At 39.8% G+C, this 288,358-nt stretch overlaps 1 protein-coding gene across 7 annotated transcripts; it reads right to left on the reverse strand.

The window, feature by feature from the left end:
- Positions 1 to 5,680: 5,680 nt before the first annotated feature.
- On the reverse strand, positions 5,681 to 238,305 carry RSH1 (RELA/SPOT homolog 1). Of its 7 annotated transcripts, none has more exons than XM_089419586.1 (26): positions 237,854 to 238,305; positions 237,627 to 237,669; positions 231,404 to 231,612; positions 208,562 to 208,750; positions 207,566 to 207,631; positions 207,271 to 207,363; positions 200,594 to 200,707; positions 200,264 to 200,395; positions 200,068 to 200,169; positions 199,904 to 199,981; positions 199,733 to 199,804; positions 181,909 to 182,016; positions 181,667 to 181,764; positions 124,738 to 124,798; positions 124,571 to 124,633; positions 124,430 to 124,486; positions 124,235 to 124,336; positions 56,123 to 56,272; positions 55,826 to 55,957; positions 55,626 to 55,712; positions 55,396 to 55,485; positions 8,115 to 8,201; positions 7,538 to 8,024; positions 6,664 to 6,725; positions 6,495 to 6,563; positions 5,681 to 6,361 (listed from the first exon to the last, which is right to left on the reverse strand). In XM_089419586.1, exons 2-26 carry the CDS (start codon positions 237,649 to 237,651, stop codon positions 6,254 to 6,256), a joined length of 2,841 nt encoding a protein of 946 aa, XP_089275712.1. In that variant the 5' UTR covers positions 237,652 to 237,669; positions 237,854 to 238,305; the 3' UTR covers positions 5,681 to 6,253. The 7 variants fall into 7 exon arrangements, with proteins under 7 accessions (XP_089275712.1, XP_089275715.1, XP_089275713.1 ...); XM_089419589.1 differs by having other exon boundaries at positions 6,469 to 6,563; XM_089419587.1 differs by having other exon boundaries at positions 208,562 to 208,747; positions 237,854 to 238,304.
- Between the last annotated feature and the right edge of the window lie 50,053 nt (positions 238,306 to 288,358).

Here is a 288,358-nt window from a genome sequence, read left to right on the forward strand (position 1 = left end):
TGTAAAACTTGTTTCTATTTGTACTGTGTTGGCACTAACTGCATTACTTAACCTTGAGTTAGAACAGTTAGATGTTAAAACAATTTTTCTACGTGGTAATTTGAATGAAGAGTTATATATGGAACAACCAGAAGGTTTTGTACAAGGTCACAGGGGAAGATTAGTTTGCAAGCTCAGGAAATCATTGTATGGTCTAAGGTAGTCTCCCAGACAATGGTACAAGAAGTTTGACTCCTTCATGGTGAGCCAGAACTTTATTAGAAGTGAGTATGATCATTATGTATACTTCAAGAGTTTCAATGGCATATTCATTATCTTAGCTTTGCATGTTGATGATATGCTTATTGCAAGCAAACGCGTGGAAGAGATCAACAGGTTAAAGGCTCAACTCTCTAGGATGTTTGATATGAAGGATCTTGGAGCAACAAAACATATCTAGGACTTGGAGATACACAAAGACTAGAAAAATGGTAAGCTTTGGTTATAACAGCAGAAGTATGTGGAGAAAGTACTTGAAAAGCTCTGTATGAACAATGTGAAACCTGTTAATGTTCCATTAGCTTCCCATTTTAAGCTTTCTTCGGTTTTGAGTCCTGAAACTGATGAAAAAAACAATATTTGTCTCATATACCATATGCAAATGTTGTAGGCAACTTAATGTATGCGATGGTATCTACAAGACCTGACATTTCACATGCAGTTGGAGTTGTCGGCAGGTTCCTGGCAAATCCAGGTGAAGACAATTGGCGAGCAGTGAAATGGGTGCTTCGATATCTAAGAGGCACAAGTGACCGTTGCATCATCTTTAATGGTAGTGAAGGATTAGTTTGCGGATATGTAGATGCTGATGATGCAGGTGATTTAGACAAAAGACCTACTACAGGTTGTCTTTACTCTTGCAGGTGGAGCAATTAGTTGGATGTCAAAGCTTCAAGAAACAGTTGTGTTGTCCACCACCGAAGCAGAATACATAGCTACTTCAAATGCCAGGAAAGAAGCAATCTGGTTAAAGGGTCTACTTGATGAGATTAGAAGACACAGGAGAAAGTGAATGTACTTTGTGACAGTCAGAGTGCTATTCACTTGGCTACAAATCCTGCTTATCACAACATAACCAAGCACATTGATGTAAGGTATCATTTTCTGAGACGTGATCGATGGTGGAAAAGTAGCTCTTCAAAAGGTCCATACGCAAGAGAATTGTGCAGACATATTCACAAATCCAGTTACAGTAGAGAAGTTGCGATGATGTTTATCTTCTCTTGGCTTGCAAAAGAGATGATGAATGCGCATGGGCAAGGGATTAGGGAAATTGTTGTCAAGGTGGAGTTTATTGGAAATTGACAACTAATTAATGTAAATTTGGGTAAAATTGTATTAATTATTGACAAGTTAGTTTTATACCGAAACAATAGTGATGTGCCTGAAGAGGCTCATATAAAACTGATGAATGCTCAAACTATTGTAATGGAGAATCATTTATTGATTAAATAGAAATTCCAATCCCTTGCCCCGTGGATGTTTCCTTGACACTCTATCAGGGTTTTACCACGTAAATCTTGAGTTTTTACTTGTGTGGTTGTATTTAGTTTCATTTTCTTTCTTGTTTAGTAACCTCTTGTAACTACATTAAAAATTTGGGAATGAGTGTGACTGATGTTTACATGGTTAGACCAACTCATTCACACAAGGATAACCACTTGAAACCACCAAAACATGCATACATACATTGTGTGACAAATAACATGTGAAAAGATGACAATTGCTAAAGTGCAAACGACTCTTGCGATATGTGAACAACAGTGAGCGTAACACATGCTAGAACAAAGAATCGTGAAACGATACTAATTAATGTGAATGCAAGTGAAAGCGACAATTGAAAACATGAAAACGACACTCGCGAAAACAAAGTTGCGCGGGAGCAAGAGTTTGCAAAAATCACTGAAATGGAAGTACAAACACAACTAGAATGTAAGATATTGTTGTTGTTAGTGCGCATTGATTGTTGACATGGATTGAACACCGCACAGACATAGCCTTGATGGAACATGTTATGCTTGTCTAGGCTTGCGTAAAAGAATGCACTCATGCACTCATGAACTTGTTATAGACTATAAGCATGTGTGAGCAAGGGAATTCGAAACTTCCAATCCAAAAAGGGAGCTCAAAAAACATCAACTGACCAAGAAGTGACTATGGAATGACTGATCACAAGATCCACAGTAGGTTCCAGAATTCGAGCTACGAAAAATTTTAAAGGGTGTTTGTCATAGCAACAACAAGGCATAATTGATCGACAAAGAACGTACACCAGTTTCTTATATTGCAGTTTCTTTGTATTGATCTTGAGCATAGGTTGATCCAGTGTGAAAATTGTGAAACATTGCCAGCTTGTTGATAGGGTGGTAGGGCGGTGTGAGGTAGGAGAGTGGAGTCTCCTTTAGGTTGGAGCCTCAAAACACTTCAGGACAGTTGGGTGGTGCTAGGGCGGGTTGGAGCCTGCACAGGGTGTTGAAGCGTCCTTTCAGTTGGAGTTAATAAAACTAGGGCATTGGAACATCCTTCCAGTTGGAGCTGATAAATCAAGGCATTCGAGTGTCCTTTAGGTTAGAGCCTATAAACCAGGGGGTTGGAGCCTCCTTCAGTTGGAGACGAATATCTTGAAAGTTGTAGTTTCCTAATTGATGTAAGTTTACTAAAGACAAATAGTAGGAAGCGTTTAGTGGTTTTTCTCCCAGAAGAGTTTCCACCTAAAAATCTTGTGTACTGTTTTGATATCATGCATGGTTGAATGGTGTTGTTTACTGATGTGATGTTGATTTATGTTTGAAGTAATGTTAGCATTAATTTTAAGTGCTCTGAAGATTAAAATTAACCAATTGAAAAGAAATGTTGATTCACCCCCCTCTTAGTATTTCTAACACAAATGAAGATTCAAAAGAAAAAAGAACTAAATTAAATCAATATCTTATTGTTTCATGAAGAGTGCAACCCTATTCAAGAACATGTGACCTCATTTAAACACGTTTACGTATCAAAGTTGGCTATGATAAAACTCCCACTTATCAAGTTTAGATTTAACGCTTTTTGGCCTTTGAATTCTTCTAAACTGTTCAGATTTGTAGCTTGGGAGGTACTCCAAGTCATAGGGTTTGGGGTTTTGGAGGAATGGGCATCACAAAAGTGCTTTGTGGGCTTAGAACCCAAGGTGTGGGCTTTGCACCCAAGCTTGTAGGTGTGAAACCACAAGGAGCTTTATACATGTAACCCTTGGAGATTGTAGAGAACCCTAAAAGGAGTTAGGAGCCACAAAGAACACCAAGAAAGGATATGTAGAAAGCAAGATATTAGTTTTTGTGTTTTCAAGTGGGCTTGTGGCACAAAGGACAAGTCTGCTAAATGTAAGTGTGCCCGAAGGGCTAATCATTGGCACCCAAGGGAAGTGTATAAATAGAGGAGGCATTGAGGCTCAAATGACACATCCAAAGTGCAACATTTCATAAGATATACATCTAAACTTGGTTGTAGATCAGGAGCAACTCAAGTGAAGGAAAGGAGGGTGAGTCCTTGTGATTCTCGTTACTGTCTTGAGGGCCGGGTAGATCTGGCAGAAAGTCAAGTAGAGAAGAATATTTTTGGGTTGGTTTTTGTGTGAAAAAGTGTGTGGACAGACCTCTATTAGGGATGAAATCTTTCTTGAGGTGGACGGTTGAGTTTGTGAGGGTTGAAAGGCCTAACTATGGGTTGGAAATAGCCCTAACGACCAATGAATAGAAGAGGGAACAAGGAGGAAGGAGACCACAATTGTAGGAGGGTTTCAGGCGCTGAAGAAAGGGCTAAACAAGAACTGTTAAAAGCCCTAACCAAACCACAAACCTAACAACAATATGCATCAATTAATAAGGAAATGGTATGTTGTTATTGTGTAAAAGTTGATTTGTTGCTAGTGGATAGAGTCCAGTTTGGACAAATTGTGATTGGGCATCTTAAGGTTGTTGGAGGGTGAAAAGTAGGTGCTCAAAGTAGCCCTAAATCAATTTCCAAGAACATTGACAACTGTAAGGAGGGTGAAGGGTGGAGGTTCTAGTGTTGACACCTTGAAGGACAAAGTACAACTAAGTGAGTCAGCGCAAGTTCATTGTTGGAGGACATCTTGCAATGATAGGTGGCAACCTTCTAGCCCAAAGTTTGTCTTAGTTGGAGCAACACAAAAAGGCATTAGAGGGAAGAAGTCCCAAAGGATCTGAGGAGCAGCAGTGGGCAGTTGAAAGTTGTTTACAAACAGAGTTGTGAACAACTCAACAAAAGCCCTAAGTGTTGATGCATTGATGGACGAATGATCAACTAGAGGACAAATTTATAAGCCATGTTTAGTGACCTAAAGGAGCAGTTCCATTGATAGAGGCAGAGTTGCAAATTGGGAGTAGAAGGACCAACAAATGTGTTTAGGGTATGACAAGAGGAGCTATGATTATGCACTACATCAACTAGAAAGTCAGTGTATCTTCTTCAGGGCAATTAGGTTATCATAATTGTTGACAACAAAGCCCTAGTTTGTATTCTTGTATCAGTGGATGTATGAGGGCCATTATTGTTGGTACAGGAGCTCTAGACAATTGTATTACATTTCGTTAATATAACGAAGTTGGATTGCTGAAAATTGTAAGATGTTGTCTATATTTGTGCATATGTTGATTTACTATTGTTTATATTCCGTTGTGCAAAGTCGTTTGTTGTTGTATTTGGTTTGGTAGTGTCAGTGATTCTAAGACCCTAACCTAGATTCCAGTGCTGTGGAAAAACAACATAAACCCATCATGGTAAGGTCCTAATTTCTAAAACTCAAACATAAGCTCATATCTTGGATTTTTATGATGATTTATCCCTCCTCTTTCGGACAATGTTCTCTAGAGTTTTTGGATTAATCCACACCATGGAGCCTTGGTCTCCCTTCAATATACTAGCATTTCACCAAATAATGGGCAGCACTTGAGTTTAATTTCCTTCCTGTAACATTTTTCAGTTCATCCCTTGAATAAACATTATCTTCATTATTCAAAACAAGGAGGAAAATTAATGAAACTCAAACATATATCAACTGGCATATCAATCTACGACCAAGGCATCTCTAAGTCCCAAGGGTTAGCTTGATCAATTGAACCATCTTTCCAAAGCATGTTGCTGATGGGGAGGCCACAGGTCACAGGTTAAAATCTGGTTGAGCACCTCAGTGTTACCAACCACTATTGTGTGTGGTGGTAGAGCTGCCCTCCATCTGGATATTCCAAGGAAAAGGAGGGATACTGAGGGGTTTTCCTTGAAAAAACACCAAAGCATCTCTTGAAAGGAAAATAAAAAAACAAAGGGTAAACCTAAATACTTAGATTAGACAATAACACAGACTGATACTGCGCAAAGAGAAGTAGAAAAATCACTCTTTAAGATATTTTTAATGGGATAATATTTTCAATAAATAGTTTTGAGAAGACAAGGTTAACTTACCCACAAAAAAGAGATCAGGGAAAAAGAGGCCTTTAAATAGGTAATGACTTATTAAATATCCTACTAGTGTTGTGATGCAAGCATGGTTTAATGACAGGAAATTTAAAAGCTTCGTAGTGAAAATAAACTTGAACACAAAACTCCCTTGCAAGAAAAATCATAGAACAACCCACAAAAAGATTAGAAACCTCTCCTAATCTGTCATTATTCTGAAAACCTCTCCTTTGATCAAAAAGAAATACACGATTGAAGCTATTGTTTGAGCTCGGTACAGCTAACATGAGTTTTTATTCTCTACATGGTACAGATTGACATCTCAACTCAGTACATGCTTTCAATGTTGAAACATTCTGGAGAGAGCAATTGAATTTGCCTCTGAGTGCACAAATTTCTATCAGTGTGCACTTTTTAAATATAAGCTCCAGAGACAGAAAAACTATGTAGTACAAAACCTATATTTCAAATAACAATTAATCTGATAAATAAAGCTTATTACTTCTGGATATTTGACACATAATGACATGAATAATGGCCCAAAACTAAAGGCCCTTGAAAGCTTTTTCCTACCTAATAAGCAGGCAGATTCCAGATACAACATTACACAGCCACTAGAATAGAGCCAATAGTAGCCAATCTATAGTACAAAATAATGAAGAGACTGATTCCACTTTCGACAGAACCAGCATGTCAATTTCTATTGTACAACAGGAAATTTCTGGTTAGGACTGCAGAAAGCGCTGCTTTTAGAAGATCAACATTCAAAAATGTTTTCAGTTGACATTGGAGGCATCTGCCAACTACAACCTATAGACCAGTCAAGAACACCAGGAACTGCATCAACACTTGAGCAGGCCCTAACCTGAACACATTGGGCAACCTGGTTGAAGCTCATGCAGAAAAGGGTTCTATAATGGAAATTACATTATAAAGCACTCTTAATAAATAAAAATAGAAAATATGTCTTACAGTATTAGAAGTTAAAGACATCTTACCATACTTTCCATACTCCCATCAATCTGGAAAAGCATAACCCCTGAGCTCCGTGTTCGATCAGTTTCAGCCTACAAAGCAAATAAATATGCATTCAACACTAAAACTGTGGGTTTAATACAGATCAATCAAATGGCATCAACAACTCACACCAGGAAATGAATTTCTTACCACACAAGCACATATCAGGATCCCAGCTTTTGCCAGAACTGATGTAACTTCTGCAAGCATCCCTGGAGTGAATGAAACAGCATGTAATAAAGTCAAAAGAGGTCAGAACGACAGCAGCATGATTTATCTGGTGATAATATAAGCATATCAATTTGAATGGAATGGATTTTCTATCAATCACATTGGCATATATTATTCTGATACCAGATATAATCATGGAAACCATCTGTCTAGAAAAGAAAATTCCAAAGGCAGTAAAGTTGGGTACTAGGAATCTACGAGCCCTGGAAGGGAAGGAGCTGTGCTTTGACCAACTGCTGCTTTGGGCATAAATTTACAAACCAATAATCCTAGGAATGAAGATAAGAGAGAAAGCTAAAATCCTCTACATGATCAAAACTTCAAAGTAGTGCATCAGACTGAAATACATGAAAATACAAATGCCACGACAATAGAGGTATGAGGAGGGGCAGTTAACATTAAGGATTATCAGGATTCAGGACAAGTGCATAATATCCCTTAGCCAAGGAACCTAGGGAAAACATACTTCTAGTTCTTAAATCCTATCAGGTGTTATGGCTAATTAACTTTCAGCATTATTTAATGATGATTTTTTAAATTAGGCAGTTTTTTTCTGTTTCCTGAGGGTAAGATATAAGTAATTTGATTTAACATTACAAACAGTATTGATGGTGCAGATGAAATGCCTTTTAGAATCACAGAGAATGCAAATTCTGGAAATTGATGTGATTCTGACCAGGAAACACACAAAATGTCATTCAATTATTTAAAAAATAAAAGCAATTTATTAAAAACAACACTTCCATCAGATCAAAATAAAAACTCAGTAACTAGTAACTCTTTCAAAGCCCACCTTTTCTGTCAATACAAGATACACTAAACCACAGAATTGACTGACTTTCCAAGCCATGCCAATGTGCCACTTCACTAGCCTTCCATTTTTCTAGCCCAGCCAGAACTTTCTTATTCATATTAGAAATGTTTAGCTTAGAACTTTTAGCTTTGTTCGCCGGGAGCTCCAATTCACCATTCAGCTTTAATCCAAGCTCTGAGATTGATTTATTAGGCTTTCCATTCACTTTTGGAGAAGGAACCAACTGATTTCGAACTGGTTGGAGATTATTGTACATAGCTTTTATGACAAGGGATTCTCTGCCATCCAAAAATGTTCTCTTATTGTTTGTAACATTTGCCACTGTAGATGACATAGAGGACTGCAGATCAATTTCACCAACATCGTTCCTATCCCCTAGGTCATCATCTTCCAGATCAGCAACAAAATTGTTCACTGTATCTGCCGTTATTTCAGCAGCAGAAAGTGCAGCCTGCTCCCTCAGAAACTGTCAAGACAGTGTGTTTCTCAAATTTATACTCGTACAAACAAAGTATAACAATCTAAAGAAAACTCAGAAATCCAGAACAGGACTTACTTTCATTATCTTATGACGGGCACTTCGAGTCCTTGCATATTGTAGCCACTGTTGATGCCGATGGAAAATTGTTTTGCTTGAGAGACCCTGGGAACAAACAGTAGTTCAAATTTAAGAAATGCTCTTAGAAGTTATAGAAAGTACTGTCATAGGTTAAATTGAGAAGATATGGGATAGTTCCCATAAATTCAGAACTAAAGACTTTCTTCTTCTTATGTGATTTCGCAGAAAACTATCAGTGAAGCCCATTTTTACTGAAACCTGGAATTCTATGTTATAGCCTTTCTTTGTTCTAATTTATTAGGGGAATCCACTCATATGTTGTCATTGTGTTCCAACGGCAATCTATTATTTGGGAAGCATGTTAAAAGGTTATAACTAGAAATGTATAGCTGCTCGCAGTCACTCCCAAGAAAAATAGTTTCATGGCTGAGTACCTGGAGGATGGTGCCTAACAGCAACACCTTATTCATGGTATACAGTTCACATGGCACAATCCGTCTAAATTGAACATGTAATACAGAGATATACACATATCATTCACCTGTTAGCGCACCAGCATTGCATACTAACCAAATAAAGTCACATAATCAGTCAATATTCAAAGCAAAGATATAAATAAAAGTGAAAAATGAAAATATGTTTATGGTATTTAACCATGTCTCTTAGAAGAAATAAGTAAGCAACAAAGTACAAGATGCTTCAGCTTTATAGTATCTTCATCTATAACTAAACAATGGTTATGGTTAGTATATATGCGTCTATGGAAGTGTTCCACTTCCCATCTAGTGTTATGTGGTCTCTTCATATTATTTATTGTACTCCTACAAAACGTCTAAGGACCTGTATTGACTTAGTCATGCATAGTGTGCACAGAGATCAGTTCCTAGTCTTTTTGGTCATATGATCAGCTTTCAAAACTTACCATTGCACTTGACTATTAAAAAATCATGGGTCGAGTATTTCCCTTTTTAGCAACACATGGGTCAGTTGAACATAACCCCACCTGTCATTGATGGGGCTGCTGGCACATGTCTCCTTTGATGCTCAGGAACCCTTCACTTCTAGAGGAGTGTGGAATCTCAGTTCCACTATACAATAGCAATTAGGGTCGGTCCCCCATTCTTGTATACCTAGCTAGAGTCTAGCTTTTTGTTACTTCCTGCATAGTACCTCATACACCCCTTCAACCTAGATCTCATACAAAGGCATTGCAGTATACCTGTGTTCAAAATAGCATAACTACTGCAACTATAAAGGTAACTGAAATAGAAGCTAAGAATAACAGAAATAAAGAGACTAAGACATAGAAGATAGTGGGGAACTTTCGCATTTTTTTGTCAATCTATGTTGCACGAAACTTCTAGGAACCCGACATTTCGGGTCGTACCCATACTCGAAACTCAGCCGAAACTCAGCGATCATGTAATCATCTATGAGAGTTAATATAGACTTCGTTTTCCTTCTAAATTGTCAACTATGGTTCTTATTCCTTTTTTTCTCGCAAGATAATGTGTTATTCACTTATTTATAAAAATAATTTTATATATATCTACATATATGATGTTTCGACCGACGTTTTGCCCGATGTTTCCATTTTTGGGAGGTGACGTTTCTAAACGTACCCGTTTCAGAAACTCTGAAACATTTCGGCGTTTCGTGCAACTTAGTTGTCAATGGAAATTGTCATTGGGGAATCTAGTCCGAAGGGAACAGAATAAACACCCAGGGAAAGTGCCATGTCACCTAACAAAATCTTTGGGCTCGGAGGGAAATCCTTAGTGGTCTAAAAATACTCAAAGTGTACCCTCCAAAAAATTTCAAATCTGTAATACATGCTGAAATATCTGAAATTATGCAGATTTCTGCCCCTACACACTTGAAAGCAGCAAGCAAAATTCAGATTAAAATGCAATAATGTAAAATCAGCATTTACCCTTAATAAACCTGCAATAAATCACTTCAGTTCTCCAAGTAAAACACACAAAATCAGCAAATAAAATTGCTCTTTTTACTTATTTTTTGACCAATACCTTTATGATTTATCCTAAGTTGCATAATATGGAGAAACAAGTATGGGTTTCTGGAATTGGTACACACTGGAAATGTGATCCCCCGAATTTGTATATAGAAAAAAGCAGTATTAAAAATACAACAAATATAGGAATCCCAAAAATTAGATTGCTTTTTTATATAACGCATTATCTTGACAGAAATCATCAAATTTCTATAAGTTTCCTTCTCTTTTTTTCTAGTCACCAAAGTCAAATTAGTGTCTAAGCATCATTATCAAAGGTATGATTAGTGTTATAAGAACTGGACCAGACTGGACTGAACGACCCACTCTGAACTGGTGCCACAGACTGGAATAGGATGGTTCGATATTGAACCAGCCATTTTTCACCAAACTGGCCGGTTCTATACTGAACCGGCCAGTTTCGTACAATGTGACTAATGACCTTAGAGTGCAATTTTTTTAAAAAGCAATAATTTATGACTGGGCAGCCTAGAACCGGCCAGTTTCGTACAATGTGACTAATGACCTTAGAGTGCAATTTTTTTTAAAAAACAATAATTTATGACTGGGGATGCCTATTATTCAACCATAGGACCCTACTAATGTTATGCAATTAATGGTAATGTTAAATTATTGAAGTAAAAGGACATAATTTTTTAACATCACTGTTAGTTGTTTCAGGATGTTTGAGAGTAGTTCCAACTGTTGGAAAATGTAACTAGGTTCGGTCTTCATAATGTCTCATGTACTATTGATTTTATGTATTTGATGTAAAGAGAAAAATAAAATTTATTATTATTATTTTTATAGCGTGGGTTTCACACTCAGAGTCATTTTATTTATAGGTCAAGTACTCATTGAGTGCTTCTAGGGCTTTGTCATAAAGTCTAGGAGTCAAAGAGTCATTGTCATAGGTAAAAGACCCTATTGGTCATCATGTATAAAATAAAAAGTATTTAATTGAGTCAAAGTCATGTCTAAAGACCCTCCAAGATCAAGTCGGCCTAGTCATCAACAAGTTGGCCTACAAGAGAAGACAAGTCAGCCTCATGATGACAGTTCAAACTCCAAGGGAAGCCTGTATATAAGAGGTACTCAACTTCATTTGAAGACACTTCCAACACAATCAATCAAGCAACAAAAAGAGTTTGATCGCAAGGGAAAGAAATAAGAAAGAAAAAGCAAAGGTAAAAGAAGAGAAGCTGAATTTTGAAGACTGTTTTTGGGTCTCCATCTCCCACGCGTGTGAAGAACTGGGGCATCATTGCAGTCAGCTTAGGAGGATGAAATTTGGTGTCAACAAAATCAAGTTTGCAGGCCGAAAACTTAAGGAAAGGAAACCAAGACAAGCGAAGGAGAGAAGGATCCTATTTCTGCCCTAAACTACTAACACGTGCGAAAATCAATTGTTGCAAGAAGGCCGAAAATTGCAGACCGGTAATACAAGCCGAAATTCTGAAGTAAGGACGAAATCCGAGTGTTGAAGCAAGTTTGACTAGGGTTGACTTTGTGAAGAACTAACTCATCAAAGGAGAGGTTGACTTGGTCTTGGAGGGGTCCTTTTCAAGGGTCTTAGGTCTTGGAATTCTTCATTTGAAGATTCTAAAAGAAGTGAAGAATTCTTGTGGTTTTCCTCTCAAGAGGAGAGGTTTTGGCCCTGGCTAGCAACCTATATTTTGTGTCCTCTTGTTCTTTCGATCTTCATAGTTTGGTCGTTGTTTGATGATAAGAAAACTATAATAATCAAGTAACGAAGAAGCTAACTAATTGTTGAACTCCTTTGCTGACTCATAGTAAAAATATGCCCATCACTCAATCAAAATCTTGATTTGACATGATGATGATGATATAAACATAGGCAATAATTTTGATGATATGTAGGTATTTGTTGGAGCATGATTATTTTTTTGGACTCTAGAGGCCATCTAGAGCCCTTTTGGCTTAGATATGGATTGCACTTGGAGCTATTTTGGTTATATGTACCCTTGTTGAAATTGGGTAGCATCGGGAGGTACTCTCACATGTCCTTTGTGCTAGGCTTGTGAGAGAGAATGCCCACAAAGTATGAGTGTGTGGGCTTTGCACCCATTTTGGGAGTTTTGGACCCAAAGTGAGTAGGCTTTGAACCCAATGAAAACATTTAATATTCTAATTTAATGTTGAGGTCGATGTTGGAGGTTTCTTGAAGGATAAGGGGGCTTCCAAAGGGACCTAAGGACAAGTATAAATAAGAAGCCAATGAAGAGGCTCGAGGGCAAGGAGCATGAAGGAATATTCTTCTTGTGTAGTGGAAGAGGGCTAGAAAAGACCTAGCCGTAGGCTGCTGAAGGAGACATACGAGAAAGTTTGGAAGAAGGGTTGGCAAAGGAAGATCGTAGGCTAAAGGAAGGTGGCCGAGCTCTAGAGTGTTGGCCACAAGGCTAAAGGAGCAATTTGAGGGGTAAAAAAAGGAGCCATGAGCCTAAGAGAAGGCCCCAAGGTGCAGGAAAGAGGGGCTGAGGTCTATTAGGGAAACTTGCAGCAAAGGAAGTTAGGCCGCATGCCTATAGGTGCATCTGAGGAATCAATAGTATATTCCGCTATGCAAAAGTTCTTAAAGTTAGGCATTTCCAATGTGAAATGCATAGACCAAACCTAGGGGGTGTTGAATTCTAACAACCCTTGCTAAGTAACATGACACATTGGCCCCCCCCCACCAGAAAAGTCAAGTTGCCCGGAATTTTGATTCCAGCAGTCAAAGGGAGTAGCAACAACTCAAATTTTCACTGAGCAAATTCCTTGGTTGGACGCAGAGGGTTTTGCAGTAGTAGAACCAGTGTCGGGTAGAAGAGAAAATCACACACAGTAGAGGGAAAATTTCTCTCAGGTGATCTCGAGTTTTAGAGATCTAATTTTTCCAGTTGCAGATTGGCAGTAGCAGTGAGCAGATATTCTCACTCCAGAAAGGAGTGCGAGTAGCAGATCTAGCAACCGAGTAGCAAGAAAGAGGGAAATTTTCAAGTTTATTTTCTCCAAATATTTTTGTTTCACAGCTTTGCAGAGATGGTTGTATGAGATTGCCAAAGAAGGTCGTATGAGTTTGTCAAATTGCAGATCTGAACAACAAATCGACTTCCAGTTGCTGGAGACAGGTGGTGGAGGAGGTGTGAGTTGTCTAGTGCTAGTTGCAAAGCGAAGAAGGGTCCCAGCCAGGGACAAGGCTTGAAAGGAGATAGTGGGGCACCAAATCTAGGTGGAGGAGTAAGAGATTCCAATGTGCGAGATGGGCAGGGTCCAACATAGTTGCAACAAGGAGATTGTTATATGCATATGGAAAGTGAAGAGATATGAATGATAAAACAGTTAATTGCATTTTACCATTAACATAGATGTACATTTATAATACATTCTTGTGATTGTTGGATTCATCTTCCAACATCTCTTGGACTCCTTTCACTGTTTAACTTCCACACCATAACCCTTAGAGGATTAGGTGTCCAACATTGCCCCCCTTAATCAAAAGGAGTATGTATGAATCCAAGAAAATGTGCAAAAATGCATGGCAGCACTAGGCTGAATGTGCTCTCTGAAATGTTGGTATAAGGTGGTGGTTTAAGGATGAGCACCAACACTGGAACGCTTAGTGCAGTTCCCAAAACTCTTCCAAATCTAGCAAGAAGCCGAAATCTTATGCTAGAGGAAATGTCCCTAATGATTTGGAGAGGGAGACCTTCAACCTGGAAAAGGGAGGTCTCAACCCCGCATAGATGGTTTAAGGCTGACCACCAACCAAAGGCATGCTCAGGGGCATCTTTGTCTTTGTCTACAACTCTGAATCTGGTATGGTAGGTTCTGACTTAGGCTCACTTGATGTAGCTTTGAAACTTGTATAAGACCATCACTTCCCCCTATCAAATATAAGGTGAGAAGATGGAGAAAACTCAATTGCAACACTGTTCAATACTCTAGAAGAAACTCTGACACATGACTTAAATATTTTCTTGGCTTTTGAATCCCATTGCCAAGAAGCAATCCATCGAAGGTGAATCTTTGTTCTTGCAGAATGTTTGTTTTTGAAGCATCTGTTTGAAGAATGAGTGGTTTTATGACAATGCTCACATGGATGAAGATCAAAACAATGATCTTTCATATGGCCAACTCTGTCACAATGTTGGTATTTAACATTCTATTGTGGCTGTTGTGGAAGATGAGCAGGATCTCGAACAACTGAAGGTGAACTGTCATGAACAAACCCAACCCTATGGAACTGGACGTGCTTTGAGTAATCTGGAATATGAAAGGACAATTCCTTGTCATATCCAAGACCAGTTTTGTGCTTGTTATGGACAAGCTCTTCCCAAGGTCGGATAATTGGCTTGGGAAGTGCAGATTGAATTTCTGCTTTTGCATGCAAATCTTCTCTTGCACTAGGCAATGAATGTGAATCGACCTCAACTTTATATTCTTTCTCACTTGTTGGTTGTTGATGGGTGACTGTTTCAACCTCAAACAGAGGATTTTTTTGAACAAAATCAAGTTCAGAATGATGCTTACGCTGTTGTAACTTATCTCGCTGAAACCGTGACTCAAGCTGCAAAAACTCAATTTTCTCTTGTACATTTTGTCGATAGGTTTTAACATAATAAAAAGAGTTTTTGCTGATTATCACTGTGCTTCCAATAGTAGTCACAATTAGATTTCTCAATAACTCTAATAATTTTTCAATTTGAGCCATAACAAGTGCACCGAATCAATAATCAATGTACAATAGTTCTTAAGGCAGACTATACAAATGACTAAAGAATCACAACTTTATTTTTTGCGTACATATACTTCTCTCTTAGCGTTGATTTATCCCAATTTAATGCAAGACTGAAACTATCTATGAATGCACTCCCAAGCAATGTTCCTTGTGTCTTGTAGGCCACACAGATAAGAAGCCAATGGTTGCAATAACAATGATGTTACAAGTATGGAGAAGAGTTGGTGGATACACCTTTATCTTTGTATATTTCTGATTGCAGAAAGAAGACGTTATACATCACTGTTTTCCTTTCGGCCAGCATTAGAGAACAGTGTTCTAACGGATTTCAAAACCAACCTTCAACAAGAATTCCAAGCGACATTGCAGAGAATAGAGAGCGGCTCCAAAAAAAAGAGAAAACATAGAACAATAGATAGGCCTACAAACTGACAACCAAGGACAAAAATTTGAACTGTTACGCACCATTCAACACATAATTCCCACCAAACTGTCATGCATAAACCATTAAACGTAGGATTTCATTCAACACACTGACTTCCAAGTTCCAACCAAGGCTCATGGCATTCAACCAAATTTAACGCAGAGACAATCCATGGTTCAGGCCAGCGTTCAAACCAGGACAACTTCAACGCATTTCTCAATACGACTTCACAAGTTGGCTTCACATCAGAGAATTAATGAACAGAGGCACAATGAAGATCATTGAATAAAGATGAGTGTGCATGCAAATCACCCTCATTGCAATTTCTTCACGGAATTCATGTTATCCCGTTACTTAATGTTGCTAATGAGAATGCCTCATGTCCATGAACACAACTCAAATCAATGGCGATATCAATATACTTACGTATTCAACAACATCAGCAAAAAAAATGGCTACCCTTCTCCAGCCCATATGTAATTCTCTGCCTATCAACTTCCCTTTCACCACAAATGCCGACAGGAGCATTGCACAAGAATTAATGAACAGAGGCACAATGAAGATCGTCGAATAAAGATGAGTGTGCATGCAAATCACCCTCATTGCAATTTCTTCATGGAATTCATGTTAGCCCATTACTTAATGTTGCTAATGAGAACGCCATGTGTCCATGAACACAACTCAAATCAATGGCGATATCGATATACTTAGGTATTCAGCAACATCAGCAAAAATAATGCCTACCGTTCTCCAGCCCATATGTAATTCTCTGCCTATCAACTTCCCTTTCACCACAAATGCCAACAGGAGCATTGCACAAGAATTCATGTTAGCCCGTTACTTAATGTTGCTAATGAGAATGCCTCGTGTCCATGAACACAACTCAAATCAATGGCGATATCGATATACTTACGTATTCAACAACATCAGCAAAAAGAATGGCTACCCTTCTCCAGCCCATATGTAATTCTCTGCCTATCAACTTCCCTTTCACCACAAATGTCAACAGGAGCATTGCACAAGAATTAAAATTTGAACTGCTACACACAATTCAACACATAATTCCCACCGAACTGTCATGCATAAACCATTAAACGTAGGATTTCATTCAACACACTGACTTCCAAGTTCCAACCAAGGCTCATGGCATTCAACCAATTTTAACGCAGAGACAATCCATGGTTCAGGCCAGCGTTCAAACCAGGACAACTTCAACGCATTTCTCAATACGACTTCACAAGTTGGCTTCACATCAGAGAATTAATGAACAGACGCACAATGAAGATCGTTGAATAAAGATGAGTGTGCATGCAAATCACCCTCGTTGCAATTTCTTCATGGAATTCATGTTAGCCTGTTACTTAATGTTGCTAATGAGAACACCTCGTGTCCATGAACACAACTCAAATCAATGGCGATATCGATATACATATGTATTCAACAACATCAGCAAAAAAAATGGCTACCCTTCTCTAGCCCATATGTAATTCTCTGCCTATCAACTTCCCTTTCATCACAAATGCCAACAGGAGCATTGCACAAGAAGCGCATGACAACCCTAACCTTGCTAAAACTGTGAGAAAACTATGCAAGCAGAGTCGATTGACTGAGGCGCTTCGAATTCTACATTCTATGAACCAGATTGGTATTTGGGTGGATCCCTGCACCTACGACTCTCTTTTACAAGTTTGCCTCGAATTAAAGGCTCTGAGAGAAAGAAAATTAGTCCATGCCCACATTATTCAAACTAGATTTAAGCCAGATTTAGCTTTGGGTACTAAGCTTGTGATTGGATATGCCAAGTGCGGCACCATGGTTGATGCTGGATTAGTTTTGGCTGCAATACCTGAACGAAAGGTGGTTTCATGGGCGCCCGCTTCCACTCCCAGTTCCCTTGTGGGTCAGCCCTCAGATCCCATTCAGAAGCTCGTGTCTGGTGGGTGTGATAACACAACTAAGGTTTGGAAATTTTACAATGGTTCTTGGGAAGATAGGTAAGACAAGTGAAATTTTCTTTTTAGCGTTGCCAATAGATAAGTACGCAAGAGAGAGGTAGTGTTTGGTAGAGGGTTTGTTTTTTTTTTTACAGTCAGAGGAGTTACAAATAGGGCAGAGGAATGCCAAATTGAGACCCAAGTGGAGGCCACAAAACCAGTGGCTCAAATTGGAGCAAACCAGAATTCGCCCGCTTTGATACCATGTTAGACGCACATGGAATGTGAAGAGATATGAATGATAAAACAATGAATTGCATTTTACTATTAACATAGATGTACATTTATAATACATTCTTGTGACTGTTGGATTCATCTTCCAACGTCTCTTGGACTCCTTTGACTGTTTAACTTCCACACCATAACCCTTAGAGGATTAGGTGTCCAACAGAGATCAGTCAGATCAGTTCCTGATTGTTGCAGCGGGACCATCACCTTTGCTACAAGAGCCCACTGTTTCATAGTAGCAGGTTCAGTGTCAGCTGATGCAATCTATCATTAGATAGTTGCAAGGTTAGTTGCAGTCAAAACTCGAGAGACAGTTGCAGTGACACAAGCAGTGTGAATTGCCCAGTTGCAGTATGCAGGTGTAGTTCTAGCCAAAAGATTCCCAACGCAGTGCTACACAATCCAGTTTCTAGTACAAGAGGACAGTGAAAGTTGCCAAGAAGGAGAAGAGAGATTTTCCATAGGGAGATCGAGACTCAAAGGGAGTCTAGTTTCAGACGGAACATCCCTATGGAAGCTAGTACTTCACAATCTGGGGAGATCAAAATCATTATTGCAGTAGTTGCAGCAACAGTGCAGAGATAGTTGCAGAGCAGTAGCAACAATAGTGTGTTTTTAGAAGCAGAAGGATCATTTTGCATCTTCCCATGAGCTGGAAATCCTTATCTGGACACTCTAAGATCTCAGATTCGCGCTGCAACAGTTCCGACGTCACAAAAATTCTGATAAAATAGCTGATTTTAAATCAGCGATATCTCCCACATCCGAACTCCGATTTGACCCATTTTTTTTTTAAATTGGGTGATTTTTCGAGAGGAATCCAGATCTGGTATTTGTTTTTGTAAATTTTGTACCAAATGTTTCAGATCTGATTTGCAAAGTCGCCGCCCAAAAAAAAAAATTCCTGCAAAAAAATGAGAAAAAAATTCTACCTGCTTGACCCAAGAAAGTGCTCTGTGGAGGTTGTACCACATGCCTGAAGTTTGTTGAATATTGCTGCAAAATTTGAAACTGAATATGCATCAAACCCTCATTCCCTGGAATCATAACCTGCTCTGATACCACTGATCCGGATTTAAACAGGAACACAACAAATTACAGAGATAACCATATACACAAAGATGCAGCGGAAATAATACTTCATTTCATTAATGGGAAATACTGAAATATGCTTACAACCAGAAATGGAAATAAACCAGCTAGGGTGATGGTAGCTTATCTCTGAGAAGAGATGTGTGGCTACATGCCTCTGAACTGTTCTGGCTAACATTGTGGCGGACAATCTGTCATTTTACAAAATGTGACTTGTTACTTATAGTATTTTTCAGTTACAATACCACGGGTCAATTCCATGGGTGAATGAATACGATGGGTGGATTTTACAATACCACGGGCGGATGCCATTTACAATACCATGGGTAAATTCCATGGGTCGATGAATAATATGGGTGGATGAGTACCATGGGTTGATGCCATTTTCCATTCGGATCAGGATCAAAGCTATAAAGTTGGGAAGGGTCCTTGAAGAGCCCACCTCATGGATTATTACCTGGCTACAGGGGCCCAAATTTTTAGTAGCACGATGGATCAGTGACAGTTGTTGCAGTCAAACCAAAGTAATTGTTGCAGACTAGTAGCAATCAAATTCTGAGGAGCGCAGTGCAGTGTTGATAGCAGAGCAGGTGGCCCATTGCAGATTTGGTAGCAACGCAAATTCTTTAGTGACAGTGCAAATCCTAGTAGTAGTGAGATGCTCAGGAGACAAATGCATCACACTGAACACAGTTGATTCAATATTTTGGATGCTTCTCAGTTGCAACAACAACAAATGAGAGGAAGTTACAGTACAGATGCAGTGTTGGCAGCAGTATTGCAGTGTCAGCAGCAGCACAGATACAACATCAGAGTTGCACAGTGGTTGGTGGGTAGTATGGCCAGACATCAACAACGTGACAAGAGGTGATACAGAGACAGGGTGTTGTGACAAGATGTGCAACACTAGAAAGAATAGTCTTCACTAAGAGGGAGTGTTAGTTTCTATATCATCAGATGTGTTCTAGCCACACAATTTGGTGGAGAGGTTAGAATAAATGAGATCTCCAAAACCCAGAAATCGTTTTTGGATATTCCACCTAGAGATGACTTAATTAGATTATTAACCAATTTTTTAATATTTCCTAAATCTAAATTTAAGAAAACTGGTTAATTAATCAGTATTTATTAAGTCAAGGTGATAAATCGCTAGAAACTCACACAAATTGATCCAGAAATGATCTGAGCCATCAATTAAGATTTAATCGTGGCTGTTGGAGTCCCAACAAGAAGATATAAGAAGGGATCAATGGGGTGATGGAGAATACACCAGAGTCACTAGAATAATTCAATTGTCAAGAGTAGCAACAATCAGTTGCCGGAGTGTTCGACCTTCAATGAGGAAGCAGAGACAGTGAAGGGCAGAGACAGTGATTCAGAGGAAGTTTCCAAGTTCTGGAGAGCCAACAGCAAGGAGGCCAATTTATTCCCAATGAGGCAGCGCGGAGGACTGCACAATTTCTTTAGAAAAGCAATTCGATTTGGCTAGAGGAAAAATCGATTCAACTTCTAGAGTATGGGAAAGTCTTCCAGAGCGTCAGAGGATCAATTTCCTCAGCAGAGGCAAGCAAAACAACTTCATCAGAGGTAGTTATGGGCTTAGACATCAACGGGTTTACGCAAGCACTGCGTAGAGGCTGAATTTTAGTAAGGGAAGTTGTGTCAGGGTTGCTTGTGAAAGAAGAGAAATTCCCTTAAATAATTTTGGCCAGATTTTTTTTGCTATTTGGATTGCCAATTGGGCATCCATAGATTGTACTCCAATTTCATTGTAGCTTAATAATAAAAATCCTCAACTGTTGTAATGGTTTTCCCAAGTTGGGTTTTTCTGGGGACAATTGTCCAAAAATAACAGTGTCATTTTTTATTGTGTCTGTGCTAGTATTTTCCCAATTTCCAACATTATTATTTCCACAGCATTTTATTTGTAAAGGTTGCAGTGTGATTTATTCAATATTTGTCATAGCAAATAAATTGTTAAAATTAATTAACAATTAGAAGAATAATTTCTAGTTGTTGCAATAGGATATCAGCGTTGAAATTTTCACATACGCGACTACCTAAAAGCAGGGTTGCGTATGTACAGGACTCACCTGAGACACACCTGCGTATAGATCTGAAAACTTTCGTTGCAAACATTTTTTTCCTCTCTGCAATCCTTACTGTCATAATTACATACTTTTAGAATACTTCATTCAGATCACAACATCATTACAACCACAGATCTATCATTGTTGAATTGAGGCTTCTGTGATCCATATCAATTTTATGAGAGATTTTTCAACGTAAATCACATGATATTTCATTTGTCGACGCGTTTCGAACCAACCAGTGTGGTTCATCGTTAGGACAAGTTGAAGAAATAGATCAAGCTATGCATGTTAAATAGTCAGAGCAGACCTCTAATGGCTATAATTCTTGACCAGGGAACGGCTATATTGACTAACAGCTAAATTTGACTAGGGAAACAGTGAGATGTACAGGACCAAGGGCATAAAAATAAGATAATTTACTTTATTAAATTGGAAGTTAGTTGTATTATTATTAAATTAAAAGTCAAAGGGACATATGAATTCATATATATATATATATAAAGTAATTTTAAATGATTATTAAGTTATTAGTTGGTTATAGAAGGTATTAAATAAATATATAAAATATAAAAGTCAAGTGTGAGAAGGAATAAGATTATAATATTTTCAATATTCAGATTAAAATAATTGTTTATCTAATTGTTAAATTAACCTAGAGGTTTGAACTATTTAATAAATTATCCAGATTTAATTAATTGTTTATATGAATTTACCTACAGGTTTTAGCTACTTTATAAAATTTTATTTATAAACATATATATATAAAATAAATTAATTCTATTAAGATAATAGTTAGTTATAAAAGGTATTAAAAATAATATCAGAATAAGTTAAGAGAAGGAAAGAATAAAAATATTTTAAATATCCAGAAATAATTAATCGTATATCTAATTGTTAAATTAACTTATTATTATATAACGATACAAGTAATAATATTATCTATCAGTTAAAATTATTAGGATACGGTATAATAAGAACAAACCAAAAAACGAGGGAGGGAGGAAGGGAAGAAAGCGACTAGGAAGAGAGTGTTGGGACCCAGCAACTATTGATCTTCTAGCCATCCTCTCTATTGAGATTGCTCGGCCTTTTCTCAATCTCAAGGGCTTCCCTAAATTTCCGATTATCGCACTGCGAAACTCTAGCAATAACACTAGCCTCCTCGATACAAACATGATGCTTGGTTTTTTCCGCATGTTCAGCTAAAGCGGATGACTTGGTTCTCCTATGTTTAAGGTTAGTTGCGTGCTCACTAATCCTTTGATTAATGGAGTGACCAGTGTCACCAATGTAAGGGGTCCCACAAGAACAAGGGATAATATATACCCCTTTCATATCCTTAGGGTCGATAGGATCCTTCACTGATCTGAGGGACTTACGAATGGTGTTAAGGGGCCTAAAGGTCGCGGGAACGTTATGTTTCTTAAGAATTCTTGCAATCTTATTAGTGGTCCCCTGAACAAATGGAAGATGGATCCCTGGAATCCATTCCTTTGGTTCTCTTTTAATTAGAAAATTCTTGGTAGCTTTGAGGAAAGCTTTTTGACCCATGTATCTACTATAACCATTCTCAACAGAGACATCAAGGAGATAGGATTTGTCCCTCTCAAAGCTCTTTTTATCCGAGATCCTTAGGGCACGAGTAGCAAGGAAATTGAGAACACCCATCTTCTGAGCCGGGAAATGGTGGGAACTAGCATGAAGATACTGCTCCATATGTGTTTTATTTCGAAACACCTGGTGGGCGAGGGAACCATCACTATTCTTAGAAATAAGAATATCAAAGAAAAGGAGGCAACCATCGACCTCTTGTTCCTTTGTGAACTTAATGGCCAAGGATTGATTGTTGAGATGATCGAAGAAGAGATCTAACTCCTCTTGGCCATGAGACCAGATGACATTGGTGTCATCTACAAACCTTTTCCAAAACTTGGGCAGTAGGCGGGCTGAGTATAGAGCCTTGGATTCAAAATCTTCCATAAAACAATTAGCAACGACAGGGAATAGGGGTGAGCCCATGGCAACCCCACAGGTTTGCTCAAAGAACTCTTCCTCAAAACTGAAAAAGGTGGAAGTGAGGCAAATCTCAACTAACTGAGATGTGTCTGGATCTGTTAAGCGGTTGATTACCTCCATGGCCTCATTTATAGGGATGCAAGTGTACAGGGAAACTACATCAAAACCAACAAGAATGTCCCCAGAGTCAAGCTTATTGTCCTTGAGCTCATTAATAAAGGAAGCAGAGTCTTTTACGAAGGACTCCGTACGACCAACTAAGGGCTTAAGCCTTAACGCAAGGAACTTTGCAAGAAGGTAGGTAGGACCTCCAATGGTGTTGACAATGGGCCTTAAGGGAGCTCCTTCCTTATGAATTTTAGGGAGCCCATAGATCCTAGGAGTGATGGGGTTGGTCTCAATGAATTTGTGGTGCAGGGAACCCACTGAGCTACTGGATTTAATGGCAAGAGCCACATTCCTAGAAATCTTTTTTAACAGGTTTTTGGGAAGCTTTTTATAGCTACCACTATTAAGAAGATGATCCAACATCTTATTGCGGTAATCTACCCTGTTAAGAATGACGGTAGCTCCACCTTTGTCGGCTTTTAGAACAACGATATCTTTGTTCTAGTTTAAAGATTTGAGGGCTACAGATTCTTCCTTGCTAAGGTTGCTCTTAGGGGGCTTTGCCCTTCTCAAGACAACAACACAATCTTGCCTAATAGTGTTCTTAACCCTATCAGGTAAACCTCTGATCCAAAACTATATGTCACAAATGATATCATCTATTGGGATCTTCTTAGGGGCTAAGGCAAAATTTAATCCTTTACCCAAAACTTCAAAAAACGAAGGGGGAAAAGGAGAAACTAGATAAATTGATAACCTTCTTATTAATATGAGATGGAGGGGTAAGATTATTATTATTGGTACTATGATTTAAACTATTATTATTAATAATCCTATTCTTATTAATAAATATATTATTACTTTTTATGTTATTTTTCCTAGAATTGTAATTGTATGTATGAATAAATAATGCATCCTTATTCTTATTATTATTAAAATCAACCTTATTACTATTACTATTACTTCTATTATTATTATTATTCAGATAATAATAATAATAATAATTATTATTATTAAACGTTAAATTATTATAATTGAAAACCGAGTGCAGAGGAAGGTTTGAGTCTTCACTGACTATGCTGATTAGGCCAGACAAACCAGCAAACGACACCGAGTCACTGTTCCGCATTAAAGAGATGGAGCTCTCATCACGTGTTAGTCTCGATAAATCAACCGAACCAGAAACGTTACGGGTTGGACTAGAATTGGAAGCTGGTAACACATCTTCCCGCAATGAGAGAGAGCCACCCACAGCAAAGACGCTGTCCTGTAAACCATCGAGCTGACTCACACCGCGATTAGCTTCGCGCCTTGGTACAACGGTACTAGGAGAAGAACATGCATTATTGCTGGGTACAGGGGTAGCGTGATCCCTTTCTACGCAAATACTAGGAAAACACGCCTGGTCAAGAAGTATAGCTGTTAGAGGTCTACTCTAACTATTTAACATGCATAGCTTGATATGTTTCTTCAACTTGTCCTAACGATGAACCACATTGGTTGGTTTGAAACGTGTCGACAAATGAAATACCATGTGATTTACACCAAAAAATCTCTCATAAAAAATATCTCTCATTGTTAGACATTTTCAATAAGGACATCAAACAAGCACATGTGTCGCCATACTTCAGATCTTTCAGATTTGAGTCTTCTCCTTTCTCCTTGGTGAAAACCTGTTTCAGATCAAATCATTCATAAACAATCTATCACTTGCACACTTAACACCTTGATCTTCATCTCCTTATATAGCATTGGCCTTAGCCAATACCTTAGGCCAATCCTTTCGTAATGTTGTTTAACGGGATCAAATAACCATTATAGCACTCATTACTATGGGACAATACCATAGTAAAGACCTCTGGTATCTAGATGACCATGGTGTGGATTGTATATGCGAGTTTCTCTCATAGGACCTGCGTATGTACGCGACCTTTATGCATAGGATCCACATATACTTTCCCAAACTTCATATTTTAACATTCAACTATCTCTGAACTGACATTCCTTTGTCCATCACCTCTGTCACATCTGTACCAGCCTGCATAAACATCATGTTACCATAATGTTGACATCTTTATCAAGTAGGTTGCCATCAAGGACAACATATTAGCCATAATGCCAACAGACAAGTTGTGTATCTTTTCTTGAGTTCTATCTAGGGCGTGAAGGAGAGTTGTTGGCAAAGTTTGCAAGAGAGGTTCTAGGCATGCATTTCGTTTTTATTCTCTGTGATTTGGCCACAGGAGTTGTGTTCTTAGAGAAGCGCCAAGACCCCCTATAACAGAAGTTTTGGAGGGTTGTAAGGCCTGTTTTTGAGGGCCGAGAGGCCTAGCAAGTTGTTGGAGCAAGGCATCATCTTGAGGGCCAGTGCAGAAAATTCAGGGCTAGAAGAAGAGGTTTATGCTGGTTTTGTGAGGTTGTTAGGGCCGAGATTAGGGCAGTCCTGTGGGTGATATAGGAGCCCTAAAGGAGGGCCGCAAATCTCAGGTATAAGTGCTCAAAACCATGACCTTGTGAAGGTAGATCAAACTTCAGATCAAGGTACGTTGATATGCCTTTCATGTTGATGAATGCTTGGTGATGGTAGGTATTTTCATGGTGTTTTGGATAGTGTTTAGAGCAGCCTATGTACAATACCCTTAGTGGAGTTAAGCACTATTAAGAGGTTGTGTTCTATGTGCCCTAGAATAGTCCTCCTTAGTGGTGTTAAGGAGCTACGAGTGGGCTGTTTGGAGAGCCCTAGCATAGTGAACAAGAGGCATAATTATTATTGTTAAGAGGGCAGCTTGTTGAGCCCTATTTCAGGGATTTTCAACAGGAAACATCAGTGATAAGAGAGCAGCAGTAAACACCCTATGTGCTAGTGTCTTTGAAGAAAGGACAGCTAGAGAGGAGACATATTGAAGACCTTATGACAATGACCTTTTCATTGAGCAACCATGTACTAGTAGATAATGATTGATTTTTCTTAATATGATAATTACTTGCGAATGTTTGTTGGATTCTTATTAAATTTTAGGTTCTCTTCATTAAGCAATTACCAAAGCATAAAGATCACAAAGAGACAAAGAACACATGAAATTAGGCTCCAAGTTAGGGCAGAACCCCACAAGGGGGAAAACCCGGAAATCCTTCTCTTATAGAATCAAAACAAAATGAGATATCCAAGACCAAGACCAAGACTGCCATGAAAATGTCAAGTCAAACCCTCCCCCAAGTCACCTCCAATGTCAAAGTCAAACATGGTCAAATTATCACAATCTGGTTAACTCCTGAAATTTCGCCTCCCTGATCAGGCCTGTAGTAGCAAAAAAAAAATCGTCCTTCAAGTCTGAAATTTGATCAAGCAAAATGATCTCTCCTTTGACTTCTGTCTTTTGTCCTCCTTCACATGCTTTAGATGTACTTCTTGTGTGTGAATGAATGAGCTCTTCAAATGAGTCAAACTGCCTCTTATATATAGCTGTCCAAGAGGGTCGAATAGGTGGCTCTTGGAGGCCAAAGCCGGCTTGTTCCCAAGAAGGGTCGACTTGTTCCTAAGGAGAGCCAACTTGACAACTTTTGGTGGACTTCGAATCAATAAAAAAAATATTTTTCTTTTCTTTACAAAAAATTCAAATGGGACTTGACTCAAATACATTTCCTTTGACTCATAATAAATTCTTTTTGACTCAATTGACCCTATAAGCATTAAGAACATGTTTTGACTAAAAATACAATAATAATAATAAATATGTCAATGATAAAAAATGATTACATTATGAAGGCCAAGACTAGTTACATTATTCAACACTTATGGAGCAGCAAAAGACATTGTGTGAAGGCAACCTATGTTCAGTCATCTTGGAGCAGCCAAGAGTAATTGATAAAGGTGTATTAACAGTTGAAGATACAAGCATTTATGAGGTTGCAGAAGACTTGTGAGTAGCAGAAGAGGAGGCAAAGAAGCTGCCAGATGTGTTCAAGGTACGTGGAATGAAAGGACTGTAGTGCACACCTTTAGCAATTAAGTCAAGTGTACTTTGTTCAAGGAAATATTGGTGATCATAGTTGTTGATACCTAGCCCTAGTCATTCTTGTATTAAGGCCGATTGTAAGGGCCATGATTGTATTAAGATTTGTAATATAACAAGTTTTGGGTTAAAAATTGTCATGTAGTAGTTGATTCACTACTATATATTTTCCATTATGCAAAGTGCTTGTGTTGTGTGTGAAAATTTCACTACTAAAATTCTATTGCAACAACTGGAATTAATTCTTCTAACTGTAAATTAATTATGCAGTTTATTGCTACGGCAACGATGAATTAATCACACTGCAATCTTCACAAAAATAAATATTGTAGAAAAATAAACTGGAAACTGAGAAACGTTGGCACACACATACAAAAAGATAACATCATTATTTTTGGACAAAAATCTCTGGAAAAACCCAATGTGGGAAAAACGATGCAACAATTAAGGGTTCTTATTATTAAGCAGCAATAAAAAAATTCTGAGTACAATAAATGTTGCCAAATTGGCAAATCTATCTAACAGAAATACTGGCAAAAATTTACTAGGGGATTTTAACCTCTCTCCAAGCAATGCCAACACTGTTTGACCTTTGATACGCTAGCCGTTGAAGTGGTCTGCGCAAGCTCTGTGTCATCCCAACGCTGCCTGCTGAACGCACTACCTAATACAGCAGCCAATCTAGTCGTCTTGCTTGCTGCTGACTGGGAAAATGCTTTTCCATCCCTCTGGAACTGAAAACATCTTCCCCTTCAGCCAAATCAAATTGCCCACTTGAGGCTCTATGTTGCCTGTGGATAGCCTCCTAGAGAAAAGTTTTGGCCTCCTCTTTCTGACTCTCCGAAACTGGAAAACATCCTCCAGACTCATTATCTCTTCCCCTCTCTGTCTCTGCGTCCCTTCTCTGGCTCAAACTCTTTAGGCAAAATATTGTTGTTCTCTGGAAAGTCGAACTGCCCAAGGAAATCCATCTCTAATCTGTTCCTCCATCTACCCATCGACTTCTTATAATCTCACTGTGGGACCCCAATGACCATGATTAAAACTTAATCAATGGCTAAGATTATTTCCTAGTCGATCCGTGTGAGTTTCTTGAGAAATCTCACCTTCCTCAAATAATTATTGTTAATTAACCATTTTCCGTAAGTTAGACTTATGAAGAAATTAATTATTGATTAATTAACTTAATTAAGGCATCACTAGGTGGATTTTCCTAGAACCTTTTCTGGGTTATGGAGTCCTAGTGTTTCTTAGCCTCTTTGACAATTGTTGACACTAGAACAACATCCAATGCTACAAAAACTAACATTTCCTCTTAGCGAGGATGATGTTCAAGTGTTGAACTGCTCCAACACCCTGTGTCTGCATCATCCTCCATACATGTTGTTGATCTCTGGCCATTGTGACTGCTTGCCACTGCCCACCAACCACTACGCAACTCTGATGCTGCATCTGGGTTGCTGCTGACATTGCTATATTGCTGCCAACTTTACAGTTGCACTACAACTCCCTCTCAATTGTTGTTGCTATTGAACTGAGAAGCATCCGAAATACTGAATCAACTATGTCATTGTGCTGCATCTGTCTCTTGAGCATCTGACTACTACTAGCCTCTGCACTATCTACTAGGAAATTTGCGTTGTTGTTGACTTTGCTACTGAGCCTTTTGCTTTGCTGTCAACACTGCTTTGCACTCCTCAACACCTGATTGCAACTGTCATTGGAATCTAACTACATCATCTGACACTGATCCACCCTACTACTGAATACTGTGGGCCCCTATAGCAAGGTAATGATCCATGAGGAAGACATCTCAATGGACCCTGCCCAAGTTTGCGCAACTTTGGGACTATAGCTCCATATCACCTTGCCTCACTCCTGGAGGTATGATTGCAAACATGGCAAAGTCTTCCTCCAACCTGGAGGACAATTTGTCTATCTCTGAGGATGTTGTCGCCTGGTCCTGCTTCTCTTCCTTGTACTTCTTCCTTTGAGTACACTGAGTATTGTAGTGGCCAAACGCGCCACACCTAATGTACTTGACCTTAGATAGGTCCTTCTTTTTATTCTTCTCCCCCTGTCCTTGACTGGGACCTGTTAGCCACCACCTGTGGGTAGTATGCATAGGAAAATATTTCTCCTAGATGGTCCTCAGCTAGCAGCCAACAACCCCTTGTAACCACCAGATAGTTGGGTGTGGCGTTGTCTCCGCCAATTAAGCCAACCATGTGGTCCCTCGCCCATCTATTATGATTGTATGTTTGAAGGTGGGCCTCTCAACCCCAAAAGGATGGCTTTTCATTGGTATAGTTGAGTAATTTTGTTTACTTTTCATGGACACTTTTGGGCATAGATTGGTGGGGGGATTCGGCGGAAAGAGTGGGCTAGGTTTGTACTCTTGTCTCCTCTGCCCAATTTGATGGTTAGCCTTGTATCCTAGTCCCATGGGATCTCCTTTACTGGTTATTGGTTTTAGGGTTGGCACTACATGGGAAATCCCGATTTTGGTTGTGTGGTCCTACTTCCCAATACCATATACATCACCCCCTTCCACTCATTATAACCCCATTCATCATATTTCCCATCCGAGAACACATGTGTCCACTGGGTCCACAAAGGGTTTGCCTCCCCTTCCCCTTGTCCACACTTTGGGTCGGGCTTGAAACGATGACCCAAGGTTGATGCAGCTAAAAGAAAAGAAAACAATAATTTGGCCACTCTCAACAAGAAATGTACCACAAAATATAGAGGTTGGCCAAGACATACAAATTTAGCACGTGGGAAAAAACCAAACATAAACTCTACCCTTATCTATGGCCATCACCCTGGTTCATATGGGCCCTAGATGAGCCCCCTCCACATTGACGAACCCATGATTGTCCCAACCCCTGGTGGGCAATGAAATGCCCCACCTTAAAAAGGGGTACCTACTGCTATATACCACACATCATGCTCTCATTCCTAGAGCCCCAAGCAGTTATGAAGAAAAATCAACAAAAGGAAAAAGGCGTACGAAAAAGGCTGGAAAAACAAAGGTCAACGTAACTTATGTATCACGATTGCTCCCTCCCACACTCATATACCTAAGTGTTGGCTTCCCCTATTATAGCTACCCTTGTTCCCTAACATGTGGCTTGAAGGTTTTCCCTTGACCCCACTCCATCTCATCATTATATCACGTGCCACCTACCATTTGACAGACTACCATGGACATGTCACCCCCTTTAAAGGCTAAAACCACCTAATAGGGTCCTTGGTTAACCCTCTTATTAAGCTTGGAGATACTTGTACATGCCAAAGCCCACTCTGGAAGGGTTGTTGTATTGGAGGGCAAGGCGACACATTGGATCTTATGCAAGATTGCAAATGGGTCTCCATTTGGGGTTTGGTCTCCCTATACAGGGTCCTAGCCCTTTAGAGGACCACATTTGCACTTGTAGGGTTAGCATTGAGAGCCATGGGCCTTCGCCATAGCAAAGAGCACTTCATGGATCCCCAGGCCCTTCAAAGATTGGTCATGTTCCACCTTTTGGATGAGGATGATGCACCTGGATCCCCATGCCCAACTGACTCCACACTTGCACCACACACTTGGTAGAGGTTCCAAGGTCCAGACGAGGATGTGTCTCACTGCAGGAGATAGGGGTAGTGCTTATGTCATCATCCTAGCCCTTACAAATGGTTTACAAACATTATTGATCCAATTGGAGACCTATGAGGATGTCATAATGGCCCCCACACCCACTTGGGGACACCACATGTGACTTGTTTGGATATCAAGGGGCCAATCCCTTGTTCACTATGTTTGGAGCCTTTTCTCTCAACTTGGCACACTTTGGACTCCACTAGGCCTTCTTAACGGCCCAACAACTCATTATCTATACTATTTTGTCCTATTCAGAGGCTTATTGTTGTATTATTGAGCTATCTTGGTGGGCTTGTCACCAAGTTATGTCATTATTGAAAGTCATGTCATTATTGTGCATTATTTTATTATTTGGAGCTAAGTAAGACAAATTACGCTATTTGAATCCCCTATTAGATTGTAAAAATAGATGAGAGGATGATTCATTTCTCTCATCATCACATGGATTGGATTAGTATCTCTTGAGAAATTTTCGCACTTTTGTTGGGTGAACTTTTTGGAGTTTTCTTGATGCACTATGATGTTTGGATTTTCGCTATTGTCTTTGGAGCTTCTCTCTAATGCAAATTGATGAATGGATATACTCTCTCTCTCATGTAAGTCAAATTTTGATGTTATTTTTGTTATTTTACTGGTTTAATGCATGTTATGGCTATCATTATTCTTGTATGGCTTAAAGTAAATGCGAAATTTTTCTGGGATGAATACGCGATTTAATGCATGCGTTGTACTTGAAGAAAATGGGTGAATGTCCTTAGACGCATCTAATAGGTTTTGAGCCTTGAAACCTCATCTCTTTGGCAAATTTGAAGTATAAATCTCTAATTGACCAAGTTGTTGCCCTTGGAGAAGCTATCAAAGACCAATTAGGGCTCCTTAGCTCAATAAATTCTCGATCTTTGTGTATCTTAACTCCATTAAGCCCAAGCAATAAGGCATTGATCCTCGCATCCCTTTGGTGGTCAAAATTCCCTCTATTTTCTTCACTTTTCCCAATTCTAAGACTAACCCTAGAAGGTCTCCTAGGGCATCACACGAAATCATTTGTAGCCATCCAAAACCCTTGAAATTTGGTCCACAACTGTGTCTTTTAAAGGGGTTCTCCAAATTTCAGCTCAATCGGACGGTGGAATCCGATATCGAAAGCCCTAGCTCAAGGATCATTCTTCTCCCTAGGTTCCCTTTGGTTAGTGTCTTCATTTGGATCATTGCATTTGAAATCCAAAAGAAAATTATTCCCTTGATCGTATTCTCTTCCCAAACCTAGTCAAGCCCATCTATTGATGATCAACCCCACACCCTTGACCTAGTTTGGGTCCTGTTGACCACTCCATGTAAACTATCTCATCTCTGTACATTTTTTTGTGCATGGATTTCCATCATGTCCGAGCACTCAAATATCCACAGATTCATCATTATCAGATATATGTACACTGGAGTTTTGTAAACCCATTCCGCATTTTGTAATGTAAATGATTCTAGTAAGACAAGTGTATGTAACAACCTAGGTAAATTTATTTTTCTAATGATGATTTACATCCTAGGAGGTTTTTTGTCTCATCGATTCATATGTGTTTCTAAACACGAATGATCGACAGAGTTTTTCCCTCCAACCTCACCCCAAAGCTAGGGTGAATTTTGTCATCAGAATCTTAAATGAGTCATAATGTTATTTATCGAGTCTCTGTAAAAGTGATTCGGGAATAATTCTAACTATTTGGTTAGATTATTTTATTACAAGTCACTTAGTATACTAGGTCATATTTTGTGTCACAAAAAAGAGTAATTAGTGAAGGTCTATAACGAACGGGTGTTCCCTCTTCATGGATTAGAAATGTAATATTTCATGTAAATAACATTCTAGCTTTAATGCTAAAGTATTAGAGGGTTGGAAAAATTAATAATCCCCTCATGAATCAAATAATTAAATTTTCTGGTTAAAATAAATTTAAATGCTAAAGCCAGAAATTTAATTAATTTAGGTCCCGGGAAAAATTAAATTCTCCAACATCTAAAGTTCGTGGGTTTTAAATTTTTTAATTTTTGGAGGTCCCCGACCAAGGGAATATTGAAAATTTTGAGATATTTTGGACCCTTGGGCCATAGTAGTTAAGTCAAAGTCAACTTTTTGAGGCAATTAACTCAAAATAATCATTTTTGAGTTAATTAAAAGGAAATTAAAAATGAAATTCAAATTTCCTCAAAAAATAACTTTATTTCAAAGATGATGATAAAAAGATCATTTGATCTTCATCAACAAATGAGATTGCTTTGACGGGGATCAAGCCAACTAGATGTTGGAGATTTTTTCTATAAATGAGAGGCCTCTCCCTATTATTTGGATCCGATTTTTCAATCATATACTTGCTCTGAGAAAGCTCTTATAACTTTTTTCTAGTTAATAAAACGCAAAGACCTTGGGGTTTCAGACTGTGGTGTTCCTCTTTCATATTTATGTGGTAATATTGCTCTTAATACTCTGCCGCTTTTATTTGTATTTGTTGGATAATAGTCTTTGAGGATTGATCTGTGTACAGGTATCTTGCACAAAATTCTAGGTTTTTAAAATATCATTTTGATTTGATAGAAGTAGCAAGTATCTCTATTTCTTGATGATTTTATGATCATTTTTGAATCTCTATTAATCTAACAATCAGATCTAAGTGTGCAGAAGTTATCATTCAAGATTTGGGCATTTGGGGAAGTCCTCAGCTAGACCAACTAACTCTCAGTTTACAGAATCTAAAGAGCCTATTGTTTTTTATTTATGAAGTCATCTTACAAAATATTTTATTTGCAGGGTTTTTCTTGGGCTTCTGCCTCTTTAAAATTTCAAGTTTATTTATAAATTTGTGCAAAATTGTTTATATCTGGCTAATAGAGGGCTTTGATCTGCAGATTTGCTAGATCTGTAAAATATTATTGTAGATTTGTAAATATCAATTTTTTTAATTCATTGGGATTTTGCGTATTTCATATTTTTGTATATACATGCTTTGGGGTTTTCTATCTTTTGTTTGTGTAGGAACAAATCTGAAGATTGCAGGTGATTTTTGTGGATTTTGGAGACAAATCTAGGCCCTAGAGGACATCTCCATTTTGTTTACAAGTTGAAGAGAAATTTTAACAAGATTGTGGCAAAAAAAATTTAGGGCCTAGAGGCCCTGTGTTGGCCATCTCCAGCTCCTTCCCGGCCTACCTTACGGCTCTCCTCCTCTCAGCCTCCTTCATCCTTTCTCGACCTACCTATCTTCTTCCTTCTTGGCTTCCCTTCATTTTCGGCCTCCCCTCTTCTCCTCTCAACCTACCTTACAACTCTCCTCCTCTTAGCCTCCTTCACGACCTCTACTCTTCCACCCTCACCTCTCCCTAATGACAACCCCTTCCTCTCAGCCTCCTCCATTCTCTTTCCCTTCCCTTCTTCTCGGCCTTCCCTCAGTTCCATCTCTCAGCCTCAAGGGATTCCACCCTCAAGCCTCCCCTCCTTCACCAAAATTTTTTCACTAATTTTTCTTAAATTTTTTCTAAAATTTCCCAAAAAAAATCTCACAATTTTTTGACAAAAATTTCTTAAAAAAAATTCAGAGTTGAAGATCCTCAGTGATTTGGGCAGCTTGTCTCCAAGTGTCTTCAAGCCCTTAAGGGCTGACTAGTGCACATCCTCTAAACCTTCACTCATTTCATTTATTTGATTGAAAGCAAGGCTAACACTGGCATATATTTTCAACTAGTTGAAGTTTAGCAACAAATTTAATTTATATCATTTACTACTGTACATTTCAGAAATAGAATTATTTTCATAAACTTTTGCATGCTATTGATAAATTTCTGAATATTATTTCATTGCTTTTTCAGTAATTTATTTCTGAGTTTTAAAATCAAATGCATCACTAGATTGAAAATAGTTAGACTCAATTTTTTTTTGAATTATTAGTTATCACTCTATCATTTGAAGTTTCTGTCGTTGAATATGGTGATGTAATAACTTTATAGATTTGATCACGCGTATGGCAGAGAGAACTAGGGTTTGATACAGAAGACTCAGGAACAAGCTGGTAACCGTGGAGGGGCAAGGAGGAGGGAGCTCCACTCCCTCCTACAGTAACGTGGTTTCGAACAGAAGCAAAGGAGCGAATCAAAACAAACCTCAAAATTCTTCGGAGAATGAGACAAAAATTACTGACACCCAAAAGGCGGAAGGCAGCAAACCCCAGGAAAAGGAAGGGACCCACGAGGAGGTTCGACAGGAGGAGAAAGCTGAAAACAGTGGTCAGAGAACTGTGAACAGTAAAAAATGGGGCCCTGCAAACCCAAGTCTAACATTAAACCTCGAGTAGTCCTAAACAATCCAGCTCTGTAGGAGCACAGGGATCACATGACAACCTATGCGATCATATGCAAGTTTATGGGTATCTGGCCACGGAGAAGGTACTATACACTTGGATAAAAAACACCTGGAAACCAAAAAGAGAACTAAATATCCATCTTGGACAGAATTTTTGAAGGAGGACCATACTTCTTTACAGTTGTTGGTCTCTACATGTGACCTTGGACGATGAACTTTGTTTTGGGGCGCAAGACGTTCACATCGGTCCCAGTATGGATAAGACTATACTCTTTACCTTTAGATTATTGGATGTCGGAATCTTTAAAAGCTATAGGTAATAAATTAGGGCATTTCATAAAGATATCAGAGGCAACTCTGCAAGGAAAATACACCTCCTTTGCTCGCATATGTGTAGAGATGGACTTATCAGGAGCACTTCTGAATGAGGTCATCCTAGAAGTTTATGATGAGGAATGGGTTCAGACAATTGACTATGAACACATACCATTTAGATGCCGCAAGTGTCATGAACATGGACACCTCTTCAGGGACTGCCCACTTAATAAAAGGGAGGAAAACCAGAAAACCAACAAAGGAAAAGACCCTGAAGGTTTTACCAAAGTGGGAGGAAGGGGGAAAGGAGGAGGAAAGAGGACCCAAAAGAAACCCAGTGAAAGAAAATTACCGAGTCACAACGGTTTTGAAATTTTAGAAGAGGAAGAAGAGGAAGAAGAAGGAACACAAAGAATACCAGAAAACCACCAAAGAGAGAAAGGAAAAGAGGCTAACATGGAAATCATACAGGAACAAGATGAACACAGAATGGATCCTCAAAAATCCATGGAATTAGACAAGGACCATGAGATGACCCCAAGTGAAAGCGGCATGGAGGACCAAGATCTATAGGAGATCCTTGAGCGGGAGAACCTTGAACTAGAAAAGTTTCTAGAGCAAGGAAGCAACAAAGGAATCAACTCTCTACCACAGGAGGAACTTGATAGAGTACAACAGTTATTCCTAAACAGGTCTAATCAAAAGGCTATAGGAGTAAAAAGAGGCCATGACAACCAGGAGAACAAAGGACTTAAATCAATGGGATTAGTATCAGGAAAATCTACCAAAAACCCAAGAAAAAAAAGAGGAAGGAAGAGACAAAAAGAACTGTTGTTAGAATGCGGAAAACTCATGATTAACTCAAGCAAGATGAAAGATCTCTCCAGTTACTCCTTTAAAAACCACACATTATGAAACTCACAACATGGAACATTAGAGGACTGGGGAGCAAAAGAAAACAGAGAAATTTAAGTAACAGAATCAAGGAAGAAAAACTTGATATGGTGTTCATACAGGAAACAAAATGCTCAATAGAGAAAATTAAAGAAAAGCATAACAAATGGTTAAGTATGAGTATCTTGAAGTCAAAGCAACTAATGCAACAGGGGGAATTCTCACTCTATGGAATCCACAGAAAATTGATATTCTTGATGCACAGGCATCCAGGCACCACCTCTCTCTGATTATTCAACTTGTGGGGGACAAGGAGTGCTACATGATTACCAATGTCTATGGTCCTCAACTTTTGGAAGAAAAACTCAGGCTCCTCACCTCTCTAGAGGAAATGAAAGAAAGGCACCCAGAATTACCCTGGATCCTGGGAGGAGATTTTAATATGATTAAATCTCTCACGAAAAAAAAAGGGGGAACCAGAATACTGGGTAGAGACTCAGTAGCATTCCAGAACTTCCTCACTAATATGAGACTGGTAGACATGGATACTGGAAATGGCACGTTCACGTGGAATAACAAGAGAGGGGGTATAGCTCAAGTAGCCTCAAGACTTGACAGATTCATAGTCTCAGAGGAATTATTGCTCACAGGGAACAACTTGACAACTTGCATCCTCCCTTTTGGGGGATCAGACCACTGGCCCATACAACTGGAAGCTTCCATGATAGGAACCGCGAGAAACAGGCCCTTCCAATTTGAGAATGTTTGGCTCACACACTCTGATTTCATCACAAACATTGAGAAGTGGTGGGTTGAAGAGTTACAACACCCAAGGAACGAAAACGTTCCTCCTTCATCTTAGACTCAAACACATCAAGAGAAAGCTCAAACAATGGAACAAAAACGAGTTTGGCAACATTTTCAAAGCTAAAGAAGAAGTGAAAAAGAAATTAAAGGAGATTAACCAAATTCTCATCTCAGAAGGATTCACGGAGGAAAGAAAAGAGCTAGCGGACTCACTTCAACAAGAATGGGATAAACGATGTTATCGGGAGGAAATCTTATGGAGACAAAAGTCCAGAGTGCAATGGATTAGGGAAGGGGAAAGGAACACTAAGTTCTTTCACAAGTCTACCATTGCACACAGGGCTAACAATAGGATAACGAAACTTACAAATCCCAAAGGATCAGAGCAAAATACTCATGAAAAATATAGAAGATGTTCTGGTCCAACACTTTCAAAGTATGGTCGAGGAGAATATGGCACACAGATCCCAATTCACTAAAAGATTTACCCAGCACATTCCAAAGCTGGTAACCAGGGAAGACAATCATAATCTCAACAAGCCAGTGTCAGAGGAGGAGGTCAATGAGGTCATCAAAGAAATGCATAATGGGAAAGCTCCAGGACCAGACGGTTTCAATGTAGACTTCTTCAAATCTTGTTGGAAGATAGTCAAACATGACATTCTGGAAGTAGTGGAGGAATCGAGAAACTCTAAATCAGGTTTGAGAGCAATTAATGAATCCTTCATTGCCTTAATCCCCAAACAAGAAAAAGCCACCACTCCTGACAGATTCTGACCCATAGCTTTATGCAATGTGGTGTACAAAATCATTTCCAAAGTCATTGCCAATAGACTCAAACCTCTTCTACCAACACTTGTGTCAGAAGAGCAGACTGGATATGTGGAAGGGAGGCAAATTCTCAATAATATCATTCAAGCTCATGAAGTGGTGCACTCCCTCAAAACCAATAAGCAAGCAGGCATGATTATACAGCTGGATATAGCAAAAGCTTATGATAAACTAAGTTGGTCTTATATCAGGGATGTTCTCAAAGCATATGGCTTTGACCACAATTGGATAAGGTGGGTCATGGCTCTTGTCACTACTGTCAGTTGCTCAATTCTCCTTAATGGCTCTCCATCCAGAACTTTCAAGCCTTCAAGAGGCCTCAGACAAGGTGATCCTCTTTCACCATTCCTCTTCATTCTCATGATGGAAGGATTGGGCAGAGCGATCACTGCTGCCAGGGAGGAAGGAAGAATACAAGGACTGAGACTTACTCAGAATGGAGACACTTTGACCCATCAACAATTTGTGGACGACACTATGCTGCAAGGCATACCCACAGTCAAGGAAGCCAAAGCATTCAAACAAATTATGTATGAGTTTGCTTTGGCTGTTAGTACTGAAGTAAGCCTTGCAAAATCTAAGATCTCCTTTTTCAACACTGATATCTCTATTCAAAGGAATCTCTCCAAAATTCTAGGCTTTCAAAGAGATTCACTGCCCTCCAAATATCTAGGAGTACCCCTCACAGACAAACCGTTGAGAAAGGACATCTGGGAGGCTATAACAAACAAACTGAAGGACAAGGTTAGCAAGTGACCTAGCAGATCCTTGAATTTAGCGGGAAGGTTAGTCCTCACCAAGGCAATACTACAAACCATCCCAATCTTCATGTTTTCAGCGCTTCCAACACTATCAAGTGTCCTTCAGCAAATCAGAAATATCCAAAGAGACTTTCTATGGGGAAAAGGAGAAGAGAAAAGGAAATGGGCTCTAGTAGCCTGAGACAAGATTTGCAAACCCAAATCCCATGGTGGTTTAGGTCTACATGACCCAGTGATTCTAAACAGACTCTTGGGAGCAAAACTATGGTGGAGACGGCTAAAGGAAATACAAAACCCCTGGGTGAAACTCTGGAACTCTGGAAACAAAAATATGTAATGGATTGGCAAGAAAAGGACCACATAAGAATGTCTGGAAACATAAAAGGTTCCCATATTTGGAACAAGGCCTGGGAGAATAGAGCTTTAGTACAAAAACACAGTTTCTGGGAGATCAGAAATGGAAACCTTGCTTAGTTCAGGGAGAACAACTGGCAGCAGGAAGGTAACCTTAGCAGAGAGGAACTAGATAGTATTCAGACTGATACAATAAACAAAGGACTGAAAAAAGTGAGTCACTATTGGGAACAGTCAAGGGAGAATTGTAAATGGAGAATTTGGAAGCTACCAGAATATAGTGAGGCGACCCCGCTGAAAACTCAAGCTAAAGCTCTGGAGATCATCCTGGAAAAGAGACAAATTTTGACATCAACTTCAGATGACCTACTAAGATGGGGTAGAAATAATGAGGATGTCTCCAACCTCAAGGAAGCCAAAAGAATAGCTATGGGACTTAACTTACCAAGCACAGTCAAGACATGAAAAGATATATGGAACAACCCACACTGGAAGAAGATCAAACTGTTTAGGTGGTGGGAGAATCTCAGAAAGAGAGGGTTTGCTAGACCTTTAAGATGCCATTTATGTGGCCAGCAGGAAGAAACCATTAATCATCTTCTCAACCTTTGCTCCTACACCTCAACCTTATGGAATTGGGTAGCCGATGTATTCAGGCAGACAGACAAGAACGGAAATGACATTATTGCTACGTTGAAAAACTAGAGAAGGGACTTCTCAAACAATTGTTGAAAATGCAACAAGATGATGGAGCTTAGTGAAAAGAAGTCGCCTTCACTAAGTGGGCTCGCAAGCTATTTTTGGCGCAAAGTCTATTTTTAGACTATGTCTATTTTTAGACATATGGATCATGGTCTATGAGTTGCAGGATGCTATATATGGATGATTGGTCATGTTGGTAAAAATAGATGGACCTCTATTTTTAGACATATGGGCGGAGTCTATTTTTAGACTGCCAGTCAAAAAATAGAAAAATCGAATATTATTAGCTCTTAATAATATTTGGACTATAAACATTATCTTATCCTCTTGCAGCACTTCAGTTCGAGCTACGGATGTGGCACATGCAACTGCCAGAAGGAAATACGCTTTTCCTATGGGTTAGTTGAGCTATTGCATGATGGACTTCAGTTAGAACTCAAGTGATTGAGTTTGGTGGAGTTGATTGAGGAGTTGATGGAGTTGTGTTCAATTTGACTTAGTTGAACTAGTTGTATTTAGTCTAACTGCCAAATACACTAGTGATGAGTGATGTGAATTAATTATTAATTAATTCACTAATTATTAACTCATAAATCAACTAAAGAATACATCAGTTAACTCAGTGCATGGACAGTTCAGTAGAGACAAGTGTTAGAAGTGGGTGAAAGGGTCAGACTACTATCAGTTGTGACTATAGCTGTGCATGAGATTTGCACAATCATTGATTGAGATTGCCAATGAGGATTGCGCAGTACAAGCCAAGGAAATTCGAACTTGGATCTAATCCATTCTCAACTTGGATTGTGCAGTAAAGGCAGGCAAACAATGGAGGAGATTTGAACCCGTGACTTGTTCAGATCTGAGCTAGTTTGTGTGTAGCATGTGGAGATAGTACTGAGTACTTGCGAGGAGTATTGTACTATGTATTGTTATATGTTCTCTATCATTATAATATACAGATAGTTGGGGGTTTTCAGCTGTATGCTTTTCCCATTACATACTGTGTTGATATGTGTGATTGATGTTTCAATGTGCACATGCAATTGTTTTTTAATTCCGCAAATTGATGATTAATGGTAGAGGAGGTTATGTATTATGCATGCATTCCGCAGCTAGTGTATAATCAGGATAATCTCTGTGAATAAGTGTTATATTATTCAAATTTCTACATGGTATCGAAGCGAAGTTGATCATTAGAGCTATTATTCAGAAAGTGATTACATTTTATTTCTTCAGGCAGAGTCTGTAATCGGGCCAGATAGCCTCTGGATTCATCCTTCTTTTGGAAGGTGAGATATCCGGTAAATGCCCATACAGTCAATCTTTGTACAAGAAATACTTTGTTCTCACGAATTTTAGATCAGAAGCGACTGAGTTTTGAGCTGGTGGAATTCGAATTTGCAGCAGTGTTTTATTGGTGTCGAAGTTGAAATGTCTTTCAACGGATTGCGATTGGAGTATGCCCTTGAAGGCAACTTGAATTATATTGCATGGAAAAAAAGGATGGAGGCGGTGTTAGATGATAATGGGTTGAAGAAGTTCATAGATGCTGAGGTCGCAAAGCCTACTGATGCTGCTCAAGTTGAGGCTTGGCAAAAGAAGACAGCAAAGTGTCGAAGGATTTTGTTGGAGGGTGTGAAGGATCACATTGTATCCAGCCTGCATGGAAAGGCTTCTCCATACTTCATGTGGAAAGCGTTGACAAATTTATTCCAAAGCAAGAGAGACCAGAGGAAGTTGGCGCTCAAGGATAAACTCAGAAACATTAAGTGTGAGAAAGGAGACAGTATGCCCAAGTATCTCACGACGTTCACCCAATACCGGGATGAGCTGGGAAGTGTGGGGGTGACTGTCGATGATGAGGACTTGGTGAGCTTGGCTCTCCTTAGTCTTCCAAAGAGTTGGCATTCCTATCAGGACTCTGTCAATAGTCGAGAGAAATTGCCAGGATGGGAGAGACTTTGGTCTGATCTTGTGCAAGAGGAGATCAGGCGGAATACCAGGGATGGATCTTCATCAAAGGCATCTGATGAAGAAAATTGCACTTTGGCTGCCAAAGCAAAGAAAGGGAAGAACAAGAAAGCTTCTCATTTTGGTGCGAAAGGCAAGAAGCAGGACATGTCCAAGGTGAAGTGCTTTCACTGTCACCAGCACGGACATTATGCCACAAATTGTCCGCAGAAGAAGAAAAATAAGCAAGTTGTTGGATCTGCAGCGGGAGAGGCCTTAGCTTCACAGTTTGAGCTGGATTTTTCGCTGATCGCATGCTTGGTATCAAGTGTTATGGGATCAGTATGTTTCTTGGACAGTGGTGCGTCTTTTCACATGACAAGAGATCGAGATTTGTTTTCTGATCTGGATGAGAAAGATCTTGGAGTGCACATCGAGATGGGCGATGATGGTAGATACAGTGCGATCGGTATCGGTACCATTTCCTTTAAGAGGGAGTCTGGTAAACTCTTCATATTGAAGGAAGTGATGCATGTTCCAAGATTGAAGAAGAATCTTATCTCTGTGGCGATGTTAGAAGACAAGGGATATGATGTTGTCTTCAGCGAAGGAAAGGCTTTCCTCCGCAGTAAGACAACTGGAGAAACCCTGAAGAGAGGGGTTCGAGTCAAGAACCTTTATCAATTGCATGTAGATGGTTGCGCAGCAATGGCATGCAAGGTGGAAGGATTGGTGAGCCGGGATGATGGCGAGCTGTGGCACCGGAGATTGGGCCACCTTCACCATGGAGCCTTGAAGATACTGCAGCAGATTTCTACTGGGCTTCCTAAAGGCACTATTGTGCAGTCAGATCAGTGCAAGGGGTGTACTTTGGGAAAATTTGTGAAAGCCACCTTTCACGAGAAGGATAGTCGCGCCACGACGATCCTTGAGAGGATTCACACAGACGTGTGTGAACCTTCTCAGTAGCTTCGACAGCAAAGCACAAGTACTATGTGATCTTTGTTGATGATTTCTCTCGAAAGTGCTGGATCTTCTTCATGCAGAAGAAGAGCGAGACATACTCAAAGTTCTGTGAGTTCAAAGCACTGGTCGAGAAGGAATCGAGGAAGAAGGTGAAGGCTCTTAGGAGCGACAATGGTGGTGAATTCATCTCTGGCGAGTTCAAGGACTTCTGCAGCGCAGAAGGGATTCGAAGAGAGCTCATAGCTCCCCATAACCCACAGCAGAACGGGGTTGCTGAGCGGAAGAACAGAACGATCGTGGGTGTTGCATGGGCGATGTTGCATGATCAGGGCCTACCCCTTCACTTGTGGGCGGAGGCATGCAATACTGCAGTATATGTGCAGAACCGTTGTCCTCACAAGATACTTGGCATGAGTACACCCGAGGAGGCTTATTCTGGTAAGAGGCCTGATATTTCCCATTTGAGGATTTTTGGTTCTCCTGTTTACATGCATGTGACAAAGGATGCCAGGAAGAAGCTGGAGCCGACCACAGAGGTTGGGATATTTGTGGGGTACACTGATACGCCCCACAACTATCGTGTGTATTTGCCAGACAGTCGCAAGACTGTTGTGCGACGGGATATCAAATTTCAGGAGAAGAAAGCCATGAAGTGTTCGCTTCAGAGGGAGCCACACTTGCATGCAAATGAGGAGCTATTAGTTCCTAAGGATGAGCTTCAGGATGTGGATCAGCCACAAGATGAAGTTCATGGAGTGGAAGAGACCACTCATGCAGCGCCAACCATCAGAGGGCGAAAGCGCACTACAGAAGCTGAGCGACTGGCTCAAGATGCAGAGAAGGTTGTAGGACCACCTACAGCACAGCGCAGACAGAGACAGTCACGTGATCGGTACACTGGATACATGGCTCTTGTGAGCAAATGTGTCGTGACTGAGCCATCCTCTTTCGAGGAAGCTATGGAGAAACCCGCATGGGTAGATGCCATGGTGGAAGAGTATGATTCGATTGTCAGAAACAGTGCATGGGAGATTGTCCCAAGACCGGAAGGTAAATCAGTGGTGGGTTCGAGATGGATCTACAAAGTGAAGCAGGCAGCTGACGGGAGTGTGGAGAAGTACAAGGCAAGATTTGTTGCCCGAGGCTTCTCACAGATAGAGGGGATCGATTATGAGGAGACATTTGCACCTGTCGCAAGGTATTCTTCCATACAGACGATTCTTGCTCTCTCAACGCAGATGGGGTGTCACATCCATCAGATGGATGTGAAGACTGCGTTCCTCAACGGAGTCATTGAGGAGGAGGTGTACATAGAGCAGCCCGAAGGTTTCGAGATCTTCAGCAACGTGTCGCATGTGTGCAGGCTCAAGAGAGCGTTGTATGGGTTGAAACAAGCACCTCGTGCTTGGTACACACGGATAGACAGTTATTTCATCGGACTTGGATTCTCCAAGAGTGAGGCGGATCCTAACCTATACCAGATTGTGGTGGAGGGTAAGTTGTTGATCATTGTACTTTATGTAGATGATTTGATTTTGACGAGAGATGAGCTGTTGATACTTTCATGCAAGGAGGATCTTGCTAGAGAGTTTGAGATGAAGGACTTGGGCCTCCTTCATTATTTCCTGGGATTGGAAATTTGGCAGCGCAGTGATGGACTATTTGTTTCTTAGGGTAAGTATGCCCGGGAGATACTGGAGAAGTTCAACATGCATGGTTGCAAGCCTGTTGATACTCCTCTTCCTGGAGGTTGGAGGAAGGAGGATGCTACTTCAACGGAGGTAGTGGATGCCACTGTTTATCGACAGTTGGTGGGGTCACTTATGTATTTGGTCAATACACGACCCGATATATGCTATGCTGTTAACCAGCTTTCACAAGCTATGGTTAAGCCAACCAAGCTCTTCTGGAAGGCGGGCAAGCATGTATTGCGTTGTCTTAGAGGCACATCGGGATATGGATTGTGGTACAGACAGGAGGATGAGGTGAAGCTATGTGGCTTCACGGATGCAGATTGGGCAGGGAGCCCAACGGACAGAAAGAGCACATCTGGAGGGATCTTCAGTATCAGGTCGACAGCAGTTTCTTAGTACATCAAGAAGCAGAGATCCGTGGCACTCAATTCAGCAGAGGCCGAGTATATGGCAGCAAGTTTGGCTGCATGTGAGACTATATGGATGAGGAAGATCCTGGTCGGGTTTTTCGGGTCACACTTGGAGCCTACTGTGATTTATTGTGATAACCAGAGTTGCATTAAACTCTCGGCTAATCCAGTATTTCATGATAGATCCAAGCACATCGACATCAGGTACCATCATATCAGAGATTGTGTGCAGTGGAGAATCATGTTACTTTCATACATTTCCACGGAGGATCAAGATGCTGATATCTTGACGAAGGCGCTCACCAGGAGCAAATTCAAATACCATAGAGGCAGGATAGGGGTTGCAGATAATCCATATCTTGTTGAGAGGGAGTGTTGAAAATGCAACAAGATGATGGAGCTTAGTGAAAAGAAGTCGCCTTCACCAAGTGGGCCCGCAGGCTATTTTTGGCGCAAAGTCTATTTTTAGACATATGGATCATGGTCTATGAGTTGCAGGATGTTATTTATGGATGATTGGTCATGTTGGTAAAAATAGATGGACCTCTATTTTTAGACATATGGGCGGAGTCTAGTTTTAGACTGCCAGTCGAATATTATCAGCTCTTAATAATATTTGGACTATAAACATTATCTTATCCTCTTGCAGCACTTCAGTTCGAGCTATGGATGTGGCACATGCAACTGCCAAAAGGAAATACGCTTTTCCTATGGGTTAGTTGAGCTATTGCATGATGGACTTCAATTAGAACTCAAGTGATTGAGTTTGGTGGAGTTGAACTAGTTGTATTTAGTCTAACTGCCAAATAAACTAGTGATGAGTGATATGAATTAATTATTAATTAATTCACTAATTATTAACTCATAAATCAACTAAAGAATACATCAGTTAACTTAGTGCATGGACAGTTCAGTGGAGACAAGTGTTAGAGGTGGGTGAAAGGGTGAGACTACTATCAGTTGTGACTATAGCTGTGCATGAGATTTGCACAATCATTGATTGAGATTGCCAATGAGGATTGCGCAATACAAGCCAAGGAAATTCGAACTTGGATCTGATCCATTCTCAACTTGGATTGCGCAGTAGAGGCAGGCAAACAGTGGAGGAGATTTGAACCCGTGACTTGTTCAGATCTGAGCTAGTTTGTGTGTAGCATGTGGAGATAGTACTGAGTACTTGTGAGGAGTATTGTACTATGTATTGTTATATGTTCTCTATCATTATAATATACAGATAGTTGGGGGTTTTCAGCTGTATGCTTTTCCCATTACATATTGTGTTGATATGTGTGATTGATGTTTCAATGTGCGCATGCAATTGTTTTTTAATTCCACAAATTGATGATTAATGGTAGAGGAGGTTATGTATTATGCATGCATTCCGCAACTAGTGTATAATCAGGATAATCTCTGTGAATAAGTGTTATATTATTCAAATTTCTACAACAATGAGACAGTAAATACTGCATGGGCCCTGATTCCAGGTTTCTTGGTCTAGAATGTCTGGAAAGAACGCAACAATAGAATCTTCAAAGATAACACTGGCCTAGCTCAAAATATCATAACAGTAATCCTAAAGCAGCATAAGGAAACGGTCAACGGCCTTGGGGGGCATTCACTAGAAAAGCCCCCGAGCAACAGAGAAACACGCATTCTGAAACTGTTGGGACTCCAGTCACATAACCCTCAAAGTCCTAATGGAACTGTGAAGCATACCTCAGAAGGAAAAGCTTTCTGGCAACCTCCTCCACATGGTTTTTTAAAATTCAACATTGATGGAGCCTCAAAAGGTAACCCTGGGGACGCTAGTTATGGTGGAGTTATAAGAGATGAGGAGGGCAACTTAAAAGTCATCTTCCACAGCGACCTGGGAAGGGCCACCAATAATATGGCGGAACTCGTGGCTATGGAGCTATGCTTGGAGATTCTAATAGAGCACAACATTCACAACGTCATCATCGAGGCTGACTCTGAATTAATCATCGATTCGGTCAAACGGCTAGGCTCAGGCACTTCACCAGATAAAGTCTCGAGCCACTAGAGACTTCTACAGGTCTATCACAAAATACAAGCTCACCTCAGAATTCTAAGAACTCTAAGTTTCGTTCATGTAAGAAGAGAAGCCAACAGTGTAGCAGACTGGCTAGCCAATGAAGGGGTAAGATGCACACGAGACAACAGGTGTTGCAGGTGGGAGGAGGTACCAGACAGCCAATTGCGTGAAGGTTGTTCATTTAGGGCCCTCACAGACATGGAGCAGTACCAGAACAGACAGGGCAACTGACTGTCTCCTCTCGTCAATGAAGGATAGGGGTATATCAGGAAGATACACAGAGTTTGGGAACTTGTGGGTCTCGAAGGAAAATAGGCAGCGACAGAGCAAAGGCTACAGGCCAATGAGTAGGTTGGTGGGTTCGGGAGTTAGTCAGCGGGAGTCAAAACAGTTTCCAGTTTACCACCCTTATCGGGCGCCCTCAAAACCAAAAGTGGTTTCTACGAATCGCATGCGATGCCACTCAAATGTCAACACGTGGCTTTGGGAGGAGAGTGAATACCACCCTCATCAGGTAGGTATTCCTTGAGCTTTTGCTCCACCCGATATGGCCATTGGCCGTTTGATCATGGGGGAGCAGATCGACGGCTATCGGCTATCGAGCAGGTTAGTGGGTCCAGGAGAAAGTCAGAGGGAGTCAAAACAACTTCCGGTTTACCACCCATATCGGGCGCCCTCAAAACCAAAAGTGGTTTCTACGAATTGCATGCGATGCCACTCAACAGTCTACATGTGGCTTGGGGAGGTGAGTGAATACCACCCTCATCGGGCAGGTATTCCTTGGGCTTATGTTCCGCGCGATATGGCCAGTGATCGTTAGATCTTGAGGGAGCAGATGGACGACTATTGGCTGTCGAGCAGTTTGGTGGGTCCGGGAGAAAGGTAGCGGACCCGAAATCTCTTGGTTGCATTCTCTATTCCCATTTTTATGTCCGCCAAATGTTTTGTCAGGGCTTCCTTTTTAGTACGGGTACTAAGTGCTGCTAAAAATCTTCCCTTTGCTGGAGGAATTGCTTCCTCTTTACACCGGTTGTAACTTTTGTAACATATTTTTAGACACAAGTTAATAGAAGGTCCAACTCTTGCTTTAGCAAAAAAAAAAAAAAAAATGTTGTTATACATAGGAAAAATCTAAATCTTGAATGGTAATAGGACTGTTGGTTTAAAATAAATTGTTGGCATTATCATTAGTTTTAAGAGCAGCTCATTAGAACGGATATTTCAAGCTTTGCACATAATTGTGATCTGAATTCAAACACTTAATTTAATTTCTGACGTATATTTGTTTTTATATTCTCATTCAGGAAAGATTAATTTAGTTTTACTTATGCAGCTAATGATCTCTGATTGAGTACTTCATGCAAATGGATTTCTGAATAAATTTCTAGCATTTTACATTGGTTTCATATTGTACATTTCAGTAATTATTTGTGCAGACTTCATATTTTATATTGTTGGTATAAGTATTTGTTTTCACATTAAGATAATTTTTTGAGTCTTAAGTCAAAAAACATTCATAGCATAACTCAAAATAATTCATATTTTAGGCCCTCATTTAACTAAAATTAACCAAGTCCTTGCATATAAAAAAATTGAATCATTCAGCAGCAGTTTTCCGTCCATTACTTGGACTTTATTTCCTTCGGAAGACAGTTGACTCCACAAGGCATTGGTATCATTTTTCTTAAATCTAATTGAATCCTTCAAAATCTTACACAACCTAAAACAAGTATTGGTTGCTTAACTGTGTCTCCCAGATTAGTTGGTTCCCAACTAATCTTCCCTCATTCCATTTCCATAGGGTCTACCCCCCCCTTAGTCTGATATTGGGAGACAACTCAAACAGAGAGATTGGGGATCAATGAGAAAAACCCCAATCTAAGTTGTTGTTGCAGTGCCTAGACATTTTGTGCGACAACAGGTCCACTTGGGTTCTTTTGTGGTCCCACAATTTTATAACTCACATTCCACAAGGGTCACATAGAAGCCATTTCTCCTTCAGGATTCTTAGGTTTAGGATACATCTTGTTAAAATCTAATCACTAACCCTAGGTCTAAATATCCCCATAGCCCTTCTCAGAGAGCCAATCACCTTGCTTTCAAAGCAAGCAAGCCAATTATTTGAGCCTCGCTTGTGAATAGGCCTTGGCAATCACTCTCTATCCATTCATTGATCCATCCTTCCTAGTGATTCCCTTTACACTGTGTCTCCTCCCATCGGTGAAAGTCCGTAAAGAGCAAGGAGCCTTCGCTGAGGTAACAGTGGGCTATCGCTCCATTGTTGCCTCTTGACATAGTAATTGTTCTAAAGGACCCCCTCCTAGGACCCATGTTACTTTGAGCGGTAATAGGACCCTTTGATGCAAGGGCCACATGCTCTTCCTCCTTCTCACCTTTCAAACCCTTACTGTTGCTTTCGCTAATGGAGGTCTTCACAAGTGCTCGCCTTATCTCCTCTTGTTGTGGGTATGACCACATCTTGTCCCACCTAGGTAGAGTGTCTCGTCCTAAAATGCCTTAGTCGAAGATCTCCCAATCCTATGAGACATTGTTTAGTGCTAAACGTACAAGCTTTGTATCTTGAGGCGGCTCCCCCATTGTTGCAAGTTGAATTTGAATTTCTTGAATTCTGGTGAGAGAGGGATCAATGCCTTCACCCTAATACAACCTGGTGTTTCTCAACTTCTCTTTCAGGAACATCTTTCGCTGCTTAGAAGGATTCTGATATAGCTGAGCGAGAGCATCCCACATCTCCTTGGCAGTGTTCTTGCTAGATATATGTGAAACTATATGGTCCCGGACTCCATCCAAGATCATTCGCTTCGTCTTGGCCATCTCTTTCCTATACTCTTTCAACTAATCTGCATCAGTCGGTATCGCCACCACACTCTCTGCACAGGTCGTCAGGGCATGCTCATCCAACAAGAAGGACATCTTGGCCTTCGAGATGACATAGTTGGAAGCTCCCTCCAACCTATCCTAATCTCTAATCCCAACTGTGGTCATTTATAAAACTGGAATGGAAATCTCCCTCTTTCACCTGCTTGGTTGTTGAATCTTCTATTCGCACTCCCTTCTGGAGTGGGAAAATTTGCTTGCAGCTATTGCCGACTGCAACTGGAAATTTGGATTTCTAAACTAGAAACCCTTTAAGAGAAATTCCCTCTATGTGTGCACTTTCTCTTCCACTTGGCACTGATTCTGCTCTAGCAACTGTTGCAAAACCCTTCTGCGCCCAATCAAGGAATCTGATCAACGAAAAGCTAAGTTGTTGGTACTCCCTTTGCCTGTTGGAATTACTCAATCTGGCAAGCAGAATTTTTCCACAAACCTGCACTGGAAAATCGAACTGCCCAACAATTCGCACTACCTGGCTAGGCACTACGCAGCCCCAGAAAATTTATTGTTGCTCCCTCTAAATAGCGAATTTTCTCCCCTCGCTTTTGAGCTTCCATGTCTGATCAAATTTGCTCTGATACCATGTGAAAAATTTACTACTGAAATTCTATTGTAGCAATTGGAATTAATTCTTCTAATTGTAAATTAATTATGTAGTTTATTGCCACAACAACAACGAATTAATCACAATGCAATCTTCACAAAAATAAATATTGCGGAAGATAAACTAGAAACTAAGAAAATACTGGCACACAAACAAAAATATAACATCGTTATTTTGGACAAAAGTCCTCGGAAAAACCCAATGTGGGAAAACCAATGCAACAGTTGAGGGTTTTCATTATTAAGCAGCAATGAGAAAATTTAGAGTACAATAAATTTCGTCAAACTAATGAATCTATCCAAGAGAAATACTGGCAAAAAAAATTTGAGGGATTTTACCCTCTTTCCAAGCAATCCAAACACTCTCTGACCTTTGAAAAGTTAGTCGTCCAAGTGGATTGTGTTGATTTTTGGTAGCATCGAATGTGCTCTAGCCAAGAAATTTGGTAGAGAGGAGAAGGCACATGAGATCTCCAAGACGCAGAAATCGTTTGGAGAAATTTCTCCCGGATGAAGAGATATTAAAATAATTAATATTTTTAATGAGTTCCTAAGTCTAAACTTAGGAAAATTAAAATATTAATGTGTATTAATATAATATGGGTGATAAAGTTCGAAGAGACGAGGATCAAGCCAGTTCTAATCTTAGCGGTTGATTAGGGACTTAATCTCGGTCGTTGAATCATCAACAGGAAAAGTATAAGAGGAGGCTTGAGGGTCAGTTGGAGACACACCAAGAGAGATAATTTAGTTCGATTTTCTAGGGCGACATTTGCTGAGGAAATTGAGCAAGTGATCAGTGGCAATGAGGAGCAATTCGGCATAAGGCCGAAGAATACATAACAGAGAGGCAGCGAAGTGCTGGGAGAGACAGCGCAGGCCTAGAAGGGCTGATGCAGAGGCTGTAGGAGCTAGCGCAGAGGGTCGTAGAGGTTGACGCAAAAGTCGTAGAGGGCTTCAAAGGCAACAATAGGAGATTCTGTGGGGCAGATTGGGAGTTGATCAGCAAATTCTGAGCCAAGAGAGGGCGACGCGGTTCCGAGAGGGTGATGCGGTTCCAGAGCAATGCTTGGAGCAGCTTTTGCTATCCAGCACAGGGAACAGCTGGAGCCACTGTGGGGTTTGATCATTCGGTTGTTGATTTGCCGGAATATCTATCTCCGAAGAGAGGTACTACTGCCAAGGAAATTCTCTGTTGGGTGAGCCATTTCTGGCACCCTAGTTGTATTCAAGAAATCTGCTTAATAATACAAACCCTCTATATGCTGCACCGGTTTTCCTGAATTGAGTTTTTCCAAGGACCTAAGTTGCACGGAATGGGGAAACGGGTACGAGTTTCCAAAACGAGCACGGGTACGAAACGTGACCTCCCCAAATTTTGGAAACGGGGAAATGCAATATATATATATATATATATATTAGGACATTTAAGAAATAATGTGCAATCATAAATCATATATGATACATTCTAATTTATTACATTATGATTAAATTGTCAATTGTCAATGCATAAACTATAAGTCTTTAAATTTACATCACATTTACTCATGAATGATCACATAATGAAAATAGCAATATCCAAAATCAGCCACGAAAAATTTCTAATTTCTTGTCTCATGCTTGATTGGGAGTCTCCTCCTACATAGTCGAACGACCTTAGTGCTCTTGATTAAATACAAGTTCCATATCCTAGTACCCTACGTGCTCTTGATTATTGAGAGTCTCCCCTGCATAGAGGGGTTGGTTCTCTTGATTAAATACAAGTTCCATACCCTAGTACATGACAAAATCCAATGGAAACATTGCAATCCCCCCAATCCTAAAATCCTCAAAAACAAATAAGTCTACTGGATTTTGAGTGAGATCTAAAATTCTACTTTCTCCATATGAAATCCAATGAGGGTCAAACCACTCTCAAACATCCTGAGTCATTTCATGGTAATGTTAAAAATTTAAGTAAACGGATGAAAATGAAAAACAAAGGAGAATGTCACTTTTACTTTAAGAATTTAGCATTACCATGAACTACATATCAACACTAGGGCCATAGGCTTGAACATTAGGCTGCCCCACTCAAAAAAATCCTCTTTTTTATAACTTGAGAAGCTTCTAGAAGCATCCATAACATATTTTAGTCGCCCAATTAAAAATTAGAAGCGAAAAAAAAAATACAAGAAAAAGTCAAGTTAGAAGAGGAAACTCCGTCGTACGGCCTGGAAACTCATTTTTGGCCGTATTGGCCTCGTCTCCTCCTCGAGAAATGGGCCAGTACGGCTGGAAACGGGTTTCCAAGCTGTACGGTACGAGTTTCCTCGTTTCTGTTTCGTTTCCCGGCGGAAACGGACCCTTCTCCAACGTTTTGCTGCAACTTAGCCGGGGACAATTGTACAAAAATAACGGTGTCCCTTGTGTTATTGTCTCAGTTTATTTTAGTGCATGATCTATATATTTGTGAAGGCTTCAATAGTGTTTACTTCGATATTTATGCAATTAAATAACTTGTTAATGTAAAGAACAAGTAGGAGATAGTAAACCAGAAATTGTAGTAGGGGTTTCTAATGTGTTAGATTTAGGAATTTTTACAAGTTCCATACCCTAGTACATGACAAAATCCAATGGAAACATTGCAATCCCCCCAATCCTAAAATCCTCAAAAACAAATAAGTCTACTGGATTTTGAGTGAGATCTAAAATTCTACTTTCTCCATATGAAATCCAATGAGAGTCAAACCACTCTCAAACATCCTGAGTCATTTCATGGTAATGTTAAAAATTTAAGTAAACGGATGAAAATGAAAAACAAAGGAGAATGTCACTTTTACTTTAAGAATTTAGCATTACCATGAACTACATATCAACACTAGGGCCATAGGCTTGAACATTAGGCTGCCCCACTCAAAAAAATCCTCTTTTTTATAACTTGAGAAGCATCTAGAAGCATCCATAACATATTTTAGTCGCCCAATTAAAAATTAGAAGCGAAAAAAAAAAATACAAGAAAAAGTCAAGTTAGAAGAGGAAACTCCGCCGTACGGCCTGGAAACTCATTTTTGGCCGTATTGGCCACGTCTCCTCCTCGAGAAATGGGCCAGTACGGCCGGAAACGGGTTTCCAAGCTGTACGGTACGAGTTTCCTCGTTTCCGTTTCGTTTCCCGCCGGAAACGGACCCTTCTCCAACGTTTTGCTGCAACTTAGCCGGGGACAATTGTACAAAAATAACGGTGTCCCTTGTCTTATTGTCTCAGTTTATTTTAGTGCATGATCTATATATTTGTGAAGGCTTCAATAGTGTTTACTTCGATATTTATGCAATTAAATAACTTGTTAATGTAAAGAACAAGTAGGAGATAGTAAACCAGAAATTGTAGTAGGGGTTTCTAATGTGTTAGATTTAGGAATTTTCACAGTTTGCACAGACTCTATGTCACCCTAGCACTGCTTGTTGAACGCACTACCTGATATAGTTTCCAATCTAGCCGTCCTACCTTTTGTTAACTTGGAAAATGCTTTTCCGGCCCTCTGGAAAACCTTCCCGGACTTTGGAACTAAATACTTCTTCCCCTTCAACCAAATTGAATTGCCCACTTTAGGCTCTGTGTTGCCTCTGCGCAGCCACCTCGAGAAAATTATTGGCCACCTCCTTTTGACTCTCTCGGAATTGGAAAACTTCCTCTGGACTCACTATCTTTGCTTCCCTTCTTTGGCTCAAACTCTTCTGGCATAATGTTGCTACTCTCTGGAAAGTCGAACTGCCCAAGGAAATCGATCTCTAGTCTATTCCTCCATCTACCCATCGACTTCTTCTTATAATCTCACTGTGGGACTCCAATGGCCAAGATTAAAACTTAATCAATGGCTAAGATTATTTCCTAGTCGATCACTATGAGTTTCGAGAGAAATCTCACCTTCCTCATTTAATTACTATTAAATAATCATTTTCCCTAAGATAGACTTAGGAAAAATTTAATATTTGATTAATTAACTTAATTAAGGCATCACTAGGTGGATTTTCTTGAAACCTTTTTTGGGTTATGGAGTTCTAGTGTTTCTTAGCCTCTCTAACAATTGTCAAGTCTAGAACTAACATTGTGGCATTTGAGTGTGTTTGTGATCGTGATCTTAGACTCAAACCTAATTCTTGAGTGTCCTGAAAAATTCAACATATTCCCAACCAATGTCTGTCTTCTCATTCAGCTAATTGATAAAACTCCTTCCCATAGTCAACTATCGACACGATCTTGTTCAAGTATAGAACAAAAAAGTGGAAAAGGAGGAAGCAACAATTTAGAGAGCAATACCAGCACTAGATTACTGATATATTTTGTATTAAAGACTTAAGTCCTTAGATGAATATTGTATTTGCAATGTTGTAAACTTGTAAGGAATGTTGTTTAAAGGAAAATCATATGAAAATAAGGTCTCAGTAGATTATAGCTAACATAATAGTGATTAATACCATAAATAATTTAATGAAAGACTTGTCATTTAACCATTAATAGATTCCCAAGAAAGGTATTCACCTTTGCCTCATGTATAATAGGCATATTCTCACTTCTGTATGATCCACAATTTGTCAACACTGGGATAACACTGCACTCAAGAAGTGAATGAAGAGTACCAATGTAGTCTTCATGCCAGAGAGTAGACAGTACAGCATTAAAGATTATAACTTTCTCCATCAAAGGCTAGTGTTCTCAAAGTTTGCTCTCCACAAACACCATGAACATCAGCTGGTCAAGCTTTTAGAAACATTAGAACTCAGACTGCCTGGACTAATTTATGCTTATAATGGTGATAGCCAGACAGTAAGAAGGATAGCAACTTAAAAAATTAATTGAGCTATTCTGCTCCATCATTTTCTCCATACTATTTACCAATTACTTCCTTTCGAGGGTATTGAACCCAGGCATTAAATTTCAAACAAATATACGGAATTGTTCACCTCTACTTACACTGGATGTACTTTTAAGCCCATTGACCTATTTATTATGGTCATTCGTTAGAAATTAAAAAAATTATCAGATCTTATCTTCACTACTGTCTACAGTTATCACTTTCATCTACGAATTGAAAGGATTTTCTCATTTGTTAATCATCTTCTATGGCCCTTCTATTAATGTCCAACGAATGACCATAAATCTCAAATTTTCTTTTGGTGGACTGAACACAAAAAATAACTTCTAGACAATGTCTTATACCGGAAACTGGAATTAAAGCACAAAGCACTTCAATATCCATCTTTCATTTAGTTTAATTTATTTTTAAAAAGGTATAAATGCTCTAAGATTCACATAATTATGAAGCTTTTGGAAATGGTCCAATTACTCTGCCATTGATACTAACATCATAAGTGATTATCTCCACGACTTCAGCATTTGCAAGTGTATGCATTGGGGACACAGGATTCCCATTAACCTGAAAAAATAGCCCAAGTTGAGCAATATCATTCTTTCCAATAAAAGAAAAATAACTGGTCATCACAAAACCTATAATCATTCCAGAGTAAAAATCGCTTAACGCTCAACCAAAATAATCTGCTTGCACTCAAAACTTACTTTTGCAGCTATCATTTTGTTGCCAATCTCTGTATGTACTTGATAAGCATAATCTATAACTGTTGCACCCTTTGGAAGATTTTTTATCTGCATTATACATAGCAATTTAGGCAAAGAAATCTGTCATTTTAAAAAACAGTACAAATCTAGATATATACTAAGTTCTAACTTCCCTGTGAAAAACAACAGAGTATACGAACCTCTCCTTTTGGTGTGAATACAAAAACACGACTGCCCAGAAGATCACCCGTAACTGTATCAACAAATTCCCTAGAACTCATATTGCCTACAAATTCCTCTTGCCACTCTCTAATGGCATTAAGCCAACTTACCTGCAAAATAAACAACCATCCGAATATTAAAGCCAGATAGATTGCATATATAATAATTAGTAATCTTCATGGCCATATTGTCAAGTATAAAAAGATATAAAAGCCGCCTATCTTGAAAATATCATGCACAATGAGCATGAAAAATTGGCGCAATTGATTGAATACCCTGCGAGCAATGTCAGCGCTATTCAAGCATGTAGATTTGGCTCTTAAAATTCTTCCATTTGTCTGCACACTGCCAGCGGTGATCCCTTTACCACCGTAATGGACAGCAATTCCCTTCTGCGCTATACAATCCATCTCTTCTGTCCGTATCTGCCAGGCAAAGGTAAAAGTGAATAAATATTTTGACAATAAGAAGCCACATTTATCAAGATAACATAAGGTTCTTTATTTGGAGCAGAAGCTGATGCAAGATATCCAGCAGGTTATTCAAGTGATATATTAAATAGATAAGTCCTTTTTGGAAGCATGACATAGTATGTTATGGTATTAAAAGTATTATCCAAGAAAATTTGTCCCAGGAGAAACAACGTGATTGCAGGGAAAACACTATTGATCTTTGGATTCCACTGAGCAGTGTTATAGGACTTGTAGATCAAAACCAGAATTCAGCCTGGGAAAAATGGTCATTTCTGAAAAGAAATCAGGGTGGCAGGGTGGGCATGAGGGGCAAAATTGTTAGATTTTTACCTTATTTGCTCAGTAGTTGGTTGTTCTTACAGCGATGCAATGGCTGTCGAAAAACTGATTTAGGGCCAACCCGGTTTGAAGTTTATTAAGTCACATCAAGTTTAATGCCCAACCCAGCATATTTCATGCTGCTGTCATAAACGTGAATATTTTCAACCTGCAAACACATGAACCTACTTTACTCGCTTTTTCTGAGAATAGCACAAGCAACCCACAAATTTAACACAGGTGTTTTTGGTCAAATGACCCTAGAAAAACCCCCAAGGGAAAACCAGTAAGAGGGAGATGAGAAATTTTTATTTCCCAGATAAATTATACAACAGTCAAATCAGCAATTAATACAACTTATCTCCCTTGGAAATCGTGCTCAGATTTCCCAAAATATTGTGCTATCTCAGCGACTCAATTTCTGTGCCCAAAATGCCTTGGTAACTGTGCCCACCTGCTGAGAAATTTCCACTGTACAGCCCTCGAAATTTGTGCCCAGTCATCCCTTGAAAACCATGCCCGCTGCCGTATGGTCTGGGCATTAAAAGCACTATACCATCCTTTGATTTTTGTGCTGCTTGATGTGCTTTAAATGCTGAATGGCACCTCGAAATTTGTGTTGTACCTGCCTCAATTTTCATGCTGCTCCCAGGGATTCGTGCACTCTCTCAGCTGTTGTATGGACTTCTCTCTCTTTCTCTTCAGCTCAGCTCCTCTTTCTGAACTTCTCCCCTTGCTTCTCTTTCTCCTCTTCTCCAAATCTCATGAAGAATAGTGTGTCTCTTCACTCCCCCTCCCTCCTCTTATTTCTCATCAGTGACTAAAATCCCTAACCCTAGATCTCAATCACTAAGATTGAATCTCAACATCTCAAGATCAATGGTCATGACTTAATTTCACATTGGGCCTACTTAAATTACTTAAGTGACCCAACTTTATTAAAGCCACACTCGCTTGCGTTTTGAGATTTAACATTTAATACCCCTTAATGATGAGTCAATTTATCACTCTAAATCACTCATCAAAGTTCGGACAATACAAGAGTTCCATTTGTAGATGGAGCATCATGTGCTCAAGGAACTGGGTGATGGCTAATGAGGGGGGTAGAGCTCATGCTAGGCTTTTGCCCACACGCTAATCAAATGTCCAAGCCATCATTTGCATTTTATATTTTTCTTTCCCTGTGGATTTTTATGCTTTTACTTTTCTTTTACTTGCATCAACCTACATGGAAAAGTTTCTATGCCAATCCCCATGGACCAATGACTACCAGCTTGAAGAATGGAGGTGGAAAAATGGGGAAGATGGAAAGTAGTAAGAATGGAATACCATGTACACACTACCTCAATTAGAGCCTCCCCACTAGTGTCTGTCCTAAAACCCTAAGGCCTCAAAGGAGGTCCCACTGGATGGGATGTTAATTCCCTCCATTGGATAGTCTTCCTCATCCAGAGAAGCCTCAAATTGCCTTTGGAAGGAAATTAATTTTTAGAGTGAAAACCCACCATCGCACAAAAGTCAAGGTCAGCCTAGAAGACAAATTAGCCCTCCAACGCCTATAAATACAAGTCAAGTCACATCATTTGGAGATATCACATCAAACATCTCTCTCTTCTCTCTATTGGTTTGTACATCTAAAATTGCAGGGCTTTTCTCTCACAAGTGCAAAGAGTTTAGAGGCAGTTTTGAAATTACTGTTGACTATGTTGTTTACGAGACTTTGACCAACGTTGACCAACTTTGTTTTGGCACTCCTTCACTTGGTTTGACCACCTTTGGACTTGTTTGGAAGGAAGCATTTATTGGCACAAACATTGAGGAAATATGGGCACTTTGACTGCAGTTGACCACAAGATTCACCGCAGACCTTCTCTCTCTGTCGACCAAGTTTGACTATGATTTTTGCGACTATTTTGACTGAGATTTGACCAGCATTGGAGGCCGAATCTTTTGACAGTTGACCGAGATCATGGAGGGCACTTTGACCGTTAACTGGTGGACTCGTCGTTGAGAAATCCATTGAGTGGCAACTAGGGTTTTTATTTAATTGATTCATTTATTATGACATTATCTTGTGATGTTTCATTATCAGTTCTTCTTCTTTCAATTTATCTGGTTCTTATCATCAAGACTAATGACAATCAATAAACAAAGGAGGACACAAGATGTAGGCACATAGCTAGGAAAAAACCCCTAGGCAGGGGAAAACCTAGTCAAGAATTCTTCCTTCAGTAGATCCGATACAACGCTAAGATGACCAAGACCCTTATAACCTAGACCAAAGATGTCTTCCATCCATCAAGTCAACCTTGTTACATCATTCTTCAGTTTTGAGTCCTATGTTCAGTATTTCGTTCTACAATTTGTACCCAACACCTCATTCCCGCAACAATATACTAACACAGTCCTGCAACCCTTCATATATTTCAGTGTTATGCTTTAGTCCTACAATAAGGTCACACTTCGGTCCTGTAATTGTATCATTCATATGATAACACAGTCTTGCAACCCTTTACAGATTTCGGTGTTATGCTTCAATCCTGCAATAAGGTCATGCTTCGGTCCTGTAATGGTATCATTCTTCAGTCCTATAACAGTGTCATGCTACGGTTTTGTGGTAGCCCAGTAAGAGTGTTATGCTTCGGTTTTGTGGCATCCCAGTAAGAGTATCACACTTTGGTTCCTGTGGTAACTTAATTGTTTCATCTTGCAATCATATAGTCCTTCAATCTCCTAATCCTCTGAATTACCCTTCTCTGTAATCTATTGAACTACTTCCCTTGAGCTGAGTTTACATGTATATTTATAGTTGTTTCCAACTATAAAATGAACCGATATGAGTAATCTGTGAGGCAAACTTGTAGAAGAGTAGTTTGGAGGCCGACTTGCAAGGTGACTTGATGGTGGAAGCTTTTGACATGACAAAATAGATTTTGACTTTGAATTAAAAATCCTAAAAGCCTGTATTGAATGCTTGATCTATGACTATTGACCCAAGCATAAAATCCATGCTTTAATAAGTCAAATTAATAATAGTAAAAATTCCTTTTGACAAATATATTATAGTATGACTGAAGTACAATTATGAACACCGATACTAGTTACATTCTTCAACGCTCCCTCTTAACTAGGGAGGTATTCATAATTTTATATACACACAAGTGCATGGAAGATCTCAAAATAACATGAACTACAAAGAGTTTTGGCACACTCAGTGCCTCAGACTAGAAATCTGACCAGGGTATTCTATCCGGGTGGGACTAAGATAGACTCAAGCTTTTAGCCACTCTAGGTACCATCAGGGTTACTTGCTAACCATCAACCCAAGGATCTAGGTGCGTATCCAAGGTCGGAGCTCCATGACCAACGCCACCCTCCCTCTTTGGGATCAAAACATCATCACTGTCAGCCAGATGTTCTCCTAAGCATCTACCATTAGATGCTTCAACTCTCCTAAACTAGATATATCTATTTGTTCACGCATGCTTTTTCTTGTGGAGAGATTTACCTATACGAACACAAAGCCAATCAGTAATAAACTTTGAAATATACATATACAAGTAAACACAAACCTTCGAGGTTCTCAATTATCTTTATGCCTCTTAGTTATTCATATTCAACTATTCGAAAGCTTTTCTTCTTTTGTTTCTTCAACAACACCAAGACATCCTTAATGCATTGCAGATTTATTCATTTTCTAATTTCTTTTGTGAGGTATTCAATATGCTCTCCCTCTCAATTGGGGAGATGTACTCTTTTCTTCTAACCATGCTCCGTCTTAATTTAGGGAGATCAACAATTTTCTTCTTCTATACTATTGGAGAACCTTCAACCTTTCATGACTCCATCAAATCCATCTTGATCATCATCATCCTTTTAGCTTCCTTCATCATACTCAACATTATTTTTCAGTTACGAATATCTCCAACATGTTGAAAATTATGTACATGCAAAACTTTTATAGCAAGTACAACCAAATACATACAGAAGCATGAGGTCAATTACGTCAAAATTTCATAATGGAAGCTTCAATGAATTAGACATCAAATACCTAAACCTAGTTAGGATGGTACTCAGCGAGGGTCATATCTTTTATCTTCTAGATTTCTTGCTAGGGTTTTGTCATAAACCCTAGACTCCACCTTCAAACACAAAGCTTTAGATATCAATAATTCAATCAAATAGTAATCCAATCATAATACTATACATCTAAAATATATTTTATGACATGCTCTACTAGGGTTTGTTCCAAACACTAGATTCTTCATCATAAAAATAATATCAAGTCCTAGACTATTAATTTCTACTAGGGTTTTATCACAGGCCCTAGAATTCCACAAACTAAAATAATTAAATCAGCGTACTTGCATATACATATCTAGGATTTAATTATCACCTACTATCAATTTATATTAATGTACTAGGCAAACCTAGGAAACAAACATCAAAGTCAACAATTTGCTAAAGTTTTGATCGAACGAATATACACCTAGTGTTTCATTCCTAGGATCTTACTTACAAGGGTTTTGTTCACAAACCCTAGTTCACGAAACCCCTAAAAATCTAGGGTTTCATAACTTCGATATTCACAACAAACCCTAGAGAACTAGGGTTTATAACAATACCAAAACCCTAAACATTAGAAAAATTGAATTTCTAAACTTATCAACAACCCTAAGTAGACTAGGGCTTCATAATTAATATAGGCATACCCTTATCAACAGAAGGCAAGGTTTTATAGTGAACCCTAAAGATTAGGGTTTCACGAGAATGATCAAAATGATAGAATGACGATTGTAGATTTAATATAATGATTAATTACCCTAAAAAGAATCTTTATGATTCAAAGATCTAGTCATGAGATAGTATTTCAAGCAAATTTTAGAATGATTGTACCCTTTTAATGTAAAGAGGATCAAATCATGTGATTTTAGACATACCTGAAGTTGCTTCTTGTACAAACCTTATAGGGTTTCCTTTATTGAGGTACTCCCCTTGAATTATGACAATGTCTTCATAGTTTATTCTTTTGTGAGTCCAAAGAACCAACTTGATTTCTACCTACAATGTTTATTAACAAGTACAACCGAAATATACAAGTATAGTAGCATGATGACCATCTAGGGTTTCTATTACTTCAAATGAATTTCAAGAGATTTTGATTACTAACCCTTAATTAGGTATTGACACAAAATCTAAACCTTATTCAAATTTATTTTTCATAATGAACTGTCATATATCTTCAAGCCCTAGATATTATGGGTTAGGAACAAAAGCATATGTTCTAATTTTGTTACAAAGAGAACTTCACAAATTCCAGAAGTAACTAAACCTTTTAAAAATAATCATGCCATACATACCTCGAATCTTACATACCTTTTTCTTTTATGCTTGATAGTCGATTAGGCTTGTTTCCCCTTTTCTTGCAAACTAAAGACAAATTGTTAGTTAATCATAAGGAGCAATGTTAGTACTTACTTGTGTTTGGATGAGGACTTCAGGACTTCTTTCATAAACTGATGAACAATTTCTTTATTGCTTCCATCATGATTTTTATATCCTTTTATGATAATAATGGAGAAGCTGCTACAGGTTCCAAAATATTTCTTTGCACACTGATGCAGATAGCTTTCTTTATATGAAGAAATTAAGTTTATTCAATGGCTTCTTTCTTTCTTCGATGACAGGGTATGTATTGAATTCCCTGTTTCACCATTTTCCTTAAAGTAACAAGGCAAACTTCGATATGTCCTTAGATTCTTTGGGTCGGCTATATTGAAATTGATGAGGCTTGAATCTCTTATATATATATACTCAGATTCTTGTCCTTTATCACAATAATCTTGTCTCCATTAGTTTTGAGGTGGTTGTAACTTGTAGTACGATTTTCCAATGATTGTTGAGAATGCCTTTATGTTGCTAGGTCTTGTTTTCTTTTATTTTTGTACTTTCTAAGGTGACACCAAAAATTCAGAGGAACACAGGTTTCTTTGGATTCAACAATAACTTCAGATGGCTTTCTTGATTCTTATAGTAAGGTAATATACCTTCGTACCTTCTTTGTCCCTTCTGTACCTTGAACTCAAATTCTTGTACCTTGAATTCCTATAATATACCTTCGGATTCTTGTACCTTGAACTCGAATCATAAGGATTGAAATTTTAGATCACTGAGCAATTTAGCCCACGATCATGAGTCAGTGTTTTTACTCGCTGCCTTCAATGTAAACCTTAGCTCTGTACCATGTTGAGAAATCCATTAGGGTGGCAACTAGGGATTTTATTTAATTGATTTCTCTTATTATGACATTATCTTGTGATGTTTCATTATCAGTTCTTCTTCTTTCAATTTATCTTGTTCTTATCATCAAGACTAATGCCAATCAATAAACAGAGAACACAAGATGTAGATGCACAGTGAAGGCAAAACCCCTAGGTAAGGAAAAACCCAATCAAGAACTCTTCCTTCAGTAGATTCGATACAACGCTGAGATGACCAAGACCCTTATAACCTAGACCAAAGACTTATTCCATCCATCAAGTCAACCTTGTTACATCATTCTTCAGTTTTGAGTCCTGTGTTCAGTATTTTGTTCTACAGTACCCAACACCTCATTCCTGCAACAATATGATAACACAGTCTTGCAATCCTTGATAGATTTCGGTGTTATGCTTCAGTCCTACAATAAGGTCATGCTTCAGTCCAGTAATGGTATCATTCATATGATAACACAGTCTTGCAACCCTTGACAGATTTCGATGTTATGCTTCAATCCTGCAATAAGGTCATGCTTCGGTCTTGTAATGGTATCACTCTTTAGACCTATAACTGTGTCATACTACGGTTTTGTGGTAGCCCAATACGACTGTTATGCTTTAGTTTTGTGGCAGCCCAGTGAGAGTATCAAACTTCAGTTCTATGGTAGCTTAATTGTTTCGTCTTGCAATCATATAGTCCTTGAATCTCCTAATCATCTAAATTACCCTTCTCTGTAATCTACCAAACTGCTTTTGTTGAGCCGAGTTTACATGTATATTTATAGTTGTTTCCAACTGTAAAATGAGTCGACATGAGTAATCTATGAGGCCGACTTGTAGAAGAGTAGTTTGGAGGCCGACTTGCAAAGTGACTTGGGGGAATCTTTTGGCGTGACAAAATAGATTTTGACTTTAACTTAAAAATCCTAAAAGCCAGCAATGTAAGGCTTGATCTACGTCTATTGACCCAAGCATGAAATCCATGCTTTAATAAGTCAAATTAATAATAGTAAAAAATTCTTTTGACAAATATATTACATTATGACTCAAGTACAATTATGAAGACCGATACTAGTTACATTCTTCAACACTAGTTAGGGCACATTTGACTACTGTTGACTTTGACCAGATTTGACTATTGCCTCATCATTTGATATTGGTTGGTTGACTTTGTTGGATAGTCAAATTATTGACTTTGACTCATTAATGAATTGAATTATTGTACTCTCTCTGTTGAACATTGTTGGAAATACTAGGAGGGTGGGGGGGGGGGGGGGGGGGGGGGGGTGAACCAATATTTCTTAGCAATTAGCACCTTTAAATCTTTTCAAAGCATTAGTTAATCTTCAATTATTATTAATGTTTATGCATTAATAACAGTAAATAAAAGAACACGGTAGACACAAGAATTTTAGGTGGAAAACCCCCTCCGAGTCAAAAACCATTGTACGCTTTTCTAATAAATTCTTTAATCTTCAGCCCCAACTGAAATGAAAGAAACAACTTCCTAGAATTCTAGAAAAACATTCTTCTCCAGCTCCCACTGGAAGGACGCCCCAACGTAGTAGTCAACTGAATGGATGCCCCAACATCCTAGACCAACCTACCACCCTTAAGTGTTCACAGGCTCCATCCTATAGGCGACTTCATGCACCAGCCTAGCACCTCCCTGCCACCCTATAATGACTGAAATGAGACAAGAGTATGGATTCTCGTACCAGGGACAACGATCCACGATACAATTTTATTTACAATAATTTTGACCAAACACCCAATTACACTATGACCTGCAACCCAACCATGACATCATCCCAACAGAGACTCTTATACCTCCCAATAATGCCTTTTCGACTCTAGGCAGATTGACTCTTTTACAATAATGACTCTTCCAATGATGACACTTTTACAAATGACTCTTTTACAACTTTACAATGATGAATCTTGGCCTTGACACTTCTTCACAATATACGGATGGTTGTCATGTCTTCAAAGGATGTCCCGCTGCAATGCTTCCTTTGATTTGATACTTCTCTTGAATTCTTTCTTGAAGTTGTACTTGAATCTTCTTCTACCTGCATGCAAAATTTGTCCGACGAAACCAATCCCAAAACAAAACAAAATAACCTTCAACTTACCTCTGCCTGCAAAACACATGTAAGTGCATAATAATGAATAAATACAAATTAAAATTACAATGCGTACCTGAAGTGCGCTTGTCACTTTTGCTGTTGACCTGTTGCAACAGTAGACAAAGACTCCTCTTGATATAGGCCCGGAATCTATGCAACACTATATCCAAAACTGACCTAAAGATATATACAATAAAAATTGATGATAGACCCTAGACTTGTGATGAACCAAATTCTAAGTACAACAACAGAGACTATTCTATCAAATATGACAAGACACGTAACATGAACTTACAACGTCATATACATTTAGCAGACTTGGTGTAGCATCAAGAATATGTAGCATCAAATGTGTAGTATGAAGAATAAGACATCCAAAAAACTAATTGTGACATATAGAGACATAGAGATATAACCGAGACCCTATATATACTTACATAATCATGCAAAAACATATGCCAGCTGTTAGTGTCGGTCATGATGCCCTCCATCAGTGATCAAAAAACTCTTTGCATATGCATAAGTAGGTGTCTCATCGATGTCAGTTTTGCATTCCATTAGGCATGCCATAAAACTGATGGAGGAGCTGGTCCTTGTTCCCTTCTTGGCTTTGCTGGATCAGGTCATATCAGTTAATGAACTTGTGTCACGCTTGTTTTGTTTTGTCTTGAAGTCCAAAGTCTTAGGTCTAGGGTTTCAGTCAAATGTCATTGCAAGATCATGAGTCAGAGGTCCATGGGTCCCCAGCAAGCCGGAAGGAGGTATGTAAATATGTTTCATTGATATTTTCATCAGGTACAGCTCATTTATACCTTGGATTTAAAAACCATGTTTTAAAAGCCAAGGTTATGTCAATTTTGTAAAAAATAAGGAAATTTCAAAAAATTCTTCACAATGCCGGCAATAACCCTGGTCTCCTCGCCAGAGTCCATCAGATGGTCTACCTGCAAAAAGAACGGAGTTAAAGCACTCAAAAAGTCAAATTCAGGACAAAAGTAAACTCAAAACAGTGTTAAAAGAAAGTGCCAAAACAAAACATTAGAAAGTGGGTTTGGTAAGTAAATTTTTTCAAATTGGGCTTATAAAGAGTCAAATTCCCTCTAAAACACCCTCATTGTGCATCTAAGAGCTCGCAAAGAAGAGTGAGAGGGCGAAGAAGGCGAAAGGAGGCAAAGGGCAGCAAATTTGAACCATTTTCAGGTGCGCGACCTGTCAGAGGGTGTGCGCGACTTGTTGGGTAGTGCGCGACCTATCAGGCGCCCCTCCGCAGTGCAAAAACTCAACGGGCGCGACCAGTCAGGCTGTGCGCGACCTGTCCAAGCCTGTGCGCGACCAGTCAGCCTGTCACTCACAGAACCACTTCAAATTTTCTCAAATCGCCCTCTTGCTTGCTAAATTGATCGAGGTAGGGTCTATTAACCTGTTGGATGCTTGAAATATGAATGATGGGCTTGTGTTCATATATATTTGCTACCAAGGATGCAAAGAGAAATGGATTTTAGTTATGGCTTGTCAATGTAGGCATAGTGCTAGGGTTGGTGTTTTTTTTCAAGGTTTTAAACTCCCATTTATTCCCTCCATTGTTTCCCATTAAATTCACAATTGTTATGATATGTCTCTATCTTATCTCATTTGCAAAGAGTATTAAATTTCCTATCTCCCAATTTCTAACCCTATCCCCCTCTCAAATACATTCCCAAAACCCTAATGCCCTCCACACAGCAAGAACAAAAAATAAACACAGCAAGGATTAAAAAATGTTGTGTAAAAAGAAAAGAGCAATATAATGGTAAAATAATAAAAAAAAAAACAGAGAAAAGATGGCTGTGTATGTTCAAAACAAAAACAAAGAAATGCAGCTGTATATATTTATAAAAAGACATACTGCTCTGAATATTGTTTACAAAGGAATGTTGCTGTGTCTCCCAAAAGACAAAGTCCTGTTTTCCCTTTTATCCCTAATATCCCTGTTTAAATAAAATTCGTTTTCCCTTATGACCAAATGTAAAAGAAGCCTTGTTCCTCTATGACTAAATGTACATGAATCCCTTTGAAAACAGAGTTTACCTTATGATGTACATTAGAAGACAAAAAATCAAATGAACAATGCTGTCCCATACCCCTGTTGAAATGCATGTCCTTTCCCTTTGTTATTCTCATACATGTTTTCCCTAATAAAAATATTTCTTTGCAAATGATTTCCCGATGATGTAGATGAGATTATATGCTTAACATTTTGTGAATTGTCCCTTGAAAATTCCCTGTTTTTACATATTTTCCATTCCCTATTTAAAAAAAAAAAAGTCCCTCCCCTAACATTTCCTTCATGATTTTTCCCCCTTGAAAACAGCATACTTCTCAGCATTTTTGCAGACAGGGCAGCAGTTAACTTTGTCTATTTTCTCCACTTTGCTCAAAAGCACCATGTCAACCACTGAAACCTATGAGCAAGGTGATGACCGGTCTTCTTCCACAGAGGTTGAGGTACAGCAGAGGCCTCGTAGGGGTGGCAAAGGTGGTCATCATAAGAGAGAAGAGCCCACATCTTTAGCAGAATTACAGGCCTGCCCTTTGGCAGTGAATTGTTTCCGATACATGTCATGTTTGCAGTTTTGTGAGAGGCTTGCTCAGATCCAGCATCACAGGGAGTTGGCCCGCTTATTTGTTTTGCACCTTCATGATGGGCAGGTCACTCTTGCAGGGGTGAATTTTGTGCTATCTCCGGAGGTGATTTCAGAGGCTACCGGGATACCAGATGTGGGTGAAGTGTGGCCCAAGCGCAAAATGCTGGATTATGTTTATTTTGAGCCATATGTCAGGCCAGCATTCATGAGCCACTTGTCGGGGGTCTTTCCTTTCAGATTCCTCCGGGGGGAGTATGCTCCGATCATGCGGCTTATCATGCATTACTTCACATGTGAGGGGAGATTTTCACAGGTCTTCTCTTATCACATTCGCCTGTTGATGCACTTTACCCGAGTGAGGATGATGAACATCCCGGTTTTCTTCTTCCAGGACATTCAGAGGATGGTGTCCGTGTTTCAGAGGCGGTCCCCAACTCAGCAATATAGGAGTTTGTGCCATCATGGTCTCATCCAGCTCATTGTTTCCCATCAGTTGAGTCAACAGGGCATTCCATGGGCAGACTTCATTTCTCATGAGTTCTTTACAGTGCCATCACAGCCACACCCAGAGCCAGAGGTCATTTATGAGGAGGGAGGTCCATCTCACCAGCCCGAGATCATTGTTCCGAGAGAGGTTGCTTCCTCACCTCAGGTCACCTACCAGAGAGGTCACAGGACCTTGTTTGCAGCAGCTCGACGAGTACTTTCTCCACAGTAGGTGGAAGGGGTCTCGCCATCATCATCTACAGGTCAGCGAGTGTTATCTCCACACCAGGTGGAAGGGGCCTCGCGTTCTCCATCAGCAGTACGGGAGGGCAAATAGCCCATGACAGAGGAGGAGAGAGCCGGTGACACACAGGTTGACATCATTAATCTTGATGCTCGCTCCCCCACTTCAGATTTGCATGAGATCATCCGACAAAGAGAGGCGGAAAACCGCTTGTTACAGCAGAAGCTCGACATGGCCCAATGGACAATAAACTATCTTGAGCAGCGCAACAAGCAACTTGAGGATGAGAAAGAGTTGGATGAGCTGTGGAGGATTCGAAGTGACCGAGTCATCAACCGTAGGAGGCCCGGTGACTTGCTGCCCAAGGAGAGGGAATCCATGCTTATCCGTGTGAATGCACACTTGCAGAGGCTGTTAGAGAAGGCAAACGAGGACAAGAGGTTGCTACGGAACATGAAGAATCACTATTGGGCGAGGATGCATGTTTGCAAGGCGAAAATGAAGATGTTCCAAAGGAGGTTGTCCGAGGCCCTTAAGAGGAAGAAGAAGACCAACCCGCTCCGTATCTTGGCTGAGGCCTCTCTCACTCACCATGATACTCATTAGCATCCTCCTAGCAGCAAACCCAAGAAATTTTGAGAGTTTTGAAGCATTTTTGGCATTTTTGGGAATTTTACAGGTTTTGGCCATTTGACTAGTCTCACCCCGCGCGCGACCATACATGGGGGCAACTCAAAACGGGGAAAACTTTGCATTTTTGGAATTGTCATGCAAAAATACACTTGCCCAGTGTTGCAGGAATCGCCCCCCCCCCCCGCCGGATCCAAACCCAGAATCGCGGATCGGAGCGAAGCGTCCCGGAATCCACACTGGAAGCGCGATTCCGTTTTTGAGGTGGCGCGATTCCGGGTTAAAAAACGATTCCTGCCATTTGAGGTTGCGGCCCCCCGGAATCGCGCAACCTGGACGCAACCTGGACGCAACCTGCACGCAACCTGCACGCAACCTGCATGCAACCTGGACGCAACCTGGACGCAACCTGGACGCAACCCACCAATATGACATCATTCTCATATAGGATTCCTAATACCATATAACTTGAGCATTGTAGCCTGAATATACGGTCTTACTGCTCTGAATACAATGTCAACTCAATGAATATACATTGAAAAAGGGCGGATTGCGTGGCGCAACCGGAAGCGCAGTCATCTACTGAACTGATGGATGCACTTCTATATATTCATATACTGCTGTAATTAGAACATAGCAATACCATACTCAAGCTATTTGAGCAGTGATATCCATACATAATGCTAAGTGCATATAAGAATGAAGAAGTCTCTGCTTATAGGTTTATACCCATCATTGCCAATATTGGGAAGCCATACCAATATTGATCTATATGAGAAACGATAACATATATATGACTGAAGCAAGTGACATGTCCATATTGAATTGATGTCATGAACAAATGTCATAATGCAAAGAATCATACTGAAGCATATGCCAATGATCATATGACACTATTGGTAAATCATACCAGGAGCAAGAGCATAGCCATATAACGAACGTCCAATTATTCCAGAGGTGCAGTATCAAATTATCAATACACTGTGAGAGTAGATCTGAGAGACTTCCTTGTAAAGTCTGCAATTCTTGCTAATGTAGTTTGTTGCCCTTACCTTGCTTCAAATCACTGTGATCTTATGTCCAACTATGCTTCCACCTATGCTGATCTACTAGGTATTCAATGTACTGCTGGTGGGGCTTAAGCCTTAAGGTTCCTCCTCAAGCCTCCTACAATTCACGGTTTTGCTACAGCAAGGTCTAGGTCTTCATATACGCGGGTTAATACTTTTTATAGTTTTATGTTTTATAATATGCTTAAAAATTTGATGTATGTTTGTAATAGCTAGAATATAGATGATTGTTGTACATACTAGTAACTACAATGGAATCATGGATGCCATATCTATCTTGATTTATGCAAAAATATGCATGTTTTCATGTCTTCTACAATTAATTTGGTATTTGGGATGTTTGTTTTGAGTATAAATGCAAAAAAATATATAAAAATATATATATATAGCAGACGCTTCCGCGGACGCTTCGCTCCCTAGATTTTTGGAAAATGACGCTTCCGCGCTCCGCGCTTCCGCTTCGCGCTTCCGCTTCGCTCCCGCTTCGTGCAACATTGCACTTGCCTATGGATGGGTTTCAGATTTTATGGAGATTTGGGCTTCCAAAAGCTCAAAATACATGCAATTTTTGACTTTCTGCCCCTATTTTGAGTTGCAGAAAGCTGTCTTGGGAGAAATGACTTTTGAGGGGTCAAATCAACTCCAAATTCAAAAATTCCAGTGGGGTTGGAAAGTAGACTCGTAGACCTTTCCAACGAGCTATCTTGCACCTGATTTGGACACCGGGAAGGCCCTCAAACAGAGCTGTGAATGTGCGCGACCAGTCAGAGTGATGTGCGCGACCTGTCAGGGAAATTTGCCTGTTTTGACCAGTTCGGCCAGCAAAACACTGTTTTCATCTTGGTTGACTTTTGAGGCATGTAAATGATGGATTTTTGTGTAATTTTCATGGCACTTAGATACTTTTACTCTCCTTGAACACTTCTAGAAGATTCTTTGATGTAAATGGTAAATATTTAATGCATGGATAGGTTTCCTAAGTTTTAGAGGTAAGTTGTTTTGACTGCCTATTATCTAGTGCTCAGTTTAGAATTAGTTGAAACAGCTCCTAGGAAGCTGAGCTCGACCCCTAGAGGTGGGGAAAGGAGTTAGATCATCTATATTATGCTTTCTCTTGCTCATTTTCATGGTTGGACTCTTGAGGGAGAAGCTCCTATTGTATATTTTACTTGTATCTCTGCAATTTGAGGAAAAGGAAGACCAAGGTTTTGCAGACATCATTGGGATTCTTGTGGACTCTTGTGTTGATGGTGTGTTCTCTTATTGTAATTGTAAGTGTGTTTATGTGTTCCATCTCTTTCTTTACTGCAGCTTATTAAACAAATGAAGTGATAAAGTTTGAATTCATGCTTGCCATGCTCAGCTTTCAAATTTGTTTAATGTTTATGTTTTCCACTGTCTATAGAGGATTCAAAGTCATTGTTTGCCCTCTTTAGCTTCTCTTATTTCTTCCTTGATCATCCATCTCAGCTAAAGGCATCAGCACAAACTCCTACCTTGCCCCAAAGACCCACCTGCAAAACCTGAGCTCAATCCCCGCACCCTGAATTGCACTCCCTCCAATTGCCACCAAAAACCCCAAAAACTTTAAATCAACCCTCCTTATCAGTTTACTAGCCTAATATTAGTGTTTCTAATTGGTCATCTCTTCCTATTGAAAATTTACCGAGATTGACCGGAGAGAGCCTTCTCCTGCCCCGTAGGGCTAGCTACGAGGCTGAATGGTTTGATGTAGCTTTTAGATTTGCCTTTTCAGCCTGAGGTGAAATTTCAAGTGCTAACACCAGCGATGATACTCAAGATTCAAATGTAAACACTAATCATACATACCTTGTTGTAGGAGACTTACCCTTCACTGTTGATGTGTGGTCCTTACTACAGTGATCCTTGAATATTGAATCTGTTGTATCTATGTAATTTCGGATCTTCAGGGTCTGAAATTTCGTCCTGTGGTAGCCCTCTAAGTCCTCCTTCCAACCCCACAAGTCTGATCAAGATTGGATTTTTCAACAAAGAGTTATGCCCAATCTCCCACGATGCCCTGATTATAGACTGGTTCAGTAGAACGAACTTCTACTTAGTGCCATGTGTCACTATTGCGACCTTCGGCCCTGAAAACGCTACTCAACAAACTACAGTGCGTCCTCTTTCTGTGACTATTTATGAAATTTGAATCCAATGCTCAAAGAGAATGTTATGACAATTTTCCCAACGTCACCTGTTTGACATGGAATTCGGGAGCCTGCAAAAACCCTAACTTTCTCAGATCATATCTCCGAAAATATAGCGAACCAAGATTTGAAATACTGTCACAAGGTTCATCACGATTTCAACTCAAATGGGTTTTAATTTCAGCTTCTGAAGCTTTCCAGAGAGAATAGTTATAGCGAAAATGCCACGATGGCCTGTTTGAAGCCACAAAATCCCTACTAGAGGAGGATATGAGGGTCATTATTTATATGAATGTCTTGAGTTGAGAGGGTCCTCAACAAGTGAACGTTGGAGGGATTTTAGGAGCAAAAGAGATATATTAATTATTGACTATTCAATTACCACAACCAATTATGAATGCCATGTCACAACCCCATAAGGTTTTATCCCACTAACTAGGGTTACTAACTTCAAACATGAATATCTCTCAAACCGTGAAGAACTACTTGGTGTGCCATATATCAACGGAAAAATCTCGACGAGTAGAATCCATCTAGAAGATCCTTGACTCAAAATAGAGTAAGTTGTCAAGTCAAAATGCCCTTGCAAGATCAGGGTAGCCCCTAGTGCTGCTTGGATTGACATCAATGACAACCACTGATCAACAAACATTTTATGACAATCTAATAAGAATAAGAATTTGAAAGAGTTTTCCCCGTTGTGGGTTTTTCCATAGTCTTTGACCAAATCCTTGTGTTTCTAATTGCTCTTGATTGTCTCTTACTGTTCATTGCATTCATTGTTTTATCTGCAATTGCTCTTGATCATTATAAGATTAAATTGTTTTGGAAAGATTGCTAATTGAAAAAAATAATTGGGCTAACGTAATTGTTACAGCATAGAACAATGGAAATTTAACATGGAATCGGAGCTAAGGTGAAGACAAAGCCCAAGGAGACAAGGAACAAGAGCAATCATCTTTGAAATGTTGGAATTTCAAGGAAGACGTTGACATTCCTTAACTTCATAATTACCTATGAATATTATATTCTTATTTTATTATACTCAATCTTTTTTTTCATCGAGAAATTATCATATCAATTATAGTACATGAAAAAGAGACAGATTTATCTTGTGAAACCCTTTGTAGGGAAAAACCCAACAACCTTCTTCTTATAGAAATCTTCAAATCAAAAAGAGAAATCAAAGTCAATGTATCCCTCCACAAGTGCTGAGCTCCTCTTCACAAAGTTGTTCAACAAGGTCACAAAAGAGAGGTTAATCCTCACAAAAGACAAGACTTGAAATACACCCTCCTTATATTCAGACTTCAAGATGTGTATAGGTCTGTAATCAATTTAGATTTCGGACAAGGCATGGACCTCAGATCCTTAGTCCTTGATTTACTTAAAGCTCTGAACTAAGATTATAATCTTGGACTGCTCTACTAGTATTTGGCCTAGATATCACCTTTAAATAACGGTAACAATATGAACTATACAAACCTCAGATCCTCCAACAGAAACTTTAGAACCCAGACTTCAGATGCCAGGGTATCTTCCTTCAATATTCAACCTAGTATAGACTTCAAATGGCATGTAATCCTTTTCCAAGCTCGGCCTGATGCAGACTTCGAATGAAAAAATATCTTCCTTCAATTTTCAACCTGGTGTAGACTTCAGACGGCGTGTAATCCTTTTCTAAGATTGGCTTGATGTAGGCTTCAGATGACAAAATATCTTCCTTTAATCTATAGACTTTAGGTGGCATGTAATCCTTTTCCAAGCTCGGCTTAATGTAGACTTCAAAGTTCGGATGACAAAATCAAAGTGGACTTTCAGACATTTTCCACAGTTTATAGATCTATTCCACAGGGTTCGAATGTCTTCCACAGATCTTGATGTAACAAGGAAGAAAATATTAAAACAATTTTTTCATTTCTTTTCAGGAGTGTCTCCTTTAAAATTATGTCTTCCATAGAGAAAATGTGACTTGTCTTATTGTAGATCGAATTTATGCTTCAGGAGGACAAATGAAACTTTATTTATAATTATGTAAAGCCCGAATGTTGAATTTCCACGATCTTGGGTCTAGGTTAGAATCTTAAAATCTTGACGCTACCAAACCAAGAATCTCAACAAGAACTACTTTGCACAATGCAAAATATAAAGTAGTATATCACATATGCACAAGTATACACAATTTCTAACAAATATTGCACAATAATGTACAACCCAATCTTCGTTATATTTAACCAATCTGAATACTACAACAGAGTATGGTATACAAGATACAACGACAATCTTCGTTGTAGCTTCTATGTCGTATCTTATCCTGTCGGTCCGTCGCTTCTGTATTGCTCTCTAGCTTGTTATTTTTTGTAGCATCGGATGTGCTCTTCCCACGAAATTTGGAGGAGGCTAGAATACATGTATTCTCCACAACCCAAAAATCGTTTCTACAAATTTCACCTAGAGACGACTTAATTAAAATAATTAATCAATTTTTAATGTTTCCTGAGTCTAAACTTAGGGAATATAATGAATTGAAGGGTATTAATTAAGTTTTGATCATGGTTGTTGATGTCTCAATGAGAGATTACAAGAAGGAACTCGATGGGGATTGGATAAGATACACACCAGCAGATCGATTTCGAGAGTAGCAACGCTAAGTTGCCGGGGAGAGAGCTATTGAGCTCGAAGCAGTGAGAGAGGGGCAGGGATAGTAAGGTCGGGGGGAGATTTTCTAGCTCCGATGAGTGCATTACAGAGAGGCAGCGCAGAGCCACGCAGAGGCAGTACAGTGCTTCAGAGGGGATTCTATATTTTGCTGGGGAGAAGCAGTGATTCAGTGCCAGAAGTCGGAGAGGATCCATCTTCCAGACAGCAGCTGATCAGATAGCGAGAAGGAAGCAGTTTCAAGTTGTGGGACGCAGTATTGCGTAGGCTAACGTAGTGACTGCGCAGAGGGAGTAGAGAGCAGCTCAACTTGAGACAAGGTTAGTGTCAAATCGCCAGTGGGAGTGAGATTTGTCTCACTAGATTTATTGTCAGTCATTTCTCTATATGGATTGCTAGATTTCAGCATTTATAGTCTTGTACTCAGATTTACTACTGCATAATAATAAAAACCTTAGTTGCTACACCGGCTTTCCCGAGTTGGGTTTTTCAAGGACATTGGTCCAAAAATAACTATGTATTTGTGTGTGTGTGCATCTATTCTTCCAGCATTTTTATTTCTTCTGCAATATTTATTTTGTGAAGGTTGCAGTGTATTTAATTCGATATTTGTCGTAGCACACAACAAGTAAATTGTTTAATCGAATTAACATCAGTTGCTACAATAGAAATCAGGTTTACGATTTTTCACATGGTATCAGAGCACACCTTGGAAGCTGAAGAGCTCAATGGCAGAAGAGAGGAATTTCGAAGCTCTACGTAGGCAGCGGTTCGAAACCCTCAGAGGCAGCACAGTTCCTTTGGCCAAGAAGGTCGACTTTTGAGGAAAATTTTACTTCTCTGAGAGAGTTAACAAAGAATAAATTTTCCAAATCAAAGGAGCAATAGTATTTTCCTTGCAGAGCAGATCTTCAGTTGGGAATCAATTATTTTGCAGCAGTGCAAAATAGCGTCAAGAGGAAGGAAGAGCACACACTCAGGGAATTTTTCCTCAGGGAACTTCTAGTCTAAAAGTTCGATTTTTTGCAGAGTAGCAATTGTTGTGAGCAAATTTGCCCACTCCAACAGGAAGTGCGTAGAGCCAATCAGCAGCTGCGCAGAGAAGAAGAGGAGGAATTCGACTTTTTGCAAATATGGCATCAACATGGCTGAGAGATCAGGATTGGTTGAAGGTTGCCTCCAACTACGTGATCTGGAAGGCAAGAATTTCCAGTCTTCTAGTTGAATATGAACTCAAAGCCTACATTGATGCAGTGATAGCTATCCCCACGGATGCAGATCAAATGACGACCTACAAGAAGGAGATGGCGAAAGAAAAGAGGTTGATCCTCAATAGGGTTCGAGATCACGTGGTGTCTCACATAGCATGCAAAGATACTACCAGGCAAATGTGGGAAGCTCTTGCTACGCTATACCAAGGATCTTCCATGCAGCGGAAGATGTATCTTGAGGATAATATGAGATGTACCAGGATGCAGAAAGGGGAGAGCATAGACCACTTCCTCACTAGGCTTCATGATGTTGGAGACCAACTGTATATAGTAGGGTCATCGCCCCAGCCTACAGAATTGGTGCGGTTAGCTCTAAACAGCGTTTCTGAAGATTGGCAGGTCTTCGTCCAGAGTATTTTGGGTAGGGACAAGTTGAAGATTGTGATCAAATGTGGGCTGATATACAGCAGGAGGAGATGAGGCAAGATTTGGTGAAGACCACCATTAGTGGCACCAGCACCAGCACTGGGAAAAAGCAAGTGAAAGATTAGGAGAATGTGACCCTCGCATCAAAGGGGCAACAGGAGCAACGTAGGAGGAAGAAGGACCTTTCCAAGGTCAAATGCTTTAGATGTGGTGAGCCTTGCCACTACAGCACTCAATGTGCTCTCAGAAAGAAGGACAAAGAGGAGAAGCAGGATCAGCAAGCTGCATCCGCAGAGATAGATAGGTTGTTCTCTAGATAGGAAGAGTTTGCCATGATCACCGATATACCTCCAGGAGTTAGGTGGGGTGATTTGGTTTTGTAGTCCTAGAGATATACAGGATGAGCAGGATTCTTGAGGAGGTCCACCTCATGAATCAATACCTCATTATGAGAGCACATAACATGCAATAGCAGGATGGATCAATGGAAAATGGTGCAGTCAGATGCTAGAGTGATAGATGCAATGGTTAGTAGCGGTTAGAAACTGGACAGCGAAATGCAGAGTTGGCAGTAGTGCAGTTGGCACAAAGCAGAGTCAGTAGCAACACAGAGGTTTCAGTGATAATGCAGAGACTAACAACAGTAAGAGACTCGGGAGACAGATGCATCATATAGATCACAGTTGATTCAGTATTTTGGATACTTTTCAGTTGCAGTTGTAGCAGACACAGATGGAGAGGGAGTTGCAATGCAGATGCAGTGTTGGCAACAGTTCAGCAGAGCCAACAGCGACACAGATACAGCGTATATTAGAGTTGCGCAGTAACAGATGGGCAACAATAGCCAGACATCAAAAGTGTGACAGGAGATGGTGCAGAGACAGGGTGTTGCTTCAGTAGGTTGCAGTGCAAGAACACATTCCTCGCTAAGAGGGAGTGTTAGTTTTTGTAGCATCGGATGTGTTCTAGTCACGAAATTTGGAGGAGAGGCTAGAATACATGTATTCTCCAAAACCCCATAAATCGTTTCTGGAAATTCCACCTAGAGACGACTTAATTAAAATAATTAATCAGTGTTAAATGTTTCCTAAGTCTAAACTTAGGGAATATGATTAATTAAAGGGTATTAATTTAGTCATGGTGAGAATCTTCTAGAAAAAGACATGGATCGAGTTCTAGTTAATCTTAGCCATCGATGAAGTTTTAATCATGGTCATTGATGTCTCAACAAGAGATTATAAGAAGAAACTTGATGGGGCTTGGATAAGATACACACCAACAGTTCGATTTCACTAGCAAATCGATTTCCAGAGTAGTAGCGTTGAATCGCAAGAGAGAGAGTTAGTGAGCTCGAAGCAATGAGATAGGAGTAGGGATAGTAAGGTCGAGAGAAGATTTTCCAGCTCCGGTGAGTGCATTGCAAAGACGCTGTGAGTGCAACAGAAAGGCAACGCAGAGCCATGCAGCGGCAGCATAGTGCTTCAGAGGGGATTTCATATTTTGCTCGGTAGAAGCAATGATTCAGTGCCAGAAGCCGGAGAGAGAGTCTGGAGGCCGGGAGGATCCATCTTCCAGACAACAGTTGATCCGATAGTGAGAGGGAAGCAGTTCCGAGTTGTGGGACGTAGTATTGTGTAGGTTGACACAGTGACTGCACAGAGGCAATAAAGAGCAGCTGAACTTCAGCCAAGGTCAGTGTCAAATCGCCAGCGGGAGTGAGATTTGTCTCACTAGATTTATTGTCAGTCATTTCTCGGTATGGATGGCTAGATTTGAGCATCCATAGTCATGTACTCAGATTTACCACTACATAATAATAAAACACTCAACTGCTGAACCAGTTTTCCCTAGTTGGATTTTCTCGAGAACATTTGTCCAAAACTAACTGTATATTTGTGTGTGTGTGTACATCTATTCTTCCAGCATTTTTATTTCTTCCGCAGTATTTACATTGTGAAGGTTGCATTTTATTTAATTCGATATTTTTCATAGCACACAGTGAGCAAATTGTTTAATCAAATTAACAATTAGAAGAATTAACATCAGTTACTGCAATAGGAATCGAGTTTCCGATTTTTCACATAGTTTCCCCTTAGTCCTTCAAAGGACAACACATGTAGACTCCAGGAGGGTTGCCACCTAACACTGTTGCAAGTCACTTATGCTACATATACACGGGCTGATCCAATCTTCTCTTCTAGGTTGGCCAATCCTTGAGCTCCAATCCGCCAATCTAGTAGTCACTTTTGTCCATCAAAGTGCTGCACATTAGGCACCAAAGTTCATGCAACCTTCAACTCTCTTCGTCAGTTCAAGATTGCTTGTCTAGGGCTACTTTGGGTAGCCATTACACTGCCCTCCACCAAACTAATGGCACCCAATCCTTCACTGCAAGTTCTGCTCCTATGATAGACTTTTGACCTCCACAAAAAGTCCTCCAAATGGCACCCACAGGCTGCTCAACAAACAAATCCAAAACTGCTGCTAAAACATGGATCCAACATAAGACAAACTCACTTCCAAGTATGTTGTACTGTTGTTGATCTTGATTGCTCCTAGTTAGGGCACTTGCACACTACAACAACCCTTATAACATACCCAAACAACCCTTCAATTGTTGTGGCCTCACCTTATATGAACCGTTTGCCTCCACGTTGTTGATTAGGGCACAATTCAGCCCCAAAATAGTCCCACGCAAGCCCTTTTTTGTGGGGTTAGGGCCTGCAGCCTACCACAGATGACTATGTGTACCCACGGCCTGCTCAAATAGAGTTTTCACACTCCAAACACACCTAAAATATAGCTCCTTTGCCTCGACTCTCTAGAATAGCACCTCAACCCTCCTTTCCTGCACTTCAGTCACCAAAAGGAAGCCCAAACAGTCTCTTGTTCCACTCTGTCTCTCTCCTTTTGCCTGCGGCCCAAAACAGAAATAATCCTTTCCTCCAACAAGCTCTTCCTTATGCTTATGTTGCACTTTTGGATGTGCAAAATGACTTGTCCACACCTTCTATTTATACACATAAGAAGGCTCCATGAATTTGTTGAAGATACATGACTTTTGGACCAAGCCGACATGACTTGTTTGTCCAACAATTAATTGTCAACTTCAAAAATTCATAACTCAAGTTCTAGAGCTCCAATTTGAGTGATCTTTGAAGCATTAGAATTGCCACGCCAAGCTCTATCACCTCAAATTTTCTCATGCTCAAATTCTTCATGGTTTTGGCCCAAATCCCGATGGGTGCAAAACCCCATGCTTGGGTTCCAAGCCCACAAGTGACTCTTGTGGCGCTTTGCCCTCCAAACCCTGAACCCTAGGGCTTGGAGTACCTCCCAAGCTACTCAAAAATCAACACTCCCTCTTAGCAAGGGAGGTACTTCCAAGACTAGGAAGTAACTCATCATCATCATCACTACTCGCAACACTTTCCCAACTCTCACCACTGCAACAATCCCTATAGCATGAACTATGCCTTTCTCGAAAGTGTCACTGTCACTAGAAGCATCCTCCTTCTTCTTCTTCTCCTATATCGTTTTCCAATCCCTCCATGATTCCTTCTTGCCAGATGTCGAAGCGCCCTTGCTTCCCATTGACAACGTGCTCTTCTTGAGTTGGAAAGTCTCCTTCTAAACCTACAAGCTCCCGCTAGAACTCGAATCCCTCTGAACCTCTAGAATTTGGACCTTCTTCTCACGAACCTGTACCTATACCTCTAAAGCCTGCACCTGCACCTGCTCCAACTGCTTCTTCCCATGATCCATAGGCTTTCCCGTCAGCTTGTATAGACCATGCACTCTAAATCCAAGCACAATCCCATCGAAGCTAGAGCCTCTAGGCCTGAGTCTTGCCTTCCCATCCTGGAACAAGACCTCAAACCACTTTTTCTCGATCATCGAGACAGAAATCACACTATATCTAAGTCCTGGTACAAATAGTACATCCTAGACCCGCATCACTCTTCCTGTATCCATTCTAAATGGCACAACTCCCAATCCTCGGATCTCCTTCTGACTCTTATCGCCCAACACCATGTGCAACTTCGAGTCCCATTCAGCTAGAGTCTTAAAAACCTCCTGTGACCCTGTCATATGTTTCGTCGCACCATTGTCCACGTACCATCCATCCTCATCGATAATACCTTGCAAGAAATGAGAGATCATACCAAAGTCCTCCTCCTCCAATCTCTTGGTAAGAGCATCTATCTCAACAGAAGTGGCAACGTCGATGACGTGCTTTCCTTTCTTCCTCTCGTCATCTCCCTTCTTCTTCATCGAACATCTTGACGAGAAATGACCCATCTCGCCACAGTTGAAACACTTGACTTTACTCAAGTCTTTCTTCTGCTTACCCTCCATTCGTGCTGCAAGTGCCATGTCATCCTCTAAAGCCCTCTTCTTTGGATGAAGATCCTCGTTTCACAACTCTTCCTGAATGAAGTCGTCCCACAACCTATTCCAGTCTGGCAACAATCCCTTTGATGAAGGGCTTCCACTCCTCAGTGAATCCTTTCATGTTGAATTTTCTAAGTCTATTTGTTAGAAACTTAATCTGTATTTTGCTGGTTTATTTCTTCTACTTGTTTAAATTCAAACAAGTTATTTAATACATTTAAATACCGAAATAAACACAATACAGTCACAACATCTACAGAGCATCAACTGAAAGAAAACAAGCACACAAGTGACACCGTTATTTTCGGACAAATGTCCCCAGAAAAACCCAATGCGGGTAAATCGGTGCAGCTATTCAGAGGGCTATATTATTATGTAGTCTATCTGATTACAATTGGGTGCCTAACCGGCTCACCTGACAGAGAAAAATACATGGCAACAATGCCTCTATATTCGGAAATAGGTATTCAGAAAACTTGTCCCACGAAACCCTCTCTAGCACAACTAAAGCTTAGCGTTGGCCCTTCTGGCCTCTGCGTCAGCCTTCTGCTGACCTGCATCAACCCTAGGACCCTCTGAGGCACTGCGCAGCCTCTAGGACCCTCTACGTCACTCCAGCGATTGCATGGATGACACAATCCCTCTGGCCTCTGCGTTGTCTCTGTTGGGCTCTACGTAGCCTGGACTAGTTGTTGCTCTCGATTTCTCTGCTTCTGCGTTGGTCTCTCAATATTGTCTCTACCTCTCTGCCTCGTACTCACTGCTCCTCACTGTTGATCACTGATTCAACTTTTCTTAGCAACCCCACTCTAGCAAAATGAATGACTGATCACTCTGGTGTATTCTCCAACTGACCCTCAAGCCTCCTCTTATACTTTTCTCGTTGGTCCATCAACGACCGAGATTAAATCTCTAATCAATGGCTAAGATTAGATTTGGCTTGATCCATGACTTTTGGACCCTGCTAACATAGTTTTATATTAATACCCATTAATATTTTATTTTTCCTAAGTTTAGACTTAGGAACTCCATTAAAAATATTAATTATTTTAATATCTCCCAAACCGGGTACAATCTGTCCAAACCATTTCTGGGTCTTGGAGATCTCATGTGCTTTAGCCTCTCCACCAATTTTCATGGCTAGAGCACATCCAATGCTACCCCAAATCAACATTTCAAAGCAATCCCCACCATATTCAAATATGAAAAAATCACACCATTGGTAGAAAGTTCATCTCTGACTTGAGACAATCTCGTCAAATACAAAGTCACTCCACCCTGTATCATCTTGGTGGACTTCAACTTATCCTCCAATACCAATACCCGGTTCTCGTTCTTATTCTGGAACAAATTCTAAAGAGCCATCCACATTTCATGTGTAGTGCTCTTTCCGAACAAATGAGGTATTAGGGAATCCTTCACACCATCAAGGATGATCAATCTCACCCTCATATCCAAATCCTCGTACACTTCTAGCTCCTTTTGGTCAGTTGGCTTCTTTATGGCTTTCTCGGCGAACTCCCAGAACCTGTTGACCTATAAGACCAACTTGATCATTTCTTCCATGGACTATAGTTGGACAACCCCTCCAACCTGTCCTCATACCAAATACCAGCCTGCAACTTCGACATTGTCACCTACAATGTGACCAACTCCCTCTTAAGTTGTACTTCGTTGTGCACAACTTTGATTCACTGACTTCCAAAGTAGCTCAAACACGCTCTAATACCATGTAGGATTCCCACGATCTTGGGTCTAAGTTAGAATCTTAAAATCTCTGACGCTACCAAATCAAGAATCTCAACAATAACTACTTTGCACAACGGAAAATATAATGCAATAAATCACATATGCACAAGTATACACAACTTTTAACAAAATATTGTACAATAATGTACAACCCAATCTTTGTTATATTAAACAGATCTGAATAATACAATCGTCTATGATATACAAGATACAATGACAATCTTTGTTGCAGCTTCTATGTTGTATCTTAACCTATTGGTCCCTCGCTTCTGTACTGCGCTCCAATTGCCCCTTAGTTCTTCAAAGGACAACACATACAGACTCCAAGAGAGTTGCCACCTAACACTGGTGCAAGTCACTTCTACTGCATGTACACAGGCTGATCCAATCTTCTCTTCTAGGTTGGCCAATATTTGAGCTCCAGTCCGCCAATCTAACAGTGACTTTTATCCATCAAAGTGTTGCACGAGGCACCCAACTTCACCCAACCTTCAACTCTCTTTGTCACTTCAAAATTGCTTGTCTAGGGCTACTTTGGGTAGCCAACACACTGCCCTCCACCAGCCCAATGGCACCCAATCCTTCACTGCAAGTTTTGCTCCTAAGATAGACTTTTGACCTCCACGAAAAATCCTTCAAATGGCACTCACAGGTTGCTCAACAAACAGATCCAAAACTGACCCTAAAACATGGATCCAACATAAGACAAACTCACCTCCAAGTCTGCTGTATTGTTGTTGATCTTGATTGTTCCTGGTTAGGGCACTTGCACACTGCAACAACCCTTATAACATACCCAAACAACCCTTAAATCAATGCGGCCTCACCTTATATGAACCCTCTGCCTCCACGTTGTTGATTAGGGCACAATTCAGCCCCAAAACAGTCCCACAAAAGCCCTTTTCTGTGGTTTAACCCCGACTGGTTTATCCTCTGCTTGAGTTACGATTTTGACTGGATCGGTATTTGTTTCTTTATCTTCAACTTGCACTGAAACAACTGGAGACTTCGATAATACTTCCTTGAGTGTCCCTTGATAAATCATAAGATGCCCTCCCTTGACTTTGTTACCTTAGCTCTGAAATCATGTTGAGAAATCTAGGGCATTGCAATTAGGTGATTTCTCTCTTTAGATAACACTGTTTGTGAATGCTTTTTACTTCTTAGGTTAGGATCTTCTTTTACTTAGATTATTATAGTGTTCTTATTCATCAAACAGCTACCAATGCATAAACCATAAAGAGACAAGAGACACAGAATATAGGCTATCAGCTAGGGCCAAAACCTCTCCCACTTGAGAGGAAACCCTGAACAAATTCTTCTTCTTATAGAGACCTCAATTAACGAATACCAAGACCAAGACCCTTGACCTATTTTCCAAGATCCTTTCTTTACTTCCTTCTTCTTGACCAAGTCAATACAGTCAAAACTTCTTTCTTCTACACTTCTCGGCTACCCTGAAACTTTGGCCTCTTTTCCACAGATCTGCAATTCGTACTGTTGTGATTCCACACATGTGGGGAGTAGGAACAAGTTTGGAGGTGATTCCTTCCTTCCCTATACTAGGAGGCTTCTCTAGATGAACTCCGCTAGCAATAACACTGATTTGGAGACCCTTTTCTCATCCTTTATTACCACAGATGTACCCACTATAGAAACCCTAGTTTCTGCCACACGTGTGAAGGAGATTACCCAAGAAATAGTCTCAAATGAGCTTGATCTTACTCTTCCCTTACTTGCTGGTTAGTAGGCTACCTTCTTGTGAACTTCGCACTTGATTTCAGACCAAACTTGCTTGACCGAAATTCTACTTCTGAAATGAGGTTGAGTTGCCTATTTATAGTTGTTGGAGCCTCCATAATAAGTTGACTTGACAATGAGCTAGGCCGACGTGTCTTTTGGAGAGGTATCATCACTTTATTCAAGGCCAACTTGCGAGGAGATGCTTGTGCTTGTCTTGGAGGGTCTTTTGAGTCTTGACTCTTTTAATGACTTCTACAAATATGTAACATGACCAAGAAGGGTTCTTCATACATGACATTGACTCAAATTAAATTTTATGACTAGATGACAAAACCTAGAGGTTCACAATGGGAACTTTAACTAAAATAAAATTCCTTGATCATGAAACCAATGTTGTGAAAATCACAATAATATCGCGATATTATCGTTTTATCGCGATTTTTTCCCGAAGCCGATATTATCGCAAGTAATAATTGCGGATTTTTTTATACCCGATAATCTCGAAAAAATCGCGATAATTTGAATTTTCGAAAAAATCGTGATTTTTTCCCAATTTATCGCCGAGGGTCGGGGCAGCACGGTTTTATAAAGGATGCTAAATGTTCGAAATGCAATTTATTTTTTAAAGAAACAAATAATTTTTAAGTGAGGCAGCTTAAAGATCAAGTCTAGGCCCTAGTATTGATATGTTATTCATGGTAATGTTAAATTCTTAAAGTAAAAGTGACATTCTCCTTAATCTTCATTTTCAATGAAGATTAAGGAGAATGTCACTTTTACTTAAATTTTTAACATTACCATGAAATGACTCAGAATGTTTGAGAGTGGTTCCGACCTCATTGGATTTCATATGGAGAAAGTAGAATTTTAGATTTCATTCAAAATCCAGCAGACTTATTAGTTTTTCAGGATTTCAAGATTGGGAGATTGTAATGTTTCCAGGTGACACCACCTGCCCGGGCTACCCCTGCCACCAATAGAGGACGTGGTCTACCTCCGATAGCTCCTACTTCTAGTTCTTCAGCTTCTAGAGCACAGCAGACTCCACTGCCAACTCCACCAGCACCAGCATCTACATCTAGAGGGAAAGGGAAAGTTGTGGCATTTTCTCGCAAGAGGGGCAGAGGAAATCAATAGGATTAGACTTTAGTTATTTTCTTCATCTTATTGTATATGACATTATGACATGATGAGATACATTATTATATTTTTTGTTGATATTTTGAGGCTGAGTTGGGACTCAACAGTCAAGACTTATTATTCAGGACATGATTCAATGTTATGTGTGATTTTAGCACTAGAAATGATATTAAACATCTTATATATTAGTTCTTTTATCATATTTATGTGTCAATGTATTTATTTTATGTTGTAGATGGTTTAGATATTAAAAAAATTGAAAAAAATGAATATTTTTGTACCAAACGATTTTTTTCCGATTATTTCCCGATAATTACGATTTTTTCCGGTTTTTTCCTCGCACCGATATTATTCCGATAACAATTAATGCAACATTGCATGAAAACCATGATTCAAGTACTACAAAAATAATTTTATTTACTTCTTTTCATCAATTATATAAAATCGATATTACATATGTCATTATCAAGATCAAACCTAGCTACACTTTTCAACACATTCTTCTTCATGATGTGATGTATGTTTTGAGACTAAAGAAAAACTTGGCATCCATATGTGTCGTGGGAGACAAAGGAATGAGATTAGCTTTCATAAGAGGAAAAGTCCTCACCTAGCCTGTCGAATCCCTCTCTTATTGTCACAATATATTATCGTTGTATCTAGTACACGCTCAAACAACTCTCCAAAGAGCTTCCTCAATGATACTACCTCACAGCTAGCTATGCTAGCAAAAATATAATCGGATTCAGTCGTGCTAAGGGCTATAAACTTTTGTTTTATGCTCATTGATATCATGGCAGATCCCAAGCTAAAGCAACATCCAGATGTGCTCTTTCTGTCAGTAGAGTTACCAGCCCAATCAGCATCAGCGTACCCATGTAGTCTCACAACTTTGGTAGTATACCTAAATCCAAGATTGATGGTCCCATGCTGCTATCTCAGCACATCCTTTGCAGCAATATACAGTGTACATTTTATGGCTTAATCATATATTGGCTTAGAGTATTGACCGCAAGCGACAAAACATATGTCAGATCTAGTGTTCACTAAGAACATTAGTGCCCCAATCAGTGGTCGATATTCAGAAGGATTAGCCAAATCAGGTCCTGCAGCTTCACGACATAACTTTTTGAAATTCATTTCCATTGTTGTATTCATGGACTTACATTCTGTCATACCAAATATTTCTAGAAGCTTGACAACATATTTTCCTTGAGAAAGGAAATATCTCACCAAGTCTCTACCATACCTCTAAGCCTAGAATGTAGTGCATCAAATGAAGATCTTTCATTTCAAATTCAGAAGCTAACTCCCTCTTTTATTGGAGGATAAAAGTTTCTCCACCTATCAAGAATAAGTCACCAACATATAATACCAAAATCAAAGGCATACCTTGGACCATTTTGAAGTAGAGAATTGGATCAGTATTGTTGTTGGTAAAACCAAACTTCATCCAGAAGCTATCAATGTGAGCATATCGGGCTCTTGGGGCTTGCTTCAATCCATAGAGAGCTTTCTTCAGTCTACACATGAGTTTTATTGTCATGTACTTCAAAGCCTTGTGTTTTCTCCACAAATACTTCATTCTTAAGGAAGCCATGCAGAAAAGAAGTTTTCACATCCATTTGGTGAAGAGTCCATCCCTGGCTAGCAGTTAGGGCCACAATAGATCAGATGGTAGTATATCAAGCAACAAGTGCAAAAATCACATCATAGTTTATTCCCTCTTTCTAAGAGAAACCTCTAGGCACAAATTTAGCTTTATATTTTTCAATACTTCTATCTGCACTATGTTTAATTTTCACCAACCATTTAGAAGTCACAACAAGACTTACCTTGGGGCCTTGGAACTACTTTCCATACATCATTATGTTTGGTGGACTCATATTCTTCGGCCCTTACATATTTCCATACTTGATTTTGCAATGCTTCTTCAAAAGTGCATGGTTTAGCTTGAATAATGTTGCTCATGGCTACATGGCTACAACGTAACCCTAGAACCGGCAAGGTTTCTTGCTTTCTCTGAAGGTTTCTCTGGGGGCAGCACGTCTATCTACATCTTGTAGAGTGTCACGGAGCCATAATGGTCTCTTTCTAGCGAGAGGATCACATGGAGGAGGATCCAAGGGGTCCATGGGCTTTGTTAATGCTCAAACTAGCAAGGGGCATAAAATGAACTCCTAAAGGGACAATTACTAGATCAAAGGGCAACGATGAAGGCTTAGCCCACTATCACCTCAGCTAAGACTCCCTACTCTTTTCGGATTTTCCCCGATGGGAGAATACCCAGTATATAGAAAGTCACGTGTGAATGATGAATCAACCAATGGATGTGAAGTGACCTTAATGATCATTTTCCTAGAAGGGGGTTAAGAATAGAGCTTACCTGCTTGTTAAGCAAGGTACAAAGGTTTCTAGGATACGGAGGTGAGGATTTAAAGGTTAGGTTAGACGAATATGCTTTGTAAATGAATTTCCCAATCCTAAAATCCTTATTGGACTTGAATTCTCGAATGGTTCTTGAAGATTTGACTTTGATAAGACATGGGACTACATGGGACCAAGTGGACCCAGGTTAGGTCATGAGGAGGGATTTTAGCAACCAATGATGATCTTGACCTAAACAAGGAAGGCAAAGGGGTCAAAGAAAGGATCTTCAATGAAAGAGAATGCAAAGATCCCAATGAGGTTTCTAGCCTAAGGGGAACCAACGGCAAACATTGGTCTTCGAGATAGGGCTTGTGATATCTCAAGATCCCAACGTTGGAATCTCATGAAATTTGGAGGGCTTCTTGAGGACACGCCAGCGCAGTTGTTGACGAAAAATCGAAGTATTTAGATGGCTAGTTTGTGAGATATTTGATTCCCTAGGTGAGATATGGGGCTAGACCTAGAAAGAAGAGGAGAAGGTGAAGAAAAGTATTCTTTGAGTGATCACTTATTGAAGGACCAATGCATTAATTCCTTGGGGAGAATGGAGTCTAAAAGAATAATGAGAAAGGAACTTGTATTTCGGTCAAAGAGGCCTTGACTACTTCGATTAGCCTTTACGACAAGAGGAAGAGACCTCAAAGCTTTTATACTTAACTCGGCAAAAGAGATGGCTTATCAAGATAAATCCCCCAGTGGAATTATCCCTAGGAGATTTCATTCACATATATGGCCCAAACATTGAGAGATGCTATATAGAAACAATAATTCCACAAAATTGCAATTATGCAATGCAACAATTAGCCCTATTATAGCAAAAATCTCATTCAATGCATACGACAAAAGTAAAACAAGAATAGCATTAAAAGTGTGTACTTACATGTAATAGAACATATCCAACCATAAACAATTTGACAATAAAGAAGCTCCAAGACAAAATACTCCAATCCATGCATCAAAATTCATCCATGTTCTAATTCTTCATCCCAGAAAAAGTGTGAAATTCTCTAAAGAGGAGATATTCAATCCAAAGTGATGATGAGAAATGAACTCATCTCACTTGTATTTAAACACTAATGAGGAGTTCGAATGATTCTCTCAAGCCTCCATAAGCCCCAAAAATAAAATAATGTGCTAATAACCTAACTTTTGGTGACAAGTCCACCAAACTAGCTCACAAATGAAATAATAAGCCCTTATGAGGTCAAATGATAAATAATACAAGTCGTAGGGCCTTCCAAAAGGGCTGATTAGGTCCATAGGTGCCATAATGAAGAATAGGACCCTCAAAAGTGATGGACAAGGGGGTGGCCCCTTGTTCTCCAAACGATAAACTTGTGGTGCTCCTAGTGGGTGTGGGGGCACAATAATAACCTCATGGGTCTCCAAATGAGTCGACGACGCCTGTAAATCATCTATAAGGGATCTGATGATGGTGTAGGTGATGCCACATCATCCTTTAAGTCCTGGGTTAGTTGCCAAGTGCACAGTGCATCTGTGGGATTGGCTAGGCAAAGGTGAACCAGGTACATCTTCCTCGTCCAATAGGTGAATCTCAAGAAATATTCGAACATCCTTGGAGATCCATGGAGTGTTGTTTACCGCTATGGAGGCCCATGGTTCTCAACACACACCCTACATGTGCTAATGTAGCCCTCTAGAGGGTTAGGACCCCGTATAGAGAGACCAAACCCAAGATGGAGACCATCTGCAATCCTGCATAAGATCCAATGCATCCCCTAGCCTCCTTGTACAACAGGTCATCAAAGAGATTGAGTAAAATAGCGTACAAACCATGGACCACAGATGTGGACTTTATAATGGCCTATCCTTCCATAATGGGCTTCGGGATGTGCTAATGTCTCCAAACTCCATATGGGGTTAACCAAGTATCCTATTAGGTGGTTTCTACTTCTAAAGGGAATAATGTGTCCAATGTACATCCTTTAAAAGATGGTGGTATGTGATAAAGAGGTGAATGGAGTAGGGAAGAGAAGGGGCAACCATGGGCCTCATGTTGAGGTACAAAGATATTTAATAAAAGGGAAGCCCACACTTGAGTATATAATGTATAGGAGGGAGCAATCGTGGTACATGAGGTACCCTGGCCTGGATTTTTCCACCCTTCTTTATATGCCTTTTTTCTTTTATGAATTTTCTTTAGTTAACTGCTCGGGGCTCAAAGGGTAAGAGCATGATGTGTGAGATGTAGCAGTGGATACCCCCTTGCAAGGTAGGGTCGTTCATTACCCACTAGGGGTTGCATAATCATGGGTTCCTATATGATAAAGGAGGTTCATAGAACCTATAGGAACCAGGGTGATGGCCATGATGATGGGGTAGAGCTCATGTATTGGCTTTTGTCCACATGTTGCATGTGTTTGTCCCGACCATCTTTTGCATCCTAATGAATGTGGCCAATTATGCTTTTATCTTTCTTTTTAGCTACATCAACCTCCAGGGCATCATTCCAGGCCTAACCCAAGGTGTGGGCAAGGGGAAGGGGAGAGCTAACCCTATGTGGACCCAAGTGGCAGAAATGATGAATGGGGTAATAATGAGTTGAAAGGGAGTAATATATGTGGATGAGAGAGCGGGACCATGCAACCAAAATTAGGGTTTCCAATGAAATACCATCCCTAAAGCCAAATGGTCAGTAAAAGAGATCCCACCGGACTAGAATCCAAGGTAAATATCCAAAAGGGGGTCTAGGGGAAGAGAGCACAGACCTAGCCCATTCTTTCCACTGAATCCCCCCATTAATCCATGCCCAAAAGTGTCCATGATAAGCAAACTGCAATACTCAATTACCAAATGACAAGACATACCGTTAGCTTCAAGAGGCCCACCTTCAAACATACAATCATGACAAATGGGTGAGGGAACACATGGTTGGCTCAGGGGGCAGAGAAGTGGCACAACGAGCTATTTGGTGGTTGCAAGGGGTTGTTAGTTGTCGGCTGAGGACCATCTTGGAGAAAAAAATTATCCTAGGGATATCGCCCACAAAATGGTGGATAACAAGCTCCATGGCTTCATCACCATGATCAACCTCAGGCTCAGGATCTTCTTGAGAATTCAAGGCATCATCCTGACTTTCAACATTAACAAGAGCAAGTGGAGTGTCTCTTGCCTTTCCAAGGGCTGCATCTTCATCAAATGTTACATCCCTGCTAAACTCTATAGTTCTTTGACCAAGCACGTATATTCTGTAAGCTTTAGAATTTTCACAATAACCAACAAACGTACCTTTATAAACTAAAGCTTCAAGCTTGTTCCTCTTTTCCTTTAGCACATGAAAGTAGACATGGAATGTTAGTTTTTGGTATCATCTGATGTGCTCTATCCAAAAAAAATGGTGGAGAGGCTAAGGCACGAGTCCTAAAGAACCCAGAAACTGTTTGGTGAAATTCCATCGCATTATATTTTATTAAAATAATTAATATTTTTAATAGGGTTCCTAAGTCTAAACTTAGGAAAATTAAAGTATTAATGGGTATTTAATCAAAATATGGGTGAGAATGTTCTAGAAAGCGGATCAAGTCAAGTTTTAATCTGAGCCATTGATTAGAGACTTAATCTCAGTCGTTGAAGTCTCAACGGGAAAAGTATAAGGAGGCTTGGGTGTCATTTAGAAACACACACGGAGAGAACAAATAGATTTGGAGTTCAATTTCTGGGGCTAGGAAGCTGAGAATTTGAACTGAGTGATCATTCTACAACAAAGGGGCAAGGATAGTTCGAGAATAGTGGAAAGAGAGGCGGAGAGACACTAGTGGAGGCAATGCAACATCTAGAGGGACTGACGCTGGGCCAGACTAGGCCCACACAGGCCTGACGCAGAACCAGAAGAGCCAACGCAGAGCAGAAGCTTCCCTCACGCAGAAATCCGAAACTGTCAGGGAGTTATCGAAACAGTCAGGAGAGGTTGATGCAGAAGTTCAAGAGGCAGAAGAGACAACACAGAAGCTGACGCGGGCTAGTGCAGAGATAATCGACGTTAGCCAGTTCTGTTGTCGGATCAGCCGGAATCTGCCGGGTGAAGTGAGGTAAACTCACTCAGTTTTCTGCCATTATATTTTTCTTTGTACTGGATTGCTAGGAGGGCATCCAGCATTGTTGTTGATCTGGGGTAGCATCGGATGTGCTCTAGCCACGAAAATTGGTGGAGAGGCTAAAGCACATGAGATCTCCAAGACCCAGAAATGGTTTGGGCAGATTCTAACCGGTTTGGAAGATATTAAAATAATTAATATTTTTAATGGAGTTCCTAAGTCTAAACTTAAGAAAAATAAAATATTAATGGGTATTAATATAAAACTGGGTTAGAATGGTCTAAAAGTCACGGATCAAGCCAAATCTGGTCTTAGCCGTTGATTAGAGATTTAATATTGGTCATTGATGGACCAACGAGAAAAGTATAAGAAAAACCTTGAGGGTCAGTTGGAGAACACACTGAGGGAGACCAGTCAATTCGATTTCTAGAGCGAGGTTAGTTGAGAAATTCGAACTAGTGGTCTAGAGAGCAGCAGGAGGCAACAAATACGAAACAAAGAGTCGGGAGAAGCACCAGAAGACCAGCACATAGGTTGGAGAGGCAGATGCAAAGGCAGCAGCAGACTGCGCAGTCAGTGGAGGGCCTGCATGGGTGATGCAGAGAGGCAGGGGATGACACAGAGTGTCTGGGAGCTACGCATAGGTCAGCCAGACTGACGCTTAGACTGCGAGAAGTGCTGGAGAATTTTCTCTCTATTGGGTAAGCCAGTTTGGCACCCTGTTGTACTAAAGAATTGTTGAATAATAAAATCCTCCCTTGCTGCACTAGTTTTCCCACAATGGGTTTTTCCTAGGACTGTTGTCCAAAATATATGTGTTGATGTGTTGATTCTTGTGCATGTGTTTGTTTCTGCATTATGTCGTGATATCTGCAGCAAAATTTATTTTAATGTTTATAGAAGGAATTTCATAAATAACTTGTTGAAAAATAAGTAGGTAAAGTAAATCAGTTGTTGTAGTGAAAGAATTTTCACATGGTATCAAAGCAAGTAATCAAAGACAGGCAAGGAAAATCAATTATGGGTCGAGACCATGATGCAGAGGCATCTACGTCAGGAGACTCACACAGACTTTCAGAAAATTGCACAAGAGAGTGATTTCCATTTATCTATGTTGGCTGCCAAGCTGGAAGAAAAAGTGGCTTGTATGATTAGTTCTACATCATCAGAGGTATGGTATATAGACAGTTGAGCCTCTTGGCATACGGTGGGAATCTGGGAATGTTTCTCAGACTATCGGGAGGAGAAGATGAACTTTCAGATCACCATGGGGAACAACGCAAAGTGTACTCCAGTAGGGAGGGGTACCATAGTTTTTCAAACAAAATTGGGAGGACGGTTCTGTGCTACCAATTCGGATGAACTTACTTTCCGTGTCACAACTTCAAGGCAAAGGCTATGTCGTCTTCTTCATCAAGGAGAAAGTATACGTCAAACACCTGAGCTGGAAAAAGAAAGTGCAGATCGGGATCAAAAGTAACAGGTTGTATAGACTACAACTAGAATCACCAATGGCACTAAAAGGCAGTGATGGAGACAAAGATTTGAATGAACTATGGCACAAAAGAATGGGACATTTGCACCATGGGGCTCTGAGAATTCTCAGGAGCGCTGTAACAGGAGTTTCGGATCTTAGTACGAAACGAGATGATGTATGCAGAGGATGTGCTCTAGGAAAGTATGCCGAAGCAACATTTCCTAGAAGTAAAAACAGGGCCAAGAGTGTACTAGAATTGATACACTTAGATATCTACGGACCTACGTCCACTAAAGCTCTTAGTGGTGCCGAATACTTCCTTACCTTCATTGATGACCACTAAAGGAAAAATTGGATTTATTTCTGAAGACCAAGGATGAGGTTTTCTGTCAATTCAAAGAGTTCAAGGCTCTGGTGGAGAATCTGACTAGGAAGAAAATAAAAGTTTTGCGCTTAGATAATGGTGGTGAGTATGTCGATAAGGACTTCACTGATTTTTGCGCTTAGGAGGGTATCATAAGAGAGTGGACAACACCTTACAATCCGTATTAGAATAATGTTATTTTAGTGTTTAATGCTCATCTGTGATCTTATTAGCAGTTTCTTATTAGAAACTTGTTGTTTCTATTCTCTTAGTAGAAACTTGTTGTTTTTGTAAATAAAGTTGTATTATTTATTGAGCTTCATTGCTCATTGTAAATCAATTCAATTCATTCATTCATTATGGTATCAGAGCTGGGGTATTTTTTTCGAAATAATTTTTCATTGTTTGAAAAATTTCGTGCTTCAGTTCGAAATTGCTCAGCGCTCTGTGTGAGGGCTTCAACACATTGCGGCCCATCTTTTGCTTCCCGATTATCTTTCGGCGATTCGGGCATGGGGGACGTTGTTGTTTACTTTGTGTGTATGGGTTCTGACTACTCCAAGGGTTTCTTGATTGCTGGAATACACTTTGGCGCACAACTTTTCTTGACGTCGGACCCAAGCTGGGTCGATCTGTGGCCCGACGCTTCACCCACGAGGAGTACACCATAACCATTCTTTCACGCGATTTAGATAAGCTGTCGTGATTCGCTGACGAGACTGCAAGGGAGAAAAAGGCGCAAATTTTTACCATCAGAGTTGTGAAGCACAGCGGGTGGCCATCTTGGGCCAACAATAACACCGTGTTCTTCCACAGGCAGGCAGAGGACGAGTGGTAGAGCGTTTACAGAGTCTCCGTTAATTCCTCATCCGCCCCGATGGAGAGAATTACCCCACCGGGAATCGACGCCTTCACACCGGTTGCATCCCGTACCGGGCCTTGGATTGTTGTTGCCACGCGCAGGCCTAGGAACGACTATCGACCTCCATGCCCCCAATTTTATTCACAGGATTATCAAATTCCTGCGAAGAGCACAACACCAACAGAAGGGGAAGAACGACGTGTATACTCTGGAAGGTTTCTTCGCATTGGCAGGACATCCAGGGTTGGAATCAGAAGAAACAGCAGGCGGTGCACGATATTTCGAGGTAATTCCAGCGATTTTTTTTCCGGCCAAATCTGTGGCAGCCGAAACAGGTGCTTCCAGTTTTCCGTCGCCATCGTATGCATGCAAATGCATGTTTATGCAGGCATAATTATTGGGTGTAGGGAATTTTTTCACCTGTCAGATTTTGTCCGGATCAGCCAGCATCTACATTGAAATCCGTGCCAGACTCCTTTGATTTATGTGTCTTGGGAAACGTGCAGATGGCCTTGCTAACAAACCTGATGTTGGAAGGAAATCAGCGCTTTAATGGCTTCAATTATAACATCTGGAAACAGAGAATGTTGACCATTTTTTAATATAGGCATCTTGATCAGCTCGTTTTGGGCAAAGAGCTCAGTCCTGGTACAGCTGGTACCGATCAAGATAAGTTTGATGATCGAAATCGAGAGGCTGTTATGCTTCTCAAACTCTCTGTGACTGATGATCAGTTACCATAGATTCCTTCCAACAAGATAGCTTCCAAAATCTGGCAACATTTGAAGGAACTGCATGAGACATCCGACAAGAGTAGAGCTTTCTTTCTAAAGAATCAGTTGTTCTCCATCATGATGGACAAACATATGTCTTTACAGGAACATCTTAACAAGATTAAAGACATTCGAGATCAACTCGAAGCCATTGGTCAGACCATGGAGGAAGAAGATATGGTAGTCATCACTCTGAAAAGTCTACCAAAACCTTATGAGCACTTCATAGAAACACTCAACATTACGTCCACTAATGTTGATCTGAAGTTTCCAGAGTTATGCACCAAACTCCTGCAGCAGGATCGTTGGAAACAACAATTTGGTAGTGGTGCTTCATCAGCCTCTTCAGAAAATGCTTTTGCTGCCAAATATCAGTCCTCTTAGTCCTTTCAGCAAAAAGGTTCTTCTCAGCCTTTTGATCCTGCTAAGAAGAAAAATGTGTCATGTAATTACTGTCATAAGTTCGGCCACATGAAGAAAGATTGCCGACAAAGGATTGCTTCTAAACAGAAGAAGCGAATGTTGCAGAACATCCCGAGCAGAAGGAATCTGCCTTTTACGCCTTTATGGCTAAGAGGTCCTCAGATCATGCCTCGTCTTCTACCTGGTACATTGACTCTGGTGCATCACGTCATTTGTCTCACACACGTGACTAGTTTACTGAGTTCTCATCTTTCAGTGATTTTGTGGTATTCAGCGGAGGTGAGGAGTACACAGTGGTTGGCAGAGGTACAGTTCAGATCCAGTCTAATGGGGCATACACTCATCTTCCTGAATGTGTACTATGTTCCTGGTATGGAAATTAATCTGCTGTCTGTCAGCCAGATTATGAGGAACTCTCCTCAGCTCGATGTGGTGTTCAGTGCGCAAAAGTGCTCCATTATTGACAGGGAAACTCGTCTTACGGTTGTTGTTGGCCTAGAGGATCATGGTCTATACAGGGTTCTTGACACTAGTGATTCTCCACAAGTGGCTCTAGCAGCTCATGTTTCTCCCATCAGCACTCTATGGCATCAGAGATATGGGCATCTAAACATTCAGTATCTCTCTCAGCTATCTCGGGAGGGACTTGTGTCAAGGTTACCTGATATTCAGACTTAGCAGTTGGGAGTGTGCGGCGCCTGTCAAGCTGGCAAGCAACATCAGTCTTCATTCAAGGATGGAGAATCTTGGCACGCATCTAAGGTACTCTAGTTAATTCATGCTAATATTTGTGGTCCTATGAATACATCTTCAGCTACTGGTTGCAAATATTTTTTGCTTATTGTAAATGATTTCAGTAGAAAGATGTGGGTGTATTTTCTAAAACATAGATCTGATGTATTTAGTATCTTTCAGAAGTTTAAATCCTTAGTTTAAAAAGAGTTTGGCAGTAACATCATAACTCTTAGAACAGAAAACGGGGGGGGATTTGTTCTTCTGCTTTCTCCAACTTCTGTGATACCCATGGCATCAAACGCCAGTTAACTACACCCTACACTCCTCAGCAAAACAGTGTTGTTGAACGTCACAACCATACAGTTGTTGAAATGGCTCGTTCCATGTTACAACACAGGAGTGTTCCGAACAAATTTTGGGCTGAAGCAGTGTTCAGTGTTGTCTATCTTCTTAACCGATCAGCTACTCAGGTTGTTAAGGGGAAGACTCCAGAAGAGGTTTGGTCTAGCCGTAAGCCTAAGATTAGTCAGATCAAAGTGTTTGGCTCGGTTGCATATGTTTGGATTCCAGCTGCTAAGCGCTCTAAGTTGGATTCCAAAAGCAAGAAACTCATGATGACAGGGTACAGTGATCACCACAAGGCCTATAGGTTGATAGATTTAGACAATGATCGTCTTATCTTTAGTCGGGACGTAGTATTTGATGAAGACAGAGGGTTCTTTCAGTCCCCTCGTTCTGAGAAGTGTTCTAAGGATCAACTTCCCAGTGTTCTTCTTCCGTTAGGTCCACCTGATGGGAGGGATGATGCGGCATCAGTATTTGATGATGCACTACCTGAGTTCCCTCCAGAAAATAATCCTCTTCTCGTTGCTCTTGTTGTTCCTGAACCTCCTCCACCTACTCCAGATATTGGTTCTTCTACTCTCTGGCCTAAATGGTGGGCTAAAACTATTGGCGATCTCCGGGATAATGAACTCCTTGAAGGTATACCAAAGTGGGAATAGGCTATGGAAGCTGAATTCCAGAGTCTTCAAAAGAATCACACTTGGACCCTTTTTGATCTTCTTGTAGGGAAGAAGCCCATTAGCTGCAAATGGGTGTATAAAGTTAAATACAAAGCTGACGGAACCCTCGACAAGTATAAGGCTTGTCTTGTTGCTCAAGGGTTCTCACAAAAGGAAGGCATAGACAATGAGGAGATCTTTGCTCCTACCGCCAAGATGAGTACCATACGGCTTGTTCTTGCCTTAGCAGCTCAGTTCAGTTGGAAAGTCCATCAGATGGATGTAAAGAGTGATTTTCTGAATGGTGACTTACAGGAAGAAGTCTACATGATGCAGCGTCCAGGATTCAAGGTTACCGGTCAAGAACAAAAAGTCTGTAGAATAGTCAAAGCACACTATGGTCTGAAACAATCCCCTCGGGCTTGGTACATGAAAATTGATAAGTACCTAACAGATCATGGTTTTCAACGGAGTCCATCTGATGCAAACTTGTATATCAAACATAATGGTGATGATATTTTGTTTGTGGTTGTCTATGTGGATGACCTTATCATTACTGGCAATTCAGCACATTTGATCCATGGGATCAAATAGGATTTGTGCAGCACTTTTGATATGACAGATTTGGGACTTCTTCATTACTGTTTGGGGGTTGAAGTCTAGCAGACTGAGAACAACATTTTTCTCTCTCAATCCAGGTATGCCAGAAAACTTGTGGACAAGTTCAGAATGCAAGATTGCAAACCTCCCACGACTCCTATGGAACCAAGGCTCAAACTTTCAACTCAGTCATCATCACCACTTCTGGATGAAACTTTATTCAAGCAATTAGTGGGCAGCCTCATCTACCTTACTACCACTAGACCTGATATCAGTTTTGCAGTGAGCTACATTTCACGCTTCATGTCAGCTCCTAAGGCTAATCATTGGATAGCAGCGAAGCGTGTGCTGCGTTATGTGAGTGGCACTCCTGATTATGGACTTTTGTACACTCGGAGTTCAGATCCTACACTCAATGGTTACACAGGTTTCGACTAGGCCGTTCGGTTGATGACTGTAAATCTACAGCTGGGTATGTGTTTAGTCTGGGATCCGGTGCTGTCACATGGACTAGTAAAAAGCAACAGGCAGTGACTCTCTCCTCAACAAAAGCAGAGTATCAGGAAGCAGTTAAGGCATCTTGTGAGGAAGTTTGGCTTCAACGTATGCTTGCGGATATGCATGTTTCCCAGGCAGGTCCTACTCCCTTGTTCTGTGATAATCAGTGAGTGCTCAAACTTTCCAAGAATCCAATCTTCCATGAACGAACAAAGCATGTGGAAACCCATTGTCACTACATTCGACAGCTTGTTGAAAACAGATCCATTCAGTTGTTGTATGTTCCCACAACGGAGTAGCCAACAGACATCTTCACCAAGCCCCTTGGTCCTGATAAGTTTGTAAAATTCAAAGGGTCTACAGGTGTTGTAAATAGATTGAGCATTAAGGGAGGGTATTAGAATAATGCTATTTTAGAGTTTAATGCTCATATGTGATCTTATTTGTAGTTTCTTATTAGAAACTTCTTGTTTCTATTTTCTTAGTAGAAACTCGTTGTTTCTGTAAATACAGTTGTATTATTTATTGAGCTTCATTGCTCATTGTAAATCAATTCAATTCATTCATTGATTAATCCGGAGCAGAATGGAATAGCAGAAAGGAAGAATAGGACTATTGTAGAAGCAGTTAGGGCCATGATGTATGATCAAGATATGCCAATATTCCTGTGGTCAGAGGCATGCAACACAGCAGTCTATGTTTAGAACAGGACTCTTCATCGGGCATTGGGCAAGATTACTCCAGAGAAAGTTTTCACAGGGAAAACGCCTGAAGGCAGTCATTTCAGGATATTTAGGAGTTTAGCATATTGTCACGTACTCGAGGAAAAGAGGAAAAAGTTGGATCAAACTGCAGAAAAAGGGTATCTAGTGGGATATAGCGAGAATGCTAAGGCTTACAGAATCTATCTTCTAGGGAGCAAAAAGGTAGTGGTTCGACATGATGTGAAGTTCATGGAGGACAGCGCCTTTAGAAAATCTCGTGAAATGCCTTCCGAGGAGCAATCAAAAGAGGAGTTGTTGGTTAAACCTCTTCAAACAACAGAAGTAAAGAATTCTTCCTCGGATCAGGAAGATTCACAGGATAAAGAGGAGCTAACAAAATCACCTGCTAGCCGAGGAAGAACTAGCAGGAAACTTCGTCAGATTCTGCGAGATGCAGAGGACTTCATCAGTGCACCAAGAAACAATAAGAGGGAGTGAAAACACCCAGATAGATAGCAAGCATTAATAGCTCGGGATGGGGAGCCTGCCAGTTTCCATTTGGTAGCTCAACATCAGGTTTGGCTAGATGCGATGGTAGAGGAGTACAACTCCATAATGTTAGGATATTCCGACACATAGGAAATAGTTAAGTACAACTTGGTCTAGTTTAGAGTTAGGTATAGAGTTAGGTAAAGTGTGTTTCTTTACCGTTGTACATATTGTAACTTACAATCCGACGGTCACGATATGTAGTGATTCGACGGTTCATTCTCTCCTCGGTATTACCGACACTTGATCCGTGGCTTGACACCCGATTGGTGCATGAGTTCTATTTAAAGCGCATGGAGGGTCATTGTTCGGGTAATCTGGGCATGAGAGAAGCTTATATAAATTTTCATTCTTTGATTAATAAATTGCCTGTAGTAGCCACGTTGGCGCAGGCCGTGGACTGTTTCCCTCTTTGAGGGTTTTAACCACGTCAAAAATACTGGTGTATTGATCCGTGATCTGGTTGTGAGCGGTGTCCTTTTGGTGTTCTTTCTGAGGAACTTACCCTGTAAATTCCTATGTGGTCCTCTTCCTGTTGCTTCATTCTCTGGCTGCAAGTATTTCTTAACTTTCATTGATGATTTCTCCCAACGCACTTGGGTATACTTCTTAAAACTCAAGAGCGAAGTATTTAACACATTTCTTATGATCTCATTGAAAGAGAGGTGGAATGGCACGCTGGAATGACTGGCCATACACTCCACAACGCTGGATGCACCTTAAAATGACCATCTAGGACTCATGTTCCCTGCAAATAGAGTCATTCCCTGCTAAAGAAATTCCAGAAGAAGCGTCCTTAACTCCTTGTAGGAAGCGCAAGCCCCTCCGGGTCGATATTCAAGATTAAAAGGGACTTATTATTTAAGTCCAAGCTTAGAAGAGACCAATTTATAACAACCAGCCTACAATATCTTCCGCTTTCTACAACATCTTCTTTATGTGTGATACCCACCTTCTCAGGATCCTCTTCAAGATGGGTGTGATCAGCAGGTGTGCCGGGACCTACAGATCAGGAGTACATCTCAGTGAAAGACCAACTGCTCCTCTAGAATCATCAGACTCATCTCCTATATAAAATATTCCACATCCTTGTTCCCCTCGAAGATTGGGGGATCCCTTAGCTCGGTTCCAATCCAGCGCACCGATCTGACTGAGGTGTAACGCAACAAGGAGAACTTGTGGTTACGCTCTTGCCAATCCTATAAAGCATCTTGGCTATCTGAATCATACAAACAAAGACTGCGTCCAAGCTGACATGCCAAAATGGATAGTTCTTGAATCTGGGTCCTGCCGAAAGGAAATCAATGTTGGCTTCTTTGTAATTCTTCATATATGTAATTACACTAGATCAATATTTTCACTTTCAAAATCCATACCACAAGGAAAGAGTACAAGGTATAAAGATCAACTTGTAACTCATTTTAACTTGGGTTTTTGCAAAACCGTGGCAAAGCCGATACCGTCAGATAAAAGCCAAAGCAGCTCCTCTATTAGTCGGTTTCACTGATTCTGATTGGGCTGGTGACCATGATGATCGAAAGTCTACTGCCGGTTATGTCTTCACTCTTGGTTCAGGACCTATTACATGGGCTTGTAAGAAACAGGCTGCCATTTCTCTTTCGTCAGCAGAAGCAGAGTATCGTGGTGCCGTGGAAGCTAGTAAGGAAGCCTTGTGGCTTCGTCAGATCCTATCAGAGTTTGGCTTTGAGCAGCAGCATCCAACCACACTTTGGTGTGATAATCAAAGTGCCATTCAGCTATGCAAAGATCCAGTCCAGCATCAGCGCAGCAAACACATTGAACTACACATGCACTTCATCAGAAAGCTCATTCATGACCATGTTCTTGAAGTGCAATATTGTTCAACAGATGATCAGGTTGCAGACATCTTCACAAAGGCTCTCACAGAGGCGAAGTTCACTAAACTTCGATATATGCTTGGAGTTCAGGAAGTTGTCACTAAGGGGGGATAGGCTCTAGTGCCTCCTTCCTTCTCCTATTGTGTCATATTTGTAAATCCTTCAATCCTATCCCAAGTTGTTCTTAAGGGGGCATGTTAGGATATTCCGACACATAGGAAATAGTTAAGTACAACTTGGTCTAGTTTAGAGTTAGGTATAGAGTTAGGTAAAGTGTGTTTCTTTACCGTTGTACATATTGTAACTTACAATCCGACGGTCACGATATGTAGTGATCCGACGGTTCATTCTCTCCTCGGTATTACCGACACTTGATCCGTGGCTTGACACCCGATTGGTCCATGAGTTCTATTTAAAGCGCATGGAGGGTCATTGTTCGGGTAATCTGGGCATGAGAGAAGCTTATGTAAATTTTCATTCTTTGATTAATAAATTGCCTGTAGTAGCCACGTTGGCGCAGGCTGTGGACTGTTTCCCTCTTTGAGGGTTTTAACCACGTCAAAAATACTGGTGTATTGATCTGTGATCTGGTTGTGAGCGGTGTCCTTTTGGTGTTCTTTCTGAGGAACTTACCCTGTAAATTCCTATACATAATGGTGAACGATGTCTATGAGGTAGTGCTAAGGCCTCAAGACAAATCAGTGGTAGGTTCGAGATGGATCTACAAAATAAATACGCTACAGACGGTAGTGTAGAGAAATATAAAGCCAAGTTTGTGGCTAAGGGTATGCTCAGAAGGAAGGAATTGACTATGAAGAAATCTTTGCCCCGGTAGCCAGGTATACATCTATTAGAACCGTGATATCTCTTGCCGCACATATGGGGTGGGAGATTCATCAGATGGATGTCAAAACAACATTTCTGAACAGGGTGATAGAAGAAGAGGTATACATTGAACAACCAGAGGGCTTTGAGACACATGAGAAGAAGTCTCATGTATTCAGGTTGAAGAAAGCCTTGTATGGGCTGAAACAGGCACCTAGAACATGATATGGTCAAATCGATGGCTACTTGCAGAGGCTGAGATTTGTCAAGAGTGACACAGATCCAAATCTCTACTATCTAGTTGTAGAGAATGAGTTGTTGATCTTGGTATTGTATGTCGATGATCTCTTTCTGACAGGATCATCCAGGCTAATCGGGGACTACAAGAAGAATCTAGCCACATAATTCGATATGAAAGATTTGGAACGAATGCATTATTTCCTAGGGTTGGAAGTTTGGCAACAAAAGGGAGAAATCTTCCCTGGGCAAGGGAGATATGCTACAGAAATCTTGAAGAGATTCGGGATGGAGGACTGTAGACCCATGGCTACTCCAATGATCACCAACTGGAAGAAGATTGATGCATCAAAAGACAAGGATGTTGATCCCACCTTATACAGGCAGCCCATAGGGTCCTCGATGTATCTGGTCAATACCAGGCTAGACATTTGCTATGTTGTCAATACCCTCAGTCAGTTCATGGTGGAACCGAAGAGGGCGCACTGGGCAGCAGCCAAACATGTTCTCAGGTATTTACTGGGAACAGTCGATTATGGACTCTTGTACACCAGGAGTAAGGATATCAGATTGAGGGGATTTACTGATGCAAATTGGGCAGGAAGTTCAGTGGATCAGAAAAGTACCTTTGGGTACTATTTCAACCTAAGTTGCAGCAAACGTTGGAGAAGGGTATGTTTCCTGCCAGAAACGAAACAGAAACAAGGAAACTCGTACCGTATGGCTTGTAAACCCGTTTTTAGCAGTACTTGCCTGTTTCTCGAGGAGGAAACGTGGCCACTACGGCCGGAAACGCATTTCCAGGCTGTACGGTGGAGTTTCCTCTTGTAACTTGACTTTGTCTTGTATTTGTTTTTAATTTTTTTCTCCTAATTTTTTTTGGGCGACTAAAATTTCTTCTGGATGCTTCTAGATGCCTCTCAAGTTATAAAAAAGAGGATTTTTTTGAGTGGGGCAGCCTAATGTTCAAGCCTATGGCCCTAGTGTTGATATGCAATTCATGGTAATGTTAAATTCTTTAAGTAAAAGTGACATTCTCCTTTATTTTTCATTTTCATCCTTTTACTTAAATTTTTAACATTACCATGAAATGACTCGGGATGTTTGAGAGTGGTTTCGCCCTCATTGGATTTTATATGGAGAGTAGAATTTTAGATCTCTCAAAATCCAACAAACTTATCTGTTTTTCAGGATTCAGGATTGGGGGGAATTGCAATGTTTCCATCGGATTTTGTCATGTACTAGGGTATGGAACTTGTATTTAATCAAGAGAACCAAGCCCTCTATGCAGGAGAGACTCCCAATAATCAAGAGCACATTAGGTACTAGGGTATGGAACTTGTATTTAATGAAGAGCACTAAGGTCGTTCAACTATGTAGGAGGAGACTCCCAATCAAGTACGAGACAAGAAATTAGAAATTTCTTGTGGCTAATTTTGGATATTGCTATTTTCATTATGTGATCATTCATGAGTAAATGTGATGTAAATTTAGAGACTTATAATTTATGCATTGACAATTGACAATTTAATCATAATGTAATAAATTAGAATGTATCATATATGCTTTATGATTGCACATATTTCTTAAATGTCCTAATATATATATATATATATATATATATTGCGTTTCTCCGTTTCCAAAATTCGGGGGGTCACGTTTCGTACCCGTGCCCGTTTCGGAAACTCATACCCGTTTCCTCGTTTCATGCAACTTAAGTTTCAACATTGCATCAGGAATGACCTCCTGGTGCAGTAGGAAACATAAGTCTGTGGCTCTAAGATCATCAGAGGCAGAATATATGGCGGCGAGCACAGCTTCCTGTGAGGTCATATGGCTTGAAAACTGCTTGTGAACCTATTCCAAAGAAAAATGGAGGCGACCAGGATCATGTGCGATAATCAAAGTTTCATCAAGCTCTCTGAAAATCCAATGTTTCATGATCTGTCAAAGCATATTGATATCCGGTGTCACTTTGTTAGAGACTGCGTCCAACGAGGAGCTATACAATTGAGCCACACTCCTACAGGAAAACAAGTGGCAGACATCTTCACCAAGGCCCTTGGAAGAACAAAGTTTGATTATTTCAAGGAAAAGATGGGGATGATAAAGAATCCATTTCAGTAGCAAAAATGGGGGTGATGTTGCAGTGCGATAGCAGTCAGCGGTAGCACGATGCAACGTTGGGAGAAAGGACCAACAGCAGCACAGATGCAGAGGGAGTTGTCGTACAGATGCAGCAACGGTAGTGGCAAGACCATGGGCAGCAATACATGATGCAGCAGTGCAGAGGATGGTGGGCAGGGAGGCCTAGCATTAGCACAAGGACCGATGCTGGATTATCAAGGTGATACTCAATGAGGAGTATTACTAGAGCACAGTCCTTGCTAAGAGGGAGTGTTGATTTGGGGTAGCATCAGATGTGCTCTAGCCACAAAAATTGGTGGAGAGGCTAAAGCACATGAGATCTCCAAGACCAAGAAATGGTTTGGGCATATTCTAGCCAATTTGGGAGATATTAAAATAATTAATAATTTTAATGGAGTTCCTAAGTCTAAACTTAGGAAAAATAAAATATTAATGGGTATTAATATAAAACTGTGTTAGAATGGTCCAAAAGTCATGGATCAAACCAAATATAATCTTGGCTGTTGATTAGAGATTTAATCTCGACCGTTGATGGACCAACGAGAAAAGTATAAGAAGAGGCTTGAGGGTCAGTTGGAGAACACACTAAGGGAGACCAGTTAGTTCGATTTCTGGAGCGGGGTTAGCTGAGAAATTCGAACTAGTGCTCTGGAGAGCAGCAAGAGGCAGCAAGTACAAAACAAAGAGTCGGGAGCAACACCAGAAGACCAACACAGAGGTTGGAGAGGCAGACGCAAAGCCTCTCAGGCAGACGAAAAGGCAGCAGTAGACTATGCAGTGAGTGGAGGGCATACGTGGGTGACGCAGAGAGGCAGGGGATGATGCAGAGTGTCTGGGAGCTATGCAGAGGTCAGCCAAGTTGACGCTGAGACTGGGAGAAGTGCTGGAGAATTTTCTCTGTGATGGATAAGCCAGTTTGGCACCCTGTTGTACTGAAGAATCGCTGAATAATAAAATCCTCCCTTGCTGCACCGGTTTTCCCACATTGGGTTTTTCTAGGGACTATTGTCCAAAATACTTTTGTCGATGTGTTGATTCTTGTGCATGTGTTTGATTTCTGTATTATGGTGTGATATCTGCAGCAGAATTTATTTTAATGTTTATTGAAGGAATTTCATAAATAGCTTATTGGAAATATGTAGGTAAAGTAAATCAGTTGTTGCAGTGATAGAATTTTCACAATTTTATTCAGAACTACTGCTTAATAATAGAAACCCCTCAGAGATAATGCACCGATTTTCCTGCATTGGGTTTTTCCGAGGACTATTTTGTCCAAAAATAACAGTGTCCTATGTATCTTGTTCTTTGCTCAGTTTTATGTTTCATGTAATCAAATTTAAAGTAGTGTAGGCTACAAAAGTAATTTAATTCAGTATTCAAAGAATAACTTGATAATGTATATTAAAATCAAGTAGGAGAAGTAAAATTAGTTTTGCTGCAGTAGGGGTTCCTTGAGTGTAAGAATTTTCACAGGGTAGGCAAAGATCCTCAATTGCGCATCCCCAGGTCTTCACCAATGAAGACTTCTTCAAGAGTCTTGTTGTTTAAGGCTCGGTGTGGAGATCTATTTTGGACATAGACAGCAATGTTAGCAACTTCTCCCCATAGAAACTTTGGTAGCTTTTGATCATGCAACATAGCTTTGACTGATTCCATTACAATTTTGTTCTTTCTTTCAGCCACACCATTTTGTTCTGGGTTATATGGTACAATGGTCTCTTTCATGATTCCAACTTCTTTGTAGAAGTCAAGGAAATCAGTTGAAGTGAACTCTCCTCCATTGTCAAATCTAAAGATTTTTATATGTTTTCCACCTTGTTTTTCTACTAGAGCTTTGAAGTCCTTGAACATGCTAAGTGCTTGACTTTTGTTTTTCAAAAAGAAAATCCATGTTTTCCACATTAATCAGAATGTATAAGATGACGTACTTGACTGGTTTTACTTTTGCTTGAAGGGAATGGTCCCTTTACATGCTTTCCACTTGCGCACCCTTGGCAGACCCCATCATGATCCACTCTAATCTCCGACATTCCAGAAACCATCTTTTTCACATGAGACAATGTTTTATAGTGCAGATGAGCAAACCTTCAATGCCAATGTTCACATTGATGATTGTTGTCATGAATCAGCGCATGGATTGGTCTACCATTGAATTATAAAGACTTTCAAATATTGATCCCAAAGTGATGGCATCTCTCATGATAGATCTCATTGGCTAGGTGAGAAATTTTCCATTTATGAAAGCAAGTTTCATTCCTTTATCTTCTAAGGCAAATATAGATACAAGATTCCTTTTCAAACTAGGTACATATAAAACTTCTTGAAGAGATATAGTTTTACCATGATCTAGAAGAAAAGAAACAAAAACAAACCCCTTTATACGATATGTACAGTTATCTCCAAGTATAATTTTCAGATTTGTCTCCCTCTAAACCAGATTTGAGAGAACTTCTTTATAACCAGTAAAGTGTCTTGAAGCACCATTATAAACCAACCAGCTATCACAAGAATCTGCAAGAGAGAAATTAGGAAGTGCAGAAACGAGAAATTATTCTCACTGTGTCTCAGTTGCATTATTATCATACCTTGGGTTCTTTGAAGTCTTGAAAGAGCAGTAGTTTTCTTTACGAACAACAAGTGTTTCTGTTCTTCTTCTATAATCAAATCTGAAGTTGTTGCTACGATTGTTGTAGTTGGATCTTTGTGTTTTTCTGTTTTCTGGACAGTCACAAGCGTAGTGGCAATGCTTATGGCAGTTGTAGCATTAAACTTTTGACAACTAACTGCTACATTTATAGGAGTTGTTGGATCTATGAGAGGGCTTTCCTGAAAAGTGATGACCTCTTCTTCCTTTTGGCTTCTTGTCTTGAACAATAAAGGCAGTAGGTTCTTTCTCTTCGTTCTTGGGAATTCTTCCTCTGGAAATCTTTCCAGCATCTTCTTGACTGCACTTTCCTAGGAGATCATCAAATGTGGGAAACTTATCATTGTTGTTGATGTAGTGTTGTCGCCTCGCTTACACATGTTGAAGTTTCTAAGTCTACTAGTTAGAAACCCTCCATGCACTTTACTGATTTATTCCTACCTACTTGTTCCGTTACTTAACAAGTTATTTACAATGTAAATACTGAAAATAAACACTAGTGCGCGCTCAACATATTATAGATCATCAAATTAAGGAAACAGAAACAATCACACCAAATGACAGTTATTTTTGGACCAATGTCCCCGGAAAATCCTAATGCGGGAAAACCGGTGCAGCTATCTGAGGGTTTTCTTATAAGCAATTTCAGAGTACAATCTAGGTGCCAAAACCGGCTTACCCAAAAGAGAATTTCCTTGGCAATAGTACCTCTCAGTCTGAGACAAATGTTCCGGCTGAAACCCCAGATAAACTTTCCGGCAACTCCTCAGCACCAATCTGCCCCGGAAACCCCAGTGTCTGCCTTTTTGGACTGCGTCACCCCCTCTCTGCCCAGCATTGGCCTTGCGTCACCCTGAATGGGTTTGCGTCAGCCTTAGGAGGCCCTGCGTCAGCCTTCTGGCCTTCTACGTCAACAATGCTAGCCTCTCTGAAGCACTACACAGCTCTTGGCTGCCTCTACGTGACCCTATGTAAGCCCTGGCTGCCACTGCATCACTCTCTCTGGCTCCTACGTTGCTCTCCGGGCACTATCTCTACCTCTCTGTCTCTCTGTACTCAATGCCCCTTAGCTGCAACTCTGATCACTGATTCTATCTCTCTTAGCAAACCCCACTCTAGAGAATAGAATGACAAATCATCTGGTGTACTCTCCAAGTGACCCTTAAGCCCCCTCTTATACTTTTCTCGTTGACATATCAACGACCGAGATTAAGTCTCTAATCAATAATTAAGCTTAGATCTGGCTTGATCCATGTCTTTTGGACCATTCTAACACAGCGTTATATTAATCCACATTAATATTTTAATCTCCCTAAGTTAGACTTAGGGACTCCATTACAAATATTAATTATTTAATATCTCCTGTCCACCAAATTTTCTGGCTAGAGCACATCCGATGCTACCCCAAATCAACAACACACTTAAGTTAATGTGGGAAAAATCCTCAACCCCACTAGGTGTGGCCTTGGTGGCAAAGCTCAAAGAAGGGGTTGTCACATAATCCCAACTCTTTCTGTCTAGGATCTCTCCTAGCTAAAGCCAAGGGGGGTGAACCCTAAGAATGGTTTCTACAGGAAATTTTTTAAACTAAAAAGCTCTAGGATATAGTCGGTACATCAATTAGAGCATTCACCATTCAACAACTTGAAAAAATAACTTGAAGCAAATGAATGATTAGCAAGTACAAATAACTATGAGCATATAAATATTGACAATGTAGATAGAACAAATAGATTCAACAAGATAGATCCTGCAAGGAAAGTATATGTGAGTAGACCAGTGCCAATATAATATACTTGCAAGAAATATATGCTCAAAATGAAATCACAATACTTGCATGTAAAATATATCTTTCAAGTTACAATAAGTTGCAAGAATGGAAAGCTGCAAAAAACGTATGTTAGTGAATCAATGCAAAACCACACTATCTAAAGATTTGCTTACAACCTTGAAAGATGAGCAACTAGATAGAAAGTGAAACTTGCAAGTGAACACAATTTGTACTTGAAAATAAAAATTGCTCAAATATGATATGATGGCATCAAAGGAAACTTAACATGAGCATGTAAATGAAATGAACAAGTACATAAAGTACAGTGCTTGCAAGTAGAATAAATGTAGATGCTCACAATCCAACTTGTATGTATTTGAGAAAGAGCTCAAATGATAACCAATTACATGCAAGGTGAAACAAAGTTGTAGGTGAGTGTGTGAAACAAAGTGTTATTGGTTGATTTTAATTAATGTCTATTCTAGGGTGATCTCTTCCTCTCAACTCCTTTAACTTGGTAAGTACTCCAGGTGAGTTGCAAGAAGGCCAAGACGAGGAGGCACTAATCCATCGTTAATGATACTCGCCTAGTTTTGTTGAAAAGTGTAACTAGGTTCGGTCTTCATAAATGACATATGTAATTATGATTTTATGATTTTATGTAATTGATGTAAAGAAGAAAATAAAATTATTTGTAATGCTTGACTCATGGGTTTCATGATCAAGGAATTTTATTTTAGTTAAGGCTCCCATTGTGAGCCTTTAGGGTTGGTCATCAAGTCATAGAGTCTAAGGAGTCATTGTCATGTATTAAAGACATGTTACACATTGTAAAAGGTTATTTTGATTACCCTCCAAGACCTTGTCACAAGCTCATCTTCATGTCGGCCTAAGGATGCTTCTAGAATGACAAGTCGACTTACCTATATCACAAGTCAGTGTATTTTGATGGACAAAATACTAAATATAGGACAACTCAGCATCCATTTCAAAACAAGCAATTCGGTCAAGTCGGTCTGCAATAAGAAGTGTGAAGATCACTAAGAAAGGAGCCTCATAACCAACGAAGAGAAGAAAACGAAGAGCGAAGATTTTGTTGTTGTTTATGGGTCTGTTTTAGGGCTAATACCTCCACACGTGTGAAGGAAGGAAGAACTGTCTACTGCATAAAAGGTTGAAGGTCTTGTTGTTGTCCAAGAAGTCGAATCAAGGAAGAAGATAAGTCAAGAATGCAAGCCGAATTGATGTAGAAGAAGTCTCCATCCTAAGCGAAGGGATCAAGGGTATGAATTTGATAATACTACCCACGTGTTGCAATTAAGGCTTCTGAGGAGACTGAGAACAGCAGCACTCAAAACTCAATTCAAGGTTGAACCTCAGCAAAGATTCAAAACAGCAGCAGCCGAACACTTCAAAGGAAATTCCTGAAACTACATTAGGAGAAGAGCAATCAACAAATCCTCCTGTTACTTCAGCACCTTCTCAAAATCAGTAGTTGCAGATCACACAGAAAGAAGCATCTTCATCAAGCGAGCTTGAGAAAAGCACAATGGACATCTACAAAGAAATCAAGCTAAAGAATGAAGCTTTAAAAATCAATATCTATAATCAATTCTAGAAGCAGACATCTAGCACACAGAGCAGATTGTTAACTGCCTTTGATTCAGAGAAAGGAAGAATGCACATGGCATTTCTCCAAGCTCAAGTACCTCAGCCTAAAGGAGAGGCAGATTACAAGAAAGCCACTCTTGAGTTTGATATTAAGGATGTGCATTTAATTGATCAAATGGAAATGCACAAACAGTCAGGAGAGATGATATTTTCCTCTGCTACTAATACTGCCATGACATTGTCTAGATTGTAGGCCACATTTGCCACCATTCGATCACAGCTCAACATGGAGAAGATTTCTTCTCATGCCAAAGACTCTAGGATTAAAACACTAGAAGACCTGGTAATCAGATTGGGTTATGACCCTGCAAATGTTAAAGCTGCAGAGGAATTAATCAAAAAGAAGAATGTAGACATTGTTGCATTAAGGAAACAACTCAAACTCCCAGCAACTGAAGATCCTTTGGCTAAGGAAATGAATGAGACAGAGAACTAGAAGGCAGATATGATGAAGCTCATTATTGAGCAAAATTCACAAATAAGACAGATGGAAATCCAAGTAGAAAGACTCATTGAAGAATCCAAGAAATCAGTTGTTCCTCTACAAGCACTTCCAGTCACTGCTATTCCTTCAGCTATACCTACCACAATCACTAAAGGAGATGCTATAGAACTGGCCCAAGCAGTTCAGAAGATGACACTTCAATCCGAAGAAATCCAAAAGTTGGAGAAAAAAGTGAAGCAGCTAGAAGACATTAAAAGTAGGTCTGACACCAATCATTCAGTAGAACTCCAGAGAGCCCAAACTCAGATTGAGAATTGGAAGAAGTCAGCAAATGAAAATGCCATTGGCACTCCCCTTGCTCAGGTTAAACAAATCATTTGGGATAACATCATCAATGAAATGAAAGAAATTTGGCCCTGCATCCAGATTATGTTTGAACAGAAAGAACTGGTAGAAAAAGCCAACAAAGCTATTTCTGAAATAAAAGATCAGTTAGGAACAATGCTTGCAACAGCAAACAGAATCATTAGATTTCTGAATTCCAAGGATAAATATGAGCTAGAAGAATTGGGAGTAGAAGACAGAACTAAAACAATCCTTGAAGTAAAAAAGGTTGTTACTAAGAAGAATTTAGTAACACAGCGAGAAAAAAAAATGCCACACTGGAATTTGGCATTAACAGGTTTCTGTCAAGAATTGATGCATTGATTAAGAAAGGACTGCCTTCTATTTTGTGTTGAATGACAAGCTGATGGACAAAACAGATTATATTCAAAGACTGCAGGAAATGATGAAAACCTCCATTGTTGCATCATCTTCAATCAAAGGATCAATCACTGGCAGAGCGTTGTATGAAGCAATTGAAAATATTTGTTTTATTCAAAATGAGATTCAGCATGTTTTTCCAGTGAACCCTACCTTTACTAAACACACTGAGGTAGATGAAATCTACTGAAAGGCTATAAGGGTAACAATTCCAAATTCAAAATGTTGGGAGAAACTGGAAGAATATCAAAATGAATAAAGCCTGCCAGCATATTATTGCAGCACCTCTAGCACCTAAGTTACCGGATCCGGCAGGGGAAGGGCCAAGATCCCCGGATCTGCGGATCCGATCCGGATCTGGATCCGGATCCACCTAAATACGCAGAAAATACGGCATGCAGGCGGATCAGTGAAACTAGGAAACGAATCCCTGTCAACTGAAACGGATCACAAGCCCTGAAACGGATGTTTGGAGTTAAATCGAAATTCTGTAGAGGTTGTATGGTACGGGTGCATACGTTATGCCGGCAGAAACAATTGCGGGCCCTGAAATGGGTGTTTGGAGTTAAATCGAAATTCTGTAGCAGCTGTATGGTAGTTGGACATGTTTTCTCGTTGCACAAAAAAACCCAGTGCTCTTGATCATTCGAGATGCCGGCAGAAACAGCTACAGGTCCATACATCATGCCGGCAAAAACAATTCCGGGTCCATACGTCATGAGCGATTTTAATTTTGATTTAATCAATTTTTTAAGCTATAATTTTATTCCATTAATACGAATTTTGACGGGTTGCTATCGCGTTGTTTTCAATTTTAAACCAAATTTTCAAAAAAATAATAAAACAGTGAAATTTTTTTGGAACGCAAGAAGACTTGCCCAAAATATAAAGAAAATCAAATCCGTTAGCTTAGTCAATGCGAGAAAAATAAAATTACAATTTTAATTACAGCATTATGTTTATATATAAAATACAGTAATTATAAATATTTGATTACAATGAAAATATATGTTATGTTTATAAAATATTTATTTTACACATATATCAAATTAATTATTTTAATTTTTTTTTTTTTGGGATAAATACCCAAGAATTGAAATATCTTAGTAGATATATCTTACTTTATGGATAAATTAGAAAATAGTTAAATGTGGGTTTTTTTGGAAATTTTTAATTTTTATTAAAATTAATCAGTTTTAATTTTATGTAGTAGTCTCATTGTTTAATTGTTTTATTTTTTCAATATATTTTGGTGATTTTTTTTTGTTTAAATTTATTTAAATTTTGATAAAATTCTGTTGGAATTGTTAATATGATTTGTCACTAGCGTTTCATACATTTTATGGGATTGTACTTATTTAGACATTTAGAAAAGCATTTTAAACCAAAATATACTTCTAACCAAAAAAATACTTTATCTAATTCTAAACAAATTTTTAAAACATGTAATAATAAACAATACATAATCTTATTGAGGTAGTATGCATCATTTCAGTGTTTCAGTCTTCATATTTAAAATATATTTAATGGTTTCAGTTCTAAAAGTGTTTGATGGTTTCAGGGAGTATCTGATTTTTGAACTCTAAAGTGTTGTTTTTTTTTTGTTTTTTTTTTTTTGTTTTTTTGTTTTTTTTATTATATTGTACTTGACGTATCCTTGCCGTATCCGGATCTTGGATTTTCAAAAAACTAGCGGATCCGGATCCGGATCCGTATCCGTATCCGTATCCGGATCCGAATCCTGGTAACTTAGTCTAGCACATCACTCCAACACAACATTCAGTTGCTAGCGTATCTAGAAAAAGAGGTGACTCAGCAACAGATTCCAACAGAACAAGGCCAAAACGCAGATGCATTCTTCCTAGATCGAATCCTTCAATTCTGTTTTAGTTTTAGATATTTTAGCATGCCTAGTCAATGAGGCATTAATTGTAAAACTCTTTTTGTATAAATACCTCATTCTGATAAAGAATTAGAGGTTGCACCTTCGAATTAGTTTTTGAACAGAATTGTACTAAGCTGGAGCTTTTTGAATGTCAATAAAGGATTCTGACTTATCTGCACATGGCTTGTCTTCTAGTGAGTTCTTCTTTGTGTTTATCATAATTGTTTTCTTCATATAATTTATCTTATAGACAGTTATCCAATTAAAAACCTTAATTGAGTATCAATTTCATTTTTAATTCGCTGTGAATTGTAATTTAATTAAGAGACTAAGTTACAGCGCTGTTTGCCTCTACTATTTCCTCTTGAAAGTTAAATTGCATTAGGTTTCTGTTATAATTTAGTTATATTATGTTGATCATTAAAACACAATTTTACTGATTTCCTCTTGCAAATGATTAAGTATCATGTCCGAGTATATGATCATTTACATTTCCTTTTTGTTCTAAAATCCATCACACATAAAATTTTAAACTACTATGTACAAATAAAAAAACAGCCCTTCATTTATATTTAAGGTCTTTCTAAGTTTTAGAAACACCTGTTTTAATTAATTGTTCTTTGGTCATCCACAAAATCAAAAACTCCAAAATATTTTAGATGCTTTGGCATAACCAACTGACCTAGGGTTATCTCAAAGGACAACACAAGGTAGCTTATATATATCAATCCAAATAAATGGCAAAATGAGAGCTAATACATGTAGAATATGAAGCACAAAAATTGAAATAACATCACCTTGCAATCATAGAAGCACACCAACAAGATAATACCCCAAAGTCTTTTACTATATAGCATAAGGAAAGTGAATACAAAATGTAATAGAGTTTCCCCAAGCACAATAGCCCGTTCCAAGATGAGTACAATAGGAGCCAAAGGCTCATTTATATAGGCAAATGGGAGAAGATCCCAAGAGAAATGTCATATGAAAAGTGGAGCAGTGACAATCCCAATGCTAGCAAGTCAACCTCCAAGTGTGGAAACCTCATGCCAAATGTGAAATTCGAATTTTCAGTGGGTGAGAGTGTACTCATCATGCTAGACAGTGTATTCCTGATGTGTTCCTATCCAAAATCGATGCCTGCCAAGTGTGGATCAATGTAGGTGATGGGTGAGACCAACTTCCACGAAATCCTCAAGACAAAACACCTTTGCAATCAAGCCCACATATTGCTCCTCAAAACTGTTGTGCATACCCTGTTCATGACCTGCGTGGAGGATTTTCTTCGTGTGCATATCTAAAGAGTTACCAAGTGTGAAATTGCGTAAATGAAAGGGAGCCAAATCCAAACAAATCCTCAATCAAAATCAAATGTGTTGACACCTCCCTCAACCATTGTTGCGTGTAACTAGAAAACAGTTCCAAACTGCCTGTGTGTAGATTGCCCAACAGATCTGCGCGTAGCTGTTGTGGTGACTGCCTGGAAGGTGCCAGACGTGTTGCATACAGGTGGAATGATGAGTGGTGAATAGTGGAGACATATTTCCATAGTTCTTGACTGTAGTTGTGGTAACCACGTGGAGGGTGCCAAACGTGTTGCATACAGGTGGAATGATGAGTGGTGAATAGTGGAGACATTTCCATAATTCTTGACCAAATTTGTCAAATGCGTTGATGTTGTCGATGTTGCGTTCATTGGGCCGCATGGATATTTCATTTTAACATGTGTGTAAATCTTCATAACTATATGTATACCATGCAGAGGTGAGGTGGGTCCATTTCCCACTCTACTTTATACTTTATTCCATAACATTTGAATTAAATCCAAAGTGAACTTTTAGCCATACGTATGAACTCAACGTTGGCTCATTTGACTAGCTTTGACTTTATAATTGAGTTGTGCCTTGTCCATTGGGCCCCACGTGGCTTGACACATCACCTTTGACCTCCCTATGAACTTCCATGTCACCTTTTGACTCATTTTTTACTTTGGAAAAAATAATTATTTTTTCTGATTATTAATTTTTGAATTTTTTTCCTCATTTTTGCCACTAATAATAGGAAAAATGGCTTTTAAGAGATTAAAAGTTGTTTTTGGACCCTCAAAGTGGGTTTTTGGATAACGTTGGGCCTCTAAATATGAATTTCAAGTAGTTAAACGCCCCAAACATTTCCTAGGATGACTTATTTACATCATTACATAGAAATTAATTAAAAAATCTTGTTTTGCGGGAATTTTTTAATTATTAAAAATCCTACTTGGACCTAGTCAAATTCCTCGAAATTTCAAAAATGGCCTAGCATGGTAATATACATTGACCCTAGACACTAAGATGGACTTAAGACACGATCTTCAAGCCGTCACCCTGGCTTTGAGGTATGCGGTGAATGAAAAAACCTAGAAAATTATTCGCCGCTAGAAAGTGGGAATAATTAACCAAGTAAAAAGAACACCCCAAAGTGTACTTGTTTGTTGATTGAGTCTCAACATCCTAGGTCTATTACATAGCTTTATTCATCATACTAGCATCATGTTTACAATAACATCCCCGTAGGGCTGCGGAATCTTAGTACAATGAAGAAGACGAGAGAGAAGGGGCTTAAAATTCCTGATGAAATCTAGAACTCTGTAAGTGCAGGAATGCTTGGAAGTAATCCTTAGGCATGGAATCTTCAAGTGTACTTCAGTGTTCAGTATTAATAAAAGATTCCCAAGTTGGAGAAAGACCTCCAAGTGTAATCAGCACCACCTCTTTATCAGATACAATTTCACCCATTGTTGATAGTTGATCCTTGATTTGTGATATCCTCATAAAGTATGCTTGAATGGTCTCTCCTCTATTCATCATTGTAATGACCAAAAGTCATATATGCAATGGAAATCTTTAAAATACTTCAAAGATGTAAATGTCCATTGTAAGACATGTAACTGTATATTGAATATTGTATAAGAATTGATGTAATATATGAAATATGAATGATTTACAAATGAGAATGAGGGCTTGTTTATATACCCTAGGCAAGTGCCCTTTCATGAATGGTCATGTCTCTAAGAAATGCCTCTTCATTACTAATTAACTAACCACTAGTTAATTAATTATTATTTATTATGATTATAGTTATACTTATATTTATTATTTTTATATGAATTGTTTCTCTCTTCAAGAAGCTTTGTCCTCAAAGCTTACTGAGAATATATTCTCGTCTCTGAACTTTCATCTTTGTTGATACAAGATGATATGATGCTCTGAGTGATAGACAAAATTGTCATGCTGAGAACGGATCGAACCATCCTAAATTAATATTTTGTGAAATCTTCTGATCTCTGAAAATTTATGATGAATAGTTAGTGTATGAATGGATTTTGCAAACTTCATATATTTGAGGACATAAATTTTCCGTTTATGTTCTGAGTGATACTGGTATGTAGATTGATTTGAAAGTCTTCTCTTGTGACTCGAACGTCGATAAATAGTTCTTCTAGTTGGACATTCCCTTATTATTTTAATGGTTGTTTCTTGATTTCCTTCAAGAGTAGTTGTTGTTGAGTTGGCTACTGAATCATCATGTGGAATTTCCATCATTTGAGCTGCAACTTCTACACGTGCCTTCACTTCAGTAGGTTTATCCTTTGCTTGAGTTACGATTTTGACTAGACTGGTATTTGTTTATTTATCTTCAACTTGGACTGAAACGACTGGAGACTTCGATACTACTTCTTGAAGTTGTTCTAACTTGTCATTTAGTGATTTCTTGTCACTTTTAAGCTTCTTTATTTGCGTAAGTAAGGCTTGGTTATGATTCCTTAGACGTGAAAGTTCGCCATTTTCTGAATCGTTGACTTTGTCCTTAGTATCTTTCTCTATCTTTTAAATTTTTTATTTGCTCTAATAATTTTTTATTAAGGGTTTTTAGGCACAAATTTTCTTTTTCTTTTTCTAATAGATGCTCCTTTTTCCTTATCATAACTTTCATTTTCTTGTTTGGACTTCTTTATTTGTGAAAGTAATTTCTCATTGTGGTCCCTTAGACGCCAAATTTCTTCGTTGCTTTCTGTTGATTTTTCATGAAACCGATTTTCGAAATTTTATATTTCTTCTCTGATGCTTCATTCTTTTGTTGAAGTCTTGCGATTTCTTCCTTTAATTGTTTTATTTGTATCTTCTCATTATCTTGTTGTTCTTCTGTACTAAATAATCTTCCACATCTTGGACAACGTAAATTGCACTTTTTTTTAATATATGTATATCCAATTTCGTCTAGATAACTTCGACATTTAGTCAAAAATAGTAATTGTTGTGTGGGATTCATCTTGACTACTTCATCATTTTCGAATTAGACTCCATTTTTCTTGACTTGATAACCTTCCTTGGTAATTTAATTTAATTTTTTTTTTATTATTCTCAACAATTGTTTTTTCTTACCTACAGCTGCTAATGAACCCCCAGGGCAGCATATCGTGGATCAATCGCCAGAGAGCCCCTCTATCTCCTTGGACTTACCAGAGGTAAATTACATATATTCAGATCTACAAAAAAATGTTGTTATCTGCAGATTTAACGGCTTTTGGCCTAGAACTGATGCATCATATCAATGGATCCACACGGTTTGGACAAAAAACTGCCAAATACACCTATGCTCTAAGGGTTTCTTCATAGTAATTTTCCTCCTAGAAGAAGAAAGGGAAAAAATTCTCAATCAAGGGCCATGGTTCTGGGGCAGTGCTGGACTTTTTGTCACTCCATGGTTCCCGGAGTTTGATGCCAACACTATGGTGGTATCAAGGATGCCAGTATGGGTTAGGCTGCATAACCTCCCGTTACATTTCTGGCATTCCAAGGCCTTAACAGCTATTGGGAATACACTCGGGAAAATGTTAAAGATTGATACAGCGAGACACATAAAGGGAATCTTTACTTTTGCTAGAATATGTGTCGAGGTAGATCTCAGCCAAGGATTACCTGAAAGTATAATTCTGAACTTCAACAATTTACAGTGGAAACAATCCTTGGACTATGAGAATACAGCTTTCAGATGCAGGGGATGCCAACAAACAGGTCATCTGTACAATGCATGTAAAAGTCCCAACAAGAGCAAGCCACAACAAAGGAAGCCCAAAGGATGGCAGAATATAGATGACGTTGTAAAGAAGAGAGTTTCTGAAAAGAAAGCCCCTCCGATATCAGAAGACGAAGAAACAGAAGCTGAAGAGGAAGATATCATCATAGAGGAAGCTGAAACAGAGAATCAGAAGGAAACCACATCAGACAACAAGGCTCCACAGCATCACCCAAATCAGGCAGAGAGGATAAACGATGACCAGAACATGGGAGGGATAAAGCGGCACCACCAATCAGATACATCAGATTCAGACAAGGAATCAGGCTCGCAGAAAGCTGAAACACAGTTAGTCATAGCCTCGATCGAGCCCACCCAAGGAGCGTGGCACAAGGTCGAAAAGAAAAAAGGAAGAAAAACCTGAACACATGTAATCCAGTTCTTCTTGCTTTCTCTTTTTCCCTCTCTCTCTCTATTCTTTTCTTCTCATTTTTTGCACGTTAGTTATGTAATGTTGCGTCGGGTGCCATGGCACTTGTGCCCATTGGGCAGCTTATGGAAATGCATCATGCATCTACAATTGTAACTTTTCTTTTTTTAAATAAAAGGTTACAGATTTTTCCACTGGAAAAAAAACAATTGTTTTTTCTTAGAACTTTTATTTTTAACTTTATATTGTTTTATTTTATTTTTTTATAAACTTTTTTTTATATATGTATTTATAGTTTTTATTTTTCTTTTTGAAAAGTTACAACCCTAGTGGAACATGGCTATTCACCTCTTTGGGTATAACATAAAATATATGTCCACTTATGTGCCTTTGACTTTGTTAATTTTCTCCACGTAAAAATAAAACTTACCATTCACATAAAGAGATTTTGTATTCCTTTTGTTCCTCTTTTACCTTGAAAATACCATAGCCAATTACCATGAGTTGTTAAAACCACGAGCTTGTAAACTACTTAATGAAGAATCAAGATAATCTTATCTACTCTTCCTTCTCTTACGTACAGTTTCAAAAATATTTGCAAAGATTCCCTTTTGACTTTATCATGAACTTTTTATCAATAATGTAGAACATTTATATATATATAAATGTTCTTCTTCAAAATTTACATCGAACTATATTTTTTTATTAGAATAATTGAAATCTGAATGGCCAAAGGCCTTATTTATATTTTTTTTTTTTATATAATTTTTTGGGGCCAAAGGCCGAAATGGCGATATGGAGAATCTCCAAACTCTAAGCGAAATGCTTCAATTACACAACACAAGGTTGACGGGAGGTTGATGGCCAAAAGGTTTGGTGATCATCCAATGGGGCTCTGATAACAATGTAACGACCAAAAGTCATATACTCAGAGGAATGCTCTAATACCAATGTAACGACCAAAAGTCGTATACGCAGTGGAAATCTTTAAAATACTTCAAAGACATAAATGTCCATTGTAAGACATGTAACTGCATATTGAATGTTGTACAAGAATTGATGTAAGATATGAGATATGAGATGATTTACAAATGAAAATGAGGGTTTGCTTAAGATTCCCTTTTGACTTTATCATGCACTTTTTATCAATAATGTAGAACATTTTTATATATATAAATGTTCTTCTTCAAAATTTACATCGAACTATATTTTTTTATTAGAATAATTGAAATCTGAATGGCCAAAGGCCTTATTTATATTTTTTTTTTTTTATATAATTTTTTGGGGCCAAAGGCCGAAATGGCGATATGGAGAATCTCCAAACTCTAAGCGAAATGCTTCAATTACACAACACAAGGTTGACGGGAGGTTGATGGCCAAAAGGTTTGGTGATCATCCAACGGGGCTCTGATAACAATGTAACGACCAAAAGTCATATACTCAGAGGAATGCTCTAATACCAATGTAACGACCAAAAGTCGTATACGCAGTGGAAATCTTTAAAATACTTCAAAGACATAAATGTCCATTGTAAGACATGTAACTGCATATTGAATGTTGTACAAGAATTGATGTAAGATATGAGATATGAGATGATTTACAAATGAAAATGAGGGTTTGCTTAAGATTCCCTTTTGACTTTATCATGCACTTTTTATCAATAATGTAGAACATTTTTATATATATAAATGTTCTTCTTCAAAATTTACATCGAACTATATTTTTTTATTAGAATAATTGAAATCTGAATGGCCAAAGGCCTTATTTATATTTTTTTTTTGTTTATTTAATTTTTTGGGGCCAAAGGCTTAAATGGCGATATGGAGAATCTCCAAACTCTAAGTGAAATGCTTCAATTACACAACACAAGGTTGACGGGGGGTTGATGGCCAAAAGGTTTGTTGATCAGCCAACGTGGCTCTGATAACAATGTAACGACCAAAAGTCATATACTCAAAGGAATGCTCTAATACCAATGTAACGTCCAAAAGTCGTATACGCAGTGGAAATCTTTACAATACTTCAAAGACATAAATGTCCATTGTAAGACATGTAACTGCATATTGAATGTTGTATAAGAATTGATGTAAGATATGAGATATGAGATGATTTACAAATGAAAATGAGGGTCTGCTTATATACCCTAGGCAGGTGCCCTTTCATGAATGGTCGTGTCCCTAAGACATGCCTCTTCTTTACTAACTAACTCACCATTAGTTAATTAATTAGTATTTATTATTATTATATTTATATTTATATTTATTATTTTTATATGAATTATATTCATAACATTCTTAATGTCCTTGACTTGATTCTTCAAAGCAAGGAATTGACTCAAGTTGTTTACTTGATACATTCCAATCAGATTGTCATGCATTTCCTTAAATTTCTTAAATTGGAGATATAGGTGATGGGATGGTCTCCGAGAGAATCAGGGATAATCTTTTTAGCCTTGGCTTCTCATTTCTTGTATCTGGCCTTGATAGCAGCATTTTAATTTTCTGGTGGATCTGCTACCTCACCTAGAAGTACATCATGCTCCTCAAGAGTAATATCCAACCTTGTCTTCCAAGAACCAAAATTTGAAGCATCATCTGGCTTCTCTTCGTTCTTCAAGTAAAAACAAGACATCTTGATCAAGTCAAACAAATTTCAGCAGCAAATAGGATAGCAAATAAGATCTCTTTATTTCAGCAGCAACTAGGACAACAAATAAGATCTTATTTCAGCAGCAAATAGGATCTTCAAAGGGGCAACAAGTTGGATTTCAACAGCAAGAAAGAAGCAGCAAGTAAGATTTTCGCAGCAAGGACTCCTTATTTCAGCAGCAACTAAAAAGTGACATCTCTTTATCTTCTTGGGCTTGTCTTCACCAAAGCTCTGATACCATGTTAAAATCTAATGTTCTATGTTGTAACAATCACTTATTACAAAACTTCTTTATGCTGCAATATTATTTAAGCAATTGTAGATAGAACATAAACCAAATGTACAAAGGAAGACAACCAAGAAAAGAATGAGACACAGAGAATTTAGGTCCAATGACCAGGGCAAAACCCACAAGGGGAAAACCCAACCAAATTCTTCTTCTATTAGATATCAATTGTTCAGCAGAGATACAAAGTATAATGAGAGATCAAGAGAATGAGTAAGTTCACCCAAATATGGACAAGTTGTAGCATGAAGATCACTAATAGCAGCAACTGATGCAAACACAGAATCAACCTTCAAGTTGTGCTCTTACTCTCCAAGTCTCTCTTACAATCTTCTTCAATTCTCTCCAACTCTCTCTGTCAATTTTGAATTCTTCTTTCACAATGCACAATTAGTGAGAGGAGAAGATATAAGGCACATATATAGCAATGAATTCATCCCAGAAAGGAGAAAGCATGTCTTCGTGTAGCTCATATGCCAAATAGGGAAGAGTAACTTAAGCCATTACGGAGAGAGGCAATGCATGCCTTCTATGGAGGAAACTCACGTGCTTTGAGGAGTGTAACTCATGCCCTTTTAGGAAGTGTAACTCATGCTATTAAGGAGAGAGGGTAACGAATACCATTTAAGGAGAGGTATGTAAGCCTTTGTAACTTATGCATTTAAAGAGTGCGTAATAGGAATCTTTTATGACATGCTTTCAATGAGTAAGAGGAATATGCCAAGTCTTTAATGAGAGAGAACAAGAGAGAGTAATGTAGAGTCATGTGAGACTTTAAGGACAGGGGTGTGAAGTATTAAAGTAAGGTGACTTGAATTTCTTTTTGATAATAATACCATAGTATCATAAGGATAATGATAATAGTAATGATAATATTGATAACTAAGTCAAAATTGAACTATTAGGATTGATTAATGATAAGTTGAGTGATTTTCAATCAACTATAATTGATTACCAATTGATACAAGGTAATTTACTATTTTTGGAAAGGCATACTTGAGATGTTAGACATGGCTTTCTATTTTTAAAAAGGCACTCCACGATTGTTAAAAATTTAAAAAAAAAATACGGAAATTCATCCCTAAGCTGTTAATTTTCAACAAAAGTAAATGGTATGAGGATTGAATTGCAAATTTATGGGTTGTTGGCGTGTGTATCTTAAATTTATGTGTTTTCAATATTTATGTATTTTAGTAATATGTGACTTTCATAAAGGTTGCGGTTAACGAATGACTAGTTTAAAAGGGAATTCCTAATTGCTTATTATTCACAATATCGTATCTTAAATTGCATCACTTGGTATTCACTTAATTATGAGCTTGGTTCCTGCATCTACAACTTGTTGCTATTATTTTAAGTCTGAATCATACAAAAAATAAAAATAAAAAATAAAAAATTGGCGTCATAGGGAAGGTCCCTACACTTCTACTCAAAGTCAAAAGTAGCAATTCCAAGAACTCATAAGGTGAAGAATGAACAAATGAAGACTTTTGTTGCATGGAAAAATTATAGATACCTGCACTTCAACTCGAAATGTACTTTCATTTAAAAATGGTATGACCTTCGTCTGAAGACTTTGATAACCATTAGGCTTGGGAGTTGCAATATAATCCTTCATCTGTTATAAACAATCCTTGGCTTAAGTGGATTTCTAACAATAAGTGATAGAATGAACACACTAGAACTAAGCATTTATTTTATGACTACTTACTTCTCGAGGAATAGGCGTCCATATCCCGTGCACAAGGCCGAGGATGTGGTAGCATATCTGCAACAATGAATTGGATAATAAGAGAAACAAATTTCACCTTCACTTCCATAATAAAATGTTCTCAAATAGTCGAAATAATACCTGATGTGAACTGCATAATGGTGCAACCCTATCATGTTGCTTTGGCTTCAGTATGACCCGCAGCTGTATTTTACCAGATGTGGAGAAAACAGTAAATATAGATAGCTTCAAAACCATGAAATTAGCAACATAATGAATGTAACCAGCGTCTGAGACATCCGACAGACCTGAGCAATTTCATTTACTTCATTGATTGAACCTTCCCTTCCCAAAAGCATTTTGTATATGCTGCACCAACAAGGACAATGATTTAGCATACCAATTTCAAATTTGTTACATAGATGACAAAGAAACTAAAATGCATTTCAGAGAATAAATGCCTAACTCTCAAGGGAAATTAATGTCTGAATTGAAATTTAAATACTATGCTGCAGAAAAAATCATTATTACTCTATTTGCATGAGAAAGCTGGACAGAAATGTAACCCCAACCAGATGTCATTATTAAAAATAGTCACTAGATGCAACATATTTTCAAATATATGCATGTGTGTTTGCATATTTTGGACCTCGTCATATGATAAACGTATTTTCCCATACCAGATCAAATGGTTGACAATTGTCGTCAAAATTTTGAGAAAAACAAAGGAAATGTTATTTGTCAGACTCTTGACTTTCAGTTGGCCATTAGTTTTTCTAATAACTTTTCCCCCTGATTTCTCTTTAATTAAGTACCCAAGTGCTACATCTAACTGTAACATTCATTGCAAATGCAACTCTGGTAAATAAAACACTAAGCTTTGCCTCATGGAAAGTCAAGTTTTGGATCATTAATTTTATGGCGAAAATGTGTGAAGATGACAATTTTTTCTTAAAATAGACATATGGGGATAGTTAACAAACATTCTTTCACTGAAGGGGAAGCAAGAGGATCAGTCCATAAGAGAGTACATGAAAGGGTTAAGCTTCCATTATTATGAGAGACGTTTCTGCCTCTCATGGCAACATCTTTTCTCCCATTGCAACAGAATGAGAGCAAGGTGGCTAGTAAGGAGGACTTCCAAACCAAGTTGCTCAAGCATGGCTTTAAGTCTCTCAACTCTCACACTGCTGATTTGTTTAATCATGTCATTTGTTTTGGTTTCCACGAGATTCCAACATATCATCCACCCAACCTTCAAATGAGGCACCAATTGAGATCCGAATTATTATAAAACCTGTAAATTTCCTAAGCCCAACACAAGAATTAATTCCCAACGAATTTTATACCAAGAAATAAATCGCAGCAACCTATAAATTCTGATTTGTAAACTAACCACTACTGGGCACTTTAACAAATAAAATGCATGACAGAAACAATAAGAACAACAATCACACAATTGACACAATTGTTCCCCTCGAAACCCACAAAGGGGAAAACCATCAATGAGTTTGTTCTCAATGGCACTGGAAGATATCGAACTTTCTTACAAAAATTACAAAGCTCACGAGAGAAATTCCCACAAGCAAATACCCAGCCATATGGTCTTACCAAACCCAGCAGAAATCAAGCCCTACCTAGTGCCTATGTCACCCAGCTCATGCAGCTTGCGTCACTCAGTTCTCACAGCGTACGTCACTGCTTGTTCGGCTTGTGTTACCCAGCTCACACAGCCCTGTTTCATCTGGCTTGGTTGCTGATCATTTTTCCTGGTAAATCCCTTCCTCTTCCACCAACAAGTCGCTCTCTCTCTCTCTCAACAAGTTGATTTGCCCAATTCACCCTGTCTCAATAATGTTCCTTTACCTCATGTATATCATATCAAACACCCTTGAGCCTCTTAATCATACCCCTAGCATTCCAAAGAGATGGAGGGTTGAGATCATCCCTCATCTCATCTCTTGAGATCAATGGCTCAAATTAGATCTTGGTCACTTAAATTATTTACCTCCATAACCTTAGACTTTGGCCCAATAAGTCAACAAAAGAATATAACACATCAAATGTACTTTTCCTAAGTTAAAACTTAGGAAGGAATTTAATAATCACTTACTCCACTTAAGCAAGCATCCATAAGGCTGATTAATGTTCTCCACAAGCTAAGGCACCAAGCTAGTGAAGAATACCTCTCGAGCTACCATAGCTCAACACTCCCTCTTTACAACGAAAGGATTTTGAATATCCCCAACTTATTTCAAAAGTAGATGAATTTGTCTTTCATCAATGCTTTAGTAAGGATGTCAACAATATGTTTATCAGTCGGCACATATTGAAGCTTCACGGCCCCTCTCTACACATAATCCTGGATGAAGTGATACCTAATGTTGATGTGCTTGGACCATTCAAGGAACACTGGATTCTCAGAGAATTGTATGCAACATTGATTATCATAGTGGATGATGGTCGCATCCATATCTTATCGAAATAAACCCAATAGTAACTTCCGCAACCAGATTGCCTCACATGCAACCATGTATTTTTGCCTTTGCAAAACTCAATGCAACCGACCTTTGCTTCCTACTAAACCAGGAAACAACTCTTAAACTCAAGTTGAACCAACAACCTGAAGTACTCTTTCTCTCCACTAAGCATCCTGCCCAGCCAAAATTTGTATAATTTGTAAGCCTAACTCCATCTCTTGCTCATATTGCAACTCAAACTCCATAATGACGCATAGATATCTGAGTCCATGTTTCACAGCAATCTAGTGCACTCTCCCCGGTTCCACCATAAATTGGCTAAGAGTGTTCACTGTGAAACAAATTGCTGGCCTAGTGTTGACGAGATACTAACCGAGCCAATCAATTGACAATACAGTGCGGGGCCAACAACCTCTAACTCTGAAGAATCCGCCTTCCTCCAATTCATGATTATAGGCATAGTCAAGGGCCTACAATCTAACATCCCAAATCTCTTCGGGATCTCCACAATGTACTTCTCCTGGCCAAGGAAATACAGACCCTCTCTGCCACACTTCCAAACCAAGGAAGTAGTGCATTAACCCTGACTCCTTCATGTCGATCAAAAAAACAAGAATTCTCCTGCAATAAAAAAATGAGCTCCTCACTCCCTATCATGAACAAATCATCAACATAGAGCACCAGTATAAGATGCTCCTCCCCTACCGATGTGTAGCAAAGGTTGAGGTCAACCTCACTCTTCTCGAAGCCCATCTACTGCAAGCAACTATCTATCCTCAAGAACCATGCCCAAGGTGTCTGCTTAAGCCCGTAGAGTGCCTTTTTAACCTGCAGACATGGGAATATCTCCCATGCACCTCAAACCCCTCAGTCTGCTCAATGTAGACTTCTTCCTCGATGCTCCTGGTGAGGAAGCCAGTCTTGACATCCATCTGATGCACTCTCCAACGCATCTCTACTACTACAGAGATAACAACCTAAATCGAGGTATATCTGGCTACTGCGGCTAATGTCTCCTTGTATTCAACTCCTCCTCACTGTAAGAACCCCTTAGCCACGAAGCGTGCCTAGAACTTCTCCACGCTCCCATCAATTGTGTGTTTGATCTTGTAAATCCACCGTGATCCAACCACCCTCTTGCCCTCTTAGTCATGGCACTACCTCCCAGACATCATTATTCATGATGGAGGCATACTCCACCACCATGGAAATCTACCAAACATGTTGATCAATTGCCTCCTAATAACTGCAAGGATTTGCATCTATCAGCTTTGTCATGAGGGCCATGTAACTAGTGTATCTCTGCGGTGGCCTTCTCTCCCTGGTAGGCCTCTTAGGAGGCCCCACATCCCTGTCATCTCTCAAGGGTTGCACGACCCACCTAAGCCACCCCCTACTTGATGTGAAAGACTCATCCTGTGGAACAAGATATCCCTGCTCCTCATCCTCCTGAATAGCCCGCATATTAGTACCTGTTCATGTGCTTGTACCCTATACCCATGGATCTGAAACCTGTCTCCTCTACTCCTTTTGTCCCTGTGAATTCCGACCTCCTACATATGCTAGATCACCATCTTGTTGAGATTTGTAGCTTGGGAGGTACTCCAAACCCTTGGCTAGAGGGTTTTGGAGGAATTGGCACACAAAAGTGACTTGTGGGCTAAGAACCCAAGCCTATGGGCTTTACACCCAAGCATGTGGGTGTGAAACCATGATGATGATTGATGGTTTGACCGACAGAGATGATAGAGGACCTCTAGAGAAACTGAGGGCAATGAAAAACATCAAAATTGGAGGTCTAGAAGTTGAGATATGAATTTTTTTTGTGGTTGTAGGTTAATTTGGCAGTTAGAGCAGGTCGGCTTGAGTATTATGGTTGCCCAAATTAATATTTGGTGACACCACATGCTAAGATATAAATTGGAGTGATGTGAGAGGCATTTCTACACATCGAAGCGCATCAAACCATCAAAAATACCTCTGTGATTTGGAGAAGCGACAGAGGCAACGAATTAGGAAGGTAAGGGGCTGAGTTTGGAGAGGGTTTGTCTCTTTCTAGGGTGACATTTTCTTAACAACATGGTCGAAGGTCTAAGGCAGCCGACAAGGAAGGTTTGAGGACGTATCTTAGACAAATTGGAATGCGAGCTCACTGGAAACCCTAGTCATTGGTTAGAGGTATGTTTTAAGGGTATTTTCTGTGCATTATAATGTAAGGAATTTTTGTTACAGGTGGTCGCAGGAGTGTTGTAGCAGACAACATTGTTTTGGAGGTGATTTGAGGGAACGACTGGGGTTTAGGGTTGTTGTGTGCCCTAACTAGTCTTGTGAATGCACAGAAATCGAGGTCAAGGAGGTAGCAGCAGTAAGTTGTTCATGTCACCTTGTTGATGGATGGATGCTAAGTGGGTGGTGTCCTAGTAGAGGATAGTTGTATTGGACGCTCGTGGATTGTTGGAGGGCAGCATGAGAGTGGACCAAGTTGTTAGAGTTAGAGCAACCTAAAGAACAACTTGTGGACGACTGTACAGGCTTGCTTCAAGCCCTAAGAAACAAGTCTCTTGAAGGACTAAGGAATTGTTAGAAGTCGTAGAATAAGAGCTCAAGGTCAAATCAGCCAAGAGCTCAAGGTCAGATCAACGAGGAGCAGTTTGTAGCCCTACACTTGCCTTGTGGAGAAGGACAACTACAACAGAAGTTGGGTAGCCCTCCATGCCCTAAGTTCATTGTTGGAGAAGGACATTCGACAGTGATAATGGAAAATCCTTTGGCCCTAAGTGTGCCTTCATCGGGCAGCGCAAGAAGGCACTAGTGGGAAGAAAGTCCCAAAATAACTGAGGAGCAACAATGGGTAGTTGAGAGTTGTTCACAAACGGAGTTGTGAACAACTCAACCAAAGTCTCGATGTGTTGATGCGTTGAAGGACTAATTGTCAACAAGAGAGAAGGTGGAGCCGAGTTCAATGACCTAATGGAGTCGGTTCACTGATAGAGGCAGAGTTGTGTTGCGGCAAATCGGGAGTCGAAGGATCGGGCAGATGTGTACAGGGTACGGCCAAGTCAACTGTGAGGATCTCTACATTAGCTAGATGGTCAAAGTACTTTGTTCAGGGTAGATTAGTAGTCATCACGACAGACACCAAACCCTAGTTGTTGTAGTCTTGCATCAATGGATGTATGAGGGCCATTATCCCTAGCACAAGAGCCCTATATTGTTGTATTATCAGTTTGATTAATATAATGAAGTTGGGTTGTAAAAATTTGTTAAAAGTTGTGTATATTTATGCATGTGTTGATTTACTGTTGTATATTACTCCGCTGTGCAAAGTAGTTTTGTTGTCATACTTGGATTTGGTAGCATCAGTGATTTAAAATTCTATCCTAGACTCCAATATCGTGGAAAAACATGATGGTATTAGAGTTACTTTGAAGAGTCAGTGAACCAGAGTGTGCACAACAAAGCGGCTCAAAGGGAGCCGAGATTGTCTAGCTCATGGAGCAAAGGGCTCAGCTGCAGGCATGGAGATGTGGTCTTGATTGGCTTGGCAGTGAGATTGGTTGGGAGTTCTAGTGGATCGATGGAGAACCTATTGAAGAACAGTTTGCTGTAGTACAGGTTGTTGATCATGGACTTCCTATGATTTGCCATGGATCGTTGGGACAGCTCGAGGATTGCTTTGGCATGAGCAGGATTGTTATAATCGAGATTACATCATGTGATGGATTGTTGTTAAAATTGGCAACTAGGGCCAAATTCCACTATTGGACAACTTATTTGATGGAGATGATTATTGCAATGAAATCCTCTTTTCGAGATGACCAAAATCGACCTAAAGATCATCAAATTTGGACAGGCAGAAATGCGTTTTTCAATTTATGCCCACACATGTGCAAATTGTCAAGGTTGGCCACATCTACATGTAGGCTCACGAAGCCCGAGACTCAAGAGACATGTCACTTCATCCTCAACGATTTGTATAAACAAGAGAGACCACCAACCTCATTTGGCACCTCACTCACTCACACATCCTTCTCTCTTCTCATCTGATTGGTTCGTATAACTTATTGGGCATCTCTTTTCCTCACACGTGTGGCAGCAGAAGGACGCATTGCAAGATGAATTACAAGGCCGAAATTTCAGATTGTTGCAAGTTTGACCAGCATTGATCAAGGGTGGTTCGACCTCCTTTGACTACAATTTTTGTACAAGAATTTCGTTTTTGGCAGACTGCATCTATTGGCTTAGGAACCAAGGCATTTTGTTGACTTTGACTGCAGACCAATCACACGAATGACCACAGACCTGAACACAAAGTTGACCATAGAGTTTGACCAAGTTTAACTGATGTTTTCATCATTGTTTTGGGCCGACTTTGACCACTTTAGAAGGCCGAGTTTGACTCCCTTTGACCAAGCTCCATAGAGGATTGTTTGTTGTTGTGTTGACCATCATTGACTTTTTGGTTACGGCAGAATTTGATTGCCGTTGCAGATTTGATAGGGCTATTTTGACTCTGATTTGGCAAGTCAATTTTGACTTTTGTACTCTCTCTCTCTCTCTATTGAACATTTGATATAATAATAATAAGAAAAAATGTTCAAAGGGTTTTCCTGATCTTGGGGTTTTTCCCTGGCATCAACTAAATCTGGTGTCCTTTTGTCTTAGCTTGTCTTCTGCATTTATGTTTGATGTCCTTTCATCAGTTACTGTCATATGATAATGGTTAATGTGATTGCTAATGGATTAATGAAGTAACTGACCTAAGCGAAGAACATGTTAACTCAAAAATTAACATGGTATCAAAGCTAGGTGAGGTCAAGCCCAAGCAACAGGAGGAATGCAATCACAAGAGATGTTGTCAAGTTTCCCCTAAGTCAAGATAAAGCAGTGGACTACTAATGCATGGTATATGTAAGAGTTGGGCTAAATAGCTCATGAAGGCCATTAATCAAATCTGAAGATGCTAAAGTCCTCCTTCAACAGTATTGCATCCCTATGGAGCAGCGAATCCACTGTGGAAGATTGGCATTTTTTCTCTTGTTTTCTGTTTAGGTCACTCGCTGAAGGAGCAGATTGTCTGAGGCTACTCGGCCTCAGCCAAGGTCATATGTGGCACAATTTTATCATTTTTTGTTGGGCTTAGGGTTGTGGGATTTGAACCTTTGAATGGCCACTAGTGGAGGATTGTCAGACCAATGGTAATTCAAGGCATATAAAGAACCATGGACTAAGCCTACAGTGTTAAGTTTTATGACTTGATTGGAGAGGGTTTCACTATGTTACTCTTCAAAGTGAAAGCATTTGGAATTGAGCCACAACAGCGTGCGGACCAAGTCATTAAGTTCCTCGTCTACGCTGAGGAATTTAATGTGAACCAATTCATGGCATCTTTGTACACTACTTTGAAGGTTTTATTCTAAGTATAAACAAGGTATTTCTGCCCTCTATCTGAAGTAATCCTGGAGGACTTCTTTGCACTAGTAGAATTGAAGGGTGCTTTGCTTCTGCTACTTTTGATAGTGCATCCTTGTTATCAGCTTGTTATTTTCATTGCTGTGGACTTTGATACATTTTGGTCACTGGACTATGAGGCCCCAAAAGGTCACTTCATTTACAGCTAGGGTGGTATCCTATCAGTCATCCTTTGGAGGACTTGTCCTAGAATTAGTGGCACAACATTATAAAGAACAGTTCTAAGGCCCTCCATAATTTAAGTCGAGATCTTGTATGCATATATTTGCAGTGTTCCACAGGGACTCCCCCCCCCCCAAAGGGGTCTAGTTTCTTAGCTCCCCCGCGCTCCGGGGACTTGGGGACGAGAAGGGGTCGCTTCCCCATGCCCCCAAAAAACAAGGTACGCAGGGAGACGTGCCAGGGGGTCGTTTCCTTGTGCTGAGGGGTCGTTTCCAAAAAGGGGGTCATGGGGGGTTGAGGGGGGTCGTGGGGCCCGATTTTTTAAATAAACTTTTGTTTATAATTAAAATTTAACATTAGTTTTAATACTTTAAGGTTTCAATTCGTTTTTTTATAAATTTTAATTCATTATTCGCCTTGGCCCCTCACTCCATTCGCAAGACATTCCTAGTTACTTTGCAGCAGAGAGGAATTGGTCCACATATAGCTTCATCCACTCTATCAAGGGGAACAAGCTTACCTCTAAAAGAGCGGAGAAGTTAGTTGTTGTGCACAGTGCCCTGCGTCTTGAGCATAGCAAGACACTTGAGTATTTGAAGGGACCAGCAACACAATGGGATGTTGATCCAGAGGATGATGCACAGGTAGATATGGAGGAGAGACTTGATGAGAGACAGATGGGGTTGGTTGGTGTGCCACTTAGCATGTTTGAGAATGCTAGTGATTCAGATTTAGATGGTGATATGGTTGATCCTGATTTATTCATGCAGCAGCTGGATGCAGAGACTAGTGGGACATTACCTTGAGGCTTCAGCGAAACTATGCTCGTTTATCTTTTGATATGTTGATGTTCGTATGTAAAATTTTGACTCTTGATGTATCAGACTTGACTTTAGTCCTATATAATTCTATAAAATTTTGACTTTTGATGTATGATGTATCAGAGTTGACTTTTATAATTTTATGTCAATATTCATTGTTCAGTATTCAATGTTCATAGTAGGAATTGGAACATCAATATGGTTTAAACTTTAATCATAATGTATGATGTATGATTATAAATTAGAATTTTAAATTTATATGATATTAGATAATGATATTCATATCAATGATCATGCTTTGCATCTTTTCAATTCAAACCCAATTGTCATAGTGGACTCAACTTATAAATTATATTTTATATTTATAACTTTTTAAGACCCTGACATCCCCCCACGTTTCCTAAAAATTTGTGGGGAGCTTTTGCATAGGCCGCTCCCGCGTATCCTCGCCCCCTCGTCCCAGAACCTTGGTGGAACATTGTATATTTGCAAGGTATGAATTGTAGCCTTGAAAAGACAATCAGTGGACATCCTATGTCATCCATATCAGTAAAATCAAGAAAACATATTCTGTGTATCAAAGAAGAGGTCGAGTCCTTATATAAGTGTTATAAGCCAGTTCCATTTAAGCCGACTTGTAAATCAATAAGGAATATATATATATTCATTCATGTCTTTGAAGCCTTCATAAAAGGTGCCTTGAAGCCAAAGAAAATAGAGGATGCAATTATGAGAAGTGATGATCCATTTAGACATCAATTTGAAAATAATTTTTGATGAATAGTAAAAGCCCTCCATAATTTCATATTGTTGACTAAGTTGCTCATTATCTAGCAACTAATGTGATTTTGTTGAGAAGGTTTACTGGCTGCCATCCATGTGATCCTATTTTTGTCTAACAATTGAAGCAAAGGAAAAGTATGCAGCTCCTTTATGTTGGCACCTTTGGATAAGGATGATAGTACCCTTAAAAGTTTGCCAGATAGAAAAAGTGCAAGGCACTTTGGAGTAGAACCCTGTAGCAGCATGTATGAACATAAAATCAAAGGTATGGTATACCTCAAGGTATGTGTAATGCATTATTTTTATTTGTTTTAAGGATCTTTTGATGAAGGGATTGATTTGAAAAAGAACCCTAGATGGTTCATGGGAAACCCTAGCTCACATATGAAACCCTAACCCTATTATGTTCCCTCATAAGAAACCCTTCTTTTGTTTTTTTAAGGGTTTGTGGATTCTAGTGTATGATTGATGAGGATGATGTTTTGAATTCCATCCTCCATTAGTGTATGAAAACCCTAGATTGTATCTCATGCTTTTATGATCACATGTTGTGCTTCGTTGTACTTGTTTATGGCTATTGCAGGTGCCTCATGAAGAAAGCATTGGAAGAAGGATGTGCATGGCAAATCCTATGTCTTGGCAAGCACAATGAGCAGAGGGAACTGTGAGGAACCTGATTTTGGCATGTTGATTGGGTGATTGGGCACTTTCATGCGTTGTGTTAGGATCTTATGAAGGATGGTCTTATGAATATGGATACCTGGATGCGAAGGACCCCTCCTCATCATGGATTGGGTGATTTAATGCATTGGTTGCAATCATCTAGCAATGAAGGATAATGCAGTTATTTTTGGACAATCTCATGGGAGGATTTCTTCACTCTAGTTGAAGAAGTACCATGATGATTCTTCTGCCTAAGGAAAGAACATGTTAACTCAAAAATTAACAACTGCAGATTGGCAAGCTAGTTTCTTCATTGGATCGTGATGTTGCATATCCGAGATTGGAGGGATGTGCATGAATCGTGTTTGATCCAGGAGGATGAGTACTTGCAGAACTGGGTTGCGGTGATGATGGCGCATGTTCGACCACAACTCGAATTGACCTTGTAGGACACGAGATCAGTGATGGGTTGATCGAGTGGAGATCATGTACACAAAGAGGAAATCTAGCTTCAGAGGGAGCAACCCTATGGAAGTGTTGAGGTCTTCAGGCTCAGATGCGATGAGGCAGAGGCGCTAGCAAGATTACAAGGTTCATTCTACAGAGTATGTTGCAGTGATGGACGCCAGATGATGGTGGAGAGTTCCTTGTGTTGGAAGTACCTCCCTCACTAAGAGGGAGTGTTGAGATTTGTAGCTTGGGAGGTACTCCAAACCAGTGTCTTAAAAAATGGCTAAGCCGGCTCCAAATCGGCCGAGACAACCAAGCCAGACCCCCAATCGGTCTGGCTCGGTAGAGAAAACGTATAGGCGGCCGGTTTGTTACCGAACTAGCCGAGTCATTCACCAACTCGACCAATTCGGTAACAAACCAGTCGGCTCAATCGAGCCCAAGCTAAACTAGCCGGTTCGGCCAGTCACACCCAGTGTAACTTTTTTTTTTTTTGGGGGGGGGGGGGGCGGACCCCTCACTGCATTCTAATTGGGTTTTAGGTTTTTCAGGTCCATTTACCTCTCCCGAGCCTATAAACGCTACCCAACCCCCTCACATTTCCTCACAACTATCTCATTGCATTTGTGTGGGAATTTGTGAAGAGTTTGTGAAGCGTTGTGGAGTTTGTTTTTGGAGCAACCGTGAGGAGTCTTGGGCAATCATTGGCGCAGTAATGAGGAGTTTCTTGGGCAGCCATTGGAGCAATATTGAGGAGTTGGTTTGTGGGAGCAGCATTGAGGAGGCAGTTTGTGCCTAGACGTATTTTTTTCACTTCTAAAATCTGTTTTTGCCTGCTTTTTTTGTGCAAATCTGAAATTAAAAAGAGTTTTTTGTAAAAGAAATGAACATTGAAGCAATGTTATTTTTTTTGTTTTCATTTTCAAATTTTTTTCCTTTCATTTCCAAGTCCAAAAATGGCTCCTAGAGTTAAAAATGTTGCTTGGGCATATGTTGATATAATTCATAATCAAATGCAGTGCAAATTTTGTCATCGAAAAATTGAGGGTGGAGGGGGCATTCATAAGCTGAAACAACACTTAGCTGGTATTAGAGGCCAAATTAATCCATGTGAAGCACCATTAGAACAAATTGGGGAGATTAGGAAGGAGTTGCTAAATAACTTTGAGAAGTTTGAGAAAGAAAAAGCTAGGCAAAAAGAAATAGAAGTTGAAATTGAGAGGAAGAGGAGTATACAACAAATGATGGTTACCAACCCCAATTTTGATTATGAGGGCTCTTCATCTATGCCTTGCACTAATGCATCCAACCCCTTTCGCTATGTTCCTCCCTCTTTGCAATCTATGCAAGAAACAGGTAAGGGTAAAATGAAAAAGGTGGGTGATATCAAAAGTTATTTCAAACCCTCCTCCCCATCAAATGCACATGGTCCTCAAGCTAGTAGAAGTCATATGCAGCCCACTTTAGATGACCATTGGAAGAAAGAATTAAGAGAGACTGCCTGTGATTACATAGCTAGATGGTGGTATGATTCTGATATCCCCTTCAATGCTTCTCATTCACCATATTATGAACCTATGTTTGATGCCATATTTGTTATCGGAAAGGGCTTCAAATGCCCTATTATGCATGAGTTAAGGGGATCTCTTTTGAGTAAAGAAGTTTCCTCCATTGATGAATATTTGAAAATTTTCAAAAGCTCATGGGCAAAAACAGGTTGTACCATCATGTCAAATGGACGGACTGATCAAAGGAAATATACCATTATACTTTCTTATCTTTTGCCTACAGGGAACCATGTTTCTAAAGTCAGTTGATGCATCTGATAGGGTGAAAGATGCACACTTGTTGTTTCATATTTTGGATGAGGTTGTTGAAGAGGTGGGGTGGCTAATGTTGTTCAAATCATCACAGATAATGCCTCTAACTATGTTCTTGCTGGGAAAATGTTAGAGGAAAAGCACAAAACCATCTTTTGGACCCCATGTGCTGCACATAGTATAGACCTCATGCTTGAGGATCTTGGCAAAATATATTGGGTCAAGAACACTGTAGAGAATGCCAAAAGCATAACAAAATATATCTACAACCACTCATGGATTTTGAGCCTGATGAGGGAACACACGGGGCAAGGATATTATTAGGCCTGCAATCACTAGATTTGCAACTCATTTTTTGACATTATAATCTATGCTTTCCCAACATAGAAACTTGCAAAGGTTGTTTTCCAGTGATGAATGGAATGAATGCCAATGGTCTCGCAAACAAGATGGCAAAGATGTGAAAAAGAAAGTTAATGAAGAAATATTTTGGAAAAAGGCAACAAAGATTGTGAAGGTTGTTAAGCCATTGGTTAAGGTGTTGCAGTTGGTGGACGGGGAAAGATTGGCTATGGATCAAGCAAAAGAAGCAAATAAAGGCAGCATACAAGGATAGAGTGGCTAATTATGGGCCCATTTGGGCAATCATTGATGAAAGATGGAACAATCAAATCCATCGCCCTATACACGCAGCTAGGTTTTTTCTTAACCCAAGGTATCATTATAAAGCTCTGGAGCCAAATGCTTTGACTAGGGAGGTTAGAGATGGATTGATTGACTGCATTGACCGCATGCTCCCTAAGGAGAGTGATCAGCTGGAGATACACCGACAGATCACTTGTTACCTTTGGCAAAAACCCAGCAAGGATTGCAAGGGAAGCAAACGAGCCAAGTAAATAAAAAATTTCAATTTTCAAATTCTTATTTTGTTAAATTGTTTATAATTTGAAAGTTGGATATAATTTGTTGAGCTAACTCATTACACAACTATATTTTTTGCAACACAATGGCGGAAGGCATTTGGTAGCCATTGTCCTCAATTGCAAAAGTTTTCAATCCATATTTTGAGTCAAACTTGCTGTGCTATTGGATGTGAGTGAAATTGGTCTATCTTTGAGAGGATTCACACGAAGAAGAGAAACTGTTTGGAACAAAAACAGTTAAATGATCTAGCCTATGTCCAATACAACCTCCAACTAAGATGCGACCAATTGCTGAACAAAAGACCTGATACAGATCCCATTGTGTTGGAAGATATTGATCAAGCATCAGATTGGGTAGTGGAGAGTCATCCAGTAGAGTTTGATCCTGACGAGGATTTTGGTATTGAATTGGATTTACAGACAGAGGCATTAGCTGAAGTTGTTGTTGAACATAATGTTCAGTTGAATGGAAATCCACTTGTACCAGGCATAGCTCGAAGTACTTCAGTTGCAGGCACTTCCCCTACTCAGCCACGACGGAAGCGCATAGCTCGTCTATCTCAGCGTGTTGCGCCGGCTAGTGCTACTACTTCTACAGCTGCAGTTGGAGATGGTGATGAGGAGGAGGAGCCATGGGTTTCCCTGGCTAACTCTGATTCAGAGTCTGAGCCAGATGATGTTGGCTTCTCTAGCAATAGCCAGTATTACTGGTGAATAATGATGTTTTACAGTTTACTTTTGTTGTAGAGGCCATTTAGAGCCTCCTTGGTTATGTGTTTTTGTTTTGATCTCTATATCATGTATGTATTGAACAGTGCATTGGGTGCCATTTTGATATAAAGGATATATTCATGAGCTTACTTTGATCATATGTTGTCTTCTCTCTATATTCTAATGTTTTGTGTTTGGAAGCATGAATGAAAATCTTTAAAATTATGTTTTTTCATTAAAATAAATAAATATTTAATGTATTTTTTACAACGACTGAGTCACTGAAATCAAATCGGCCGTGTCGATACCAAGTCAGAGTCGGAGTCGGAGCCGACCCTCGACCGTTTCCGAATCCGAGTCAGAGTTTTAAAACATTGCTCCAAATCCTAGGCTAGAGGGTTTTGGAGGAATTGGTGCACAAAAGTGACTTGTGGGCTAAGAACCAAAGCTTGTGGGCTTTTCAACCAACCATGTGGGTGTGAAACCGTGATGAGGATTGATGATTTGACCGATGGATATGATAGAGGACCTCTAGAGCAACCGAGGGCAGCAAAAATCATTGAAATTGGAGGCCTAGAAGTTGAGATATGAATATTTCTATGTGGTTGTAGGTTAATTTTGCGGCAAGTTTGAGTTATGGTTTCCCAAATTAATGTTTGGTGACACCACATGGTTAGATATAAATTGGACCAATGTGAGAAGCATTTCTACACATCTAAGCGCATAAAATCATCAAGAATACCTCTACGATTGGGAGAAGAGACTAAGGTAGCGAATTAGTAAGGCAAGGGGTCGAGTTTAGAGAGGGTTTGTCTCTTTCTAGGGTGTGGTTTCCTTGGTAGCTTGGCACAAGTCTGAGGCAGCCCACAAGTAAGGTTTGAGGACGTGTCTTGGACAGATGGGAGTGCAAGCTCACTGCAGACCCTAGTCGTTTGTTAGATATATGTTTTAAGGGTATTTTCTGTGCCTTATAATGTGAGGAATCTCTATTACAGGAGTGTTGTAGTAGACAACACCGTTTTGGAGGTGATTTGAGGGTCGTGAGGCCCTGAGGAGGGAGGTCACACCAAGCCGCAAACTCTAGAAGGAGCAGCGCAGGTGTACAAGGGTCAAGAGGCTTCAAACAGCGGTGTTTTCTTGTGCAACTAGGCAGCCCTAGTTTGTTGTAGCAGTCTAAGATGTTTGAGATCCTTTTGGAGGTGCCCAAGGTGTCTTGAAGGTTAAGGAAGGGACAACAAGGTAGGAGAAAGATTGGGCAAGGAGCAACAATAGCTTTGGAGCAGTGGTTTAGGGTTGTTGTGTGCCATAATCAATCTTATGAATGCACAAAATTTGAGGTCAAGGAGGCAGTAGCAGTGAGTTGTAGATGTCGCCTTGTTGATGGATGGATGCTAAGTAGATGGTGTCTTAGTAGAGGGCAGTTGCATTGGACACTCGTGGATTGTTAGAGGGCGGCGTGAGAGTCGACTAAGTTGGTAGAGTTGGAACAGCCTACAGAACAACTTGTGGAGGATTTTAGAGGCTTGCTTTAAGCCCTAAGAAAGAATTCTCTTGAAGGACTAAGGAATTGTTAGATGTGGCAGAATAAGAGCTCAAGATCTAATCAACCAGGAGCAGTTTGTAGCCCTAGACTTGCATTGTGGAGAAGGACATCTACAGCGGGAGTTGGGCAGTCCTCCACACCCTAATTTCATTGTTGGAGAAGGACATTCGACAGTGATAGTGGGAAGCCCTCTGACCCTAAGTGTGTCTTCATCAGGCAGCACAGGAAGGCACTAGTGGTAAGAAAGTCCCAAAAGAGTTGAGGAGCAGTAGTGGGCAGTTGAGAGTTGTTCACAAACGGAGTTGTGAACAACTCGACAGGAATCTCGATGTGTTGATGTGTTGAAAGACTAACAGTCAACGAGAGAGCAGGTGGAGTTGTGTTCTGTGATCTAATGGAGTTGGTTCATTGATAGAGGTAGACTTGTGTTACTGTAGATCGAGAGTCGAAGGACCGGGCAAATGTGTACAGGGTACAACCAAGGCAGCTATGAGGAGCTCTACATCAGCTCGATGGTCAGATTACTTTGTTCAGGGTAGATTGGTGATCATCACGATAGACACCAACCCCTAGTTGTTGTAGTCTTGTATCATTGGATGTATGAGGGCCATTGTCCCTGGTACGGAAGCCCTAGACTGTTGTATTATCAGTTTGGTCAACATAACAAAGTTGGGTTGTAAAAATTTGTAAAAAGTTGTGTATATTTGTGCACGTGTTGATTTACTACTGTATATTATTCTACTTTGCAAAGTAGTTTTGTTGTGATACTTGGATTTGGTAGCGTTAGTGATTTAAGATTTTATCCTAGACTTCAGTATTGTGAAAAACAACACATCCTATGTGGATTTCTTGAAATCACTCTCCTCCTCAAACTGTACATCCCTGCAAACCACTGTCTTCCTAAGGACTAGTATCTATACATGGTAGGCTATGGAAGTTTCAGTGTATCCAACGAAGATCCCATTCTCTAAAATTGATTCCAAAATTGTTCTCTTGTCAGAAGGAACACGACAGTACACTAGACAATCTAATACGGTCCGTAGAACTTTGGTGCCAATTTGTTATTTCCTTTCTGCTTTAGTGATATTTGCTTGAAAGGTTGAAGCTTAACAAATACCCATTCTCCAACCTAAATTCTCTTTCTTTCTACGTTGGTCGGCTCAATGTTTCATACAATTTCTTGCAACATTTATATTTTTCTTTAGTGCTTGAGAAAAATTTTGAGTTTCTTACTGATTTTTACTGCTACAAATTCCTTCCACATAGGAGGCTCATAATTGTAAAAAGCTTGACATCGGTTTATTTTTGTTGAAATGTGATAAGTGGATTGTACCACCATTCAACGAGGTGTAACCATTGAACCCACTTATTTTGTTTATTTGTTACATAACAAAGAAGGTAAGCTTCTAAACATTTATTGACAATTTTTGTTTGATCGTTTGTTTGAGGATGATAAGTTGAACTCATGTTGAGGTACGTTCTGATCTGTTTGAAAAACCCCCTCCAGAAATTCCCTTTAAATTTGGTGTCTCTATCGCTAATAGTGACTTTAGGGAATCCATGTAATTTGCAAACATTTTTGCAAAATATCTCAGCGATTTGTTTATTCCAATGAAGTGTTCATACTTGGTGAGCTTGTCGACTACTACGACGATTTTGTCTTTCTTATCCGACATGGGTAGCCCTTCAATAAAGTCCATCAATATTTCCTCTCACTTTTGGTTTGGAATATTTACAGGATGGAGCAATCCAGGGGTCATAATGTTCTCATTTTTATTTCTTTAGAATTGACCACACTATGCTACATATTTCTGAATATCATTATTCATCCCCTTCCAAAAAAATGATTGACGTGCATTACAGTAGGTTTTAAAGAAACCCACATGTCCTATTACATTACAATAGTAATGAATGACATGCATTACTCTATCGTTAATAGTGACTTTTGGCAATCCATGTAATTTGTAAACATTTTTGCAAACTATCTCAACGATTTGTTTTGCGGAGTCTGATTTCTTTACTCCAATGAAGTGTTCATACCTAGTAAGCATGTCGACTACTACGACGATTTGTCTTTCTTATCTGAAATAGGTAGCCCTACAATAAAGTCCATCAATATTTCCTCCCACTTTTGGTTTGGAATATTTAGAGGATGGAGCAATCCATGGGTCATAATGTTCTCATTTTTATTTCTTTAGCATTGATCACACTATGCTACATATTTCTGAATATCATTACTCATCCCCTTCCAAAAAAATGATAGACGTGCATTACAGTACATTTTAAAGAAACCACATGTCCTATTGTTAACGAATCATGGGATTCATTTAGAACTTTGGACTTAAATTTTGAATTTGGGCTTCGGTAAATTCTTCCTTTATACCAAAGAATGTCATTTGTCCATTCAAATTTTGAACTCTTTAACAAGATTATTGATTATAGTCAATGTTTCTAGATCTTTTGCATGCTCACTTTGAATTTCATTAAGCCATTATGAGACTACAACCAAAATTGCAAGCAAGGATGACTCTTCCTCTTTTTGGGATAGAGCATCTGCTACTACATTGTCTTTCGCTTTCTTATGTAATATCAAGTCGAAAATGGCAAATTTTTCGATCCATTTTTGTTGTTTTGTGAAAAGTGTTTTCTACTGTTGAAGGTGTTGAAGACTATTATGATTTGTTCGTATCAAAAGCTTACTTCCCAAAGATATTGTCTCCACTTAGCTAATGTATGCATAATGGCGAGCATTTCCTTGTTGTATGTAGATTTTAGACATTCTCTTTTATTGATTTTCCCACTTTCAAATGTTATTGGATGGTCATCCTGCACTAACGTTGCACCTATTCCAAAACCTCAGGCGTCACATTTGATTATAAAAGATTTTGAAAAGTCTGGAGTGGCTAATACAGGTGTTGTGGACATAATTTCCTTCAAGGTTTCGAAACACTTTTCTACCTTATCATCCCATTGGTATGAGTTCTTTAAAAGGTTTGTTAGGGGTGTGGTTGCATGAGCATAGTTTCGAATACACCTTCGATGGTATCCTGTTAAACCCAAAAATCCTCTTAATTTAGAAATATTAGTTAGCTCGGGCATGTTAAACACCATTTTGCAGGTGATATCCCTAGAAGAAAAAAAATCTCTAAGATGGTCCTCAGCGACAACCAGCAGCCCCTTGCAGCCACCAACTAGCTCATTGTGCCACTTCTCGGCCACCTAAGCCAGCGATGTGGTCCCTCACCCATCTGTCATGATTGTATATTTGAAGGTGGGCCTCCCGAACCTAAAGGTATGCCTTGTCATTTGGTGATTGAGTATTGTAGTTTGCTTATCATGGATACTTCTGGGCATGGATTAATGCGGGGAATCAACAAAAAGAGTGAGCTAGCTTTGTGCTCTTCTCCCCTAGACCTCTTTAGGATGTAAACTTGGACCCTACTCTCGTGGGATCTCTTTTACTGGCCTTTGGCTTTAGAGATGGTACTGCATGGGAAACCATGATTTTGGTTGCATGATCCTGCTCCCTCATCCACATATATCACTCCCTTTCCACTCATTATAACCCGATTCATCATTTCTCCCACCTGGGTCCACATTCCTCCACTAGCTCCACATAGGGTTAACCTTTCCCCCTCCCCTTGCCCACAACTTGGGTCTGGCCTGGAATGATGCCCGGAAGATTGATGCAGCAGAAAAGAAAAAGCAAAAGCATATTTGGACACATCCCACCAAGGAAACATACCACAAAATGCAAAAGATGGCAAGGAGAAACACATTTAGCACGTGAGAAAAAGCTAATACATGAGCTTTACCCCATTATCATGGCCATCACCCTAGTTCCTATAGGCCCTAGATGACCCTCCTTTATCATTCAAGAACCCATGATTGTCCCAACCCCTAGTGCGTAATGAACCGCCCTATCGTAAAGGGGATATCCACTGCTATACCTTACACATCATGCTCTTATCCCTTGAGCCCCGAGCAGTTAATCAAAGAAAAATCATAAAAGGCAAAAGACATATAAAGAAGGGTGGAAAAATCAAGGTCGAGGCACCTCATGCACCACGATTTCTCCCTCCTATACATTATATACCCAAGTGTGGGCTTCCCTTTTACTAGCTACCCTTGTACCCCAACATGTGGCCCAGGGCTACCCCTTTCATTCCCTACTCCATTCATCTCTTTATCACATGCCACCACCCTTTGAAGGATGTACCTTGGACATACTATCCCCTTTAAAGGTAGAAACCACCTAATAGGGTACTTGGTTAACCCCATTTGGAGCTTGGAGACATTAGCACATGCCAAAGCCCACTATGGAAGGGCATGCCATTATGAAGTGCCCACCTATTGTCCATGGTTTATAAGCTCTTTAACTCAATACCTTAAATGACTTGTTGTACTGGAAGGCTAGGGGACGCATTAGATCTTATGCAGGATTGCAAATGGTCTCCATTTTGGGTTTGGTCTCCCCATACGGAGTCCTAACCCTCCAAAGGGTTACATTTTCACATGTAGAGTGTGTGTAGAGAGCCATGGGCCTCCACAACAGTAGACAACACCCCATGGATCCCAAGAGATGTTCAGAGATTGCTCGAGATTCACCTATTGGACAAGGAAGATGCACCTGGTTCACCATGCCCAATCGGCACCACATTTGCACCATGCACTTGGTAGATGACCCAGGACTTGTATGTTGATGTGGTATCACTTACACCATCATCTGAGCCCTTAAAGATGGTCTACAGGGATCTTCGATCTACTTGGTGACCCATGAGGTTACTTGTGTTCCCTCACACTCATTGGGAGCACCACAAGTTTATTATTTGGAGAATAAGGGGGCAACCCCTTTGTCCACTTACTTTGGGAGTCCTATTCATCATTATGGCACTTACGGACTTCATCAGGCTTCTTAGAAGGCCCAACGACATCTATAATTGATCATTCGACCTCTTAAGAGGCTTATTCTTTTGTTTATGAGCTAGTTTGGTGGGCTTGTCACCAAAAGTTACTTGTTTTGCACATTATTTTATTTATGGGCTAATGTAGGCCCAAGTAGCTAAATCGAACTCATTATAAGTGTATAAATAGAAGTGATGAGGATTCATTTTAGCATCATCACTCGGATTTGGAACTTGTATCTCTTTAGAGATTTTTGCTATCCTTCTTGGAAGACGAATTTTTGGAGCATGGAATGAATTTTGATGTTTGGATAATTTTCATGTCTTGGAGCTTCTTGATGGCAAGTTTTTGGATGGTTGGATATATTCTTATACATGTAAGTACAGTTTAATGCTATTCTTTATTTCTAATCTTGTCACATAAATTGTTGCTGGGATTTTGTTATACTAGGGCTTATTTGATGCATCTCTTATGCGAAGTTGTGGAAATTTTGTTTCTGGATAGTGAATGCTTCATGCATGGGCCATGTATAATGAATGAGTGTTCCTAGGCATGTTTCATTTCTGAAATTCATCTTGATAAGCCATCTATCTTGCAAAACAAAGTATAAAGTCTTTGAAGTTGCTTTTGTTGTTGCCCTAGTGCCAAGCGAAGTTGTCTTTGAGGCCTCCTTGACCTAGAAAATTCAAAGGTCCATAGTCATAATTCTACCTGACTCCAATCTCACCAAAGGATTAGGCAATGGTAAACCCTAAACCTTTTTCAACCTACTCCCTCTCCTTTTCTAGGCCTAGCCCATTAGGTCCCCTAGGGCATCATCTATCTTGCAAACCACCCATCAAAAAAACTCGATCTCTTGGCCCCTACTATGTTGGTGTGTCTCCTAGGTGCCCTCCAATTTTGAAGAAATTCTAACGGTGGGATTTTGAGATATCTCAAGCCCTAGCCTCGAGATTGAATCTTGCCCTTGGTTTCCTTAGGCTAGAAGCCTCATTGGGACCCTCACATTGTCTTGCATTAAAAATACTTTTGTTGGTCCCTTTCTCCCTCCGAAATAGGTCAAGCATATCATTGGTTGCTAAACCATACCCCTTTGACGTACCCCCCGAGTCCACTTGGTCCCATACACTATTAAGGGTAATTCTTCAAGGATCACTGGGAATCCAAGCTTTCACAAGAATTTCAAGGTCTAGGAACCCCCATTATAAGATACATACCCTAAACCTAAACCTTGAAGTTCCCCTTAAGCCCTTCCTTGAGAGATTTAAACCTTGCCTCCAAAGCAAGCAAGCCACATATTTGAGCCTCTCTTGTGAATAGGCTTCTAGGATCACCCCTCACCCTATCATTGGTCTATCCATTTAGTGATCCTCATCATAACGGGTCTCCTCCCATCGGTGAAAGTCCATAAAGAGCAGGGAGCCTTAGCCAAGGTGACAGTGGGCTATTGCTCCATTTGTTGCCCTTAGCCTAGTAGTAGCCCTTCAAGGATCCCCTTTTAGGACCCCTGCTAGTTTGAGCGATAACATTTCTGGCGTCGTTGTCGGGGACACGAAACGTGTGTTTTGTTCCCCATACGACATATTGACATAACATTATTGGCGACTCCATTGGAAGAATGAAGCCCTAGTTCTTCATTGAACTTTAAGGTCGATGCTTGTAGGGTGAAGCAAGCATTTTTCTAGGCATCTTTAAATTCACCCTGGCGATTCCTACATAATTTTCATGTATATCTCAAATAGGTTGTCTTTCTTTGATAAATTACCGCTTTGGGCATTGTTTGCATCCTTGGGCACCCTAATCATGTCACGGGAAGGGCAGTACATGGGATACCCATGTTTGATGGTGATCCACTCTTCGCAATTGACCACGTAGAAAGATTTAATGCACATGCTTCAAGAGAGGAGGTTGTTCACCAAGATGTCCTTATGTTGTTGTTCATGGGATCTCTCAGTGGTCATAAATCATGGTTGCATGATCATGAACCTAAGAGCATCTCATCTATTGGGGAGTTCATTGATGGCTTTCTTAGACATTTTCAAGTATGCCCCACATTAAGCATCCAAGGGGAATGCTTCATTGACCATCATCAAGACATTGCGAATCTAAGTATTGAGCAGGAAGACGAGTCCTCCTTGGGTCCACATGACGAAAAGGATGATTTTTAGAACACATCCATTGGGAAGAATGAAGTTGAGACCAACCTTATCTTTCTCGAGGATGTTACTCTTGATGACTCTCCTTTTGAGAACCTTGAGGAAAGTGATCCCATTTTCCCCTTAGAAGATAACATTGGAGATTACTTCCATATTGAAAGGGAGAAATGGGAAATTGTTGCTCCTCAACTTAATTGTGCTCCCATTTACGACACCGACAAGGAGGATGAGGCTAAAATTGGTACTCCCTTTCTTTAAGGTATTATTTATGATGACATATCCATTGACACCTTTGGAAAAGAGAATTATTATTTTCCCTTGCATGAGGAGGGGCAGTTGGAAGCAACCGATTCTCCTTTCAAGAGAGACCCAATCTATGATACTAAGGAAATCGATAAGGCTCCTACCTATCCTCCTTATGATTCTATATTCAAATCACCTGAGCTTTTAGATTATGAATTTGGGGAAGAAAAACCTATTGGATATAACATTCCACCCTCCCCTTTGCCTTCTTCTCTTTTTGAGAGTGATTCCCGCACCTGTTCTCATATGATCTCAAGTGACCTTGATCCCTCTCCCCTTTCGAAGTATAGCGTCAAGGAAGAACCCCTCATTGAATATTCTTTATCTCCTTGGGCACCCCCTCAGGATCATGATCAATATATAATCTTCCCTTTCCAGTGTAATCATCATGGGCAACATACTTGTGTTTCTGTATCTCATTAGTCTCCCTTTCCTACTAATCATAACCCTACAAAGGCCATAAAAAGTGACATAAATGATAAGGACCATCATGGAGATAATATGCCCGAGATTGTCATCCATCAAAAGTTTGTGAGCCTAATCATTGACATCTTCTATATTTTGGTTAGAAGTGAGGATCTCATGGACTGCATTACATCCCTTTCTTACATGTTCTCACATAATCACCCATGTGTGGGCATTCTATTTTCCTACCTCCCATTGGCCTTATCATCCACGTGATTCTATACGCATTCGCTTTGGCATTTGCTACATGAATAATCATATATGCCGGCATATTTATATTGATTCGATGATATGTTGGTTACACTGGCTTTATGATTACACTTAGTATTAGCATTAACATTGTACCATATGCATGTTAGGATAGGATGCATTGCATATTGATTTTTGCATTAGAATGAATGCCATATAATATTTCTCATGACAGATTAGCTGCACTTAGATTAAAATTTGCATGTTTTATTATTTGTTGATTTTACGGCCTAACATTAAGCATGGGTGATCATAAGACACCATACAAACATGTTGCCCCGTGGGTTGTCTTTGATATGTGCAGGTAACAGGTCTGTGGATTGTTGGTGCTCTCGTGACCTCCCGTTCGAGTAGCTTCTTCCACTATTCGATAGATCACGTCCTAGTTGGAGCCAGATGTTACCCACCATTTTATGAGTGATATCCCTAGGAGAAAAAATTCCTCCAAGTTGGTCCCCAGCGAGTGGCCAACAACCAGCAGCCATCAACTAGCTCATTGTGCCACTTCTCTACCACCTAAGCCACCCATGTGGTCCCTCACCCATCTATCATGATCGTATGTTTGAAGGTGGCCTCCCAAACCTAAAGGTATGCCTTGTCATTTGGTAATTCAGTATTGTAGTTTGCTTATCATGGATACTTTTGGGCATGGATTAATGGGGAGATTCAGCGGAAAGATTGGGCTAGGTTTGTGCTCTTGTCCCCTAGACCTCTTTTGGATGCTAACCTTGGACCTTAGTCCCTTGGGATCTTTTTCACTGGCCTATGGCTTTATGAATGGTACTACATGGGAAACCCTGAATTTGGTTGCATGGTCTCGCCCCCTCATCCATATATATCACTCCCCTTCCACTCATTATAACCCCATTCATCATTTCTCCCACCTGGGTCCACATTCTTCCACCAGGCCCACATAGGGTTAGCCTTCCCTCCTCCCCTTGCTCACACCTTGGGTCGAGCCTGGAATGATGCCATGAAGGTTGATGTAACTGAAAATAAAAAGTAAAAGCATGCCACATCCAATAGGAAAAGGTACCAAAAAATGCAAAAGATGGTCAGGACAAACAAATTTAGCACGTGGGCAAAAGCCAATACATGAGCTCTACGCCATTATCATGGCCATCACCCTGGTTCCCATAGCCCCTAGATGACCCGCCTTTATCATTCAGGAACCCATGATTGTCCCAACCTCTAGTGGGCACGGAACCGCCCTACCTTAAAGCAAATATCCACTACTATACCTTGTCATGCTCTTATCCCTTCAACCCTGAGCAGTTAATCAAAGAAAAATCGTAAAAGTCAAAAGGCATATAAAGAAGGGTGGAAAAAATCAAGGTCGGGGCACCTCATGCACCACGAATGCTCCCTCATATACATTATATACCCAAGTGTGGGCTTTCCTTTTACTAGCTACCCTTGTACCCCAACAAGTGGCCTAGGGCTACCCCTTTCATTCCCTACTCCATTCATCTCTTTATCACATGCCATGACCATTTGAAGGATGTACCTTGGACATACTATCCCCTTCGAAGGTAGAAACCACCTAATAGGGTACTTGGTTAACCCCATTTGGAGCTTGCAGACATTAGCACATGCCAAAGCCCACTATGGAAGGGCATGCCATTTTGAAGAGCCCACCTGTTGTCCATGGTTTGTAAGCTCTTTAGCTCGATTTCCTTAAATGACTTTTTGTACTAGAAAGCTAGTGGACGCATTGGATCTTAACCAGGGTTGCAGATGGTCTCCATTTTGGGTTTGGTCTCCCTATACGGGTACCTAACCTTCTAGAGGGATACATTGGCACATGTAGGGTGTGTGTAAAGAACCATGGTCCTCCACAACAGTAGACAACACTCCATGAATCCCAAGACATGTTCAGAGATTGCTCGAGATTCACCTCTTGGACGAGGAAGATGCCCCTGGTTCACCATGCTCAACCGACCCCACAGTTGCACCATGCACTTGCCATATGACCCAAGATTTGTATGTTGATGTGGCATCATTTACACCATCATCTGAGCCCTTACAGATGGTATACAAGGATCCTTGATCTACTTGGAGACCCATGAGATTACTTGTGTGCCCTCACACCCATTGGGAGCACCACAGGTTTATTATTTGGAGAACAAGGGGCGAACCGCTCTGTCCACTACTTTTGGGAGTCCTATTCATCATTATGGCACTTATGGACTTCATCAGAGTTCTTAGAAGGCCCAACAACATGTATTATTGATCATTCGACCTCTTGAGAGGCTTATTCTTTTGCTTATGAGCTAGTTTGGCAGGATTGTGACCAAAAGTTAGTTGTTTTGCACATTATTTTATTTCAGGGGCTAACGTAGGCCCAAATAACTAAATCAAACTCATTAGAAGTGGATAAATAGCAGTGATGAGGATTCATTTAGCATCATCACTTCGATTTGGAACTTGTATCTCTTTAGAGATTTTCACTATCCTTCTTGGAGGACGAATTTTTGGAGCATGGAATGAATTTTGATGTTTGGATAATTTTCATATGTCTTGGAGCTTCCTGATGGCAAGTTTTTGGATGTTTGGATAATTTTCATGTCTTGGAGCTTCTTGATGGCAAGTTTTTGGATGGTTGGATATACTCTTATACATGTAAGTAAATTTTAATGTTATTCTTTCTTTCTAATCTTATCACATACATTATTGTTGGGATTTCGCTATACTACGACTTATTTGTTGCATCTCTTATGCGAAGTTGTGGAAATTTTGTTTCTGGATAGTGAATGCTTCGTGTATCGGCCATGTATAAGGAATGAATGTTCCTAGGGATGTTTCATTACTGAAATTCATCTTGATAAGCCATCTATCTTGCAAAACAAAGTATAAAGTCTTTGATGCTGCTTTTGTTGCTGCCCTAGTGCCAAGCGAAGTTGTCTTTCAGGCCTCCTTGACCTAGAAAATTCAAAGGTGCACATTCATAATTCTTCCTGACTCCAATCTCCCCAAAGGATTAGGCACTAGTCCACCAAAGGTGATCACCTTAAACATTTTTCATCCTACTCCCACTCCTTTTCTAGGCCTAGCCCATTAGGTCCCCTAGGGATTCATCTATCAAAAAAATTCGATCTCTTGGCCCCTATTGCGCTGGTGCCACCTGGGTGCCCTCAAATTTTGAACAAATTCTGATGGTGGGATTTTGAGATATCTCAAGCCCTAGCCTCGAGATTAAGTAGTGACCTCGGTTTCCTTATAGGTTATAAGCCTCATTAGGAACCGCACATTGTCTTCCATTGAAAATTCTTTCGTTGGTCCCTTTCTCCCTCCAGAATAGGTCAAGCATATCATTAGATGCTAAACCCTACCAGCTTAACCTATCCCTTAGGTAAACTTGGTCTCGTGTGATGCCATACACTATTAAGGATAATTCTTCAAGGGTCACTGGGAATCCAAGATTTCACAAGAATTTCAAGGTCTATGAACCCCCATTATAAGATACATACCCTAAACCTAAACCTTGAAGTTCCTCTTAAGCCCTTCCTTGAGAGCTGTAAACCTTGCCTCCAAAGCAAGCAAGCCACATGTTTGAGCCTCTCTTGTGAATAGGCTTCTAGGATCATCCCTCACCCTATCATTTGTCTATCCATTTAGTGATCATCATCATAACGGGTCTCCTCCCGTCGGTGAAAGTCTGTAAAGAGCAAGGAGCCTTAGTCGAGGTGACAGTGGGCTATTGCTCCATTTGTTACCCTTAGCCTAGTATTAGCCCTTCAAGGATCCCCTTTTAAGGCCCCTACTAGTTTGAGCGGTAACAAGGCCATTGAGTGATAGCTTTAATCTTTGTTTGGATCTACCTTCATTCCTTGTGATATCACAGGTCCAGATACTCCACTTTTTCCTTTTCGAATGTGCATTTTGACATTTTCTTGTAGAATTGGTTATTTTCCGGAAGAGAAAGAATTTGCTCCAAGTGTTTAAGATGTTCATCCCATGTTTTACTATAAACTGAAATATCATCAAAGAAAACTGGCACAAACTTCCTTAAGTATGGTCAGAATACCTCATTCATGGTAGCCTGGAAGGTCTCTAAAGCATTAGCTAACCCAAAAGGCATTGCTTTAAAGTCATAATGAATTTCATGAGATCGAAAGACAGTCTTCTCGATGTCCTCTAATCTTATTTTGATTTGGTAGTATCCGGATTTTAAGTCCAACTTTGAAAAATATTTGGCTCCATGAAGTTCATCTAACATTTCATCTATGAAGGGAATAGAGAACATTTTCTTAATCGTTATCTTGTTCAATCCTTTGTATTCTACATGGTCTAAAAGATCCATCCTTCCAAACTAGAATCATCGGAGCAGTGTAAGGACTTCAACTTTTCGTGATGATAACACATTTTAAAAGATCCTGGACTATTCTTTCAATTTCGGTTTTTTGATGATGTGGATATCTATACAACTTGATGTTGATAGGGTTTGATCCCAACTTGACTTTGATTATGTGTTGAATCTCTCTTTCAGGAGGCATCTGCAGAGGGAGTGGTTCTTCGTCAATCAATTTTTAAGCCAACATTTTCATCTGATGACATTGCACTATATATGTTGGTGCTTCTTTTCATATCAACTTCCCCATCTGATGGGATGATACAATTTGATTTTGAGGCGGTTGAAAACCATCACTTATATTTATGTCCTTCCCATCTAAACTTTATAAATTGTTTTGGATGGTTGGCAAAGTAAATATGCCTAAGATTTGTAGCCATTGTATGCCTAGGACAACGTCCACTCCTCCAAGCAATAAGGTGTAACATGGGGATTCTAAATTATAGTCATGAATCTGCAATTTAACCTTGCTGTATTTTCCTACTCCTTCGATTTTCTTTCCATTTGCTACCATCACCTTCATATTAGGCATTGGATATGTAAAAATGTTTAGCGTTTTTGCAAAATTTGTATCCACAAAATTGTTAGTGCTTCATGTATCTATTAGATGTTGATTTTTGGTAGCATCAGATGTGCTCTAGCCATGAAAATTGGTGGAGAGGCTAAGGCACATGAGATCTCCAAGACCCAGAAATCGTTTGAGGAAATTCCACCTGAATGGATAGATATTAAAATAATTAATATTTTTAATGGAGTTCCTAAGTATAAACTTAGGAAAATTAAAATATTAATGTGTATTAATATAATATGGGTGAGAAAGTTCTAAATAATGAGGATCAAGCCAAATCTAATCTTAGCCGTTGATTAGGGACTTAATCTCTGCCGTTGAATCATCAACAGGAAAAGTATAAGAGGAGGCTTGAGGATCAGTTAGAGACACATCAAGTTGATCAAGAATTTGATTTTCTGGGGCAAGGTTCGCTGAGAAATCGAGTTACTGATTTGTTGCAGCAAGGGGCAGTTCGGCAAAAGGCCAACAATACATATTAGAGAGGCAGAGAGAGTGCCAGAGAGACACCGTAGAGCCTTGGAAGGCTGACGCAGAAGCAGCCAACACTGACGCGGAGGCTGAGGAAGCCAACGCAGAAGACGCAGAGGGCCAAGAGGCTAACGCAGGCAACGCATAGGGCTGTAGAGTTGACGCTAGTTAGAAGAGGCATCGTTGAGGAATTTTTGTGGGGGCCGTAGAGGGTGACACAATCCTTGGAGGGTGAAGCAGTTCCGGAAGGAAGCTTGGAGCAGCTTTCATTGTCCAGCTGAGGAACAGTTGAGGTCACTGTGGGATTCATCATCCGGTTGCTGATCAACTGGAATATCTGTCTCCGAGGAGAGGTACTTCTACCAAGGAAAATCTCTGAAAGGTGAGCCATATCTGGCACCCTAGTTGTATTCAGAAACTGCATAATAATAAAACCCTCATATCTGTTACACCGGTTTTCCCGCATTGGATTTTTCCAGGGATGATTGTCCAAAAATAACGGTGTCCCTTGTGTGATTGTCTCAGTTATTTCAGTTGTTGATCTATATATGTGTGAAGGTTGCATTTGTGTTTATTTTGGTATTTATATTAATAAATAACTTGTTAATGGAATGAACAAGTAGGAGATAATAAACCAGATAATGCAGTAGGGATTTCTGATGTGTTAAATTCAGAAATTTCCACATGGTATCAGAGCATTGCAGATCACATGAGAATTGAAGATGCCAGCAGGAGAAATCTGAAGAATTTGCAGCAGAAGCAACTGTCCCGAGAGATAGTGTTGTCCAGAGCAAAAGCAGCAAGAGAGGAAGTGAAGCAGAGCTTGTGTCATCATTTCGAGCCAGGAGGAGGGTCAACGCAAAGGCAAAGAGGGGCAGATGAAACCTACATAGAGCTCGGTCATCTTTCTCAGCCAAGAAGGATCAACGATGTGGCCAGGAGGAGCAGATTCAGCGTTTGACGAGATTTCGCAGAGGCTGAAAGGCTCAGTTTCTTCGGTTGCTGGGGCCGAGGGATCTGTGGGAAAATTGTGAATTGAGGAGCTAGTGGGACATTGTTTCTGTCGAAGCAGAACAGTGTCTAAGGAGGCGGGACCAACGTAGAGAGAGTCACTACCTCGATGGATTTCTTGCCAAGAAATCCAAATCCGAGTTGCATTTGCAAGGAGGATTGGAGAGGAGTGGTTCGACAATTGGCCAGAGAATTTCCAGAAGGGAAATCAGGACTTAGAGTGAGATTTCCAAGAGGGGAGTTGAAACTCAGAGGGAGTCCAGAAGAGGAGTTGAAATGGCAGTGAACGGACTAAGGGATCAGGACAGGGTGGACGGGGCTTCCAACTTTGTCATCTGGAAGATCAGGATCCTGGCAATCCTGGATCGACCTCGCGTCAAGGACTATGCCTTGAAAATCATGGCTATCCCAGTTGACCCAACTGAGAACGAGAAGTATGAGGATGCAATGGCAAGGGCAAAGTGCATGATCCTAGAAGGGGTCAAAGATCATGTCATACCACAAATTGCTGAGAAGAACATAACAAAGGAGATGTGGGACACCCTGACCACCTTATACCAGGGCTCTTCCGTGCAGCGGAAGATGCTATTGGAGAATCAGTTGCGGCCATATAATATGCAGAAGGGAGAGTAGATATATCCATTCCTTCTCAGGTTGCAGGAGATTTGCGACCAACTTACTTTTGTGGGGTCTACACCAAATCCATAATTTATAGTCAGGACTGCCCTAAATGCAGTCTTTGAGGAGTGGCAGACATTTGTCCAAAGTATTTTGGGCAGGGCTACTCTTCCCGGTTGGGAGGGGAGATGTGGGCAGCTCTTCGCCAGAAAGAGATCGGGAGGATGACCAAAGCGAGGAGTAGTGGCAAAGGAGGTCAAATCAATAAAGAGGAGGAGGAGGATGCGGCTCTAGCATCTTTAGGACAGCAAGGGAAGAGGAAGAAGAAGGAGATCTCCAAGGTTAAGTGCTTCCATTGTGGGGAGCTGGGACATTATGCATCTTAGTGTCCCAGGAAGAAAAACAAGGGAGAGGCTTCTGATTCAAAGGCATCTCTAGCGAAGGCGAAGAAGGATTTCAAGACTGATGATGATTGTACCATGAGTGCTCATGCACCCCTAGAGAAGAGGTGGGGAGACATCGAATTGTAGTCAAGAAGACTGCATGCTAGGGGCAGGATCCTTGAGGTACCCAAACTCTTGGATCACATCCGGCTACGAGAGCCCTTAACAACAGTAGCATGATCACAGGTGTCGGGTGGAGCAAGGTGTGATGGAGCAGCAAGGCAATGCTAGAGTGCAGAAGTTTGTAGCAGCGCATTGGAGGTTGCAGCAGTGCGAGAGACACAGAAGAGGTTGCAGCAGCGCAGTGGCAACAGAGGAAGCACATGATAGCAGCAAAGGTGGCTTCAGCATCACGAGGCTTCCAGACTGACTGAGATATCAGAGTTTGGGTGAAGTCAATTACTTACTTCTCGGTAACTAAGTTGCAATGCAGCGGTTAGCAGTGGAAGTGCTATGGGCAGCATGATGCAGCATTTTGAGAGGAAGCTGCAGTACAGATGTAGCAGTGGCAGTCGCAGTGTCATGAGCAGCAGTACAAGAAGCAGCAGTGTAGGGGATATGAGGCAGCAGGCCAAGCATCAGCACAGGTACCGATGCGGAAGATCAGTGTGATGTTTCTATGGTGAAGCATTACTAGATCACATTCCTCACTAAGAGGGAGTGTTGATATTTGGTAGCATCGGATGTGCTCTAGCCATGACAATTGGTGGAGGGGCTAAGGCACATGAGATCTCCAAGACCCAAAAATCGTTTGGGGAAATTCCACCCGGATGGAGAGATATTAAGATTATCAATATTTTTAATAGGGTTCCTAAGTATAAACTTAGGAAAATTAAAATATTAATGTGTATTAATATAATATGAGTGAGAAAATTCTAACTAACGAGGATCAAGCCAAATCTAATCTTAGTCGTTGATTAGGGACTTAATCTCAATCGTTGAATCATCAACCGGAAAAGTATAAGAGGAGGCTTGAGGATCAGTTAGAGACCCACCAAGTTGATCAAGAATTCAATTTTCTGGGGCAAGGTTTGCTAAGAAATCGAGTTAGTGATTTGTTGCAGCGAGGGGCAGTTCGGCAGAAGGCCGAGAATACATGGCAGAGAGGCAGAGAGAGTGCCAAAGAGACAGCGCAGAGCCTTGGAAGGCTGACGCAGAGGCTGAGGAGGCCATTGCAGAAGACGCGGAGGCTAAGGCGACCATTGCAGAAGACACAGAGGGCCAAGAGATTGACACAAAGGCAGCAGAGGTTGACGCAGGCAGTGCAGAGGGTTGCAGAGCTGACGCTGGGCAGAAGAGGCAGCGCTGAGGAAATTTCGTGGCGCAGACTGGGAGCTGAGATGTAGGCGCAAAGCCGTAGAGGGTGATGCAGTCTTTGGAGGGTGACGCAGTTCCGGAAGGAAGCTTGGAGCAGCTTTCGTTGTCCAACTAAGGAACAGTTGAGGTCACTGTGGGATTCATCATCCGATTGTTGATCAGTCGGAATATCTATCTTTGAGGAGAGGTACTTCTGCCAAGGAAAATCTCTGAAGGGTGAGCCATATCTAGCACCCTAGTTGTATTCAGAAACTGCATAATAATAAAACCCTCATATCTGCTACATCGACTTTCCCGCATTGGGTTTTTTCGGGGATGATTGTCCAAAAATAACGGTGTCCCTTGCGTGATTGTCTCAGTTATTTCAGTTGTTGATCTGTATATGTGTGAAGGTTGCATTTGTGTTTATTTCGGTATTTATATTAATAAATAACTTGTTAATGGAATGAACAAGTAGGAGATAATAAACCAGATAATGCAGTAGGGAACCATTACATTATTCTTTTTGATATGTCCTTTTAACTCTAAGGTTTAGGGTTGAGGTATTCCTGTCATGGTTGATCGCGATACTTGCAGAACATTTTCGTTGTCGGCCTCTAGGGAAAATTGTTGAGGATCCTCAATTTCTTCTATGTCTAGTTCTTCAATCTCCAAATCATTTACTACTTCACATTTATATAAGTTCTTGGTATCATTCCCCTTAAAACACTTGTGCTTCGGGTCCCATCTTTCGCCACAATGTTTGCATTTACCTTCTTTTATGCTTAGCACCTCCATGTTAGACTTTCCTCCTCGTAGATGTGGCAGACCATACTTGGTATTCTCCATGTCAAAAGTTTGGGGAAACCTTCGTCTTGAATATACTCTTTCAACTTTTGGCAACCGTATTTTTTGAATTTCTTTTCTGCAGCTTTCGTTTTCCGTCTTGCTTCTTTTATAGATGTAACATCATGAATTTTAAGTTCACTCTAGAGATATGGTTTAAGTCCAGTGATGTATGATTAAATAAGGTGTTTTTCTGATAATATGTGTACTCATGTAGCTAGTGTTTCCCATTCTCTAGTATACTCGTCCACGCTTCCCTTTTGTTGTAGTCTGGTGAGTTTTATGAAGAACTCTTCTTCCTTGACACCCTGGAACCGTTTAGAGAAAGCATCTCTGAATTTACTCCAACTAGTTGCATACACTGACTTCTTCCACCACATGTACCAGTTATATGCATCGCCTTCAAGCTGCATAGACGCAATCTTGAGTTTTGTTAGTTTTTGTAGCATAGGGTGTTCTAGTATCAAACTTTGTGGAGAGCCTAAAACACATGTGATCTCCAAAACCTAAAATCGTTTCTGGAAATTCCACCTAGAGATATCTCATTTGAATTAATTGACCACCATTTAAATTTTTCCTATGTCTAACTTAGGAAAAGTGGCTAATTAATAGGATATAATTGAGAAAGGTGAGAATTCTCTAGAAATTCACACGGATCGACTTAGAGATGATCCCAACCATCAATTAATATTTAATTGTGGTCGTTGAAGTCTGAATTGGAGATTATAAGAAGAGGTCGATCGGGTAGATGGAGAACACACTAGTTGTAGATACTCAGTGATCAAGGCAGTTCGATTTTCTAGTAGCAAGTGATTTAGCAATGAGATCGAGCCAGTGATCGACTAGTAGGTGGCAGAGGGGCAAAGTAGCAGATTTCCGAAGGAGTTTCCAGTTCTTGAGAGGCAGTGAGAGGAGGCCGAGTTTATTCTCTAGGAGGTTGTACAGGGACTTGTAGAGAGCCTCATAGAGGCAGTTCAATTTGGCCAAGGGACAAGTCGTTTCAGGTGCCGGAGGACGGGGAGATTCCTAGAGGGCCTAGCCAGTGACTTCCAGCAACAACCATAGGTAAAACGACTGATTCAGAAGCAGTTTCGGAGGAGTGCGAGTTTGGCCTACGCAGGGTATACGTAAAAGGCTAACGCAGGGATTTGTCGGAGTAGTTTTCAATGGCCAGTTGGGGCCAGGATTGCTTATGGAGGAGGGTAAAATTCCCTCAGTAATTTTGCTAGTATTTCTCTTAAATAGGATTGCCAATTTGGCGTCCATTTTATTGTACTCAGAATTTCTACTGCATAATAATAATAATAATAAAACCCTCAACTACTGCACCGATTTTCCCGCATTGGGTTTTTCGTGGGACAACTGTCCAAAAATAATTGTCATTTTTATGTGTGTGTGCTAGCATTTCTCAGTTTCCTGCATTTTATTGTCCACAGTAATTTTATTTGTGAAGAATTGCAATGTGAATTATTTGTTGTTTGTCGTAGCAAATAAATTGCTTAATAATTAACCAATTAGAAGAATTATTTCCAGTTGTTGCATTTCAAGGAATTTTCACATGGTATTAGAGTCAGGTTGACGAACAGGAGGCTCAAAGATGAAGAGGAAAAAATTCATTGTTCAAAAGAAGCAGGCAGTGCCTAGTCAGCCAATGCGAATTGCTAAACAGGGGGTTGAATTTCCAGTTGCAAAGTGCCGGAAGGATCGATTATCTGTGAAGTGATTCAAACAAGAAGCAGCAACTTATTATTTTCGCAAAGCAGACTCTTGGTTTGGGCATAGAGGGTTCGCAGCAGTTTTCTTGAGCAAATTCAGTGTCGGGTGGAAGAGAAACAACACACCAAATTATACTCAGCCTTCAGGACATCTTCAATAAATACCTCAGATTTCTCTTGTATGGCCATAGACAGATTTGATATTCAGGGAGCTACAGAATTGTGTTCCAGATTGGAAGACGAAGTTGCTCAGATAGCTTGCTTGACTAGCACAACTTCATAGGGTGTCTAGTATATAGACAGTGGAGCATCAGCTCACATGACAGGGGTTAGAGAATATTTCTCTAGCTACAATGCAGAGCAAAAGCACTTCCATCGATCTTCAGAGGGACTCAAGAGCAAGTACCAACATTACAGATGTATTGCATGTGTCGGGATACTAGAGTCAAGGGTCTTTGTCATGGTCTTAGTACTCATCAATTGAAGATATAGAAGAATTTTGATCTGGTTTTCCTCTCAACAGGTGAGAGCTTTTGGCCCTGGATGACAAACCTACATACTGTGTCACTTGTCTTTTATTATGCATATTGGTAATTGTCTTGATGAAAAGAACACAATAATAACATAACAAAGAAAAGACTATAAGTTAAAAAGTAAAAGTATATCACAAGCAATTATCAAGCAGAGAAATTTGTTCACTATTCTGCCCTAGATTTCTCAACATGGTATGAGAGCTTAGGTGTTGAAGTCAAGAAGGGGAATTCAAGCAAGTAAACACACGAGAATCGAGCTTCAAAGAAGGATCATAGCACATTCAAGGGCTACCAAGGTCAAGATCTTCAAAACCCTAGATCGAAGAAATATACACCAGAAAGAGTCTTGAAACCATCTTCAAGAAAGAAGGAGAACTAAAACATTCAAGAAGGATCGTGAATCAAGCTCTCTCTCATCAATCTCTCAAATGGAAAATCCTCTATCAACATCAAGATTAAGGAGGAAGCAAGCATCAATCCCTCAAGTAAGTCTATAACTATATCTGATAATAAAAAAATGCATTTTTGCAAGGAAAGCAAGAAATTAGGTGAGGCTTCAAATTACCTTTCATGGAAGAAAAGGACAGACCTAAATCTTATTGAGAATGAGGTCATGGATCACATCAAGGGGTCAATAACCCAACCTCCAAAGGAAGATACGCAAGCACATGCTAGATTCTGTTGATTTGTGATAGAATCGGATGTGCTCTAGCCATGACAATTGGTAGACTGGCTAAGGCACATAAGATCTCCAAGACCCGGACACAGTTTGCGGAAATTCTACCTGGTTGGAGAGATATTAAAATAATTAATATTTTTAATGGGGTTCCTAAGTCTAAACTTAGGAAAATTAAAATATTAATGGGTATTAATATAAAATTGGGTGAGAATGTTCTACATGACATGGATCAATCGAAACCTAATCTTAGTCATTGATTATTTCAGTATTTATATTTATAAATAACTTGTTAATGGAATAAAAAAGTAGGAGAATTAAACGAGATAATGCAGTAGGGATTTCTAAAGTGTCAAACTTCGAAATTTCAACATGGTATCAAAGCATTGCATATCATACGAGGACTGAAGACACCAGCAGAAATTTGAAATTTGCAGCAGTAGCAGCTGTCCCGAGAGAGAGACAGAGTTGTTCCAGAGCAGAAGCAACAGATAAGAAGTGACATAGAGGGCCTGCATCATCATTTCAAGCCAGAAAGAGGGTCAGTGCAAAGGCAGAGAGGGGCAGATCAGACCTACGTAGTGTCCGATCATCTTTCTCAACCAGGAAGGATCGACGTTGTGGCCAAGAGGAGAAGATTCTGCCATTGTCGAGATTGCGCAGAGCCTGAAAGGCTCAATTTCTTCAGTTGTCGAGGCTTGGAGAGCTATGGGCAAATTGTGATTGAGAAGCTGGTGAGGTGTTATTTCTATCGGTGCAGAACATTACCTAAGGGGACAGAACCAAGGTAGAAGGAGTCGCTACCTTGACGAATTTCTAGCCAAGAAATCCAGATCCGAGTTGCAGTTGCAAGGAGGATTAAAGAGGAGCGGTTCGACATTTGGCAGGAGGATTTCTAGCAGGTAAATCAATACTTAGAGGGAGATTTCCTAGAGGGAAGTTGAAACTCAGAGGGAGTCCAGAAGAGGAGTTGAAATGGCAGTGAACGGACTGAGGGATCAGTACAGGTTGGACGAGGCTTCCAACTTTGTCATCTAGAAGGCCACGATCCTGGCAGTCCTGGATCAACATCGCATCAAGGACTTTGCCTTGAGAACCATAGCTATCCCGGTCGACCTAATTTAGAAAGAAAAGTATGAGGATGCAATGGCAAGGGCAAAGTGCATGATCCTAGACGAGGTCAAAGATCATGTCATACCACATATTGCTGAAAAGAACACAGCAAAGGAGATGTGGGACACTTTGAAGACCTTGTATCAAGGCACTTACGTGCAGCGGAAGATGCTATTGGAGAATGAGTTGCGGTCATATCAAACGCAAAAGGGAGAGCAGATAGATTTGTTCCTCCTCAGATTGTAGGAGATTCGTGACAAACTTATTTTCGTGGGGTCTACACTAGATCCAGAGTTCATGGTGAGGACTACTCTGAATGCAGTCTCCGAGGAATGGGAGACATTTGTCCAAAGTATTTTGGGCAGGGCCACTCTTCCAGGATGGGAGGAGATGTTGGCAGCTCTTCGCCAAGAAGAGATCAAACGGATGACCAAGGGCGGGAGTAGTGGCAAGGGAGGTCGAATCAAGAAAGAGGAGGAGGAGGATGCGGCTATAGCATCTGCAGGACAACAAGGGAAGAGGAAGAAGAAGGATATCTCCAAAGTGAAGCGCTTCCATTATGGGGAGCTAGGACATTATGCATCCCAGTGTCCCATGAAGAAAAACAAGCGAGAGGCTTCCGACTCCAAGGCAACTCCAGCTAAGGCGGAGAAAAAGGTCGAAACTGATGATGACTGTGCCATGAGTGCCCATGCACCTCTAGAGAAAAGGTGGCTAGACATCGAGTTGTAGTCAGGAGGACTACAAATGTTTAAATTTCTAAGTATTACCCGTTAGAAATTTTATCTGTATTCTTCTGGTTTATTTCTCCTACTTGTTAATTACGAACAAGTTATTAAACATATAAACATCAAAATAAACACAATATAGTCTCAACCATCTACAGATCAATAGCTGAAAGAATAGCAAACACACAAGTGACACCGTTATTTTTGGACAACTCGTCCCCTGAAAAACCCAAAGCAGGGAAACTAGTGCAGCAATTCTGAGGGTTATATTATTATGCAGTATATCCTTGAGTACAACTGGGTGCCAAACTGGCTCACCTGACAAAGAAAAATAACCGGCAGTAATACCTCTCTATTGGGAAGCAAATAATCAGAAAATCAGCCCCACGAAACCCTCTCCAACGACACTGAAGCACTGTGTCAGCCTTCCTGGCCTCTGCGTCAGCCCTATGAGGCAATATGCAGCCTCTGGGACCCTCTACGTCACTCCTGCTACCCTCTGCGTGGATGGCGCAGGCCCTCTGGCCTCTACGCTGTCTCTATTGGGCTCTGTGTGGCCTGCTCTGTCTTCTGCGCCTGCCTCTCTGCCTCTGTGCTGGTCTCTCAGCACTATCTCTGCCTCTCTGTCTAGTACTCACTGCCCCACGCTGCAAATTAATCATTGATTCGACTTTACTTAGCAACCCCACTCTAGTAAATCAAATGATTGATCACTCTGGTGTGTTCTCCAACTGACCCTCAAGCCTCCTCTTATACTTTCCCTGTTGGTCCTTCAACGACCGAGATTACATCTCTAATCAACGGCTAAGATGACATTTGGCTTGATCCATGACTATTGGAACCTTCTAACCCAATTGTATATTAATACCCATTAATATTTTATTTTATCTAAGTTTAGGCTTAGGAACTCTAATAAAAATATTAATTCATTTAATATCTACCAAACCGGGTAGAATCTGCCCAAACCATTTATGGCTCTTGGAGATCTCATGTGCTTTAGCCCCTCCACCAATTTTGACGGCTAGAGCACATCCGATGCTACCCCAAATCAACACTCCCTCTTAGCGAGGATTGTGCTCTAGTGATACTCCACACTAAGCATCACTCTGATTATATGGCACCAATACCTGTGCTGATGCTAGGCCTCCCCACCCAACGTCCTCTGCACTGCTGTATCCTGTATTGTTGCCCATGGCCCTGCCACTGCCACTGCTGCATCCGTACGGTAGCTCCCTCTGCATTACTGTGCTGCTACTAGTCCTTTCTCCCAACACTGCATCTAAACTGCAACCCCCTCTCATCATGTTGCATCGTGCTACTGCTACTACTATTGCACTGCAACTCAGTTACTGAGAAGTAACTAACTGATCCACCCAATTATTGACATCCCTGTCAGGCTACAAACACTTCCGATGTTGAAGCTCTCTCTTTCGCCATCACATGCTCCCTCTACTACCTCTGCACTGCTGCAAAAACTCCCTTGCCTCTCGCACCGCTGCGAACCTCTTTGTGCCATCCTGCACTGTTGCAACCTCCTTTGTGCCTCTCACACTGCTGCAGTCTGCCAGCTCTGTGCTGCCCGGGACTCCTGCACTGTAGCACTCTCTGCCGCTTCATCCGCATCCGTCTCTACCAACATCCGCCGGACCTGCTACTCTCTCTTCGAGGCTCTCGTAGCGAGGTATAATCCAAGAGGTTGGGTACCTCAAGGATCCTGCCCCTCATTGCATGTAGTCTTCCTGACTATAGCTCGATGTCTCCCCACCTCTTCTCTAGAGGTACATGAGCACTCATGGCACGATCGTCATCCTCCTCTACCTCCTTTTCTGCCTTTGTTGGCGTTGCCTTGAAGTCAAACACCTCTCCCTTGTTCTTCTTCCTCCGACACTTGTTCGCATAATGACCCAGTTCCCCACAGTTGAAGCACTTGACCTTGGAGAGGTCCTTTTTCTTCCTCTTCTCCTTCTTTCCCGTAGATGCCAAAGCTGCATCCTATTCCTCTTCCTTCTTGATTCGGACTCCTTTGTTGCTACTTCCCATCTTGCTCAGTCGTCTGATCTCTTCTTGACGAAGAGCCGCCCACAATTCTTCCCAATCTGGAAGATTCGCGTTGCCCACAATCTTTTGGACAAATGTCCCCCACTCCTCGAAGACTACATTTAGAGTGGTCCTCACCAACATCTCCTGATCCAACGTGGCCCCTATGGAAGTCAGTTGGTCCCAGATCTCCTTCAACCGACCAAGGAAGTGATCTATCTGCTCCCCCTTCTGCATTTGTTATGACTGCAGTTGATTCTCAAGTAACATCTTCCTCTGCACGGAAGTATGTTGGTACAACGTCTTCAAGGCATCCCACATTTCCTTTGTCGTCTCCTTCTCGGCAATATGTTGGACCACATGATCCTTGACGCCATCAAGGATGATGCATTTCGCCTTGGCCATTGCCTCCTCGTACTTCTCATTATCAACCAAGTCAAATGGGATCGCCACTGTTCTCAAGGCGAAGGCCTTGATGCGATGTCTATCTAGAATGGACAGGATCTTGGTCTTCCAGACCACAAAGTTGGACGCCCCATCCAGCTTGTCGTGATCCCTCAGTCCATTCATGGCCATCTCTCTGCTCTTCTTGTCGACTCCTCCGAGTCTCTCTACTTCCCTCTGGAAGTTCTCTCTTCAACTCCTGTTGAGTCTCTCTACTTCCATCCTGAAAGTTCTCTGCTAGACTCCCTCTAAGTCTCAATTTCCCTTCTGGAAATCCTCCCTCCTGCCAATCGTCAGGTCGTACCTCTCCAATCTTCTGTGCACCTGCGACACTGATCCAAATTCCTTGGCTAGAAATCTGCCTCGGTAGCGACTCCCTCTACCTTGGTTTTGCCCTGTTAGGTATTGTTCCGCCCACAGCACCCCACCAGCTTCACTCCTCACAAAATACCCACAGCTTCCTAAACCCCAGCAACCAAAGGACTGAGCCTCTAGGCTCTGTGCAATCTCCGCACTCGCTGAAATGCTCCCCCAGCGAACTGCGTCAACCCTCCAGATCTCTGTGTGAACCTTTTATGCCCTCCTCAACCTCTGCGCTAGACTCTCCCTGGCTCGAACTGATGATGCAATCCCTCTGCATCAACCCTTCTATCGCTTTCTGCAAGGAGCAGCTTCTGTCACTCGGTACAAATGTTTTCTACTGCAAATGCTCTACTTCAGCTGGTGCCTTTAGCTCTCTTGTGATCTGCAACCATGCTCTGATACCATGTTGAAATTTCTAAGTACTACCCGTTAGAAATTTTATCTGTATTCTTTTGGTTTATTTCTCCTACTTGTTATTTAAACATATAAACATCGAAATAAACACAATACAATCTCAACCATCTACAGATCAACAGCTGAAAGAATAGCAAACACACAAATGACACCGTTATTTTTGGACAACTCGTCCCCGGAAAAGCCCAATGCGAGAAAACCGATGCAACAATTCTGAGGGTTATATTATTATGCAGTATATCCTTGAGTAAAACTAGGTGCCAAACTGCCTCACCCGACAGAGAAAAATAATCGGCAGTAATAACTCTTTATTTGAAAGCAGATATTCAGAAAATCTGCCCCATGAAACCCTCTCTGGCAACACTGAAGCACTACGTCAGCCCTCTTGGCCTCTATGTCAGCCTCAGAGCGCTCTGCATCAGCCCTCTGAGGCACTGCGCAACCTCTGAGATCCTCTGTGTCACTCTTGTTGTCCTCTGTGTGGATGACGCGGAGCCTCTGGCCTCTGCACTGTCTCTGTTGGGCTTTGCATGGCCTGCTCTAGTTTCTATGTCTGCCTCTGCGCTGGTCTCTCGGCACTATCTCTACCTCTCTGTCCAGTACTCACTGCCCCATGTTGTTGATCACTGATTCGACTTTACTTAGCAACCCTGCTCTAGTAAATCGAATGATTGATCACTGTGGTGCATTCTCCAACTAACCTTCAAGCCTCCTCTTATACTTTTCCTGCTGGTCCTTCAACGGCCGAGATTCTCTAATCAATAGCTAAGATTAGATTTGGCTTGATCCATGACTTTTGGAACCTTCTAAACCAGTTTTATATTAATACCCATTAATATTTTATTTTTCCTAAGTTTAGGCTTAGGAACTCCATTAAAAATATTAATTATTTTAATATCCCCCAAACCGGGCAGAATCTGCCCAAACCATTTCTGGGTCTTGGAGATCTCATGTGCTTTAGTCTGTCCACCAATTTTCATGGCTAGAGCACATACGATGCTACCCCAAATCAACAACAAACTAGGGGCATGATCCTTGAGGTGCCCAAACTCTTGGATCATATCCGACTACAAGAGCCCTTAATGACAGTAGCAGAATGACAGGGATCGAGTGGAGCAGCAAGGCAGTGCTTGGGTGCAGAAATCTAAGGTAGCGCAGTGGAGGGTGCAGCAGTGCGAGAGACACAGTTGTGTATAGTAACGCAGTGGCAGCAGAGGGGGCACAAGATAGTAGCAGAGGCAGCTTCAATTTCTCGTGGCTTCCAGACTGACTAGGATGTCAGTGTTTGGGAGAAGTCAGTTACCTAACTCTCGGTAACTGAGTTGCAGTGCAACAATTAGCAGCAGCAGTGCTAGGGGCAGCATGGGCATCATATTGAGAGGGACCTGCAATACAGATGTTGCAGTGGCAGTGGCAGTGTCATGGGCAGCAGTACAGGAAGCAGCAATGCATTTGATGTGAGGCAGCAGGGCAAGCATCAGCACAGCGACCGGTGCGGAGGATCAGTGTGATGTTTCCATGGTGAAGCATTAGTAGAGCACATTCCTCGCTAAGAGGGAGTGTTGATTTGTGGTAGCATCGGATGTGCTCCAACCATGAAAATTGGTGGAGAGGCTAAGGCACACAAGATCTCCAAGACCCAGAAATGGTTTGGGGAAATTCCACTCAGTTGGAGAGATATTAAAATAATTAATATTTTTAATGGGGTTCCTAAGTCTAAACTTAGGAAAATTAAAATATTAATGGATATTAATATATAATTGGGTGAGAATGTTCTAAATGACATGGATCAAACCAAATCTAATCTTAGTTGTAGATTAGGGACTTAATCTCGGTTATTGAATCATCAACAGGAAAAGTATAACAGGAGGCTTGAGGGTCAGTTAGAGGGACACCAAATTGATTAGTGAGTACAATTTTCGGGAGCGGGGTTTTGTTGAGAGAATCGAACCAATGATCTGTTGCAGCAAGGGGCAGTTCGGCACAAGGCCGAGAATACATAGCAGAGAGACAGAGATAGTGCCAAAGAGACATCGCAAAGCCTGGAGAGGTTGACGCAGAGGCAATTGGGCGCTACGAAAAGGCTGAAGAGGCTAGCGTGGGTGATGCAGAGGGTATGAGCACTGATGCAGAGAGCCAAGGGGCTAACGCAGAGACTAACAGAGTTGACGCAGAGCCAAGCGACAGCGCTAGGATATTTTTCGTGGGGCAGACTGTTGGTGAGCTAGGAAGGGTGATGCAGTCCCTACATAGTGACGCAGAGCAGCAGAGAAGCTTGGAGCAGCTTTCGCTATCCAGCAAAGGAGCTGCCATAGTTGTTGTTGGATCGTTCATCCGGTGATTGATCAACAAGAATATCTGTCTCCGAGGAGAGGTATTACTGCCCAGGACATTCTTTGTTGGGTGAGCCATTTTTGGCACCCTAGTTGTATTCAGAAACTGCATAATAATAAAACCCTCATATCTGTTGCACCAGTTTTCCTGCATTGGGTTTTTTCGGGGACGATTGTCCAAAAATAACAGTGTCCCTTGTGTGTTTGTCTCAGTTATTTCAGTTGTTGATCTGTATATGAATTAAGGTTGCATTTGTGTTTTCAGTATTTATATTTATAAATAGCTTGTTAATGGAATAAACAAGTAGGAGAAATTAAACTAGATAATGCAGTAGGGATTTCTAACGTGTCAGACTTAGAAATTTCAACAGATTCATGAAGGGAAAGGTGAGAGCCTAAAGGATTCGCATAGAATCTCTAAAATACTCTCTAATCCCATATGTATCAAAGCTGGAGGCTGCAAAAGCTATATATGACAAATTGGTAGAGTTGCTTTTTGTAAGTACTACAGGAGAAGTAATCTCATTAAGGCAAGAACTCTACAAACTAAATATGTCCAAGGAAGATGGAATAGCCTCATGCTTCATGAGGATATCAGAAATTCGAGATCAACTACAAGAGCTAGGAGAAGTCATGTCAGATGTAGAGATGAACACAGTGGTACTAAATGCACTACCGAAAGAATGGGGTAACTTCCCTTCAAGTTTATATGGGAACAAAGAGACTACTCCATTTCAAGATCTATGGTCACCCTGTAAGATCGAAGAAAGCAGACTAAAAGAAAAAGTTGATATAGGACCAAATGAGCAGAATCAAGCATATGTTGTTATGGCAAGAATAAAAGGGAACTTTGGGAAGTTTGGTCCTCAAAAGAGAAAGAAGAACATGGTTAAGGTAAGATGCTATGGATGTTAGGAACTTGGGAACTATAGAAGAGATTGTCCTAAACGTAATAAGGACAAGAGGGATAGGGAAGAAGCCCATGTTACCAAGGAAGTGAAAGAACCTAAGACAAAGAAGCTTAAGAAGGAAGAAGCAAAAGATCTCTACTATGACTGAGATGATCTTCTTCACTAGAAGGTACTCTCCACTTGTAATTTATGGATAAAATACAGTGTAAATAAGATAGGATGCATCAAATTAGAAAATAGCATCGTGATAGAAGCATTAAATATAAGAGCTTCTGACATAGGAAGTAAAAATATTGTCTGGAAAAAATTCTATTGAGTACAAAGAATAAGAGCCCTTGAAAATCTCATTGAAATCTCAAATAATACTTATAGAAAGAAGTAGAGATCATCATTGACTGGGATCACCATAGAATAATCAATGAGGAAGCTTATGTTGGGTGAGGATATGAAAGATCCTCGAGTTTCCCCAATAGAGTTCTTATCAAAGGATTCACTGATCTAGAAAGAAAGCAAATGTTTCATCAAGAATTCCAACTCGTGAGATTCAAGGGATGATGGTATGATGACATCACGAAGAAGCAGGTCTAAAGGATAAAGTTCTTTCGTTCAAATGAAGCTGCTACAGGAAGTCTGTATGACTGAAAGGAAATATGAGGTATGTATGCTTGCATAGGTTATTATGAAAGCCATGTCATATGGTCGCAGATAATATGGATCACTATTTCCATCTTGGGAAACATGATCAAAAGAAGAAGGGATCTCCTCCTCCGAAAGATTGCAACAAGGCTTAATTCGCACTAGATGAAATCAACATAATATGTTCTCATATGAATTATAAAGGAACTTACTACAATTAAGGAACACTGATTGGAAGCCCTTGAGAATGTAGTGTGTGAAAAGAAAGGAAGAGATTGTAAAATATGCAACAAAGGTAGAAGGCATTCAACATCCGAGACCAAGAAGAATTTACTGGAATATCTCCCAGAAAGTTATGAAGACTCTAATAAAAGTCAAAAAGAGATGAAGACCCTTGACAATGAATATCTTTGGGAAATGTGTCAACATGTATGCAGGATGCTGATACCTACAGGAAGAGGTCATGAAGAAAGACCATCACAAAGGTAATTTTGATTTAAGTGTTCATTTCTTATTTTTTAACTAATATCTAGATGGACTTATGTAGGACTACCAAAGGGAAGATCTGTGGATGACTTCCAAAAAGACCATATTGAAGGATGTAAGATCCTTCCAGTAAATATGGCATAAAGAAAGCAGCATGACATGAAGCAAAGCCAAATGGAGAACTGATCGATCACTTTTTGATGAAATGAGGACATGACTAACTCATAGGTAAAAGTGATGCATGGTTTGTGCCCTATGCAGAAGTCCATAAAAGATGAAGACTCAGTGACAAGAGAAATTTATGACATCGAAGAAAAGAGTAGTTCTTTAAGCAGCTAGTTGTCCCATCATCTCCACCTGAGAAGTTGTTGTAGGTCCCTAATTAAGAGGGAACCTGGAAAGTTTATTACTTGGAAGGAACTTGGAAATTCCTAAGCCAAGAGGGAGCTTGGGTACATTTCTTTTATAGGAATGAGTACATTCCTTTATTGGAATATGTCCTCCCTACCTGAGAGGGAGAGATAGACACATCATTTTGGTCTTCACCTAGGAAGACAGAATCGAGGATTGGGTAATTATTTGGCATCCGATACTCTTTGAGAATGAGATAGGGCATCCAATAGAAGAGTAGTTGTGGAGGACCGATATTCTTTGAGGGCTGGGGAGTCCAAGATAAAATAGTTCTCATGGAACACACCCTAAGTACCCAGGTAGGTGATGTTCCGAGAGAGACAATGATGAGAGTGTCTATAAATCATTGGTCTCGCCAGCATTGAGCTCAAATCTTATAGAGAGATGGAGTTGTTAGTCAAGGCCTTGCCATGTAACAATGTTGGTTGATATGATGCTATATAAATGAGTTACCAATTTGAATTCTTCTTATGAGAAATTCTTCAGATTGAGAAAGTCCAAGTGCCATTATGAATACTTCCCTAGTTAAGAAGGAGCGTTGAAAAGTGTAACTAGGTTCAGTCTTCATAATGACATGTAATTATGATTAAATATAATGAGATGTAAAGACAAAAAATAAAATTATTGTATTGCTTGCTTCATGGGTTTCATGAGCAAGAGATTTTGTTTTTGAGTCAAGACTCCCATTGAGAATCTTTAGGAATTATTTGTCATCTAGTCATACAATGACAGAGTCATTCTCATGTAATGAAGTCATGTTACACTTTGTAAAGGGTCAAAATTGTCTATGCAAAGTATCCTCCAAGACATTGTCACTTATCCTCTTCAAGTCGGCCTAACCGCTAGTGATCATGTCAGCCTAAAGGACATGTGTTGAGGTGTATATATAGCCACACTCAGCCTCACTTAGAGGCAAGCAACTCAACAAGCATTCGGTGAAGGAGTAAGAAGAAGAGGCCACAAAGAAGTGCGAAGAAGTGATAAGAAGGATTCTTCTATACATTACGAAAGAGAGTTTCTTATGGGCAAAGCGAAGGAAGAGTTTCTTCTGGGCATGCGAAGAAGAGTTTCTCCTAGGCAATCAAGGAGAGTTTCTTCTGGGTCAGCAAAGGAGAAGTTTCTTCTAGAAATAACGAAGGAAGGGTTCTTCTAAGGTACTTGTTCTAGGTGACCGAGCTAGAGACTAGAGACCGAGATTCTCTAGGGGAAGTCGAGAAGAAGCAGTGTGAAGGATAGAGACTGAGATTCTCTAGGGGAAGCCGAGAAGAAGCAGTGTGAAGGATAGAGATCGAGTTTCCCTAGAGAAAGCCAAGGAGAGCAGTTCGAGATCAAGAAGAAAGTCGAGGAAGGGAAGAGGCAGAGCATCAAGGTTAGTGACAAGGTTCTTGGGAGGATACTAGAGTCCAAGGTCTTTGTCATGGTCTTGGTACACATCAATTGAAGATCTAGAACAAGAATTTTCATCAAGTTTTTCTCTCAAGAGGTGAGAAGTTTTGGCCCTCGCTAACAAGCCTACATATTGTGCCAATTGTCTTTTATTATGCATATTAGTAATTGTCTTGATGAAAAGAACACAATAATAACATAAAGAAGAAAAGACTATAAGCTAAGAAGTAAAAGTATATCACAAGCAATTATCAAGCAAAGAAATCTTTTGACTATTATGCCCTAGATTTCTCAACACTATTGAGCTTGTTCAGGCAGAGGATGGAGGCGACCAGTGTCTACTGCGATAATCAGAGTTGCATCAAGCTCTCTGAAAATCTAGTGTTTCATAATAGGTCGAAACACATAGATATTCGATGTCATTTCATCACAAATTGTGTGCAACGTGGAGCAGTCCAACTACAATATGTTCCCACAAAAGAGTAGGTTGTGGATATACTCACGAAAGCTCTAAGAACACCCAAGTTCGTCTATTTCAGAGAACAGATTGGTATAGTGGAGAATCTGTTTCAGTAGCAGAGACAGAGTATTTTGGACACTTCTCAATTGAAGTAGCTGCAACAGCAACAACAATAGTACAGGAATGTTAGTTGGGTTGCAGTGCAGATGCAGAGTTGGAAGCAACACTGGTTGTACAGTGCAGTGTCAACAGCAGCACAGATGCGGCATGGTTCAGCTACATCTAGTAGCAGATGAATCAGAGTTAGCGCAGTGGTTGATGGACAGTGGTAGGTAGCTATAGTTGTCAGATATCAGCAGCATGTATGGGAGGACGATGCAGAGACAGGGTGTTTTAGCAATGCAGCACCAGTACACCTTCCTCGCTAAGAGGGAGTGTTAGTTTTTGTAGCATCAGATGGTGTTCTAGTCTCAAACTTTGTGTAGAGGCTAAAACACATGAGATCCCCAAAACCTAAAAATTGTTTCTAGAAATTCCACCTAAAAATAGCTCAATTATATTAATTGACCATCATTTTAATTTTTCCTATGTCTAACCTAGGAAAATGGGTTAATTAATAGGAATTAATTGAGAAAGGTGATAATTCTCTAGAAACTCACACGGATCGACTTAGAGATGATCTCAAACATCGATTAAGATTTAATCGTCGTCATTGAAGACTCGACTAGAGATTATAAGAGGAGGTTAATGGGTAGATGGAGAACACACCAATTGTAGATACTCAGTGATCAACGCAGTTTCATTTTCCAGTAGAAGGTGATTCAACAGTGAGATCAAGCCAGTGATCGAGTAGCAGGTGGCAGAGGGGCAAAGTAGCAGATTTCGAAGGAGGCAGAGTAGCAGATTTTCGAAGGAGTTTCTAGTTCCGGAGAGGCAATGAGAGGAGGTCAAGTTTATTCTCCAAGAGGTTAGGGGCTTGAGCAAAGCCTCATAAAGGCAGTTTGATTTGGCTCAGAGGTGTTGAAATGTGTAACAAGGTTCGATCTTCATAATATTTTATGTACTATTGATTTTATGTATTTGATGTAAAAGAGAAAAGTAAATTATTATTTATTTTATAGCATGGGTTTCATGCTCTAGGTCAAGTTATTTTAGATCAAAGCACCCATTGTGTGCTTCTAGGTTTTGTCATAGAGTCATAAAATCAAACGAGTTATTGTCATATGTAATAGACCCTATTGGGCATCTTGTAATAAGTCAAAAGAATTTATTTTGAGTCAAAATGTGTCAAAATATCCCTCCAAGAACAAGTCAGCCTACAAAGAAGAAGTTGGCCCTATTTAGGGCTATTTGAGCTCCAAGAAATCTTATATATAAGAGACATTCGACCTCATTTGAAGAAGATCCAAGGAAGTTCGATCAAGAAAAAGGAGACAAAAGGATAAGCAAAGATATAGAAGAAAGAAAGAAGGCTGAAAATCTGATTTCTACTCTCTATCTCTCACATGTGCGAAGGAAAATCCAAGGTTTCTGCAGCTACAAGGACGAAATTCCGGATCTCGAAGAACAGCTGAAAATCTAGTGAAAAGAAGCAAGTTTTGAAGTCTATTTGTCTAGAAGAAAGAAGCAAGCCAAGCGAAGAGGTAAAGAGCCCTAAAATAGCCTCCTTCTCTGTTGATTTGGAGTAGCATTGGATGTGCTCTAGCCACGAAATTTGGTGGAGAGGTTGGGGCACATGAAATCTCCAATACCCAAAAAGGGTTTGGGCAGATTCTAAACAGATCAGAAGATATTAAAATAATTAATATTTTTAATGGAATCCCTAAGTCTAAACTGAGGGAAAATAAAATATTAATGTGTATTAATATGAATATGTGTTAGAATGGTCCAAAAGACATGGATCAAGCCAGATCTAATCTTAGCCGTTGATTAGGGACTTAATCTCGGCCGTTGAGATGTCAATAGGAAAAGTATAAGAGAAGGCTTGAGGGTCACTTGGAGAGTACACCAAATGATCAGTCATTCTATTCTCTAGAGCGAGGTTTGCTAAGAGAGATAGAATCAGTGATCGGGAGAGCAGCAGAGGGGCATTGAGTACAGAGATACAGAGAAGGCAGAGATTGTGCCGGGAGAGTAGCACAGTAGCCAAGGAGGGTGACGCAGAGCCAAGAAGGGCTCATGCAGGGCCGCACAGAGGCAGTAAAGTGATGCGCAAAGCACCAGAGGGGCCAGCGCAGGTGAAGCAGAGGCTCCCAGAGCTGACGCAGGGCCAACATGAGACAGAGAAGGGCTGACGCAGTGCAGATTGGGTAGACGCTGGGGTTGCAAAGCAGTTTTGTGCTGAGGAACTACCGAAAGGTTTTTTCCGGGGTTTCAGCCAGGAGATTTCTCTCAAACTGTGAGGTATATCTGCTAAGGAAATTCTCTGTTGGGCAGGCTAGTTTCGGCACCCAAATTGTACTATGATATTGCTTAATAAGAAAACCCTTAGATAGCTACACCAGTTTTCCCGCATTGGGTTTTTTCAAGGACATTGGTCCAAAAATAATGGTGTCATGTGGTGTGTTTGTTCTTGTTTCTTTTAGTTGCTGATCCGTAATATTTTGAGCATGCACTGGTGTTTATTTTCAGTATTTACTTTGTAAATAACTTGTTAAAAAAAATAACAAGTAGGTAGGAATAAATCAGGAAAAGTGAATGAAGGGTTTCTAAACTAAGTAAACTTAGAAACTTCAACATGGTATCAGAGCGTGATTACAGATCACAGGAGGACTAAAAGACATCAGCCGAGCGGAGCAATAGCAACAGAAAACAGTTGTCCCAAGGAGACAGAAGTTGTTTCTAGCAGCGCAGAAGCCAAGGAAGTGTGACGCAGAGCCAGCCAGAGCCACGCAGAAGAAGCTGGCAACTGCGCAGAGCCTTAGAGAGGCAAGCGTCGCTGACGCAGAGGGCCAGAGGGCTGACGGAGGGCATCCCAGGGCTGACGCAGACCAATATGGGGTGAGGCAGAGCCAGCGTGGGGCAGAGAGGGGTTGATGCAGTTCACAAAGAGGCAGAAACTGGAGTCTAAAAGGTTGCAGAGTGGAGTTGGTGAGGTACTATAGTCATAACATTACCTGACAGAGCAAGGCCAGAGGAGTTGTTACCGAGGGTTTCTAGCCGAGGAACCTGGATTACCAGTGCAGTTGCACAAGACGATTAGAGTAGGGGGCATCTCGACAAGCTGCAAAAGGATTTCCAGGAGGGAAATCAGGACTCAAAGGGAGTCCAGAAGAGAACTTCCAAATGGGAAGTAGAGACTCAGAGGAGTCGAACAAAGAACTTCCAGAAGGGAAGTAGAGGATCATCATGGCAATACATGGGATAAGAGACTAGGATAGACTGGACGAAGCATTGAACTTCGCAGTCTGGAAGGCCAGAATCTTATCAGTGCTTGACAAGAATCGTGCCAAGAACTTCGCCTTGAAGGTTATAGCTATCCCAGTCGACCCCAATGATAACGACAAGTACGAAGAGGCGATGACAAGGGCCAAGTGCATTATCCTTTATGAAGTCAAGGATCATGTGGTACCACATATAGCCGAGAAGGAAACGGCAGTTGAGATGTGGGAGGCTCTCAATAACCTGTACCAGCATTCTTCTATGCAGAGAAGAATGTTGCTCGAGAACCAGATGAGGTCATATCAGATGAAGAAGAGTCAATCGATTGACACCTTCCTCGGAGGACTAAATGAGATCCAAGACCAGTTGACTATTATAGGAGCGACACCAGATCAGGAGCTTATGGTGAGGACAGCCCTAAATGTTGTCTCAGAATATTGGGAAGTGTTTGTCCAGAGAATCCTGGGCAGAGGGACTCTCCTACCTTGGAACAAGATGTGGGCAGCTCTTCGCTTGGAAGAGATCAGATGGCAGTCGAAGACAAGTAGCAGCAGTAAAGGGATCAAAGTTCGGTAGGAGGAGGAGGATGTGGCCCTAGCATTTGAGGGAAAGCAAGAGAAGCAGAAGAAGAAAGATCTCTCCAAGATCAAGTGCTTCCACTGTGGGGAGATGGGTCATTATGCGACCCAGTGCCCAAGGAAGAAGAGTAAGGGAGAGTCTTCCGAGACTAAGGCAGCACCAGCACGGGCAGAGAAGGAAGTTTTGACAGACAAAGACTGTGCCATGAGTGCACACGCACCACTTAAGCGAAAGTGGGGAGACATCGAGCTGTAGTCAGGAGGATTACAGGGGATGAGGGGCAGGATCCTTAAGGTACCCAACCTCTTGGATTAGACCATGCTACGGGAGCCCCAAAAGGAGAAGCAGGACTGTCTGGGTGGGTAGAGACAGATGCGGATGAAGTGGCAGAGAAAGCTACAGTGCAAGAGTCCCAAGTGAGCGCAGAGCTAGCAGGCTGCATAGTGCGAGAGGCACAGGAGTGTTGCACCAGTGCAAGAAGGCACAGAGAGGTGTGCAACAGTGCGAGATGCAAGAGAGTTGTTGCAGCAACGCAGAGGTCAGAGAGGGAGCACTTGTCAGCGGCAGAGGGAGCTTCAGCATCAGTGGGTGTTTCTAGCTCAACAGAGAGGTCAGTTGGGAGATCAGTTACTTACTTCTCAATGACTGAGTTGCAGTGCAGCAGTGGGCAGCACGATGCAACATGATGAGAGGAGGTGCAGTGCGGATGCAATGCTGGGAGAAAGGACCAGCAGCAACACGGATGCACAGGGAGTTGTCGTACAAATGCAGTAGTGGCAATGGCAGAACCATGGGCAGCAATACAGGAGGCAGCGGTGCAGAGGATGTTGGGTAGGAAGGCCTAGCTTCAGCACAAGTACCGATGCTGGATGATCAGAGTAATACTCAGTGAGGAGTATTGCTAGAGCACAGTCCTCGCTAAGAGGGAGTGTTGATTTAGGGTAGCATTGGATGTGCTCTAGCCACGAAATTTAGTGGAGAGGTTGGGGCACATGAGATCTCCAATACCCAGAAAAGGTTTGGGCAGATTCTAAATAGATCAGAAGATATTAAAATAATTAATATTTTTAATGGAGTCCCTAAGTCTAAACTTAGAGAAAATAAAATATTAATGTGTATTAATATGAATCTGTGTTAGAATGGTCCAAAAGACATGGATCAAACCAGATCTAATCTTAGCCGTTGATTAGGGACTTAATCTCGACCGTTGAGATGTCAACAGGAAAAGTATAAGAGGAGGCTTGAAGGTCACTTTGAGAGTACACCAAATGATCAGTCATTCTATTCTCTAGAGCGGTGTTTGCTAAGAGAGATAGAATCAGTGATTGGGAGAGCAGCGGAGGGGCATCGAGTACAGAGAAACAGAGAAGGCAGAGATTGTGTTGGGAGAGCAGCGTAGCAGCCAAGGAGGGTGACGCAGAGCCAAGAAGGGCTCACACAGGGCCACGCAAAGGCAGCCAAGTGTTGCGCAAAGCACCAGAGGGGCTAGCGCAACTAATGTAAGGCCTCCTGGGGCTAACGCAGGGCCAGCGTGAGACAGAGAGGGGTTGACGCAGTCCAGTTTGGGCAGACAATGGGGTTGCAAAGCAGTTTTGTGCTGAGGAACTGCCGAAAGGTTTTTCCCGAGGTTTCAGCCAGGAGATTTCTCTCAAACTGTGAGGTATAGTTGCTAAGGAAATTCTCTGTTGGGTAGGCCAGTTTCAGCACCCAGATTGTACTCTAATATTGCTTAATAAGATAACCCTCAGATCGTTGCACCGGTTATCCCGCATTGCGTTTTTCTGGGGACATTGGTCCAAAAATAATGGTGTCATGTGGTGTGTTTGTTCTTGTCTCTTTTAGTTGCTGATCTATAATATGTTGAGCATGCATTAGTGTTTATTTTCAGTATTTACTTTGTAAATAACTTATTAAAAGAAGAAATAGAAAGTAGGTAGGAATAAATCAGGAAAAGTGCATGAAGGGTTTCTAAACAAAGTAAATTTAGAAACTTCAACATTCTCCCACACGTGTGAAGTTGCAGCACTTGCAGGAGGGTCGAAGAGTTGCAGACCTGCAATAGAGGCCAAAATTTGTTACAGGGGTCAAAATCGTGAAAATCTGACTTGGGTTGACTTTGTGAAAGAGAAGCTCATCTACAAAAGGTTGACTTGGTCTTGGAGGGATTTCAATCTTTGGGTCTAAAGGTCTTGGAATTCGTCATTTGAAGTTGTGCAAATCTGACTTGGGTTGACTTTGTGAAATAGAAACTCGTCTACAGAAGGTTGACTTGGTCTTGGAGGGATCTCAGTCTTGAGTCTAAAGGGTCTTGGAATTCGTCATTGAAGTTTCTATAAGAAGAGAAGAATTTCTTATGGTTTTTCCTCTCTAGGAGAGGTTTTGGCCCTAGCTAGCAACCTACATCTTGTGTCCATTTGTTCTATTGATTTTCATGTTTTTTGTAGTTGTTTGATGATAAGAACACTATAATAATCAAGAGAAGAAGAAGCTAATTATAAGTACATCAAGTTAAAGTAAAGAACATCACAAGCAGTTATCAAAGTAAAAAAGAAATCACTCCTAATCAAGCTGCCCTAGATTTCTCAACATGGTATCAGAGCTAAGGTAACAAGGAAAGGCAGCATGAAGATCACTCAATTGAAAAAGGATACATAAGGGTTGAATATAAGAGGAAGAGCATCAAGAAGAACTAGTCATCACATCACATAGACCCTATCATCTTGCAGAAAGAACTCTTGAAAGAATAAAATAAGTCCTCAAGGACCCTATCTCCATCTCAAAGCAAGGACTTTACACAGTTAAAGCATTTTCAGAAGCAAGAAGAATATCCCTCCTCATCTTGAAGAAAAAGCATTGTCATTTTGAAGAAGGAAGATCATCCCTCCCTCATTCTAAATCTCATACTCTAGTGGAAGACATCATCTTCAAGGAGACATTCAAGTAGTACTTTATATTCATGTCTCAACCTACAAATCAAATGACTACTTTCTGCAAGGTGAACAATAAACTAGTTGGGACATCAAACTACCTTGCATGGATGAAAAGAATAGATTTGATTCTCACAGAAAATGAATTCTTTGATTATATCAAGAGCTACATCACAAAGCCTCCTTAAGAACAATCTCAAGCATTATCTAAATATATGAAAGTAGAAATAAGGGCTCAAAGAATCTTCATTGAATCCATCTAGGATTCTCTCATTCCCTTTGTAGCCAAATTGAAGACATCAAAAGAGATCTATGACAAATTGGTAGAGCTATACTCTGTAAGTACAGCTGGGGAAATATATCCTTAAGAACCGAATTATACAAAAGGAAAGTATCAAAGGAAGAACAAGTAGCTTCATATCTCATGAAGGTAACTCAAATTAAAGGTCAACTACAAGAGCTAGGAGAAACAATGTCAAATCCAGAAATGACCAATGGGGCAACTTTGTATCAAGCATTTATGCAAAGAAGGAAGCTGCACCACTCAGTGATCTATGGGCGTTAGGTAAGATTGAAGAAACCAAATTAAAAGCAAAAAATGGCGTTGAATCTAATGAGCAGTATTTGCAGCTATGTCAAGGAAGAAAGGAAAAGTTGGGAAATTTGAGCCTCAGAAGAGACTTCAAAAGAAAGTTGACATGTCTAAATTTCAACGTTATGAATGTAATGAATATGGGCACTACAAGAGGAATTATCCTAAACTCAAGAAAGGCAACAAGAAGAGGAAAGAAAGAAGTGAATCCCATGTGACCGAAGAAGTAGAAGAACCGGAAGAGAAGAAAACAAAGAAGGAAGAAGTGAAAGACCTCTACAATTAAAGGTCTCTCATACATTTAGTTCATTGTCAGTTTATAGAAGATAGCAAATCATGGGAGAAAGCATTGCAGTTATGGAAGGATGCACTGCAGCAGTGATTGAGATGGCATCATTATTAAAAGCATAGAAGGATAGTAGAAGCAGAGGTTTGCATGGTTGAAGCAATCATCTTACTAGATAGAAAAGAAGAAGCTCATCACATCATCATTAGAAAGAAGCATTTGCAGAATAAGGATCATCAAGTTCCTCCACCGGAATCTTTGTTGAAAAGGTTCACCCCTACTTGGAAGAAGCAAGTGTTACATAGATGGTCTACATTCCACGTAGTGTGGAATCCACAGTTCGGAAAGATGAAGGTATGATGACAGAAATGTGCAGCATGATAATTTAGTTGAAGTATTCTTCCATCTTCAAGCAAGGGAAATGAAGTTGCTAAAGGAAGTCTAGATGACCACATGAAGAAAGAGGTATGCACACATTTGGTAATTTTTAATAGATAGATAAATCATGTTATCACTTAATTGTGGATAGAATGGTTAGAATGGTCTACTTCATGAGCATGATTGAAGAAGAAAGAACTCTTCCATATGAAGAAAACTTGAAGGCATAAGCTTAGCATACTAAATAAAGGCATGAAGGAATCAACATACTATATGACCTCCTGAAGATTATAAGGAGGTGGGCCACAAGGTTTCTAATAAAGAAGGAACCATGTATGTATGTGAAGAAGTTGAAAGGAGTTCGTGAGAATACAACTACACAGATAGATAATCAACACAATGGCCAGAGCAGGACAAAGGAGGCAGCATCCAGATTAGTCCAATACTCCTTTGTATCATGATCAGAGACCAAACCTATGTTTTGTCAGCTCTTTCTTTTCCTTCTTGCAGTCTTTTCTGCAGTCTCTTTAGCATAGACAAACTTACCTACAGAATTTTGACACTGCCTAGAAAGATAGTGTGTGCCAACATCTTGACGGAATAGCACAGCTGGCCTCATAGACAGTTTAATAAAATTTCTATTCTATTGTATTGTATATTACCATTCACATTATTAGTAAACATTTAATCTTTGTACAATAACCCTAACCTGTAAAAAAGAATAGAAGAATAGCCTGTAAGTAAACATTCACTTAGAGGATTTTGACACTACTAGAAAGATACTATGTAAGCATCTTGGTCCCATAGCACACCCGATCTTGTGGACAGTTTAATAAAATTTATATTCTATTATATTGGATATTCTAACCAAATTCTTAGTAAACATTTAATCTTTGCACATTAACCATATAGCATGTCGAAAAGAATAAAAGAATAACCTGTAGAGCTCCTTAGAGACTGAAAGCACTTCAACATCCATCGACATGAAATCAAGAAACTGGTCTTCTTCAATTCTCTGCACCAACATTCTTTTTGCCTGCAGAAACAGACTCAGCAAGAAATTTTTTAATTCATATAATATTTTGCACAACAATGATCGCATACAGGCCACCAATATATTGGAGCCCAGAAATCCTAGGAAGTCGTACAACCATATTCATAAAAAGGCATAAGAAATAACCTCAGAAAGTTCCTTCTCCTGTTCTTTGTTTAGCTGTTCAACTCTTCTTTTCAGGTCAGCAAATTTATCTGGATTTATGTACATGAAGGATAGTGTTTCAAGCTCTGACTGCCAACATTAAAGAACTTAGGTTATTCCATGTTCACTAATCAGAAGTTCAGAACAGTGGTAAAAACAACTTGATCTCAGAAGATCCTAGGTTTGCCATTCTATGGAATCATTACCTTCAAGCTGAAAAAAGAAACTTGCACTTGACAAGTAAAATAGAATGAGCAACCAAGAAAAACTGCTGCAAATATACAATAATTCTCAATATACCAGAATCACTAATGATTTGAGTGATCAATTACAAAACTTCACTAATTCAAGCATACAAAAGTCAGCTTTCTCTGCTCTCAAAAAGAAAAAGAAAAGAGTAGCTTCCAGGCAAGCTACTTAAAAAGCTCTGCTTCCAAAAGGAAATAAGCGGGCAGTTCAGTGTCTAGGCCTTAAAAGTGTAAATTTGCCTAATCAAAAACTACGCCACACAACAGCAATGATTACAAAACCTGTAGCACAGAAAATTAAGTAGTAAATAATAAGCAACAATCCCGAAGGCCACTAGCTCATTGCTTCTCCATTCAGATTGGTGCTTTTCCAATCTCAGGGGGGCATCCATTGTGTTTATGCTCTAGAAATCACTTATAATCTGCATGTTAATATAACAGACCCAGACATAGAAAATCATCCTTGGGATGAAAATCTGCATCTTAATATAAAAGATCCGCACATAAAAAATCCTCCTTGGGATGTATGCAAACAACCAAAGACCATAGAATATTGACACTTAAATAAAGTGAAATAATTTCAACTTGCAACAGCAAAAGAAAGAATATGCCCTCTAGGTGACTGCTATAATCAAAACAGAGGCATGAAAAATGTCCACACCACTGCACAATGAGACAAAATATTGCATCAACAAGATAAAGAGCTGCAAGAAAGGAATAGTCAAACTTTATCTTTGTATTTCTCAAGAGAACGGCTGCATCATATAGACTGGTCACTGAATAGAAGAGTGATCACAATATTATACGCAGTTCAGACTATAGGCAGCGTCAAGAAAAGAAGAGAAAATGGGAAAAGAGAAAAATGGAAAAGAAACACTGGTAGCTGCTCAATAAAAACTCTGCCTAACAATTAACCTGCATGCTTTGTTTATAGATTTCTTGATTCAGTAAGGCACCTAGCTCATGCAACAGGTGGTCTGAAATTATCATAGCCATGTGCTACCAAAATTAGGGTTTCCCAAGTAGTGCCCATCCTAAAGTTGCAAGCCAGTAGGGGAGATCCCACGGGACTAGGGTTGAGGATTAACCCCCCAATTAAGGTAAGGGAACAAGACTACAGTCAAAGCCCTTCCTCCTTCCAAGTCACCCAGGAATCCATACTCAAGTGTGCCCAAGAAAAAAGAGCATAAGCACCTGATTGCACAATGAAAGACATACCTTTAGGATTGGATGGCCCACCTTCAAACATACAATCTCGACAGATGATCAAGGGAGTATATGACTAGCTCAGGGAGCGAAGACATCTGGCACAACATCGGCTACACTGGTGGCTGTCAAGGGCTACCGACTGAAGACAAATCTAGGAGAAAATTTCTCCAATTGGGTCACCCACTAGTGGCGGGTAACAGGACCGATACTCCTTGATGGATAGGGAATCCAAGATAGGAAGTGGTCCCAAGGACCGATATTCTTTGAGGATAGCGCAGGGTATCCAAGATACGAGTAGTCAAAGAGGACCGATATTCTTTGAGGATTAGGAATCCAAGATAAGAATAGTCCTAGAAGGAGATACCTGGTGAACATATGGATGGGGTATGTACCTTGAGAGGCTGTGGTGATGGTGTCCAAATATATGCCTCCCGATATTGTGCTCTAATCTAGTGGAGAGTTAGAGCTTGTCATTCAAGGCCTTGACATTGACAATGTTGGTAATGATGTTGATGCTTGATGATGGCTTATCAATCCGACTCTTCTTGTGAGAATATTTCAATTTGAGTATCCTTGTATCTCGTTGTGTAATTATGAATACCTCTCATTTTCCCGTTCCACATTTTTCACTCCCCTTCGTACATTGCATGTCCTATTTCATCATCTTCCCTCTCTAGGTCCACATGACCATTGGGTCCACAAGGCTCTAGTACTCCCCCTCCCCTTGTCCACATGTCTAGGTCAAGCTTGGAACGATGCCCTAGAGGTTGATGCAGTTAAAAAAAAGGATAAAAGCATAATATGGCCACATACAAAAGGAAATTATACCACAAAATGAAAAAGATGGTCGAGACAATAAAGAATAGCGCGTGGGCAAAAGCCAAACATGAGCTCTACCCCTCATCATTATGGTCATCACCCTGGTTCCTAGGGCCCCTCTGAGTGCCCCCTGCATCATTAAGGAACCCATGTATGTCCCAACCCCTGTTGGGCGATGAAATGCCACACTTGAAGGGGCTAATCATTGTTATATCATACATAGCATGCTCTCATCCCTTGGAGCCCTGAGCAATAAAATAAAATAAAACTCAATAAAAGGCAAAAGGCAAATGAAGAAGGGTGGAAAAACAAAGGTTGGGGCAACTCATGTACCACGATTGCTCCCTCCTACATTCATACACGCAAATATGTGGACATCCCTCATCATTACCACCCTTGAGCCCATGGCATTTGGCCTTGAGACTCATGTGTCCCGATCCACCTCATCAGTCACATGACACCTACCACTTGAAGGACATAACTTGGACATGTCCTTCCCTTTAGGGGCTGAGAACACCTAATAGGGTCGTTTATTAACCAATCCTACCTAGAGAGGTAACACTATTAAATGCTCAAAGCCCCAAACTTGGAAGGGTAACCCACTATGAAGTTCCATTTGTTCCCCTGACTAATAAGCTTGATTCACTTAGATGCATTAATGAATTATTATACCTGAAGATGAGGAGACGCATTGGATCTTATACAGGATTGGCAGGTGGTTTCATCATGGGTTGGGCAACTTAACTGGGGCCCAAGCCCACCAGAGGATCATATTGACACTTGTAGGGGAAGCGTTGAGAGCCATGGGTTTCCATCATGTGACAGAGCATTATCTCATGCCATGGGCAACCTCAACACCTTCAATAGCTTGTTCATTGCCCCACATTATATGAGAGATGATGCACTTGGACCAACAATACCCCTAGCTGGCTTAGCAGTATATACAGGGTTTAGCAGTTGATCTAAGGCCTAGAGGAGGATTGTCTCATCCTTGAGACATGGGAGAGAAAGCACCATCTTTCGTGCCCTCATTTAGAGCAGTCTGCAGGCTTATTTTTCATCAGGAGATCCATGAGACCATTACTTGTGCCCTAGAGCCACTTTGGAGCACCACATGATGTTTTACTTAGATATCGAGGGGCCACCCCCTTGACTATCATAGCAACTTGAGGACTCAACAAGGCCCTCCAACGACCCTCCTACACCATTGTTTCATCATTTCAATTTCACTTTGGATGGATTATTCTTCACTTTATGAGCTATTTGGTGGGATTGTCACCAAAGAGATGTTATTTTGCACATTAAAATAATTTTAGGGGCATCTTAGGCTAATTCGAATAGGATAGAGGATCATATATATTTAGATCTCTCCCATTGAGAGAGATCATCATCATCACACTTGGATCTATTTCTCTAGGAGAATTTCGCACTTTTCCCTTGGATGTCTATTAGAGATATTTTAATGCATTTCAATAATTTTGGGAGCAAAACTCATTTTATCTTGGAGTTGCTTTCTTGATCTTGGATTGAATATATCTCTTGTTATCTTGTAAGTGATTTTGTTGAAGATTTTTCATAAAATGATGTCTAATGTGTGTAATTATTGCAACTAGCTAGTTCTTTTGTACCCTAATTTATTGAAAATCATTGAAAAGATTGTTAGATTATGGAATTGCACATGTTGCTCATTGAATAACAAGTAGATGAATATTCCTAGTGGATTTAAACTTGTTTTTCTTCCATGAAAGTCCATAGATCTTGGGTGGGTAATTCTTTAAAGTAGGTGCTAGTCATTTTTTAGCGTCGATAAATGATTTAGCCGAATTTTGAAGTACATAGACTTCATAGCCCAAGGGTAAGGCACTGATCAAAGAAGATTTGGTGATCAACCTTTCTTTCTCTTTTTCTCCTCCTAAATTTTTCGTCTCCTTTCCTAGATGACTTAGCTAGGGCTGCTTGTGAATTGTATTAGAGGAGTGATCTTTCAAATCCATCTGGATAGGTTTCTACGTTGGTGTCTCTTCTAGTGGTTCTCTTGTTTTGGAGCAATTCCTACGATCAGTTTATGAGAAATCTCAAGCCCTGGATCTGACTTTGGAAGCTCATCTTCAACGTCATAGGTTGAGATATTTTCTTGAGGGTCATTTGCACATAAAACTCTAAGAAATCAATCATTCTTGACATTTTCCTTATCCTAGCTTGACCTAGTGAGTACATATGAGGAATACCTCCCACAATTAATCTGAAACCCTAGGTCTCACATAGGTTTCTTCCTAGGTTTCTCTAGTGGAGCATAAACCCTATTTTGAAGAAGAATCATCCTGCAAATTCCCTAGAGAAGTATTGCGTCACTTTGGAACTCCATCGTAGGCATACTCATCATCATTGAATATTCACAAACATAGGTCTTGACTCTCCTCTTAGGTCTTTCATGTATAGCTTTTCTTTCATCAAGCCATAGTTGAGCCTCTCCTTTGAATGGGCCTTTGGAAATCACTTCATACCTAGTCCTTGATCCTATCATTATAAGTGATTTCCTTCAAATTGGGACTTCTCCCATCTGCGAAAGTCTGTAAAGAGCAAAGAACACTTACTCAGGTGATAGTGGGTCTTTGTCCCATTGTTGTCATTGTTGGAAAATCAGGAGATCTGTAGTTAATTTAGATTTTCGTTTCATAGTAATTGCTTGTGAAATCAACTGGTTTTCTTTAAGTTTTATTCTTATTTTTTCATCAAACAATTACCATAACATGAATATGAAGATCACGAAAACAAAAAAGAACACAAGATATAGGCTCCAAGCCAGGGTAAATCCCCTCTAAGGGGTAAACCCACATAATTCTCTTCTTATCAGATATCCAAGACCCATAACCACAGAAAACTTCCACCTCTACATGCCAAGACAAGACTTCAGTGTTCCTTCTTTCCAACAGATCCATCAGCAAGAGACCAACAACAAGAGATCTACCAAGGTAGATCTTCCACAAACCCTAGCTTAAGAAGAACTTCCTTCTATCAAACTTTGGCTCTACACTTCTCTCTGTCCCTTTTTCGAGGTTTTAGACCACAAATCATCAAGTGTATGTGTCAAAATGAGCTCCATCTTCCCTCTTTTTATATAGCTCAGAGGGGGTGCAAATAGACACGTCCACTGGGATAAGGTCGACTTGACATGTAGGCCGACTTGGCACCTAGAGGGGGGGTTTCTATCCCAAAATTACATTTAAAATTTCCTTTTTCTTTTTCTTTTACAATAGGTCCAAAATAGGACTTTTGACTCTGACTCAAAACCTAGAAGGATGAAGAACATGCTTTTATAGAAAATTTATAATAATCATTTTTCTTTTTCTTTTACAATAGGTCCAAAATAGGACTTTTGACTCTTAGACTCAAAACCTGGAAGCATGAAGAACATGCTTTTCTAGAAAAATAATAATAATATTTTTTCTTTTTCTTTTCTTTTGCATTTCATAAAATAGTACAAATTATGAAAACCGAAACTCGTTACATTCTCCAACACTCCCTCTTAACTATGGAGGTATTCATAATTGTACACTCGGTACAAGGATATTCTCAATCTAAAATATTCTCATAAGAAGAATGGGATTGATAAGCCATCTTTAAGCATCAATATCATAACCAACATTGTCAACATAGTAAGGCCTTTAACTGACAAGATCTATTACATCAGAGCATAATGTTGGGAGGCTTTACGTGAGACACCACACTACCTCTTAAGGCACATACCCCATCTAGATGTTCACTAGGTATGTCCTTTTAGGACTATTCTTATCTTGGATTACCCATCCTCAAAGAATTCCAATCCTCTTCGACCACTCTTATCTTGGATACTTGTCCAATCCTCAAAGAGTGACGGTCCACATCCTAACTTGGATTCTTTATCCTCGAGGAGTATCAATCTCAGATGCTTGTCCAGTCCTTCAAAACCCATTCTCCCTCCATGGCCTTCACTAGGCGTACGGATATTAGTCCTGGCCTAGTGCATGGCACATGAACAAGGGAATATAATGTCCATCTCACTCTCAACAAGAGAGGAGATCCTCATACCCTCTTGATCAGGGAATAGATCTTTGCTCCTTTATAAACATTTAAGGAGACTTCTTACTCCCTCTCATAGTTATTAGAACTGGAACGGTCATTGAACTGGTACACCCTCGAGACTGAGAACCGGTTAGAACCGTACGAAAACCAATAAAAAACCGAACCAAAAAACCGGTTAACCAAAAAACATAAAATATTCAAATTTTAAAGAAAAACATATATATTCATGTGCATCCATATTCATGTGCAAAAGTTCTCATTTATATAGCATGTATGGGTGCACATAACCAAAATAGCACCAAGTGCAATCCATCTCTAAACCAAAAATACATCAGCAAACAAGCTCCACATGGCCTCTAGCATCCAAAAAGAATTATGCTACAACAAATACCTACATATCATCAAAATTATTGCCTATATTGGGATCTTTGGCACCAATATCACCATATAAGCATTAAAATAAGATAGAAAAATCATAGCAGGTCAAATCAAGATTTTGTTTGAGTGATAGGTATTCTTTTTAGTAGGCTCATGATAGAGGAGTTCAACAACCAATGCCACTAACATCAAGGTACATACAGGGCTTCGTGCTCTTGATTAAATACTAGTTCCATACCCTCGTGCATGAGAAAATCCAATGTAGCGTTACAATCCCCCCAATCCTGAAATTCTAGAAAATTGTTAAGTCTGTTGGATTTTGAGCGAGATCTAAAATTCTACTTTCTCCATATGAAATCCAATGATGTCAAAACCACTCTCAAACATCCGGAGTCATTTCATGCTAATGTTAAAAATTTAAGTAAAAGGATGAAAATGAAAGATAAATGAGAATGTCACTTTTACTTTAAGAATTTAACATTACCATGAAATACATAGCAATAGTAGGGCCATATGCTTGAATATTAGGCACCTATTATGGGCTAGTGCCCAGCTAAGACAAACATTAAAAGAAAAAAAGCAAAACCGACCCCACTTGTTGCGTTCTACGTGGCTCTACCATACCGAACACGACAAAAACTGTTCAAGTCACCGGTCTGAACCGACCAGTCCGGTTTGGTCTGGTCCTTATAACACTGCGCCCTCTAAAGCATTGAGAAGATTCCTTATTTCCTCCTAATTGAGAAGTCGTAACCACAAGTTCTTTTAGCATGTCTTCATCAATATATCAGCTACTAGTCCCTCACGAAGATCTTCAAGTAGCTGCATGGTTCCTCCTTTTCTTCGCATCTCATCAAAATGAGCTTTCATCTTCCTGGAACCAAACTGTGACAAGATTCTGGCAACAACCTTTCATATCACTTTCCTCTAGTCATCATCAACAAAGGCATTATATTGAGCCAATCAAGGTAGAGCTCATCATAGCTCCCTCTAATCATGAAAGTAATCTTCAACGTCATCAAAACATCAGGTTATCCTTTTGTACTGCTACCTTTCAATCCCAAGATGATGTAGATATCTTGAACATGTAATCCTTCAAGGATTACCAAAAACATCCACTCAATCCATGTATTCTTTGAATCGAGTCCTTACCATTATGAATTTTTGCAACATTCTTCCAGGTAGCAAAACCATATACCGACCAAATAACCAATATCAAAACATAAATATCATGATTATCTCAACATGATGGCCTCTTGTCAAATTATACTTGTTTCCTTTAATATCAATAACCTTCCGCATGGTCCATTTTCCCTATTGTACAAAGAAAAACTCTCTATGCTTTCACTTTTCAATCAAAGTGCCCATGGAATGAACTAATCAGCAAACTACAATATCTTCTTCCTTGGAGTTGTCATTGTCAACTCTTTCTTTCTTCAGGAGACCATATCTAATGTTGATCGATATCATCAAACGAACTCTCCTTCCAGCCTCTTCACATGCTTTGGCAATATGCCTTACCAGGGAGCCAAGTCATATCCTATGTAGATCATCAATATTAGATTTTCCAAATTATAACATCCTCTAGTCAAAGTGTCATGTTAAAATTGCTACTTGCTCCCTCTAAAGTCAGCATTCCTTTGCATGTTTTATCTTCATATTGCAACAAGGTTCTGCTTCATCTTTTAATCATCAATGTGTTATGGAATGAACTCATCAGCTAGAAGCTTCAACATCATGTTCATCAGGGTCCTTATAGTTCCCTCTTTCCATCATGCTCATCATCATCAAGGAGTCATCATCAAGCATGAGTCTTGCTTTGCTTTGATCTTCCGTCCTTCTCGTCTTGCTTCCTTTATTACGTACCTGCAATTTTCACCGACAAGTACAACCAAGCAAAAATATACAAAGACAAGAGCATGATGTCAATTTTGTCAATCTAGGGTTTCCATGGTATCTTAGAGGGTGTACTTCTAGGGTTCTAGCTACAAACCCTATATTTCTTAATCTAACCCTTATTAGGATTTTTACTTTCAGCAGAAACATCAGCCCTAGGTTTTTTTTATGTCAAACCTTAGGTTTTATCCAATTCAACCCTTGCTAGGGTTTTACTTCTACCATAAACCCTAGATTCTTCTAAAAAAATTAAATTTGCAAACCCTAGATGTTATTTTTCAAGAGCTAGGGCTTCTTTAGAGGGAACAATCAATTAGGGTTAGGGTTGTCACTATTCTAGGGTTTTCCAAACCAAGTCTTATCTTGGATTTATAAACTCCAGACACACCAAAAACCTTCAAAAATGTAAGATCTACAAACCCTAGATTCTTATCATGCAAAGTAATTTGCAAAACCCTAATTACTTAACAAACCCTTTCTAATGATCATATAACATGAAAATGCACATAAAACAAGTTGTACATACCTTTGCACCTTTACTTTACCTTATGTCTTATTGCAAAGATTGTTCTTCAAGGACATGCTCCACAACTTCTTGATCTCACAATCCAAAGCAATGTAGAAGTATTTAACACAAGTTTGGAGATCATTGTCATAAGAAATCATTGTTATGTCTATCCTTAGCTTTATACGCAACTTCCACTCTCGGACTAATGTGACCAGGACACAAGTACACAAGTTGTGTCTTCACTAAATTAATGCCTCTAACATACTCCTCCATATATGAGTGTTCAAGTCTCAAGGTATATTTTTGACCCGGTGTTTGTCTACAAGCTTTGTATGGTCACACAATTATGACAAACCCATGATCAAGTCGATGTAATGCAAACTGGTCTACTTTAAAGAGATCCTAGGCATAAGTGCAAGTCATTTTAGAGTGATGTAACATACAGATCAAGAGCTCTTCAGCGAACTCCTAATTCCTAACAGATTATGCTTTATTCCTATATGTCTTCATTTTATCACATAGCAATTCTTATTTCTTTTGACACACTTCAAAGGTAGGTCGGCTTTATTCCATGATTGCTACACAATCATTGTAATATATATAGTAAAACAAAATTTCGTTGTCACTATGTAGATCCATATCCAATGAACAGAATCATATACTCTAAATTGCAGTCTCACTAAGTAGAGCAAGACTATGCACAAATGGAGCGAGCCATAATGTATCTGACCATAATCTCTTTAAAAATCAGCGTCTCTTTTGATGTCATAGAGTCAATGCCATTGAAGATTGATGCAATTTTATGAGTTCTCAAACCATCCGACATACAGGATATGATGATGTTACAATCCATACTATGCAACCTATACTAAGGGATCCTTCATACTGTATGTAGTCAAAAGCGAGTTACAAGAACCAGAGTTATGTATATGTGAACTCTCGTTTGTGCAAGCCATCATAGTATATATATCAAGCGTCTTTCCTTAGAAACATTGGGGTTACAATCATCAATGCGAGCCTTTCAGATTGAGCGAGCCATCCACAGAAGGTATATGACTTAATTTCAAACCAAACCAAATGTCAAGTAAGAAATTGCGATACATAGACTCGTGTCATTAATGAACCACAGGCGCCATGCAAAGGTTTCTTAAAAACTACGATGCAATGTCACTATAATCTGAATCATCTCAAAAGAATGTGTATAATTACATATTGTGACTGCAGAGATAGAGAACCATCAAAGGTACGGCCTATTGTAGCCAACGAGATATTTAGAATGAAATCACAGTTATCACAGTTTATATAAATGCATTTGTCAAAGTCAAGCGATGACAAAGCAAGGAACCACGAGCCATAGAAATGATACTTTTGTTACATAATGCGATGTAAACAAAGAGCGATATGATCTGATCCATATACCACAAAAAATGCAGGCCATATTGTATAAAGGTATAAGCCACAGGTCCACCGATGAGATGCTACAGGTATAATATATTCGAGCATTCATAGAAACAATATAATATAGACCATTGTACATCACACGGACTTCGCCCCATTGATTTATCTAGAAAAAGCCCCATATTCGAGATCATTTTCCACAAAAATCATTATAGAAGATCATCGAGATTCTTTCACGGAGAGAGATTCTTCAAAGATGCATTAGATCTTGAACCAAAAGCCAACAAAGTGCGATCTTCAGGCCTCCATCTTCATACCTTGATCTGATACCATGTTGTAAAATCAAGAGGTCTATAGTTAATTTAGATTTTCATTTCATAGTAATTTCTTGTGAAATCGGTTAGCTTTCTCTAATTAATTTTTATTCTTATTTTTTCATCAAACAATTACCATAACATGAAAATGAAGATCACAGAAACAAAAAAGAACACAAGATATAGGCTCCAAGCCAAGGCAAAAGCCCTCCAAGGGGAAAACCCGCAAAATTTTCTTCTTATAGAATCAGAACAAATGAGATATCCAAGACCCATAACCACAGAAAACTTCCACCTTTAGATGCCAAGACAAGCCTTCCATCTTTCCAGCAAATACATCAACAATAAACCAGCAACAAGAGATGTACCAAGGCAGATCTTCCACAAACCCTAGCTTAAGAAGAACTTCCTTCTTTCAAACTTTGGCTCTCCACTTCTCCTTGTCCTTCTGCCAGGTTCAGACCATAAATCATCAAGTGTATGTGTCAAAATGAGCTACATCTTCCCTCTATTTATATAGTTCAGAAGGGGTGCGAATAGACATGTCCATTGGAGTAGGGCCGACTTGGCACCTAAGAGGGGTTTCTATCCCAAAATTACATTTACAACGACAAAAAAAAAAGAAATTAACCAAAAAAAAAAAAACTTTTACAATAGGTTGCAAATAGGACTTTTGACTCTGACTCTAAACCTAGAAGCATGAAAAACATGTGTTTCTAGAAAAATAATAGTAATAATAATTTTTCTTTTTCTTTTCTTTTGCTTTTCATAAAATAGTACAAATTATGAAGACCGAAACTAGTTACATTCTCCAATAATCATTTGGTCTAGTATTTGTCCCTTAGGTACCCCTCCTAGGACCCTTGTTAGATTGTGTGGCAAAATTTTTGGTGCCATTGCCAAGGAAGGAGCAAATCTACCTCCTTGGGTTCAAATATTTGAAGAGGTGATTATTACAGCAACAATATAGATCATCTTCTAGCGACTCCTAAATTACTTGATTATGAAAGATACGACGAAGAAATCATAGCTCCTATAACTAGGGCCGCAGCTAAGAGGGATAATCAACGAGAGCATTCCCCTCTTGTTGAAAGGAACCACTTTCCTGACAATATGAATATACCAACACTAACCAAAATCAAAATCAAACTCAAACTCAAGCTAATGCCCCTAGGCCTAAGAAGTGGAATTTGGTTGCTTTCAAGCCTTTGAACTTTAGTGGGATTCTTAATCCTTTGTCTGAGAAGTATCATGAATGGCTACCAAAGTTCAAAGGAAGTGCTAAAATCCATGTAGAAAACTTATTTTTGGAAGTTGGCCCTCAAAGGATTGATGATGAAGATGTAGTGATGATGTGATTTGCTTTGACCTTTGAGGGGAATGTTAGGGAATGGTACCTTAGTCTTCCTCCAACTAGCATTAGTGACTTTGACTAATTTGAAGATGTTTTCAAGAAGAGATGGGCCTCTGATGTTGATGGAATTTATATCCTCGAAAAATTTTATCATTTAAAATAGAAAAATAAGCCCAAAGGTCACTAGCTCATTGCTTCTCTTTTTAGATCTCGGGGGGGTGTCCCTAGTGTTTATGCATCGAAAATCACTTAAAATCTGTGTGTTAATATAAGAAACCAGCACATAGAAAACGGTATTTGGGATGCGCACAAACAGCCAAAGACTAGAGAATATTGATAAATAAAATGAGAATTTCAATTTGTAACAACAAAATGTGAGGGAAAAGAAAGAAAGAATATGCACTCTAAGTGACTAATATAATCATAATAAAGTCATGAAAGAAGTCCAAGCCACTGCATAAGACATAAAATATTGCATCAAGAAGTTAAGAGCTACAAGAAAAGGCATAGTCAAACTTTATCTTTGTATTGGTCAAGAGATTGGTTGGATCATAGAGACAAAAACAAGACTAATCACAATATTATGTTTTGCTCAACGTATAAGTAGCGAGAAGAGAACAAGAGAAGAATGGATAACATTACTCACTGCTCACTAGAAAACTCTGCATAACAACAACCCAACGCCCTTATTTTATAGATTTCTTTAGGTCACTAAGGAAGGTACCTAACTCATGAAGCGATGATCCAAAATTATCATGTGCCTTGCTCAAATTCCCTCATGCACCATCTTTAACTCAATTTGAATTGAAGAAAACCCAAAAATAAGGTGAAGTCACCCTATTTCAAAATTTTCCCAAGCTCATTTTGAAAATAAGGGTACCAAGGAGGTGTTTCCTAGTGCATTTATCTTTTTGGACTAGGAAGACACATTAATGACCTTTTTGTCATGTGACATTATGAATTTTATTAATGTCATGGAGGAAAGTTACTTTTTATGGGTTATGTACTATGTACTTTAATATATTAATGTCATTCGTGTTATAAAGTGACTTTATGAGAAGAGTACAAAGTACACTTTTTAATATTAAAGTGACTTTTATGTTTTAAAAGTGACTATGAGAGAGAAAGTGCACATGGTACAAAAACATTAAAAGGTAATTAGGACACTCATTAATTGAGGGGGACCACATGAGAGAAAGGGTCAAGAGAGGAAATGATCTCCACCCTTCAACTAATGCGTTGAGCTTTAATCTCAGCGATTTGATCTCAAGGGTTAGGGTTCTCTTCAATTTGAGAAGAAAAAAAGGAAAAAAAAGGGTTTTCTCCCATTCATTATTCTCATGAGCATTTGAGAGAAGGAGAGAAGGAGCAAAGTGTTGGAAAATGTAACTAGGTTCTATCTTCATTAAATGTATTTGAGTCATCATGTAATGTACTTGTCAAAAGAATTATTATTATTATTATTATTATGACTTATTAAAGCATGGGTTTCATGCTTGGGTCATCATGTTTTAGGTCAAAGACCCCATTGAGGTCTTCTAGGATTTACTCTGAGTCAATAGAGTCATTGTACTTTTAAAGAGACCCTTCTTGGGCTTTTGAATCATGTAAAAAGGTTTAAGTATTGAGTCAAATATGAATTATGTTGCCTCCACACCAAGTCGACCTTAAAATGATCAAGTCAGCCTCGAAAAGGGCTATTCGACCTCACCAAAGGACTATAAATGAAGCAGTTCGAATTCCATTTGAAGCACACTCACAACAAGCAAGTTCGATATCTCTTGAAGCTGGGAAAAAAGTGTGAAATAGAGGAAGGAAGGCAAAAGTAGTGTGAGTTTGGTCTAGGTGAAGGAAAGAAGGAAAATCAAAGTTTTGGTCCATCTATCTCTCTCTCTCGTGCCATGGTTTGGAAGATCGAAGTTCTCTAGTTGATGTCGTAGCCAGTTGTTGCATGTTGTTGCTGCTATAGGTCGAAGTTGCTAGTGTTGGATGCTGCTACTTCAAGAAGCTGTATTGAGCCAAGATCGAAGTTTCTAAGTGAGGATCAACGTCTTTCTGTGAAGATCAAAGTCTCCAAAGCAAAGTCGAAGTTGCTGGGTCGAAGAAAGTGTTGTTATTGTTGTTGCTGCTGCCAGGTCAAGTAGGATCATCTGCAAAGGAAGAAGAAGGTTGACTTGGTGTGGAGGAAAGTTTGTGTCAAGGTCTAGAATCTTGGAATATCTCAGGAAAACTATTGAAGGAAGAATTACTAACTAGGTTTTCCCCTAGAGAGGGGTTTTGCCCTGGCTGTGAGCCTATATCTGGTGTCCATTGATTTATGTGCTATTGCTTTGGTAATTGCTTGATGAACTAAAAAAAAAGAAGATATAAAGGAACCTAATAAGAAATCAAGAACATCACAAGTAATTATCAAGTACAAGAAAATCTTTCGGCCTTTCTGATTTTCTAACACAAAGGAGGAGGCTACTACAGCAACTGCATGAGATTTCTATAGAAAGCAAGGAGCTCAAATCCCAAAGAAGAGTGAGAATAAAATCTGCTGGCACGATTTTCTAGGCAGCCTGAGTTTCCTGGCAGAGAAATCAGACTGTGCACAGATTTCGAGGCAGCTACAGGTCTCTTGTCACAAATTTTGAGAACATTTGTCAGCTGGCTGAGCATGCAGATTTAGACTGGAATTCTGGCATGAATTCCAAGGACAATCCCTGCTGCGATTTCGGTGGCTGTCAGCACAAATTTCAAGCCTCCTTCAGCATGAATCCCGAGGCCATAGTGTCAGAAAATAGGCACGAATTTTCTGTTAGTTTTCTGCTTAGTTTGAAACAATTTCTGACACACTGTCAGTGGATGGTAGGCACAGAATTCGAGGCAAATCCAAGGCTGAGATAGCTGACTGTGTGAGGCACGAATTTCCATGTAAACCTGGGCAGTGACATCAGCAAGAAAAAAGGGAGATACGTCTATTGTGTTTTTGCTGTGTATTAAATTTTCCTAAGAGCAATATAATCCTCCTTGAAGACCGTTTTCCCCTTGTGGGTTTTTGTAGGGTCATTAGACCAAAATCACTATGTAAAAATTGTGTGTGTGTGCTTGTCTTTACCTTCATATCAGCTGGAAAAAAAAAGAGTAGAGTAGTCTTATGTTTTAACTTTTAAGTTGAATGCAAGTTTAACATTTATATCAGCTATGTGTCATGTTAGGTTTGGGCATTAAACCTTATACAAAAACTTAAAACTGGGAGGGCTACCAGATTGCAAAATTTTCTACAGCTCATGTACCCTCCATGTGGAGTTCACTGGACTAAAAATAAACTAGCTGTCCAAATATATAACTTCCTCATGCAAGGTCACCCTATCTAAAATTATTCTTTTCCCTTTTAATAAATTTTCAATTTTATCCAAAGAGAGATATAGAAGAAAGGGACCTCACTTTACCAAGAATAGCTTATAAGTCGTTCAGCTGAAAATAGAACTAAGGCATTGAGCTAAAGTTTAGGCCACTGCTAATTTTTTTCCAACAAAGCACCTGGGGTCAACTAAGAATCATTGCCACATATCATCCAAATGGCGCCCTCACCTTCTACCACTTGTCGTCCTACATGGCAACCATACCTGCTGAAAATAGGAATCCCCTTAAAAGATAAGAAAAGACAAAAAATGTCAAGAACAGCTAGGATAACACTGCCAAATATCGCACAACTAAAATAGACACTACCAAAAAAAGAACATCTTGCATGTAGATGAATCACGCTTATCGAATTAGATTTTCTGCAAGGAATCCAAATGTATGCCTGAAATCAATGTGAGCCCTGAAACTCTAACTACTAGAAATAGCAGTGCCTCTCACGTTGCCCCAAAAGAGTTCATCGACATTGTGAACCCGCAAGGATCCCAACTATGTAATCATCTTTGACCTGCGAACCTCCTAACTTTGCCTCATAAAAAGTAGGTAGATTACTAAAAATAGCAATTTCCTCCAGAACTAATGAATAGGTCTCTGCCTCTAAAATGAACTCAAATCACTAAAGGAATTGTATCTGATCTCCACAAGAGTGAACTCTAATGTGTGTGAAAACTAACTCTAAATACCACTCTGATGAAAACTAGCTACTCTTAACACTTCAATAGCAATAGGCAAATTTGGAGGTTAACATGTAGTAAGGAAATACAATAGAAAAACAATAAAAATGAGGTCTAATACCCTTCATGTTGCATGAGGGTTTACTAAGTACTTTATGCATTTGCATCACTCATGAGTCATGATAGATACTTGCAGATAAATTTTATGGAATATTGGTGAGATCTAGGGCATTATAATGAATGCATGCACTTCCCCTACAAGTTCCCTTATGACCTCTTCAAACCACTACTTAACAGCGGGTGAATGGTATCTAAAGGTATGTGGTTGCTTGCACCTAGAGCTTAGCAAGATCACTGGTTGTGATTATTAATGTAAAATTAGAGCACCTTCATATTGCAATGTGTTTCAGTGTTAGGGTGATGTTCTTGATGTATTGTTCAATTGGGATAGCACATTACATAGAACTTTCCTTATGTGGTTTCAGTCATCATATGACAAGGTGATGGGATGTGGTCAGAATTGGCAGACATTGTTGGACGTACATAATACCTAACTAGAGTGCCGTAACATTTTGGCCCTTATATTGGATACGGTTTCCACCATAGTGTTAATATATATGACCTCCTGTGGAGCACCCAGCACATTTACTCCTTCACGCATGGTTCAAGGTATTACTGTGGTTTTTTTGATGTGGTATGATGTGGTTTCGAGCCTAATGAGTTAGTACCCTAGACTATTTGGGGGTTACTAACATTTGACACACTTCATTATCATGATGACTATAACCTTTAGAGGAGAGCTCCTCTTGTTCACATATGGTGAGGTTGGTTGTAGCCTTTTAACGGCTAGGTAAAAATTCCTACACTCCTCAGCATCCAATGATATTATGATGCCACTAAAAAAGGCTTGCATGCAGCAAAAGTTTTCCAAATGCCTTTGAAGTTGATTTAATATTAGTTCCGTTAATGGAACAACACATTATTAAATAAATGTAAAACTTATCTTTATAAATTTGGATATATGGTTACCAGAAGATTTCATCATAATCTAATCCAATGTTTTTCAAGCATGTATTAATCACTACATGACCTGTAAAATCAGTCTTTCAGATTTGGAATCATAACTGTAAAACAAGACATAAATACTTATAAGGGTAAAATGGCACAAGAAAAGTAAGTAATGAATTCAGATATTTGACAGAAATACCCTCTTGGGTAAGCATTTTTACACATCATTGCCACTATATGTCACTAGGCATTTGTCCCCAGTGTGCACAACATTGTTTTGTACTCGTATTCAGGAATCCAGCTTCAGCAGCAAGTTTTGGGATCTCAAACTGACAGAAGTGTTTGTACCGTAAACTAAATAAATTTGAAGAGTGCAGAAATATAACAACCTGAAAACATTTCTCTGTTGGAGAGTCACTAGATATAGGTCAAGGGATAGAAATCGTGACTTTAATTTACAAGAATTGTGCAAGCAGCTATCGTTCAATTTATGTATAGTACAAATATTCAAAACAATAAACCAAATTTAGTACCTTGATTTGGTACATCCCTAACAACTTAGCCAAAGGTGCAAAAATCTTCAATGTTTCTGAAGCGATGCTACGCTGCAAGAGTTACAAAGTGTGTAAGCACCTGAAAAAGAATTTAGTATTTCACCAGCAATACTGAGAGTATGGAACCTGGCCCACATATTGTCATCTTACTTGTTTATGTGGTGGCATGTGAGACAGAGTACGCATGTTGTGTAACCTGTCGGCAAGTTTCACAATAATAACACGGACCTGAAAATCCAATTTGCAAATGTTACATGGCCTTGCCAAAACACTTCAATCATGCTTGTAAACCACATTGTACTAAAGAAAACTACCTCTTCAGTCATAGCAAGAAACATTTGGCGCAAATCATTAGCTTTCACATCTTGGACAGAATTTTTTAAATCTGTACATTGCAGTTTACCAAGCTTGGAAACCTGCAAGATACAAGAAAAATAAGGCTTCAAAATTATTCAAAAAACAAGTTCAGGACATGCTTTCCTCAAAAGATAATATTTATAGTATAGGCACCTTTGTTTCTCCTTCGACAATGCGACGTACAACTGGACCAAACTCTTCTTCTATCCTTTCAAAAGTAACAACATTACTGTCTTCCACAGTATCATGTAAGAGGCCAGCTGCAATTGATTCCCAATCTAATTCCTGTCAAAATATTAAGAAACATTACAAAACATAACGTCAAAATAATCAAGCTTTATATTATATAAAGCAAAGCTAAATAAAAATATATTTTAAAAGAAAAAACTGCTATCAACAAATCTAGAAGCAAATTATTTGTGTGCCAAAATATTTACTTGACAGTTTTTACAAAACAGAGCAGATAGATGTCAAGAACACAACCATGAAATGCCACACATATTTTACTACAAAATAGCATGCTATCATTATGTCTTGTTGTCGCCCAAAGTGTACACCTAAGGCACAACGCTCAGAGTAGGGTCTGTCACCTATTCCCTAAACATAACGTCAAAAGAATCAAGCTTTATACTATATAAATCAAAGCTAAATAAAAATATATTTTAAAAGAAAAAACTGCAATCAACAAATCGAGAAGCAAATTCTTTGAGTGCCAGAATATTTACTTTATAGTTTTTACAAAACAGAGCAGATAGATGTCAAGAACACAACCATGAAATGCCACACAAATTTTACTACAAAATAGCATGCTATCAATGATCATTATGTCTCGTTGTCGCCCAAGTATACACCTAATAAGGTGCAACACTCAGAGTAGGGGCTGTCACCTATTCCTTACTCACTCAGTTTAAGCTTTCTCCTAGACAAGCTATGGGGGTTGGTCCCTAAAGATGGATAAATGAGGAAAACTTGTTGGAACAACAAGTTCTAGGAGACTAAGGGCAAGGCAATCACTTCTCTAGGCAACTTGATTTAGAGTTAATTGGCAAGTAAGATTGTTATTGAGCAATGTGAGGTGTTATAGGGATAGATTCAATTAGATTGATATGACACTTAGAATGATAAAGAGTGATAGACCAGTGCCTTAATAACGATGTTCAAATACAAATTAAAAGGACTTGCACAAATAAACTATATCTCAAGTTACAAGAAAAACAATGATGAAAGACAAAGTTAGTAAGAGATATCAAAAGATTAGCACAATTGGATATATGAGCAATAAAAGATAAAATTGCAATATAAATAAGCATAGTTACACGGATAGCGCTCCCAGGCATTGGAGAGCACGTACCCCACGCTCCCGCGCTCATGGGAGCTTGGCAGCTGGTAGGAAACGCTCCAAAATGGCCAGGAGCTTCAGTGGGTACTTTGGAGCTTTTAGGAAGCTTCGCTGCAACAGATTTTGACATTTCGGGTACCTATTTTGGGCAGATTTTCACATTTCGAGCACCTATTTTGAGCAGAGAAGGTACCATTTGTTTATTTTGCAAGTGATACATGTCAGGTCAGGGGGTTGGACTACATGAGCTTTGTAAAGCGACAGAGACGTGGAGATGTAGCAAAGCTTTCAATATAATATAGACAGTTGCTGCCAATCATTCCTTGGCAGCTCCTATTGCAAATCTTGAGGTTCAACAATTGCAAATAAGTCTACTTTTTGAAGTCTATCTTGAAGCTTTAATGATAAGATTCAACGAATTACAATTATGGTCAGAAAGGGAAAGAGTAGTGTGTTAGTTAATTTCATTTTATAAATTTCCAAACTTGAATTTCGAAGTTGAATCTAGGTAATAAGCAAGCTTTCATCTAGCATTATCAAGACATTAAGAATCAAGGTAATGAGCAAGAAGACGAGTCCCCCTTGGGTCCACATGATGAAAATGATGATTTTGAGGACACGTGTGATTGGAAGGATGAATTTATGGAAAGCGAAATTGAGACCAACCCTACCCTTCTCAAGGATATTACTCACGATGAATCCTCTTTTGAAAACCTTGAGAGAGATGATCCCATTAGCCCCTTGAAAGATGACATTGAAGATTACTTCCACATTGAAAAGGAGAAATGGGAAATTGTTGGTCCTCAATTTGATTGTGCTCCCACTTACGACACCGACAAGAAGGATGACAATGAGATTGGTCTTCCCTTCCCCTTGGGGCACTATTTATGATGACATACCCATTGATACCCTTGCGAAGGAGAATCTTCATTTTCCTTTGCATAAATAGGAGCTGTTGGAAATGATCAATTTTCCTTTTAGAAGAGACCGATCTTTGATACTAAGGGAATTGATAAGGCTCCCACTTCTCCTGAGTATGATTCTATGTTCAAATCACTTGAGCCTTTAGATTATGATTTTGGTAAAGCACAACTCGTTGAATGCAATATTTATTTCTCCCTTTTTCCTATTGGTCATCATCCCTGGTCATATGCTGTCAACTGTGAGCCCTTCCCCCTGCCTGAGAATAGTGTCAAGGAAAAGCCCTTCATCGATTATACTTTTCCTCCTTGGACACGCCCTCAAGGTTTTGACCACTCCATAGTCTCCCCTCTCCAGTGTAATCATCGTGTGCAACCTACTTGTGTTTCTCCATCTTATCGGCCTCCCTTTCCCACTAATCATAACCCAATGAAGGCCATTAGTTATGATGTAAATAATAAGGACAATGGTGGAAGTGATATGCCAGAGGTTACCATCACTAACACTTTATGAGCTTGGTTGTTGATATCTCTATGTTTTGGTTGCAAGAGAAGATCTCACGAACTAGATTACATCCTTTTCTCACCTCTTCTCACATAATCATCCATGTGTGCGCATCATATTTTCCCACCTCCCACCCACAACGTCCTCCATGTGTTTGGATTTGCATTCACTTTGGGATTTGCTACATGAGTACTCATACTGGCAAGAAAATGTATATTGATCTGATAATATGTTGGTTGCACTGGCTTTATGATTACACCTAGCATTAGCATTATCACATGCATAGGGTAGGATGCATTGCATGTTGCTTTTTGCATTAGAACTAACATCATATGACATTTCCCATGATAAATAGATAAATATTTGCATATTTTATTTTCTGTTGATTTTATGGCCTAAAATATAGCATGTGCGATCATGAGACACCGCGAAAGAATGTTGCCCCATGTTTTTCCATATATTATATGTGCAAGTGACAGGTATACGGTAACCAAGAGATTGTTGGAGTTCTCATGACCTCTCGTTCGAGTAGCTTCGCCCACCTCTTTGAGAGATCACATCCCAGTTGGAGCCAGATGTTACCCACCATTTTGTGGGTAATATCCCTAGGAGAAAATAATTTCTCCAAGATGGTCCTCAACCAGCAGCTAGCAGCCACCATCTAGCTCATTGTTCCATTTCTTCGCCACCTGAGCCAGCGATGTGATCCCTTGCCCATCTGCGATGATCGTATGTTTGAAGGTGGGCCTCCCAAACCTAAAGGTATGCCTTGTCATTTGGAAATTGAGTATTGTAGTTCGCTTATCATTGACACTTTTGGGCATGGATTAATGGGGGGATTCGGCGGAAAGTATGGGCTAGGTATGTGCTTTTGTCCCCTAATTCCCTCTTGGGAATTAACGTTGGATTCTAGTCCTGTGGGATCTCTTTTACTGTCCATTTGGTTCCAGGGATGGTATTTCATGGGAAACCCTGATTTTGGTTACATAGTCTCGCTCCCTTGTCTGCTTATATTACCCTCTTTCCATTCATTATTACCCATTCATCATTTCTCTCGCCTGAGTCCACATTCCTCCATTGGGTCCACATAGGGTTAACTTGCCCACACCTTGGGTCATGGCCTGGAATGAACCCTGGAGGTTGATGCAGCTGAAAAGAAAGACAAAAGCATATATGGCCACATTCAACAGGAAAATGTACAACAAAATGCAAAAGATGGTTAGGACAAATACAATTAGCATGTGGGCAAAAGCCAAAACATGTGCTCTACCCCATCATCATGGCCACCCCCCTGGTTCCTACAAGTTCATTGAGCCTTCTTCATCATATAGGAACCCATGATTGTTCCAACCCCTCGTGGGCGACAAACCGCCCCACCTTAAAAGGGGAAATTCACTGTTATATCTTATACACCCATGCTCTAACCTCTTGAGCCCCGAGCAGTTAATCAAAGAAAATAATAAAAGGGCAAAAGGCATATAAAGAAGGGCGAAAATCCAAGGCCGAGAAACCTCATGTACCGCAACTTCTCCCTCCTACTCATTATAAACCCCTAAGTGTGGGCTTCGCTCTTATTAGCTACCCTTGTACCCCAGCATGTGACCTAGGGCGGCTCCTTCTCATTCCCTAATTCATTCACCTATTTGTCACATGCCACCATCTTTTGAGGGATGTACTTTGACTATATTATCTCCATTTGGAGTTTAGGAGATATTGGCACATCCCGAAGCCCATTATGGATGGGTAGGCCATTATGAAGTCCCCACCTATGGTCCATGATAGAAGATTGTGCTAATAAGAAAAAGTAAAAAGTACCTCACAAATAGTTATCATCGTCAAAAGAATCTCACTATAACCCAGATGCCCTAGATTCTTCAACACAACCTTTTCCTCCGCAGGAACTATAGAATTAGATAAGATAGCATAGTTTCCCATATTAAGTTGTTCCATTATAACTTCATTATGGGGGCTCTTGGGGTCCTCAACATGGAATCTTCTTTCAGGCTCTCTGTTAAGTCTGACAAATCCACTTCCTCTAGGAGAAGGAATCACAGCATATGACCAATTCATCTGAATACTCCCTCCTAGATCAAAGGCACATTTTTTCGATAACAGCATACCCCAAGCATCCGATACATCAACTACAACAATGTCCATCGCAATCATTATATCAGAGTAAACTGACAAATGCACTTGCAAATCCTTAATTAACCCATGAACTTCAATCTTCTTGGAATCCATGGCACGTGCTGTAAAATGGTCTATAGATTCTCAAATTGAGCTGCTCCATGACCCTCCTAGTCATAACACAAGCTGATGCACCAGAGTCCAACATTCAATTATATAATCGAAAACTGTTAACAAGTAATGAAAAACAGTTGATGATCTTTATTATCTGAATCAATACTTTGCAAGCATACGAGAGCATCCTGATAGACAGGTTCAGGAGCCCTTTCACGAGATTCATCAATATGAGGAGCATCAATAGCCTTCAATAACTTAGACTTTTGAGAAGGAATCTTTAGAATCTCAGTGATAAGAACTATGATTTTGCATTATTAATCCCACCTCCCAAGTCAATATTCAAACTGGCGCTTGAAACTCTAGGGGTAATTTGATTTTCTTTTTGCTCTTTATTCCTCCGCTGATAAGTTAATCCTTTATCTTTCACAATCTCCAAGACTTGTTCTGGAGATGGCTTTTCTCCATACAACTCAGTGATCATGTCTTTCTCATCATTAACGTTATTAATACTATAAGAAGACAGGAGCATCTCAACACCATTATTATTCTCAACAACCTCCATCCAATCCTCCATAGACAAGTAACGTTCAGTACTAACTATATTTATCTGATCACTTGTCCCCGCCTTTCCACTGTCCAAGATTCCTCTTGCAACAGCGCAAGTGAGCCTCTTCATGAAAATTATCACAAGGTCTACAATATGGTAAAGATTGATCAACAACATTTGCAGACTCAAGCAGATTAGGCGGTCTTTGCTCATTAGGAGGGCCCCTCTTTTGCCATGCATTAATATTATTTCTATTATTTTGCATCTTATTTCCTTGAGACCTTTCCATATTGATTAAATGATTTTGAAGGGCAGTTATCTGATTTGCATGATCAACTTTCATATCCTTAATAAGTTGCGTTAATTCTTTAATGGGATCCTTATCAGCTTCTTTAACTTCTTTACCTTTTGATTCATTCTTATGATTACACCTAGAAAAACCTGGAATCTCAGACTTCCTAGACACCCTTCTACATTTTTCCATTTCCTCAGCCAAAGTCTGTGCAGCTTTCACATCAGCATGCCTAGCGTGCCACAACTCATAAGAAGGATCATCAGTGAACGCATTGATATAGTAAACCAGAAGAGACTTCTCAGGAGGCTTATAATCTTGAGGTAAATCCCTTGCAATATCATTAAACCTCTTATTGAAAGCAGACATTGGCTAGTTTGAAGGCTTGCTTCCATCTAATCACCCCACCATCTCTAAGCTAGTTGAACTCATCCCATAGGAGGATGTGTCTTAAATGAATATTCCCACACTTTGGACAATTTTGGAGGGATTGAAAATGGAGCTTTGGTCACCGCCTTAAGCAATATGACTCTCAAAAACTGTACTCCATATTACAGCAATTCCATGAACTAGCCCCTATGCTTAATGCTCGTTGAGTGGCCAAAAATCCCAAGGATAGGTGGATGCATCACCTGCATGATCTATGATATATGTGGCTGTCCTACAAGCTCAGAGTGTTTGCATGGCGTGTTTCTTATTAGGGGCTTGCCTCCTAGGCCCAATTGGTGAAGAGAAATCTCTCTAATGACCTCTGGCCTGTCTGTAACCATTTTGAAACAGTGAAGCACATGTTTTGGGATTGTCAATTTGCCAAGTGTTGCTGGAATTATGTTCAGACACGGTATTCAGTCCTCCGAGAGGGTAAGTTGCATTGGCATGCATCTCTTCTCGCCAACTCCAGCTATTTAGTCTGCTCTTCTTTTTTGGGTATCTGGCAAAGTCCGCACAACTCTTCCCTGTTTTCTATCTGGAATATACATTGTAAGTCTGTTTTGGATAATGAGGTTAGTCTCTCTCTACTTTTTGTAGTCTATGGCAGGATGAGGTGCTTACACAGCTGTTAGCCAAAAAAAATTGCCCATAAAGGATGCTAGGTATCTTAGATGCAGCTGCGTGCTCTGATTTTATTTCAGTTTTGGTAGCACTGAGGAACAGGATAGAAGTCCCATTGTGTGTTACCCTTCTGCTATTTTGTTTTTACTGATATAAATATTTTTCTGTAAATATATGACATATTTTTCAAAAAGAATTACTAGGAATTATTGAATTTTTACTGATCTTGGAAATGCATGAAATAAAAATTCATGTCTTACAAGCTCGCCAAGGATACGGGCAACTTCTACTGGATGTATGATGAATGGCTCCCCACTCCTCCGCTTCTGCCCATCATGAGCTTCAAAGGCTAACTGCATCATCAAAGAAAACATCATTTAACAAATCTTGTTCATTTAAAAAAAATATCACCGAGCAATTTATGTGCTTAGAAAATGATTTTAGCCATAATTTGCACACACACATAAAAGAAGCTCTCTCAAAAAGCAAAATTTGAGGGGAACTCAACAGTAACTGAGCAAATTTAAGTACCTTTTACTATCCTAAATAATATACCTTTAGAGCATCTTTGACCAACTGCAGATGTGCAGATGACAGATATAAAATAGTCGGTTTCAGAACCTGAAATAAAAATTCAATGTAAGGACATTGTACAAGTATTCAACATAATTCACATATAATCAAGTTAAAGGTGAAATGTCAAAGACTGAAAGTCTCCAAATATGTAGAACCTAGAGCAATAAAGATTACGAAATCACCGGCAGAGGCACGTCACATCTCGAGACACCAGAGATTGAACATATTGAAAACAGAAAAAATATTATGACAGCAAAGATTTATGCTGTGATGCAGGTGATGAGTGCAAGAAGGGTTTAGGGTGTCATTAATGTTACCTTGAGTCAAATTAGAGCCTAAGTGGGGCTCAACACAACCAAACTTACTATGATTTTGAAATTAGCATTTGTGCCAACCCAAGAGGAAAAACACTACACCAACGTTGCATATCAAAGAACATAATCATAATCAATTACCATATCATGAAGAATGCAATCTTCTCTTCCATGCTAAAAATATTTATGGGTGACTGATTGACACTAGTCTATAAGCTAAACACTTACATGCTAGCATTGTAATCTAATAGTTAAGTTGTGCAAACAAAGGAAACTAAATGTAATTAGAGTAGAAAGACGCCACCAGATAAAACAAAAACATGACATGGCATGCAAAAAAATTGATATAGAAAGAAAACAAAGAGGAAGGCATAATGGAAGATTGATTGTCAAATGAACCCTTATAAATCAATTTTACTATGCAAGATAATTATAACAACTATGTGCAGAGTGTGGAACTTGGATAGTGAATGTGTTTGCTAAGATCTATAAAACTTTCTAGGAATGTCTAAAAATACTCCATAACATCATATGAACTAGCATTTCAAAATAATTATGGGAAAAATGCAATCACTTAGATCTTGATTCTCTTGGGGATATAAATGAATTTGATATAATGCATCAGCTAAAATAAATAAGGCATGTATAGATGTAAGCTCACCTCCCACAGTGTTTTAACAGTAACTGGATCAGGATACTCTGGACTGGAATTAGATGAATAGCATGCTCTCCATCTCATATGAGCTCTTGTCCTTAACCTTAGTCTATAAGTCTTCAAACGAGCAACATCATCAAGATACTTGCTACAAGATTCTCCCATGAAAGGAGTGTCGTCACTACTCGCAACCTGCTTCAAAAAAGATAAATACCAAGAAAGTTAATATATATGTGGCATTACTAAACAACAAAATAATTATCAAAGAACACCTGCCAACTAACATCCAACCACTCTGAGCTGGGCGTAGAACAATTCTTAATGAAACAGCACCGAGGATTAAAAAAAAAATTTCAGACAATTACTTCTAATACACAACCCACGATGATTTCTTAATTTTGATAAAAATATAAAAATTAAAAAGATTTTACAAATGTCACAAAACACAACAACAAAAACAGTAGGCTAGAGCCAATAAATTCACACATACTCCATGCAATTTCAAGTGGATAAGTGTTAAAATTGGCAACTAGGGCCAAACTCCATGTGGCTCATCTTATTTATGGCAGCTGATATTTTTCTTGGATCCCTCTCATCGAGAGGTGTAGGATTGATCTAAAGATCATCCGATTCCGATAAGTATTCATGGAGTTATGAATTTATTTGTGTTATAAGACAATTCGTCCAAGTTGGCCAGCAACCAAATAACCCACACATGTGCTCAATGTTTTAGTATAAAAGGAGATGACTTGAGAGTCATTTCATACACACTTCTCTCTTCAATTCTCTCCACTTTTCTTGGGTTTTAGTGTGAGAGAAATCTAGGAGGAAGTAGCCCTAAGACGCAGGACGAAAGAAGGCTTAACAATCATCCCTAGCCGCAGTCCTAGCCCTAGCTTCTACGCATAACCTAGCCGCAGTAATGAAGAGAAGCCCTAACGTTATTAAGAAGGAGCCCTAACCTATACATTAGTCTCTACGCAGTCAAGAAGGAGGCCTATAGCCCTATACACTGGTCCCTACAAAGATGCAGTCAACGAGGATAATAGCATGCCCTAGCCGCAGTATTAGGAGGCTGCCCTAGACAGCGTGGAAGGGCTGTATGGACAGTGTATCTCTGAGGTAAGTTTAAGGGCTAAACGCAGTTAGTTTAAGGCCTGTTTCAAGGTGAAGGAGGGCCGAGTTCCCTTGCTGGAAGAGCCACAGTCATAGGACTGATTTGAGGGCACTTTGGAGGAGTGCAGATCCATGGAAGGGCAGCCGCAACCCTACACAGTCTTGCTGTAGGGTGCCGCAGTAATTACAGGCAGGCCGAGGTTGTTAAAGAGGGCTAGACTGCCCAGAACCACAGCAAGAAGGGTCAGCCTCCTAACAAAGGGCAACCGCACTCCTTAACAGCAGAAGTGAAGGCTGGATATGGGACTGTAATGATGCCCTGACCAGGTCTACGTGGCAGCATAGGAGTGGACCTTGAACAGTGAGCTGTAGCATGCAGCAGATGGTATTTTGGCGATGAAGATGCTAATGGATGAGGGTCATAGGACATGGTATAGCAACGTTCAATGGGACAACAGCATGCTGGGACAGCACAATGATGGGACAGCAATGACATTGTACAACAGTGCTAGTAAATGGGACAGCTGGGATACATGGCGCTGCTAAGACACATGGGGCAACAAGGTATGGCAAGGCTATTGGGACAGCAGCAAGATATAGCAAGCTGTGATGGGACAGCAAGCAAACATGGAATGGCTATGTCACTAACAGTGGGACAGCAGTATGTCACATAGGACAGCAGTGGCGAGCATGGTACAGCAATGGCACATGGGGCAGTTGTGGCATCATGGTGCAACAATGGCACATGGGACAGTAGTGCAGCCTAAGGTGCAGCAGTATGATGTGTACAGCATGGTCATGAGGTCCAGCGTTGTGATGATGGGTGCAGCATGGTGACGAGATGCAGCACAATGATAGGTGAAGGAGTCACCTTGGAGAATCAGTTGAAGCAGCATGTCTTCAACTGATCTCATGTATCATCTTCTTAGAGATGATCTATGCTTTTATCTAGATAAGTCAAAGTGTTGACTTTTGTTGTAAGTGTACCATCTCTCTCTGCTGAACTATTGAAGAACATATAAGAAAAATTTATCAAGGGTTTCCCCACATTGGGGTTTGTCCCTGGCTAGCGCCACATCTTGTGTCCTCTTGTCTTGGCTTGTCCTCTGTGATTTATGTTTATGTTCTATCTGCAGTTTACTTTAATGCTGATGTGATTGCTAATCTAGAAAAGATATTGAGCTAACTGTGAAAATTGAAATAAATTGCTCTAAGCATAGAACATACCTAAAATTAACATGGTATCAAAGTGAGGTGAAGACAAAGCCCAGACAAGAGTTAAAGAGCAATCACCAGAGACAGTTGGGAAAGGACAAAAGGATCAATGGATTCCTCATCCCTCTTCAAATTCACCAAGGGTGAAGTTGAAACAGAGAACATTATCAGAATGGCGCAGCGGAAGCTTCTGATGGCCTACCTAAAGATCACTTCAATGGGAAGTCCGGATCTAAGGGTGGAAGGAAAGGCAGATGCCTTGCTTGCAATAAGTTCGACCATTATGCGAAGGAGTGTCCGAATGGTAGGGACACATCACTTGATGATGATAACAATCATTCCAGGGACATCTTCAATGATCAGAGGAATGACAAGTAATGCACGTCATCAAGGAAACAGTTGACTGTTCAAAGAAAGCAAGGAACCCCAGATATGAAGAATCAAATGTTGTTTCTGATAAGGTAAAGAAGCGTTATCTTGTATTGGCCCTCTCCTTCAAATTTTGTGGGAATCTGGCTTATTGATTGTAGTGCTTCAAGGCACTTCATAGAATAGAAGGGTGATCACTCTAATTTAGTAGAGATGGAAACAATCGTGGGATTATACTTGGAGCCGATGCCACCTATCCCGGAAAGGGTGTAGGGAATGTTACCCCTCAATTGAATGAGGGTAACTCAATTCATTTCTAGAATCTCTTTTATGTACCTGATCACAAGAAGAACATAGTGTCCATTTTAGCAATGGAAGTCAAAGGTTTCAAGGTGGCATTCATCAATGGAAAGGTATGTATTTGAAAAGATGCTTTTGAGTTCAGGGTTGTATGCTGGAAGTCCATTGGAGACCATGTTAGTTGTCACATCTCATCTATAGCACCGAAGGTCTACTTATGGGGCCCTACCCGATGTGAGTCAGATGGTGACTCGGATGCCTGAATTCAAGAAGAGCATGAAGGTACATGTCTGAGATGTACCAAAGGAAAATCTTACAAGGGGACCATTCCCCTCATGTAGCAGGTCCACAGATTTGGAACAACCCAAGCAATTTGAGATTCATGATCAGGAATCTCATGCCCTCTATGGCTTGAAGCAAAACACCTCGGGCATAGTATGAGAGGATTGATAGCTATCTGATGAAGCTGAGATTCACTAGGAGTGAAACCGATCCAAACAATTGCTCGAAGGTTGTGGATGATAGACCTCTCATACTGGCACCTTCTGAGGACGACCTATTTCTAACAGGTGTAGACCCTCTCATTTACAGAAGTAAGAGGGAGTTGGATTCTGGATGTGGAATGGTAAATTCCAAGTCCGTGACTACATCGAGGATCTTAACTTTCAAAAGTTATATGGTAGTGATACCAGACCAGAATTGGTAAATGCCTCTAAGTTTCATAAACTCATTCACGTTGATGTTCTTGGTGAACTTTCGTCCAGACATGTTTTGCAGTTAGCATGATGAGCTCATATATGGTTGAGCCTCACTGGATTGGTGCCAAGAATCTTCTGAGATATCGTCGAGGCACAATCTCTCGTGAATTAAGACACACTGCCGGAAATGTGAAGCTGCATGATTATTCGAATGCTGACTTGGCAGGCAGTGTGGAGGATCGCAAGAGCACTTCTGAGTGTTGGTTCTTTTTGGATTCCGCTTTGATATCATGGATGAGCAGGAAGCAGAAGTCGGTTGCTATAAGCACCACTGAGACTAAATACATAGCTACGAGTATGATCTCGTGTGACGCTGCCTCATTGTGGAAGCTCTTCAGCAAATCTGTACACATACACTGTGATCCTCTGTCACCCAGGGGGGGATTCAATTGTCGAATCCCGTATTCTATGATTGCTCCAGCATATAGACATCAGATACTACCTTATCTGGGATATGGTATGTCGATGAGCGAGGAGGCTCCATCGCATTGAGACTAATGTACAGGTCGCAGACATTTTGTCAAAGCCTCAGGGAAAGGTCAAATTTGTGACTTTCCCAAACGACTTGAAGTCGTTGAGAGACCCTCTTATGAGGGTACTGCATGATGCATGCATTGAGCTCTGGGAGCTCTGAGGGGCTTGGGGTAGTTCTTGGAGCAACAAGCGACCATAGGGCAACTCACCCTCCCCTAATGGTGTGTTGTGTACAGGGTGAATGGCTCAGCCTTCCCCTGTGATACCCCGTGGCGACTTAGGGACAGGATGAATGGTTCTCCTGTCGAGGCATCCTACCCATGCAGTCTGGGACTCATGGGAAGTACCTCTCATCTGGCCAATGAGCAGGGAAATGGGGTTAGGGACCATAGTAGTACTATCGATGGACGCATCGTTGTATCTACCGTACTCCCTATGCTAGGATGACCTCCATTGATCTAGGATCAGTATGAGTGGTTTGAGACACTCTCTTGTGATATTGATCTGGGATCAATAAAACTGACTTCGGGTCAGTAAGAGTGATATGACTCACTCTCTTGGAACTGATCTAGGATCAGTAAGAGTGGTATGACACACTCTCTTCATATGGAACTGACTTCGGGTCAGTAGAGAATGGTATGAGACATTCTCGATCAATTCTTTTTCTTCATGGTTCAGTAGAGCAGAGCAGAGTAGGGCACTGATGGCAGAGATAGTACAGTCGAACAGATGGATCAGTGGATGGAGTTCTCCCTAGTTGAGAGGGAGTGTTAAAATTGAAAACTAGGGCCAAACTCCATGTGGGTCATCTTATTTATGGCAGCTAATATTTTTCTTGGATCCCTCTCATCGAGAGGTTTAGGATTGATCTAAATATCATTTGATTCTGATAAGTATTCATGGAGTTATGAATTTATTTGTGTTATAAGATTCGTCCAGGTCGGCCAGCAACCAAATAACCCACACATGTGCTCAACATTTTAGTATTAGAGGGGGTGACTTGAGAGTCATTTCACACACACTTCTCTCTTGATTTCTCCACTTGTCTTGGGTTTTAGTGTGAGAGAAATCTAGGAGGAAGTAGCCCTAAGACGCATGAGGAAAGGAGGCTTAACAATCAGCCCTAGTCGTAGTCCTAGCCCTAGCTTCTACGCATAACCTAGCCGCGGTCAAGAAGAAGAAATACGCTACCCTAATCTAGAGGACGCAATCATGAAGAGAAGCCCTAACGTTATCAAGAAGGAGCCCTAACCTATACGCTGGTCTCTACGCAGTCAAGAAGGAGGCCTATAGCCCTATACATTGGTCCCTACAAAGATGCAGTCAAGGAGGATAATAGCATGCCCTAGCCGCAACATTAGGAGGTTGCCCTAGACAACGTGGAAGGGTTGTATGGACAGCGTATCTCTGAGGTAAGTTTAAGGGCCAAATGCAGTTAGTTTAAGGCTTGTTTCAAGGTAAAGGAGAGTCGAGTTCCCTTGCTGAAAGAGTAGCAGTCATAGGACTGATTTGAGGGCACTTTGGAGGAGTACAAATCCATGGAAGGGCAGCCGCAACCCTACACAATCTTGCTATAGGGTGCCGGAGTAATTACAAGCAAGTCGAGATTGTTAAAGAGGGCTAGACTGCCCAGAACCAGAGCTAGAAGGGTTAGCATCCTAACAAAGGGCAACCGCACTTGTTAATAGCATAAGTGAAGGCTGGATATGGGACTGTAATGATGCCCTTAACAGGCCTACGTGGCAGCATAGGAATGGACCTTGAACAGTGAGTTGTAGCATGCAGCAGATGGTATTTTGGTGATGAGGATGCTAATGGATGAGGGTCCTAGGACATTGTAGAGCAATGTTCAATGGGACAGCAGCATGCTGGGACAGCAATGACATTGTACAATAGTGCTAGTAAATGGGACAGATGGGCTACATGGTGCTGCTAAGACACATGGGACAGCAGCAAGGTATGGCAAGGTTATTGGGACAAAAGCAAGGTATAGCAAGTTGTGATGGGACAGCGGCAAAACAATGGGACAGCAAGCAAACATGGAATGGCTATGTCACTAACAATGGGACAGCAGTATGCCACATAGGACAGTAGTGGCTAGCATGGTATAGCAATGGCACATGGGACAGTTGTGGCAGCATGGTGCAACAATGGCACATGGGGCAGCAGTGCAGCATAAGGTGCAGCAGTATGATGTGTACAGCCTGGTCAATGAGGTCCAACATTGTGATGATGGGTGCAGCATGGTGCAGCACGGTGAGGTGCAGCATGATGACGAGATGTAGCACAATGATAGGTGAAGGAGTCACCTTGGAGAATCAATTGAAGCAGCATGTCTTCAACTGATCTCATGTATCATCTTTTTAGAGATGATCTATGCTCTTATCTAGATAAGTCAAAGTCTTGACTTCTGTTGTAAATGTACTCTCTCTCTCTCTCTCTCTCTCTCTATGTGTTGAACTATTGAAGAACATATAAGAAGAATTGATCAAGGGTTCCCCACATTGGGGTTTGTCCCTGGCTAGCGCCACATCTTGTGTCCTCTTGTCTTGGCTTGTCTTCTGTGATTTATGTTTATGTTCTATCTGTAGTTTACTTCAATGCTGATGTGATTGCTAATCTGGAAAAGATATTAAGCTAACTGTGAAAATTGAAATAAATTGCTCTAAGCATAGAACATACCTAAAATTAACAATAAGGAATCCCAATCTTATGTCTATGAGCTAATATTAAAAGAAAGAATAAATTGAAATACAATAACAATTTGATGAGGTAAGTATATTAAAAATACAAAAAAAATGCAAAGGAATGTCCAAAAATGATGAGCATGAAGCAACATCGTAGTGCATTTATGCATGGATCTTACTTCAAACGGAAATTGTGTAGAAATTTTCTTATTCTAGGGAAATTAATGCAACGTCAAAAATTTCACCTCTTTCCAGGAGTTTCCCAGATCTGAACCTTGTGAATTTTCAGCTCTAGGTTTCTTATCAATTATAAATAGAACAGCAGCAACAGTGGACAATATTTCACCTCTTGACAACACCAATCAACAAGGCACTCCAAAAGAACAGATACCAACGTCTGCCAACAAGTTTCAGCCCTCTAGAGCAATCTTAACATGCATAAAACAGATCTAAAATTCACATTATGACAGTTGTGATTACAGCAGTAAATCTGCCCTATCATCTTCAAGATTAATGTTAAATCACTTAAACAATTTGGGCTTTAGCTCATGTCAAATTAGCAAAGTATACTAGTGCTTGAAATTATTGAACTATGAAGACAAAGATAGATAAAATCAAATCTGCAATAAGACAATTCATGTACATGCCATAACCTCATCACAAGACTAATACAATCCTTTAGCTCTCCAATATGCTAGCTAGAGAAAACCAAGAAAAACCTTAGCCAACACCAAGGAGCTCCAGCAAGCAAGCATCACACTACCATGTTCTCCAAGGCAAGACATCTCATCTCCTTCACTCAATAAGTATAATTTATAGGGTTTAATCAAAAAACCCTATCTCCAAAGTCTCCAAGGGATGAAACCCTAGTTCTAGTATTCAAAATGCTCCAAAAATGTATGTTCCGATTTAGAAGGTGTTTTTTTCTCGGTTCTGTCTGCAGTACTTTAAGGGGTTTCATGCAACATAAGTATACTTTGCCACCTTTTGCTCATGCATTACTATGCTCACGTCCCCCTTTACTTGCTGAATCTTCCTTGAAAAAAGCTTCTTTTGCCAAAAATTCATCATGGCATGTGAAGTATGCATCATGCTAAACAAAATGAGCCCTTATATAATTTTGGACCTAAGCCCTGTGCATGGGGATTGTTGTCGCTCATATTGTATAGGCATGGTGCAACATTGACTCAGGATGGGGGTTGTCACTTTAATCCCCGACCTCTCCGTTCTAGTTGCCTCCCAACAGCAAGCTATGGGGGGTAGTCCCTATGGATTTGAAAATGAAGGACAAGTTCGCAACCAACAAGTTTGGGAGACACGATTGAATGGCCTAGCCACTTGGTTGATTTTAGCAAGTTACGAGATTAGATTGAATTATTAATGAGACCAGTGCCTTATGGAGTCAACCACTTGCTTTATATCAATTAAGGACCAAATGACCGGATGAACAACCGTTGCTTAAATGCTTAACTATCCTATATGCTATGCAAATCCTATGACTTAGGTGAGATGCAGGATCTTGGTTTATTTTAATTAAATGCCTAGCTAAGTGTATCCCTTGATCTTTATCTATATTGAGCCTAGTCTCTAAAGTACGTAGAAGAGAGAAGTCAAGATGAAGCAAGCAAGGGCTTCGTTAGCAATCCCTCTCCTTGAAATCTAACGTACCCTTCTTGGGCATTTGTATCATAAAAGAAAAAATTATTTTTGTGTCGAGATAGTCTAAAAGACCTCCATCACCAACTCGGCCTTACCCAAGAGAAGTCACGCTAGAAGAGGCCTATTCGGCCATTGAAGAAGGCTATATATCGATGATGAATTCGACCTCCTTGTCACTCACTTATTCGATCTGCAATAAGATGAAGAAAGAAGTATGAAAGTCAGAGAGAAGAAGAAAAGTCAAAAGAAAGACGAAAACTGATTTTTATGCTTGGAATATCTCACACGTGCAAAGCTAGGGTTTCTAAAATTTTGCTAGAGGCTGAAAATTACAAGGGGCTGAAATTCTGATTTGACCAAATTGCAGAAGCTTGACTTTCGTTGACTTGAAGGAGGAATTGCTGAGTGGCTGACTTGGTGATTGGAGAAGCTCTTGGTCTTGGTCTAGAGGTCTTGGATGTCTCATTTTGATTTGGTTTTATAATACGAAGAAGAGTTTGACTAGGTTTTGCCCGCCTACATCTTGTGCCTTTTGTTATTGTGATCTTCATACATTTATGATTTGGTAATTGCTTGATGAAAGAAGAAATAATAAAGTATTAAAGACCAACACATATCACAAATAATTATCAAGAAAAGAGGAATCAATACCCTAATTTCTATCTACTTTGATTTCTCAACACATCTAAACAGTGATCTGCCCTTAGTACTTGGAAAGTTGGAACGACATACTGCTTATCCAAAAATATTGTTCTTCAAACTTTAGCGCAACCCTACTAACTGAGCAACACCCTTCATTGACTGAACAATCGTGGTGCTTGGTTTTTATACAAAACTTGGCTCCGATACCATGTTAATTTTCTTAAAACTTTGCAACTACTCAGATGAATCTGCTAAAAATCAAGGGAACTAAAAATTGAAACCAATTTTAACTTTCACTAAGACACAGAGTTTCTTATCATTCAACATGCAAAGGAAAATAGTTGAGATAAAAACACATGGACACATAAAATTGACACCAGTGTTTACCTAGGAAACCTCAATGGGAAAACCTACTTTCTTTGTTGTGGTCTTCTTATTGATTGTTCTTTGAGCAAATAGATCTTTTTACAAATACAATATGTTGCTATTACAACCAACAAATAGCCTCTGAGAAACTTATCTCAGCTCTAGAATTGCTCTCGGTCTGCTCCTTGATCACTGTCTCGCCCTTTAGAAGATGCTCTCAACCCTGCCTATTGATCTCGACCTGCATACACAATTGCTTCCTACTGAAACTAACCTCAGCTTGCTCCTCGAATTCCTGATCTTATATTAAGTTATGGTATGTTCTATGCTTAGTGCAATTTACATCAATTTCTTCTTATTAGCCCAATGTCAATTTCATTGTTTAGCAATTACATTAACATAAAGTAAAATGCTGATAGAACATAAATAAATCGATTGAAGTAACAAACTTCAATGGTAACAGAAACATATAAAAATATCTTATTAATAAATGAATAATGAATTGAATGATGATTGTTTACAGTGAGGGTCCCTGGCTTATATACCGCCATGGGCACCCTTTGGGAAAAGGGCATGATCTTATGATCGTGCCCTTTCGTCTAATTAACCTAAAATTAAATAATAAACCTAAAATTTAAACAATTTTTACATAACATTGCCTTCCTCTCGAAAAAATGCTTTGTCCTCAAAGCATACATAACGACAGATGTTGTTGACAAAATGATTCATTCTCCCAAGAAGCTTCTTCTTAGGGTAAGTCCTTCCACTTGATCAGATATTCCTTGATTGTACAATGTCGAAGCTTTCTTTCTCTAGTAGATAAAATACCTTCTGGTTGTAGAATGACCCTTCCCTCATCATCCAAGGATGGAAGCGTTGTTTGCGTTGATTGATGGTCGCCTAGTGCCCTTTTAAGGCAGGAGACATGGAAGACGTTGTGAACACAACTTTTCTCTGGGAGGCTTAAACCATACGCAACTTGGCTAATCTTTTTGTTGATCTGATAAGGTCCATAGAACTTTGGTGCCAATTTGTTTTTTCCTTTCTGTTTTAAGGATAATTGTTTTTATGGTTGGAGCTTGACAAACAACCATTCTCCGACTTCAAACTCTCTTTCGGTTTTGTTTCGGTTTGCTTGTTGCTTCATACGATTCCTTGCATTATTCAAGTTTTCTTTTAATATTTAGACAATTTTTTGGGTTTCTTCTAGTTGATCTTTAACAGTAAGTAGATTTGTCTGGACAACAGCTAGATCCTTCCATTTTGGGGGTTCATACCCATACAAAGCTTGAATGGCGTCATTTTTGCTGACGTGTGATAAGTAGAATTATACCACCACTGAGCAAGATGTAACCATTGAGCCCACTTATTTTGTTTTTCTACTAGAGAAATTATCATTATGGGGGACTTCAATGCCCGTACCAAGGATCATCAGGTCCCACTCCACGACCGGTCTGAGGATGTGTTCTGTACTAGGGGTGTTGACCTGGCTTCAGTAGGCATGCAGAGGATCTTGGAGGACGCTTTGGGCCCCATCACAGCCTACGGTAGACATCTTTTGCAGTTGGGCGAATCACATGAGTTGATAATTTTGAACGCCCTCTCGCGCTTCCCAGAATCCCACTTTTTCACGTGTAGGCCTCATGGAGGAGGGACTAGTGTGGTGAATTACGCTTTAACCGGTCGAACACTGCTCCCTTTTATCCAGAATCTCTCTGTATCACCCATCCCTCTAGCCGACCACACACTGCTTTCACTTTCTCTTCAGTTTGATCCCCCCCGACCAACCCACCCCCCACCCCGATCCCCGGGTAGAACCATCTTCCGTTTTGATAAGGGCGACCCCGACATTTTCTCCTCCTCACTCCGACAAATCCTCCCCGACACGGATGACTTCTCCCGTCTCGAGACTGTTTCGGATAAGTACCATTGTCTCTCCTCGGCAATCTAGGAGTCAGCGCTTAAATCCTTTCCCCACTCCATTCGGACCACCTCGACCTCCCGCAAGACAGGAACTTCCCCTATGAACAAATGGTACGATACAGAGTGTAAACTCCTCCACCAGGATCTCCGCCAAGCCTTCCGTCAGTCCCTTCCCTCATACTCTGCCATCCAAAAGAATTATTGTCGCCTCCTCCGCCACAAAAAACGACAGTTCATCTCCCAACAAAGACGGGAACTTTCCGCCCTCCTTACCCATTCCCCCAAGCAATTCTAGGGCAAGATCCTCCCCCGACACTCTCCTCCTCCCGCTAATCTCGACCCAGTCTCCATGTTCTCAGACACCTCCCGCCTTTACGACATTCCCGGACAGTCCCAGATCCAAGTCACATCTCCTCCCCTCTCCTGCCACCTGTTCACTGATAAAGATGTCAGGGAAGCCATCTGGGCGATGAATAGCAGCAAAGCAGCAGACGAGGAAGGATTCCAAGCCGAATTCTTCAAACAAGGCCTCCGACCCTTGGTCGAATACCTAGCAGATCTCTTCAACCATGTGGTCCGAGAAGGGTTCCCCCCCATATGGTCCCACCATATTATATATCCCATCCATAAGTCAGGGGATACCTCGGACCCCAACAACTACAGGACAATTATGGTGGGTCATACATTCTCAAAACTCTATGCCACTATCCTTCATAGAAAGCTTTCCGGCGATTTCGAAGAAAGAGATCTCAAGGCCAGAGGCCAAGCTGGTTTCAGGCCAGATCATCAGACCATTGACCACATCTTTACACTCCGTGCTGTGATCGAGGAAGCACGCCACCGGTCCTCGAAGGTGTACTACTGCTTTGTGGACTTCTGGAAGGCTTTTGATTCAGTCCCGAGAGAGGATCTTCTACAGCGACTCAAAGACATCAATACCTCAAACCCCCGGCTGACTGTTGTTATGCGTCTTTACGAGTCTGTCCTGGGCCGTCTTCGCACTGTTGGGGGACTATCTGAGTTCATCCGGAGCACGATTGGAGTTAAGCAGGGGTGCCCGCTCTCCCCCACCCTATTTGGGATATATATTGATGAGCTCGAAGCCTTTCTGCGGGAACACATACAGGAGTCTGACGGTTGCTATCTTCATCAGGTTTTGATCTATATCTTACTCTTTGCAGATGACATTGCACTCTTATCCTCATCACCAGAAGGTCTCCAGAGGCAGCTGGATGCATTAGCCCTATTCTGTGATCTCCGGAAATTGACAGTGAACCTGAGTAAGACAAAGGTAATAGTCTTCAACGGGACGAAGAAGTCTCAGGATCTCCGATTTCTCTTCAAGGGAGAGAAAGTGGAGATTACCAATAGCTACACGTACTTGGGAGTACAGTTTTCGGGCCCCCGGTTCAGTATGCGGCCAGCTCTGCAACCTCGGATCAATAAGGGGTATGGCTCTCTAGCCATTTTAGAGAGACAATGTTTCCGCCATCACTTCCAGGACATCTCGTCAAAGTTGAGCCTTATGGACGCCCTGATCCGACCCACGGTCCTGTACGGATCAGAAATTTGGGGCCCCTCCTTACTTGAGTCAGATTGGGCAGCAGTTGAGAGAGTCCAAACCCTTCTCCTCCGCCGTATTATCCGTTGCAAGCATACTGTCCCACAACAAATCATACTGACCGAATTTGGTGCACAGCCCTTCCGCCTTGAGACAGCCTTCAGACTGGTCTCCTTTCTTCACCGATCCCGGAGCTTCGCAGATACATTGAAAGGACGCGACAGGTACCCTTATCTAGCCTACTGCTCTTCTGAGGCCATCAACCGCACCCAACCAGGAAAAGCCAAGTGTTAGTATACAGGGGTCTCGAAGTTCCTCGAGGCAATGGGACTCCATATAGATAATCTCCCCCCCTTTCGGTATTCCCTGAACGCCCCCAGAGGACTCCCCCCCAGGCAGGAACTAAATAAGATCATCAAGGAAGACATCTACAGGCAGTTTATCCAGGTCACATGGATTAACCCCCCAGGGGGCCTGCGCCCAAAGATGGCTTTCTATGCAAAGCACTCCTTGAGTATCAGAGACGGGCTTATAGTTCGCCCCCAGTACACGCTTCGACATTGGATGCATACTCTTCGGATCCCCCTCAGGCAGTTCAGAGTTGGATCACATAGGCTTCGAGTAGAGACAGACCACCAGATAGAGAGAGTTGACAGGACTTGCCGGCTATGCCATACACAGGAGGTGGAAACCGAATGGCACTTCATCTTCGGTTGTCCGATATATTATGAGATCAGAGGTCGCTACCACTGTCTGTTCAGAGGATCACAGAACCTATGCAGCTTCTTCAGCTACACGGACCAGAGATGTGTCGCACTTTACATCCAGGAGACTCTTAAGCATCGGGAGCATATCCTCCAGCCTCCCGTCCGACCCAACATTACTCGTCAGATCACCTCTTTCTTCAGCATACTCCCCTCAGCCCGAGGAGTTAAGAGATCAACCAGTCCAAGTACCGATCAGTCCGGCTCACACAGATCGACAGACCCTCGTTCAGTAAAGAGGAGAGGCCCCTTGCTTACGAGGGCCCAGCAGCAGAACCGTTCCAGGCATCTCCCCGAGAGGCGGCCCAGGATCGTTAGATCACGGAGACAACACAATGGGAGGCAACCAGCACCCACCACTTCAAACCAGCAAACCTTACTGAACTACCCACAGTTCTTTTCTCTCGGCCTCGGATGTTAGGAGTAGCGGACTCCCACATCCGCGTCCCCAGGGTCTTCTTCACCAGTGATCCTACGACGCAGTCTAGAGATCAACAGGCGTGGCCGGGATCGGAGCTCCATACGCTCTTCCCAACCCGCCTCGTTTTAGTTTCTATCTTCCTTTCAGCATTTGTCTTTCTGAGGAGACCGATTGGTTCTCCTACTGGGCACGGCCCCTTATGTAACCGGCAGTCCCGTTGACCTACTTTGTGGTCATTCGTTGGACATTAATAAAATTATCTTATCTTATCTTATTTGTAGCGTAGCAACATAGGTAGGCCTCCAAACATTTATTGACAACCTCTGTTTGTCCATCTGTTTGAGGATGATAGGCGAAACTCATATTTAGGTAGGTTCCTATGTGGTTGAACAACTCCTTCCAGAAATTACCCTTGAATTTGGCATCTCTATCACTCACAATGACTTTCAGAAAACCATGTAACTTATATATATTTTTGCGAAATATTTCAGCAATTTCCTTCGTTGAGTATGATTTCTTTATTGCCATAAAATGAGCATATTTGGTGAGTCTGTCAACTACTACGTAAATCTTGTCCTTGCCTTCAGATACTGGTAATCCTTCAATGAAGTCCATCGAAATTTCTTCCCATTTCTAATTTGGAATGTTTAAAGGGTGAAATAATCCCGGTGTCGTGATATTTTCACTTTTATTCCTTTGACATGTGTCACACTCTGCTACATACTTCTGAATATCGCGACTCATTCCCTTCCAAAAGAAGGATTGATGTGCATTGTAGTAAGTCTTAAAGAATCCTACATGTCCAGATGACGGTGAGTCATGTGACTCCTTGAGTATCTTACATTTAAACTTGGAATTTGCATTTAGATAGATTCTTCCCTTGTACCATAGAATATCATTCTTCCACTCAAATTTTGAGTTGTTGGGAAGGTTATTGATTATTGCCGTTATTTCTGGATCCTTGGCATACTCACTTCGAATTTCGTTAACCCATTCAGGAACAACAACCGAGATTGCAAGTAGTGTTGATTCTTCATCTTTCCTGGATAAGGCATCTGCTACTACATTGTCTTTTCCACTTTTATGTAGTATTTCCATGTCAAAGGCGGCGATTTTTTCAATCCATTTTTGTTGTTCTTCGAAAAGTGTTTTTTGTTGAAGGAGGTGCTGGAGACTATTATGGTTTGTTCGAATGGAAAACTTACTTCCCAAAAGATATTGCCTCCACTTAGCTAGTGCGTGCATAATAGCGAGCATTTCTTTGTTGTATGTGAACTTAAGGCGTTCTCTTTTATTGAGCTTCCTACTTTCAAAAGCTATTGGATGCCCTTCTTGCATTAATACTGCACCTATACCAAATCCGGAAGCATCACACTCAATGATAAATGGTTTAGAAAAATCTGGTGTTGCCAATACGGGGGCATTAGACATAACTTCCTTTAATTTTTCAAAACACTTTCCTGCTTCCTCATCCCATAGAAATGAATTCTTCTTTAAAAGGTTTGTCAGAGGCGCAATTATATGTGCATAGTTTTTAATAAACCTTCGGTAGTATCTAGTCAAACCTAAGAACCCTCTTAGCTTGGATTCTTTTATAGCTTTGATTTTATTAGGGTCCACCTTTACGCCTTCATGGAATATAATGTGTCCAAGGTATTCTACTTCTTCCTTTCCAAAGGTGCATTTGGATTTTTTTGCATAAAATTGATGCTCTTTTAGTAGTGTAAGAACTTTATCCAGATGTTGTAAGTGCTCTTTCCAAGTTTTACTGTAAATTAAAATATCGTCAAAGAATACTAATACAAACTTCCTAAGATGTGGACGAAATAATTCGTTCATAGTTGCTTGAAATGTTGTTGGTGCATTGGTTAACCCAAACGGCATTACTTTAAATTCATAGTGACCTTCGTGTGTTCGGAATGTCGTTTTTGGTATGTCTTCCAATCTGATCCTGATTTGATAGTAGCCTAACCTTAAGTCCAATTTTGAGAAGTATTTTGCGCCATGTAGCTCATCCAACATTTCGTCGATAAATGGAATTGGGAACTTGTTTTTAATTGTTATTTTGTTCAATCCTCTATAATCAATGCATAGCCTGAATGAACCATCCTTCTTCCTTACCAATACCACTGGAGCAACATACGGACTTTTACTTTTCGAGATGATCCCACACTTTAAAAGGTCTTGGATTAATTTCTCAATTTCCGTCTTTTGGTGATGTGGATATCGGTATGGCTTGATGTTGACGAGGTCTGACCCTGCTTTGACTTCTATTGTATGCTCAATTTCCCTGTTAGGAGGCATTTTCATAGGTAGGTCTTGAAATACTTTTTCATGCTTCTGAATTAGATCTTGTATCTCTGGTGACTCTTCGCTGGTCATATTTGCAGCTAACATTTCCAATTGGTGACATTGTACTACATAAGCGGGTGCTCCTTTTCGAATCATCTTCATCATTTGAGATGATGATACAATTTGATTCTCTGGTGCTTGGAATCCGTGTAATTTGTACTTCTGACCTCCCCATTTGAATTTTATGAATTGTATTTGATGGTTGGCGGCATAAGTACCTAAGGTTCGTAGCCATTGGATACCTAAGACTACATCTACTCCTCCTAATGGTATCGTGAAGAATGGAGACTCTAAATTAAAGTCTTGAATCTACAATTTGACCTTATGGCATTTCCCCACCTTTTCAATCTTCTTACCGTCTGCTACCATCACTTTCATGTTTGTTAAGGGAAATGAAAAAATATTGAGTCTCTTTGCCACGGTTGCATCTAAAAAAATATGTGTGCTACCAGAGTCGATGAGAACCACTACGTTGTTCTTCTTTATGTGTCCTTTTAACTTTAAGGTCTGAGGTTGTGATATACCTGTCATAGCTGATAGTGACACTTGCGGAATACTTCCGTCATCTAATTCTGGTGAGAATTCTGGGGCATCTTCTGTATCTTCTATATCAGAGTCTTCACTGTTTGAATCATTAGTTGCTTCACAATTATATAGGTTCTTTGATTCTTTTCCCTTAGCACACCTATGCTTGGGGTCCCACTTCTCACCACAACGTTTGCATTTGCCTTCTTTTATCCTTTGTATTTCCACATTAGATTTTTCATCTTCACGACGATGTGGTGGAACATATCTTGTATTGTTTGAGTCCATAGACTGGGGTACTCTTCGTCTTGAATATGCTTTTTCCGATTTTGACCAAAATATTTGTTCAAATTTCTTTTCAGCAGTTTTTGCTTTTCGTCTTGCTACTTCTATTGATGTAATGTCATGCATCTCAAGTTCTACTTGTAAATGGGTTTTAAGTCCGGAGACGTATGATTGAATTAGACGAGACTCTGATAACCCAGGTACTCGTGTTACTAAGGTCTCCCATTCTTGAGTGTATTCGTCCACACTTCCTTTTTGTCGTAATTTGATGAGTGTTGAAAAGAACTCTTCTTCCTTTACACCTTGGAATCTTTTAAAGAATGCATCCTTAAATTTTCTCCAACTAATGGCGTGTGTCGTCTTTTTCCACCACATATACCAATTATATGCTTCTCCTTCCATTTTCATGGGTGCGTGCCTGATCTTTTCGTCATCATCATTGATGGCATATATCTCAAAGTATTCTTCTGCTTTATTTATCCATGCAACATTGTTTTTTTCGTTTCCATTGAATTTAGGCATCTCGACTTTTGCCCTTCGTTGGTATGTCGCTAATGGTTGAGCGAAAAAGGGGTGTTGATTGGTAAAGGTATCCCAAAGTTGCTTATTTGCAAGAGTCGCATTACTAATTTCTTGGTGGGGTGTCGCTGATTTTTTTGGAGATTCAGCTTTATGAGAATCTGTTGATTTTGTTGAGTTTAATGAATGGTGCTCTTGATTTTCTTCATCTTCTTGGAGTAGTTGTTCTGGTGTAATATCCTGCTTTCTACACGAGATTCAGCATTGCCAAGGCCTGTTTTTGGTTCAATTCGAACTGGCTCTTATTGTGATCCATCTGTTGTTCTATTCGATTCGTCGTATACTGAAGCCTCTTGATATCATCACACTGCCTACTAAACTTACCCTCGAGATCGTTAGTCTCGTATTGACATCATCGGAGTTGTTAGTCATCTTATTCTCCACTTCAATCAATCTTTTATTGAAATCGGCCATTGACATTGTTGACATTGAGTGAGTTTGTGGGGGCGTATATTTATCTGCCAACTTAAATAAAATAAAATATATATATATATATATATATATATATAAAAAAAAAAAAAAATAAAAAAAAAAAAAAAATAAAAAAAAATAAAAAAAAATTAGATAATGAAATTAAATTAATTAATTTAATTATATGACATATAAGCCTTTTTTTCTTTTCTTTTCTTTTTTTTTCTTTTCTTTTTTTTCTTTTCTTTTTTTTTCTTTTTTTTTCCTTTTTTTTAAATTAATTAATTAAATTAAAGTTATGTATATAGTTTTTATATGTTTCAATCTATACGCATGTTATATCACATCATAATACTTCTAACTAATTCACTGAACGGTCACGTTAGTGAACAGTCACATGACGAATGGTTTGATCGTCGACCCTTCGAGCGGATATCACCGTAGACGTGGGTGGCCAAATACGAAGGTTTGGACTGAACCAGCCGGCGGATGGGAACAGTGCAATGAGGGATGCGGATGCAGCGTGGTCGTGTGCAAAGACGTCGGCAGGTGATTGCAACGGACGACGTGTGGACAGAGGTGCAACTGGAAGTGGAGTTGAAACGGATGGCGGAGAGTGTGAAACAGAAAGTACGGGATATCCGAGAATACGGGAATTTAACAATTAAACAACAAAAAACCTGGGATAGTGAAATGGCGGGTGATTGAGACGTTTTGAAGTTAGGGCAGCGGATTGGCTCTGATACCAGATGAAGTAACAGACTTCAATGGTAACAGAAATATATATAAATATCTTATTAATAAATGAATAATGAATTGAATGATGATTGTTTACAGTGAGAGTCCTTGGCTTATATACCGCCATGGGCACCCTTTGGGGAAAGGGCATGATCTTATGATCGTGCCCTTTCGTCTAATTAACCTAAAATTTAAATAATTGTTTCATAACATCGACAGAAGACAAGCCAAGACAAGATACACCAAATGTGGCAGCTAGCCAGGGACAAACCCCAATGTGGGGAAACCCTTTGATCAATTCTTCTATAATCTTCAATAATTCAGCAGAGAGAGATAGTACAATTTCACAGTTCTGTAATTTTATGACAGCAGTAATAAAACCCTAACCAACAACTTCAAAGCTAGTCAAACAGCCCACAAATGACCTCAAGTCAACCTTGGTCAACTCAGCCTTCAACAACAATGATGGTCAACCCAAAACAGTGCAAGAGAGATGGTCAAACAGTGGTCAACGCATATGCAGCCCTACGGTCAACCCTAACCAGTCAACGCTGGTCAAATCAGGTCAACATTTTGTTGTCCAAATCTGTGGCTTGCTTGATAGAGGCTCCTCACACTAGACCAAAGTCAAACTGACCTCCTCGCTAGTCAATGCAGTCAAACCCAGCCTGTTGCTCCTTGGTCAACCTCGGTCAACGTTAAAACAGTCCTGCGTCCTCCTTCCCACGTGAGAGAGATGCTGCTCCTTGTATGTGTACCCAATCAAGTAAGGAGAGAGAAGAATGAGTGATGAGAGATGAGTGAATAATGCCACAAGGTGTCTTCTATTTATATGAATCATTGAAGATGTGTGCCACACATTTCGTTGCTGGCCAACCTTCACAAATTGTCAAGTAATACAAATAAATTCATATCTCCATAAATACATGTCGGAATTGGATGATCGTTAGATCAATCCTACACCTCTCACAAGAGGAATCCAAGAAAAATATCCACTGCCATAAATAAGATGACTCACGTGGAGTTTAGCCCTAGTTGCCAATTTTAACATCTTAGCTCTCAGTTAACTAGCTTGAGTTGCTCCTTGATTTCCTCTAGTTATGAACCAAGTTGACTGAGGACTTAACTCGTCCTTTCTTCACTTGTCTCTCAAGTCTTAACTCATCCTAACTGGAACTTGACACTGCCACCTCATCCTGTAGTCTAACTGAAGAAGACTCCGACAAACTAAAGCTCCAACACTATGCATGCAATCTACTGATGACCATTCCAGTGAACTGGAAATAGACCCATCATACTGAAGTCTATCTCATGAACTCGCATTCATGCTTAGAGAAAGACAATTCGAAGTCTTTATTGGCTAAGGCACAAGCCAAAAGAACATCCTTCACTTTCACTACATTTTCATTAATGTGTTGGGAATGACAAAACTACACAATTGTGATCTGCAAATTGAATATTTACGGTGCCTTCATAACTAAGTTACTACATGCCCTTAGTTGCAACGATAGGTTTGTATGACATGCCACTAAAGAAGATGCATCATAGTACTAGTAATGGAAATGGAAAACAACCTTGTGACACACTAAGCTTAACCTCTATAAACAATTACTAGTTAGGGAGCATTGCTTCGTAAACTCAAATAGCACAATTAAAGTAGCAGATCTTTTCAATTATAGAATTTAAATGCAGTTTTACCCTTGTAGATGAGGCATAGCAAGCTCGACTGAACACAAACAAAAATTCAAAATTAATCAAAAAAAAGTAAAAATCCTAAAACATAACGTACATCAAACAACATACACAACAGACTTATCCTTTTTAGTAACCAAAGCTACTTGTTTTTCATCTAAATAGGTCTCTTACACCTTCTCTTATTTCTTAACACTCAAGCCAACAAATGAACATTGCAAGAGCAACCCAAGCATCTTCCATTTAACATTGCCAGTTCTATGAGGAAATGAAGGAGACATGCTAATAAAATGGCTTTCAAGTAATTAAATTGAAGTCCATACATCTATGTTTCAACTGAACAACATTCGAGTGATTTCTCTTCCCGTAAGTTACCAGGAAAAGGATACGGATTCGGATACAGATCCACCAGATTTTTGAAAAGCCGGGATCCGGATACAATGGGGAAATGCCACATACAAAAAATACAATAATATTTTTTTCAATTTTAAAAAACATTCAAAGTTAAAAATCAAAACCATTCATGAATCAAAAATTTAGACCTGAAATCATTAGATAACTTATAAATCTGAAGACTGAACTCATGATGCATCATGCTTTATACAAAAAGGATAACTGTAAATACAAAATCGAGTATCTCATCAATGATCACTCTATTGATATGATGACGTAGATTAGGTCTAACTACATGTCGAAAAATGGGTCTACATGCTCATCATTTGAATACAACTCTACATCATAATCAATCTGTCATCTTCCTTGAAATTAGCCTCAAAATCTAAAAATTCTCATCTAGTTACAATGGAAAATGAATATCATATACTATTTGAGGACATGCTATAGTCTATGTATCATATTATTTTAAGAGGACTCTTCATCTAGAGTTGGACGCGATTGATCTAATTAAATTATCAAGACACAGCCATCCTTTGTATACTATACATGATTATCTATCTATTGTCTCAAAACTTTCTTTTCAGCATTATTAAAAATTGACCTTTCCTACTACCTTTATCATGTGCTATACAGCTGATAGGAAATTAATAACTTACTTATACTACCATACAGCCTCCCAATTACTAATAAGTATTCTAACTAAAAATCTAAATAGAGTGCCCCCAGGGGTGCGGCCCGATGGCCAGCGAACGTGCTGCTAAGGCATTCATGTCGCTGCACAGGTCATAGGTTCAATCCTCATCTAGCCCATGCGCCATGCTTGGGGGCAGTATGGTTGCACCTGGAGGCTATAGTGGCAACCAACGGGAGTGTCATGCGAGTATGAGAACAGCCATGTTACAAATTCTTCCAGCATAAACCATAAAACAAAAAAAACTAAAAACAAAAAACTAAATAGAGTATTTGCTTTTTATGTTGTCAAACAGGTGGCAAATATCCTTTAAAAAAATAAAAATTAAAAATTAAAAAATATAATGTTATTTGCTTGGGATGCGGTATGCGAGGGCTAGTTGGCACAAGATCCATTTCACTAGCAAGGGATACGTTTCTGGGTTTGAAACATCCATTTACGTGGCAGATCCTACGCGGATCTGTGTAAATCTGTATCCAAAACGTCGATCCAGCATCAAAACCCCATGGATCTGGTAACAAAGATTTCCCCCGTCTACATCAATACAACTCTAATAAAAACAGTACCAAATTTAGATGTTATCTCACTTAATTTCTCTCTCAAAAATATACATGACTAATCTCTACATATTTCCGGCGAAATATTTCAGCCAACTGGATGCACAAAATATCTCTCATGCAAACCATGAAATCCGCCAAACTCGAGATTATGGATATGCATGCAACCATATTTTCCAACATCGTGAACGCTAACCAATCCAACACAGAAAAGTAATCAAGAAATACTTTTTGGGTACTTACACTCCACAACAATTAGTGGGCACTTACACTCCACAACAATTAGAAATCTCTCGGCCTTTATTTTAAGATCCACTTAGTAAATATACCACACTTAAGCTATGAACTGCAAAAAATATAAACTTACACATCTAGCACATTGATGACTTCTATTTCTCCCCCCAGCTTTGCGCAGTCCATCACCATCTGCTGACGAAGGTCGAGATTGTGTTGTGCTAGCAAAAGATCCACTCAACACCCTCGGTGCCTTCCAAGCACATGATAAAATGCTACACTCAGATCTGCTGCTTGTATCAAGTTTTATAACTTTACAAACATTCACAGCCTCAAAAGATACTGCATACAATCAACATGCAATAGAGTCAGAAATTCACTTATAGTACAAATTTTACTTCCTAAGCATATAAAACAAAAAACAAGACAGGGCCCAAATGTACTACTTTCTAGAAAATTAGAACAATACAAGAGATATCCATACTCCAAGGGGATTATGTATTAACTGCACCTTTATGATCGCATGGTGCTGACCTCTTCTGTTTCCCACTTTTTCTTTTTCAGTATGTTCGAGTTAGGTCAATTAGGTAGCATAGCTACCCAAATGGTAAATAAAAAGGGAATCAATTCCACCATATATTTTGACTCCATTGAGTGAAATCGTATTTCATATGTTCTGTGCATTTCATGTAATCATTTTACCAACATAAGTATCAAAGCAGAGAGAACCAGAGTCCCATTTGACTCGGATTTGTGTTAATTGGAGTTCTTAAGCCAAAAAAGGGTTTCAAGAAGCTAAATATCAAATTCGTTCCGAGTTGACTCAAGTTTGTGTTAATTGGAGTTCTTAAGCCAAAAAAATGGTTTCAAGAAGCTAAATATCAAAAGTTCGTACAGTTGATATCTTAATCTTTTTTAAAAAATTGTGAAGAATTTTGCAAGGAAAAAATTTAATAGTTTAAAAGATTTCATGAGTACTCGTCTCATTGAAATGAAAGAAATGAAGTGGGTTCATGAGGTTGAGACTGAAATGCAGTTGCCTTTCCATGAAATCTGGATCTGGAGTCACCAAACATCCTACAAACCCTCAACCCATTCACTTCAAAATAAAGATGCGATACTTGCAAAAGAAGAATAAAGACAATACTACCCAAGAAAGGGCAACAAGAACCCTAGATGTCAATGCTTGCAGATAAAGACGACAGTGTAAGGATTGCAAACCCACAGCAAGTGGAATAGCACGACTGACACGGAAGAAAGTTCCAGTGTTCCACGAGGTTGCGTCCCCCCACCTGGGGGTCAAGTTTCCTAGCTCCCTCACGCTCGGGGACTTGGGGACCACTGGGGGTCATTTTCCTCATGCTCCCAAAAAGCAGGGTATGCACAAAAACTTGTAAGGGGGCATTTCCTCAATTTTTGGGGTCAAATCCTCCAAATGGGCTCGGTTCCTAGGCGAAAGGGGTTGTGTGGGGTCGTTTTCCTAACAAAAATCACAACTTTTTTTCCACATATAGGAATTGGTCCACATATAGCTTCATCCACTCTATCAAGAGGAACAAGCTTACCTCTAAAAGAGTTGAGAAGTTAGTTGCTGTGCACAGTGCCCTACGTCTTGAGCATAGGAAGACACTTGAGTATTTGAAGAGACCGGCAACACGATGGGATGTTGATCTAGAGGATAATGCACAGGTAGATATGGAGGAGAGACTTTATGACACACAGATGGAGTTGGTTGGTGTGCCACTTAGCATGTTTGAGAATGCAAGTGATTCTGATTCAAATGGTGACATGGTTGATCCTGATTTATTCATGCAACAGCTGGATGCAGAGACTAGCGGGGCATTACCTTGAGCAATTATGTTCATTTATGATTTATCATTTGATATGTTCTTATGTTATTAACTTATATGCTTTTCTGTTTCATACTTCAGTTGTAGACTTCAGTTTATTTTGAATCTTGATATATGATATATTAGACTTGAGTCTTAACTCTATAAAAATTTGACTCTTGATGTATCAGACTTGACTTTTATTTCAATATTCAGTATTCATAGTTGGAACTTCAATATGGTTTAAACTTTAAACATTTATATTCATTGTACATTGTTAGTAGTTACACTGTACAGTTACAAACTTACATGAATGATGTATGATTAATGATATCATGCTTTTCGTTTTAAATTTGTTTCAGACTTTAGTTATATGATTCATCAATTTATCGTTTATCCTTCATGATGTAAGTGTTATATATTATATAATGATAAAGATAGTTACATTATAAATATTAAAATTTCAATGATATATCATATATTTTTATATGCATGCTGGGCAATCTGGATTGCCCGGAATCAGGCTATTTTCAATCTTAGAGCCCCCCATTGGCCCACTATCCTTCTACATACCATTGCGGATTATAACATGATACCTGATGATGAAACCACAGGCCCTGTTCGCATCATTAGACAATTGGATATTGACAAGTCCAAACCATGGGCTTTTTTTGATGGTTCAGCACAAGATGTGGGCTGTGGGGGAGGAGCAGTTCTATATCTCAATGATACACACAGCTACAAAATTCAAATCTTCTTAGGCAGAGGAACTAATAATTATGCTGAACTGTGCACTGCCAAGCATATCATTCACTTTGCCATACAAAAACAATGCAGACATCTCCAGTTGTTTGGAGATTCTAAAATAGTTTGCAATTGGCTGTCTGATGCATCTCATTGTCATGCATTTTCGTTGAGACATATATTAGATGAGGCAAAGAGACTGACTACTTCTTTTGAATCATTTGCTTGTCGTCACATCTACAGGGAACAAAATACCATCGCAGATCAACTCTCCAAAGAGGCAGCGCACAGACAAGGAGACAATTGGCTGATACAGGAGGAAATCGAAGGGTCATTCTATCAGCATTATCATCGACCCTTTGATGATCGGATGGATAATGGGCTATAAAAGCCCACTTACAGATCTTCACTTGTTTTTTGTTGTCAATAGCTGTATATATCTCTCTATGTCTAGTACAATACAACACTTTTTCTTTGATATAACAGCATATATATGGCTCTCTGCGTAGAGCAATGGACTCTTATTTTGAACACTGTTAGTGTACAGTTTTGGACTGCTCCCTGCGAGGAGACAACCTGCTTTATTTTTGTTTATATAGTACCACAGACTGATCTTGTTAGGCACTGCTGCCTGTATATGAATGCTTCGGCATATGCAAAATGTAATTTCTTAACTTTAATAGAAATTACGACTTTTTCCCAGGGGAAAAAAATCATATATTTTTATATTTATAAGTTTTTAAGACCTAACGTCCCCCCGTGTTTCCTAAAAATTGGTGGGGAGCTTTTGCATAGGCCATTCCTGTGTATCCCCGCTCCCTCGCCCCCACGTCCCAAAAACTTCGTGGAACATTGGAAGAAACTTAGGGAAGAATGCAAGGTGACTTAGAATCAAAAAAGGATGTGCATCAATAAGAAGAAATAATTCAGGACAAAGAGGCACGGAATTGTGACGCCCAAAAATATAAGATGGAACTGTTTGTGAAAAGGACGCCAGTACAGAAGTGAGATGCAGGCCAATAAATGGGGTGTTTCTGAAGAGTTGTTCTTGAAATTTGCAGAGAAACATTTATAAGATAAGTATTTTTTTACTTCTGCAGAAGAGTGTTATCTGAACTGGTGGAACCGGCCAGTCCAACCAATTTGGGGGTCAGACTGGTCCAGTTGGAGGTCTGGAACCAGAAATCGCCGATTCGGTACCGAACCGGCCTTTTTTCACTCAACCGATCATTTTGTACAATCTTACCAAAGACGTTCTAAACACAATTTTCAAGAAACTATTAAAAAAAAATTGAGTGGGGATTATGCAATTCATGGTAACGTTAAATTCTTAAAGTAAAAATGACATTCTTAACACTACCATGAATTGACTCAAGATGTTTGAGAGTGGTTTCGACCTCATTGAATTTCACATGGAGAAAGTAGAATTTTAGATCTCACTCAAAAACCAGCAGTCTTAATAGTTTTGGAGGCTTTCAAGAATGGGGGATTGCAACATTTCCATTGGATTTTGTCATGTACGAGGGTATGGAACTAGCATTTAATCAAGAGCACCAAGCCACTATGTACCTTGATGTTAGTGGCATTGGTTGTCGAACTCCTCTATCATGACCCTACTAAAAATGTACCCATCACTCAAACAAAATATTGATTTGACATCTTACATTTTTTTCTATCTTATTTTAATGCTTAGAGAGTGATTTTGATGACGATATAGGCAATAATTTTGATGATATGTAGGTATTTGTTGTAGGATGGTTTTTTTTATTGATGATAGATGCCATCTGGAGCTTGTTTGTTGATGTATTTTTGGTTCAGAGATGGATTGCTCTCAATGCTATTTTGGTTACATGTTATATAAATGAGAATTTTGCTTATTTGTGTATAAATGGTTTGGATTCATATGGATGCACATGAATATATATATTTTTTCTTTAAAATTTGAATATTTTAAGTGTTTTTGGTCGAACGGTCCCGGTGTTTTTATCGGTTCCTGCTAGTTCCAACCAGTTCCTAGTTCAGAGAATTTTTAGATTCGATCATCGGTTAAGTTCCAATAACATTAATGCAGAAGGCACATCCTTCATGCAATACATGTTTGAATCTGAAGCAAAAGAGGGAGAGCTCCTTTGGCAAGACTCCAGAAAAAGAAAATAATAACGCACAGCGAGGAGAGGACACAAGCAGAAGCTAGACCCTAAGCAAATGCACAACCAAGATTTTGTGTCTTGGAACGAAAACTCCAATACAAAGCAAAAACAAAGGTTATTTTTTTATTTCTTTAAAATTCAAGTAATAAAAGAATAAGACACATAGTGAGAGAAGATTCCAGAGTTTGTGCCAACTTCCAGCACGTAAAACATGTATTTCCTTTAAAGAAAACTTTGTATCTGAAAATCTTGAGTCGTGTTTGCTCTGAATTTAATCTAGAAAGAAAAATGGAATATACTGCATGGATATTTTTTTAATTTGGCATATCAAATTGGCTTTGATCGTAATTTCAAAATCTAATCTAAAATCAGAGCGTAGCCAGATGCCAAATTAACGTTTGAGACCTCGGGACAACATATCCCTTCCATACAATGATTTCAATGCTTAACCTATCAAATTGACTCTAAATGAGGCCTTGAATATATTGGAATTTTCCCCAATGATTCATGAAACAAGAATAGAAAAGGATGATGACAATGAATAACAGATAATGTTGTCTTGACTGGTTGAATCCCGAAGGTAGGGGTGAATCAAAAAGGTTCAACTCAACATTAATATTTGTTCAAGTAATTTGGAAGTTGGCAACCAATAATTTGGGAATTCTGAAATTCCAGTGATTGGGAATAGAGAATTTGAGAAATTCAGGACCTTGAGAATTCAAAGAATTAGGAACTTGGGAATTTTACTGTTAAGAGGGTGATGAGGCAACTTCATAGATTATCTGCAAGATTCTAAATCTGTGGAGGGGAATTTGCTTGATAAGAATTTTTTTATGTTTTTGTTGTCAGTCAAGTTAATATCGTAGCCTGAAGGTTTTAAAGTAAAATGGCTCCAATATAAGTCAATGATGTAAGAAATCCTACATTGTAATGATGACTTTAGTAAGTCATCAGTTCAAACGGAGTTAGGTCAATTTGGTAGTATAACTACCTAAGAGGTAAATAATAAGGTAATCAACCCTTTGAATCTACGTAGATGATAAAGAACAAGACCATTGACTCCATTGAATAAAATTGTATTTCAAATGTTTGTGCATTTTATGTATTCAATTTTCTAAAAAATAATAAACAAGGCGATAAACAGTTGGATAAGCTGTAAGATCTCATTTTCCTCTGGTGTATTTCACATTGGTTTTGAGATATGTTCTAGAGTAGTTTCTATGATTTCAAAAACTTATTTTATTTTGTGTGCTATCCCACATTGGTTGTAAGTTCTAGTCCGTGGAAAAATATAAGTCCCAACATACCGTAGTGCCTGTATCAATGGTGATTTCCATGTATATAGTAACACTCCTATGAACATAATGGTTGATCAGTCAAAAGATGAATATGTTTGCCTGCTTTACCTTCCCTCCTCTTCTGTAGGGATGGGTTTGTTGTTGTGTGTTTGTGTGTGACTTCTCTCCTCTCCTCTCTACACTCTTCAATATTACACTTTCGAGCCATACGCCCCTTTTATATTTGTTGTTTTTTGTGACCAATTTTGGTATTAGGTTCATATTCCAAATATGCAACCAAACTGTTAAAAAAGCAGAAGATAATAGATTTGTAAGGCTGACTTCTCATTGCTTACCTGATAAAAACGAAGAAGAAGCCATAATTCTTATCTTTTTAATCTGTAGTTAAAACAGGGAAACAAATGCCACGTCAGCTAATGTGAAGTGTTTTCAGAAGCATGAAGCATACTGTATACACAATCCGTTTCGGCGTTTAAAAAGCCAAACCAACAGTATATAAATGAATAGCTCATATACAAGTCCTCAAAACGCACACAGCATGATTGATTATTTAGTGACTTACATGTCTATCTAATCATGTTGAAGGGCACCATCCGCCACCGTAGAAATATAAGAATTTCACAATCGCATAATTATTCGCAACCCTCGCTGCGTATATCAACAAGTACTCACAATTCTCACCCAGGACCGAATTGTCCCAATCTTTCATTTTTTCCTGCGATTCAAAACCTCCTAAACCCTACAACTATACCACAAATTCTTTCAAGAATTCCTTCAATTCAATTCAAATTTCCACCAAACCCTCTTGGGCCTGATCTTGCGGGATGGACCTCAAATCTTAAATTTGCAGATTAGAAAACCACCTAGGCATTGAATGGAAGGATAGGTTTGCAATGACGTCGAGAGTTCGAACCCTGGGGCGCACATCGATGGAGAAAAGAATTAATCCGACAGAAACTGAAACAGTATAGGAAGCGGAAGGGGATTAGATAAGATAGCGCTAGCGTTCAGTCCACACAGATATTTTTCATCGTTATTTATTGGGCATTAAAAATAAAATTATTTTTAATTTATTGGTTAAAATGGTGGGTTGTTATTAGTTGGTTGGTCGGGATTGGTATTTGGTCTAAACTCTAGATATGGACTAGGAAAATTAATATCACGTGACATTTAGAATCCTTTCTACGCAATCCCTCTAGGTTCACATCATTAACAGCTTTTATTGTAAAGCATTCATAACCTTTCAGTGGTGGAGATGGACTTTAAACTAAAATATGACATTCGAGTTGTCTAAAGTTATAACATAGAAGAAATGGCAAGTGTTATATACTAAGCAATGCAAAGTACAATGAGATATATAGGGTCAAGTGATGTACTCTAACACTTAGATGTTATATATTGTATTTATTGTTGCATTGTGTTTATTGATATCTATTGTTGCATTATTAGGTATTTATTAATAGTCCATATCATATCATTTTGAAGATAAATACATAAATATGGATAAAATAAAATTAATTGAAAACCAAAAGAAAGTTGGATTGAAATAGTTGAGGCAAAGGAAAAATAGATGGTGATTCAAAATGAGAGAGTTTGAATTCGCAATAAGATGTAAATATGTTTAATGTTGAGCCAAATAAACATATAGAGAATACAAGAGTAATAAATTAACCAACATTTAAATGAAATGTCGACCTATAATTATAAAGCATAACAAAGCATTCAAGTATTGAGCATGTGATATGAAATTTTTAGAGGAAATTTGAGCCCATTGATTATCATGTAGATTATATAGTCAATATACTCGACTTTTACTTGTGATCCTTTTGGGGGGGGGGGGCTGATTGTGTAAAATGGTTCATTAGGCACAACAATACAAGATGTCCTATATTGAGCTCCATTGTCATGCATGAAGCATAAGAACATGCTCTAACATGGTTGTGACAAAGTCAATGGATGGTGGGTGCGTGCTAGAAATAACACGTTGGCTTTTTAAGAAAATCCTGCCATAATGCCTACACATTGTGCATTGTTAAATAAACTAATGAGTTTTTTTAAGTTATTGAGTGTGATCAAAACACTTTCAAATGTGAACCTCTTAACACTTAATAGATAAAGGGTTAAAATGGATCCATGCTAGTATATTTATGTTTCTTTTTAATTATGGATCTAAGGTAATAGGATAAATAATATGTATGTTTTTTTAGTATGTCATGGTAATTAAAAGAAATAAATGTTATGTCTTTGTTTTTTCATTTGATTTAATTAGCATTACCCACACACGCACATAACATGGACATCTCCTGCGCCACCAATATTGTAAAGTGCCTCATTTCTCTAAGGACAAATTTGTTAAAATGCTTGACAAAGATTAATTTCTCATGCATTGGAGAGTTGAAGCTTGATGGAAGCAAATGGTGTAAAAAGTCCATCATCATTGGAAGTTGAGGGAATAGTGTGAGGCATCTTTCATGTTAAACATTGGAGACTTCAAAGAACCGCTAAAATCGCAACTCGAAATGGTCATTATAATGGACATATCTCAACATTGTAGCCATTATCAATTTAGTGGGTAACCTGTTTATAATAGCAAGGACCCAAGAGATTAGTAGGTGGGGAGGCGGGGTGGGGGGACGTGGCATCACAATCTCATAAAAGGTATTGGGTCCCATCATACAAGATCCCTTGTTAGACAAGTGATTAGAAGTTATGTCATTTTACCCAAAGTTAATGATGGAGCACACATTTTTTGAAGCATTACTTGATAGAAGTTCACTTGACTTATGAGAACCAACCATATGCCATGTATATTAGAAGGAAAGCATGTGTGTCAACCAATCAATAGGCTTCCCCGTAAAGCATCAACCATTGAATTATATTTGTTGCCAATGACCTAGAGGACACATTAGCAATAGGTGACATGAGGCGTATCACCTTTGGTAATGGTTATACGGAGATGAAAATGAAGTTTTATACTCGGAACTCACCATATCACTACTTTATGCATGATCAAGTCAATGAGGAAGGGGACGTTGGCTACACCACTCAATCTTGCAACTCTAACTACTAGATAGCATTAACCTATTCTCTAGCCTTAGAGGTGGTGGTAGTGTTTATATTCTAGATCTAAGCCTTTGTGTGTAATTGCTCAAGTTATTGCTTAATGGAATCAAGTGAACAACATAATCGTCAAAAATCCTACTTGGTTCAAGGTAGTGATTGTTGCATTCTAACATGGTTGTGTCATTTATTAACATGTGTTGAGATGGCCTACCTAGAATTTTGAAGTCACTTGGGTGTGAGAATTTTCTCAATAACAGTGATGGAATGTAAACTTTCATTGAAATTGACAAGTTCCAACAAGTCAACCATGTCAAATGAATAACATAGGTAGAGAGTTAAGATGAATAGAATTGTGTCCCATGGAAAAATTGTAGCAAGTTATAAAGGTGGGACTAAATGAACAATTAGAGTTAGTTGTAAAGTGGGGTTAGTGCTTGATGTGGTTTAGGTGTGGGGGGCATTGTTGTGTTAAGTGATTTGGGACAAGTTAGTGCAAGATGCTTAGTCTATGCACAATGGTGGCATTGGTCAACTGATGGTACATGACAAGAATACATGTAATTGGATCAAAGTAGAAAATGTTGGAAAGGTGTGACCAAGGGTGGGGCAAGTGCAGATTGGGCATATGGAATGAAAGATTAGAAGGTAAAGTTGGGGTCTATCATTGACCAAGATGTTGTCACAAAAATAAAGGAAAGTATCAATGTATGGTTTTGAATAGTTAAAATCATTGTCATTGTTAGGAAAGTCAAGGACCAGGTTGATGTTAGTATGGGAAATGCAAGTGTGGTGATCGCCTGTAACACCCTCCTCCCACATCTACCCAAGCAACCAGTCAGTCAGGGTAAACATGTGATGAGAGGCTACTATGATATGATTCAACCTCCTAGGTAACCTTAAGGAAGTGGAACCAACAAAAACACAACACACAGACCTCCCTTGGGTGCTTCAGGACCCCCAAGAGCTAATCCACCACTCTAAGTGCCCAACCACTGAGTTAGCCTAGAATTTACATGAATTAAACCTAGAGTTGCTTCCATGACAAGGCATGCATGCGACTATAAACCTATAGTGCCTCCCACAGTGCCTGCAAGGGAGAGACTATAGTCTCTATTAGACAATTCTGTGCCAGAGACTGCGAGATTTAAGCCACTTTTTTCAGGGCTAGCCTCCAAACCAATGCCTAGAACTTGATGAGACTCTCCAAGACATTAAATGACACCAAGGCAAAGCCTCTAACACAAAACTTGATCAAGGGCTTGACCTAACCAAGCCTAACCATGACAAACATTTTGTCAAACACTTAGTAAATATGCAACCTACAGGTGTAAATAACAGATCTGAGCATAGGGGTCTCATACTTATCTGAGATTCGCTATGAAGCATTGTCTCCTTATCACATTAGCTGCCATTTCATCCATTAGGTCATAGATACATTGATCATTCAATAACAAGTAAGAACATGATGAGAGCCATACATAATTGTTGTCATAAAATACATACATAACCAGCATAATAGGGACAGAAATACCAATGAAATCACAACCATATAAACCACATATAATCCATCATAATGCTCATAGAGATACAAGGAGAAATAACCTTTCATTAATGATGCAAAATCCAAACCCGGGATGGGACTTCCACGTTCCACCTGACTATAGAATGGTTGGGCCAAATCTCTCTTCAACCATTCACCCTTGTGCCATATTCCAAGCATGAATGTGGGATCTCGTAGAAAACATCAATGCTTCTAGAGGCCATCCACCTCAACCCATCAAACAATGATTCCACCTTGTGGTCGACATCCCAAAACCATCATCATATTGGTCTATATCCTAGCCTTTCAAGGCTCCAGAGTGTTTGTTCCAACCTGACTCCTAGGACTAGTAACTGAACCCACAACTGTTGTCAAGCTTCCAGAGTGCTTGTCCAACCAAGGCTTCCAGGACTAATAACTCAAACCACCAAGGGCTTCCAGAGCATTTGTCTAACCAAGGCTTATAGGACTAGTAACTCAACCCAAGTTGTTACAGGGATTCTAGAGCGTTTGTCCAACCAAGGCTTCTAGGACTAGTAACTCAACCCAAGTCATTACAGGGCTTCCAGAGCGTTTGTCCAACCAAGGCTTCCAGGAACTAATAACTCAACCCAAGCTAAGGAAACATGAGAACCAACCAAAACAAACAAGGAAATAAACCCACAATCTCCATGGCTATCCAGGAAATGACAAGGCTAGGCAATCCACTGTCAATCCAGGCAATCCTCCATGCCAGTGATAGATCATGACCAAGAATCCACATGCATGTGCCATGCATGCCAAAACTAGTGAAGAAATAATACATGCAACTCAGTACCTGCAAGCAAAAATGGTGTAGCTGCTGATCTTGTTGCCCTCTTATGCTTTCCTGCTCTTCCTTTGCCTTCTTGCTCCAAAACTCCAAGTATGGCACACCCTCCAAGAGTGCTCCAAGAAACTCTAAGTATCCAAGAGTATGAGAGAGAGAGAAAATAATGAAAGAGCTCCAAAACTAAACTGATCAAGTCTTAGCCAAGAGCCTCAAAAGGATTTTTATTAATGAGGCACCTATTTTCTTCATTTTCCATTACTTTCCTTCATTTTCCTCCTCACATGCAACCTGTGACCTTTCACCTTCCTTTTCTCCTAGTTTCCATTATTTTCATAAATAAAATGCCAATAAATGCTCCATGCCTTTCCAAATCCTTAGCCATTGCCTTTGCCAATTTCCCTAGCCATAAACAACCAAATGAACACCCACTAGGATGTTCTACCCACCATTCAGCTTGGAATACTTGTCCCATCATCTGTGGTATTTATATATTTTTACATGGAATTTTCACCAGGGTTGTTACTTTGCCAAACTAGTAAGTGATTTGCTATACGTAGTTGGCTTCCTACTAGACAAGTTATTATATGAACTATAGTTATATGTTTTCAAAATGTTTGAGTTCATTAAACTCTGTGCCTTGAAATGGTAGTGCTTGGATTTCATAGACATATAGGTGTCAACTTGCCTTCAAGAGAGTTCCAATTGCATTTACTCCTACAAGATAGTCAATATATAGTAAGGTGGCATTTCCGATGGCATAGTATGGTCAAGATGTTGCAAGGATTGGGTAGTAATTGTGCGAATTTTTACATCTTGGCCCCTTCAATTTTGGAGTATGTTAGGGTCCTATAATAATAGGATTCGTAATTTTGAATTGGCTATGGTTAGTCTTGTAATATTGTACATACTTTTGCTTTGTGCAAAATCTTTTCCATATTAAAAATTAAAAAATGTAAGGAGGGTATGTCCTAAAAGAAATATCAAAGGACAAAAAGAATAAGAAAAGTGAAAAAAAGTGAAAAAATATGAACCCCAAACAAAAATAGATCATGAAAGTGTGCAAGTCCAAGCGCCACTACTTTTTACTTTACTGTGCAAAATAATAGTTGTGTGCAGCTTGTCATAAATGTCACAACCCATGATAGTCAAATAGTTTAATCTTGACTACTTCATGCTTTAAATTTCATGATTATAGATAAAGAATAAGGATATAGCCAAATTATTTAATCTTGGCAGATCCGTAGTTAGGTAGAGAAATAAAATGTGCTCATAAGCTTAATCTGAGCCATTGGAAGATATAAGGTTAGAATTATATAGTTTACTTTTCAAAAGAAAAAGAAAGAAAGGGTCTGTTAGCCTAAATGCACCCAATAAAGTAAAGAAAAAATGTTAGGATAAGTAAAGGGTAGGTACAAGAAAGGTTGCAGATGTACAAGGTTGTTAAAGCATAAGCACATTTATCATAATTAATCATATGTTTCAATGCAGGAGCAGTTATGAAAGTGAAAGGATGTTCACAAGTCAATTTAAATAACTTCCCCTCATTTCATTTCACTCCCCCTTACATACTTACTAATTTCCCCATTATCACATCATTTCTTATTAAATACCCTTTTCCCTTCATTTTCACCCTTGCCCCTTGGTTTCACACATTTTCCTAGGAAATTACCCTCCGAAGGTCATTCCCCTACCCAAAACTCCTTTTCCCTAGTGTGAAACCCATTCGCCATTCAAAAAATCACTCTCCCCCTTAATAATTTCCCTTAATACCCATTAAAAAAACCCATAAAGACCCTTTATCCTAAGTTTTGTTCCCCCCCCCCCCCCGTATTATTTAATTAACTCTGCCATGTCATATTTCCCTGACATAAAACCTTTTAACCCACCACCCTTGGTGCGGTTAAAAACCTCCACTACATACAACCCCGGTCCCACTCCATTAACCCACGCATTATATTTTATCCCTGCTTTATTCACTAATTAATTACAAATCAATTGTAATTAACCCCCGGGCCCCGCAAATCTCCGCCCTTATTCTTCCCATGCAGCTTCACCACCTGACAGTCATTATATCTTTCACCCCCATATCTGACGGTGCACATCCATATCGCGTTGACTCCCTTTCCGATCTTTACCAGCCCGAGAGCATGCGAGATTCGCGGTTTTGCTTGGGCCCTTTTTGGCTACGTGGCAACTCCAAGCAAACTCGCGTGCTCTCAAGGAAATACCGCCCGACTACCAAAAGTAGTGCAATGGCCCCCGAAACCGCCTCCCCGCCAAAATCGAAACCACTCACTGTTCATTTATGAAATTCCGCGCCAAATGTAACCATTACCCGTTTAAAAGGCCAAAAAGCCCCAAATTGCTCTTTTTGCGCGTTTTTCACTGCAAACTGCTGCTTAGCCATTTGCGCCACCCTGAGCCTCTGCAACCAAATTTGACTACTAATTACCTCCCGAACATAGTTCGGACTCCGTCCACAGACATCTCAGTTCGATAAAGCCATTGATTGCTCTCCCCACAGACTTATGCTTTATTGATGATTGTTTTATTTTGTAGGTGATTAGCAGAATGGGAGCTTGGATAAACAATTTTGATACTAGTTCCAAAACCTATTTACTCCAAGATTCGCAAGGAAATGTATTCAAAAGGCTTTATTCAGAAGGAAAAGACAATTATCACAGAGCAGAAGAAAACAATTTACACAATAAATTTTAAAACATAGATGAAATCATTTTCACCAGCATAGCAAAAGATTCTTACAAACTACTCTCCAAGCAACATTTTGTATTCTACATGTGTCTTTTAGTAAAAATCATTTTTACTAAAAACACAAAAGCATGAAAGAGTGAGTAAGATTTACAGTAAAAGGTAAAAGTAAAAGCAGGTGACAAAGCATTCATGGTAAAAGAAATACAGTTGAAAGACAAACATATGAAAGTGTATCAGATGAAAGCTCATAAGTAAATATAACATCCAGCGTGAAGACCAAACAGCAAAGCAGATTAAAGGGCAAAAGATCAAAGATTAAAAGCCATTAGAACCTAAATAACAGGGACAACAAACAACAGTTCAATAGCTATCTCTATCTTCTTGCATGAAGATATTTCTTTTTCCTAGATTAGTTCTCAATGCAGTTTGAGATATTTTGTAAATTCTTTTTGTATAAATACTTCATAATTTGAAGTATTGAGGGTGGATTGCTATACATTTGTAGAGTTATTTTGATCTTAAACCTAAGGGTTATTGTACCAATTTTCAAGTCAACAGACTGAAGCAAGTAATAAAAAGATTGCACTACAAGATTCATGAGATGAGCTATTGCAGTGAAGTATCTTCTTTGTCGGATTTTGATACTTTCTTATGTGTTTCATAAACTTAAATGTTATCTAAATTTGAATGAATTAACTGAAAATTTAATTCATAATTTGTTTAAGTACACTCTGTTTTGCAAAATTAATCATTTATATGTTTTCCTCTGATATCTGGATTTGAGAACCCTTAATTGCTCTCCCATCCCGGTTGACCTCTTTCATTTCTCTTCATAATCCGGCCTAGGGAACCCTTAATTTCTCCCTGGATCCGATTGGAAACCATTTCACCATCAAGCCTTTGAGATCTGTAGTAACTCCTCTATTTTGCCCTATAGACATTGTTTTTAGAATTTAATCCAGTAATGTTTGTCTGACATTTGACCCCATAGCCCAATCGTAAAAGACAACCCTTTTTCATCTAAGTGATTCCACCACCAAAATTTAAATCAAAAACCCAAGCACAGTCATAACTAGCCTAAAATCAAATAACTAAACAAAGTTAAATCATAAAGAGAGAACCCTCTTTGAGATTAGGAAGGTTAGATCCTGATCTCCAAAGTTGTTTTGTGTTTACCTCTACCATTTCTTTCTTTAACAACTTCTAAAGAAATTTTGGAGTGAAACATTATTGGCGACCATATTGGGGACCTCGATCCTCAGTCTGATAAAACTTTAAGGAAACCTTAAATTTCATCTTGAGCCCCTTAAGGTCATTTTTATAAGTTGTTTTTGAAAAATTTCATAAAAACAATTTAAAAAGTTAGAATTCTGGCTCCCAAGAAGACTCACTATACCAGGGCAAATCCAGATCCAAACCCTGCTACTATAGTTGATGACCCAGATAGAATTTTAAGAAAACCAAAAAACATAGAAACTCAGGCAAGTAGTAGCCAGTTAGTCAAAGCAAATTCACTCCCTAAGGAGTTGTCAACTTTAGAGGAAATTCCTTTTGATTTGTCATTTGACCTCTCATTATTTAGAACTAATTCTGAGATTGCCATTCATGAAACTGTGTTAGACCCTAATTTTATTCAACTTATCGAAACAAAAAGGGTGCCTATACATCCAGATTTAGATAAATTTGCCTTGGACGCTTTTGACAAGTTAGAAGCTTTAACCTCCACATTGATAATCCATATAGATGATGCTTACCTTCGACAATATGTTGAACTAACTGCCCTTACTGATTTTGCCTCTGAAATTTCTACACAATTTTCAATCACTGTAAATACACCTTCATTTACCACTACCTCACCTATAGTAACCACCACAGTCCATTCCCCTAAACCAATGATTCATCAGCCAAACACCTCATCCTCATCTAGTTCATCTCCATCCAAATCAAGCCTTTCCTTAAGCACCACAACTTTACCCTCTAGTCAAACTAGAATCTCAGCCATGGCAGACCGATATGCACCTTTGGTTTTACCTGCACAACTCCATGCCATGCCCCAAGATTATCAAAGCAAAATCTTTTTGTTTGATGCTACTGGTCAGTACACTGCCCAACAGCATGTGAACAAAATGACTGACTATTTTGAGTTGCATGAGATAGATGAATCAGATGTCCAAATGAGGTTGTTTGCCCAAACATTAACTAGGGATATCAAGAAGTGGTTCAAAGCTTTACCTGCCCACCATATTGCAGACTTAGCTACTTTTCATAGATTATTCATTGATAGATGGGAAAGAAAGAAAAACCCTCTGCAAATACTTTCTGAATATGATAACATTAGAAGAGCTCCTAATGAGTCAATTCAAGATTATTGTACTAGGTTCAATAGCATCTACAATGCAATCCTTGCTAATATTAAGCCTCCACTTGACCTAGCATTAATCAAGTTCCCTGATGGTTTTGACATTGACATGTCATACCAGTTAAGGGAAAGAAACCCTGAAACATTGGAACAAATGTAAAGTAATGTTGTTAGTGTAGAGGCCAACCTATTAGCCAAGAAAGCCAGAATTAGAAATGAAAAGACAGTTGTAATTAAAGAGGAAGCTTCCACTTCTAATGGTAAAATAGATAGTTTAGTGAAGAGTGTAGAGAGAATAATGGATAGATTAGAAAACATGGAAAGAAAAACTCAGTGGGAGAATCAACAACCACCCCCAATAAGAAACCCCAACTTTAGGAAGAATCCTAACACTGGAAAGAATGCTATACCAGATCAGCAAATTAGGCCTCCCTTCCAGGAAAACTATGTTGAGGGTTCACAGAGCCATGAAGGAGAGGATGACACCAAGATAAACTTATTAGGAATAAATAATGAATATGTTGTTTTTCTTACTCAAGAAGAACATGAGTTGTACATGTTGCAACAATTGCAATTAGAATCTGGTGAGTCCTTCGACTTTAAACAGGGCTATTAGTCAACCATATATGAGGTTCACAAACAGTATAGCTTAAGAAGTAAAAAGAACAATGAAGCTCCCACTAAAAGATCAATCCAGACCTAAACTAAAAAGATAACAGAAGCTCTTTTCACTAAAATTTTACAAATCCTCCCTAGGGGAACACCAGAGACTTCTACCCCAAAAATTTTAGATATAACCTCCACTGAAACTCAAACTGAAACAGTCACTCAAAACTTTCCAAATAGGAGTAATCAAAACAAAACTGCTGAAACACAGATTGAAATGCCAAGTACTGAAAGACAAGATAAAAACACACAAACTGCATTTGTTAAGGACGATCTCATCCAAAAAACAAAGTTGAACTCCCTTTGAACCTCAAAACTGAAATACAAAAAATTAAAATATCAGTCCCTTTGATTGAGCTAGTAAAGGATGAATCCTATAGATCACAGATAACTGAAACTTTAAATATAGGAGAGGGAGAAGATGTTGTCAATTTGAATGATGATCAACCTGAATTATTGTTTGGCCCTGAGGCGAATGGTACTCATCAGCAAGGGGGAATCCCTCCTTTCTACATTAGCCTGAACATTCATGACAAAATATTACATAATGATATGTTAGACTCAGGGGCATCCCATAACTTGATGCCAAAAGCAATCATGGAGAGACTAAACTTAGACATTACTAGACCATATAAGGACTTGTTTTCCTTTGACTCTAGCCAAGTTAAATGCCTTGGTTTGATCAAGGATTTATGTGTAACTCTAGTCCAGTGCCTAACAAAGAGTATTGTGATGGACATAGTAGTTGCAGACATCCCACCCAAATATGGAATGCTATTATCTCGCTCATGGGGAGCAAAATTGCAAGGATCTTTGCAGTTAGATATGTTATATGCCACCATAGTTGTTTTTGGCCAACAAAGGAAATTGTATAGAGAGACCTTGATAAAATACATGGTGAGTAGTGCAGAAAAACCACAAAACTTCCCTATATACTCCGTGCATTTTGACATGGACTCTTTCATCTTTTACAATTCAGACCACGACAAAAAGGAAATCATAGCTGAAGAATTGAAATACAAAACAACTGACAGTGAAAACATTTTTCATGAGTCCCTGTGGCATTTGGATTTTGATGGATCTGTGAATAGGTTAGGGGCTGGTGCAAGAGTGTGGATCCATAATATGGAGAATAATCATTCTGAGGGAGATGCATTCAGATTAAAATTCAAGTGTACAAACAACATGGCAAAGTATGAAGCTCTGATCTTAGGGTTACAAATGGTTAGAAAACTTGGAGACAAGAGAGTTTCTATACTTGGAGACTCAAAATTGATTATTAAACAAATTAATGGTGAATACTCTGTAAACAATCCTAGACTTAGTCAATATAGGGAGACTGTCGTAGATTTGATTAATGACCTCCTGGAAAGAAACTTTGCTGCCATTCTTAGAAAACAAAATATGTAAGCCCACAGTCTTATAACTTTTGCTAGTACCTGCAAATTGCCCTTCCAACCCAATCATCAGTGCACCACAGAAGTGAGACATAGGCCTGTTATACCAGACAATTTGAAGTATTGGCAGATTTTCTCCCAGGATTCTCAAATTTATGACTTCATGAATGCTGAAGGTGAGTTTCAGAATTGTAAAATAGATACAGATTGTATAATAGACAACGACATAAATAGTGGGATAGATGTAAATATTTTAGATATAGATAAACCTACTAACTTCACTAAATTAGAAATAGATAACTTAGAAAATGTAGAAATAGAGGAAATAATGAATGATGATCCTGAAATTCTTAATCTTAAAAATATTTTTTTGCCTAAGGGATTAGTCCCCTTAAAAGATTTGTTTGATTCTAACAATGTAGCTAGGAAGCCAAAAATGGAGCCTTTGAAAGCAAATATAGAAGAATGTAGCATAGGAACTGAAGAAAAACCTAAACTCATTAAATTATCAAAAGCCTTACCTCTAGATGAAAAGGTTAAATACATAAATCCGTTTAAAGAGTTTAAAGATGTATTTGCAAGGAGTTATGAAGACCTATCATCTTATGGCACCAACATAATTTAACACAAGATACCAATCAAAGAGGATCATAAACCTTTTAAACATAAACTTAGGAGGATTAATCCAGTTCTTATGCCATCTATTGAGAAAGAAGTTAAAAGAATGTATGATTCCCAAATTATAGCTCCCATTAGATACTTAGATTGGGTTTCAAACTTAGTCACTACTAGGAAGAAAACTGGAGAAATCAAACTTTGTGTTGATTTTAGAAATTTAAACAAGGTCTCATTGAAAGACAACTGTCCTCTACCAAAGATGGACCATATCCTTCAGAGGGTAGTAAGCTCATCCAGAATCTCTTTACTTGATGGGTTTTCTGGATACAACCTGATATTAGTCCAACCAGAAGACGAAGCCAAAACTGCATTTACTACTCCTTGGGGTACTTTCATGTATTTGAAGATGCCTTTTGGATTAATGAACGCAGGAGCAACATTTCAAAGAGCTATGGATATAGCTTTTGCCAAGGAGATCCATGATTTCTTAGTGGTTTACCAAGATGACAACACAATTTTTTCTAAATATGATAATGAACACCTATATCACCTGAGAAGAGTTTTCGTCATATGCAGAAAATTTGGGATTTCTTTAAATCCCAAAAAGACACTCTTTGGTCTAGAAGAGGGTAAGCTGTTGGGACATATAATATCCAAAGATGGAATTAGAATAGATCCTGCTAGACTAGATGCCATTTTGACCATCACCCATCCTAGAAACATTAAAGAGTTACAATCATTTTTAGGCAAGATAAATTTTCTTAGGAGATTCATTTCAAATTTAGCAGAATTAATTAGTGAACTAAATAACATGTTGAGAAAGGACTCAACACTTAAATGGACAGTCCTTTGAAGCCATCAAGGAAGCCCTAACCAAAACTCCAGTCGTTATAACTCTTGATTTTCAGAAAGATTTTATAATTTTTTCTTTTGCTTCAAAACACACCATTGCAGTAGTCTTGCTGCAAAAGAATGACAAAGGATATAAACAACCAATTGAATTTTTCAGTAAATACTTAAGAGATGCCACACTCAAATACAACATTATGGAAAAACAAGCATTAGCTTTAGTAAAGACTATCAAAGATTTCAGAGTCTATATGATCCAGGTGGATCTTGGTGGCCACTTGCCAAGTCCACCTGGACCCCCACCATTGTTTCTCTCAGCATTTTCAGTTTCCTTAATTGTAGCACAACTTACTATTTTTAGTAGTTTTTCGGGTCTTGAACTTCCAGAGCCGTTTGGAGGCCCTAAACGACGTTTTTTGGGAAATCTGGGGGCAACATTGGTCCAACATCCCAAAGTGGTAGTGCTCAGATAGATCTTTCTAACGAGCTATTTTATGTGTCAAACGGAGATCGTATGCCAAAGTTATGACCTCGGGAAGTTGATGTACCAATTTACCCAAATGGGGCCCATAGTTTGGCGTTTCATCTTCTAGGGTTAGGTTTTGGAATGTTAAGGGTTTTCCATTGTTTCTCAACAATAAATAGGCCTTCAAGCCTCATTGTAACACAACTCAGAGGCATGTAGCCACCACATCTCTTCTCAGAGATAAGCTACCATCGCCCTAGCTGGTTTATTTCCATTACTGTTTGTAAGCATATTTCAGTATTTTACATTAATGAAATGAAGTATTATTTCTACTGCATATCTGTGTTTATGGTTATCTCTGTAATTTGTTGCGTTCCTGTTTAAGTCCGGATTAGTGGTATCAGAGCGGTCTTCTTTTTCTCTCTTTTTCTTTGCATGTCCCCAACGAAGTCGGGATATAAAGAGTTAGGGCTTGAACTGGTTGAACCTTTGCAAGACCAGCCTCGCAAATCTCGACGGCCTCCCATGGCGGATGAGAAGAAAGACGAGGGGCAGGAGATCCTATTAAAATCTTGCTCGAAGAAGCCCTCGAATGACAACGGAACGCGATGATGGACAACTTTGCCCAGATCCTTCAGCGGCTACCCAGAAGTGACGCATCGGCTTCCAGCAGCTACTCTAGAAATGCCATACCCTTTAAGGTACAAGTTAATTTTGAAATCCCCATATTCGAGGGTTAGATAGATGCAAATGTCGTAGATAAATGGTTAAATCTGCTAGAGGGTTATTTTTCTGTTCATGAATTTTTGAGTCGAGAAAAGATTGTTTTCGCTCTTCTCAAAGCAGCCCCCCACGTTAAGGATTGGTGGGAAACCTACTGCGAGCAAAAGGATGAACGTACCGGCTCACTATTTTCAGCCGCACCCACCTGGAATTCATTCCGGGATGCCATCAAGGAGCAGTACTACCCTGTCAGAAGCTATGAGGATGAATACATAAAGTGGACCACGCTGCGGTAGGGAAGGGACCAAGACGTGCCGGAGTTCACCAATATTTTCCATACCCTTCGCACAAAGTTGGGTATCAAGGATTCAGAGGAGCATTTGATACTCGAATACTGCGGCTGCCTGCACAAGTACATCCAGGAAGAAATAGAATTCCTGAACATCTCCTCGCTCGGCACAGCATACCGATATGTCGTCAAGGTCGAACAGAAGTTTAAACAAAAGAAGCGAGACTTTGGATCTGTGAATCCAAAGCAAGGGAAAGGTGCCCCTAAACCACAGAACAAAGGACAAAGCCAAGGCGGGGCAACCCAAGACAACCCGCAAAAGCTGCAAGCAAAGAATAGCGCCGGGAAGCCAAAAAAAGGACAGGGGAAAATGGTGTGAGTTCCATTAGAGCTCCACTCACAACACAAGTGAGTGTCAAGCCAAGCAGTCACTGGTGGCTGCGCTAAAGGTTTCAGAATCAGATGCATGTTCGACTCTAAGTCAGAACCCGACAAGGGGAATGACAAAGGGAAGCAGATCATTGATGCGGATCCCAACGCCACTGTTGCTACCGCCAAGATCCATAAAAATTAACCTGAAGATCCAGAGGAGGAGGAGCGTCTCTTCCACTCCCAGATGTGGGTAAAGGGCTCCCCGCTATAGTTCATTGTCGATAGCGGGAGCCAAAAGAACCTCATTTCGGCAAAGGTCGTGAAGCGGTTGGGCTTACCGACCACAATACATCCACAACCATACACCATCGGGTGGCTTCACCAAGGACGGGACCTTCGCATGAGCCAACAGTGTCGCCTTCCACAACATCAAGCCCTTCACGAATGAGGTATTGTGTGACATTGCTCCCCTTGAAGTTTGTGATGTATTATTAGGACAACCATACTTGTGGAAGCGACATGCTGTGTACGAATCAAGGCCCTGTGCTGTTATTATTACATTGGGAAATAAGTTGTACAGGATACTAGAGGTAGCACCGCCTACCGCCATCTCTTTGATTACTGCAAAACAATGCAGTAAGCTCATTTCCAAAACCAGAAATTTGTTTTCCTGATGATACGCCCTCAAGGAAAGAAGAAGGCGGTGGCCACGGTCGCGAGACAGGGCCTCTCCGCACGACAACTACAGATGGACAAGGTCGTGGAGGAGTACGAGGACATCTTCACCTCCCCCGCAAGGGTTCCTTTGCACTGTCAGGTCAAGCACTCAATCGATTTGACCCAAGGCGCGCCGCTACCCAATGGACCAATTTATCGGTGCTCCGTTCTGGAGAACGATGAAATCAAGAGGCAGATTCGGGAGCTCCTAAAGAAAGGTCACATCCGTCCGAGTTCATCGCCTTGTGGGAGCCCGATCGTGTTGGTACAAAAGAAGGATGGGACTTGGAGACTCTGTATTAACTATCGGGCGCTGAACAAGATCACTGTCCGTAATAGGTACCCGATCCCGCAGATTGATGACATCCTGGACCAACTAAAGGGGGGAAAATATTTCAGCAAGATTGATCTGAAGTCAGGATATCACCAGGTACCAATTGAACCCTCCGATGTGTGGAAGACTGCCTTCAAAGCCAAGGAGGGCCTTTTCGAATGGTTGGTTATGCCTTTCGGATTGACGAATGCTCCTGCAACCTTCATGAGGCTAATGGATGACATCTTGCAGCCATTCACCAACTCATTTGTAGTGGTATACTTGGATGACATTATGATCTTCAGCCAGAGTTGGGAAGAGCACCTCCACCACGTCCGACAGGTTCTCCAAACACTGCGACAACACAAGCTATGTGCCAATTTGGAGAAATGCACTTTTGGCATGACCCAGGTTCAGTATCTGGGATACATTATTGATGAACAGGGGGTGCATGTGGATCCAGCCAAGATCCAAGTCATTCGGGATTGGCCATCTCCAACCACTCTGATAGAGCTCCGCAGCTTTCTAGGTCTTGCCAACTTCTATCGCAGGTTCGTGTTGGGGTTTTCTCATATCACTTGGCCCTTGAGTCAAGTCACCAAGGGATGAGCGAAAGCAAAATTCTTTTGGTATGAATCTCAACAGAAGGCATTCATAGAGTTGAAAGATTGCCTCTGCACGGCACCAGTGCTCGTGTTACCAGATTTACAACAACCATTTGAGGTCGAGACAGATGCCTCTGACTATGCTATTGGGGCAATCCTTACTCAACATGGGTATCTAGTGGCATATCACAGTGAAACACTTTCAGACACAATCCATAAGTATCCCAATTATGATAAAGAGATGTATTCCATTGTGCAGGCCTGCCGACAATGGAAGCATTACATTCTGGGGAAGGAAACGGTCATCCACACAGACCACCGACCCCTGCAATTCATACAGACCCAAGGGAAATTGCAGAATGATCGCCATCAGAAGTGGTCTACATACCTGCAACAGTTCCACTTGAATATCAAGTATAAGAAGGGCAACACCAATAATGTTGCAGATTGCCTCAGTCGACCACCGATCATGGCGTTAACCACTGTGCTCAACTCTTGTGGGCATGAGACTTTTGATTGGCCACTTCTCTACAAAAGCGACCTAGAATTCGGCCACACATACCAGACACTCTTGGAGGGTCGGCATGTTCCAGATTTTCACCTCCAGGATGCCCTGTTATGCCACTTGGGTCACCTTTGTGTTCCTTCAAGCGAGCGAGTGTGCCAAAGTACTGCAAAAGTATTTCTATTGGCCGAATCTTCGACAGGATGTTGGGAAGTACATCAGACCATGTACTGCCTGTGTCGTTGCCAAACCGACCATCAAGAAGCAAGGCCTCTATGCCCCGCTGCCTACCCCTAGTCGACCTTGGGAATCCATCTCCATGGATTACATGCCAAGCCTTCCTTCCACTAAGCATGGAAATGACTGTGTTTTTGTGGTCGTCGACAGGTTCTCGAAGATGGCCATTATGGCGGCCTACAAGAAGAATATCATAGCAGAAGCCACTGCTAAACTCTTCTTTGAATGAGTGTGGGTGCACTTTGGGATCCCACATTCTATCATCTCAGATCGGGACAGTCGATTCCTCAATACATTTTGGTCTAGTCTCTGGTTAATGCTGGACACCAAACTCACTAAGTCCACAGCCTTCCATCCTCAAATTGGTGGCCAGACAGAGGTTGTCAATAGGATGATTGTGCACATTCTGCGCATGTACAACTCAAAGCATCCACGCACATGGGACGAAAGCCTCCCCTATGTTCAGCACATCTACAACCGAGCTCTTCACAGCTCGACTAGCCACAACCCTTTTCAGGTGGGCTTGGGATTCCAGCCACTATGCCCCATTGATGTGGCCATGCCACTTGCAGCTACTCACATAGATTCGGCTCATGTCCAGTTCGAAAAAGACAAGGCAACTAGCTTCATTGAGCACATCCAACATATTCGCCAGCATGTCCATGACATTCTGGAGAAATCAAATGCCAAGTACAAGCAGCGACATGATCAACATCGAGTGCCACACAAGTTTCAGGTGGGCGACAAAGTCTGGTTTGCAAAAGGAACGCCTTACTGGAGCCTATCAGAAACTGAGACCACTCCGATATGGTCCTTACACCATTACTAAGGCTGTGGGAGACAATGCATTTGAGCTCAACATTCCCCCATTCCTTGGCCTGCACCCAGTGTTCAATGTGGACCACCTTTGGCCATACTTTCCACCATTGCTAGACACATCCGACATTGCAGAACAGCTCACACCCACAGAATTAAATCCAGATTGCACGGAACAAGCTGCAATTGATCGGATCATGGACACACAGATCAAGAACACTCTCCAACAGAATATCCAACTGTATCAAGTTTTCAAAGCAAGCCAACTCCTTCACTAGGGCAAGTGGCTCACCAGGGACCAAGTTCAACAAAAGTTTCCTCATCTCATGGAGGAACTCAACACAATGGGGACCATTGCTTCCTAAGGGGGGAGGAATGATCCAGGTGGATCTTGGTGGCCACCTGCCAAGTCCACCTAGACCCCCACCATTGTTTCTCTCAGCATTTTCAGTTTCCTTAATTGTAGCACAACTTACTATTTTTAGCAGTTTTTCGGGTCCTGAACTTCCTGAGTTGTTTGGAGGCCCTAAACGACATTTTTTGTGAAATCTGGGGGAAACATGGGTCCACATACTAATGTTGTCCTTCCCAAAGTGGTAGTGCTCGGATAGATCTTTCTAACGAGCTATTGTACGCGTCAAACAGAGATCGTATGCCAAAGTTATGACCCCGGGAAGTTGATGTACCAATTTACCCAAACGAGGCCCACAGTTTGGTGTTTCATCTTCTAGGGTTAGGTTTGGAATGTTAAGGGTTTTCCATTGTTTCTCAACAATAAATAGACCTTCGAACCTCATTGTAACACAGTTCAGAGGCATGTAGCCACCACATCTCTTCTTAGAGATAAGCTATCATCGCCCTAGCTGGTTTATTTCCATTACTGTTTGTAAGCATATTTCAGTATTTTACATTAATGAAATGAAGTATTATTTCCGCTGCATATTTGTGTTTATGGTTATCTCTATAATTTGTTGCGTTCCTGTTTAAGTCCGGATCACTATATTTTGTATTCTCACATTATTGCTTATGTTCCAAATTCAGTAGTTAAGGACATTTTGACACAAAATGGGCCTGAAGGGAAAAGAGGCAAATGGATTGCCACTATATTGGAATGTGACATGGAAATAAAGCCTACTAAATTTATCAAAGGCCAAGGTTTAGCCAAACTCATGGCTGAATTCAACTATCAGGCCCTAGATATTAATTTCATTGGTGCCCTTGATGATCAGGAAGAGATGGCGACTCCATAGACCAGTGAACCTTTTACAGATTCACCCTGGTATGCAAATATCATATTTGCATTACTAAACTTACAAGCTCCTCCTGGTTTAACAAGAACTAAAGCTAGATTTTTGGAAATGAAGTCATTAAAATATTGTATCATAGATAGTGCTTTGTTTTGGAAAGGCATTAGTGGTATTCTTTTCAACTGTTTACTAAAAGATGAAGCTGATAAAATTATGCAAGAATTTCATGCAAGGGATTGTGGAGGACACTTGTATTGGAAAACTACTGCTGACAAAATCCTGAGGGCTGGTTTCTACTGGCCCACTCTTTTTGCAGATGTTAAAAAACATGTGACCTCCTATCATAAGTGCCAGATATTTGAGGGAAAGAGAAAACTTTTACCCTTGCCTCTTAAACCAATCTCCACAGAAATTCCATTTCAACAATGGGGGTTAGACTTCATTGGAGAAATACACCCAGCCTCCTCATCCCAGCATAAGTGGATTTTGACAGGCACTAATTATTTTACCAAATGGGTAGAAGTTGTTAGGCCCCTATACTACTAGAGTAACCCCTTATTGTTATTAGTACAACCCACTTATTATATTGATGTACCCATGTAGTGCCCATATTGTTACTATTGTACCCCATAGAAGCCCACTATTGTTATTATTGTGCCCTTACATTATTATTGTTATGTCGGCTCTGATTATGTTATGACCCCTTAGACTCCTATTTATAGAAAGGAGGTCTTTTCATTTGTATCATCCAAGAATTGTTAATTTATGTAATGTAAAGGAGGTTGCCCCCTCGAAGAGGCTGAATTCTAAGGCGTCCCTAGAGAAAGAAGAAATGAATTACAAGATATGGTTGGATTCATTTCTTCTTTCTCGATGTGATATGAAGGGTTTTGTTCTCATAAACAACTTATTACGTGGTCGATTTTCACGGAGGAAATGATAGCACATTATGAAGATACAAAGAGCAACACCTTCTTTAGAGAAACACCACAACAATTGGAAAGAGTAAAAGGGCTTTGTGACATAGTGGAAAGCAAAATTATGGAAACTAGGAAGCATACCCCTCACAACTATAAAGATGGAAGTGTTGTTTCTCCTAGCCTTCCACAACCTACAAGGGTTACACCACAACAATTGGAAGAAAAAAGAGAAAAAGGGCTTTGTTACAATTGTGATAGCAAATGCACTAAAGGTCATAAGTGTGCTGAGAATAAATTATTTACATAGAATATGAAGAGGAGGAAGAAAATGATCAAGAAACATCAAAAGAAGAAGATATACGCCAATGTAGAAATTTTGAATAATATGACACTTATTAACAGAGATTATCCCGATTATACACTATTTGCGGAATGCATACATAATACATAACCTACTCTACGTTGATCATCAATTTGCAGAATCAAGAAACAATCACATGCGCACATTGAAGCATCAATCACACATATCAACACAGTATATCACGGGGAAAGCATACAACTGAAAACCCCCAACTATCTGTATATTATATTGATTGAGAACATGTAACAATACATAGTACAATACTCCTCACAAGTACTCAGTACTATCTCCACCTGCTACACACAAACTAGCTCAGATCTGAATCAATCACAGGTTCAAATCTCCTCCGTTGCTTGCCTGCCTCCACTGCGCAATCCTGCATGAGAATAGATGAGAATCGCTGATCCAAACTCGTATTTCCCTTTGCTGAACCACACAATCCTCATTAGCCATACTCAATCCATTGATTGTGCAAATCTCATGCACAACTATAGTCACAACTGACAATTGTCTTTCCCTTTCACTCACCTCTAACACTTGTCTCCACTGAACTCTCCATGCACTGAGTTAACTGATGTATTCTTTAGTTGCTTTATGAGTTAATAATTAGTGAATTCCACTCATCACTAGTGTATTCTGTAGTTAGACTAAATACAACTAGTTCAACTAACTCAAACTGAACACAACTCCATCAACTCCTCAATCAACTCCACCAAACTCAATCACTTGAGTTCTAACTGAAGTCCATCATGCAATAGCTCAACTGACCCATAAGAAAATCGTATTTCCTTCTGGCAGTTGCATGTGCCACATCCGTAGCTCGAACTGAAGTGCTCCAAGAGGATAAGATAATGTTTATAGTCCAAATATTATTAAGAGCTAATAATATTCAACTGTTCTATTTTTACCCTGGCAATCTAAAAATAGATTCCGCCCATATGTCTAAAAATATAAGTCCATCTATTTTTACCAACATGACCAATCATCCACAAATAGCATCCTGCAACTCATAGACCATGATCCATATGTCTAAAAATAGACATAGTCTAAAAATAGACTTCTTTTCACTAAGCTCCATCATCTTGTTGCATTTTCAACAGCTAGGACCCCACCCTAGAGTAAGAAGAAATGAATCAGACCATATCTTGTAAAGCATTGGAAAGAATTACCACTCCTCAAACTCTCAACATAGAAGGACATATCAAGAAGAAAAAGGTGCAAGAAGTGAAAGATCACATCGAGAAAGAAGAAATGAATCCAACCATATCTTGTAATTCATTGGTCGAAATTACCACTCCTCAAACTATCAAGATAGAAGGACATATCAAGAAGAAAAATGTTCAAGAAGTGAAAGATCACATCGAGCATCAAGAAATGAATCCGACCATATCTTGTAAAGGATTGGAAGAAATTACCACTCCTCAAACTCTAGAGATAGAAGGACATATCAAGAAGAAAAAGGTTCAAGCAGTGAAAGATCACATCGAGCATCAACAACAAGTTCTCCAATTTTTAAAGGATAACGCCACTTCGGTGAAAAATCAAACGAAACAACAGGTAGATCAACATCGTAGTGAAAAATGTTTTGATGTAGGTGATTGGGTACTTTTACTGCTACATCTCAAGCAAGCTATTTATGAGAAGGAAAGGTTGGCAATACTACATGCACTTAAAAAATGGCGACCTTACCGAATGGGAAGACTCTTCAAGGATGAGGATGTGGAAGCATTGTTTTGTGCTATTTCTATTATCCAACCAGATTGGATAAACAAAGCAAGGGATGAATGGAAGAAGGACGAATAATTATGGCCACTTATTTAGAAGTTGCAAAAGATCCCAATTCAAACAATATTGCCAGAAATTGAAGAGGAAGGAAAAATCATATTGGAACCTGGAGTAGTCACAGAAACAAGAACCCGACAGCTACGAAATTGATCAATTTCAGAGTATCTCATCAAGTGGAAGAACTTACCCGCTGAAGATTCGACATGGGAGGACAAGAATTTTATACAGAAGCATCAATAACTACTCAAGTGTTGAGGACAAAACTTTTTGAAGGAGAGGGGCATGTTAGGCCCCTATACTACTAGTGTAACCCCTTATTGTTATTAGTACAACCCACTTATTATATTGATGTACCCATGTAGTGCCCATATTGTTACTATTGTACCCCATAGAAGCCCACTATTGTTATTATTATGCCCTTACATTATTATTGTTATGTCGGCTTTGATTATGTTATGACCCCTTAGACTCCTATTTATAGAAAGGAGGTCTTTTCATTTGTATCATCCAGGAATTGTTCATTTATGTAATGTAAAGGAGGTTGCCCCCTCGAAGAGGCTGAATTCTAAGGTGTTGATCTATCTTTTCTATCTTTTCTTGAGCTGGTTTCATAACAGAAGCTATCCCTTCTAGACAAGCTACAGACACTGTCATTATCTCATTCCTAGAAAATAATATCCTGTCAAGATTTGGATGCCCCCAAAAGCTCAATACTGATAATGCAGTTGCTTTTAAGTCCAAGAAAATCATAGACTTCTGTAATAAATACCACATCACCCTTGGCCACTCCACCACCTATTACCCTCAAGGTAATGGACTTGCAGAATCCTCTAACAAAAGCCTTGTCAATATCATTAAGAAATTATTGGAAGACAACAAAAAACATGGAACAAAAAGCTGGTCAATGCCTTATGGGAAAACAGACTAACTACCAAGAAGTCCATTGGCACATCTCCCTATCAACTGGTATATGGGATGGATGTTGTTTTTCCATCCTCTTTGGGAGTGCCAGTGATGAAGATCATCCAGGAGTTGCAGGTAGAGCCAAATGATATCCAAAGAAGGATAAATCAGACCATACACTTGCAGCAGACTAGAGAAGAAGTATATGTAAAATCATAAGTAATCCAGGACAAAATCAAAAAGATATTTGATAAAAAGACCAAAGCTGATGATTTTTACATAGGTGATAAATTTCTTAAGTGGGATTCAAGAAGAGAAGACAAAGGCAAACATGGCAAATTTGATTTTCTATGGCAAGGCCCTTGTGTCATTTATGGTTAGAGAGGTAACAATGTTTTTTTCTTAAGAGAGATAGATGGATCAAATCTACTAGGAGGACCTGTCAATGGTAGAATGCTGAAGCATTATTTTTCCACAGATTAACAATAGTTCACTTTACTTTACTCATTGTATATAACATTACAAAGTTTATATTGGAGTGGATGGTAATCTTTTGAAGTTTAAGCCCAGAGAGAAGGCCTTGAGCTTTGAAAGTTTCACCATCATAAGTATGAACAAGGCAGATATCACATAAGAATAATTTACGGGGTAACTGTAGTCACAATTCAAAGGCTACTGATCTTAAAGTTCTTGACATTTCACTAGGAAATTCCATCCCCATGTGGAGCCACTGTTAGGGTCCTATAATAATAGGATTCATAATTTTGAATTGGCTATGGTTAGTATTGTAATATTGTACATACTTTTGCTTTCTACAAAATGTTTTCCATATTAAAAATTAAAAAATGTAGAGAGGGTATGTCCTAAATGAAATATCACAGGACAAAATGAATAAGAAAAGTGAAAAAAGTGAAAAAATATAAACCCTAAACAAAAACAGATCATGAAAGTGTGCAAGTCCAAGCGCCGCTACTTTTTACTTTACTGTGCAAAATAATGGTTGTGTGCAGCTTGTCATAAATGTCACAACCCATGATAGTCAAATAGTTTAATCTTGGCTACTTCAAGCTTTAAATTTCATGTTTATAGATAGAGGATAAGTATCTAGCCAAACTGTTTAATCTTGGCAGATGAATAGTTAGGTAGAGAAATAAAATGTGCTCATAAGCTTAATCTGAGCCATTGGAAGATATAAGGTTAGAATTAGATAGTTTACTTTTCAAAAGAAAAGGAAAGAAAGGGCCTGCTAGCCTAAATGCACCCAATAAAGTAAAGAAAAAATGTTAGGGTAAGTAAAGGACAGATACAAGAAAGGTTGCAGAAGTACAAGGTTGTTAAAGCATAAGCACATTCATCATGCTTAATCCTATGTTTTAGTGTGCAGGAGTAGTTATGAAAGTGAAAGGATGTTCACAAGTTAATTTAAATAACTTCCCCTCATTTCATTTCACCCCCCATTACATACTTACTAATTTCCCCATTATCCCATCATTTCTTATTAAAATACCCTTTTCCCTTCATTTTCACCCTTTCCCCTTGGTTTCACACATTTTCCTAGAAAATTACCCTCCAAAGGTCATTCCCCTACCCAAAACCCCTTTTCCCTAGTGTGAAACCCATTCCCCATTCAAAAAATCACTCCCCCCCTTAATAATTTCCCTAAATACCCATAAAAAAACCCATAAAGACCCTTTATCCTAAGTTTTGTTTCCCCCTGTATTATTTAATTAACTCCGCCATGTCATATTTCCCCGACATAAAACCTTTTAACCCACCACCCTTGGTGCGGTTAAAAAACCTCCGCTACATACAACCCCGGTCCCACTCCATTAACCCACGCATTATATTTTATCCCCGCTTTATTCATTAATTAATTACAAATCAATTGTAATTAACCCCTGGGCCCCACAAATCTCCCCCCTTATTCTCCCCGTGCAGCTTCACAGCGTGACAACCGTTAGATCTTTCACCCCCAGATTTGACGGTGCGCATCCATATTGTGCTAACTCCCTTTCTGATATTTACCAGCCTGAGAGCACGCGAGATTTGCGGTTTTGCTCGGGCCCTTTTCGGCTACGTGGCATCTCCAGGCGAACTTGTGTGCTCTCAAGGAAATACCACCCGATTTCCAAAAGCGGTGCGATGGCCCTCGAAACTGCCTCCTCGCCAAAAGCTGAAACCACTCATTGTTCATTTATGAAATTATGTGCCAAATGTGACCATTACCCGTTTAAAAGGCCAAAAAGCCCCAAATTGCTCTTTTTGTGCGTTTTTCACTGCAAATTGTTGCTTAGCCATTTGCGCCACCCTGAGCCTTTGCAACCAAATTTGACCATTGATTACCTCCTGAACACACTCTAGACTACGTCAACATACATCTCAGTTCGATAAAGCCATTGATTGCCTTCCTCGCAGACCTATGCTTTATTGATGATTGTTTTATTTTGTCGGTGATTAGCAGAACGGGAGCTTGGATGAACAATTTTGATACTAGTTCCAAAACTTGTTTACTCCAAGATTTGCAGGGAAATGTATTCAAAAGGCTTTGTTCAGAAGGAAAAGACAATTAACACAGAGCAGAAGAAAACAATTTACACAGTGAATGTTAAAACAAAGATGAAATCATTTTCACCAGCACAACAAAAGATTCTTACAAATTACTCTCCAAGCAACATTTTGTATTCTACCTATGTCTTTTAGTAAAAATCATTTTTACTAAAAACACATAAGCATGAAAGAGTGAGTAAGATTTACAGTAAAAGGTAAAAGTAAAAGCAGGTGATAGAGCATTCATGGTAAAAGAAATATAGTTGAAAGACAAACAGATGAAAGTGTATAAGATGAAAGTTGATAAGTAAATATAACATCCAGCATGATGACGAAATAGCAAAAGCAGATTAAAGGGCAAAAGATCAAAGATTAAAAGCCAACATAACCTAAATAATAGGGACAGCAAATAGCAGTTCAATAGTTATCTCTATCTTCTTGCATGAAGATATTTCCTTTCCTAGATTAGTTCTCATGAAGATATTTCATTTTCCTAGATTAGTTCTTAATGCAGTTTGAGATACTTTGTAAATTCTTGTTGTATAAATACTTCATAATTTGAAGTATTGAGGGTGGTTGCTATACATTTGTAGAGTTATTTTGATCTTAAACCTAAGGGTTATTGTACCAATTTTCAAGTCAACAGACTGGAGCAAGTAATAAAAAGATTGAACTACAGGATTCATGAGATGATCTGTTGCAGTGAAGTATCTTCTTTCTCTGATTTTGTTACTATCTTATGTGTTTCATAAACTTAAATGTTATCTAAATTTGAATGAATTAACTAGAAATTTAACTCAGAATTTGTTTAAGTACACTCTGTTTTGCACAGTTAATCATTTATATGTTTTCCTCTGATATTCGGATTTGAGAACCCTTAATTGCTCTCCCATCCTGGTTGACCTCTTTCATTTCTCTTCGTAATCCAGCCTAGGGAACCCTTAATTGCTCCCTGGATCCGATTGGAAACCATTTCACCATCAAGCCTTTGATATTTGTAGTAACTCCTCTATCTTTCCTTGTAGACACTGTTTTTAGAACTTAATCCAGTCTTGTTTGTGTGACATTTGACCCCATAGCCCAATGGTAAAAGACAACCCTTTTTCATCTAAGTAAGTGATTCCACCACCCAACTTCAAATCAAAAACCCAAGCACAATCATAACTAGCCTAAAATCAAATAACTAAACAAAGTTAAATCATAAAGAGAGAGCCCTCTTTGAGATTAGGAAGGCTAGATCTTGATCTCGAAAGTTGGTTTGTGGTTACCTCTATCATTTCTTTCTTTAACAACTTCTAAAGAAATTTTGGAGTGATAACATAGTATATATCACAATGGTGTTTTATCAATATAACAATACCAAGTCAACAAAGGAGGCAATAGAGGATGCCACATATTTGTGGATTTTGAGGGCATGTTGTAGCTAGACAAAAGGAGAGGTAGCAAGAGCAAAAGATTGTGGTTATTGAAGGACCCCAAGAAGCAACAACAATGCACTTTCTAAATCCACATTTTTTCCTAAATATACATCTATTAAATGAAGAGATTAATGTAGGGAATTGTGTTTGTCAACAATTTGGTTGGTTGGTTGGTTGGTTGTTTAGCCATTATGCTAGATTAATGATGGCTGCGTTAAGATATTATTGTTGTCACAAACTTTGTAGCTCATGCTTGTATTAGAATTTGGGGGTTTTTCATGTCAACATGTGGTTCTATTATATATAGGTTAGTGAGCTAGGAATGTAATATCTTATGATTTCCTAAATGTAGGCTTCTACGAGTAGAGATAATTTGAGATATATTTTCTGAATCCATCACATAAAGATTTTGAATTGCTAAGCAATGTACCGTAATTTGATAGAAAGCAATGGAATAGTGGCATCCCTTCAAAGTTTTGTTTCAAAACAGGGTTTATCCATAGAGTTCAACACCTTGAGGAAACCACTGACACACTCAAATCAAAGGTCAATATATCAATGTTTATGTAGTTAAAACCCTTAAACAGTGACATTGTCCATGACCCTAACCAACATATCAACTTCAGATAATTTCTTAATGTGTAAAATCCCCTACTAAGAAAAAAACATGCAATTTTTTCCCCTTTTTTTATTTTTATCTTATAGATATTTCATTAAACACTTTGCATGGAAAATCCCTTCTATGTTAAACAACTAACCCAACCAAAATATCATGGCAAACAATTTTATCTAGAATAACAAATATTTTTATTAATATCATGGTAAAATACCACACAAAAAAAAATACCAAGGTAGTTGTAAAACCCTTATAGCACAATAGCAATACAACCAATATTTCACAAAAAAAAATTATAGCAACAAACTCACGCAAATGATTTATGAGAACCTAACAAGTTTTGGCTAGAAAAATCGATGGAGATGATAGCACTGAAATATCCCCTACAAATTGTTATAGATGACTTTGTTAGAACAAAATTGTTGAGTTATGTCGACCTCCCCTTGAGATGCCATGGACCAACAAATATTAGCCCGATTATTGAGTGAAATTCGCTAGATTTGGACAATCAAATCAGGGTAAAACTACCTATACAAAACCCTCAAATTTTGTTGATATATTGATAAACTCATACTCCCTTGTCATCCACAAACTGTTGGTGGCTAAATTGACCCGCAAAAACCTCCAAATTATTGATGATGACTGAAACACCCTGCCTAGAAGAGCCACAACCTGCAATAGAGAGGTATGCCCCCCTTTTTTGTAGTATACCTAGGGGGGATAATATGGGGTACAAAGGGAGGTACCCAAGGGAATAATGTAATGAAAAATATTAAAATCACTGCCAAAGAAATTCCGAGAGCGGTCCAAGAATAAAAAATATAAATCTTTCTTTGTTAATATCAAAACCCTTGAGGTAGGGTAACACCATACAAGTACTCTTTAAGGAAGGAGATCACTCCACAAGTCATATGCTTGTTAATACAAAACCAATACTTGACATATCTCAATGGGGAGTCTCTAGCCTTATATAGGCTTCATACATACAATACCATGGGTCTCTAAATACCATACATCCAATACCATGGCCTTATCACATTATTTCCTAACTACTTGTGGTCCCTTGCATAATGTAGATTAACCACTTTATTTATTAATTATGGCCTATTTATTTATCATCCTTACATTATTCATTACATTATTCCCTTGGGTACCTCCCTCTGTACCCCATATTATCCCCCCCAGGTATACTAAAATCCACCCCTCTTAAACATGTTTCGTCCCCAAAACATGAGAATAACACAAATAATAAGATCTACTGCATCTATCCATCCAAGAGAAAGGTGGACACACGATCTAGCCATTGCCTGGCTCACTTGAGATGGAAACTGGTTCTTATGTGCCCATGTGGAGATTTGTTGCAAGTAGCTTGTGTTGCCTATATTTGTGTATTCGAGTTGCCCCTATTCTGGTTGCTAATCTTGTGTCATATTGTGGGTTGTTGCCTTATTGGGTGGTGTAGGTGGTGATATGTTGAAACCTTGACTGTTGGTGTTGTTGTCTTCAATTCCTGACCTAATGGAGCCTGAGTGGTATCAGGTTCCTTTTGTAGTACCTACTTTGGTTTATTTTCTTCCATTATTACTTCCACCACAGACTCCTCATCTGAGGTGTCAGTACCTATAGAGTTTTCTGCTTGGGCCTCCTCAGACTCTACCTGTTTACTGATGGAAATATCATGTAATGTAATTTTCTTCTTTTTATACAACAACTTTAGGAATTTCTTTTGTACATTAATATTAACAGTACCAATGGATTCCATCCAAGGGTATCCCAAAACAACATCTAGATCATCCATATCTAAAGCATAAAAATCAGAATGCAACACATACTTATCCATATAAATATTCAAATCTTTATAAATTTGAACATCATCATCATCAACCTGTGTGTGCTCAATATGTTTGACTGGGACTTGCAATTTTTTTGCCAAATTAATATTGATAAAATTATGCTTGCAACTAGGATTGATAGACACAATGATCTTCTCTTTCTTAATAGATCCATGAACCAGCAATAAGGAGATACCAACATAAAATAACCCCTTATGTTTCTAATTATCCTATTTTATAGCATGAGATCATTTGTGCAAAAGGACTTTTTCAAATTCTTCATTGGAAAGTGTCTGCATCTGACCATAGTTAAGTGAGTACACCCATTTGGCAGCCTCATCTCTAAAATAAAGCCATGGTCCAAATCGCCAAGCTTTTCAGCATAGTGACTTGTTATATTTTAGGAATTCTTCAATAGTAGGACCATCATCATTCCCAATAAAAAATAACACAGTAGAATCCATGAAGTAGAATGACGGTTTTGAAAATATTTACCTACTATGTGCGGCAAATTAAAAATGTCCACAACTCTGTCACTATGGCTCAAAATCTTTATTATATTATGTTTTCAGAAATGGAACGACCATTCTGCATCTTCCCATATAATTGGAATCACGAGCTAGACACTTAGTGAGCTCAAATCCGTGGTGCAACTTTTCGGCTGTCAGAAAATAATTCTGAATAAAAAGAGTTGTTTTTAAATCAATGATATCTCCCTCATCCAGAATTTGATTCAACCATTTTTTTTTTTGAAACTAGGTGATTTTTCAAGAGGAGCTCAGATATACAATTAGTTTTCTAAAATTCTACACAAAAAATGCAAAAAAATGATTGGAGAGCTAACGTCCATGAATTGTCGTGAAAAAAATTGCAACACAACTGATTTTAAATCAACGATATCTCCCGCATCCAGATTCCAATTCAATCGATATATATATATATATATATATATATATATATATATATATATATATATATATATATGATTTTTTTCGCAAGTTTAGATATGCTATTTGTTTTTGTAAAATTTTCACCAAAAATTTGCAGATCTGATATGCAAACTCGCTACCCAAAAGCTTCCTGCAAAAAATGAAAAAAATAAAAATATCCCCACTTTGCCCAAGAAAGAGCTTTGATACCACTTGAAGTATACCTAAAAAAATATTAAAATCACTGCCAAAGAAATTGCAAGAGTGATCCAAAAATATACAATAGAAATTCTTCTTTATTAATATCATAACCCTTGAGGTAGAGTAACACCATACAACTACTCCTTAAGGAAGAAGATCACTCCACAAGCCATATGCTTGTCAATACAAAACCAATATTTTACATATCTCATTGAGGAGTCTCTAGCCTCTATATAGGCTTCATACATACAATACAATGGGTAATTACCACGAGTCTCTAAATATCATACATCCAATACCATGGGCTTATCACATTATTTCCTAACTACTTGTGGTCCCTTACATAATGCAAGTTAACCACTTTATTTATTAATTATGGCTTATTTATTTATTATCCTTACATTATTCATTACATTATTCCCTTGGATACCTCCCTATGTACCCCATATTATCCCCCCTAGGTATACTACATGTTTACCCTGTATGACAACAAAAGAATGGTACGTCCTCCTTTTTTGGCTCCCACAATTTATTGGATGCCCACCTTTTGGCCAAAATGATGAATTTCCTTCTCTGGCAGTGAAGTCCTGGGAAAAATTTGAGTGATTCTTCTTTTTGATGAGCTAGTGAGATTTATTTCACCACCAAAACTGATTCTCTCAAGGGTTTCACCTCTTACACTCAAAACTTACAAAATATCTCCAAATCAACTTGAGGAAAAAGGCTAAGCATACCCAAGAGTGAACTCCAACCTCTCTTTTATCATTTGAACACCATGGAACTCTCTTTTATATCTAAATCAATATCACCTTCACATGTTTCTTTTTCACCCAAATGACATTTAAATAATTAACTTAATTGATCCTTTTTTTACCGACTATAGTCTACACGAATGAAATAAGCTACCGAGTCATTCTCCATAAGTGATCATTCAGAAAGGGACATTACATTCTTCCCTTCCTAAGATTGCCTTCCCTTAAGCAAGTGAAAATTAGGATGCTGCATTTTTTTCTCCTTCCTAGATAACAATCTCTACTGGTAAGTCTTTCCACTTGATAAGATATTTGTTGATCACTCTACTCCTTAACTTCCTTTCCTCGACATCCAAATCTCCATAGGAATTAAAACTAGCTTCCATTCCTCATCTAATGGAGGTAATTATCATGAAATAATGACCTACTTGTCCAATGCCTTCTTGAGGCACGATACATAGAAAACATTATGAATCTCACTCCCTTATAGTAACTCAAGTTCATAAGCTAATTCCCTAACTCTATGGACTACCCTTTAGGGACCATAAAAGTGTGGTTCCAACTTTTATGCACCACTTTTATTCAAATAAGATTGTCTGTATGGCTACAACCTCAAGAAAACCAAGTCTCCTACCTCAAAATTGCAGTCAAACATATGCCTGTTTGCATACATCTTCTACTGGTTTGAGCAAACAGTAAGTTTTCCATAAGAACCTAGAGAATATCTTAGCTCTCCCGAATCCAGTCTTTGGCTTTGGGAGCCCTATTGTCCCCAAATTCCAAACCATAAATGAAGGAAAATCATAGCCATACGAAGCTCATAACGGGATCATCCCAATGGACATGTGGTAGGTGGTGTAGTAGCAATGTTCTCCTAGATGCATCCACTTAATCAAAACCTTATGCTATACTGACACATAGTTATTCAAATATCCCTCAACCCCCTTATTCATAGTCTTTGTTTGGCCATCCATCTGAGGGTGATAACTGGTACTAGGAGTTAACTCAGTGTCATCTAATCTGAATAGCTACGTCCAAAACACACTAAGAAACCTGATGTCCTGATCATAACAATGTACTTAGGCAACCCATGGAGTCTAAATACCTCCCTTGATAACAACTTTGTCACCTGTTTTTCCTTGTACTCTTTTGAAATTGTGAAAAAATGTGCAAACTTTGTCAACCGATCAGTAACTACATAGAAGCAATCTTGACCCTACACCTTTGGTAGACCTATGATGAAATTCACCAACACACTCTCCCACTTATTTTTTGGAATGGACGACTACAATAAACCTGCAAGATGAGTGTGTTTTGACTTGTTCTGTTCCAAAGTCAAACACTCCCTCACATGTTGCAACACATCATCCTTGAGGCCCTTCCATGAGAAACTCTCTGTAATCTGTTTTTAAATTTTGAAGTATTCAAAGTTCCCTACCAAAGGTGTATCATGAGTAGCCCTCGTAATCTTCTCCTTAGGTGTGGACTTGGGGACTAAATATATTTTGTCCTCATAGAAGATAATGTCATCCACCACTTTGTACCTGTCATCTTGAATGTACCATTCATCAACTCACAAGTAAAATTATTCTTCAAATATTCCACCAGCAAGTGTGATTTCCAATTAGTTGAAATCTCCATAAGGGAACATTCTACAAGTTCCTTAGAATAGACATCAACAATAATATTTTTCTTGCCCTTCATATACTCAATGTCAAAATTAGAAGAATGTATCTTGTTTACCCATTTATGTTTCCTCTCATTCAAGTCCTTATGTTCCAGGAAATATCACAAACTATTGTGGTCAGTCCTAACCACAAATCTACCACCTAAGAAATAATATCTAAAAATTGTCAAAGCATGCATAATGGTAAGCATTCCCTTGTTGTAGATAGATTAGTGCCTCTCTAGCTCCCTGAACTTCCAACTCTCAAACACTATCGAATGCCCATTATGCATCAAGACAACTCCTATACCCTATCTTTAGCATCACACTCAAGCATAAAGGGTTGAGTGAAATCGGGAAGTGGCAATATTGGGCAAGTGCTACCTCATTGAGCTTGTCAAATGCCTAATGAGCTTCATTTGTCCACCTAAATTCCCATTTCCTTGTAATATCTATTAAGGGTGCACCCAACTACAAAAACCCTTAACAAAGTGCCTATAATAGTTGCATAACCCAAATAATCCCTACAACTCTTTAAGGGTCTTAGGCGGTGGCCAATCCTATATGGCCTGGATCTTCTCCTAATGTACCTGCACATTGATCATATGGACTAAACATAGATTGTTCATCATACTGAATTCACAATTTAACTCCTTGGCATACAATGACCACTTACCCATAATACCGAATATCTCATCTAAATGCCTCAAGTGATCCTCACATGTCCTATTGTATATAAGGAGATTATCAAAGAACACCAACAAAAACTTTCGTAATTATTTGTTGAAGATGTGGTTCATTCAAAATTGGAAAGTGGCAGGTGCATTAGTCAACCCAAATGACATGACCAAGAACTTGTAGTGCCCATAATGATACCTAAAGGTAGTATTGTGAACATCCTGCTCCCTGACCTTGATTTGGGCATATCATGATCGAAGATCAATCTTTGAGAAGTATATTTCCCCATGAAACTCGTTTAGCATCTCGTCAATCATGGGAATATGTTACCTATTTTTGTTGTCTTCTTATTCAGGTCATGGTAGTCAATACACATCCTCATGTTTCCATCTTTCTTCTTAACCAAAACTATTGACGAAGCCAATGGACTGGACTTGGGTTTGATATGTCCCATCTCTAAAAACTCCTTGATTTTTTTCGCTACCTTGTCTTTAAACTTTTTTAGGTTCCTATATGGAGTAGTTACGATGCTTTTGGCCCCTTCTTCTAACTCAAAGGTGTCATCAAAGCCTCTGAGGCCTCCCCGGGGGTATCTCTCTAAAAACTCGGTCATGCTTGCTCATAAGTGACTAAATGTCTTCATGATAACGTTAGTTGCTATATGAGGGTTCCTGTGTCATAATGAACACTTTGCTTTCAAATATACATAACCATGCCTAAATATGATTTTCATCCACTTGGTTGTAACGATCTTGAGAGCACTATCAGACATGTACCTTTGAACTACCCCCTTACCATTCATTGTAGTGAATTCCATCTCCATCGTTCAGTAGTCCTTTAAGCATTTTGCTATAGATATACGCCATTAAACACCCACTATGACATTAGTGTTTGATAATTCCACCACATAGAAGTCATTAATAATAGTGTAGTTACCTATAGTCAACTCCAATTGTGAAAACCCTTTTTGTGCATGCCATACCATACCCATCAACCACCTCAACAACGAATCCCTTAAAGTCTTTTGTAAGAATGCATCTCCTAGCTACCCATGTTGAGTCAATGAAGTTGTGGGTTGACCCACCATCAATCAAAACAGTGACACGTTATCCCTATACTACTCCACTGACCCTATAAGTGTGATATCTAGGGACACATGGTAGAGTAGCTATAGTTCCACCCTTAGTCTCCACAAGTGGTTGATCATCATCTACACTACTATTCTCATCACCATGAGCCTATCATGCCTTCTCTTCCTCATCACTATCTGAAAGCACCTATATGTAGTGCACCTTTCCCTTCCCCATGCACTTGTGACCCAATTCCCAAGGTTCCTTACATTTAAATCAGATTTTTTTCCATTTTAGTTCCTTTCGAGTCTCATCATCTAATTTGTCTTTCTTAGTCAACTCCTTTTGGAAGGGCTTCTTGTCTTTATTTTTTTGAGGAAGGAAAGGTTTGGGAGAAGATTTATTCTTTGGTACTACATCCTACATGTCTCAGGTTATGATGATAGCATCTTGTATAAAATCTCGTTTGAAGGCCTTAACCCAACCACATAGAGGTTCAAATAGGCCTTCAACAAATAACATAATCATCCCGTTCTCTGACACATCTATCACCAAGACTACGAGCCTCTAGGAATTTGACATGTATCCATTTGTTATACATATTTGTTTGATTTTCGCCAATTCTCTAAAATATAACTCTAGGTCCTTCTTATCAAATCAGTCAATCAACCTCTACATGAAGTCTAAGTATGAGGTAATGCTAGAAAACCCCAATGTGACTAGCCCATGGTACCGCCACACATAACCCTCTCCTTCCAAATGAAGTGTAGTAAATTTAATGGCCTCTATCTCCAACATAGGGTTGGGTTAGATATAGGTTTCCAACTTTTGCATCAATGCTTTGGCAATGCACTGGGATGAACCATTAAAGGAAGCGATGGACAATTTCCCTGAATTTTGCGAAAGTTCATAATTTTGTGAGTCCCTCTCTTGGCCTATTTCTATATCTGATGGTACCAAAATACTGCATGAAACTCCTCACCAAGAGCCTAATAATCCCTCAAATAATCTTAAAATCCTTCACCTTGTCGTTGTTGACCCTAATTTCCTGCTAGTTGTCCCTCCAGAAACTAAAGTAAGAGAGGTCTAGGAGTCACTATACTCGTTGTCTGAGGGTTATTTTGAACTGGGATAGGGGTGTTGCTCCCTTCAACATGGTTCCCATTGTTGCCATTTGGCCATCTTGACCCATTGTTGTCGGCATTGTCTTGGTTCCCTTGATTACTTTCTATAACCTAGGTGTTAACTTGAACCAAATATTGCTACCCCCTTACAACGTCATTTAAAATATTCATAGTGCTTCTCTTGGGTTGTTCATTCTTGTCCCCCATGCCTTCCTCTTCTTTTGATTCTAAGTGAAGATGGTTATCAACCTTTCTTTGTTTCCTCTAGGTGATGTATTCCTTGTCCTTGGTTAACATCAAGATAACATGCCCTCATATGCTGGTAGGAAAACCAATGTTGATACCACTGTAAAATATCCTACTAAAAAAAACTTGCAATTTATTTATTTATTTGTTTTTTATTTTACCTTGCAAGCATTTCATCAAACACTTTGCATGAAAAATTTCTTATGTGCTAAACAAGTCACCCATCCAAATTATCATAGCAAACAATTTTATCCAAAATAGTAGATTTGTTTATTAATACGATGGTAAAATACCACAAACAAAAAATATGAGAGTAGTTGTAAAAAACTTCTAGCACAATAGAAATACAACCAATATTTCACAATCAAAATTTACAACAACAAACTCAACCAAATGATTTATGGGAACCTGACATGTTTTGGCTGGGAAAATGGATGGAGATGACAACATTGAAATATCCCTTACAAATTGTTGTAGATGACTTTGCATAAACAAAATTATTGAGCTAATTCAACCTCCCCTTGAGATGCCACAACCCAACAAATATTAGGTCAATATGCTAAGTGAAATGTGTTGGACTTGGATAGTAAAATCAAATTGAAATAACCCACACAAAACCCTTATATTTTGCTAATATACTAATAAACTCAACCTCCCTTGTCTTCCACAAAATGTTCGTAGCTAAATCGACCCATAAAAACCCCAAAATTGATGATGAAGACTAAAGCGTCCTTACTGGAAGAGCCACAACCTGCAATAAAGAGGTACAAACCCCCTTTTTACCCTACATGACAACAAAATAATGGTACGACCTCCTTTTTTTTTACTCCTACAATTTACTAAATGCCCACATTTTGGCAAAAAAAGATGAATCTCCATCTCCTTCTTCGGCAATGAAGTCTTGTGAAGATCTAAGTAATTCTTCCTCTTGATAAGCTAGGGTGGATTTGTTTCACCACCAAAACCGATTCTCTTGAGGGTTTCACCCCTTGCATTCAAAATCTACAAGAGGTATCCAAATCAGCTTGAGGAAAAAGACTAAGCATACCAAGAGTGAGCTTCAATCTCTCTTTTATCTTTGGAATACCATGGACCTATACCATGGTCCATCAGAATACCATGGGTCTCTATTTTATAACTAAATCAATGTCACCTTGACTTGTTGCTTTTTCACCCAATTGACATTTAAATATATAACTTAATTGATCCCCTTTTTGTTGACTATGACCTACGTGAATCATATGGGCTAAAAATTCATTCTCCAAAAGTGATAATTCGGAAAGGGACATTACATGATACAAAAAGAAAAAACAAGTACATGAACATATCTCATAATCAATTATCAACAAATGATCGTTCATGTTATTTACATAGAAATCATGGACCAATCAAGTGTTAAATTGTGAGTCAAGTGTCACTAATATAAAGAAGAAGATGAAATGTTTACTCACTTTATGCTTAGTGATTTGAAAATGGGGCACTTAGGCTTCTTGTCTAACTTACAAGAACCTCTCCCACTTCCAAAGCTTATTTATTCCCAAGTCTTTATGATTAACCAATGCGGAATTGATAATATGTGCTTGAAAATAAGGTGGATGCATATGTCTGTTTTAGAACTATTTATGTGCTTTTAATATTCTATTGTTATGATGATACAACATATATATATATATATATATATATATATATATATAACAGTAAACAATGCAACAATAAAACCAACACATAAGACAACAATTTAATATGGAGTTCACCCAAAACTCTTGGGCTACATCTCCTTGAGCTCTAGTCAACTCAACTAGGCTCTCTGGGATTATGGTCTAAGTTCTTTTTATAAGTTCTTGGCTCAACTCCACTGTTTTACACAGAAACAATGGGTTTAGACACCATTTTATCCCTGGCTCTTGAAGCTCTCGACTTTCTGGCTCTCAGCTCTTCGTTCTCTCTGCCTTCTTTGCCTCGGCTTCTTGCTTTGGCTTAGCTTTTCGTGCTCCTATCTTAGCACTACCTTCTCCCCTCCCTTTTTCCATCATTCTGTGGCTTTAAACAAATCTGCGTTGTCTGTTCATTTCCTCTTCTCAAACTCACTGACTCCCTGCCTCTGTCTGCTTGAATCCTCCTTTGAGCATTAGCAATCATTGCTAAATGCCTTCAGGGATGGTGGCCACCTGTTCTGTAACGGAATGGACCATCGGTACCTTTGAAATCCCAAAAATGGTCTTTCTCTGTTTACATAGAAAACCTGTAAAAATTCGCCCAAAGGCAGTCTATCGGACTTCAAAAATCATTAATTCCAACTTATCTCCTTTTGGATCCGTCTTCGGGTGCCATCGCAAGTAATTTTTGATCAACGGCTATTATTAATTTCAGACGGCTAACACGCACGGAGATTACCCGCTCGAAAAGGGTGGTTTTCTCTCTCCGGTGCCTAGCCACGTGGCACCCAGTGTATGGGCTCGGGCAGAGCTCGGCCAAAACCACTTACCGCCTACAACTCTCCCAAAATCCCGCTCGTTTCGTGGTTTTCCCTTTGTATTTGAAAAATACATCAAAACACTGAAATATTGATGAATGGCTTTATGGTGGACTTCAAATACTATACAACGACATTTTAAAACCCTTTTGGGTCCGAATTCATCGTATCGGGTGCATTCCTTTTGTATTTTGTTTATTTAACGAAACACGATTTTACATTGAAAGAACACCTTTTTACGGACTGCAAAATATATATAATTTGACCGATAAGACCCGTCGGGTCCGGCTTTATCGCGAGTCGTGTATGTATCGGCCCTCGCTCATTTATATCGTTCTGATGCGATATTGCGATATCGCAATTGCATAGTCCCGGGGTCTTTCCATATGGCATGGCCTATGCCAATGCCGATTGCGATCCGTCGATATTGACGATCGCAATATTGCTCGGCGTGGGGTCCCACCTTAAACCCCATGCCACTGCCGATGTCGATCCACCGATATCGGCGATCGACATATTGCATCGGCCCGGGGGTCCTCACCTTGTCATATGCGCATGTGCCTTCCTCCGACCCGATTTGTCGAGGATCAGAAATCGGGGGTTTCTTCCCCTTTTTGCCTAAGTCCACCTTTGACCTCCTCCGATGCGATTTTTCTCCATAAATCCTTTTAGGCCATTTTTTTGAAGATTTGCCTCTTTTTCCAAAGAACAAAGGGCATCTTCTTTCTGCGATAACTTCTGCATACTAAGTCCATTTTTTCCCATTCAAGTTGCAGCAGATTCAGAACGAGACGATCTCTGCAATGGGGCTATTTCTAGGAACTTCCTGGGACTTTCATTTTTCCTCTGTGAGGAACACTTAGACTTAGGAGTTTATCCAAAATCCATTTGGATCACGCCTTCCCACTAAAAAAACTTTTGGTCTCCAAAAGACTGATATACTGATCTGAATAGTAAATGAGAGTGACTCACCCTCTTCTTTCAGCCTCCCTACACTTGCCTTGCATAGTGCCTCTGAACCAAAGCCTCTGACCACTTCCCTTCTTGGATGGGCTGGTCTTCCTGGGAAGAGCTGCCTTCTTCTTTGCCTTCCTGCAGAACTCCTGCTTAGATGGTCACAGAAGGTAGTTTGAACTTCTCTGCCTTGATCATTGATCCAAGGTGGCTCAAACAAATGTGAAGTACACCTGCTCCACAAAACTTTCATTTGTACCTGTTTGACAAGCTGTCAACAACAACTATTAACAACAACATGAATACAGACAACAACTGGATGGACTAAACTCCTGCTTCAACAAAAGAAACAGATTTCACATCTTGTGAACACCTCCATGTCTTACATCTGCATACAAATGATGGACTAGACAACAAGCCCACAAAACATGCCTTTAAAACAAATGACCCTTCAAGTCAAGCATGTGGAAAAGAACCATTAGGACTCTTTTCAAAAGATGAAACACTTCATTATTACCTCCATCTTGGAGACCAAGTTAACTTCTCCCAAGTCAACATTGCATCACATGCATGTCAAAGCAATCAACCCTACAAGTTAATTACACATACATGTTCAAAACAAGGAAAACATCAACATCCCTGTGTTCATGCATCTCATGCTCATGCATGCATTTCATCCTTCAACTTTCACTTAAACACACTGTACTTTCGAAGCTGAAATGAAATATAATGTTGTAGCAACAAAGTGGGTCTCCTACTCAACTTTTCCATTCACCTTCTTGGTAAGAGCCTGCAACTTGCATCTTATTAATAAAGAAATGCAAATAGATGCATCACTAGACATGCAACCTTAATTGGATAAGAACTCTAACCGTTTCTCACTAATCCCTTTCAAAGGTACTACCTTTGTCTGCACATCAACATCAAAATGTGAATCATCCTAAGACACATCAGTCATGGAATCTTCCTTTCCATTTCTGCCATCTTCTATTTCCACTTTCTTCAGCTTTTGTGGAAGCATTACTGGATTCAGAGTCCAACATCTTTCAGCAAGATTCCCTTGCTTATGGTAGTAGGTGTTACATAGTAATTTGTCACTGTCTTCACTCTAGTCCTTCTATTGTGTCATGTGTCCAAGTCATACATGCTCATATTAGACAAATGCTCTCTTATGTTGCCAAATGACCCACTTTTCCTAAGTTATCTGCCTCATCGCGTCTGTTGGCTAAATAAACGCGCTGAAGGGCGCTCCTAAACAGTCCAGAAGCGCTGCCATTGCGGAAGTACACCTGATTCCCGCGATGGTCCGATTTTATGTGCTAGCGCGAGGTCGCTTGTAATCTTCAACGATGACCTGACTAGCTACGTTATTCAATATCAATGTCAGTGCAAAAGATCAGTTATGTACCCGCGATGATCCATATTGGGCGAATTTGTTCCAACAGTCGGCCTTCCAGATGACTCCAGACCTAGTTGTTGGCATAGTTTGTATCGCCCTCCTTTCTCTGGCGTGGCTGTTCCGTCATTTGTGCTACCTTCCTTGGAGATAAGCTCACTCTTCCACCTTTCATGGAGACTCCGTCTCCTATTTAAACTCTCACCATTGCTATGTGCTGCTAGTTCTTTGGATAGTTTTGGGGAATAGTTTTTTCATAGTTGGCTAGTTGAGCAGTGATGTTAGTGTTTGTGAGTTTGCTAGATAGCTGGTGTGAGTGTGACAAGTGTGGGATTGTTGATAGCTTGTGGAAGGTTGTGAAGTTCCCTTAATCTTGTGTAAAATTTGTGAGTGAGAGAGACTTGTATGTTGGTAGATCCATCTTCAAAGAGTGAATGCTTGAGGAACATGCTGGCTGGACCCTTTTGAGAAGGCTTGTGACGTCAAGACTTTGGTTGTAAGCTTACTCTTATTTCATTATTAATGCAATCAATGATGTTTTCCTATGTCTTGTATGTAATGTACTTGATAGCTCATGACTTCTTGACTTTGTGAGTAAATAGATCATTGTTGTTCCGGTTATGTGCTTTGTTGTATTTCCTTTGCATTGTTTCAGGTTGATTACTCATTAGGAGAAGGAAGCGGAAGTTGGAGCAGCGCAACGGAACTCCATCGACCACCGGTTGAGGTAGGCCTCCAACTATGACTGTTTAAGGAAAGCTATTGTTGATCTGTCCTTGTTTGTGACTAGACCCACTCTAGGGCTAGAGGTGTTGCCTCTGTCCGCAGAGGGAACACTTTCCTGCATCACAAATTGGCGACTCCGCTGGGGACCCTTGGCCTTTGTTCTTTTCTTGTTTGCTCTTGTCTTGATTTTTGTTTTGGTCTCTTTTGAAGTGTTGGGGATTAGTTACTAGTCTTCTGAGTTTCCTAGCCTGATTTGGGAAATGCGCTTATCTGATTAAAGGATTGATTGTCTTTGATTTAGGAGTTTTTGGTTCGCTTGTTACTGTTTTGAACATCATCGCGGCTTTTAATTTAACAGTCGCGCTGTCATCGCGTCACTCTTTTTGTAGTATCCTGTTCATCGCGTAATTACGCTTAACAGTCGCGACGGTCCTATAAATCGGACCATCACGGAAAAGTCGTGTACTTCTGCACTGACATCGCTCTGTTGCTACGGTGTGTTCTTCGTCAGTGCTTGTTGCTTGTGTATCACCCGCACTGATTGCTGTAGAATTGATTTTTTCAATTCTACCTCCTGAATCCATCAGTCTTGCTAGTCCCTTGCTGTTCTCACTTGTTTGATAACTTGTTTTTCATTGTCTATAGGTTGAGGCACTCTCTCGTGAGCTTTGTTGAATGAATCTTGTTTTTTGCTTTGTGACCTAGTTTCATTGGATCAATTTCGCTTGGTCGCTTGGTTTCTCAGAGATTCGTTTGCAGCTTGTTGTTGGTTTGATTGAGCCTTCCCCTTTGCTTACTTGTGGTTGATTCTTTAGTGATTGTTATTGGACCAATCTTGGCATTGATTCGATTTCTTTTCACTACTCGGACATAGATACAATGGTTTGGATCAACCGTTTTTCCACATTTTTCTATTTCTTATTGGTTTCTTTCAGATGTAAGAGACATCAAAATCAAAAGGATTGCATTGATTTAGTATACGAAAGTGAAAGCGAATTTGCATTTCAAGTGGCATATTGAAAAGTGAATGATTAAATCTCTCATTAGTAGTATCCGTGCACTTTAGGGATTGATGTCTGTTTGCATTGAGTGACTGCTTTGTTGTCTTGGTTCTCTTGGTTTAGGAATGATCTCTCTACCCTCCCATAGGTAGGTGTTCATCGAAAAAAAGGATATTTCATTCATTCTGGCTGCATCTTAGGATTTGTTATATACATACGGTAAGGCCTGAAAATTGAAACATAATCCAAGATCAACTCTAAAATGAACTGAATAAATCTAACAACGCATTGGAACATAACGCACACTATTTAGAGGTCTAGGCTAGAGACGTGCTCCGGCGTCGTTAAACCTAGTCACTTTTGTTTCCACTCAAGGTTGGGTGATTCCTCCTTCTGTGACTCAATAGTGGTCTAGCATGGAATTGTGCTCCCATGTACCGTCGAGTATATGCTGGGAGACCCCACTAGGTTATCATCCTTTATCCATAGGAAGCCGTGTCTGCCGCCTTACAAGCCGTAACACACTGAACACAACATTCGGGAAGATTAACTGTCGTACGAAAAGTCCTTGGTTTTCATATGACTGCCAAGGTGTATATGCAATTTTATGGATTTTTCTGGTAAACCTTTTGCCTAGTTCTCCAGAGTAGTCACTTTTGTTTCTTTTCGGACTCCCTAAAAGAGAAGGTCCATCTGAGCACTTGTCCTTTCAGGCTCATTAAACCTCGAAATATATAGAGTCATCTTTTCGTCCTTTTCTCGACTCTTTAAAGATGAAAAGGTCAAGTTTTGTTCCCGTGTCATAAAATTTACTGCCCACGAAATATTCCTGGTAACAGTTAGAGTTCTTCATTACAGTTCGAGTGTTTTCAGGCTCGTTCCTGATGGCAACATTCCCCGAGTCTACCAGCCAAGGTCTTTCCCCAGATGGGAATCCTAGTCCATTTCCTTCTTTTGGAAATGTCGGTGCTCCGTATATGGCAACACTGTCCTTGCCTGGGTTAACCATCGATTTACCCGTTTGGTTGTTTTCAACCTCAATGGTCCCGAGTGTCATAACTCCTGTTCCACCGTCTACTTCGTCCGAACCACAACACGATGATTCCAAGGTTGAGCCTACGCCTTCTTCCCCTGTTTCTTCCTCATCCTCTCCTCCTTCGCCTGGTGAAAGTTTCACATCTAGTAACCAGGAGACTAAGAAGAAGAACAAGAAGACGAAGAAGAAGAAGAAGTCTGATAAATGTAAGGCCACCTATGCAGTTACTGCTCCGAGTACATCTCATGTCGAACCACCTTCTGCTCCTCCGCGGAAGGTTAAGTTTCCTTGTAAATTGTGCAAGGGTGACCATCTTCTTCGTGATTGTCCTGGCATTCCTAGGATCTTAAAAGTCTGGTCTCACGATCCAGCTTGTCCCTCATCGTCCTCTGAAGCTCATGGCGATGCTACCCTATCAACTGGCAACGGTAAGAAGAAAGGGAAGATTTTATTCCCCTATAGGTTATGTGAAGGCAACCATCCCCTTCACCTTTGTCCCCTCATGGATAAAGCTTCCGCTGTTTTGGAGAGTCTTACAGCTTCTTCACCCCAACTTCCCGTTGGTTATCAGAGGCTCTCTTTAGGCCCTCTCCCGATCTACAAAGAGACTGACTTAGATTCTTCTCTTGTTTTTCCTCCTCCTTCCAAGCCTAGCTATGCTACGCCTGTTCCAGACTAACCATTGGTCGAGGAGAGTGTCAACTTAGGTTCACCACCTATTGATCACTCTGTTTCGGAAGAGTGTCATGCTCATGTTCTTCTCGTCTCGTCAGATTCTCCTGAGTCCGAGAACGACCCTCCTATCCCTGCTGATCACAAGAGTCCTTCTTCAGTTCCTGTAGAGCAGGGGGGCAATCATACGATTCCCCCACCAAGTAGTTCAGTCGTTTCCTTCGACTGGAGTCATTTGACTACATTCCGCCTTCCATCCCATGTGCCTTTCCAGATTACAGTACATGCCTATGATAAGGCAGTACCTGGCACTGTCTTGGATGAGGGTGCATCTGTCAGTCTTATGCCTTCCACTACTTGGCAAGCTTTGGGCTCCCCACAACTTTTGCCAGTCACATAGAATTTGTTGGCGTTTGACGGAGGAACCAGTCAACCGCTAGGGATCCTTCCGAAGTTCCCTGTTACTTTGGGGTGCAAAACCGCCTATATAGATGTAATGGTTGTCCAAGGTGCTTTAGATTTCAGTCTTCTCCTTGGTCGTGACTATGTTTATGCCATGGGGGCCCTTGTCTCTTCACTTTTCCGTGTGGTTTGTTTTCCACACGATGGAAGAATGGTGACCATAGATCAATTATCATTCTTTAGTCCCCCGGTGCCTCCTGCGCAGCCGTCGTCCCCTATCGATTCTTGCTCACAAGCAGTACCTTCTTTGCCACAGGTCAATTATGTGGCTACCCGTTCCGTCTCCGCCTCTACTGATGATCATGCAGATGGTCTCGTACATCATGTACTGGGGGCATTGGAACTTGATCTGTCATTGGTGCATCATGACATGTTTTCCTCCTAGAGTGCATTTCTTCCATCCCGCGAAGACCTCTTGGGAGCCATGTTCTCGTATGGCGAATGAACCACAGAGTCTTGAGGATACTTTGATGTTGTGTCAACCTCGTTAAAAAATGAAACAAGGGGATGTGGAGTATAGTTCCTTGTCTTGTGTCAAGCTCGTTAAAAAATGAAACAAGGATCCTGGAGCACAGTTCCTTGTCTTGTGTCAAGCTCGTTAAAAAATGCAACAAGGGTTATGAGGATAGTTATTTTTTACTGTGTCAACCTGATTAAAAAATGAAACAACTCCCCTTTCCGAATCGAGTCTTTGATTAAGATCTCGTAAAATCCAAAGTCAAGTCTTTCCAAGATTTTGAAAGTGAACCTTCATTCCATCCACCTCGTTGAATGCAATGAAGCTTGGGGGGCATGTACCTCGATTTGCATTATTATGCTGGGGGCATGCGAACTTATAACAAGCATAATTTTTCGTTTCAAGCTTGTGTAAAAATGAAACCGAATCCAAGCAGAGTTCTCCATGGTTCAAGCTTTTGTAAAAATGAACCCATACTCGATTTACATCTCGTGATTGCCGTTTATCCGCTAAATTTTGCTAGATGAGCCTTGGTTGTTTCATTCCATTGCCACCATCTCTTTGGCTAATCATATGCTTCCACTTGGTTGTTTTTCCTTTCCCGAGGAACCGCAACGATGAGTGGTTTTATTAGCCAGCCTCTTGACCATTACATGTTTTGAGTAGTTCCACCATTGCCCGAACTAGTTGCTTCCCTTTACACCACTTGTTCCTCCAGGACGAGTCTCCTTTAAGCTCTTTTCTGACTCGTAAAAGATGAAAAGATTGCCGAGTTTTCCTTTTTGACTCATTAAACGGAATAAAAAGGCAGTCTGCTTTAAGCTCTTTTCTGACCGTGTAAACACGAAAAGATTGCCGAGCCTTTGTCATTTCAAGCTCGTTATCGGTTACGAAACGACGTGATTCTGACCGCTTTTCTACTTTTTCGGGTCGAAGTCACTAGTTACGAAAAGTACTCCTCGATCATAATGGTCAGGCAGTTCTTTCGAGTATCGTTTTATACTTTTTTGGGCTCGAGAGACACAAATTTACAAAAAAGGACCCCCCTGGAGTTTTCTTTTCCGTGTCTTTTTCAAACTCTCTAAACATGAAAAAGACTCCGAGTTTCACCTATGTCGGACTTGTTAAACCCTGACGACATTGGACTCGTCACCATGACGAGACTCGAGCTTCTCCTTCCTAGGGCTCGTTAAACTATTACTAGGTCTGACTCAACAACAGGTTTATCATTGATTTTATATGGTAGCTAGTCACTCTTGAACATCGACACTTCTACTTCTTGTCAGGTTGGGACATCCACACATCGTCATTTGGCCTTCCGCAGGTTTGGGTTGTCATTTAGCCTCATTCCATCCGATTCATGTCGTCTCCATCGAGCCTCTGATCCCTTGGTGCCTGAATGCTGCCACCCTCTAGAGTCGTGTCGCCGACATGTTCAAGAGTATAATCCTTCTGTAGTTTACACCCTCGTCTTCTCCTCTGATACTCTGTTTCGCCATCTACCACTTGTTCCTTATCTCGTGTCGTTGATGGGGGAGACATTATGGCCCTCCTGCGATGGGTCGTCTCCTATCGACATCAACTCATTATCCAGGAGATTGATCTAGAGATCCCCTTTGGTACCTTAGAGCTTGCATGCCTCAATGGCAAGTTCTTCGCACCTGACGGTCGACTTTCGTCATTGGTCTTCGATTGGGTGATTCCACGAGTGTTCGACTTCAGCTCCTTCTTCACACTTTGTGGATTGTGCTAGACAATACCTTGAGAGCCATTGGCATTATTGGTGGTTTCTCTCGCGCTTGTTAACGGTTTCCATCATTGACCGGTAATCAAGCAATGTTTTATCATGCTCGACCTCATCACATCTATTCGCATGTTAGAATTTGTACTCTGATCGGATGGGTTCAAGACCTTGAACTCAGATTACATATGTTCGGGCTGCGTGGATTGGTTTATGATTACATGACTCGTTGATGGATGGCTGCGACCATACCTTTATCATCATCATGGTCTCATTAGCTGGATGGCTGCGTCCATACCACAGACCTAGTTCCTATATCGTTTGGATGGATGTGCCCATGCCTAGATTACATGTACTTCATTATCAGAGATATCAGTTATACTTGCATGCAGGCTCTTCCAGATGGTGTTCCAGCTCAGTCAATTTCGTAAAGCATTTCGCCCCTCCCTCTCTCTCAGGCTTCATACTTTAGGGGGCATTTGTTACACAGTAATTTGTCACTGTCTTCACTCCAGTCCTTCTACCGTGTCATGTGTCCAAGTCATACATGCTCATATTAGACAAATGCTCTCTGATGTTGCCAAATGACCCACTTTTCCTAAGTTATCTGCCTCATCGCGTCTGTTGGCTAAATAAACGCGTTGAAGGGCGCTCCTAAACAGTCCAGAAGCGCTGCCATCGCGGAAGTACACCTGATTCCCGCGATGGTCTGATTTTATGTGCCAGCGCGAGGTCTCTTGTAATCTTCAGCGATGACCTGACTAGCTACGTTATTCAATAGTGATGTCAGCGCAGAAGATCAGTTATGTACCCGCGATGATCCATATTGGGCGAATTTGTTCCAACAGTCGGCCTTCCAGATGACTCCAGACCTAGTTGTTGGCATAGTTTGTATCGCCCTCTTTTCTCTGGCGTGGTTGTTCCGTCATTTGTGCTACCTTCCTTGGAGATAAGCTCACTCTTCCACCTTTCATGGAGACTCCTTCTCCTATTTAAGCTCTCACCATTGATATGTGCTGCTAGTTCTTTGGATAATTTTGGGGAATAGTTTCTGATAGTTGGCTAGTTGAACAATGTTGTTAGTGTTTGTGAGTTTGCTAGATAGCTGGTGTGAGTGTGACAAGTGTGGGATTGTTGATAGCTTGTGGAAGGTTGTGAAGTTCCCTTAATCTTGTGTAAAACTTGTGAGTGAGAGAGACTTGTATGTTGGGAGATCCATCTTCAAAGAGTGAATGCTTGAGGAACATGCTGGCTGGACCCTTTTGAGAAGGCTTGTGACGTCAAGACTTTGGTTGTAAGCTTACTCTTATTTCATTATTAATGCAATCAATGATGTTTTCCTATGTCTTGTATGTAATGTACTTGATAGCTCATGACTTCTTGACTTTGTGAGTAAATAGATCATTGTTGTTCCGGTTACGTGCTTTGTTGTATTTCCTTTGCATCGTTTCAGGTTGATTACTCATTAGGAGAAGGAAGCGGAAGCTGGAGCAGCGCAACGGAACTCCGTCGACCACCGGTTGAGGTAGGCCTCCAACTATGGCTATTTAAGGAAAGCTATTGTTGATCTGTCCTTTTTTGTGACTAGACCCACTCTAGGGATAGAGGGGTTGCCTTTGTCCGCAGAGGGAACACTTTCCTGCATCACAGTAGGTGCAACACATGTGAATCCTCTTGAAAACATGATTTGTCTTGTCCAATGGACCTTTGGCTCTTTGCTTCTTTTCCTTCAAAAGTTTCTTGTATGTGGCCATTCTCTTCCAACATCTAGAAACATGATGGTTATCCAAACCACAAAATGAACATGCAATTCTTTTCCCATGCTTATGTGGAAATTTATCATGCTTTGCACAATCGAAAGGAAAATGTTTAGAACCAGATTTATACCTACCTCTTTCACCTTTATTGCCTTCATGAGGAGGTGAAGCAAATGAAGAATTGACTCCCTTTGGAACACCATCAATCTCTTCAAGGCTGTTAGAGTCTCCCCAACTCTCTGGTTCAAGTGTGTGCTTCTGAACACCTGCATCCTACAAATGATGTTTCAAGCTATTGCATTCCTCCTGAATACATCCTTCACACTCTTAAAGACCTGCAATGCAACTCCTTCTTGGAGCTATTTTAATGGTCTTCATGGCAGCTTTTGAACTTTCTCCATAAGCTTGTCCATAGCCAAGACCCAAATACTTAGGCTTTTCCTCAACCATTATTGGTTTGACAATACCTTGTGCATGCTTTCCTAAGCCTTTTCCTTCATAGCCCATCTTGGACATTAGCTTGGAACCTATGCCTCTAGTATGTTTTTCAAAAGAATCATTATAAACATTCTTAGAGGAATTTGAAGACAAACTGGAATTGTTTACCTCTTCTTCAAGATGATACTTGACCAAGGCTTCTTTGGCAACAAAGAGCTACAACTCCAAATCATGCATCCTTTTCAGGTTCATATTTGCAATATGAAGTTGCCTCTCCATTTCCTACAGTCTGTTAGAAAGCAACTGCTTCTCTTCCTTCATGGAATTCAACTGCTCTCTAGGTATGCTACTCTTTCTTCCATCCTCATACATTTCTCTCACCTTGTCCATCATGATGAAAAAGTCTTGCTTCAAGTCTCAATCAAGAGTCTGGTGATGAAGGAGGAATTTGAGGATTCACTTGTAGAAGTTTTCATTATACCAATGAACAAAAGAACTTCAAACAAGATTAATAAAGTGCTTTATTCAACAACCTTTTGCAACAAACCTCTTATGCTTCAAGAATTGCCTTAAGGTCATTTGGGATAGAACAATGCCTTCA

This window comes from Pinus tabuliformis, chromosome 4_1, assembly GCF_031772625.1.
Source record: "Pinus tabuliformis cultivar Carrire ecotype Pingquan chromosome 4_1, CPIR1, whole genome shotgun sequence".
Taxonomy (NCBI): Eukaryota; Viridiplantae; Streptophyta; class Pinopsida; order Pinales; family Pinaceae; genus Pinus; species Pinus tabuliformis.

What these genes read in the sequence shown, in the direction of transcription:
- RSH1 (XM_089419586.1), bottom strand. Translation starts at nt 237,651, where the DNA reads ATGGCTTCTTCTTCGTTTTTATCAG. An exon ending in TTGTCGAAGGAGAAACAAAG is followed by an intron (nt 200,170 to 200,263) that starts GTGCCTATACTA and finishes TGTATCTTGCAG; the next exon opens with GTTTCCAAGCTTGGTAAACT. An exon ending in CATTTCGAGTTGAAGTGCAG is followed by an intron (nt 56,273 to 124,234) that starts GTATCTATAATT and finishes TTTGCCTGGCAG; the next exon opens with ATACGGACAGAAGAGATGGA.